This window comes from Liolophura sinensis, chromosome 10 (assembly GCF_032854445.1).
Source record: "Liolophura sinensis isolate JHLJ2023 chromosome 10, CUHK_Ljap_v2, whole genome shotgun sequence".
NCBI lineage: Eukaryota > Metazoa > Mollusca > Polyplacophora > Chitonida > Chitonidae > Liolophura > Liolophura sinensis.
Window position 1 is genome coordinate 16,146,595 of NC_088304.1, and position 228,308 is coordinate 16,374,902.

General features: G+C 40.1%; 14 protein-coding genes and 1 long non-coding RNA gene across 18 annotated transcripts; 6 read left to right on the plus strand and 9 right to left on the minus strand.

The window, feature by feature from the left end:
- Positions 1–8,954: 8,954 nt before the first annotated feature.
- On the minus strand, positions 8,955–11,424 carry LOC135476926 (lectin L6-like). The gene is made up of 2 exons (XM_064757072.1): positions 11,405–11,424; positions 8,955–9,768 (listed from the first exon to the last, which is right to left on the minus strand). The coding sequence occupies exons 1-2, from the start codon at positions 11,422–11,424 to the stop codon at positions 8,955–8,957; spliced, it is 834 nt and encodes a 277-aa protein (XP_064613142.1).
- Positions 11,425–25,416: 13,992 nt separating this feature from the next.
- LOC135476927 (lectin L6-like) lies at positions 25,417–29,739 on the minus strand. Its single transcript, XM_064757073.1, is given in 5 exon segments — positions 25,417–25,849; positions 25,851–26,228; positions 27,859–27,931; positions 28,297–28,410; positions 29,366–29,739. Coding segments are annotated over 3 exon segments (831 nt in total). The 5' UTR covers positions 27,879–27,931; positions 28,297–28,410; positions 29,366–29,739.
- A 5,957-nt stretch (positions 29,740–35,696) lies between these two features.
- LOC135476928 (lectin L6-like) lies at positions 35,697–38,268 on the minus strand. Its single transcript, XM_064757074.1, has 2 exons — positions 38,249–38,268; positions 35,697–36,510 (listed from the first exon to the last, which is right to left on the minus strand). The coding sequence occupies exons 1-2, from the start codon at positions 38,266–38,268 to the stop codon at positions 35,697–35,699; spliced, it is 834 nt and encodes a 277-aa protein (XP_064613144.1).
- Positions 38,269–55,598: 17,330 nt separating this feature from the next.
- Positions 55,599–59,903, minus strand: LOC135476077 (uncharacterized). The gene is made up of 4 exons (XR_010445089.1): positions 59,764–59,903; positions 58,066–58,188; positions 55,993–56,108; positions 55,599–55,712 (listed from the first exon to the last, which is right to left on the minus strand). It is a non-coding gene; the product is annotated as an uncharacterized LOC135476077 (long non-coding RNA).
- A 4,301-nt stretch (positions 59,904–64,204) lies between these two features.
- On the plus strand, positions 64,205–86,421 carry LOC135476929 (THO complex subunit 6 homolog). Its single transcript, XM_064757075.1, has 14 exons — positions 64,205–64,222; positions 66,311–66,426; positions 68,979–69,043; positions 69,823–69,874; positions 70,564–70,618; positions 71,810–71,847; positions 72,713–72,761; positions 73,056–73,133; positions 74,097–74,205; positions 75,300–75,352; positions 82,606–82,674; positions 83,141–83,254; positions 84,647–84,775; positions 86,267–86,421. The coding sequence occupies exons 1-14, from the start codon at positions 64,205–64,207 to the stop codon at positions 86,354–86,356; spliced, it is 1,035 nt and encodes a 344-aa protein (XP_064613145.1). The 3' UTR covers positions 86,357–86,421.
- Positions 86,422–91,640: 5,219 nt separating this feature from the next.
- On the minus strand, positions 91,641–135,148 carry LOC135477225 (uncharacterized). The gene is made up of 5 exons (XM_064757394.1): positions 134,994–135,148; positions 125,546–126,596; positions 98,843–102,085; positions 96,293–96,325; positions 91,641–95,584 (listed from the first exon to the last, which is right to left on the minus strand). The coding sequence occupies exons 1-5, from the start codon at positions 135,129–135,131 to the stop codon at positions 95,541–95,543; spliced, it is 4,509 nt and encodes a 1,502-aa protein (XP_064613464.1). The 5' UTR covers positions 135,132–135,148; the 3' UTR covers positions 91,641–95,540.
- Positions 135,149–135,319: 171 nt separating this feature from the next.
- On the plus strand, positions 135,320–143,694 carry LOC135476345 (CDP-diacylglycerol--inositol 3-phosphatidyltransferase-like). Its single transcript, XM_064756344.1, has 6 exons — positions 135,320–135,496; positions 137,761–137,895; positions 139,314–139,467; positions 139,765–139,846; positions 140,296–140,377; positions 140,954–143,694. Exons 1-6 carry the CDS (start codon positions 135,457–135,459, stop codon positions 141,118–141,120), a joined length of 660 nt encoding a protein of 219 aa, XP_064612414.1. The 5' UTR covers positions 135,320–135,456; the 3' UTR covers positions 141,121–143,694.
- A 2,171-nt stretch (positions 143,695–145,865) lies between these two features.
- LOC135476762 (potassium voltage-gated channel subfamily C member 3-like) lies at positions 145,866–150,023 on the minus strand. Its single transcript, XM_064756890.1, has 2 exons — positions 148,134–150,023; positions 145,866–147,257 (listed from the first exon to the last, which is right to left on the minus strand). The coding sequence occupies exons 1-2, from the start codon at positions 148,755–148,757 to the stop codon at positions 146,337–146,339; spliced, it is 1,545 nt and encodes a 514-aa protein (XP_064612960.1). The 5' UTR covers positions 148,758–150,023; the 3' UTR covers positions 145,866–146,336.
- A 2,757-nt stretch (positions 150,024–152,780) lies between these two features.
- On the minus strand, positions 152,781–157,898 carry LOC135476776 (potassium voltage-gated channel protein Shaw-like). Its single transcript, XM_064756907.1, has 2 exons — positions 157,166–157,898; positions 152,781–154,109 (listed from the first exon to the last, which is right to left on the minus strand). The coding sequence occupies exons 1-2, from the start codon at positions 157,862–157,864 to the stop codon at positions 153,207–153,209; spliced, it is 1,602 nt and encodes a 533-aa protein (XP_064612977.1). The 5' UTR covers positions 157,865–157,898; the 3' UTR covers positions 152,781–153,206.
- Positions 157,899–166,043: 8,145 nt separating this feature from the next.
- On the plus strand, positions 166,044–169,103 carry LOC135476930 (potassium voltage-gated channel protein Shaw-like). The gene is made up of 2 exons (XM_064757076.1): positions 166,044–166,619; positions 167,194–169,103. Exons 1-2 carry the CDS (start codon positions 166,044–166,046, stop codon positions 168,160–168,162), a joined length of 1,545 nt encoding a protein of 514 aa, XP_064613146.1. The 3' UTR covers positions 168,163–169,103.
- Positions 169,104–173,493: 4,390 nt separating this feature from the next.
- On the plus strand, positions 173,494–176,327 carry LOC135476819 (F-box only protein 39-like). The gene is made up of 3 exons (XM_064756951.1): positions 173,494–174,512; positions 174,994–175,155; positions 175,801–176,327. Exons 1-3 carry the CDS (start codon positions 173,537–173,539, stop codon positions 176,025–176,027), a joined length of 1,365 nt encoding a protein of 454 aa, XP_064613021.1. The 5' UTR covers positions 173,494–173,536; the 3' UTR covers positions 176,028–176,327.
- A 4,090-nt stretch (positions 176,328–180,417) lies between these two features.
- On the minus strand, positions 180,418–191,809 carry LOC135476571 (spindle and kinetochore-associated protein 2-like). 2 transcript variants are annotated; one of them, XM_064756636.1, is made up of 10 exons: positions 191,777–191,809; positions 189,432–189,515; positions 188,587–188,682; positions 187,930–188,010; positions 186,916–187,084; positions 185,673–185,717; positions 185,277–185,422; positions 183,568–183,611; positions 183,136–183,211; positions 180,418–181,933 (listed from the first exon to the last, which is right to left on the minus strand). In XM_064756636.1, the coding sequence occupies exons 1-10, from the start codon at positions 191,807–191,809 to the stop codon at positions 181,868–181,870; spliced, it is 840 nt and encodes a 279-aa protein (XP_064612706.1). In that variant the 3' UTR covers positions 180,418–181,867. The 2 variants fall into 2 exon arrangements, with proteins under 2 accessions (XP_064612706.1, XP_064612707.1); XM_064756637.1 differs by lacking the exon at positions 185,673–185,717 and having other exon boundaries at positions 180,419–181,933.
- Positions 191,810–194,824: 3,015 nt separating this feature from the next.
- LOC135476818 (uncharacterized) lies at positions 194,825–201,144 on the plus strand. The gene is made up of 6 exons (XM_064756950.1): positions 194,825–194,888; positions 196,863–196,958; positions 198,733–198,875; positions 199,131–199,187; positions 199,383–199,482; positions 200,210–201,144. Exons 1-6 carry the CDS (start codon positions 194,829–194,831, stop codon positions 200,651–200,653), a joined length of 900 nt encoding a protein of 299 aa, XP_064613020.1. The 5' UTR covers positions 194,825–194,828; the 3' UTR covers positions 200,654–201,144.
- A 5,247-nt stretch (positions 201,145–206,391) lies between these two features.
- LOC135477216 (arginine/serine-rich coiled-coil protein 2-like) lies at positions 206,392–217,544 on the minus strand. Of its 2 annotated transcripts, XM_064757376.1 has the most exons (10): positions 217,034–217,155; positions 214,786–214,862; positions 214,102–214,369; positions 213,220–213,254; positions 212,737–212,796; positions 211,291–211,503; positions 210,647–211,055; positions 209,746–209,873; positions 208,514–208,639; positions 206,392–208,186 (listed from the first exon to the last, which is right to left on the minus strand). In XM_064757376.1, the coding sequence occupies exons 2-10, from the start codon at positions 214,792–214,794 to the stop codon at positions 207,908–207,910; spliced, it is 1,527 nt and encodes a 508-aa protein (XP_064613446.1). In that variant the 5' UTR covers positions 214,795–214,862; positions 217,034–217,155; the 3' UTR covers positions 206,392–207,907. The 2 variants fall into 2 exon arrangements, with proteins under 2 accessions (XP_064613446.1, XP_064613445.1); XM_064757375.1 differs by lacking the exon at positions 214,786–214,862 and having other exon boundaries at positions 217,034–217,544.
- Positions 217,545–217,567: 23 nt separating this feature from the next.
- On the plus strand, positions 217,568–227,179 carry LOC135477218 (coiled-coil domain-containing protein 86-like). Of its 2 annotated transcripts, XM_064757380.1 has the most exons (5): positions 217,568–217,714; positions 218,069–218,329; positions 219,241–219,370; positions 221,335–221,409; positions 227,035–227,179. In XM_064757380.1, exons 2-5 carry the CDS (start codon positions 218,169–218,171, stop codon positions 227,098–227,100), a joined length of 432 nt encoding a protein of 143 aa, XP_064613450.1. In that variant the 5' UTR covers positions 217,568–217,714; positions 218,069–218,168; the 3' UTR covers positions 227,101–227,179. The 2 variants fall into 2 exon arrangements, with proteins under 2 accessions (XP_064613450.1, XP_064613451.1); XM_064757381.1 differs by lacking the exon at positions 217,568–217,714 and having other exon boundaries at positions 218,005–218,329.
- Positions 227,180–228,308: the final 1,129 nt, after the last annotated feature.

Sequence of the window (228,308 nt, forward strand, 5' to 3'; positions counted from 1 at the left end):
CACTTTGCCATGAGTAAGCTCCCGATGCCATCATTACTCTGCATTTAAACACAATGAAGAATAGCACAATTATCAATGGATATTTTTCAAAATTTCAAAAAATAAAACAATAATGTATATTTTTACCGTTACATAATTGTGGTCTACATGTACGATATCTGCAGAATCATTAGCCGTCATGGACTTGTTCATTTTTGTGCTCAGCGTGTGCAATTTTGGCACTGGAAGTTTTTGTGGAAGGAAGAGACAATGTGTTGTAAGCCTCTGTTCATGTTTACAATGATCTGACTTCAGATGTGGCCGCCTGACACTGCAGGAGGAATGAGTTGGCCGAGACCCGTCGTATGTAGGTTGGCGGAAACTAAACATTCCTAAAACATGAAAATAAAAGCTTAAAACCACTCACGACTTTCACTGGTTATCTGTCTAATATTTATGACGAGAAAAGTTGCTGGAAAAGCTTCTGTAGTAAGATGAGGCTCCATAATTCAAGAGAAAAACTGTTTAGATCTGTCTTCCACTAATTTTCTTGTGAAAACAAAATACGAACAGCTTTCTATATTGTCCACATAAACCGTTGAGCTTCGCCATTCGCTTTGGGGCCAAGTAAGGTGAAATACGGCTGTGTTTGAACCCTGGGAAGGGAAACAGTTCACAGCAGTCAAAACATACTCATCTTCGTGGATTGTTAGGCAGGTCCGTCTTTATAAGGGGATCAGGCCTCTGTGAGGAAGCATTGGCTTGCATCTGTAGACAACTGTTCTCACTGTTTTCCTCATCCTGATCAATGTTGGGATAGCAGATTTCCTCACGCAAATGAGATAATTGAAGGGTTTGTTTCTTGAGGGATGCCGGTACAGTAAGTCTTGTTCCACTTAACAGCATGCCTGAAGGAGTCCTCTGGGGTTCAATGCACAAAGCAATTGTAGTCTAAGTTAACTGTAACTTCCATGGCAACATATGTCTTTAAAATGTGTCGCCACGGCAGTTACAATCAAGTTAGTCTACGATCGCTTTGTGCAAGTGGCTCCGGATCAGCCATCTGGTAATGCGAGCAGGAGATTGACACTGCTGGATGTCACGAGCTTTCTGAGAATCTAGAGAAACGCCGTCTGTAGAAATGTTTATACGAAGAATGATGGTTCAGAGAAAAGCCCAAATAGAAGGCTCTCTTAAGTCATTTTTGAGTGGCGGGTGCAGTTAAATGACGTGAGATTGGGTGTAATTCAATCTGATGGTATTCTTGGTTAAAACCCAACATTTTGAATACAGTGGTATCCGTCGGTACAGATTTCAAGAACTTCAGTTCTATCACATCAATACGTGAGACACAGTTCTGGATTTATCACAGTACACTTTCGATTCAGCTCATACGTATATTGTCAATGTTTATCATGTTCATAGTATTGTGTTGTACACATACAATCAGTGTACACTGACATGACATGATTGACTGCAAAAGAAGCAGAAGCTATAACAGTCTATTAGAAACGTGTACTCCTCATAGACAGTGTAAACACAATATTAGGCAAAAATACACATTATCTTAGAACAAGGTCTATTCATAAAGAATGTATGTTATACAACGGTACATCGTAAATAAAGGTGTCAGTCACTTTATCATGCGGTGATTTTAGCGTTACTATGCACTTAGCCTACAATCTTTCAATACATTGTGTACTTAACATAAGCAAAGCGGGGACTGTTCCTGATAGTAGTAGTAGATGTTGGAAACGTGTCTCATTCAGGAGTGTGTCGTTGAGTCCGCGCTCTGATCGTGACGTCACCGCACGCGTGTGACGTCACACGTTCCATGTCGCGCCAAAACTGATGTCACGTACGAGACTATCAGCTCCATGACCTCCCAAAACGGACCAATAGGTGAGCTCCAGGTCGATCGCACGGAAACTGGGTGAGCTCCATTTTCGCGCCAAAACTGCTGTCACGCGTGGGAGCAGCACCTTTCGATCCATGTCGCGACAAAATTTACCAATGGGTGAGCTCCATTTGTGGCGCCAAAACATATGTCACGCGCGAGAGCATCAATTCCATGTCGCTCCAAAACGGACCAATGGGTGAGTTCCATGTCGTTACTCTCTTACATAAGGCAGCAGGCCTCGGACCCCCATTAATTTTCCATAAGCGACAATGTTAACGTCTAGCGCTGTAGCTCAGTCCCAAACATTCCGTGGCCAATAAGCTTTGGTGCATACCTGGCCCAGCCTGTGAGAAAGAAGCCATAAAAATCTTGACATAGGTTGACCGTCAAAATCTGGACCTTTCCATGCCGGCAGCTGGGAGGCGTGCCTAGCAACGCCAAGGGGACGTCACTCGCAGCCTCATCACTACCTCACACCTTGTCTCCTCTCGCCCAGAATTTCAAACTTTCATCAATAAAGCTCATACCTCCTCAAAGTTTAGACAGTTTCCAGCATTTTAATACCAAGCATGCACCTGTGCACCAAAAATGGACGCCTGGGAGCAAAAAAAGACTTTATACCCTAAAATTCACAGAACTACAATCGTCCCTACCGAAAAACGGAAGTTGTAATGGGGGTCTGTGTCCTATCACACCAGCCACCTTTTTTCAAAATCAATAATTTTTGCACCACACAATTCCTGACACTTCTGAACCTCACAGGCAAAATTAGGGCTTGATACATGCAGAAACTTTGGAGTTGAATGAATTCAAGTTGGGGTACCCCCATCTTGGACATGTGTCTTTTTTTCAGGGTGAAAAAACTCTGAAGGGTAAACTTTGAAGCTTTGCAGTGCATATACCGTTCGAGATATCTCCATCAGATCAACTGTTTTGGAAAGACAAGATGTTTATCTGCAAGAAAAGTTTAAAAAATCACATTGACAGAGCACTTTAGACTTTTCAAAAGCAACCATTTAGAGAAATATACATTTTTAAGAAGACTTTTCTACTCAGAGCAGCTTTAAATATCAAAGTTACAAGCCAAAAGTGTCAAAGCATACATCAAAATATAGGCAATTTATCTGACAATTAAATGTCAAAATATAAGACATTTACTTCAGCAACTATGTGAAAAAAATTGACTGACAGTGTGGTAGGGGGTATCAAAGCGGATTGTCACGATTTCGGAACAATCATTTGTGACCAAAATCAAAGCAAGAATAATGCCTCAAGGTGATGACCTACTCACAGGCACTTTTTTAGTGGACAGGACTTAAGAAAAGACTAGTATCCCAGTTCCCCACTGAACAACATGATGAAACCCTTTAAAAGACCACCCAGCCAGGCACCCCCCCCCCCCCCACCCTGCCCTCCTCCCCCATGACTGCTGATTGGCTGACCAGCTCACCATGCAAAAACCTCCCTGCACCATTGCTGTTGTCTCACAGCAGGTTATTACTCTGCACAGTCACATCAAAGGGTGTCACATTGGCATCTACAATATATAAACAGAGTGGAAAAATATGAATTTAACATTTCCAATCAGGCAGCCACCAAGTACACCTGTATTGGTCAGTCTGACAGTTAACAAGGCAAACAATCTACCCCAAAACACCATGAAGGGAGACAGAAAGAGGAAACAGTCTAGATTTCAAGCTGGAAAGGCCCAGGATCGCTCAAATAACCTGTCAGCAGTTACAGACATGCTGAATCCTGTGCCTGGGTGTTCCTTGATGGACACAGATTTCCAGCCCAATCAGGAGGCTGTAAGAACACACCAGCCTGACACAAAGAGAATACAGCGGCCAAGACGGTGCAAGGTAGATTCCACGGCTGGATCAGACAGAGATACACATGAGCGGGAATGGGCTGCTGAAGGAATGCGACTCATAGATATACAGAAAATGGTGTGTATATGGAACAAAGTTATGCTTGAGCACAGTGAGACCAAGGACCACTGTCCACTGCCCAGGTTAGAGATAGCTGCAGAGAAAAAGTGGGGTTTAGCCTGGGCGTTCAGTTTTAAGTGCTGTGACTGTGACTATGTATCTGGCTTCCACAAATTCTACAAAGAGGTAGAATGCAACAGACCTGGCCAAAAAGCTGCGGCGGTGAACCGAGCTCTTCAAGTAGGCCTCCAGGACACACCAATGGGGAACACCCGAGCCAGACTCCTATTTGCAGCGATGGACGTGCCGCCTGCCACTCGTAGGAACATGCATCGCACTGCAAACCATGTCGCATCTGCAATCGCAAAGCTGAACAGAGAGGATATGGCAAATAAGGTGGAAGAGGTAAAGGCATACAAAAGACAAAGAGGAGAGGATGACAGCACAATAGATCTGGCCACAGACACTCGCTACAACAGCATTACCATAACCAGTCCCAAGAAACCGGGCCAGAATGCTTCACAAGCAATTTCCCTGGCTGTGGAGACATCAACAGACAAGCAATACATTGTCTCCGCAGCACTGAAGAATAAATTGTGTTGGACTGGGTCCTGGCTAAGAGGAAAAGGCTTAAAGTGAAGTGAAGTGCCCTGGAGGACACGAGGAGTGCACAGCGAACACAAACCCACATGCCCCCTGGTCCGAGTATAATATGGGGAACGAGATTGGCGAGGGATTGGCGAGGCAAGGGGTTTTAGCCAAACATGTAACCACAGACGGCGACTCCAGGTCAGCCAAGGGTGTGGAGGACGGCATCCGACTGGTCGAGCCACTGTGGGAGGTCGAACGGTTAGCAGACCCCACGCACCTTGGTAGATCCCAGTTCAAGAAATGTAACCAGGCTAAGTTCAGCGATGCCATGTTCAAAGGACAGGGCCGAACGAGGGAAGCCAGGAAGAAAGCACAGAAGGTGTTGAGTCAGGATGTTAAGGCCAGGTGTAGCTTGATATTTTCTCAACTTATGTCTGAGCACATTGGTGACATGAGGAAAATAAAAACTTGCCTACCCAGGGTTGTGGATGCAACGGTCAGGTGTTACGGTGGGGACTGTTCCAAATGCCGCAGGGACAGAGTGGTTTGCTCAGGAGGGGAAACCAGCAGCTGGTGGGAGAGGTCCCTGTTTTTATCCACCAGTAAACTCTGCCCTTTTAACATGGATGACAACGACAGGAAACTATTGACCGAAGTACTGCACGTGAGGTAGAGCGAGACAGCCGTCACCAGTCTCCGGATGAACACCAGCACTCAAAAGTGCGAAGCTGTCAACAGATCACTCAGCGTCTCCTTGCCCAAGAATGTAAACTACAGCAGAAATATGGAGGGAAGGGCGGCGTCCACAATCCACAGACTTAACAATGGCCAGGACAAGTCCACGGCTGCCAAACTCCAAGCTGTCGGCGCCAGTATTTCACCTAGGAGCGAGAGAACAGTACAACAGATTGAAAGGGTGAACCAGTACCACAAGGTTTATAAGAAGCGACAGACAGTTAAGGGGAGATCACTCCGCAATACAGCCAGAAAACTTCGAGAGCACATTGAGTACAGGCTTTCAAATCCAGAAGAAAAAACTGACTATGCCAAGGGACAACTGGACAACACCCAAACAGATCACACATACAGTAGATATTTGTAACCTCCAATTTTGTATATAATTTGTCACTGCTGTTGTTGCTTATGAAAGAAATTAAAAAATGATAACAGAAATTGAGCAAAATCTAAAACAATCTGTTATTTATTATTTTTAATGAGGGGAAACCAACCTGCTCAGTCCTAAATGCAACATGCACCTTGCATACTGCCCATGGCCGAGACAGCAGCGCTGCCTGTTATTGTTAACACAATGCGGTTCCAAGCTTATGTGGTCCACATTTACACAGCGTGTGTTGTGGCACACGTGTGAACAATCAAGCTTGGGATCTAAATGTGACAGCCCCTGTCTGGCCATATAAACAAGTCTACTGATGTCTTTCTTCTTCCATCGATGTGTGACGGGGTCTTTGTAGGAGGCAAGGCCATATCGACCATCCCTCGTCAATGGTCCAGTCCACACTCGACAGGCTCCGTTTTCACTATAAACACTGAAACTTTCAATTTTTGCAGCAATTTCTGCTCTGAACGTCTCCATTTTCAAGCGTAGGAATACTAGAACGTTGCATGTTGTTCATTTCAGGATGCCTATACACATGCTACCCTACGCTGAACAGCATTTTACCGATTTTTCATCAAAATGGATATTTTCAAAATATAAATAGCCCCAAGAAGCTATGAAACGGCCCAATCAATGCAAAACACATCACAGACATACCCACCAAAAATTATCAGGCTGCTGCGAAATCTAAGCGCATAGTGACATTTTTCACATTTTGGTGACTTCGTCAGTACAGGCCTCGGACCCCCATTAATTTTCCATAAGCGACAATGTTAACGTCTAGCGCTGTAGCTCAGTCCCAAACATTCCGTGGCCAATAAGCTTTGGTGCATACCTGGCCCAGCCTGTGAGAAAGAAGCCATAAAAATCTTGACATAGGTTGACCGTCAAAATCTGGACCTTTCCATGCCGGCAGCTGGGAGGCGTGCCTAGCAACGCCAAGGGGACGTCACTCGCAACCTCATCACTACCTCACACCTTGTGTCCTCTCGCCCAGAATTTCAAACTTTCATCAATAAAGCTCATACCTCCTCAAAGTTTAGACAGTTTCCAGCATTTTAATACCAAGCATGCACCTGTGCACCAAAAATGGACGCCTGGGAGCAAAAAAAGACTTTATACCCTAAAATTCACAGAACTACAATCGTCCCTACCGAAAAACGGAAGTTGTAATGGGGGTCTGTGTCCAGCACGGCAACATGATCTCAAAGTGAGTCCGGTCCGCGTGTCGGCTTGGCTGGCCCAGCAGGAGACATATACGCTGCACCGTCCCGCTTGACCGTGCTGCCCTCGAAATGTGTAGGCTTGTAAAGTTTGCGTGTTAAGCTGCGCGGCGCCAAAACGGACCCAAGGGATGGCTGGGTTGGGTGTATGTGTGTTTTCTCCCTCGGTTATTTCACTGAGGCCTGCGATGTGCCATTCAATGAGCGAGCAAGATGAGGGAGTCGTGCTAGAGAAGGGAGCAAAAAATTAACAGTAGGCATATTCCTGTGTAATATTTTTGCGGGACGAATTTCCTCATGTGATCTCTAGCTTCTGGATTGTCTCATAGAATAGTTTGTCATGTCACATAATTATCTGTTGGTATCGGCAGTCATAACTTTTCATGTATGTGCAGAAGCGAATAGCGGTGGGTGATTTCCCGTGTTAAAACTGTCCTAAAATGTTTCGCTCCACACCATACATGTTTGAGCCTTGTCACCAATGCTTTAAAATTCAAAACACGCATCAAAACAATGCGGACCACACAGCAAAACAATGCGGACCACACAGCAAAACAATGTTGACGTCACGCACATGCCCTGACGTCACGCACAGAACACGGACTCAACGACACACTTCCTCCTCCTCAATCTCCCTCCTCATCAGTGCGACACGTTTGCAACATTCCCTACTCCTCATTTCTTCAAAATTTTGTCTTAAAAACTTGTTGATCTACAAAAATAAACATAGCATAGTGCAAAGCATAGATATTCCGAAAATTTTGTTTGTCATCTTCAGGGTACGTAGAAAGTCACACAAATAGCAGGTATACATACACAGTTCAGTTACACAAACAAACAATAGAAGGCTCAGCAATGAGGAATGACTTACTGGATGTAGACAATGACAAGAGCGATAGGTACAGAGGGTTGTGTGGCCACCGTTGGAACAGGGGAACAAAGTTTCATTCTGCAAAAATCAGCATACAAGTAACTGAATCCTGGGTCGGGTTACGTCTAGGGCCTTAAAAGAGTAAAGTTTCCTCGCTTAGCGCTCAGCATGAAGGGGATAGTGCAACGACTGGTTGACCCGTATCAATACAATGGCTCGGGTGGGACGGTCAACTTGCCTGGTTAGCTGACCAGGCTAGCTGACTGGCTGGTTCCCAGTCTCGCACACTGTCAGATGCTCAATCTCCAAGTCTCTCACTCAGCATATCAGTTATCTAACCTATCAGTTAACCGTTAGCCGTTAATTAGAGAGTCAGTAATCAACAAGCTAGTCAGCCAAACCACAACTCCTGCTGCTAACACCTTTTTCCATTGGCATCGAGAGGTAGCTGGCAAACAATACAATGTTGTAAAAACGTTGTAATCTATTTAACATAAAACAGTTGTTATCCATGTTAACAATTTGCTGTTCCCAGCTAGGCAATTAGTCAGTCAATTAAGTAATCAGAGTTCGTTCAGCATTCAACGGCGACATTCAGAAAAATTGAAAGTCCAGGTGATACAGTTAGTAGACGTCTTTATTGTTCAATTGAAAATTATGTCCGGGATTCCCGGAAATTTGTCCATGGATTTGTATGTATATATGTATAGACATTAAATTTCATCATACAGTCGTAGGGAAACTGTGGTTCATATATACGCTATTAAAATCTGCATAGAGGTTTTATAAAATTAAAAACCTGCCTTCATATATAAACCAGATTTTCTAGATTTACAGCCTATAAAACATAATTATATAATTACAGTGGAACTATCTTACAGAAGCGTAGGTTGTTTTAAATATTCCTGTATTCATCCTTACCATCCGTACATATAGCTATCTCTATTCCAGGGAAATGTTGACATGTTTATGTTTATCATGACGACTTTGATGACAATAGTATTTGTACCGGGGTAATGGTAGTAACTGACTGGCAAAATGCTAATGATCACATGGGTCATATTCACAAAACTTCACAAATCAAAATGACTTCGTACTTGCTAAGCGACTTGATTCAGCAGATTGACGAACTTATGGGAAACTGATTCCTGAACTCTCTGAACTGAAGTCCTGAACCCTTTGAACATTAATTAAGACTGAAAAAGAATTACCCCCCCAAAAAAACTTGAGCTGCATGTGTCTTCAAGTAGGTCGAGCTTTGCCCGAACTAGACCCACACAGTCCATGCTACGTTGCGTCCACTTAATTCATCCCTGCTTACATCTCAACAATATCCTGGCGTCTAATCGTCCAGCTTGGCGTAGATCTTGTTGGCATTGTTCACGCCCCAAACAGCGTCAGTCCACACTTCCACTTGCTTCAGACTTCCGCCTATTCTTTGCCAACTGGTTCCTATGGGATTTGCTTTGGATATTCCGATTCTTCTGTATATAGCGTTGCTGGAACTGACGCCCCAGACCTCAGCGTCGCCTGATGAAATGTACTTCAGTTTTCCATCGACCTGTCTCCATGCTGTCCCCTTACTGTCTGGGTCTCCAAACGTTCCTACCCTGTAGTATATATTATCTCCTGCATTGACACCCCACACTCCCGAACCACCCACGGACACCTGCTTCAGTCTTCCGTCGAGCAACTGCCAAGAATTTCCCTCAGGGTTCTCCAGGCTTGTTCCAAGACGTCGGTAGATATTATCATTCTTATTAACCCCCCAGACGTGGTTCTTCTTGCTGACACTAACATGCTTGAGAGACCCTTCAATGTTCACCCAGCCGCACCCTTCAGGCTTTGTCTTAGTAATGCCGATTCTAACATAAATACGGTCACCACTGTTTACCCCCCACGCGATGTTTGTACCAACGTCGATTTGCTTCAGACTGCCACTGACGCTTTTCCAGTTGGCTCCTTGTGTACCGTCGTTGTTGTAAGTGTCTAATTTATGGTAAATTCTATCACCTGAGTTGACCCCCCAAACACCGGCGGGTCCTACTGAGACGTGCTTAAGTCCGCCATTTGTTAGTGTCCACCCCTGAACCAGAGGATTGCTGGCAGGCTGTCCTGTCGCTGGAGAGTACAAAACGACAACCAGGACAACCCATCTGGAAAAGGAAAGAAAACATAAATCTGATTTGGAGCAAAATAATGTAGGACATGTCTCCCCTCCCCCTCCGCGGAAAGATCCCTTTTCTTGACACTTCACTTCTGGACATTATCTCTCCATGTCCATTTCCCCAACAGAGCAATTATTCCTTTTTGAAAATTGCCCCTGCCGACACTATTTCTTATATAAAGAGAGAGAGAGAATAGTAGTTAATGTTGAAGAACTCTTATTACGGCTGTTTCCAACCGATGCATAAAGCCTATTTAGCTTTTATAATATATACAGGTAGTCGTCATAATACAAGTTTTGGGGGACGGACAAAAGCCCCGCTCGACAAAAAGCCCTGCAAAGAAAAGCCCCGGTGAGCAAAAAGCTCGGCAGACAAAAGCCTTGGTGGACGAAGAACCGGGCCAACAAAAGCCCCTCGATTAGAATGTGAATGGCATAAGTTGATAGATTGCTTTAGAAAACGAAACCTTCTCCTTGAAGTGATCTTCCAGATTTCAGTACATGTTGGCAATCAACAGAGCCCATCTGAACTCGCTCAAACGAATTCCTTCATTAACGATGCCATTAATTATCTTTCAAAGGGTTGGGCATGGCTCAGCAATAGTCAAATCGGTAGGTGGCAACAAATGCAGTTATCAAATTGATATTTTACAGATGGGTTTCGAACATTTCACACCTAGTTCTTGAGGACTTTTATTACTTATGAATTTTTGCTTCAGAATTGCCGACAAAACTTACTAAGCAATAAATTTTATGTGTACAATGTAGAGTTTTATGATTCAGACTAATTCGTACTAGATCATATACATCTTTGTTGTATTTATAACTTTGTATAAAAAATCTCACAGAAATTTATGAAAAAAGATTATGATGTTTTATTCTTGCTGTATTTGTTATTTGACAATCATTCCACAATAGTATTTGTCTGACATCAGATAAAGTCAGTTTTTTCCATATTGTTTTGAAAACGTATGTCTACAGCGTTTATGAGAGGAAAGCTGTTGAGCCCGAGTAGCCAAACGCGTTAGGTTTTCACATGATTTTAAATGGCAAACGAAGTCAAACTATATGAATTCCCGTCAGCAAATTTTAACATCATATTTTGTTAGACTGTCGGATATGTTTTGTCCTTAAATTAGCAATTGGATTTTATCAGCTAGGTTTTTTGTCCGGTAGAGTTTTAGTCCACAGGGGGCTTTTATCTTGGATTCCAAGTCCACCCTCTAAATATGTTGACAGTCGCCATAATTTCCTACCGTTCTGAAATCTAAGCTTAACGAAAACTTTGTTATAACCGGTATTTCTGAACCTTCCCTGTAGGATAAAGCAATGTTTGTAGTTCTTTCCTGATCTTAACACCTCGATATCAGAAAAAACATCTTACACGTGTTACTTGGTAATCGAGGGCTGTAAGGGCATAACTGTAACACTCGTGTCTCACTACGGTTTGTTGATGATTGGGGGAAAATTTGAAAGAATAATCCCATTTACTGGTACAAAAATTATTCGACTGTGACATAGTTATAGAGCCATTAGTAATGGTGCAATAGTCGAAAAGCACCAGTTTTACGTCTGAAAAATATTTGTACTCTAACTTACAAACAGTTTAGCCTGTGGACACTCACCGTATTATGTCTATTGGCATGTTGAAAACGTCTCCTGGAAGGCCTTATAAGCAGCTTAAAATGACTCTTAAATCTGAAATATACAGTTGATATCATTTTTGTTGTGTCGACAATAAATGGTTCATGGTTTTAGATGGTATCATGATCAGGGATTTGTGACATCAGTTATACAATACGGTATGTGAAACATGATTTGTCAATAATCCCTCGCTGAGGTGAGAACGTTAAACCTATTATTTGGTTACGTATAACTACCAATACTGACCGATGACTTTTGCTGTGGGATTATTTTCTTTACGTTCCAATACTGTAAACAAACTGGTTTCAGACAAAGAGGATTTTCTTGAAATGAAAACATTTCTAAACAACACAGCAATATTTGAGAGTTTGTCTAGCCATGTTCCTGACACAATGTTGCCACTATACGTTAGCACTTACCAGGTCTTGTACCGCACAAGTTTGTCCTGGTCAGTGGCGATTTCTTCCCTTTTTATTCATCCAAATGAAGCCTCCGGCTGTTCCGTGAACAAGATGGATGTATAATTAACGACTCTAAAACAGCAAATATATAAATAGTTAAATCACTGAAAAAGTGAAAAGTGCTGCAGCACCTAAGGGGTGTTTCTCTTGTTAGTGTTATTGAGGTCAAAATATGACGTACATGCATTGACACAAAGCCAAGTCGTGATAACTCAACATGTGGTCAGTTTTAATATAGTATACTTATTTGCATATTTTGTAATTTTTTTCCACGAAAACAAACCATTTTAGATTTTAATTCTGTAAATGTTTTGTACATTAGTCTAATTTATACAGGGGTCATGACCTTTCCGCTAAAAGTCTCCTGTAGTTGGCCTTAACTCATTCTGGAAATTATAGATTGTTCTCAGTTTTGCTCACATGTAGGACTGAAACTCGTTTGGTAATAAATACCCAGACATGGTATGTATGGTGTTTTGACATAATGTCTTACTTATCTCCTTTTACCCAGGGCCGCGGCCGATATACGCATTACTGTTTTTACCACTACTCATTACTAATACCTAGAGGAGCTGTAGGCATTCAAGCGTGGCTAACATTCGTATAATTGGGATACTGAACCGGATATAACAGGTTTAACCTACGGCATATCATTCTCAACTGTCCAATCATGTTCATTTAAAATAGTATATTTTTTATTTACATTTTATATTTTAAATATCACATTCCTTCTGTATCAGTTAATGACATGTCCGACTATACTTTGCATTATCAGTTATCCAGTTTTTGATAGGAATGTGTTGAATTGAAAAATGAAGAAATTTGACGTTACAGTAGTATAAAGTATAATATTTGGAATGTCATCTGTGCATGTAATGTCAATGTAAAATTTAGTCAACCAGGGTTTCAAGACAGAGTCCTGGGTGCTCCTGTTGTAAATGCTTTCAACTTAAAAAGGAACCGGTCAAAATAGAATATTTCTGGTTTCTTAAAAAAGGAATAAATCTTGGTTTAAAAAGGATATCTACATTTTATAAAAGTAGTTTTGATTAAAGTATTAGAGCACGAAATATATATCTTGTTCTTGAGATGAAAATATATTTATAATTATTTTTTACCATTATCAAAATGTGTAAAGACGAAAAGCCCTATCAAAAGGGTGTGTGTACTGTCTCCCAATCTGAGGAATATTCCCGCCATCTGAAGCCTTGCGTCTTTCCTACTTCAGTGAAAACTGTTACCTGTTTCTCTTTGTATGAGTCCTATTTTCATACTTTATATACTTTCTTAGTTTGTGTTAAAGGTCGTTTTGGGAATTAACCTTGCGATTATGGATCCGGGACGTCCATCTTGGTTGACTGCTGGTATACGAATGTCTGCTTCGATGCTCAGAAAATACAGGTAACCACATGGTGAATACAACACGTACAGCTATTAGAGGGTACTGATGTAGAATAGGACTTGCATGTAGTTGAGATATTAGACACTTAAGACACTTTGTCACTTTGTCAACATCGTAGATCTAAATACCAGCGATAAATGCCGATAGGCTTTAAATGCCATCAGACCGGAATTGTGATTAGCGACAATCACTTAGCCCTCTATAGTAGCCAAGTGATTTCCAAGTCTTTTGCCCTTACCCAAGAACTTGTGCGTAAAAAATCATGTTCTCTCCATCGTTTGAACTGTCTGAATCCAAATTCCATTTTGTACACACTCTGGAACAACTCTGATACAAAAAGTCAGGGCCAACATGTTAAAATGATGTCGGGTAATGACTGTTTTTAACTTGCTACATAATGTTAGATAACAAGATTTGAAATATGTATAATGAGAAACACAACACCTATATTACAATATTTTCTAGGCATTTTGTAAAGTATTAAATTTCTTCCACGATTTTACTTTCTCCCCCCTGCATCACTTCCAAGGAAAGTTAGACAAAAGAAAGACAATAATATACATAAAAACGCATAGAAACGGAGGATATACCAACCCATTATGTAAAATTTGTTAAACAAGTGGTGTAGTTTGTAATTTTCAAATGAAAATCTCACGAGGAGGAACGCTGATGTCGTTGACGACTGAGCTTGTTTTTATGAGTACAATGCATTCAGCCAACATTATCAAGCGCTTAATGCCCTGTAAAAAAACAATTGCTCATTTTTATACTTTCATAAAGATAAAATTTATGCCAGTCCTGTCGCCGAAAAACTTGACAGTATGGTACCAAGACAACGCTGCCACGGGGTAATAAGTGAGCTCCAGCCTGGCATTTCTTTTAACATTCACCATAAAAGTAGTCCCGAACGCATAATTTCTATTTTTTCATTGAATAATATAATTAAACACATACAACAAGGAAAGTAAACGTGACCAGTGACAGTATAACCGGTGAAATACGGCCTCTTGTCAATTTATCTCAGTTTTTTTCTATCTGTCCATGTTAATGCATAAATATAGTAGCAATTTACCCGCCCCTTGCAACACCAGGCACTATGGCTTGAGCATAATTAAACAAAATGCAGTCATCTTAATTGCTATTTATTAGTCTGTCAGTGAAAGTTCAGGTAACCAATTGAAAGGATCCCGTGAAACTAGAGGGGAAGTCGTCCCTCTGTCCCTCAGATCGATTGCTAACCTGCTGACAGTGACAGAGCGCCTGCGAAACGACGCAAGGGCTTCGCCGCTATGCGGTTGAAGCTGTATTGTAGCGGATGAAATAGGGCAAGCTAAAATATTCGTTGCTAACAATCAGCCTACCGTATGGCGTTAAATGCGTATAACAATATCCTTTTCCGTTTAATGTTGGTGTTTGAAACAAGTTTTACCTTACGAATTATACCGTGAATATATGACAATGTGTTTAATAGACATTTATTACGAAGCTAAACTGACAATCATGTGCCTTCTTTCCTCAATGTAATTGTACGAAATGCTGTTACCTGAAGTAAATAGCGTTGAGCTTTCATTGGAAGAATACTGTATATAATCTGTATAGATTTGCCATAATAAATTTTAGCTTGTCTAACATATACCTTGACAATATATTTGAGATATTGCGTGTGCGGGCGAGCTGAGAGGCAAGACCCAAAGTTGACACCCGTTTTGGACCACAGCCATTGGTTAGAAACGACTTTTCAGACATGGCATGGATCGGTGTATGGTTTATCACTGGTTCCCCCAGTGGCTATAAAACGTCGCCAGCCCAAGATAAAGAGATGAGTGGAAGTAGCCAGCTGGGGCTAACTGATATCTCAACCATGTAATATGTATTGTTGCGTATAAGGTGCAATAACATTAAAACTATTATTCATATTAAAGCATTGTGTGGGCCATCTGTGTAAAACTCCATATGTAATCAAACTTAGTCAGCCTCCGCTATCGTTTACAGTTATCCACTGAACTTTACTCTTTAATATTTTGTTTATCAGCAGTCCTATATCTTTAAATTCTAATATTTCCATGTCTGTATGGCAGTGGTGTTTCATAGGTAACTTTGATGTTTCAAGCTGCCCTGGTTCACTGGCAAAGTTAGTTGAGGCAGAGCCATATATGGTTATAGCATTTGCGTAACAACAGTGTACAGATGCCAGACCTAACAATAGAGGACATTAAAAACAGTGACGTGTATGTTTTATACTGGTGTTGTAAATATGGAATTGTGTACTTTATTGTTTTATGAACTAGATGATAGAGTGTTCAATACGCAACGCACTGGGAATAGAGAAAGCCAAAGTCGACCACAGGTGCTGCGATTAGTTAATGAATTTTTTAAGTGTTCGTGCGCATCAAGCGTGGCCTGTAATTAGACGATTTAGCTGGGAGGTTGTCAGATTTATGGGTGAGGAAGCCCAGGTATGCCCGGGCTACACAAACAAGCTTGACAAGTTACTGATGAACTTTCTCACAGCGTAAATGACGATCACCGTCAACCGGTTATAATCGACAAAACTTCATATGCAGTGAGAGCAGGGAATTAAATGGATGAATGAATGCTTGAGGTAACGTCCCACTTAAACATTTTTCAGTCATATGACGACGAGGACATTATGTGTGTGTACATATACTGTGTCTTCTTGTGGCAGGACGAGTCCATGTCGCCAAAGTGCTGAACCCACTGGAGTATCATGCTGAAGACACCAGGCATGACCCCCACATTATACTGACACCGGGCCAACCAGTCATGTTTCCTTGCCGTAGTCTCTCAGTGCTGAGCGCTTAGTGAGACGGTCACAAGTACCATTTTTAAAGTCTTTCGTATGACTCGACCCGGGTTTTATACCGGATCTCCCGACTTCGAGGAGGGCGCTCTAACTATTATGCCACCGCAGCGGTCAACAGGGAATTGACAAATTCCTTGTCCAAGGCCAGGTATTGAACCTGAGCCTCGTGGATCACTGTGATTTAAAGACAATTGTAGCGTCAGTATAAATCGACTGTTTCTGTTTCTTTCCAGTTGTCTTTTTTTGGTATTAACTTGCCTGCAAGTAAATAATAACCTAGCTCAACTGGAAAGGACCTCCTATCCTGGTATGGTCAGGCGGGGAATCGACCTCTGCGCAAGAAACAGCGCACCTCAAGAAGCGAAACTAACGATAGGTGTGAATCACTGGCAACGATCCGTACTTCATGGAAACCAGGAAAATTTTTGTGCAGTTTTTTAACCCGTGTCCTTTCCTTGCGTTGCTCCGCATCGTATGATACCTTTTTTATGTGGTTGAATGTTCAATTATATTTTTCAGAGCCGAGGGTATTAAATGCTTTATAGTTCGTGCATACAAACGCTGTAGTATGGTAGTGCATGTAGGCGTTGGGTTTTACTTTGACTTGGAAGTAACAAAATTGCTCGGTCATTTAAATAGGCTTGTTCCAAAGATGTGGCATGTTCTGGGCTATGGAACGACACATTGCTTACAACGGAAAGTTTAATTTAGAACCAACCAGTATCGTTTTTACACAGTACATGTAGCTTGTGCCAGTCACCAAAAATCATGAGTAAAAATTATTAAAATACGATTTGAACGGGGCTAATTCGACGTATTTTGTGACGAGAAATCAAAACGTGCAAACTTTAGCTGCAGCGAAGATTAAACCATGGATGACGTCATAATGCCGTTCTCTTTAACGGACGTTCTCCTTGGAAATTGGGGAAGTTTTTGTCCAGTTTATCGACACGCGCCAATTCCTTATGTTGCCCCGCATCGCTTTGAAGCTTTTTTATGTGGTTCAGTGTTGAGATATAGGCATGTAGGCTTTGAGTTTTACTTTGACTTTAAAGTTGCTCGCGTATTCAAATACTCTTTTTGCAAATGTTTGACATGTTATGGGCTACCGAAGGGCACATTATTTTTACAAGTTTAATATAGAAAGATCAGAAGGCAAAAGCTCATATTGGATAAAATTGCTAAACTGCGTGGTGGGGCAACTCGAGTGGGGCAAACCGCATTGCTCTCCGACCAATACTTTTAACTGTAGTATCGTTTAAAGCATGACTGACGTCATAATTATGTGCCCAGCAACGGTTCTTACTCCTTGAAAAAATTTGCAAGCTTTTCAACACTTGCCGATGGCTTGCCTTATTCTGCATCGTTTAGCACCTTATTTGTGTGAGTCAGTGTTAAATTGTAATTTTCAGATCAGACGGTATGAAGTACTTTTTTTATATACAAATGATATAGTATTGTAGAGCATGTACGTAAAGGCATTGGTTTAGTCTTCCAGTTGGAAGTAACACAGTTGCTGGGTCAGTCAAATTTTGACATCTTCTGGGTTACCAAACGGCACATCATTTATAACCGAAAGTTTCATATAGAAATGACCAGTGGCGATGGTACAGAGTACATTATACCTGTTGTCAATTAGCAAAGTAATCAGGTAAAAGTGTAAAATGGTAAAATTGTTCCTATATACTGAAATCAATAATAGCAAGCTACACTTAAATCCAATACAATCCTCAAAGCGAATTAACATAACAAAATAATAAGGTTACATCTCAAGGATATACAAGCCTCAACATTCTGATTTGTCAGGAAGAACTGCATGGTTTCTCTAGGCTATACACTATACCAACTATTGACAGGTGTCTGTAGATCCGCTGTTGAGAGTATTGTGATAGTGTTGTATGTGACTATATTAAAGAGATCCAGTTGCACAGAGCAATGTTCAATCTTTGGTGGGGGCGGGCAATTTAGAACTAACTGCAGGTCTGAGAAACTTTAGGAATAGAGGAGGAATAAAACTGATTAAATAAAAATAAAGAAAAATACTGCATACAAACAAGCCGAAATAACTATTTATTTAAAAATATAACTCTACATATTATTGATCTTCTGTTGCGTAGATAACTGGAAGGCGCATGCGTGTCAAATAAAGAGTGCCATGAGCGATGTCAGCCCACAGGGCTATTCTTCGGCAGATGCATGATGGACTACTGTTTCTGCTACACTTTGCAATGAGTAAGCTCCCGATGCCATCATTACTCTGCATTTAAACACAATGAAGAATAGCACAATTGTCAATAGATACTTTTCAAAATATAAAGAATAAAACAATAATGTATATTTTTACCGTTACATTATTGTGGTCTACATGTACGATATCTGCAGAATCATTAGCCGTCATGGACTTGTTCATTTTTGTGCTCAGCGTGTGCAATTTTGGCATTGGAAGTTTTTGTGGAAGGAAGAGACAATGTGTTGTAAGCCTCTATTCATGTTTACAATGATCTGACTTCAGATGTGGCCGCCTGACACTGCAGGAGGAATGAGTTGGCCGAGACCCGTCGTATGTAGGTTGGCGGAAACTAAACATTCCTAAAACATGAAAATAAAAGCTTAATTTCATCGACCAGTCACGACTTTCACTGGTTATCTGTCTAATATTTATGAAGAGTAAAGTTGCTGAGGATGTTTCTGTAGTAAGTTGAGGCTCCATAATTCAAGAGAAAAACTGTTTAGATCTGTCCTCCACTAATTTTCTTGTGAAAACAAAATACGAACAGCTTTCTACATTGTCCGCATAAACCGTTGAGCCTCGCCATTGGTTTTGGGCCAAGTAAGGTGAAATACGCCTAAGTTTGAACCCTGGGGAGGGAAACGGTCCACAGCAGTCAAAACTTACACAGCTCCGTGGATTTTTAGGCATGTCCGTCTTTATAAGGGGATCAGGCCTCTGTGAGGAAGCATTGGTTTGGCTCTGTAGACAACTGTTCATACGGTTTTCCACATCCTGTTCAATGTTGGGATAGCAGATTTTCTAGCGCAAACGAGATAACTAAAGGATTTGCTTCTTGAGGGATGCCGGTACAGTAAGTCTTGTTCCACTTAGTAGCATGTCTGAAGGAGTCCTCTGAGGTTCCATGCACAAAGCAATTGTAGCCTAAGTTCACTGTAACTTCCATGGCAACATATGTGATTAAAATGTGTCGCCACGGCAGTTACGATCAAGTTAGTGTACGATCGATTTGTGCAAGTGGCCCCGGATCAGCCATCTGGTAATGCGAGCAGGAGATAGAGACTGCTGGATGTCACGAGCTTTCTGAGAATCTAGAGAAACGCCGTCTGTAGAAATGTTTATACGAAGAATGATGGTTCAGAGAAAAACCCAAACAGAAGGCTCTCTTAACTCATTTTTGAGTGGCGGGTGCAGTTAAATGACGTGAGATTGGGTGTAATTCAATCTGATGGTATTCTTGGTTAAAACCCAACTTTGTGAATACAGTGGTATCCGTCGGTACAGATTTCAAGAACTTCAGTTCTATCACATCAATACGTGAGACACAGTTCTGGATATATCACAGTACACTTTCGATTCAGCTCATACGTATATTGTCAATGTTTATCATGTTCATAGTATTGTGTCGTACACATACAATCAGTGTACACTAACATGACATGATTGACTGCAAGGGAAGCAGAAGTTATAACAGTCTATTAGAAACGTGTACTCCTCATAGACAGTGTAAACACAATATTAGGCAAAAATACACATTATCTTAGAACAAGGTCTATTCATATAGAATGTATGTTATACACCGGTACATCGTAAATACAGGTGTGAGTCACTTTATAATGCGGTCATTTTAGCGTTACTAAGCACTTAGCCTACAATCTTCTAATACATTGTGTACTTAACATAAGCAAAGCGGGGACTGTACCTATTAGAGTAATACTTCATCGCAATACATAAATCTTTTATTATTTACTTCAGGTAACAGCATTTCGTACAATTACACTGAGGAAAGAAGGCACATGATTGTCAGTTTAGCTTCGTAATAAATGTCTATTAAACACATTGTCATATATTCACGGTATAATTCGTAAGGTAAAACTTGTTTCAAACACCAACATTAAACGGAAAAGGATATTATTATACGCATTTAACGCCATACGGTAGGCTGATTGTTAGCAACGAATATTTTAGCTTGGCCTATTTCATCGGCTACAATACAGCTTCAACCGCATAGCACATATTATTTGTTCTTACAGCGCACGTGCCGCTCTCAACGCACGCTTTACATCATTGCCACCAATGGATAAGTTTGTCATTTGGAGCCGGTGTGACGCACATAGGCGTGTTTAGGCTTAGCCTCACAACTGATGCTCATTCGTGGAAATATTTAATCAATAAAATTGGTTCCCGTATCACTTAGAATCATGTTGTGTATACTTTAGATGAAGAGAATCCATGCGTATACAGTATTATTAGAAACAACGGTTAAAATGGAGTTTTTTTTATATTCTGACATCACTTCCTCCCTCATCATCGCACCCCCTGTGACCTCGGCATAGTTCAAGATTACAAAATTTGCTCGTGGTGGCAGTGATGTAAAGTGAATGAAGAGAGCGAAAAATGTGTTCTGAGTGTGTTTTTTGTTATATATATGTTTTTCAGGGAGACGAGACCGTCTCCCAGCCCGCCATTTACCCTAACAGAAGAAAGATCCAGTATTTCCTGACCACATCACACATGCTTGAATCCTGGAGATACTCCATAATTCAAGACATCAAACTGACTCAGTTCTACAGAGGACATCTTCACACTCTCTGAGGGCGGGCTTAGATTAGCCATACTGCGCCAAAGGCTGTTTCCCGTCTATTACGGTGTTAACAAGCGGCCCAGAGTTATTCCCCCTGAAATTCTCTCTCACAAATGGTATTGCTGATTCTATTGCTGACTTAAAGCCGTATCCAAAAAACGCGATCTGGATTTCAACTCTAGACCATTGATGGCCTATAAAAGATTAAAATAGTATACGTATCACTAAATACTTGTTAGGCGAGAGGTTTAAAACAACCGCTAGCACAACAAAATTACATCTTTATTCATGATATAATACATTCCATATGTGTGTACATATATACATGTAAGCCTACCTGTATTTAATGTAATATAAATGCATGAAGCTACACACAGGGGTGTTAATTTGAATTACTTCGTCCGAACACCCTATATAACCTCGGGTAATATATATATATATATATATATATATATATATATATATATATATATATATATAATGGACAAATGTGTCATATTTTCACTACAGAGAGGCACTGATTATGTTCAAAAATATGAGCAATTTTTCATTTAAGACAGTTTAATTAACAAATAAAAAAACAAACGATCATCATATCCCTTTTAAGCCAAAGACACTTGTACTTTCATCAGGTTACTTAAACACCGTGGAAATGATGCAGGAAACATAAAACTACGTATACAACATTTTAACTAATTGTCTCTAAAATACTTCTTGGACTAGGTCTATGCCTGGGACATGGCTCACCGAGGGGGAAAAATGACGTCTACTGAAAGTTTCCTTGCCCTTCATCAATGAGATCTATCGTGGTTTCGAATCCAGACCAGGCACCCCGAGTTTCGCAGGATTATTTATACCCAGCTTAGCCCAACCCACAGACATGCCCGCCGACAAATGAATGCAAGAATTCTGAGTAAGGCGTTACACACCAACTAAACAAACAAATACATGACCTCACTTTACCTTATGAGTTAGTCAGTATCCACAAATAAATAAAATCCCTTTCACCGTTAAACACTCTCTTCAAATTGCATTTTACTTCACGCGATATGTTGTAAAATAATAAACAAGAACTGCTTCTAGCACGTCACAAAACAATACTACACTACATACATATAGCGTGGTGGATTAAAACACTGGCGCGATCAAGAGTAAAATGAGATCGGCTCCTCTAAGTGAACAAGCTACAAAAGTATACAAAGGCTAGGTTATCTGCCCCTGTCCCTCTGTTTTCTGTCCGTCTGTTTTCGGTACACCCGGGCTGCACGTTAACACCAAAAAGATGGACAGTGACGATCCTTAAAGGCCACGGTGGCTCTGGCTCGTTGCTTCTGTAATAGCAACTAAAGAAATAAATACATAAAAAATATTTCATAAAACTGGAATAAGATACTTGTGTTTGACATATGGTACAAATAACTTCATTTCAACTAAGTTTTGGACAAGTTACGCATTAATTGGTATTCATAGGTTTTTATGGCGAGTCCTTAAATAAAACATATTATTCGGAACCAATTTAGCCGACCACGTACTTGTCACTAGGGCTAATAAATCCACAAATCTTTACTTGGCTAGCAGTTTAGTAATTCACAGGACAAGCACTGCATGGCACATTATTTTAAATAATGCTATTTGGGAAAACGTCGCAGGACAATTGTGGAGAATTTCGCAAAATACAATGCTGTATCCTCACGTGTCATTAATTAGATATATGATACTTAGTACAATAAATTATAACTGTAAATAGCAAAGCAACTAACCTCTATATAACAACAGACAAAACAGCTGAGCATGGCGCCGGCAAAACACAGCACCCAGGCTAATGTATAAATTCCTATGGCCATCATGACCATCATCTTATTACAGTTCCTGTACCCCATGGCTTTACTGAACATGTCCGTCACGTCTCTGAGGATGAAAAGTGAAATCAATACCAGTTCATATTCTTTGTTCATGTTTTGCTAATATTGTGGATAAAAAGTGCTCTCTTCACACCATAATCCTTGTATCAACACTACAACGGGTTCTCACTGAACTACCACCTGCAGAAATCAAATGCTGACCTCAACTGACATCGATTTGACAACAGGCATATTCCTGTGTAATATTTTATTGCGGGACGAATTTCTTCGTGTGGTCTCTATCTTCTGGATTGACTGATAGAAAAGCTTGTCATGTCACACGATTATCTGTTGGTATCGGCAGTCATACCTTTTTATGTATGTGCAGAAGCAAATAGCGGTGGGCGGTGACCTAGCAAGCTTGATGGCAAGTGCGCTTAGATTAGACCTACAGCGCCATCTTTGATGTCCAATAATTATTGTTTTATTGAATTTTACATAAATCCGATTAAACAGGTGGGCTTAGATTAGTCATTCAACCAAGTCTATCTGGAAAGCTGAAAATGACACAAATCAAACGAATACACTATCGCTCTTATCGATTTCACAACAGGCATATTCCTGTGTAATATTTTGCGGGGAGAATTTTTTCATGTGATCTCTAGCTTCTGGATTGTCTTATAGAATAGCTTCTCGTGTCACATAATTATCTGTTGGTATCGGCAGTCATAACTTTTCATGTATGTGCAGAAGCGAATAGCGGTGGGTGATACGTTTCGCGCTTTAATATTCAGGGGAAGTAACTCATTATACAATGATAATACACCCCCAGATTTATTCTCCGTGTTAAAACTGTTCTAAAATGTTTCGCTCCATATCCAAACATGTTTGAGCCTTGTCACCAATGCTTTAAAATTCAAACCACACAGCAAAACAATTGCGGACCACACAGCAAAACAACGCGGACCACACAGCAAAACAATGTTGACGTCATGCACATGCCCTGACGTCACGCGCAGAACACAGACTCAACGACACACTCCCTCCTCCTCAATCTCCCTCCTCATCAGTGCGACACGTTTGCAACATTCCCTACTACTCATATCTTTAAAATTTTGTCTTAAAAACTTGTTGATCTACCAAAATAAACATAGCATAGTGCAAAGCATAGATATTCCGAAAATTTTGTTTGTCATCTTCAGGGTACGTAAAAAGTCACAGAAACAGCAGGTATACATACACAGTTCAGTTACACAAACAAACAATAGAAGGCTCAGCAATGAGGAATGACTTACTGGATGTAGACAAGACAAGAGCGATAGGTACAGAGGGTTGTGTGGCCACCGTTGGTACAGGGGGACAAAGTTTCATTCTGCAAAAATCAGCATACAAGTAACTGAATCCTGGGTCGGGTTACGCCTAGGGCCTTAAACGAATAAAGTTTCCTCGCTTGGCGCTCAGCATGAAGGGGATAGTGCAACGACTGGTTGACCCGTATCAATACAATGGCTCGAGTGGGACGGTCAACTTGCCTGGTTAGCTGACCAGGCTAGCTGACTGGCTCGTTCCCAGTCTCGCACACCGTCAGATGCTCAATCTCAAAGTCTCTCACTCAGCATATCAGTTATCTAACCTATCAATTAACCGTTAGCCGTTAATTAGAGAGTCAGTAATCAACAAGCTAGTCAGCTAAACAACAACTCCTGCTGCTAATACCTTTTTCCATTGGCATCGAGAGCTAGTTGGCAAAAAATACAATGTTGTAAAAAGTCTGTAATCTATTTAACATAAAACAGTTGTTATCCATGTTAACAATTTGCTGTTCCCTACCCAGCTAGGCAATTAGTCAGTCAATTAAGTAATCAGAGTTCGTTCAGCATTCAACGGCGACATTCAGAAAAATTGAAAGTCAGTGACTGTGTCAGTGATACAGTTAGTAGACGTCTTTATTGTTCAATTGAAAATTATGTCCGGGCTTCCCGGAAATTTGTCCATGGATTTGTATGTATATACGTATAGACATTAAGTTTCATCATACAGTCGTAGGGAAACTGTGGTTCATATATGCACTATTAAGATCTGCATAGAGGTTTTCTAAAATTAAAAACTTGCCTTCATATATAAACCAGATTTTCTAGATTTACAGCCTATAATACATAATTATATAATCACAGTGGAACTATCTTACAGAAGCGTAGGTTGTTTTAAATATTCCTTTATTCATCCTTACCATCCGTACATATATCTATCTCTATTCCAGGGAAATGTTGACATGTTTATGTTTATCATGACGACTCTGATGACAATAGTATTTGTACCGGGGTAATGGTAGTAACGGACTGGCAAAATGCTAATGATCACATGGGTCATATTCACAAAACTTCACAAATCAAATTTCTCATCATTTTTTTCAGAAATGAATTCGTACTTCCTAAGCAACTTGATTCAGTAGATTGACGAAGTTATGGGAAACTGATTCCTGAACTCTTTGAACATTAATTAAGACTAAAAAAGAATTACCAAAAAAAAAAAACTTGAGCTGCATGTGTCTTCAAGCAGGTTGAGCTTTGCCCGAACCAGACCCACACAGTCCATGCTACGTTGCGTCCACGTAATTGATCCCTGCTTACATCTCAACAATTTCCTGGCGTCTAGTCGTCCAGCTTGGCGTAGATCTTATCGGCATTGTTCACGCCCCAAACAGCGTCAGTCCACACTTCCACTTGCTTCAGACCTCCGCCTATTCTTTGCCAACTGGTTCCTATGGGATTTGCTTTGGATATTCCGATTCTTCTGTATATAGCGTTGCTGGAACTGACGCCCCAGACCTCAGCGTCGCCTGATGAAATGTACTTCAGTTTTCCATCGACCTGTCTCCATGCTGTCCCCTTACTGTCTGGGTCTCCAAACGTTCCTACCCTGTAGTATATATTATCTCCTGCATTGACACCCCACACTCCCGAACCACCCACGGACACCTGCTTCAGTCTTCCGTCGAGCAACTGCCAAGAATTTCCCTCAGGGTTCTCCAGGCTTGTTCCAAGACGTCGGTAAATATTATCATTTTTATTAACCCCCCAGACGTGTCCTCTTGCTGACACTAACATGCTTGAGAGACCCTTCAATGTTCACCCAGCCGCACCCTTCGGGCTTTGTCTTAGTAATGCCGATTCTAACATAAATACGGTCACCACTGCTTACCCCCCACGCGATGTTTGTACCAACGTCGATTTGCTTCAGACTGCCACTGACGCCTTTCCAGTTGGCTCCTTGTGTACCGTCGTTGTTGTAAGTGTCTAATTTATGGTAAATTCTATCACCTGAGTTGACCCCCCAAACACCGGCGGGTCCTACTGAGACGTGCTTAAGTCCGCCATTTGTTAGTGTCCACCCCTGAACCAGAGGACTGTTGGCAGGCTGTCCTGTCGCTGGAGAGTACAAAACGACAACCAGGACAATCCATCTGGAAAAGGGAAGAAAACATAAATCTGATTTGGAGCAAAATAATGTAGGACATGTCTCCCCTCCCCCTCCGCGGAAAGATCCCTTTTCTTGACCACTTCCGGACATTTTCTCCCCATGTCCATTTCCCCAACAGAGCAATTATTCCTTTTTGAAAATTGCCCCTGCCGACACTATTTCTTATGTATATATAGAGAGAGAATAGTAGTTAATGTTGAAGAACTCTTATTACGGCTGTTTCCAACGGATGCATAAAGCCTATTTAGCTTTTATAATATATACAGGTAGTCGTCATAATACAAGTTTTGGGGGACGGACAAAAACCCCGCTCGACAAAAAGCCCAGCAAAGAAAACCCCGGTGAGCAAAAAGCTCGGCAGACAAAAGCCTTGGTGGACAAAGAGCCGGGCCAACAAAAGCCCCTTGATTAGAATGTGAATGGCATAAGTTGGCAGATTGCTTTAGAAAACAAAACCTTCTCATTGAAGTGATCTTCCAGATTTTAGTACATGTTGGCAATCAACAGAGCCCATCTGAACTCGCTCAAACGAATTCCTTCATTAACGATGCCATTAATTATCTTCCAAAGGGTTGGGCATGGCTCAGCAATAGGCAAATCGGTAGGTGGCAACAAATGCAGTTATCAAATTGATATTTTACAGATGGGTTTCGAACATTTCACACCTAGTTCTTGAGGACTTTTATTACTTATGAATTTTTGCTTCAGAATTGCCGACAAAACTTACTAAGCAATAAATTTTATGCGTACAATGTTGAGTTTTATGATTCAGACTAATTCGTACTAGATCATGTACATCTTTGTTGTACTTATAACATTGAATAAAAAATCACACAGAAACTTATGAAAAAAGATTATGATGTTTTATTCTTGCTGTATTTGTTATTTGACAATCATTCCACAATAGTATTTGTCTGACATCAGATAAAGTCAGTTTTTTCCATATTGTTTTCAAAACGTATGTCTACAGCGTTTATGAGAGGAAAGCTGTTGAGCCCGAGTAGCCAAACGCGTTAAGTTTTCACATGATTTTAAATGGCAAACGAAGTCAAACTATATGAATTCCCGTCAGCAAATTTTAACATCATATTTTGTTAGACTGTCGGATATGTTTTGTCCTTAAATTAGCAAGGGGCTTTTATCAGCTAGGTTTTTTGTCCGGTAGAGTTTTAGTCCACAAGGGGCTTTTATCTTGGATTCCAAGTCCACCCTCTAAATATGTTGACAGCCGCCATAATTTCCTACCGTTCTGAAATCTAAGCTTAACGAAAACTTTGTTATAACCTGTATTTCTGAACCTTCCCCGTAGGATAAAGCAATGTTTGTAGTTCTTTCCTGATCTTAACACCTCGATATCAGAAAAACATCTTACACGTGTTACTTGGTAATCGAGGGCTGTAAGGGCATAACTGTAACACTCGTGTCTCACTACGGTTTGTTGATGGTTAGGGGAAAAATTTGAAAGAATAATCCCATTTACTGGTACAAAAATTATTCGACTGTGACATAGTTATAGAGCCATTAGTAATGGTGCAATAGTCGAAAAGCACAAGTTTTACGTCTGGAAAATATTTGTACTCTAACTTACAACTGTTTAGCCTGTGGACACTCACCCTATTATGTCTATTGGCATGTTGAAAACGTCTCCTGGAAGGCCTTATAAGCAGCTTAAAATGACTCTTAAATCTGAAATATACAGTTGATATCATTTTTGTTTAGTCGACAATAAATGGCTCATAGTTTTTGATGGTATCATGAGGAGGGATTTGTGACATCAGTTATACAATACGATATGTGAAACATGATTTGTCAATAATCCCTCGCTGAGGTGAGAACGTTAAACCTATTATTTGGTTACGTATAACTACCAATACTGATCGATGACTTTTGCTGTGGGATTATTTTCTTTACGTTCCAATACTGTAAACAAACTGGTTTCAGACAAAGACAATTTTCTTGAAATGAAAACATTTCTAAACAACACAGCAATATTTGAGAGTTTGTCTAGCCATGTTCCTGCCACAATGTTGCCACTATACGTTAGCACTTACCAAGTCTTGTACCGCACAAGTTTGTCCTGGTCTGTGGCGATTTCTTCCCTTTTTATTCATCCAAATGAAGCCTCCAGCTGTTCCGTGAACAAGATGGATGTATAATTAACGACTCTAAAACAGCAAATATATAAATAGTTAAATCACTGAAAAAGTGAAAAGTGCTGCAGCACCTGAGGGATGTTTTTCTTGTTAGTGTTATTGAGGTCAAAATATGACGTACATGCATTGACACAAAGCCAAATCGTGACAACTCAACATGTGGTCAGTTTTAATATAGTATACTTATTTGCATATTTTGTAATTTTTTTCCACGAAAACAAACCATTTTAGAGTTTAATTCTGTAAATGTTTTGTACATTAGTCTAATTTATACAGGGGCCATGACCTTTCCGCTAAAAGTCTCCTGTAGTTGGCCTTAACTCATTCTGGAAATTATAGATTGTTCTCAGTTTTGCTCACATGTAGGACTGAAACGCGTTTGGTAATAAATACCCAGACATGGTATGTATGTTGTTTTGACATAATGTTTTACTTATCTCCTTTTACCCGGGGCCGCGGACGATATAGGAGCTGTAGGCATTCAAGCGTGGCTAACATTCGTATAATTGGGATACTGAACCGGATATAACTGGTTTTACCCACGGCATATCCTTCTCAACTGTCCAATCATGTTCATTTAAAATAGTTCCTTGTTCACAAACATCTGACAACAGCAATTAAAATACAACTGTCTGGGCAAATATTGTAAAAACGGTTCCAATCTTGCTGCAGGTCTGTTTTTGTAGCGGCCCTAACCGAGCTGTTGCCAGGCTGTGTTTTTGTAAACTTTACAAAGTTCATATCCTATATTTATTATGCCCTGTAACATCAGGCCTGAGTGGGTCTTAAGGCATTAAATATCACATTCCTTCTGTATCAGTTAATGACATGTGTTACGGTATTGAAAACAGCAACAGAAAACAGACTCAGTGACTCAATATTACAAGGTAAACAATGGCTTTATATATATATAATGAGACGTACAGTTTTACAGACAGTTCAACAACAACATATACATCAGTATTACCGGGCTTTAAAAGTTTCCAGTTCACCTTTACATCCCAAGGAACGTGTTCCAGGAGATCCAACGTAAAGACCATGAGATAAACACACAATTCACACAAGTCCCAAATTGTCCTAGTCAGGTACTTCGCTAGGATAGCGAACGCGAACACAGTACACAGGTTACACAGAACTGGAACAGTCAAGCCTTTGAATGACGTCACACCCGCAGAGCACAACACAGGGTAAATACAGGCATGGAGGTATAATCCACTTTAGATCAGTCACAGCTCCCGCAGAAGCTCACAAACGAGCCGTTCAGAGACGTAGAGTAATGTCACCTTGTGGCAGAACGAACGTCCTTTGCAAAACTGAAAACTTCAGTTTAGAGTCCTTGACGACCTTGTCGGTCAGGTGCGGTCAGCGTGTTAAACAAATTACACAGTCAACACTGTATAATCATAATAAAGATCCGAACACCAATAAACGTGACTTCCGCAGAAATTCACAGAAACCAGACATCAGTACAACTGTGGTACACAAACGGTGCCGGCATAAAAAATCTGTCCTCCCAAATGAAACTGGCATCACCAGCTCATATCAAAATAATGGACTCGATACGAGAGCGTCGCACACTCTCCTGGCTCCCAGTGGATGCAGCAAAATACCTCCACTCTGCACAGAAAAAACGGCTTATATACGCTCCAGGTGGATTCAACTATTTTTAAACACAGAATTAACAGCCAATGAACAGCCAGTGAAATAAACAAAGCATTGAACAAGGTGCTTTCCACCAGGTCCGCGCTGTACATATATAACAGGGTCTGTTACGCTTTCAACTTTGGCTCTTGCCTCTCAGCTCGCCCGCACACGCAATATCTCAAATATATTGTCAAGGTATAGGTTAGAGGAGCTAAAATTTATTATGGCAAATCTATACAGATTATATACAGTATTCTACCATTGAAAGCTCAACGCTATTTACTTCAGGTAACAGCATTTCGTACAATTACACTGAGGAAAGAAGGCACATGATTGTCAGTTTAGCTTCGTAATAAATGTCTATTAAACACATTGTCATATATTCACGGTATAATTCGTAAGGCAAAACTTGTTTCAAACAATAACATTAAACGGAAAAGGATATTATTATACGCATTTAACGCCATACGGTAGGCTGATTGTTAGCAACGAATATTTTAGCTTGGCCTATTTCATCGGCTACAATACAGCTTCAACCGCATAGCACATATTATTTGTTCTTACAGCGCACGTGCCGCTCTCAACGCACGCTTTACATCATTGCCACCAATGGATAAGTTTGTCATTTGGAGCCGGTGTGACGCACATAGGCGTGTTTAGGCTTAGCCTCACAACTGATGCTCATTCGTGGAAATATTTAATCAATAAAATTGGTTCCCGTATCACTTAGAATCATGTTGTGTATACTTTAGATGAAGAGAATCCATGCGTATACAGCATTATTAGAAACAACGGTTAAAATGGAGTTTTTTTATATTCTGACATCACTTCCTGCCTCATCATCGCACCCCCTGTGACCTCGGCATAGTTCAAGATTACAAAATTTGCTCGTGGTGGCAGTGATGTAAAGTGAATGAAGAGAGCGAAAAATGTGTTCTGAGTGTGTTTTTTGTTATATATATGTTTTTCAGGGAGACGAGACCGTCTCCCAGCCCGCCATTTACCCTAACAGAAGAAAGATCCGTTATTTCCTGACCACATCACACATGCTTGAATCCTGGAGATACTCCATAATTCAAGACATCAAACTGACTCAGTTCTACAGAGGACATCTTCACACTCTCTGAGGGCGGGCTTAGATTAGCCATACTGCGCCAAAGGCTGTTTCCCGTCTATTACGGTGTTAACAAGCGGCCCAGAGTTATTCCCCCTGAAATTCTCTCTCACAAATGGTATTGCTGATTCTATTGCTGACTTAAAGCCGTATCCAAAAAACGCGATCTGGATTTCAACTCTAGACCATTGATGGCCTATAAAAGATTAAAATAGTATACGTATCACTAAATACTTGTTAGGCGAGAGGTTTAAAACAACCGCTAGCACAACAAAATTACATCTTTATTCATTATATTAAATACATTCCATATGTGTGTACATATATACATGTAAGCCTACCTGTATTTAATGTAAAATAAATGCATAAGGCTACTCACAGGGGTGTTATTTTGAATTACTTCGTCCGAACACCCTATATATTCCTCGGGTAATATATATATATATATATATATATATATATATATATATATATATATATATATATATATATATATATATATATATATATATATATATATATATATATATATATATAATGGACAAATGTGTCATATTTTCACTACAGAGAGGCACTGATTATGTTCAAAAATATGAGCAATTTTTCATTTAAGACAGTTTAATTAACAAATAAACAAACAAACGATCATCATATCCCTTTTAAGCCAAAGACACTTGTACTTTCATCAGGTTACTTAAACACCGTGGAAATGATGCAGGAAACATAAAACTACGTATACAACATTTTAACTAATTGTCTCTAAAATACTTCTTGGACTAGGTCTATGCCTCGGACATGGCTCACCGAGGGGAAAAATGATGTCTACTGAAAGTTTCCTTGCCCTTCATCAATCAGATCTATCGTGGTTTCGAATCCAGACCAGGCACCCCGAGTTTCGCAGGATTATTTATACCCAGCTTAGCCCAACCCACAGACATGCCCGCCGACAAACGAATGCAAGAATTCTGAGTAAGGCGTTACACACCAACTAAACAAACAAATACATGACCTCACTTTACCTTATAACTTAGTCAGTATCCACAAATAAATAAAATCCCTTTCACCGTTAAACACTCTCTTCAAATTGCATTTTACTTCACGCGATATGTTGTAAAATAATAAACAAGAACTGCTTCTAGCACGTCACAAAACAATACAACGCTACATACATATAGCGTGGTGGATTAAAACACTGGCGCGATCAAGAGTAAAATGAGATCGGCTCCTCTAAGTGAACAAGCTACAAAAGTATACACAGGCTAGGTTATCTGCCCCTGTCCCTCTGTTTTCTGTCCGTCTGTTTTCGGTACACCCGGGCTGCACGTTGACACCAAAAAGATGGACAGTGACGATCCTTAAAGGCCACGGTGGCTCTGGCTCGTTGCTTCTGTAATAGCAAGTAAAGAAATAAATACATAAAAAATATTTCATAAAACTGGAATAAGATACTTGTGTTTGACATATGGTACAAATAACTTCATTTCAACTAAGTTTTGGACAAGTTAAGCATTAATTGGTATTCACAGGTTTTTATGGCGAGTCCTTAAATAAAACATATTATTCGGAACCAATTTAGCCGACCACGTACTTGTCACTAGGGCTAATAAATCCACAAATCTTTACTTGGCTAGCAGTTTAGTAATTCACAGGACAAGCACTGCATGGCACATTATTTTAAATAATGCTATTTGGGAAAACGTCGCTGGACAATTGTGGAGAATTTCGCAAAATGCAATGTTGTATCCTCACGTGTCATTAATTAGATATATGATACTTAGTACAATAAATTATAACTGTAAATAGCAAAGCAACTAACCTCTATATAACAACAGACAAAAACAGCTGGAGCATGGCGCCGGCAAAACACAGCACCCAGGCTAATGTATAAATTCCTATTGGCCATCATGTCCATCATCTTATTACAGTTCCTGTTACCCCATGGCTTTACTGAACATGTCCGTCACGTCTCTGAGGATGAGAAGTGAAATCAATACCAGTTCATATTCTTTGTTCATGTTTTGCTAATATTGTGGATAAAAAGTGCTCTCTTCACACCATAATCCTTGTATCAACACTACAAGTGGGGTTCTCTCTGAACTACCACCTGCAGAAATCAAATGCTGACCTCAACTGACCATCGATTTTGACAACAGGCATATTCCTGTTGTAATATTTTATTGCGGGGACGATTTCTTCGTGTGGTCTCTATCTTCTGGATTGACTGATAGAAAAGCTTGTCATGCCACACGATTATCTGTTGGGTATCGGCAGTCATACCTTTTCATGTATTTGGCAGAAGCAAATAGCGGTGGGCGGTGACTAGCAAGCTTTGATGGCAAGTGCGCTTAAAATTAGACCTACAGCGCCATCTTTGATGTGCAATAATTCTTGTTTTATTGAATTTACATAAATCCGATTAAACAGGTGGGGCTTAGAGTAGCCATTCAACCAAGTCTATCTGGAAAGCTGAAAATGACACAAATCCAACGAATACACTATCGCTCTATCGATTTCACAACAGGCATATTCCTGTGTAAATATTTTTGCGGGGCGAAATTTTTTCCATGTGATCTCTAGCTTCTGGATTGTCTCATAGAATAGCTTCTCGTGTCACATAATTATCTGTTGGTATCGGCAGTCATAACTTTTCATTTATGTGCAGAAGCGAAATAGCGGTGGGTGATATGTTTCGCTCTTTAATATTCAGGGGAAGTAACTCATTATACAATGATAATACACTCCCAGATTTATTCTCCGTGTTAAAACTGTTCTAAAATGTTTCGCTCCATATCCAAACATGTTTGAGCCTTGTCACCAATGCTTTAAAATTCAAACCACACAGCAAAACAATTGCGGACCACACAGCAAAACAAACGCGGACCACACAGCAAAACAATGTTGACCGTCACGCACATGCCCTGACGTCACGCGCAGAACACAGACTCAACGACACACTCCCTCCTCCTCAATCTCCCTCCTCATCAGTGCGACACGTTGCAACATTCCCTACTACCATATCTTCAAAATTTTGTCTTAAAACTTGTTGATCTACCAAAATAAACATAGCATAGTGCAAAGCATAGATATTCCGAAAATTTTGTTTGTCATCTTCAGGGTACGTAAAAAGTCACAGAAATAGCAGGTATACATACACAGTTCAGTTACACAAACAAACAATAGAAGACTCAGCAATGAGGAATGACTTACTGGATGTAGACAATGACAAGAGCGATAGGTACAGAGGGTTGTGTGGCCACCCGTTGGTACAGGGGACAAAGTTTCATTCTGCAAAAATCAGCATACAAGTAATTGAATCCTGGGTCGGGTTACGCCAAAGGCCTTAAAAGAGTAAAGTTTCCTCGCTTGGCGCTCAGCATGAAGGGGATAGTGCAACGACTGGTGGACCCGTACCAATATAATGGCTCGGGTGGGAAGGTCAACTTGCCTGGTTAGCTGACCAGGCTAGCTGACTGGCTGGTTCCCAGTCTCGCCACACTGTCAGATGCTCAATCTCCAAGTCTCTACCTCAGCATATCAGTTATCTAACCTATCAGTTAACCGTTAGCCGTTAATTAGAGAGTCAGTAATCAACAAGCTAGTAATCAGTAATCAATGCCTTTTTCATTGGCATCGAGAGGTAGTTGGCAAACAATACAATGTTGTAAAAAGGTTGTAATCTATTTAACATAAAACAGTTGTTATCCATGTTAACAATTTGCTGTTCCTACCCAGCTAGGCAATTAGTCAGTCAATTAAGTAATTAGAGTTCGTTCAGCATTCAACGGCGACATTCAGAAAAATTGAAAGTCCAGGTGATACAGTTAGTAGACGTCTTTATTGTTCAATTGAAAATTATGTCCAGGATTCCCGGAAATTTGTCCATGGATTTGTATGTATATACGTATAGACATTAAGTTTCATCATACAGTCATAGGGAAACTGTGGTTCATATATACACTATTAAGATCTGCATAGAGGTTTTCTAAAATTAAAAACCTGCCTTCATATATAAACCAGATTTTCTAGATTTACAGCCTATAATACATAATTATATAATTACAGTGGAACTATCTTACAGAAGCGTAGGTTGTTTTAAATATTCCTGTATTCATCCTTACCATCCGTACATATAGCTATCTCTATTCCAGGGAAATGTTGACATGTTTATGTTTATCATGACGACTCTGATGACAATAGTATTTGTACCGGGGTAATGGTAGTAACTGACTGGCAAAATGCTAATGATCACGTGAGTCATATTCACAAAGCTTCACAAATCAAATTTCTCATCATTTTTTTCCTAAATGAATTGGTACTTCCTAAGCAACTTGATTCAGCAGATTGACGAAGTTATGGGAAACTGATTCCTGAACTCTTTGAACATTAATTAAGACTAAAAAAGAATTACCCAAAAAAAAAAAACTTGAGCTGCATGTGTCTTCAAGTAAGTTGAGCTTTGCCCGAACCAGACCCACACAGTCCATGCTACGTTGCGTCCACGTAATTGATCCCTGCTTACATCTCAACAATTTCCTGGCGTCTAGTCGTCCAGCTTGGCGTAGATCTTATCGGCATTGTTCACGCCCCAAACAGCGTCAGTCCACACTTCCACTTGCTTCAGACCTCCGCCTATTCTTTGCCAACTGGTTCCTATGGGATTTGCTTTGGATATTCCGATTCTTCTGTATATAGCGTTGCTGGAACTGACGCCCCAGACCTCAGCGTCGCCTGATGAAATGTACTTCAGTTTTCCATCGACCTGTCTCCATGCTGTCCCCTTACTGTCTGGGTCTCCAAACGTTCCTACCCTGTAGTATATATTATCTCCTGCATTGACACCCCACACTCCCGAACCACCCACGGACACCTGCTTCAGTCTTCCGTCGAGCAACTGCCAAGAATTTCCCTCAGGGTTCTCCAGGCTTGTTCCAAGACGTCGGTAAATATTATCATTCTTATTAACCCCCCAGACGTGGTTCTTCTTGCTGACACTAACATGCTTGAGAGACCCTTCAATGTTCACCCAGCCGCACCCTTCGGGCTTTGTCTTAGTAATGCCGATTCTAACATAAATACGGTCACCACTGTTTACCCCCCACGCGATGTTTGTACCAACGTCGATTTGCTTCAGACTGCCACTGACGCTTTTCCAGTTGGCTCCTTGTGTACCGTCGTTGTTGTAAGTGTCTAATTTATGGTAAATTCGATCACCTGAGTTGACCCCCCAAACACCGGCGGGTCCTACTGAGACGTGCTTAAGTCCGCCATTTGTTAGTGTCCACCCCTGAACCAGAGGATTGCTGGTAGGCTGTCCTGTCGCTGGAGAGTACAAAATGACAACCAGGACAACCCATCTGGAAAAGGAAAGAAAACATAAATCTGATTTGGAGCAAAATAATGTAGGACATGTCCTCCCTCCCCCTCCGCGGAAAGATCCCTTTTCTTGACACTTCACTTCTGGACATTTTCTCTCCATGTCCATTGCCCCAATAGGGCAATTCTTCCTCCTTGAAAATTGCCCTTGTCGACACTATTTTATATATATATATATATATATATAGAGAGAGAGAGAGAGAGAGAGAGAGAGAGAGAGAGAGAGAGAGAGAGAGAGAGAGAGAGAGAGAGAGAGAGAGAGAGAGAGAGAGAGAGAGAACAGTAGTTAATCTTGAAGAACTGTTATTACGGCTGTTTCCAACGGATGCATAAAGCCCTTATTATTCAGCTTTTGCAGGTAATAATACACAGGTAGTCGTCATAATACAAGTTTTGGGGGGACGGACAAAAGCCCCGGTGGACAAAAGCCCAGCAAGGAAAAGCCCCGGTGGGCAAAAAGCTCGGCAGACAAAACCCTTGGTGGACAAAGAGCCGGGCCAACAAAAGCCCCCTTGATTAGAATGTGAATGGCATAAATTGGTAGATTGCTTTAGAAAACAAAACCTTCTCATTGAATTGATCTTCCAGATTTTAGTACATGTTGGCAATCAACAGAGCCCATCTGAACTCGCTCAAACGAATTCCTTCATTAACGATGCCAATTAACGATGCCATTAATTATCTTTCAAAGGGTTAGGCCTGGCTCAGTAATAGGCAAATCGGTGTCTGGCAACAAATGCAGTTATCAAATTGATATTTCACAGATGGGTTTGGCAAATTTCACACCTAGTTCTTGAGGTCTTTCATTACTTATTACAGACAAAACTTACTAAGCAATACATTTTATGTGTACAATGCGGAGTTTTATGATTCAGAATAATTTGTATTAGATCATGTACATCTTTGTTGTACTTATAAAATGGAATAAAAAAATCACACAGAAACTTATGAAAAAAGATTATCATGTTTTATTCTTTCTGTATTTGTTTTTTGAAAATCATTCCATAATAGTATTAGTATGACATCAGATAAACTCAGTTATTTCCATATTGTTTTGAAAACGTATGTCTACAGCGTTTATGAAAGGAAAGCTGTTGAGCCCGAGTGGCCAACCGGGATAGGTTTTCACATGATTACGTAAACGAAGTCAAACTATATGAATTCCCTTCAACAAATTTTAACATCATATTTTGTTAGACTGTCGGATATGTTTTGTCCGTTAATTAGCAAGGGGCTTTTGTCCGCTAGTTCTTTTGTCCGATAGAGTTTCAGTCCTCAGGGGCTTTTATCTTGGATTCCAAGTCCCCCCCCCCCCCGCCTAAATATCTTGACTGTCGCCATAATTTCCAACAATTCTGAAATCTAAGCTTAAAGAAAATTTTGTTATAACCTGTATTTATGAACGTTCCCCGTAGGATAGGTAATGTTTGTAGTTCTTTCCTGATCTTAACACCTCGATATCAGAAAAACATCTTACACGTGTTACTTGACAATCGAGGGCTGTAAGGGCATAACTGTAACACTCGTGTCTCACTACGGTTTGCCGATGATTGGGGAAAAATTTGAAAGAATAATCCCATTTATTGGTACAAAAATTATTCGACTGTGACATAGTTTTAGAGCCATTAGTAATGGTGCAATAGTCCGAAAAGCACAAGTTTTACGTCTGAAAAATATTTATACTCTAACTTACAAACAGTTTAGCCTGTGGACACTCACCGTATTATGTCTATTGGCATGTTGAAAATGTCTCCTGGAAGGCCTTATTAGCAGCTTGAAATGAGTCTTAAATCTGAAATATACAGTTGATATCATTTTTGTTGTGTCGACAATAAATGGTTCATGGTTTTAGATGGTATCATGATTAGGAATTTGTGACATCAGTTATACAATACGGTATGTGAAACATGATTTGTCAATAATCCCTCGCTGAGGTGAGAACGTTAAACTATTATTTGGTTACGTATAACCACCAATACTGACCCATGACTTTTGCTGTGGGATTATTTTCTTTACGTTCCAATACTGTAAACAAATTGGTTTCAGACAAAGACGATTTTCTTGAAATGAAAACATTTCTAAACAACACAGCAATATTTGAGAGTTTGTCTAGCCATGTTCCTGTCACAATGTTGCCACTATACGTTAGAACTTACCAGGTCTTGTACCGCACAAGTTTGTCCTGGTCAGTGGCGATTTCTTCCCTTTTTATTCATCAAATGAAGCCTACGGCTGTTCCGTGAACAAGATGGGTGTATAATTAACGACTCTAAAACAGCAAATATATAAATAGTTAAATCACTTAAAAGGTGAAAAGTGCTGCAGCACCTAAGGGGTGTTTCTCTTGTTAGTGTTATTGAGGTCAAAATATGACGTACATGCATTGACACAAAGCCAAGTCGTGATAACTCATCATGTGGTCAGTTTAATATAGTATACTTATTTGCATATTTTGTAATTTTTTTCCACGAAAACAAACCATTTTAGATTTTAATTCTGTAAATGTTTTGTACATTAGTCTAATTTATACAGGGGTCATGACCTTTCCGCTAAAAGTCTCCTGTAGTTGGCCTTAACTCATTCTGGAAATTATAGATTGTTCTCAGTTTTGCTCACATGTAGGACTGAAACTCGTTTGGTAATAAATACCCAGACATGGTATGTATGGTGTTTTGACATAATGTCTTACTCATCTGCTTTTACCCAGGGCCGCGGCGATATACGCATTACTGTTTTTACCACTACTCATTACTAATACCTAGAGGAGCTGTAGGCATTCAAGCGTGGCTAACATTCGTATAATTGGGATACTGAACCGGATATAACAGGTTTAACCTACGGCATATCATTCTCAACTGTCCAATCATGTTCATTTAAAATAGTTCATTGTTCGCAAACATCTGACAACAGCCATAAAATACAACTGTCTGGGCAAATATTATAAAAACGGTTTCCAGTCTTGCTGCAGGTCTGTTTTTGTAGCGGCTCTAACCGAGTTGTTGCCAGGCTGTGTTTTTGTAAACTTTACAAAGTTCATATCCTATATTTATTATGCCCTGTAACATCAGGCCTGAGTGGGTGTTAAGGCATTAAATATCACATTCCTTCTGTATCAGTTAATAACATGTCCGACTATACTTTGCATTATCAGTTATCCAGTTTTTGATAGGAATGTGTTGAATTGAAAAATGAAGAAATTTGACGTTACAGTAGTATAAAGTATAATATTTGGAATGTCATCTGTGCATGTAATGTCAATGTAAAATTTAGTCAACCAGGGTTTCAAGACAGAGTCCTGGGTGCTCCTGTTGTAAATGCTTTCAACTTAAAAAGGAACCGGTCAAAATAGAATATTTCTGGTTTCTTAAAAAAGGAATAAATCTTGGTTTAAAAAGGATATCTACATTTTATAAAAGTAGTTTTGATCAAAGTATTAGAGCACGAAATATATATCTTGTTCTTGAGATGAAAATATATTTATAATTATTTTTTTTACCATTATCAAAATGTGTAAAGACGAAAAGCCCTATCAAAAGGGTGTGTGTACTGTCTCCCAATCTGAGGAATATTCCTGCCATCTGAAGCCTTGCGTCTTTCCTACTTTAGTGAAAACTGTTACCTGTTTCTCTTTGTATGAGTCTGTCGCATTTTCATACTTTATATACTTTCTTAGTTTGTGTTAAAGGTCGTTTTGGGAATTAACCTTGCGATTATGGATCCGGGACGTCCATCTTGGTTGACTGCTGGTATACGAATGTCTGCTTCGATGCTCAGAAAATACAGGTAACCACATGGTGAATACAACACGTACAGCTATTAGAAGGTACTGATGTAGAATAAGACTTGCATGTAGTTGAGAACATTAGACACTTAAGACACTTTGTCACTTTGTCAACATCGTATATCTAAATACCAGCGAATACCAGCGATAAATACCGATAGGCTTTAAATGTCATCAGACCGGAATTGTGGTTAGCGACAATCACTTAGCCCTCTATAGTAGCCAAGTGATTTCCAAGTCTTTTGTCCTTACCCAAGAACTTGTGCGTAAAAAATCATGTTCTCTCCATCGTTTGAACTGTTTGAATCCAAATTCCATTTTGTACACACTCTGGAACAACTCTGATACAAAAAGTCAGGGCCAACATGTTAAAATGATGTCGGGTAATGACTGTTTTTAACCTGCTACATAATGTTAGATAACAAGATTTGAAATATTTATAATGAGAAACACAACACCTATATTACAATATTTTCGAGGCATTTTGTAAAGTATTAAATTTCTTCCACGACTTTACTTTCTCCCCCCTGCATCACTGCCAAGGAAAGTGAGACAAAAGAAAGACAATAATATACATAAAAACGCATAGAAATGGAGGATATACCAACCCATTATGTAAAATTTGTTAAACAAGTGGTGTAGTTTGTAATTTTCAAATGAAAATCTCACGAGGAGGAACGCTGATGTCGTTGACGACTGAGCTTGTTTTTATGAGTACAATGCATTAAGCCTACATTATCAAGCGCTTAATGTCCTGTAAAAAAACAATTGGTAATTTTTATACTTTCATAAAGATAAAATTTATGCCAGTCCTGTCGCCGAAAAACTTGACAGTATGGTACCAAGACAATGCTGCCACGGGGTAATAAGTGAGCTCCAGCCTGGCATATCTTTTAACATTCACCATAAAAGTAGTCCCGAACGCATAATTTCTATTTTTTCATTGGATAATATAATTAAACACATACAGCAAGGAAAGTAAACGTGACCAGTGACAGTATAACCGGTGAAATACGGCCTCTTGTCAATTTATCTCAGTTTTTTTCTATCTGTCCATGTTAATGCATAAATATAGTAGCAATTTACCCGCCCCTTGCAACACAAGGCACTATGGCTTGAGCATAATTAGATAAACAAAATGCAGTCATCTGAATTGCTATTTATTAGCCTGTCAGTGAAAGTTCAGGTAACCAATTGAAAGGATCCCGTGAAACTAGATGGGAAGTCGTCCCTCTGTCCCTCAGATCGATTGATGACCTGCTGACAGTGACAGAGCGCCTGCGAAACGATGCAAGGGCTTCGCCGGTATGCGGTTGAAGCTGTATTGTAGCCGATGAAATAGGTCAAGCTAAAATATTCGTTGCTAACAATCAGCCTACTGTATGGCGTTAAATGCGTATAATAATATCCTTTTCCTTTTAATGTTGGTGTTTGAAACAAGTTTTACCTTACGAATTATACCGTGAATATATGACAATGTGTTTAATAGACATTTATTACGAAGCTAAATTGACAATCATGTGCCTTCTTTCCTCAGTGTAATTGTACGAAATGCTGTTACCTGAAGTAAATAGCGTTGAGCTTTCATTGGAAGAATACTGTATATAATCTGTATAGATTTGCCATAATAAATTTTAGCTCGTCTAACATATACCTTGACAATATATTTGAGATATTGCGTGTGCGGGCGAGCTGAGAGGCAAGACCCAAAGTTGACACCCGTTTTGGACCACAGCCATTGGTTAGAAACGACTTTTCGGACATGGCATGGATCGGTGTATGGTTTATCACTGGTTCCCCCAGTGGCTATAAAACGTCGCCAGCCCAAGATAAAGAGATGAGTGGAAGTAGCCACCTGGGGCTTACTGATATCTCAACCATGTAATATGTATTGTTGAGTATAAGGTGCAATAACATTAAAACTATTATTCATATTAAAGCATTGTGTGGGCCATATGTGTAAAACGCCATATATAATCAAACTTACTCAGTCTCCGCTAATATTTCCATGTCTGTATGGCAGTGGTGTTTCATAGGTAACTTTGATGTTTCAAGCTGCCCTGGTTCACTGGCAAAGTTAGTTGAGGCAGAGCCATATATGGTTATAGCATTTGCGTAACAACAGTGTACAGATGCCAGACCTAACAACAGAGGACATTAAAAACAGTGACATGTATGTTTTATACTGGTGTTGTAAAAATGGAATTGTGTACTTTATTGTTTTATGAACTAGATGATAGAGTGTTCAATACGCAACGCACTGGGAATAGATAAAGCCAAAGTCGACCACAGGTGCTGCGATTAATGAATGAATTGTTTAAGTGTTCGTGCGCATCAAGCGTGGCCTGTAATTAGAGGGTTTAGCTGGGAGGTTGTCCGATTTATGGGTGAAGAAGCCCAGGTATGCCTGGGCTGCACAAACAAGCTTGACAAGTTACTGATGAACTTTCTCACAGCGTAAATGACGATCACCGTTCAACCGGTTATAATCGACAAAACTTCATATGCAGTGAGAGCAGGGAATTAAATGGATGAATGAATGAATGCTTGAGGTAACGTCACACTTAAACATTTTTCAGTCATATGACGACGAGGACATTATACTGTGTCTTCTTGTGGCAGGACGAGTCCATGTCGCCAAAGTGCTGAACCCACTGGAGTATCATGCTGAAGACACCAGGCATGACCCCCACATAATATTGACACCGGGCCAACCAGTCATGTTTCCTTGCCCTAGTCTCTCAGTGCTGAGCGCTTAGTGAGACGGTCACAAGTACCATTTTTAAGCTCTTCCGTATGACTCGACCCGGGTTTTATACCGGATCTCCCGACTTCGAGGAGGGCGCTCTAACCATTATGTCAGTGAAGCGGTCAGAAGGGAGTTGACAAATTCCTCTCCCAAGGCCAGGTATTGAACCTGAGCCTCGTGGGTCACTGTGATTAAAAGACAAGTGTAGCGTCAGTATAAATCGGTTAATTCCTCTATATATTGTTTCTTTCAAGTTGTCTTTTTTAACAGACCTGCAAGTAAATAATAACCTAGCTCAACTGGAAACGACCTGGTATCGTGGTCTGGTCAGGCGGGGAATCGACCCCAGCACAAGAAACAGTGCACCTCAAGAAGCGAAACTAACGATAGCTGTGAATCACTGGCAACGATCCGTAGTCCATGGAAACCAGGAAAATTTTTGTCCAGTTTTTTACCCCTTTTCCGTTCCTCGCGTTGCTCCGCATCGTAAGATACCATTTTTATGTGGTTGAATGTTCAATTATATTTTTAGAGCCGAGGGTATTAAATGCCTTATAGTTCGTGCATACAAAAGCTGTAGTATGGTAGTGCATGTAAGCGTTGTGTTTTACTTTGACTTGGAAGTAACAAAATTGCTCGGTCATTTAAACAGGCTTGTTCCAAAGATGTGACATGTTTTGGGCTATGGAACGACACATTGCTTACAACGGAAAGTTTAATTTAGAAACAACCAGTATCGTTTTTACACAGTCCATGTAGCTTGTGCCAGTCACCAAAAATCATGAGTAAAAATTATTCAAATACGATTTGAAAGGGGCTAATTCGACGTATTTTGTGACGAGAAATCAAAACGTGCAAACTTGATTGCTGTCCAACTTACTACTTTTAGCTGCAGCGAAGATTAAACTATGGATGACGTCATAATACCGTTCTCTTTAACGGGTGTTCTCCTTGGAAATTAGGGAAGTTTTTGTCCAGTTTATCGACACGCGCCTATTCCTTACGTTGCCCCGCATCGCTTGGCCGCTTTTTTTATGTGGTTCAGTGTTGAGTTATAGGCATGTAGGCTTTGAGTTTTACTTTTACTTGTAAGTAACAAAATTGCTCGCGTATTCAAATACTCTTTTTACAAGGGTTTGACATGTTATGGGATAACGAAGGGCACATTATTTATACACGTTTAATATAGAAACAACCAGTGGGAATTTTACACAGTAGATGTTGGTGTTGTCAATCACCAAAGATCAGAAGGCAAAAGTTCATATTGAATAAAACTGTTACACTGCGGTTTGGTTGCAAGTTTTTCAACACTTGCCGATTGCTTGTCTTATTACGCATCGTTTGGCACCTTATTTTATGTGAGTCGGTGTTAAATTGTACTTTTTTGAAAAGACGGTATGAAGTACCTTATTTTTTATATACAAATGATATGGTATTGTAGTATATGTACGTAAAGGAATTGGCTTAGTCTTGCAATTGGAAGTAACACAATTGCTGGGTCAGTCAAATTTTTATAACTTCTGGGCTACCAAACGGCACATTATTTATACCCGAAAGTTTCATATAGAAATGACCAGTGGCGATGGTACAGAGTACATTATACCTGTTGTCAATTAGCAAAGTAATCAGGTAAAAAGTGTAAAATGGTAAAATTTTTCCTATATACTGAAATCAATAATGGCAAGCTATATTTAAATCCAATACAATCCTCAAGGCTAATTAACATAACAAAATAATAAGGTTACATCTCAAGGATATACAAGCCTCAACATTCTGATTTGTCAGGAAGAACTGCATGGTTTCTCTAGGCTACACAGTATACCAACTATTGACAGGTGTCTGTAGATCCGCTGTTGAAAGTATTGTGATAGTGTTGTATGTGACTATATTAAAGAGATCCAGTTGCACAGAGCAATGTTCTGTCTTTGGTGGGGGCGGGCAATTTAGAACCAACAGCAGGTGTGAGAAACTTTAGGAATAGAGGAGGAATAAAACTGATTAAATAAAAATAAAGAAAATACTCCATACAAACAAGCCGAAATAAATATTTATTTAAAAATATACCTCTACATATTATTGATCTTCTGTTGCGTAGATAAACTGGAAGGCGCATGCGTGTCAAACGAAGAGTGCCATGAGCGATGTCAGCCTACAGGGTTATTCTTCGGCAGATGCATGATGGACTACTGTTTCTGCTACACTTTGCCATGAGTTAGCTCCCGTTTTCATCATTACTCTGCATTTAAACACAATGAAGAATAGTATAATTATCAATAGATACTTTTCAAAATATAAAAAATAAAACAATAATGTATATATTTACCGTTACATAATTGTGGTCTACATGTACGATATCTGCAGAATCATTAGCCGTCATGGACTTGTTCATTTTTGTGCTCAGCGTGTGCAATTTTGGCATTGGAAGTTTTTGTGGAAGGAAGAGACAATGTGTTGTAAGCCTCTGTTCATGTTTACAATGATCTGACTTCAGATGTGGCCGCCTGACACTGCAGGAGGAATGAGTTGGCCGAGACCCGTCGTATGTAGGTTGGCGGAAACTAAACATTCCTGAAACATGAAAATAAAAGCTTAATTTCATCGACCACTCACGACTTTCACTGGTTATCTGTCTAATATTTATGAAGAGAAAAGTTGCTGAGGAAGTTTCTGTAGTAAGTTGAGGCTCCATAATTCAAGAGAAAACTGTTTAGATCTGTCTTCCACTAATTTTCTTGTGAAAACAAAATACGAACAGCTTTCTACATTGTCCGCATAAACCGTTGAGCCTCGCCATTGGTTTTGGGCCAGTAAGGTGAAATACGCCTCTGTTTGAACCCTGGGGAGGGAAACGGTCCACAGCAGTCAAAACTTACACAGCTCCGTGGATTTTTAGGCATGTCCGTCTTTATAAGGGGATCAGGGCTCTGTGAGGAAGCATTGGCTTGCATCTGTAGACAACTGTTCTCACTGTTTTCCTCATCCTGATCAATGTTGGGATAGCAGATTTTCTCACGCAAATGAGATAATTGAAGGGTTTGTTTCTTGAGGGATGCCGGTACAGTAAGTCTTGTTCCACTTAATAGCATATCTGAAGGAGTCCTCTGGGGCTCCATGCACAAAGCAATTTTAGCCTAAGTTGACTGTGACTATCATGGCAACATATGTCTTTAAAATGTGTCGCCATGGTAGTTACGATCAAGTTAGTCTACGATCGCTTTGTGCAAGTGGCCATCTGGTAATGCGAGCAGGAGATAGAGACTGCTGGATGTCACGAGCTTTCTGAGAAAAGCTTTTTATACCAAAAATGATGGTTAAGAGAATAGCCCAAACAGAAGGCTCTCTTAACTCATTTTTGAGTGGCGAGTGCAGTTAAATGACGTGAGATTGGGTGTAATTCAATCTGATGGTATTCTTGGTTAAAACCCAACTTTGTGAATACAGTGGTATCCGTCGGTACAGATTTCAAGAACTTCAGTTCTATCACATCAATACGTGAGACACAGTTCTGGATATATCACAGTACACTTTCGATTCAGCTCATACGTATATTGTCAATGTTTATCATGTTCATAGTATTGTGTCGTACACATACAATCAGTGTACACTAACATGACATGATTGACTGCAAGAGAAGCAGAAGTTATAACAGTCTATTAGAAACGTGTACTCCTCACAGACAGTGTAAACACAATATTAGGCAAAAATACACATTATCTTAGAACAAGGTCTATTCATATAGAATGTATGTTATACACCGGTACATCGTAAATACAGGTGTGATTCACTTTATAATGCGGTGATTTTAGCTTTACTATGCACTTAGCCTACAATCTTCTAATACATTGTGTACTTAACATAAGCAAAGCGGGGACTGTACCTGTTAGAGTAATACTTAATCGCAATACATAAATCTTTCATCAAGGAAGAACATTACGTTCCTGCTAGTAGTAGTAGATGTTAGGAACGTGTCTCATTCAGGAGGCGGGATTGAGGCGGAGGGAGTGTGTCGTTGAGTCCGCGTCACACGTTCCATGTCGCGCCAAAACTGATGTCACGTACGAGACTATCAGCTCCATGTCCTCCCAAAACGAACTAATGGGTGAGCTCCAGGTCGTTCACGCGGAAACTGGGTGAGCTCCATTTTCGCGCCAAAACTGCTGTCACGCGCGAGAGCAGCACCCTTCGATCCATGTCGCGACAAAATTTACCAATGGGTGAGCTCCATTTGTCACGCCAAAACATATGTCACGCGCGAGAGCATCAGTTCCATGTCGCGCCGAAACGGACCAGTGGGTGAGCTCCATGTCGTTCCAACCCTTGCTCAAGCAGCCCGGCAACATGGACTCAAAGTGAGTCCGGCCCGCGTGTCGGCTTGGCTGGCCCAGCAGGGGACATATACGCTGCACCGTCCCGCTCGACCGTGCTGCCCTTGAAATGGGTAGGCTTGTAAAGTTTATGTGTTGAGCTGTACGGCGCCAAAACGGACCCAAGAGATGGTTGGGTTGGGTGTATGTGTGTTTTCCCACTCGGTTATTTCATTGAGGTCTGCGATGTGTCATTCAATGAGCGAGCAAGAAGAGGGAGTTGTGCTCGAGAAGGGAGCAAAAAATTAACAGTAGGCATATTCCTGTGTAATATTTTTGCGGGACGAATTTCTTCACGTGGTCTCTAGCTTCTGGATTGTCTCATAGAATAGCTTGTCATGTCACATAATTATCTGTTGGTATCGGCAGTCATACCTTTTCATGTATGTGCAGAAGCGAATAGCGGTGGGTGATATGTTTCGCTCCATAATATTCAGGGGAAGTAACCCATTATACAATGATAATACACCCCCAGATTTATTTCCCTTGTTAAAACTGTTCTAAAATGTTTCGCTCCATATCCAAACATGTTTGAGCCTTCTCATCAATGCTTTAAGAATTAAACCACACAGCAAAATAATTGCGGACCGAAAGAAATAAGCTGATAACTTGGAAGCATACGGTTATGTAACACTGTGTATCACTTCCAAAGCAGTTCACCAGTAAATCTCAAGTATCGAAAATTGGACCATTTATAGTACGAAATACGGCATGTGTTTATAGTACGGCGAGCGTTCGGGTATATCAACTGAAAAAGGAAAGTCCTTTTTGGGGGTGATGTGTCCGCAATAGACGGGGGCATCGCCGCGAAGACACTAAATTAAAATAATGACATTCTCATTAACATGATCCTAATTCCAGGAGTTCAAAAGAAAGCGTAGCCGGCGTCCGTGGGAAGCTTACCGATGAGGTTATTGCTACCGCTATTCGCTTCTGCACATACATGAAAAGGTATGACTGCTGATAACAACAGATAATTGTGTGACATCACAATCTATTCTATAAGACAATCCAGAAGCTAGAGACCACGTGATTTCCCTGGTTGCAAACAGGGTGGGTGAAGAAATTCGTTCCGCAAAAATAAAAATAAAAAATATTACCTAGGAAAATGCCTGTTTTCTGCTCCCTTCTAGAGCACGATTCTCTCATCCTACCCGCTCACTGGTAGCGTGGACCTCAGTGAAATAACCGAGCGGGAAAACACACATACACCCAACCCAATCACCTCATTCGTCCGTTTTGGCGCCACGCAGCTCAACACGCAAACTTTACAAGCCTACCCATTATGAGGGCAGCGCCGTCGAGCGGGACTGTGCAGCGTATATGTCTCCTGCTGTGCCAACCAAGTCGACACAAGGCCTGACTCACTTTGAGTCCATGTTGCCGGGCTGCCTTGAGCAAGGGTTGGAACAACATGGAGCTGATACTCCCGCGCGTGACACCAGTTTTGGCGCCAGATGAAACGTGTGACGTCATACACATGCGCTGACGTCAAAGCAGAGCGCGGACTCAACGATACACTCCCTCCTCCTGAATGAGACACGTTTCCAACATTTACTACTACTGACAGGAACGTAATGTTCTTCCTTGATGAAAGATTTATGTATTGCGATTAAGTATTACTCTAATAGGTACAGTCCCCGCTTTGCTTATGTTAAGTACACAATGTATTAGAAGATTGTAGGCTAAGTGCTTAGTAACGCTAAAATCACCGCATTATAAAGTGAATCACACCTGTATTTACGATGTACCGGTGTATAACATACATTCTATATGAATAGACTTTGTTCTAAGATAATGTATATTTTTGCCTAATATTGTGTTTACACTGTCTATGAGGAGTAAACGTTTCTAATAGACTGTTATAACTTCTGCTTCTCTTGCAGTCAATCATGTCATGTTAGTGTACACTGATTGTATGTGTACGACACAATACTATGAACATGATAAACATTGACAATATACGTATGAGCTTAATCGAAAGTGTACTGTGATATATCCAGAACTGTGTCTCACGTATTGATGTAATAGAACTGAAGTTCTTGAAATCTGTACTGAAGGATACCACTGTATTCACAAAGTTGGGTTTTAACCAAGAATACCATCAGATTGAATTACACCCAATCTCACGTCATTTAACTGCACTCGCCACTCAAAAATGAGTTAAGAGAGCCTTCTGTTATGTATGACTATTTAACGTCTTCATGTACTGTTAGTCTGCGGACCTTTGTGAAAGCATAACAGGCCCTGTTATATATGTATAGCGCGGACCTGATGGAAAGCACCTTGTTCAATGCTCTGTTTATTTAACTGGCTGTTCATTGGCTGTTAATTCTGTGTCTAAGAATAGTTGAATCCACCTGGAGCGTATATAAGCCGTGTTTTCTGTGCAGAGAGGAAGTATTTTTGTTGCATCCACTGGGAGCCAGGAGAGTGTGCGACGCTCTCGTATCGGGTCCATTATTTTGATATGAGCTGGTGATGCCAGTTTCATTTGGGAGGAGAGATTTTTATGCCGGCACCGTTTGTGTACCACAGTTGTACTGATGTCTGGTTTATGTGAATTTCTGCGGAAGTCACGTTTATTGATGTTCGGATCTTCATTATGATTATACAGTGTTGACTGTGTAGTTTGTTTAACACGCTGACCTCACCTGACCGACAAGGTCGTCAAGGACTCTTAACTGAAGTTTTCAGTTTTGCAAAGGACGTTCGTTCTGCCACAAGGTGACATTACTCTACGTCTGTGAACGGCTCGTTTGTGAGCTTCTGCGGGAGCTGTGACTGATCTAAAGTGGATTATACCTCCATGCCTGTATTTACCCTGTGTTGTGCTCTGCGGGTGTGACGTCATTCAAAGGCTTGACTGTTCCAGTTCTGTGTAACCTGTGTACTGTGTTCGCGTTGGCTAACCTGGCGAAGTACCTGTCTGGGACAATTTGTGAATTGTGTGTTTATCCCATGGTCTTTACGTTGGATCTCCTGGAACACGTTCCTTGGGATGCAAAGGTGAACTGGAAACTTTTAAAGACCGGTAATACTGATGTGTATGTTTTTTATGTTGTTGTTGTTGAACTGTCTGTAAAACTGTACGTCTCATCTTATATATAAAGCATTGTTTACATTGTAATATTGAGTCACTGAGTTTGTTTTCTGTTGCTGTTTTCAATACCGTAACAGAAATTGGGGGCTTGTCCGGGAAAGAATTGTTTCCCTTTTGTTTTGCACCGGATATTTGAAGTTAAAAACAAGTGAGAAGCGATTGCTTAATTTTAACGGTGAATGATTCAGTGGCTAAATATTTACAATGGGAGATTTTGATCCTAAACAGTTTGTTAATGCGCCCGATCAGGATGTTTTTGAGAGTTTAAAGAAGGAAGACTTGGTTAAGTTAGGGACATTTTTAGGTTTGTCCATAAAGTCTTCATGGAGGAAAAGAGATATGCAGCATACTTTGTTGAAACATTTAGTGGAGATAGGGAAGTTTGATAGTTCTGCATTATCTGATTATGAGTTCGAGGGTCAGTCTGATGCCGAGCTTAAGTTTAAGCAGTTAGAGTTAGAAAAGTTGAGATTGGAGAAAGAGGAAAGAGAGGAAACATGAGAGAGAGAGGCAAGAAAAAGAGAGGGAACATGAGATAGAGTTAGAAAAGTTGAAAATGCAGAGAGAGAGAGAGGAGAGAGAAATGCAAGAAAGAGAGAGGGAAAGAGAATTGGAGTTCCAAATGAAAAAGTTAGAGGTTGAGAGAGGTGAGAAACCGGGTCCTTCCGGTAGACAGGGTTCAGGATTTGATGTGACCAAATACATTCGGTTAGTTCCATCCTTTCAGGAAAAAGAGGTGGATAAGTATTTTCTGCATTTTGAGAAAATTGCAAATAGTTTGAAGTGGCCTAAAGAGTTCTGGACTATGTTATTACAGAGTGTGCTAATTGGAAAGGCCAGGGAAATTTACACTCAGTTAAGTGTAGAGAATGCTTCCAATTATGACTATGTGAAAGAGGTAATTTTGAAGGGTTATGAATTGGTGCCTGAAGCTTACCGCCAGAAATTTCGTAACTATGAAAAAGGTAGCGATCAGACATACGTTGAGTTTGGTCGAGCTAAGGAGCAGTTGTTTGATCGCTGGTGTATAGCCAAGAAAATAGGCAAGGATTTTGAAAGTTTGCGTCAGCTTGTGCTGGTAGAAGAGTTCAAGCGTTGTATTCATAATGATGTAAAGGTGTTCGTTCATGTGCAGAAGGCGAGTACACTTGAAGAGGCAGCCAGTTTAGCTGATGATTATTCCTTGACACATAAGGTTACATACACGGGTAAGCCATTTAATTCATTTACACGTAGAAATACCCAGTCACATGCAACAGGTAGAGGTAGCTCTACACAGAAGAGTTCTACACCAGGCTCCAGTGGTTCTACAGCTCATGGTTCACGTAGTTCAGGTTGGAATGGTAGTCCTCGAAATAGGGTCACTTGTAATTTTTGCAAGCGGGTAGGTCACGTGATGAGTGAATGTTACACGTTGAAGAGGAGGCGGGAAGCTCAGAATGAGTCTAAGCCCAGAGGTCTTTGTGTTGCAATGCACAAAACATTGCCGGAAGTTACATCAGCAGTTTAAAGCAGATCTGAGTTAGCTGATATGGGATTGGATAAGATTCCCAAATGCTCTATGGATAGCTTCGCTCCGTTTATCAATTCTGGTTCAGTGTCGCTTAGAAGCGACATGTCTTGTGCTACCCCTATAAAGATATTAAGGGATACTGGGCATCTCAGTCTCTGTTGTTGATGAATACTCTGCCCTTTTCTGAAGAGTCATACTCTGGGGTTCGTGCCCTTATCAGAGGTGTAGAGTCTAGTGACTTTGTCAGTGTTCCCCTTCATGATATTTATTTGTCATCAGATTTGATATCTGGACCTGTCAGGGTAGGCATTAAGCCTTCATTACCTTTTGAGGGTATTCATTTGTTGTTGGGAAATGACTTGGCACATGATAAAGTTACTGTTGATCCCTTAATGGTTGATAAGCCTTCTCTGAATTCAGTCACAGAGCCAGTTGAAAGCGAGATAGCGAATTTATATCCGTCCTGTGTTGTTACAAGAGCTATGTCTAGAAAAGTCAGTACAGACCAGGGTAGTACTGTTGATTTGAGCGAGACTTTTCTCAACAACATGTTGGATGGAGATTCTTCCAAATTAGACAGCCAACAGGAAGTAGATACTAATTTTGTTAGTGGTGATCAGCCATTTTGTAGGACTGAGTTGGTTGCTGAACAACACAATGATCCAAGTATTTCTTGCTTGTTTAATGATGCAGCTAAAGATGGTGAATCTTTACCTGACCCATGCTACTACTATGTCAAGTCTGGCATATTGATGCGGCAGTGGAGGCCTCCCGATGTTTCGTTGGAGGATGAATGGGCAGTTAAGCATCAGGTAGTTGTGCCCAAGTCTTATCGTAAAGACATACTGACTATAGCGCATGAAACGCCGTTAGCAGGTCATTTAGGTGTCAATAAGACCTATCATAAGATTCTCAGTCATTTTTATTGGCCAGGAATAAGGAAAGATGTTACTGAATTTTGCAGGTCTTGTCATGCATGTCAGTTAGTGGGGAAACCTAACCAGACTATCCCCAAGGCAGCCTTGAGGCCTATTCCTGCAATTGGTGAGCCATTCAGTAGAATCTTAATAGATTGTGTTGGTCCCCTACCTAAGACAAAGTCTGGAAATCAGTATATGTTAACTATAATGTGTACTTCAACTCGTTTCCCTGAGGCAATTCCATTAAGGAATATTACTGCCAAGACTGTAATTAAGGCTTTAGTTAAGTTCTTCACCATGTTTGGTCTGCCTAAGTCAGTACAGTCAGACCAGGGTTCAAATTTCATGTCTGGTGTGTTCCAACAAGTTATGCATGAGCTAGGTATTAGCCAGTATAAGTCCTCAGCTTATCACCCACAAAGTCAAGGAGCACTAGAGAGATTCCATCAGACACTGAAAAGTATGATAAGAACTTACTGCTTTGAGACAGGGAAAGATTGGGACGAGGGTGTACCTTTGTTAATGTTTGCTGTAAGAGAGTCTGTACAAGAGTCACTTGGATTTAGTCCATTTGAGCTTGTGTTTGGCCATACCGTGCGTGGCCCACTACAGTTGTTCAAGGAAAAGTTTGTGTCTGGTGATAGTGACAATGTTAACCTATTACAGTATGTGTCAAGTTTTTGTACTAAGCTCAACAGAGTATGTGAGTTAGCCAGAGAGAATCTTACAGCTTCTCAGAAGAGTATGAAAACTAAGTATGACAAAGGGATAGTAAGACGTAGATTTGAAGTTGGTCAGAAGGTACTGGCCTTACTTCCAGTTAGTGGTAAGCCACTTGAAGCTCGTTATTTTGGACCTTATGTAGTAGACAAGAGGTTAAGTGATCTTAATTATATTATTTTCACTCCTGATCGGCGCAAATCTAGACAACTTTGTCACATTAACATGTTAAAGCCATATGTAGACAGAGATAGCACTGATCTCAATATTGTACATCCTAGTGGAGTTGCTACCTCTTGTTTTCCAGTGCCAAGTTTTAAGAGAGAATTAAAGCGTTTTTTGGGCATGGCAGGTTATTATCGTAAGTTCTGTAGGAACTTTTCATTTGTTAGTGAGCCACTAACTCAGCCGTTAAAGAAAGGTGCTAAATTCTTGTGGTCCATTGAGTGTCAGAGATCTTTTGATAGATTAAAGGCCATGCTAAGCAGCGGCCCCATACTTGTAGCACCTGATTTTAATTTACCAGCTAGCTGTTGATGCTAGTGATATATCACGTTTATTGGTGTTCGGATCTTCATTATGATTATACAGTGTTGACTGTGTAGTTTGTTTAACACGCTGACCTCACCTGACCGACAAGGTCGTCAAGGACTCTTAACTGAAGTTTTCAGTTTTGCAAAGGACGTTCGTTCTGCCACAAGGTGACATTACTCTACGTCTGTGAACGGCTCGTTTGTGAGCTTCTGCGGGAGCTGTGACTGATCTAAAGTGGATTATACCTCCATGCCTGTATTTACCCTGTGTTGTGCTCTGCGGGTGTGACGTCATTCAAAGGCTTGACTGTTCCAGTTCTGTGTAACCTGTGTACTGTGTTCGCGTTGGCTAACCTGGCGAAGTACCTGTCTGGGACAATTTGTGAATTGTGTGTTTATCCCATGGTCTTTACGTTGGATCTCCTGGAACACGTTCCTTGGGATGCAAAGGTGAACTGGAAACTTTTAAAGACCGGTAATACTGATGTGTATGTTTTTTATGTTGTTGTTGTTGAACTGTCTGTAAAACTGTACGTCTCATCTTATATATAAAGCATTGTTTACATTGTAATATTGAGTCACTGAGTCTGTTTTCTGTTGCTGTTTTCAATACCGTAACACTTCTGTTTGGGCTATTCTCTTAACCATCATTTTTGGTATAAAAAGCTTTTCTCAGAAAGCTCGTGACATCCAGCAGTCTCTATCTCCTGCTCGCATTACCAGATGGCCACTTGCACAAAGCGATCGTAGACTAACTTGATCGTAACTACCATGGCGACACATTTTAAAGACATATGTTGCCATGATAGTCACAGTCAACTTAGGCTAAAATTGTTTTGTGCATGGAGCCCCAGAGGACTCCTTCAGACATGCTATTAAGTGGAACAAGACTTACTGTACCGGCGTCCCTCAAGAAACAAACCCTTCAGTTATCTCATTAAGGTCGCCAAGGGATAGTTTAGACTACGAAAAATTTGCGCGAGAAAATCTGCTATCTCAACATTGATCAGGATAACGAAAACCGTGTGAACAGTTGTCTACAGAGCCAAACCAATGCTTCCTCGCAGAAGCCTGATCCCCTTATAAAGACGAACATGCCTAAAAATCCACGGAGCTGTGTAAGTTTTGACTGCTGTGGACCGTTTCCCTCCCCAGGGTTCAAACACAGGAGCATTACACCTTACTGGCCCAAAGCCAATGGCGAGGCTCAACGGTTTATGCGGACAATGTAGAAAGCTGTTCGTATTTTGTTTTCACAAGAAAATTAGTGGAAGACAGATCTAAACAGTTTTCTCTTGAATTATGGAGCCTCAACTTACTACAGAAACTTCCTCAGCAACTTTTCTCTTCATAAATATTAGACAGATAACCAGTGAAAGTCGTGAGTGGTCGATGAAATTAAGCTTTCATTTTCATGTTTCAGGAATGTTTAGTTTCCGCCAACCTACATACGACGGGTCTCGGCCAACTCATTCCTCCTGCAGTGTCAGGCGGCCACATCTGAAGTCAGATCATTGTAAACATGAACAGAGGCTTACAACACATTGTCTCTTCCTTCCACAAAAACTTCCAATGCCAACATTGCACACGCTGAGCACAAAAATGAACAAGTCCATGACGACTAATGATTCTGCAGATATCGTACATGTAGACCACAATTATGTAACGGTAAATATATACATTATTGTTTTATTTTTTATATTTTGAAAAGTATCCATCGATAATTATACTATTCTTCATTGTGTTTAAATGCAGAGTAATGATGAAAACGGGAGCTAACTCATGGCAAAGTGTAGCAGAAACAGTAGTCCATCATGCATCTGCCGAAGAATAACCCTGTAGGCTGACATCGCTCATGGCACTCTTCGTTTGACACGCATGCGCCTTCCAGTTTATCTACGCAACAGAAGATCAATCATATGTAGAGGTATGTTTTTATTTATTTATTTATTTATTTGATTGGTGTTTTACGCCTTACTCAAGAATATTTCACTTATACGACGGCGGCCAGCATTATTGTGTTTGGAAACCGGGCAGAGCCCTGTGGAAACCCAAGACCATCCGCAGGTTGTTGCAAGACCTTCCCACGTGCGGGGGCCTCCGTGGCTCAGTCGGTTAAAGCGCTAGAGCAGCGTAATGACCCAGGAGTCTCTCACCAATGCGGTCGCTGTGAGTTCAAGTCCAGCTCATGCTGGCTTCCTCTCCGGCCGTACGTGGGAAGGTCTGTCAGCAACCTGCGGATGGTCGTGGGTTTCCCCCGGGCTCTGCCCGGTTTCCTCCCACCATAATGCTGGCCGCCGTCGTAGAAGTGAAATATTCTTGAGTACGGCGTAAAACACCAATCAAAAAAAAAAAAAAAATCCCACGTGCGGCCAGAGAGGAAGCCAGGATGAGCTGGACTTACAGTGACCTCATTGGTGAGAGGCTCCTGGGTCATAACGCTGCGCTAGCGCGCTAATTAACTGAGCCACGGAGGCCCCCAAGGTATATTTTTAAATAAATATTTATTTCGACTTGTTTGTATGCAGTATTTTCTTTATTTTTATTTCTTTGATAAGTTTTATTCCTCCTCTGTTCCTTATGTTTCTCATACCTGCTGTTAGTTCTAAATTGCCCCTCCCCACCAAAGATAGAACACTGCTATGCGCAAATTTTTGGCAAATGACTGATGAACTTTCACATGGGTATGCTACAATACTGTCGTGGTTTGTTTGATTTAATGGGATTTTATTTCGTTATTTCAATCATTTTAGATGGTATTTCGTTCTGGCAGATTAGTCGCCCTGCCGCATGTGAATAATTCGCTGGAATTCCTCTCCAAAGAGAGTACAAATTGGATTGTGTTTACTTTTTCAGCTGATGAAACGCGCAGAGTTATTATATCTCCCTGAACGAAGTTGGAGAGTTATACTGGAATTACCTTGTCTGTCCGTCTTATTTTTATAATTACTCCCATTTAGAGCATAACAGTGCTTTCCCATGTATTCAGATTTTGTCCATGCAACTCTTCCTATAGTACCGGCACTGAACCTATTTCATTAAACTTCATCTTCCCAATCATCTAAACTTGTACATGTTTAAGTTTAATTACAATCGGGTAATCCCTTTCACCGTCAGTTACTTAGCGCTATAAAGGATTCTCATGTACACAGATTTTGTCCATGCAAGTCCTGCTAAAACGTTCTGTACATCATTTAAGATTATCTAAAGATCCATAAATGCTTAATAATAATAACAGTCTCATTATTTTCATAGTTACCCCCATCTGGGTACATGGCGTGATAATGATTATAATGCATGCATTTAAATGGAATAAGCTAAAGACGTATTGCAAAGCTCAGTATATTTCAGTATAAAGTATGTATATATTACTAGCTTATTATCCAGTTTTTCGGTTTACCCTTACATCTTCATCGTGTTGAATGAGTTACATTTTCATGATGTGATAGGAGGCGTCCACAAACAGCATTGTTTTAAGCAGAATTTCATGCAAAATGGTGGGGGATGGATGGCGGGGTTTTTTTTTTCGGAAATCCGGATTCTAGTTCGTCTTGTAATCAAAGAATGTTATGTCTTCTTGTCATAAATAAATCTTGACCGACGCCTTCTAGATGCATGTAACCAACTGTTCTTCAGGTAAAAAATGGTGTGTTGTAGTGTTTGTTATTCTAACTGGGGTAGTCCTTGTACGAACATAACAGTTGATTTTAGTTACCTCTAAGAGTTGCAGCTGACATTGACACTTGTAACACGAAGACTTTCGCCTATATATATATATATATATATATATATATATATATATATATATATATATATATATATATATATATATATATATATATTGCCCACTTACTCTGAAAAGCAAATCTTTTCCCTGTCAAAAGCATACATCGGCATTGCTTCTGGTAGCACATTTTAAGTCCAAAGTGGCACTCGAAACTTGCACAGTCGTTCAAAACATCGCATGACATTTGACCTGGGGAAGAAACAAGACTTTACTTGTTCACCATTTTACAAATGTTACAATGTTAAAATGTACTGGACAAGAAGCAATGTTGGCAGCCCGTAATCTTGGGTTATTTTTCAGCTCTTTAATCAGATCACTTGAGTTGCAGTGTTATATACATCCAAATCTTCTTTATGTCTTCCCTGGGCCATAAAATTCATTTATTTATTTATTTGATTGGTGTTTTACGCCATACTCAAGAATATTTCACTTATACGACGGCGGCCAGCATTATGGTGGGTGGAAACCGGGCATAGCCCGGGGGAAACCCACGACCATCCGCAGGTTGCTGAGGGACCTTCCCACTTACGGCAGGAGAGGAAGCCAACATGACCTGGACTTGAACTCACAGCGACCGCATCGGTGAGAGACTCCTGGGTCATTAAGCTGCGCTAGCGCGCTAACCAAATGAGCCACGGAGGCCCCTATTACACTTATACGACGGCGGCCAACATTGTGGTGGGTGGAAACCGGGCACAACTCGGGGGAAACCCACGACCATCCGCAGGTTGCTGAGGGACCATCCCACATACGTGAGCCACTCAAATGTACGCACCACTTGCATCTCTTTTCACACTAAAACACGGTCACGGCCACTGCCTCGCAACGTGTGTACGAATATCTGCTTCGACGTCTAGATCCAATATAATATAGGTGTCTATGATATGTCTATGGTACCACTTTTTTTGAACGATTGTTCTCTAGCATGCTTCTATTTGGTTCCGTTTTATTCCCTATGAGGCAAAAATTCTCAGTATTCTGATGAGCGGCCGAGTAATCATTCAGACATGGGTATTCACCTCGACTTAATACTCCCACGTGATCGCTACTTGCGAAGCACCGTAGACAGGTGACAAAAGCGACCATAATGGGCTTTCAATTTTTTTTTGTTCAGAGTGTCACCCGGCTATGGCGGTGGACAAATCTTGGAAGGATTACGGAGAAGCAGTCCCCGTGATTGGTAAAACCACGGTGTTAAGGAAATTTTACCGGGTCGTCGTCAGAGACACCGGGTCAAGTTCAAAGGTTCTTAAATACGGTTTTAAAAAACCAACACAATTTATATAAAGAAATGAAACAGAGAAGAATCTCACTTATCGTAATTTCTACTGCTAGGGTACAAAACTGTTTCCAATTTTAACATGAAAATGTCTCAATGAAATCAGTATGTGTTCTTAGAGTACATTCCCATTCAGCAAACAAGCCGGCTATATAGGGAAGCCCGCTAAGCCCGCTCACACGAAGTACGAAACGATCGCACGATGCAACAACGAGATGCCATGACCCGTGATACGATCAACGATTTCATGATCGTACAAAACGATATGGCACGATGTTCACTTCACTGCGGGTTTGATGCCACATCAAGGCGAAGCAATGGTGCGATGATGGCCTTCACCCACTTCCACAGCCGAACCTTCCCTGAAATTCCTTGGAAGTGAAGTTCCGTACTCTATCTACAGATATGAAGCCAATTACCGTTCCTTAGTTTCTTTTCCCTCAAAGCCACTTTCTGTGACAAACATTCATGCTTTGTGTACATACCCTCACTCCAACAGAGGCCTACCGCCACGACGATCAACATCAAAACTTTGAGCATTTTGCAAAAATGTTGTCAAATGTCGAAACAGACTTGGAGTAATATCGACTGAAATGGCAGCTCGACTTGGTGCACGTGCAGTCACTTGTGTTTGAAGCGAGCTTGTGAAGATAGCATCTGGTTTGGAGACAACCCATGACACGTGGCCTATTTATACGTCTGTAGCTTGAAATCGTGTTAGATAATTATTGTATATGCACTCTAATGTATATGTACTATATTTATTTATTTGATAAACACCATACTGATGAATGTTTCACGTTATACCATGACAATCAGTTTGATGCGGGGAGGGGTGGGGGGAAGGCCGGGGAAAGGTAGTAAACAAGAGTGGTTTGTATAAATTACCAGCCTCATGCAACATACTTAACTGTGGCATTTCAATTGCAGATATTTGCACCATCTTACTGGCCGATCTTCAGCGAATGTTAGACAGCTCGAATGGTCACACGAGCGTCGTTGACCGCTTATCGTCAGTGACCCCATGCACCAGGCAGTTTAGTTTTGTTTTACCTGTGCTAGTGTAGACTCAGTGAAACATTATAAAGTTGGCATGACGTCTCATCCTGTCAAATATACTATCAAACATTGTACCAATGAAAACAAAGGACTCCATCATAAACACAAAATTGACTTATGATAAATTGCGGGAATATATTTACCAATACCGATCTAGACGTCAAATCAGACAACATTCGTGTACCAGTTGCCAACTAAAATGGGCCAATGCCGCAGTGCCAATTCACAAAACAACCTCCAACGTTCAGATAGACATTCGGACCAGTCCTAATGTCAGAATTGACTGTAGCAATAAGTTGTTCGGCAAGGAGTTGTTCTTCTCGCCGTACACTTTTTCATGGTCATTAATGACATCAGGTGCGATTAATTTATTTATTTATTTATTTGATTGGTGTTTTATGCCGTACTCAAGAATATTTCACTTATACGACGGCGGCCAGCATTATGGTGGGAGGAAACCGGGCACAGCCCAGGGGAAACCCACAACCATCCGCAGGTTACTGCCAGACCTTCCGACTTACGGCAGGACAGGAGGCCAGCATAAGCTGGACTTGACCTCACAGCGACCGCATTGGTGAGAGGCTCCTGGGTCATTACGCTGCTCTAGCGCGCTAACCGACTGAGCCACGGAGGCCCCTTAGGTGCGATTGTGTTCGGTTTTAACCACTCAAATTTGGTCTTAGCCACACTTCGCCGAATCTATAATGGGATCACCTTGTTTTTTTGTATTCGTCCACTACACGTTTGAATCACAAGTTGTTTCGAAATGATTTGATATAATGGTGCCAGGTGTAAGCTAGATTGAGGATGGCAAATATCCCAGTATGGATACACAATGTTGACTGGTACAGCAATCAAGACGAATTGGACTAGATGAACGAAATTAGAACAAGCGCTGATTCATGCGATTATATATATCGTTCAACAAATAGCATCATGATGCACAGGCTTACCCTGTTTTCATTCCACTTGTCGAATTCGCCGAGGTCACATAGCAGATCGCATCGTGTGAACGCAGCTTTATACTTTCAATACTGATTGCTACTTTGGTTTAATGCGTTGGTGCACGTTGTTTTAGGATTTGTTTCGTGGTTTTTGGTTTAACTGATGAGTGTGTATTTTGATTAGTTTTTGGGATATAAGAGTTTTTACTTTATTACGTTTTTCGTTGATGAGTGTTTCCTTCGAAAATGTACATACCATGGAGATGAATCCATGTGTTATTCTTGACCAAGCGCGAGCTTGTTTGTAGCAAGAGTGTTTCTGTCTGGAAGGGGCCGTACGTTTATTTCCCAGCGGTATGTTTGTTTGAGACCGTGAATGTTTCTTTGGCAAGTATATGCTTGCCTGAAAGAGGTGAATCCAGTTGACCTTCAGATGCGTGTTTGTATGGTATGTGTGCGTGTTCGGGACAATGCATGTTTCTTTGACAAGTACATGCTTGCCTGGAAGAGGTAAATCGAGCTGATCTGCAGATGCGTGTTTGTAAGGCCTTTGCGCGTGTTCGGGACAGTGCACGTGTGTTTGGCAAGAATGTGCTTGCCCGGAGGTAAATAATGCTGACCGATAGGTGCGTGTTTGTTTGGCGGGTGTGCGTGTTTGCGACAATGCATGTGGTTTTATAGATGTACGATTTTTTTTGACGCAGCACAATGACCCAGGAACTATTCAACAATGCGGTCGTTGTGATTCCATCTCAAACGCGGGAAGGTCTGTCAACAACCTGCGGATGGTTTCCCCATCATAACGCTGACCGCTGTATAAGTGAAATATTCTTGAGTACGCCGTGAAACAAAAATTAAGTACAAAAATAAATAACATCCGCGAGTTGCGTAATAAAGTATGTCGTGTGATATAACAAAGCCAACACCAACTTTTTGTAATGAAAATAACCGGTAGTGTAATAAACAAATTTACGTCTTATGTAATACCATGCATTATATCATGCATGCATATGCTTATTCATGTGTTTGAGAGAATTTATAGATATATATTCTGTGAGTTACTTCAAACTGGAAAGGTGACAGTTCCAACTGGTAACATTAGTCCTTCCGTAAGTTTCTTTCGGACATTGAAGCATAGAGCTGTGCGCCCACAACAAGTCGCTTTCAACATTTACTTCACTCCGTCAGAAACCTACGGATGGTCGTGGATTCCCCCGGGGTCTTCACGGTTTCCTCCCAACGTAATGCTGGCCGCCGTCGTATAAGTGAAATATCCTTGAGTGCGGCGTACAAGTCAGTTACATGGCTGAGATCACATTACAAGTAAAGTTTCATTACATTACACGATTGTATTACATGTTTGTTGATATATGCAGGTTTGTGATAGTTGATTGAAAAAACGAATGAGTAAATGGATGTGTATAAATGAATGACACATGCGTACAAATGTTCTCAAGTTGCGAGGATTATCAAAAATAATCTTAACTACTTGCCTCGGTTCAAAACGATGAGTGGATAACATGTTTGTTGCATTTAACAGCATGCACAGGTGTGTAGGGTACAGAAAAGCTGTTATTTTTTTTTTCACAAAATTAAAACTTTGATGCCAAAAATAGGTCTGTTCTGAATACTTATTACCAGAGAGAAAAGCAACCCAGTTTGGAATTTTAGCTTTCTTTTAAGTTTCCCAATAACAAATTAGAAGTTTGTGTGGTCTAAATGGCCAAGGCGTACTTGTGAAACAAGTATCTGCATGGTGAATAGACCTAACGTGACCCTTCGGTGTTGACCTCAAGGACTTGGTCGGCAGCCCTGTACTGCTCTAATCAGTGCGAGATAATATTGCACAAAACTTGACCTGCTTTTCTCCATGCCAGACCCAATTTAATTTTTAAAATGCGTCGAATTTTAAAAATATATATATAGATTGATTAAGCTACCGTAATCCTAATTATCGTAAATTTGCAAAACCTCCACAAATGCATATCTTCGTATCGTTGAAAGGTGTGGCCTGGTATGAACAAAAACGAAAAAAAAAAAAAAAAACAATACCGTATTTTTCATATTTCTAAATATGTACTTGCATGTATTTAAAATTGAACAGATCTACATGTACCAAGACAAACAACCGTCACATTGATCTATGGCAATAGCGGAATATCTCAGTTGCAGTTCAGGCTCTAAATATTAGTTAATACACGGTTATTAATATATATATATATATATAATATAATATGGTTTTCTTGCTCCAGTTGCTAAACGTGGTCACATTGTGTATCCTTAATTGGAAATTGTGCAAAGAAAAGATAATCGTCCAAAGTACTGTTTGATAGAATTTCAATTCGTGAACAATAAAAAGAATAAACATTAATTACTGTATTTTTTTGTATCATGATTAGTTTTGTTGAAGGCATTTAGTTACAAAATTAATAACACTTTTCACCCCATCTAATAGGTTGATTAATTAGCTGGCAGATTCTGTTTCAAAAAAAGACTTATAAATATATATGACTGACATTTAAGGCCTGACAAGTTTTAAGTAGCGACCGTAATGATCAAATCGAAAATGACGACATTAAAATCATGAATGGTTGCAAATACGTCTTTCTCGAGTGTGGTTTACACGCTTGCAGAGTGTATGAAGCTCGTCTCATGAGCACTTCCCCTAAATGTTAAAAGAAGAATGTACAAGCACTATTTTCAACTTAATATCTCCAATCTTGTCTCGATTTGAAATCGGGAAACGACATGCGGCAATGATAAAAGCATTTTAAAGGATATAACAAAGAGAGAAATAGAGAAAAATAAGCAATTGACTCGTCGAAGTGTAATCAGGGGGCATTACTCATACAAGTATAAATTGAGTTGTCTTTCCTTGATAACACTCGCCACAAACAGCTCTTCGGTGTTGACGCGCGAAACCATGGGGGAACAAATTCAGGTACCGGTATATCATTTCTTGATTTCCACCTTGTCCTCCTTTCATTGTCAGTTTTAGCGAAGAAGTTTTGAGTTCCTTTGATAATAACGAGGCATGGGGCCAAAGCTTACTAGAAATATAATCCTTCTGATGCGATAGATTCCGCAGAGCGGTTGGATTTCGACTTCAAAAGGTTACCAAATTTATCTCCAGACATCTTCATACAATACATACACACTTCATACACACTGGCGTAGCTCTATGCAGAAACATAGCGCAGTGTGTAGCTCTCCATGATTTTACACCTTCGCTTACACAGCAGTGTACTATTCCGTGTTACTGGTGAAGGTGTAGAGGTATGTAGAGCTACCCTGTATGTAAGCATTGACTTACCCTGCACCCCTCCGTTCTCAGTGTGCTGTCCTCGACTTAATGTTGTTGTCTGCTGCATGTGCAGCGGACACGTTGTGCACCACGTTGTGCAGTGAACAACAACAGTGTGTTGAGGGCAGTACACTGAGAACCAAGGAGTGGAGGGTAAGTAAATGCTTGCATATAGGACTATGTTTCTACATAAACATAAATAGCGGCAGTCTATTCAACATCTCACGATTATTCCTGAATAAATGAGTAAATGAATGTGTATAAATAAATGAGTAAATGGATGTGTATAAATGAATGACACATACGTACAAATGTTCTCAAGTTGCGAGGATTATCAAAAATAATCTTAACTACTTGCCTCGGTTCAAAACGATGAGTGGATAACATGTTTGTTGCATTTAACAGCATGCACAGGTGTGTAGGGTACAGAAAAGCTGTTATTTTTTTTTTCACAAAATTAAAACTTTAATGCCAAAAATAGGTCTGTTCTGAATACTTATTACCAGAGAGAAAGGCAACACAGCTTGGAATTTTAGCTTTCTTTTAAGTTTCCCAGTAACAAATTAGAAGTTTGTGTGGCCTAAATGGCCAAGGCGTACTTGTGAAACAAGTATCTGCATGGTGAATAGACCTAACGTGACCCTTCGGTGTTGACCTCAAGGACTTGGTCGGCAGCCCTGTGCTGCATCTCACGATTATTCCTGTTGCTCTTAACACTACAGATCCAAATTCACATCACAGTCATTGCTGAGCAGCAGCTATTTTGCCTTCACCACAGTTATGGGTCTTGTAAAAAGACGACCCTAATGGCAGACTTGTTTTGAAATAGGTTGTAGTGTCATGAATACAGGGCAGGTGTGTCATTGCTCAGTAGAACATTCCTTGGATGTTGCATACGTGGGCGAGCTGAGAGGTAAAAGCCAGAGTTGACACCTGTTTTGGACTGCAGACATTGTGTAGAAAGGACTTATGGATATGGCATGAAACTGTGTATGGTTTACCATAGACTGCCACTGTGGCTGTGATACTCCAGTCCAGCCCAGTGTGAACAGAGGAGTTGAAACAGCAACCGGGGGTTAACCATTTCCTCTGTCCATTTATCGCAAGCACATCATTGATTGGTAATTTTTTAGTCCTTGTGGGCTCAGAATTCTTTGATGATGCTCAAAAGCAAAAGCTGTACTGACAGCCTCGACTGGTTTGACTAGAGCAGGTGACTGCATTAGGGTTTCAAATGGAGTGCCATCTGACATTGGTTTTGGGATATCCTTGGTGGTACAGAATTTTGCTTAACCTAATGCCAAAGCAATTTCAGACTAGCTGGGACAAGTTATTTATTATCGCCAATAAGTTTACTTATTTATTTATTTATTTGATTGGTGTTTTACGCTGTGCTCAAATATATTTCAATCATGGGAAGGCAACCAGCATTATGGTTGGAGGAAACCTGGCGCAACGTGAGGGAAACCCATGACTATCGCATGCTGATGCAGTAGGTTCAGCTGTGGCATTGAATCAGGTGGTGTGACTCCAGGCAGTCTGGTTTCCTGCCAAGGCCGAAATTATTTGCCTTTTTTGAGCAAAAGTTCATCAGTGCTGCATTAACTAGCTATCAGTCCAATGACTTTTATTGATTCCTAGCTGTTTGTATTAGCAATTTAAGACTTGTATTTTTCATTGCTTTATATTTTGCAATTCTCATGTGTTTCCTTGTTGGTTTGCCAGGACCATCAGAAGAAAGCCTGTGAGTTATATTACACCAATGTTTACGCTCAGAGTTTCTCCCCCTGTGGCAAATACCTGGCGGCTGGTAACAACTATGGGCAGATAGCTGTGTTCAGGTACAGAAGTTCTCAGCATCAGACATCCAGTTACAGATTTGTTATACATTTTAAAACTCACAAATTAATAACGGGCCCCACTCTCTCATTTAACGTCTGCATTTAAAGGCCAAGAGAACACTAAAATGAAGTATATGTCAGATGAAAGACCATAAAACACTGTCATGAAAAACAGTTCAATTTGTTTTTTTGGGGGAATTTTCCAACCAAGTAAAATGGTTTTAAACCATCCGAATGTTTGGTGATCTGTAATGACCCAGAAGCTGTCAGATTCTATGGTGGTCTGTAATGGCCCAGAAGCTATCAGATTCTATGGTGGTCTGTAATGGCCCAGAAGCTATCAGATTCTATGGTGGTCTGTAATGGCGCAGAAGCTATCAGATTCTATGGTGGTCTGCAATGGCCCAGAAGCTATCAGATTCTATGGTGGTCTGTAATGGCCCAGAAGCTATCAGATTCTATGGTGGTCTGCAATGGCCCAGAAGCTGTCAGATTCTATGGTGGTCTGTAATGACCCAGAAGCTGTCAGATTCTGTGGTGGTCTGTAATGGCCCAGAAGCTATCAGATTCTATGGTGGTCTGTAATGACCCAGAAGCTATCAGATTCTATGGTGGTCTGTAATGGCCCAGAAGCTGTCAGATTCTATGGTGGTCTGTAATGGCCCAGAAGCTATCAGATTCTATGGTGGTCTGTAATGACCCAGAAGCTATCAGATTCTATGGTGATCTGTAATGGCCCAGAAGCTATCAGATTCTATGGTGGTCTGTAATGACCCAGAAGCTGTCAGATTCTATGGTGGTCTGTAATGGCCCAGAAGCTATCAGATTCTATGGTGGTCTGTAATGACCCAGAAGCTGTCAGATTCTGTGGTGGTCTGTAATGGCCCAAAAGCTATCAGATTCTATGGTGGTGAAGCTATCAGATTCCATGGTGGTCTGTAATGGCCCAGAAGCTATCAGATTCTATGGTGGTCTGTAATGGCCCAGAAGCTATCAGATTCTATGGTGGTCTGTAATGGCCCAGAAGCTATCAGATTCTATGGTGGTCTGTAATGGTCCAGAAGCTATCAGATTCTATGGTGGTCTGTAATGGCCCAGAAGCTATCAGTGACCTCGCCTTAATACTTTCTCTTCTTCATTTCAAGGTCCATTCAGCAAAGACTTTCAGAGATTTATATTTATCCTCATATACAGAATTGAAGTTTAGCAGTCTATATACATGTGAAGTGGCAAAAACCTGATATGACATCACAGGTCCCAATATTCTCAAAAAAGCTCATCGTAGAATCCGGAGTTCCAAATGCATTGTACTAGGTTGACAAAATTCTAAAAAATATAAATCCAACAATTTTTGTGGGCAGTTCTTAGTGGGCTTTCGTCTGACATAGTTCACGTGAGTGTTCTCATGGCCTTTAACCTCTTTTCTATGAATTTGTAAATGTCTGTGATCTGATTTATGTTACATGTATATTAATAAACATGTAATAAAACATTTGGATTTTATGGCACATATACATGCACATGCACACAGTGTATTTCTCTGGCATACCATTCCTACCAGTAAATTGTATTTGTCAGCAGCTGTAAAATAAATGAAAGTCATGTGTGGTTCTGTTATTCGTCCATGGTATTGCAATAGTTTTCTGCTATTCAGATTTTGCAATCTCAACAAATTTTGTCAGTGTCAGGATCACACGACACAGTCCAAATATTGATCGGAGATCTGTTTCATTCTTCTCAGTTTTAGATAGATTTCAGAAAAACAGATCTGTACGCTTAACAGTTAATTTGACTTTAGCACGTCAGTATTGTATGCTACAAAGACTTGTTCCCTATTATCCCACTGTACAGTTGTTCCAACTTAATGTCTCCTAGTTCTAAGTGAATAATCCAGACCACAGTGTCACAATAAATGCATGTAGCACATTGATAGCAATCTCATTATTTCTAACTACCATATTCGATTCATGTTGGCATCATCTGGAGAAATATATACTTGTGGAGCATTTGGATTTAAACTAAATACATGTATGTACTCCACTAAAAGGGTGATTGACAAATTGTTCGGCCGTCTGAACTTGTTCGGCTATCTGAACATGTTCTGATAATGAGTGTAAGGAACTGTCAGCATCTGTTGTGAAAAAAAGAATATTTTGAGACGAGCAGCCGAGTTCTCCTTCGGAATGAAGTCAGATGATTCATATATGGAAACGGGGCCTCCACAGCTCATTTGGTTAGCGCGCTAGGGCAGCGTAATGACCCAGGAGTCTCTCACCAATGCGGTCGCTGTTAGTTCAAGTCCAGCTCGTGCTGGCTTCCTCTCCGGCTGTACGTGGGAAGGTCTGCCCGCAACCTGTGGATTGGCCTAAAACACCAATCAAATAAATAAATATAAAAAACATAGCCAACTATAATCATAGCTAAGTCTAAATTATTAATACTGTGCTTGTTGAAGTGATTAGTGCAGTCTTACACACAGTTGTCTTTCCCTGTAATAATGCAGCAACCGTTATTTCCCTTGTTCCTGTACTTGTTTGTTTGATTGGTTTCAGTATAGTGGCTGCTCTGTCTCCTGATGCTACTAAGGCATCCTGGACTCCAGTCTTCTCCTTCAAAGGTAAAACTAAAACAAGCGTCACCTTTACAGAATGTTGTGACATTTATGTACATGTATAGTAGAAAAGGCATCAGTTTGCAAATATGGCAATGGCAGAAGTGCTGTTACAGTGTTCTCAGTTTGATAGTGACAAAATGCTGTTACTGTGTTCTCAGTTAGGTAATGACAGAAGTGCTGTTACAGTGTTCTCAGTTTGACAGTGACAGAATGGTGTTAGGGTGTTCTCTGTTAGGTAATGACAGAAGTGCTGTTACAATGTTCTCAGTCAGGCAATGACAGAAGTGCTGTTATAGTGTTCTCAGTTTGACAATGACAGAATGCTGTTAGAGTGTCTCGGGTAATGACAGAAGTGCTGTTACAGTGTTCTCAGTTTGACAGTGACAGAATGCTGTTACAGTGTTCTCAGTTAGGTAATGACAGAAGTGCTGCTACAGTGTTCTCAGTTTGACAGTAACAGAATGCTCTTAGAGTGTTCTCGTGTTCTCAGTTAGGTAATGATAGAAGTGCTGTTACAGTGTTCTCAGTTTGACAGTGACAGAATGCTCTCAGAGTGTTCTCAATTAGGTAATCACAGAAGTGCTCTTACAGTGTTCTCAGGCAATGACAGTGTTGCTGTTACAGTGCTTTCAGTGAGGTAATGGCATACATGTAAGTACGAAGATGAAAATGTTTATATAGCGACTGTTTTTTCTCCTTTTTACAACAAAGCTGCCTTTGTGATAATGGTGATAACTTTGAAATAGTTTCTAAACTTTCTCTTGTTGTTTTGTTGTTGCCAGCTCAGGAAGATTCCGTGTTCTCAATGGTCTCCACAGACACATTGCTGATCTGGTCAGTTTTTACATTTACTACTAGTTTTAAACTTGGAAAAGTGTAATGTTTAGATGGTAGTGTTAAGTGAAATCCTCATAGTAAAGTGCTTGTTCACTGATTTTTCTCAGTTTTAGTTTGCCTGTACATCCATGTAGTACATGCCTACATGTAGCCAGGGGTAGTGTTTTAAAAAGTACTGGCTCAGTTGGTTAGCGTTCCATCGTTGATTTGCTGTGTGCTTATTAAATACTGTATATCACAAAATTTATGACTTATAGTGTTGTGTAATCAGTGTTTAAGTGTTAGGAGTGTTTCTCAAAAAGTGGTAAATGTGGAACTGAAGTGTTACATGCGTATGAATCAGATGTTCCATTGAGGATGCGCTGTGTTCATGTTAATTCCGTAAATTCCAAAATAGACGACATCTTTTACGTTGAGCTGATGTTTTGCATTCGTGTGTCTCCTACAGGCGAGCTATTTGATAGCTTTGCTGCCAAATCTAAAGGGTGAGGTAAATACCTATTCTGTTGAAAAGAGCTTTGTTTAGTCTGTATGCATGTAGGTGACTTTTTGATGTACATACTAACACCAGTGTTGATCATTATGCTGGAAAAGGAAGTGGTGCTAGTACATGTGCACCAAAATATTACCTACATGTGTTTAGAATGATGATTTTAATAATAATAAATAAATTGTTGTTACTTCAGTGCTGGGTCTGCAGGTCAGGTATTAGCATGGAAATGGGCTGATATTCTCAACAAGGTAAACAGTTTTCAGCTAGTAAATGTAGTGTTCTCCAGTCAGCTTTTTTTAATGGAGAAAAAACCAACTTGGTTTAATAGCAAATAATTTAATAGGCTTCTTTTCACCACTAATTTGGTTGTCTGAATATAGATGTAGCATCTAGATGCAGATGACACGACCTACAATGTAAATGTTAGGTCATGATCCCTGTCAAGGGGCTTCCGTGGCTCATTTGGTTAGCGCACTAGCGTAATGACCAAGGAGCCTTTCACCGGCCGCTGAGTTCAAGTCCAGCTTATGCTGGCTTCGTCGCAGGCTGAAAGCGGGAAGGTCTGTCAGGAACCTGTGGATGGTCGTGGTTTCTCCGCGGGCTCTGCCCAGTTTCCTCTCTTCTTAGTGTTGGCCCCGTTGTATGAATGAAATATTCTTGAGTACAGCGTAAATCACCAATGAAAGAAATCAATAAACAGATCAAATCGCGCTCTCACTTGTTCAGCACAGGCTTTAGTCCAGAAGGTTTATCAGGTACAGTAAAAAACAAGTAAATAATGAGTCTGCAAGGCTGAATGAATGTGTGTATGTTATGTTATGATAATAATCATTTTTCCTGATATGTTGAAAGTTGTCTCTGTATCAAAAGTTTTGACATATAGCTGTAGGTGTTTAAACAGGTGAAAAAAGGGAAGCTTTTACTCTGCAAGGGTTGCTTTTTTTTCCCCTGATCCATGTCATATTTCTTTTCTTTGATGGACACAAATCTTAGATTGATTAAAGAAAACTATTTTTCCATGCATGTCTAAAAGGAAAGTGTTTGTTCATGCAATGGTGAATTGACCCCTGACTGATGGACTTGCAGGCTTAAATCTAGGTCTTGCTTGTTTGGCTGTGGCTCTAAGGGAAAAAGTTTGTGAAGTACATGAAATAGAGCACTGGTCTATTCCAGGAATTCCAGTTTTCTCCATCCTGACTTTCACCAGTTCTTAGTATGACATAAGATGACAACGAAATAAAGTGATATTGTAACCCAATCTAAAGCAGTTTCCTTTTTGTGTAAAAGGTAAGAAATTGACACATCATACACATAATTCCCCTTGGAGCATTCATGAAGTATTCTGATATGATTTCTTCCCACGACTATAGAATCAGTTTTGAAATCGGCAATCTAATCCAACCACAAGTAAATCTAACTCTCTATTTTTCACCCAACAGGCACCCAAGGTTGTGTGGAGCCTTTCAGTGCCTAGGGGGTAAGTACTGATCTCATTGCCTGCCTAAACATGCGATGGACACCAACATGACTGGTTGACACCAAACTTATTGATGGGCAGTGTCCATTGTGGTGTCTTCACAATGATGCCGATGCAAATCAAATACCAAATATGCAGTCTACTTGTGTTTAAAGTTAATTGTCTTCCACCAGTGTAGTGTGCATATCTGTATGTGACAGGTGGGAAAGTTTGTCAGTACCTTGCCAAAAGGTGCTGGTTTAAGCTCCACACTGTGGAGTCCTCCCTCCATAAAACAGGCAGCCAACTGTTCAAATTCTTGAACATGGCGTTTAACAACAGTCAAACAATCCTCATTGAGGCAGCATTTTATTTTATTATGAGGTGACAGAAATAAGATATATAGTTGCACTGGACGTCAGTCAAATGAACTAAAAAAGTTTATTCAGTATTTATTTTGGATTTGTGTATATTGATCAACTGGTAGCATTCGTGATCTGTGGTTACAATAGCTGCCACAATATCAAGGTCTGTCAGCAGCCTGCGGATAGTTGTGGGTTTCCTCTGGGCTCTGCCCGGTTTCCTCCCACCATAATGCTGGCTGCCGTCGTATAAGTGAAGTATTCTTGAGTACCACGTAAAACACCAATCAAATAAATAAATCAAATAAATTCCTAAGTTTCAAGGGTGCAGAAAATATATAAAGTTGTGAGAGATGTAAAAAAAAAAAAAAAAAAGTCAAGTAAAGTAAAAGATAATTGGACAATCCTAGCAACTTGATAAATGTAAAGTTTGTTTCTTTCGGAAGATTAAGTATTTTGTGATGATGTTGTTGATATGACCTCTCTTCATGATGCTCATGTGTTCCCCGGCGTTCTCCTTTCAGGAACAGTTTCACAGAGCCAGAAATCAACTCCCTAGTTTTATCCAGTGAGGTAAGTGAGTCACTGAGGAAGTAAATCCTGCTGACACACCTCTACACCATGACATGTTTTTGTACATAACTCCTGCTGAATCAACAGATTAGCAGTAAAAAATGACATGGACTAAAATTCTGTGAAGTAATATTTTTGTTGTGGATAATGTTGTTGTCATTGTTGTTGTCAGGGATGGTGTCCTATCTTGTTTTGGATTGTTTTTATGATCACACATGATGCTAATAAGAGCATCAAATGCAGGCATACATTGTTGGCTTAAATTCAGCATGTCTTGTTTCTTCTGTATCCTAGGATGGCGTGACGCGTTTGTATGCTGGCTGTGGGGACAACAATGTGTACATCTGGGACATGGAGTCAGGGACTTTACTGGTAAGACTGGGAAATGGAGTCAGGGAGTTTTCTGGTAAGACTGGGACATGGAGTCAGGGACTTTACTGGTAAGACTGGGACATGGAGTCAAGGAGTTTACTGGTAAGACTAGGGCATGGAGTCCGGAACTTTTCTGGTAAGACTGGGACATGGTGTCAGGAACTTAACTGGTAAGACTGGGACATGGAGTCAGGAACTTTACTGGTAAGACTGGGACATGGAGTCAGGAACTTAACTGGTAAGACTGGGACATGGAGTCAGGAACTTTACTGGTAAGACTGGGACATGGAGTCAGAAACGTAACTGGTAAGACTGGGACATGGAGTCAGGAACTTTACTGGTAAGACTGGACATGGAGTCAGGAAATTTATTGGTAACTCTGGGACATGGGTATACAACAGATTTCCAGTCATTCTTTATGTTACAATGTTATTGTGCAACATGCAGCGACATCCACGAATTTGCCCACTTGTTGTTGTTGTTGATCAGGTTGTAAGTTCAAATCCTGCTACAGCTTTTTTTGTTTTGGCTGTGCATGATTTGTTGAAATGTTCATTCTAGGGAGTGAACAGTGAGTTTTTGGGACTCACATTTCTGGATCGGTATTTTGTTTTTAATATCAGATGAGTGCCCCTCTCCTCCCCCCCCCCTCCACCCCACCCCCAGACAGTGGGCTGGTAAATTCTCCAGCTTTGTATGTTTGTGGTGCCTTGGTGACAATAGCCAGACGACAATGCTTCCAAGCTTACACTATCATTCATTGAAGACTACTTGTCTTCCTGCTATATGTTGTACATATCTGTGACATGTAAGAAACTTTTTAAAGGTCAGTGTTTTTGCCTGGGCAGCCCATTTTCCTCCACCTGCAAAACTGACCTCCATTATTAAGTGCAAAATTCTTGGGTATGCCATGAAGCAATATTTAAATAAAGAAAGAAAATATGTGATGTCTTTGTTTCTTAGAGCCAACTAAAGGGGCACGAAGACTACATTCACTGTGTGTGTGTGAAGGGAGAGGGGCTGGAGTCGCAGTGTGTGTCAGCCTCTGAGGATGGCACCATCAGACTCTGGGGTAGGTTACATCACACCCACACCACACCAACAAACCACATCCATAAAGCATACTTGTGCCACGCCCACACCACTCCCCTACAACACACCAACAAACCACACCCATAAAGCATACTTCTTCCACGCCCACAAACCACACCCATAAAGCATACTTGTGCCACACCCACACCACACCAACAAACCACACCCATAAAGCATACTTGTGCCACGCCCACACCACTCCCCCACACGACACCAACAAACCACACCCATAAAGCATACTTGTTCTACAGCAACAAACCAAACCCACACCACACCAACAAACCAAAACCCAAGCCACCCCCACAAATCAGACCCACACCACACCTGTAAAGCATACTTGTGCCACACCAACAAACCACACCCATAAAACATACTTGTGCCACACCAACAAACCACACTCATAAAGCATACTTGTGCTATACCAGCAAACCAAAACCCATGCCACACCCACAAATCAGACCCAAACCACACCCATAAAACACACCTTCACCACACCAACCAACAGAAAACCTATACCACACCCAGAAGTCACACCTACACCAACACCACATGCAGAAATCACACCTACACCTACACCAGAAATCACATGCACTACCCACACCACACTCTCAAGCCATATCACAACTTTTTCACAAAAGCGTTACAAATGGCCCATTTCTCTCATGACGTCAAATTTATATTTACATTTATTTACATGTATGTCATATCTTGTGCTGTTCTCTTTTGAATTGGTTTGTACAGTACAGCTGACAGCATACCTTCATCAAATATCCCTAATCTTCATTTACAACAGAACAGGTGTTAAGTGCACCTCATTTATACATTACCTTTATCCTTACGTTTACTATTCAGGTATTTAAACAGCTATCCTTGTGTTATTGGTAAGATTCTTTTGATATGTTCTTGAAACAGGCCTAAATGCCCTGCACATTGCATTCATCACTGACCTGTGATTTATAGAGAGGTTCAGTAGATTTTCTGAAACAGAGAGTAACCAACTATTTAGAATAAGTATGTTAATGAGAAATACAAGCCAGGTACATATACATGTAATATTTGATTGTCTGTCTTCAGATATCCGAGCAGGAAGGGAGGCAACCCATGTGATAGAACCCTACAAAAATGAGGTGATCATGCTTAAGTAGTGTGTGTGAATCAGGTGAACATTAGGGTTCATTTCAATAATATGTACGTATAGTGTGAGTCTCTATCTCACATAAGTAAAAAGGAGCTTACGCTTGAAAATCAAAGAGATAAAATAACTCACTGAAGTTAAAGATTTAACCCTGACTACTCTGTCAATTTTTACGCACAGCATTTTCTGTGAAGTGGCAAATTTCAGAAATCTAGATGATCAGGTATGATTTATTTATTTGATTTATTTGATTGGTGTTTTACGCCGTACTCAAGAATATTTCACTTATAGGACGGCAGCCAGCATTATGGTGTGTGGAAACCGGGCACAGCCCGGGGGAAACCCATAACCATCCGCAGGTTGCTGGAAGACCTTCCCAAATATGGCCAGAGAGGAAGCCAGCATGAGCTGGACTGGAACTCACAGCGACCGCATTGGTGAGAGACTCACGGGTCATTACGCTGCGCTGGCGCGCTAACCAACTGAGCCACAGAGGCCCCGATCAGGTATGACACTGTTATCCCACATGTAAAGACATGTGACACTAAGCCTTAAGTAGTCAGTCATATTCAAGTGAGACAATCAGCCAAGAATATCATAGAGTAAAAATATAAATAATAGTAAAAAAGTTATTTAAAGGCTGGTACAGTGGCAGACATGAAAATAGACCCAGTCAGCCTAGACGGATCTTCTTCCCTGAGGCCGTCAGAGGAAAAGAAAGTAAACATACAATGGTGATGAATCTACATTGGTTGGGTCTCGAGTCTTCTAGATGCATTTTGAATTTTACAGTACTGACTCCAGCTGATGTAAATGTTAAGAGATTCATGTTTCTTTTCAGTAGTGGAGGTGAATGGACAGGCTGTTAGAAGTTCATGTTTTTTTTCAATAGTGGAGGTGAATGAACAGGCTGTTAGAGGTTCATGTTTCTTTTCAATAGTGGAGGTGAATGGACAGGCTGTTAGAGATTCGTTGTGGAGGTGAATGGACAGGATGTTAGAGATTCGTGTTTCTTTTCAATAGTGGAGGTGAATGGACAGGCTGTTAGAGATTCATGTTTCTTTTCAATAGTGGAGGTGAATGGACAGGCTGTTAGAGATTCGTTGTGGAGGTGAATGGACAGGATGTTAGAGATTCATGTTTCTTTTCAGTAGTGGAGGTGAATGGACGGCTGTTAGAGGTTCGTGTTTCTTTTCAGTAGTGGAGGTGAATGGACAGGCTGTTAGAGGTTCGTGTTTCTTTTCAATAGTGGAGGTGAATGGACAGGCTGTTAGAGATTCATGTTTCTTTTCAGTAGTGGAGGTGAATGGACAGGATGTTAGAGATTCGTGTTTCTTTTCAGTAGTGGAGGTGAATGGACGGCTGTTAGAGATTCGTGTTTCTTTTCAATAGTGGAGGTGAATGGACAGGCTGTTAGAGATTCATGTTTCTTTTCAGTAGTGGAGGTGAGTGGACAGGATGTTAGAGATTTGTGTTTCTTTTCAGTAGTGGAGGTGAATGGACAGGCTGTTAGAGATTCGTGTTTCTTTTCAGTAGTGGAGGTGAATGGACAGGCTGTTAGAGATTCGTGTTTCTTTTCAATAGTGGAGGTGAATGGACAGGCTGTTAGAGATTCATGTTTCTTTTCAATATTGGAGGTGAATGGACAGGATGTTAGAGATTCGTGTTTCTTTTCAGTAGTGGAGGTGAATGGACAGGATGTTAGAGATTCGTGTTTCTTTTCAGTAGTGGAGGTGAGTGGACAGGATGTTAGAGATTCATGTTTCTTTTCAGTAGTGGAGGTGAATGGATGGCTGTTAGAGGTTCGTGTTTCTTTTCAGTAGTGGAGGTGAATGGACAGGATGTTAGAGATTCGTGTTTCTTTTCAGTAGTGGAGGTGAGTGGACAGGATGTTAGAGATTTGTGTTTCTTTTCAGTAGTGGAGGTGAATGGACAGGCTGTTAGAGATTCGTTGTGGAGGTGAATGGACAGGATGTTAGAGATTCATGTTTCTTTTCAGTAGTGGAGGTGAATGGACGGTTGTTAGAGGTTCGTGTTTCTTTTCAGTAGTGGAGGTGAATGGACAGGCTGTTAGAGGTTCGTGTTTCTTTTCAGTAGTGGAGGTGAATGGACAGGCTGTTAGAGGTTCGTGTTTCTTTTCAATAGTGGAGGTGAATGGACAGGATGTTAGAGATTCATGTTTCTTTTCAGTAGTGGAGGTGAGTGGACAGGATGTTAGAGATTCGTGTTTCTTTTCAATAGTGGAGGTGAATGGACAGGCTGTTAGAGATTCATGTTTCTTTTCAATAGTGGAGGTGAATGGACAGGATGTTAAGAGATTCATGTTTCTTTTCAGTAGTGGAGGTGAATGGACGGCTGTTAGAGATTCATGTTTCTTTTCAGTAGTGGAGGTGAATGGACAGGCTGTTAGAGATTCGTTGTGGAGGTGAATGGACAGGATGTTAGAGATTCATGTTTCTTTTCAGTAGTGGAGGTGAATGGACGGCTGTTAGAGGTTCGTGTTTCTTTTCAGTAGTGGAGGTGAATGGACAGGATGTTAGAGATTCGTGTTTCTTTTCAGTAGTGGAGGTGAATGGACGGCTGTTAGAGATTCGTGTTTCTTTTCAATAGTGGAGGTGAATGGACAGGATGTTAGAGATTCGTGTTTCTTTTCAGTAGTGGAGGTGAATGGACAGGCTGTTAGAGATTCGTGTTTCTTTTCAGTAGTGGAGGTGAATGGACAGGCTGTTAGAGATTCGTGTTTCTTTTCAATAGTGGAGGTGAATGGACAGGCTGTTAGAGATTCATGTTTCTTTTCAATATTGGAGGTGAATGGACAGGATGTTAGAGATTCGTGTTTCTTTTCAGTAGTGGAGGTGAATGGACAGGATGTTAGAGATTCGTGTTTCTTTTCAGTAGTGGAGGTGAGTGGACAGGATGTTAGAGATTTGTGTTTCTTTTCAGTAGTGGAGGTGAATGGACAGGCTGTTAGAGATTCGTTGTGGAGGTGAATGGACAGGATGTTAGAGATTCGTGTTTCTTTTCAGTAGTGGAGGTGAATGGACGGCTGTTAGAGGTTCGTGTTTCTTTTCAGTAGTGGAGGTGAATGGACAGGCTGTTAGAGATTCATGTTTCTTTTCAGTAGTGGAGGTGAATGGACAGGATGTTAGAGATTCGTGTTTCTTTTCAGTAGTGGAGGTGAATGGACGGCTGTTAGAGATTCGTGTTTCTTTTCAATAGTGGAGGTGAATGGACAGGCTGTTAGAGATTCATGTTTCTTTTCAGTAGTGGAGGTGAGTGGACAGGATGTTAGAGATTTGTGTTTCTTTTCAGTAGTGGAGGTGAATGGACAGGCTGTTAGAGATTCGTTGTGGAGGTGAATGGACAGGATGTTAGAGATTCATGTTTCTTTTCAGTAGTGGAGGTGAATGGACGGCTGTTAGAGGTTCGTTTTTCTTTTCAATAGTGGAGGTGAATGGACAGGCTGTTAGAGATTCATGTTTCTTTTCAGTAGTGGAGGTGAGTGGACAGGATGTTAGAGATTCGTGTTTCTTTTCAGTAGTGGAGGTGAATGGACAGGCTGTTAGAGATTTGTGTTTCTTTTCAGTAGTGGAGGTGAATGGACAGGATGTTAGAGATTCGTGTTTCTTTTCAATAGTGGAGGTGAATGGACAGGCTGTTAGAGATTTATGTTTCTTTTCAGTAGTGGAGGTGAGTGGACAGGATGTTAGAGATTCGTGTTTCTTTTCAGTAGTGGAGGTGAATGGACAGGCTGTTAGAGATTTGTGTTTCTTTTCAGTAGTGGAGGTGAATGGACAGGATGTTAGAGATTCGTGTTTCTTTTCAATAGTGGAGGTGAATGGACAGGCTGTTAGAGATTCATGTTTCTTTTCAATAGTGGAGGTGAATGGACAGGATGTTAGAGATTCGTGTTTCTTTTCAATAGTGGAGGTGAATGGACAGGCTGTTAGAGATTCGTGTTTCTTTTCAGTAGTGGAGGTGAGTGGACAGGATGTTAGAGATTCGTGTTTCTTTTCAGTAGTGGAGGTGAATGGACAGGCTGTTAGAGATTTGTGTTTCTTTTCAGTAGTGGAGGTGAATGGACAGGATGTTAGAGATTCGTGTTTCTTTTCAATAGTGGAGGTGAATGGACAGGCTGTTAGAGATTCATGTTTCTTTTCAGTAGTGGAGGTGAGTGGACAGGATGTTAGAGATTCGTGTTTCTTTTCAATAGTGGAGGTGAATGGACAGGCTGTTAGAGATTTGTGTTTCTTTTCAGTAGTGGAGGTGAATGGACAGGATGTTAGAGATTCGTGTTTCTTTTCAATAGTGGAGGTGAATGGACAGGCTGTTAGAGATTTGTGTTTCTTTTCAGTAGTGGAGGTGAATGGACAGGATGTTAGAGATTCGTGTTTCTTTTCAATAGTGGAGGTGAATGGACAGGCTGTTAGAGATTCATGTTTCTTTTCAGTAGTGGAGGTGAGTGGACAGGATGTTAGAGATTCGTGTTTCTTTTCAGTAGTGGAGGTGAATGGACAGGCTGTTAGAGATTTGTGTTTCTTTTCAGTAGTGGAGGTGAATGGACAGGATGTTAGAGATTCGTGTTTCTTTTCAATAGTGGAGGTGAATGGACAGGCTGTTAGAGATTCATGTTTCTTTTCAATAGTGGAGGTGAATGGACAGGATGTTAGAGATTCGTGTTTCTTTTCAATAGTGGAGGTGAATGGACAGGCTGTTAGAGATTCGTGTTTCTTTTCAGTAGTGGAGGTGAGTGGACAGGATGTTAGAGATTCGTGTTTCTTTTCAGTAGTGGAGGTGAATGGACAGGCTGTTAGAGATTTGTGTTTCTTTTCAGTAGTGGAGGTGAATGGACAGGATGTTAGAGATTCGTGTTTCTTTTCAATAGTGGAGGTGAATGGACAGGCTGTTAGAGATTCATGTTTCTTTTCAGTAGTGGAGGTGAGTGGACAGGATGTTAGAGATTCGTGTTTCTTTTCAATAGTGGAGGTGAATGGACAGGCTGTTAGAGATTTGTGTTTCTTTTCAGTAGTGGAGGTGAATGGACAGGATGTTAGAGATTCGTGTTTCTTTTCAATAGTGGAGGTGAATGGACAGGCTGTTAGAGATTCATGTTTCTTTTCAATGGTGGAGGTGAATGGACAGGCTGTTAGAGATTTGTGTTTCTTTTCAATAGTGGAGGTGAATGGACAGGCTGTTAGAGATTCGTGTTTCTTTTCAGTAGTGGAGGTGAGTGGACAGGATGTTAGAGATTCGTGTTTCTTTTCAGTAGTGGAGGTGAATGGACAGGCTGTTAGAGATTTGTTGTGGAGGTGAATGGACAGGATGTTAGAGATTCGTGTTTCTTTTCAGTAGTGGAGGTGAATGGACAGGATGTTAGAGATTCGTGTTTCTTTTCAGTAGTGGAGGTGAATGGACAGGCTGTTAGAGATTCATGTTTCTTTTCAATAGTGGAGATGAATGGACAGGCTGTTAGAGATTCGTTGTGGAGGTGAATGGACAGGATGTTAGAGATTCGTGTTTCTTTTCAATAGTGGAGATGAATGGACAGGCTGTTAGAGATTCGTTGTGGAGATAAATGGACAGGATGTTAGAGATTCGTGTTTCTTTTCAGTAGTGGAGGTGAATGGACAGGCTGTTAGAGATTCGTGTTTCTTTTCAGTAGTGGAGGTGAATGGACAGGCTGTTAGAGATTTGTGTTTCTTTTCAGTAGTGGAGGTGAATGGACAGGATGTTAGAGATTCATGTTTCTTTTCAATAGTGGAGGTGAATGGACAGGCTGTTAGAGATTCATGTTTCTTTTCAATAGTGGAGGTGAATGGACAGGCTGTTAGAGATTCGTTGTGGAGGTAAATGGACAGGATGTTAGAGATTCGTGTTTCTTTTCAGTAGTGGAGGTGAATGGACAGGCTGTTAGAGATTTGTGTTTCTTTTCAGTAGTGGAGGTGAATGGACAGGATGTTAGAGATTCATGTTTCTTTTCAATAGTGGAGGTGAATGGACAGGCTGTTAGAGATTCATGTTTCTTTTCAGTAGTGGAGGTGAGTGGACAGGATGTTAGAGATTCGTGTTTCTTTTCAGTAGTGGAGGTGAATGGACAGGCTGTTAGAGATTCGTTGTGGAGGTAAATGGACAGGATGTTAGAGATTCGTGTTTCTTTTCAGTAGTGGAGGTGAATGGACAGGCTGTTAGAGATTTGTGTTTCTTTTCAGTAGTGGAGGTGAATGGACAGGATGTTAGAGATTCATGTTTCTTTTCAGTAGTGGAGGTGAATGGACAGGCTGTTAGAGATTCGTGTTTCTTTTCAGTAGTGGAGGTGAATGGACAGGATGTTAGAGATTCGTGTTTTTTTTTTCAGTAGTGGAGGTGAATGGACAGGATGTTAGAGATTCGTGTTTCCTTTCAGTAGTGGAGGTGAATGGACAGGCTGTTAGAGATTTGTGTTTCTTTTCAGTAGTGGAGGTGAATGGACAGGATGTTAGAGATTCGTGTTTCTTTTCATTAGTGGAGGTGAATGGACAGGCTGTTAGAAATTTGTGTTTCTTTTCAGTAGTGGAGGTGAATGGACAGGCTGTTAGAGATTCGTGTTTCTTTTCAATAGTGGAGGTGAATGGACAGGCTGGTAGAGGTTCGTGTTTCTTTTCAATAGTGGAGGTGAATGGACAGGATGTTAGAGGTTCGTTGTGGAGGTGAATGGACAGGATGTTAGAGATTCGTGTTTCTTTTCAATAGTGGAGGTGAATGGACAGGCTGGTAGAGGTTCATGTTTCTTTTCAATAGTGGAGATGAATGGAAAGGCTGATATCAACCACACAAATATGGGCGTTGAAATTTGACATTCATTAGTGTGCTCATGCATGTTGAGATGCTTAAAAGTATCTGCCTACAGTTGGTCAATCACACAGTCACAGAACCATAAGGTAATTTTCTCTTGACAAGTGGGCGGTATACTCTTAATGATTGGGCAGTTTACTCTTGACGAGTGAGCAGTTTACGCTTGACAAGTGGGCGGTTTACTGTTGAGAAGTGGGCGGTTTACTCTTGACAAGTAGGCGGTTTACTCTTGAGAAGTGGGCGGTTTACTCTTGACATTCTTACACCTACACGTTTTTATTCAACTCTTCTGTATGCAGCAGTGTCTTTTTATTTTACTCCTGTGGGTCTGTGGAACCTCACGTGTACATGTACCAAGAGTCAGTTTAATATTTTGCTAGTCTAATGCTCACTCTTTTTCTCTTCCTTTGCAAGCTTTGTGCTCGACCAGAGTTTGGGCGTTGGCTAGGCTGTGTGGCTGTGGATCCCAGTGCTGATTGGCTGGTAAGATTATGACTGACAGCTGCTCGTGTCATTTAACATGAACAAACCCATAGAAATCAGCATTTGTGGGAATCGATCAGAAATCCACATCTGTGTTAACACCTTGTCAGCTTTCTCCAATTTGTCTCCCAAGTAGTTTTCAAGATATACCAAGGTATATCTTTTTTTTTTTGTTTGGTTGATTAAATACAGTTTTTGCAGCTCTATGGTAGCTGATTTATACGAAACTTTGAAACTCATAAACTTGGAAACAGTAGATCTCAAATATTCCCAAACATTTGAGATGTACATCTATTGTTGAATAAAAATAACAGTTCTGGTGAACTTGATTTGCTCTAATTCTTCCTGATTATTATTGAACTGCATTTTTACAAGCTGTCAAAAAATTCAAGATGAATGTATTCTATGTGATTTTAGTTATGAAAGCTGTAGGAAGTACATGTATACATTTCTGTGTTCTTCACAGATTTGTGGAGGAGGCCCTAAACTCTCTGCCTGGCATCTCCGCTCTCTTTCCTCCACCACAGTTTTTGACACGCCAGGAGCCTGCCAACAACATGTCATGTTTTATGAGGATACAGTAAGTTTCATTGTATTTTACGTACAACTTCAGACTCAATGTTGCTTTTCTTTCCAAAAGTAATCCAATTAAAATTTTCCAAAGAATTCCTCATGTGTGACTGTTAAAATTTAAGTGTGTGTGTTTTTTTTGTTTTTTTTTTTGGCAATGTATGTATCAAAGAATAAACATTATACTCAAAAATGGTGTTTGTTTTTTTTTTTTTAAATGTCTTCATTATGTGTGTAACTGCCACGTAATGAGTTTTTCTCAAAAGGTGACTTGCCCCTGTCAAGTACGGTCATATGATCATATGGACAGGTAACTCACCGCATCTCCGTTCTTCTCAGGAGATTTGTGAGATACCTGTGCAGTAGTGGTTTTCACTACTAACTATTAAACTGATCTCATGCCCTGTATGTGATGTACTCTTCAGCTCAGTGTAGAACGTCTGTAAGATAAATCATGTACTGGACCCAGAAATCCATGATTAAGTTACTGATTTTGCAATATTGAAAGTTTTGTTTTAGACGATTAATAGTATTTATGGGAACTATAGGGTTACGCCCTGTCTGTCAGTCCGCCACACTAGTTTTCCTTTCTTTTGTCCTGAAAACAGTTGCACCCTATCAACGTCTTCACCATAACAAGATATAAATCAAGTTTCAGCTTTTGACTCTTACATTCAGTATGGAAAAAAAATTATGGAAAGTTTTGCATTTTAACAGTTTTCCGACCCTTTTTTATCAACATGGTTCATTGCATTGAATTTAAACTTGGTAAAGTTTATTTATTTTATTTATTTGATTGGTGTTTTACGCCGTACTCAAGAATATTTCACTGATACGACGGTGGTCAGCATTATGGTGGGAGGATGGTAAATTTTAAGTTAGAGATCAAATCCGAGTTTTGGATCCCTACTTTTAATTATGGGACTTTTTTTTTTTTTACTTTAAGCGTTTTTTACATGTTCCTATTTTTTCTTATCTCACTTCAAAATGGCCCATTGTGTTGAATTGAAACTTGATACATAGCTTGACTATAACAAGTTACAGATCAAGTTTGGGTGTCATGTTGCTTTGGCCATTTGACATACATGTACAGGTAGCTATCATGCTGATGACTAAAACTGGAAGGGTACATGTATTACGCAATATTTCCAGAATGTTTGTTTATCTTAGAAGGTTGCCTTGAAGTTTGTTTGGAAATTACGATAATTTCCTACTCAAAAGAATGTAGGTTTCAATAGCAAAAGTAATATTCTATGATCTTTATTTGCTTCAAAAATACCCTTCTAAGGCAAATTTTCTAATGTTTTCATTTTTTCCGAAAATGGGTTCACTTGTTTATTTGGTACCCACCTGCCGAATTGTTCAGGTTATGATACTTTCACATCTTTGGTTTCGCTCACAGATAATATCAGGTGGGAGTGAGCCAAGGATTAACCACTGGTTTGTTAATGGTGATGTCAAAGCTCAGGTGCCCTGTAGACCAACCAGCGTCTTCAACATTGTCATCAACACAGAGTCACAGAACCACAAGGTAAGCTGATCAGTCACACAATCAGAGAACCACAAGGTAAGCTGGTCAGTCACACAGTCACAGAACCACAAGGTAAGCTGGTCAGTCACACTGTCACAGAACCACAAGGTAAACTGGTCAGTCACACAGTCACAGAACCACCAGGTAAGCTGGTCATTCACAGAACCACAGGGCCACAAGATAAGCTGGTCAGTAACAGTCACAGAACTGCAAGGTAAGCTGGTCAGTAACAGTCACAGAACCACAAGGTAAGCTGGTCAGTCGCACAGTCACAGGGCCACAAGGTAAGGTGGTCAGTCACACAGTCACAGAACCACAAGGTAAACTGGTCAGTCACACAGTCACAGGACCATAAGGTCAGCTGGTCAGTCACGCTGTCACAGAACCACAAGGTAGGCTGGTCAGTCACATAATCACAGAACCACAAGGTAAGCTGGTCAGTAACAGTCACAGAACCGTAAGGTAAGCTGGTCAGTAACAGTCACAGAACCACAAGGTAAGCTGGTCAGTGACATAGTCACAGAACCACAAGGTTGCTGGTCAGTCACACAGTCACAGAACCACAAGGTAAGCTGGTCAGTCACATAGTCACAGAACCACAAGGTAAGCTGGTCAGTCACACAGTCACAGAACCACAAGGTAAGCTGGTCAGTCACATAGTCACAGAACCACAAGGTAAGCTGGTCAGTCACATAGTCACAGAACCACAAGGTAAGCTGGTCAGTCACAGAACCACAAGGTAAGCTGGCCAGTCACAGGGCCACAAGGTGAGCTGGTCAGTAACAGTCACAGAACCACAAGGTAGGCTGGTCAGTAACAGTCACAGAACTGCAAGGTAAGCTGGTCAGTCACAGAACCACAAGGTAAGCTGGTCAGTCACCCAGTCACAGAACCGCAAGGTAAGGTCGTCAGTCACACAGTCACAGAACCACAAGGTAAGCTGGTCAGTGACATAGTCACAGAACCACAAGGTAAGCTGGTCAGTCACATAATCACAGAACCACAAGGTAAGCTGGTCAGTAACAGTCACAGAACTGCAAGGTAAGCTGGTCAGTCACAGAACCACAAGGTAAGCTTGTCAGTCACACAGTCATAGGGCCACAAGGTAAGCTGGTCAGTGACATGGTCACAGAACCACAAGGTAAGCTGGTCAGTCACACAGTCACAGAACCACAAGGTAAGCTGGTCAGTGACATAGTCACAGAACCACCAGGTAAGCTGGTCAGTCACAGAACCACCAGGTAAGCTGGTCAGTCACAGAATCACAGAACCACAAAGTACAGGTATAATAAAACATTCTCTTGTTATTTTCTTTCATTATAACATTTGCAGACAGCAAAAGAAATTAATTCATGTTATGCATAAATTCTATATTCACCATCATGCCTTTTACTTCACAGTGTTCTCATTATCTTTCCTTTGTACCCAAGATAATGACTCGCTGTGGGCGTATATTTCCAGCCACACTACCTTATCAACTCGTGTTTTCAGGTTCTAAGTGTGGCAGGCTGCAGTCCTAAGTTGGATGTGTGCACGAACTTTGGCTACACAGCATTTTCACTGACATTTGCTTCGACTTGAGCGTTCATCTTTATCGTTTCATCCTCATTCTATGTACATACAAATGTCATTAAACCTTTGTACAAATAGCATCATCAGATTTCTGATCTTATTTTCTGATCCATTTCTTAGTGGATTTGTTACAAAGATCAAAAAAGTATGGGAATTTGACTGTAAGCTGTTAATGAAGCCAGACCTCTTGTTCTCAATAGATATCGATATTTTACATCTCTACTTCTCATACATGTGTAGGAAAGGTTTTCAGTAACCTGTCGGCACACCCAGAGCTGGGTTGTATTTGATACAGTGACTGTCGGCACAGCCAGAACTGGGTTGTTCTTACACAATGGCTATCGGAACAACCAGAGCTGGGTTGTATTTGATACAACAGCTGTCGGCACAGCCAGTGCTGGGTTGTATTTGACACAATGGCTGTCAGCACAGCCAGAGCTGAGTTGTTCTGATACAATGGCTGTGGGCACAACCAGAGCTGGGTTGTACATGACACAATGACTGTCGGCACAGCCAGAGCTGGGTTGTATTTGATACAATGGCTGTCGGCACAGCCAGAGCTGGGTTGTATTCGACAAAATGGCTGTCGGCACAGCCAGAGCTGGGTTGTAATCAACAAAATGGCTGTTGGCACAACCAGAGCTGGGTTGTACATGACACAATGACTGTCGGCATAGCCAGAGCTGGGTTGTATTTGATACAATGGCTGTTGGCACAGCCAGAGCTGGGTTGTATTTGATACAATGGCTGTTGGCACAGCCAGAGCTGGGTTGTATTTGACACAACCACCATCAGCACAGCCAGAGCTGGGTTGTTCTGACACAGTGGCTGTCGGTGCAGCCAGAGCTGGGTTGTTCTGACACAGTGGCTGTCGGTGCAGCCAGAGCTGGGTTGTATTTGACAATCTCTCTGGTCAGTGGAGCCTGGTCTCCAGTGCTACTGATTTGGTTTATTGTGCCATCATGAGCTCTGTTGCCTCACATGCCAAGTTCCTTTTCTTGAACTACAACCTACATCCAAGGACCATAATAGTGATTCGATTTGGGTTTAATGTCGCCTTCAGCATTATTGCTGCCCTATCACGACGGTGTATTCTGGTAGCTGACCAAATTCTGGTCTACCCGTACATGCATAAATAAAATGTTGGAAAAATTATGATACCAGGGAGAGACTTAACACAACCAACAAAGTACTTTGTTTCATTTATTTTGCTTTTTCAACCAATGCAAAAAAGTACATATTTTCCACTCTTTGAGATTTGAAAAAACAAAGCCATAACAATTCTTTTTTTTTTTTTTATTGTTTTTAAGTTTAGCATCAGAAGTTAATGGTAGCCTATATGCCTTCTGATGTAATCCAACTGAGGTGTGACAATATAACAGACAATGTCGGGCACAAGACAAAACCGGCATGTACCAGACAGAACATTTACAACAAACAGCATTTTTATCATCTTCACCCCACCCCCTCCCCAATCCCTCTTAGTTTGCAAATTCCTGTTGATCCAATGTTTTCCAGATTGCGTCAACATCAGCATAAATCTACTGGGTATAAAAATAAACACCAAATTTGCAATGATCTGACCAGATCGGATAATCAACACGTTACAGTACAGTAAGTGGTTATAAAGTTAACCAATAAACTGGCCTGTAATATGATCCACCAATCAAAGAGCCTAGGCATATTTAACAGCTTTTCAAAATTACCCAATGAGAACTTGTGGATCTCTCTTGAATTACCAGTACATGGACAATGCTACTAAATAAGGTAATACAGTTATGTGGTATAAATGAGGTGCATACTTGAATATGTCTGCATTAGTCAGTCATAATTGGGATTATCAGTAACTTATTAGTAAATAGTCCAAAATCATTTTCAAATATGCTTTAACTATAGTTTTTATGTTGTGTTTTGAAGACGGGAAGTCAGGACTGCCATTGTTAGCACTTTTCACACATCAAAAAGCCACAGTGTAAAATTAGGCAGCGCTATTCACATTTAATTACTCTGTCCTAAAAATATCCTATAGCAAACACAAAACAAGAGTGCAAGTCATCTTAAATTTTCCTCTAATGCATCTCTTTACATACAATGCATCTCTTTTATAAAACACAAAACTGGTAGGATAATCATACATGTAGATTAAAATCAGTCACCTCCATGTAGCTTATGTGAATACGTTTTCTCCATCTTCTTGGTAGACAAATCCTCAGCGTTGTGTTTTTAGAAAATTTTACGTTTATAACATTTTTATGGAATTTGAACGTAAACTTGTTATATCCATGTGCGAATATTAAACCAACATGTAGTATAAGTGGTGATAGCTAAAATTTATTCTCAGTTTAAATAGGTGAAATTGCAAGAATTCTCACAGGTAGTTGCAGTCACAGCTGGTTTGGGCATATGATACAGAATCTTAACCTAAAAATTTGCCTGAAAATAATTTTTTTAAGCAAAAATGGTAATAAAATAGTACTTTTGCTGGTGAAAGTTGTGTTTTCCCCATTAGGATATCACCTGACCTTCCAAAACAACATCCAAACACCTTCCTAAGACCTACAGAACTCTCAGAATCAGGCAAAATAAGGCAAAAATTTTAGTTCAAAATACACTAATTCATATTAGCTGTCCATATTGCGGTGAATGTCTCTACTACTATTTACCATACAGAAGAAAATGTCCACTTTGTTTTATGTTTTATTTTCACAGGAAGATTCTCCTGTCAAAGTGTTTCTCAAAACCTGACCATTCACTGATAACCTTAGAGCATGTGTAGACCTACAACCAAATGGCTTTGCACTTTACGCTTTTCACAGCTACACAATGTAGGGCCAATAGTCAACCATCCTAAATGCATTCAAATGTACCAAGGAGATAAAACCAAGCAGCACCAGACATTTTTGTTACATCCTCAATATCATTAACATGCACATTTTTTTTTTTTTTTTTGGTAATAATTTACCTATGCAGTGTACCATAAATGTCAATCACCCCATAACCCAATCCCTTCAAACACCATGTTAACACAACTGTCATGTGATATTGTGGTAGTTGTCTGGCTGAAGAAAGTTACCGTTTTCCCATGTAGCATTCACTCATGGTAAAGCTGAAGATTTTGGTTTCTTTTTCAGATATAACAAAATGTTGAACATTTTGCTTTCATACACAACCCAGACCCTCCAATATCAGCTCACAACCTTGGCTTGGAGGAACATGTTCATCCGTCAAACACAAACGCACGTCCAAGATGGCTACTGCAGCACAAAGCGCAATGTAATGTAGGGAAAAAACTGAGGCTGACATGAAACCACTTTCATGTTATGAAGAACATGTTCAACTAGCCTATGCACAGCTGTTCTTATTGAATCCAATCAATTCGAAGCGAAATATATGTACATGCTACAAAATAAATTGTTTCAAGAGTTATCTCCCTGGTTTACACATAGATAGCATGTACACATGTACATGACACCTGCCCCATGTACACAAAAGTAACAGGATACCCCAGTACACACCATCCCACAAACACATACAAATCCATAGCATTTAAAAGATTTTTTACATGCCTCATCATCTAATTTCCAAAAGTAATAATTTCGCCATACATTTTCAGAGAATACAACCATTTACTGATAACCAATGATGAACAGCAATGCAAAAACTAAAACAGTTTAACACAGCGTGCTGATACTTGGAAAGTGCTTTGAATGCAAGCAAACAAAAATAGTGCAGGTAATATATATATATATGTATATATAAAGAATGAGCAAAAAATAAAGGTAGTGAAATAAGTTTTTCATTTCAACAACTGATGTAAAACAATTTAACTTTCAATTCATTCCTCCATCTAGTCCTTTATTTCAGTCATTATTGTTCTACGAAACTTCTGGTTGTTTCCTGTATTAGAATGATTACAAGGAAGCAGTGATATTTGTGCAGCAGTTTGTGTTGTATATATGTACAACAAATTTATATTGCTGCCTTACCCAAAAAAAGCGAAGACTATTGCTATGTTACTACTAAGACAGGGGCCCACTGGCATAAAGCCCTCTCAATGATAAGAGCTGTACCAACCATGGCAACCAGCATTGTAGGCATTACGTCGCCTTAGTAGTTACGTGCTCTTAACCCTATGAGGGCTTCGTGCAAGTGGGTCCAAGAACGAGGAGGGGGGAGTATGTGTGTGTGTGTTAAATGCAAATTTTACATTTCATTATCGATAACAGCCTATGGCAGATGTGAAAAACTCTTTTTTTCCATAGTGCAACACTAGTGTGTATGTGTAAAACTGTAAAATATGTTCAAAACTGATGAGTTAAGTATTATATGGTTGAAAGAATGATTGCTAATTTAGTTACACTCCTCAATTTTTCAAAAAGATTTCCGCATGCATGTAAAATTGAAGTTTTAGTGATTTTGTGTTCCACATTAATGCAAGGACAGCCTGTCCCTTTTAAGACTTTGGGCTTAGGAAAAAATAATACACCATGAAGTCAGTAACTGGCCATAATAGCATGTTACCATGCCAAGACACATACACTGCAGAGTACATCATACTAGAGCAGGATCACCTGAAGCTTTGCTGAGTGCTTATTGGACTTCAAATTCTCTCTCATTAAAAGATATAACCTTGTCAATCAGAACACAATGTAGAAAACTACGCTCATGATATACAATCACTTGTGGATTGCTCCAGAAGTCTAAATTGTAACACAATACAGATCTTGTTATAAAGCAGTGACACAAGGTTAAATCAATTTACACCTATGCATTTACACTGTCTATATGGAATACACAATACTAGCATTCAAGTGCTTCTAAATTCTTGCATTATTAGTTTGAAAGCTGTACCCTTGGAAACTTCAATGTAAACAATTGATAAAGTTTTTAGGGTTTATTTTTTTTTTTTTGGTGTTATCTTTAATTTCTGTTGTTTTTTTTTTTAACAAAACTATTAATCAGTCAGATTCGGAAGTAGCCAGTTTCACGACAATCCTCAACATGCATACAGTAGCACAGAACTTCACTGTATCGTGCTGGCATGTTGATACCTTGTATCTAAGGTGGCCAAAACCTATAGCTTAAACATTCATATCACAGAATGCTCACAAGTTCATACTTCTTTCACAAAAAGAACACTTTAGAGTGAAATGTTCATTAGAGATTTAGCTACAGCACAAGTTTAGTACAACTGTAAATATATTTTTTTTCAATTCTTACAAAGCTATGCAGAAGCTTCAAGTACAGTAAATGACCTCAAATTTTGCCCCCATGAGGCAAATATTATAAAATTTTATTATTCAAGTAAGGTATCATCCGACATGTACCTTTCTTAAAGCCTCGGAGCACCTTTCTTACATGTGGATTAGTAGAACTGTCAGAATCCATCAAAAAGTACAACTTAAGTCATGGGTGAAATTTGACGTAGGTTCTGTACCATATGTCAGCAGCCCATACAGCTACATGTTCATGACTCTGACACATATGCAGCTTAAATTCTGTTAGGCAAACACTGGGAATTGTGAAATCTTTTCAAACTGTGATACAAAGATGTCACCCCAGGGTAAATTTAGGACTAACTTAGGTGTCGAAAAAGTTGGATCAACATTGGAACATCTCTTGTCCAGTCCTGACGTACAAGCAAATGTTCCAGGCACAATGTATGCCCTACACACTGCTTATGAAGGAGGGCGATTCACATTTATGGGTGCCAAAACTCCAATTTACTGATATCATTTCTTTAAATGTGCCCGTGGCTGTTGGCGCATGCTTTTTCGCTACTAAAACATGTATTACATGTAATTCCAGTGATCTACATCTGCACTGCTGGATTCTGAACATATACAGTACCAATAGCCTTGGATGCTTAAGATCTTGGATCTTAAAATCTTACATGTAAATGAAGATAACTGTTTGGGTGTTTCTTTGTTGTTTAGCCAACATTAAGGCAATATTTATTGACTTTTGGCATGAAAACGGACAGATGTTGTTTGTTTTTTTTTAACAGTATTATCAAGCTATTTATACAACTGACAAGTGTGATAATACACAATGAACTAGTCTACCTGAACACAGATTTCTTTTCCCTCTTGACAGTAATTCATAGCGCAAATATTAATCAAATAACAAATGCAGAAAATAAGCAGTAAGAATGAGACAACCGGAACAAAATGTCGACATAAATAACAATTAAGAAGATTGTAAACTTGGTGGTGGGCAGAGGGCGTCGAAAAATCAGCAAGGTGACAGGTCACATCTACAGGAAATCAGTGAGGTGAAAAGCCACAGCTATGGGATATCAGTGAGGTGACAGTTCATAACTACAAGTGTTATTTTCAACACATGTAAACTGTCAATACTGAGATAGGGCGGGAGGAAACAAATACACATACAGAATGTGCCTTTAGGTGCATTCAGCCCTTTTTCGCATACATAACAAAGACAAAAAATACATGTACACTAATGGTATGCAAAAACTAGCCTGGTTATCAACAATTGTGATCAACCTTATTCAGATGCCATTTCTATTAAATCTACATGTACAAGTAAGTAAACTTGCAAAAATGTCCAATAATTCCTGAAAACTGTACACTGAAATGTGGACTCTATACACGTCTTCATATTTATGTATACCCTGACGTATACAGAAAATATAACATTTGTTAAACTATGAAGAAGTACAAAGATTAACCAATTATATTATTTTTTTCTTTATATTCATTCACTGAAATTTTTTAATTGTATTCCTTTCCCAATGTTAAATGCATAAGCAATTCTAACAAAGTCTGTGTTTCAGTCATAAACAGACTGTCGATAAAGTGTATGCCATTCTTAATTATAGCTGGGTCATTTCTTTTCAGCAAAAAAGTTTATCTAAATCTTACACATGTACTGTAGCTGCTTAGGATACACGTGTAGGTGAAAAGTGAATGATACACACAGTTCCTCAAAATTTGCAGGGAGAAAATATGTAGGCAATGTGGTATGGCAAGATTGGACAGTCAAGACATTTATATGCAAACCTTACCCACAGCCAAAGTTTCCTCTATGCATAAAGAAACCCATCCGTAATTAAAACCGTTTTCAGTGGATGTTAAGCACACATAAGCCAAACAATTTTAACAAGTACATTGAAGGAGACAAGAATTTAACATGTATAGATATATGTAGACACACTAAATGAAAATCAAAATCATACAAAGTATTATTAACCCACTTTTAAGTTAGAATTTGTTTATATATATTTAGCTTTAACAAGGACAGCACAAACTTGTTACTCCAAATTTGCTAAAAATATTCAACACAAAAATGAGGTCATCAAATTTACACAGAACTGACAGAGCTTGCCCTAAAAGAGGGAGGAAAAGAATACTAAGTCTAGGCAAAAACAGCAAAAAAAAACAGCAACAAAACAAGGACAGTATCTAAAAACAAAGCACGTTTGAACAGGCCTTGGTGGATTGTAGCACCCAGTAGAATGCAGATTAATGGTGAAAATAATTTACAAATTGTCAAATATCAAACACAGCCACGTGAAGACTCCGCCCATTTTGAACACGCAGCAGTCATTATGTTGGTTACTTGGCCCGTCAATCATTGACCAGACCAGTTATCACAGTGAAGTGGACAGCTGGACATGCTCCCTTAATAACAACAGTTGTCAAGTATTGGAGGTCATGTCAAACTGTTGAGAATGTGATGAAATTCTACTGCATTCTACCACTGAAGACATACATACATGTATTAAAGGGTTTTGTCACACTGACATTAACTTTTTTTTTTTTTTCATTTTTCGTTTCTTCAGATTACATTTATGGGTATCATTTCATTTTTTTTTTCTTATTGGAAGTCACTTGAAGCAGGTTTCTAATGTGTATCCGTTTGTATATACACACGTACATAATGTCTCTCACAACACACCAGCCAACTGGCATGAAACGTGATAATATTAAATAACATTTTACACCGTAACAAGCCTGACATTTTCCACTGCAATCCAACAGGCACCGTTAAGCAGATGCACATAGATACTGCAGTATTCTTTCAGTCCTATCATGTCTGGCTGATATGGCAAGTCCATTATTCCACAGACTACACAGCTGCCCTGATGTGTAATTCCGTCTTGTGTTACTCATGCCTGGGCAGCTGGCTGACGAATTGTACCTTAGTCTTACCAGCCATGACAAATTTATCCATGATGCCAATCAATGCTCTATTTATTGATGTTTATGCCCATTGAGTGAGCACATGAGATGATCAGTAGCTGGAAATGATGTGATGCAATGGAAGCCAAGTCTTTTAGCAGGGGGTCAACATTAGTTTTGACAAATCGTTGGCACTAGACTGGATATCTTCACACTAGTATAATACACATCCCAAATACTGCTATATGAGATGTTTTAATTCCCGTCTCCTTGCAACGGCACAGGGTTCACACTAAGCTGGGTTTTCCTTTTGCCTTCAAAGCACCTGCCAAATGCAGATGTCTGCACATCCAGAACTGTCCACTTCTATATTGTCTACAGGAGGAAGAGGATCATTTCACAACCTGCTGACATTCACTTTCTCGAATCCTGCATGAAATATGTTTCATTCTATTCTCACAATGCGGTTATTTATCACAAGTCCTCACTTTCCTGAACTGTTGTTCTTAACTTGTCCATATATTTCATATCGAACTGCAACACTGCTAATGTCACCACTGTTTCCACCCCATCTGCATGAATTAACATCTGTTTAGTTGCCATTCGTTTTTACCAATCACATTTAATCCCTTAACATAATTTATCCTGTCTACAGATCAGGACAGCTTGTTGTTTCTTTTTTTTCTAAATGTCAAATCCCAGCCATTTTCAATCAACTAGGGATCAATCGTATGAAAACCATCTGAGAAACTTCCGAGTTCAGACAGGCCTTTTCTTTCCAAGTATACAGACTGTGTTCCATTTCCTCCAGGACTGGATGTCTTATCGGCGAGATATTTCTGGTAAGTCAACGATTCAAACCCATTGTTCACGCCTCATATCTGGTCTCAGTTTATTCCTATGACAATCAACTCTCAAAAAGGGGCCGCTGCAAAATATTCACAATTCATCTGTCATTGCTGTAACAGGGACACTGCTGGCTGCTCAGTCAAAAGCAGAACAAGGGGAAACTACTGGCCGATTCTTTTCTCCAACACAAGGGAAGCAACTCAACAAGCAGAGTTACACGAATACATCAGCACTGATTCTGGGCCTGAAATCACATAACAACCAAGCTTGTTATTAATGTATTTATACCACAGAACTTATACATGTAGCATGTTAAATAGCAGTTGGATCTCTGTATGTACCAGCTTGGTCCTAAGGCAAGAAGATTTAAAACCCAAGTATGACCCCCCCACCTCAAAAATGGGTCCATAAAGCTTTTTCTCCAGCTATTTGATTTTTTTTTTTTTGTGTTTTCTACTTGGGCAAAGGACTTGGACTTATAAATTTCTGAGGCTGTTGAAATTTATTCCAAGAAATAAAACTTTAGCTAAATAACTTGAAAATATGATACAATAGTTATTCTTGAATTCAAAAATATTTATTTTGCCCATACATTTACTTGTAAATACCTTTTTAATACAATATATAACTTCTGCCATCTTAATATTTGTGTGCCAACATCTTTAGTCAAAGATAGTCTTTGTCCATTCAACATTTATTTTTTAACCAAGATTTTTTTATTGCTTTAGCATATACTGTATGCTTCTTCTTTTTCAGGGCTGTCTTGCAGAACTTCACTGTTACGCATGTACATGTAGATCCAACAGACTGTTTCATAAAAACATCAGAATTTCCTAACTTTCCAAAACGTGCATATCACATCAGTGAACATTTATTGGCTCCCTTCAGCCATCATCATTGTGAATGTTCTGAGCATACTGAAAATTGAAACCATGAGGATAAACGCACTTACTCTTTTCTTTCTGTGTAAGAATTTTTTCCCATTCTGAAAAATCAAAAAATGAAAGTTTTATTTTAAAAAGAATACATGTACATTTAGATACTTCACTTGCATGTTAGTTCCCTCGCAAAAATTACACTGTACATGTACATAATCATTAAAACTGTCTTCGAGTTATGATGATTATATACTTTAGGGTCCAGAAGTTTGGAAGGCTCATGTTATTGATCTTCACAAGCGATAGAGAGATGAATACATGTATGAACTTTGACCAGAGAGTAGGTCAAAGGTCATTCTTGTTGCCCATAATTAGCTCAGGTGAATCCTTGTACAAAGTTCCACTGAATCTGGATCTATTATCTTGGTTATTCCATGTTTTGATTTATTTATTTATTTATTTGATTGGTGTTTTATGCCGTACTCAAGAATATTTCACTTATAAGGGGGCGGCCAGCATTATTGTGGGAAGAAACCGGGCAGATCCCTGGGGAAACCCATGACCATCCGCAGGTTGCTGCAAGACCTTCCCACTTACAGCCGCATTCAATGTTTTGAAGCCAAATACATCTTTGAATTTTGACCAAGTGAAAGGTAACTTATTTATTATTCTCCGACGGAGTCCATATTCAAAAGGCCTTCTCTATAAACAGATTCCTACAAATCTAATAAAGACACATCATGTGCGTCTCAAGTTGGCTAACCCTTGTGGACACTTGAGTATATGTACCTGTATAACTCTGTAGTATGTGTACATTATGGAACAGTGTGTGTACTAGGCTGCAAATAGTTGTTCAACTCAAGTTGTTGTGGTAAGGTCCATGTGTGTGTACCACTTATCAGGTCTTCCTTTAAACAGGTTTAATCACAAAATAAACTGTATACACATAAAATATCTGTTAAATGCTAGCATTCAGGTTTACATGTTAATGTACACTGAGAATATATGTGAATATCAATGACAAAAATTTTAAAATTATAACTTAATTTGTGCATGCATAAATAATTGGAGCCAATGTACATGTGGACAGTGATTTCGAACATCAATGCTGAACCGAAAAAACAAATAATTTAAGTACATGTAACCTAATTCTTCAATCTTTTCAACCGCCTCTGCAAGCAACATATTGAAAAAATCTACGTTGAGAAATAATTTGCACAGTTTTAGGAAGTTTGCATTTCTAATGACACAAACAAGTTATTTTTAGTGTTGTTTCATAAAATTGTATGCATAAATTCCACAGAAAACAAGTGTTGTCAGTGGTTGAAAATTTTGAAAACTTTACACCACATGTACATGTATTTCAAAGTAGGTAGGGAGCTATGCACATGAGATAAATGAAGTTACATGTACAAGTACATGTACCTCACGCTTCCTTGTTTGATATTCAACTTAAAACATCGAACTGAGAACTAACTTCACAACTGAATATCAAATACAGAACTAGGAGCTATTACATGTAACTTTGCTGATATGAGCTACATTGCATAGCAATTCTGAACATACATGTACATGTACATGAAAATACCAGTAACACTATTTTCTGCATTCACACTACATGTATTTGGCTTTGGTAAATGCACTTGACTGTGGAAGGAAGCCTACATGTGCGTGAAGATACCAGTAACACCATTTTCTGCATTCACACTACATGTATTTGGCTTTGGTAAATGCACTTGACTGTGGGAGGAAGCCTACATGTGCGTGAAGATACCAGTAACACCATTTTCTGCATTCACACTACATGTATTTGGCTTTGGTAAATGCACTTGACTGTGGGAGGAAGCCTACACGTGCGTGAAGATACCAGTAACACCATTTTCTGCATTCACACTACATGTATTTGGCTTTGGTAAATGCACTTGACTGTGGGAGGAAGCCTACATGTGCATGAAGGTACCAGTAGCACCAGTTTTTGCATTCACACTACATGTACTTGGTTTTTCTAAATTCACTTGACTGTGGGAGGAAGCCTACATGTGCATGAAGGTACCAGAAGCACCATTTTTTGCATTCACACTACATGTACTTGGTTTTTCTAAATTCACTTGACTGTGGGAGGAAGCCTACATGTGCATGAAGGTACCAGTAGCACCAGTCTTTGCATTCACACTACATGTACTTGGTTTTTCTAAATTCACTTGACTGTGGGAGGAAGCCTACATGTGCATGAAGGTACCAGTAGCACCAGTCTTTGCATTCACACTACATGTACTTGGTTTTTCTAAATTCACTTGACTGTGGGAGGAAGCCTACATGTATATGTACATGTAGATGCAGCAGGTTTAACAGGGCCACTAAAAAAATTCATGTAAATCAGTTAAAATACATGTATATCTCCAAGTCAACTTGATAAAAACTTAACCATTACAAAGGTTTTTTCCAAACCTTACTGAACGCATTGACAACCTGTCATGTCCCCTAAACCGTCAAGCACACATACATGTAATTACATGTACACTGCAACTTAGCAACTCCACATGTAATGAATGAATTGTGAAAGAACATCCTCCTTAACTGAATACAAGTCCACGAAAACGTGTACACAGTATAGAAAAACCTACCTTTCGTTAAAAACTTCGCAGCTTCTTCCCAGTTGAATTTACCCTTTGTTCCTTCTTCCAGCTGAAATTTGATGACTTTCTGTGGTCCATTTTTCTCAGGTGGTATTTCCGTCGTCATGTTGATGCAGTCATCGACCCCAGCATGGGTGCTAAGAGATGAGGGTTTGCCAGGCGCCGAGGTAGACAAACACAACATTGGGATACTTTTCCCGTAGTGGACTGTGAGGAGGGTCTCAGCGACAGAGCTACTGCCGGACATCACCATGGAGGAGGAGGAAGTGGAAGTACTGCTGCTATTAGTCTGATAACCAGTTTTATTCTGGGGATCAGCTGGGGGCCCAGGCAGAAGGCAGCTAGAGATATTCTCTAATGGGGGGGTTTCAGATGAGTATAGAATGGCCGAGTCTGTGAGTTTGTCAGCTGAGCCAGTGTCTCTGGTGAGGACAGCAGCCTCCACTGTTCTTGCTACAGACGCAGAGTTTTTGTCCGCCTGAACAAGAGACATGACTACTCCATTCAGTGTTGAGCCTGGGTACGCACCTTTGTTAGCTGGCTTTGTTAGGTCTGATGAGGCAGCAGGCATCAGCCTGGCCGAGGAGGGCACAGCACTGGGCCCTTTCAGGGCTGCATCAGGGCTGTGGATTGGCTTGGGGCTCTGCTTCACGCTGTCCTGAACACCACCTGAAGCTCTCAAGGCCACACTGCCGGTCTCAGTTTGTTTAGGGTGTGTGAGCTTTCTGCTGGCGGCAGTACTGGGGGTTAGGGAGTCTGCTATTGGGGCAGCAAGGTCATTCTTCCCCAAAATACCCTCGGGTAACATGGGCACATCGTTTACCCCGTCCTCAACTGCGTCAACAGATACCTCCATACCCCCAGGAGTTTGGCTGCTCTCCAAATCGGGCTCAAATCCAAAAGTAATCCCTAAATCCTGAGGCGGCCCGGCAAGCCTCTTGTCTAAGAAAATCACAGAGTGTTTGAATTTCTTGCCATTGTTTGGCGGCAGTTTAAGGACATCACCTGGAGAGTGGCTCCCCCTGTGGAGCTTTCCTGCTACACCAGGTAACCCTGCACTGTGACCAAATCTATCAACAGAACTGATTTCACCTTTAACACTTTCAGCAGAGCACTGAGTTTGAAACTGGGAATGAATGCTGTCGTGTCTTGAGGGCTGGCGAGGGGATGAACTAGTACTAATTACACTTTCAACATGGAAACTACAGGTAGCAGCAGGCACTGGGGGTTCACATAAGCCAAGCTTTCGAGATTTGACACTAGGCTGATTATCTTTGGTTATTTGACCTGTCTGCATGTGGTCACACTTCATGCAGGCCTCAGCCGTTTGTACAGACACTGTGTCCGACTGGCTGAGCATACACTCTCTGTTTTTACATATCGCACCTGGGCTAACTGATTCTGAGCAGGCACAATCCGCAGCCAGGCAAGTCTGACTGCCACTTTTGTGGCGCAAAGCGTCTGATAACTTGCCCTCCTCTGTAGGGCAGTCCGGACTAGAGCCCAGGGAGTGACGCCGCTCCCGCACATTACCCTTCCACACAGTTTGCTGGCGTGCAGGCGAAGTGTCACTTTTGTCATTGGATGGAGGAGACAAGGGTGAGGTTACATGAGGTTTTGGGGACGCTGCGACTTTTGCATAAGATATGATAGGCCGTGAAACACCGGGCGAAGTGTCATTAGTCTGTGAAGCTGCAGGCAATGACTTGACAGATTCCATGTCACTGTCGTCATGAATTCTACTAACCACCACCTCCATAGACACATCTCCTGTGGAGTTCCTCCGCCCCTCCCCCAGCGTGCCCTTCCCTTTGCTGACCACAGACCGTCGTAAAACAGGAAAAGCTGATGGACTGAGATCCCGAAGCTTCTGGTTTTCAACAGATTGTGAGGATGGAGGAGGAGTGACAGAGCGGGTGAACTTACGACTGTCATTTCGCTGACTAAAATCACGACAATTGACATAACTATCCGTGGCTGCACCAGTCGCACGCGGGGTGAACAGAGGCAGGGCACCACTTTTATGCACCGTCACCGGTGCAGGGTCTTTGGCAGTAGTTCTCTTTTTCTTCTTGTGAACAACGGGACAAAACTCGGCATCGCGATCCACTTTCTGAATTTCCACGTCAGTAAACATATAAAACTCGCTGTACTTATCTGGGGGACCATTCTCACTGAGATCATGTCTGGCCTCAATTGGATCCAGGTTATCACATGTTTTCTGAATATCAATAAAGTCTTTTACACCAGTTTTCTCTGGGTTCTTGGGTGGCTCGTCTTCACAGGTGTTACCTGGCACGGACTTGGGACACACCAACTCCTTCACATCTTCCTTATCAGAATTTGTATTAATGGTTGACAATTCCACTTTCAGGCTAACTTTCGTTTTATCTATACCTGTGTTCAAAGCTGGACTATCCACTTTACACGCATCAGTATCTATAGATTTACTAAGCATGTCAAACGTGTCATCAGTTAATGTCGAGGGATTCACATCTGCTGAAGGAATTATTTTAGCCATACAGTCCTTTGGTAAGCTATTACTGTCAAGATTTGAACTCTCCACAATCACTTGCACCAAGTCTGAGTTATCCAGCTTTCCATTGGCTGTGCCCATTGCAGTAGTATGTGGAATTGCAGTGGTATGTGGAATCACAGTTGAGTTTTTAAGTCTGATGTAGCTATACTTATTGTTCACTTCACACATAACTTGTCTCGTGACACTTTCCTCACTGACAGAACATGCACTGACAACATGTACCACCTGTTTTTGTTTCTTGTCAGATTTATTGTTTTTCACATTTTTCGACTCCGCCTTTTCGATTTTGCTCACAGCTTGCAAAGCCATGCCCTCTCTCTGTCCACTGGCTGCTTTCTTTGGTTTCGAACCCTTCCCATTTTCTTGCAAGGCCTCCAGGATAAAGTCAATGTCTTTGTCCCCTATATAACCCTCTTCTTTCTCAGGATGAACCTCCTTCTCACGACATTTCTTTTTCGGATTGCTGTGCCGGCTTCTCTGATTTCCATTGCCATGTTCTTCAGCATCGTTGTTCGAGGAAGTTGGAGGAAGGGCACTGTCAAAAGCGGTGGACTTGGCGGTGTCAGAATGACTGATAGTCTTTGTCTTAAGCTCCCTCCTGCTCATGTAGTCCAACGGAAAGGTTATAGGGTTCCCATTCACATCGGTGTCTGACCGATCCTTCCGAGAGAACAGACCAATGTCATTGTCATCTGTAAGAACAAATGACAAAATAAAATTACTTCAACTAAAACACAGAAAAGAATTTCTTTAGGGTTCAAATCACACTACCTCACCACACTGTTTCTTGCAGGCAGTACTAATCCCAGTAAATTAAGTTCTCTCTGCATGTGTGATATATGCCATAGTGGTGGAAGGCCACCATTTTCCATAAAACCTGTGCAAATGAAAGACTATAAAAGTGAGGGCCACTAACCACTTCTTGTCAACACAACATCGGAAACAATGGAAAACAATGAAATCTCAATGGAAGCAATGAAATCTCTGAAAACAGGATCGAACACACCATACCCACCTGTGAACTAGTCAGAGTTATTATAATCTTAAGGTTTATTCTGGTTATGCATGAACCACATGGAACATCACTCTGTGCATGTACCTGAAGGTCATTCACGTATACAGAGGGTGAGGGGGATGCACATGTAAGCGTTAGGTGAGTGCCTACAGATTATCACTGCCCTTTGTACAGTAGCCTGATCACATCTCACAGAACATTATCACTGTGCAAAATGAAACCATCAGATAATATTCATTCATACATAGTTACATGTCAATGTACAGCTTTTCACCAGGAAACAGCCATTGCTTTTTTAAAGGATCCAGATTGGATCCACCATCTTCTGGACCTGGGCATGATGGGTGCTGTTCACGGGTGGCTGAAGTTAGCACTAACTGAGCATTGAGTTGATTAAATACTGTACATTGCCATGTAAACACCCTCATTAGGGAATTATTCAAACATGCTGCCTCAGTTTTGAGATGTAAAAATATAAAAGACTTTCACATCACAAAAAAAATTAGCTTTTTATGCAAAAAAAAATCAAAGCACTGAGCACATGTTGGAATTGTTTACTACAAGTTATGTTCCAAAACTACATGTGTCTGACAGTAACTGTAGCTAGACAGACACAGACAGAAGGTTGGACAGATGCACAGGTAACCATCATTGCTCTGTCCCCTCTCCTCGGGCTGGGAAGTAAATAATTGTACATACACTTCCCACGTGTACTTACTTCTGATGCATGTGAATACCAAATACATATACATGTTATATAATTAAAAATTTTACTTTAAAATTAATCACTTTAAGTGCTACAAATGCAAATAACAATCAATGTAAATGTACTCTGGAGAATTTCCCATCCCTCAGCACCCTGTAGGACATAGACACACTTTAGTGTAACTGTCACATATCTGTACTAAAAGCCTGCAGACTCCTTTCTGTTAAATACATACATGCATCAAGATTCCATGAAAAACACAGATTACCCATTAGTGGATTGTTTTTAGAAAATGCTGTACACTGTATCAAACATATTAAACAAATATGTAGCATATATTTACATTTAGCAAATCCTACAATAGTGAAATTCTAAAGACTTCACATTCTAGTACAAACCAACCAGCTACACCCATGTAATAGTATGTACATTTTATGCATATCGCCATGTAATTTGTTTTCCTACAACTACCTGCATATATATAGGACGTACATGTATCATGTACATTTGTGAGTGGATAAAAAATACGCCACTTATAGATTTGAACTCATGCTTGTTAATAACTACATGTAAATGTATAACAGGCTAAGGAAAAGCAATTATCCCTACTCCATTGTGATACATCACATGCTTTTTATCGATTTATCATTTACATTTTCACAATATGACTTTTCTATATCTGAACAAGTTAAGCAATCAATTCTGTCTGCAGTTCAACATAGAACATCATGCTACTAATACATAGTGCGACCTCATACATGACGTAGGAATGTCAAAATCTACTATAAATGCATAATCAGATGATATGGTTACTGCCATCAAACATTTTTAACGATGACCTGAAGGAAACTGTTAATTCACCTGAATATATATACAAATGACTTTGTATATACACATTTGGTACACCTCAGGAAACAGAATATGAACATACAAGCATGTATATTGCCTACTTGCATATATGTATACTCAGACCGTAAGGTCAGAGGTCTACCTGCCTGGGATAACATTTGTTCTGTCTTAATCCTGCCAAATGTCTTACTTTTCAAAGTTGTACCACATGTACAATCTCTGTCACAAGAGCTTGATCCTGATCCCTCGATAGCTGGTCATCATCAATGAAAATACATATAAGTTTAAAAAAAACAACTTATACTTCCATTACTCTACAGAAGCTATAAGGAGAATGCTGCCCTAACCTTACGCACATACATGTACATGAAGCTGTACCACATCCAACTGCAGTTGCTTCTTGCAAACAGGCAAAATACACCTGGTCATAGAGAAAACTTATTAGAGCTCCTTAACAGCCTTACCTGGGGACACCTGTCCTCTAAATGAGCCACCTGAGGAGCTGAGCAGGCGGTAGGGTACTAGGTGCATGCCATTAAGGAACAAGCGGGGTGAAGTGACAGACTGACGATCTGCCATTCTCAGCATTTTCATCAACACCTGGTGACCTTTGACTTCAGGGATTTCCTATGGCAAGGTCAAAGTCCAGATTATTAGTAGAGTAAGCTTGTACAATCTTTGAACATGTGCTGTACATCCCTAATGCTAAACTATTTGACACCTTACCAAACACTGAAATTTCAATAACAATTCTGTCAAATGTATGTGCCAAAATCTCTAAATGAGAACCAATTTATTTTTGCCAACTAACACCAACCACCAGGAAACCACAGCAAAACTGCATTGATTTAAAAAAACAAGGTCACCTTCTCCACCTTAACATTTATACTGAAGTGACAGCAGCACTGCAAAAATCCCTGAACTCCACACGACTGTTCAGATAAAATACATGAGCAAGAGCTGTCTGTCCCAGCCACATGTACATCACAAGCCCCCTGTTCAGGTACATGTACAGTAGAGCATCAGTCCAGACATGCTAACAGTTCAAAAACACAAACCAATCTATCCTCACTCCCAGACTGTATGAACATGTACAAAAGTATTTTAAATGTACATGTAACAACATTAGTCTATCTGTACAGCCGTACAACACCAGGACTGAAATTATCGCTGCACAAACTGAGCTGTGTACACACACAATGTAAGCTGTCCTGTAATCTGATTAGGCTTCACGTCTGGGTAAAGCGGGTTTCTGGCTCAGTGCTCTGTCATATTCACACGATCAGGAACACTTGCTAAGTCACAACTCACAACCCCGAAGAATACACTCAGCCATATCTTCACAGGTCAGTATAGTAGCTAGATTAGACTGCTACAAGTACATCAGCTTGCTTTTACATGTCCACACATACTTTAATAGCTGCAGGCTAACTAGGCTTAAGGGATTATTATATGCAATGAAGGGAAGACTACCTGTGTATGTATCTACAGCCTGTATCACACATGTACATGGAAATAAAGTCAGTCACATCACCTTATCTCACTCCTGTCACATGGTCAAGGAGAGAAGGGGGTGGGGGTGGGGGGGAGAGGCTTAACCAGGTCATATAACAGGACTTTCCTTGACAAAATGTTACTCTGTGCTCAGAGGCTCTGACAGGGGTTATCCGAATGAGGCACCAGAACTTTACACAGTCCCTAGTGTTACTGGTCAGGCCCTCAGGGCAGATGTACATGACAGGTAGTGTATGCTATAGGGTGATGGGGTATCAGGAGTAAGGGAGTTTGTCACCTAGTCAAAACAAGTCCTCCTGTGTCAAAAATGCTTTGCAACTTTTGTTGACAGTAATTTAGTTATCACCTGTCACACTGGGGGGGGTGCAAAAATGACACCCCTTTCATTCAGCAGCATCTTAAGCTCACCAATGCACTCCTCAATTTTCTCAGTAATGTTTTGTGGAATTCTTTTGTGTGAAAAAAAAAATCAGATCTGACAGTGATTTTTCTCATCTATGAACGCAGTCCTTGATAGCAGTAATTTTTTTCCTCGTCACCATACAACTAATTAGTTTAATGAACTCTTTCCATTGGATAAGTAGTTGCCGATGCCTCCAGAGGAACAAGAAAAGGCGGCAAAAAGTTGCCCATCCATCATCCATGTGACTAAACTTGATGAGTATGAAGAGTTGAAGTCTGCTGAGACCATAAAACTTTCAAGACAAATGCTGTGAGACCACAAGGAAAAAAGCTCCTAATGACACTCCAGGGATATAGTACAAGCCTGAGGTATTTTACAAGGTGAAGTATTAAGCATGCATATTTGAATGCTTTCGGGCTTTACATCATATGTAACAATGTTTCAGTCATACATGTATGACGACAAGTCATTATGTGTGTGTATACATATACTGTGTGTTTTTGTAGCAGGGTGAGTCCATGCCTCCACTGCCAAAGACACTGGATATAGGACATCTCACCCTGGTCATATTATACTGACACCAGGTCAAACAGTCCAGCTTCCTAGCCCTAACTTCTCAGTGCTGAGTGCCAAGCAAGGTAACAACAAGTACCATTTCTTTGAAAGTCTTTGGTAGGATCCAACCCATGTTTGAGTCGGGTCTCCCGACTTCGAGGCAGAAGCTTGACCGTTAGGCCATTGAATCAGTCAACGGTAAAGTGATGACCATATATATATATATATATATATATAATTTGGAGTGAACACATTCAATAAACTGCTCACATACAATGTAGTAAGGATGTTAAATGTAAATTCCAAACCTTTGATAAAATTAAAATGAAAGCATGAATAAAGAGAATGTTTCCCACTGGTTTCAGAACTGTTGTTTAAATGATCTCTACCTTGTCCAAAACACCACAAATGACACAAATGTAGCAAGTGACAGTCTACTGGACATGGGACACTGTGGTAAAGATTGCAAATGTCAGCTAGTGTCCTCTCCACTCACTGGACATGTGCATTCTCCACAAAAAGAAACACTGAAAGGAGGTGGAGATCCTACAGCAATTAAGCACAGCATAGGCTGGTCATGACCAGATCAAACAGGATCGTCAGGATCCTCATTATACAGTCCTTTAACCACAACGGTTTGTGGCTAACCCTTTCTATCCAACTTTGGAAGGTTTTTACTTTAGTGCTTTATAAACTGTTTTTTTTTGAAGTCTTATCTCTACACTGCAGCCCGTTTTGGCCTCATTCATCGATGTTATATTTTACCTTGGTTGGAGATTCATCCATGTCAAAACAGGACACACAAGTATAAAATGTTGTTGTTGTTGTAAATCTTGTGCATGACCATGTTTTTGTTGAATTCAATAAGCGAGCAAAAAAATTGTGATAAAATCATTTTTGGGTCATACAGTATAGTTCAGGATTTCCCGTCATCGGCTAGGAGGTGTAGTTAGCGCCCCAAGTGTTAATGGAAAGTGACCACAGTCAGCAGACGAATCCGCACGCAGGTAGGCATGCTAACACATAGTATAAGCAGTACCTGCAGTATTCTCCTTTTACCGAGTAAAACCTACATGTGAAAGATAACAAATTTTAATGATTTTCTTTTTCAAAATCAACATTATGCCGTGCTAAAAATTACAATATTTTTGTAGGGGTGTCACTTACTTTGGCCAGGTCCTGTTTAAGACAAAACTGTGTAATCTACGGAGCACCATGCGTGACTGAAACTTGATGTCAGGTGGACACATCACGCAGGTACTGATCTGAAAACATGATTAAATACAGACAGGCTTTCCCTACGTGTAGGGTTTCCAGCCAGCTATACAACTACATCTATGACAAATTCCACTAGAGATCAGACTTCACCAGTACAGACCTGTTGTAAAGTAGATATGACCTGGTCAAAACCATGTAAGAGCTACATGTACATGTACCTGTAGCTTTCCACATACACAGTGACTCTATCCAGCCTGTTCACCACCAAAATATAAACCTGGTCATCTTGTCTAGCCATAATTCCATGTCCCTGGTGATAATCTACATGTACAAAGTGGTCCTCCTTAAATTAGCTCACAGCAGCCTAAAGGGCATAATAAACCTTCCTAACATGTCAGCCTGACTCTTGGTACACATCCATGTTCTCTGTAAAGATTGCACAAGCTTACTAGCACCCTGGTCATTTCCTGAGCACAGCCTGTCAGACCATGTGCTCCATGTGTGTTCTCCATGTGCCAGGGACTGAGCTAAGACCAGCCAGTCAGCCAGGGAGCAGGAGGCAGGCACTGTGTGGGAGTGGACCTGGCTGTGCTAGCCTATGGACTCAATCTTCCTACTCTGCAGTAGAAGTAGGCCAGCTTGACCTGCTGGGTGTTTCCAGCCTGCCTCCAAGGGGTCTTGAGCCATTAGTAGGACAGCTGATCAGACCAGTCACTGAGGGCAGGTAGCACAAAGCTAGCTGTCACTGCATATGCTCTACCCAGCCACCTCTATGGTTAGGCGGAGTTTGAGGCAGGTGCAAAAGGCCTTTAGCTAATGACAGTCATTCGCTTAATTTCTGTCTTTACTTAACACAATACCTTAAATTATCTTCAGACCTTTCAGAGGTAGACACAGCTATGCTTACACCTGTTCATTTAATCAAGCTAGCAATGTCTGACATCATCTACCTTGATTTACTGAGCCATACTAACTTTTCAAAACACTAAACTTTCCTTGCATAAATATGCATCATTCACAGCTCAATCACGTTCCACTTTTTTTAGGCTGACAGGCACTATAGTTACTTACAGCAACAGGAATTGAAAAAAACAAGATGGGATGTGGCTATAGTGAGAAGTTTGCAGTGAATGGAATAAATTTATTTCACACTATACATACAAGTGCACAAAATAACTCCCTGTACACTGACGTGCTAAGAGTTACTGAGGGGGAGGAGCAATGTTTTTGAGCCAAAATAGGCTTGATAGAAATTAGTGATGAATAAAAACATAGGCTTGACCTCTTTCGCCTTCACCAGCATTGCTCAACAGCACAGTGACTTTCTGCTGCTTGTTCGATTCAATAAAAGCAAACTGATCACCATTCATCTTGCTGCTGTATAATGCTGTGTCAAGGAATAAATCGGATCAAAAGGTACATACAACTGCTTCGAAACAGAAATACATACTTGTACAGGAAGATCAATGACTGGCTGAATATGCCATAAAGGAAGTATACGGACCACAATTCCATTGGCTGTTGAAAGCATAGGCTTCTGAGGACTTGTGTTGATGTAGTAAAGCAAGAGTGACAGCAAAGCCTATAGCACAGTATCGACCTTGCTGACAGAAAGACACAGATGACTAATGAATGACCAATGGATGCAGAGGGATGTTTAACTTCTCTATCACCAGATGGAATTAAACCCATTATTCAGGTGATCTACATGTACTGATTTAAAGGTGAAAAAATTAACCATGCGGCCACAACCCAATCTCGGTCCATACATGTAACAGATTTGAAACAAAATACAGTGCAATAAATCTGCATGTTGGTGAATTCATCACCCAAGTAAACTAGGATTGCTATTTGACAAGTTCACTATATACATACATGTACATGTAGCTGCAGTAAGCTGGCACAATCTACAGTTCACCAGGGACTGAAACATTCTGGCCACTTAAAATGTCACACAATCCACAAATGACTTCTAAATAATCTATGTACATGTAGAGAATGCATGAGAGTGACATGTCAAAGCAACCTGCCATAACTGCTGAAGTTTGTGAAGTAGTGTGGCAAAGCAACCCTCTTGTAAGTATCCAATCTTCATGTATCTGGTCGAGCACCACCTAAATCTGATGCCAGATGCCAAAGGCTCTACTTCTACAGGTCAATTCCCTATCAAGTGATTTTTTCCTTTGTTGTCTCTGGTTATGTACATGTAATACCTTTCAGACCAGTAAACACCCTCGAATTCCCTTCAAAATCATAGTTTATTTCTCTCAAAAACCATCACTAGTATCATCAAGAATAGAATTATCGTGTGCACCTTGATGCAACCTCAATCTGATCTGATCTTATTTTACAATTTAATCTGAAATAACTGCTAGGTTATGACATGCACGCACAGGCCGATCACAGCAAGACAAACAATCTTCTATACCCTTAGCCACTTTCTCAGAAAGTTACTTACTTCAAATAAGGCTATTTTTGTGCACTTAGATCCAACAGAGTTTATTGCGTGTTGCTGTAAGCTTTTTTTTTTTTTTACCCCTTACTGACATGCCTATAAATCCCACGTAAAATGACGAAGTTTATCCTGTTGAGTGTAGGGGCTAGCCTAATCTGGCCAAAAATAAACTTGGGCCAAATTTATGGTTACAGTATGTGAATCTAAAGTGAAATGAACTGTGTATTACATGGCTAATGCACTATTCTATACACATGTAGCCTACTGTTTTTTTTTAATTCTGACAGAGTTTTTCTCACAGATTTAAAACCTACTGTACCTGCATGTAAATATAAATCTATATTTTACATAGATCAAACATACATTTTCACATAAAAATTGTTGGAATTCTGCAATTTTTGATCAGTCAGCCTACATTTTTTTATCTTTGAGAGTGCATTTTTTTATTTTTTTTTTTACTCTGGTGATTTGTTCACGAGCACTGGCAATCTTACAAAACCATAGTAACTGCACATGTACATGTGTTTCTTCTTAGTTTGTTAGCTGCATCAAGGTTCTAAAACATATGTGACCTTCTCATGTGCAAGTTGTCTCCTAACTACTACACTGTATATCCAACAGAGTGCACCTGTGCAACATCAGTACCAAATTATCTCCCTTTCCACACATCACTGCAATCTGTTCACACCATGGCTTTACCCAATCGCATGTACAAGCAGCAAGAACTACAAAAGTTCTATTTCCACATACATCAGGGTCTTCAATTAACTGCTCACTTCAAATGACAGTGTCTGGAACACATTCATACAATCAGGAGACATGTTGTGGGTACTGTGGTATAGAACAAGCTCTAGCAGTCATGCACAAGCACAATAAAATTATATTTTAACACCTGCTTGGTCATACATACTAAATTATTGTACAAATGTCAATGCAAAAGTAGTGCAGCATGACAACGAGCATAAGAAGGTGAAAGGGATACAATTTCTCTGTCAATTCATACAACATCATTGGCAATCTGTGAGAGATACATGTACATGTCGCTATTATAAGCTCTGAACAACTCTATTCCCATCCCCAAGAGACACAAATTCACATCATTTGTCGGCAGCAGTGCAAGTTCATTTTGGTGACTATATACGTACATAATACTGTAATTACAACACGTCAAAACCATTTGTTTTAAAAACCCAACATCAATCTGCACTCTTTTAAGATCACACTTCTCAAACTATCCTTAAATACTCTTTTTATGGCCTACAGCTAGGTAATGTATGTCTTCATACGCATACTTTTTCTCTTGTCTGTCATATTGGAGGGTCATTTTGCTATTAAACCATGTACATACTATAACTTCTTGTTAAGACTTCTGTTACCAGGGTGAGCACTTAATGCAGTGTCTTATTATGCTGTAATAAAGCCAGTAATAGAGCCAACAGACCTATATGAATGTTCCTTCAGGTTACCAAAGATAACACTGTACTTGAGTTCGTAAACTGGAGAGTCATGATGATTCAACAGAAAATGACGATGACAGGGGGTTAGGCAACATTTTACATGAGTGCCCGCAGTAACCCTTCAACCTTTGGCGAGTTACTGACAAACATTACTTACATTGTGGCATACACAAATGCACTCCATATTGGTGTAAGGTATGTTGTCTCAAATGATGTGAAGAAAAAAATTCCTGTCAAAGCCAAAGAACTGGCCCATTATATTATCCCTATTATCCCTGTCCTTGTATAGATTGATACAAATATGAGTAGATGTTGTTACATTCGTATACATGTACATGTATGTAGCTTATACTGTATTTACATGTAGATGTATGAAGCTTATACTGTATACATGTACATGTATGTGGCTTATACTGTATTTACATGTGCATGTATGTAGCTTATACTGTACTTAAATGTGCATGTATGCTGTGGATAATTACGTTTGGTAAGTTAGTAAAAGTGAAAATAAAGTAACAACAGGTGCTGGCTTCCAATAAAACTTTCAATGATATACACAATCCTGTTGGCTGAGTTTCTTCAGTCATGACTGTTTGCCTGTGGACCAATAACTGATCGTCTAACAAACTGCCATTGACATACAACACCACAATGGCCATTTCAGTGTATCCTATGTAGTGATAGTGGTTTTTGACTGGCTACAGCAGACGGGTAAAGGCAAAACCATCTAAAATTAAAGAGTCACTGGCACCATAGAGTCAGAATAATGAAAAAGGCTGTGTGAAGAACTTTTTGTCGAAATGGCTTTTGATGGCCAAAGGCAGATGAAAGCTGCAAGAATCAGAATGACTTTAACACTTTGCTCACAAATTTTTGACAATCTAAATATCAAAACTAAAAGAAACATAATACCATGAATATGCCACTAATGGTAACTGTTGAAACAGGTCTACAAGTACATGTAGGCCCAGACTGTCCACGTGACCTTAACCGATCATTGCAGTACCTCACAATGAATAAGAAAGAAGTTAATGTGTCCATTATACACAAGTTACAGTACATGTAATTTTTTGAACAAAGGTACCATAATAATTAACATTTTATTGGAAGAAGAAAGCCAACAGTGTGCTAGTACAATGTTACATTTTATTTGCATGCTGTTCGTTTATATGTTCTGCCCTACCTGCAGCATCCTGGAAGGGGAAATTGATTGAAAAGTCAGCTGGCCCTGCTAGCTTTTTTTAATCCCACACAGCAATTATTTCTACCTCTGTAATTGGTACGTAAAGTTCCCTCATCATTAGAAAAGCACATGGACCCCCCTGTACCCCACTACCACGTACTGTACATGTAAACCCTACACCAATAGCCCACCTCCACACTCTCCCATGTCAGGTACACATTAAGGCCTTATAATGTAGAGCATGTGCTAATCAAGCTGCTAGACATATATACGCGTACATATTTAGTATACCTCACACAGCCATCTTGTCACTATAACCAACAGAAAGGGCACGTGTAGCACTACAACATAATTCAGCTGCACTTTTACATATGCAATGAACAAATCCAGGGAAATTCTATCCAACAGTTGTGTACAAATATGTGTATGTACATGTACATGTATCTTATCATTTAAGCAGATCTCCAGCGCCCAGCCTTCCAAACTGCAGACAGATAGTGTGATGTCCCCTGAATCCATTTCGATCATTTAAAACGTCGCGAAAGAAAAACTTTGAAGAATTTGGTCATCAAACATCAGAAAATCTATTCCACTATGACCTAGCCACCACTGACCTTGCGATGTCACAGTGATACATTAACTGCAGGCATCTGAGGTTTCCCTTTGTGTACCACACAGACATCAGAAAACAATCACTATTCTTTTACAGGAGATTTTGAGATTATTCTTTGTCCAAGTGTGGCTTGCAACTGCAGTAACACAACATAGGGTACTGTAAAGTTACACACATGGTCTAAAAATGGCAAAGATTTACAAAATATGGGTCAAATCTCGTCAAAGACGACCTTTGATTAAGGGTGACTTGATCATAGTCGTACAGATTTGCTAATTCAGCCACACCTTCTAAAAGAAAAGGCTGAAGGACAAGCCTTATAACATCTGCCAAAAAAGCTAAAAACGGAAAAGATGTCCAGATTTTCACTCTATAAGTGCAGAAATTGTTTAGATACTTGCTGGTTTGAAACAGCAGGTTGTGCACGCACTGTAGGCGCTAGCCTTAGCCCTAAAACGGCCACGAGGCTACAGAGCGGCCCTCCAACAGCCTTTCAGCGGCCTACAGGGCGGCCTTTCACACCTCACCTATAGGTTGTTGGGCATGCATGACAGACCACAGCATGCCATACCTTGGAGCCTATCACAGTAACCCACACAAATTTTAAATTGGCATTTCTATATGTTACCAATTGCTGTTTCAATTCAACATAATTCAAGCCTTATTTTTGCCCATGATACTTTTTTAAACCATTGATTAGCATGATTGTTATTTACACCGGTGTTGAGTGACAGACTGTTGCCATCAGTGCAACTCACTTGCTGGCCCGACTGCATGGATCCTCGCGTCACAGCCAGTATCGCTCTACTTGGCTATAAAAACTGAACTGCCAAACGGTGCCAAATTCTCCACAAGAACTACCATAATTCAGTGGATGTCGAGTTTGTGTTAAACAAACCACACGGGAACACATTTGTGTCATCTATGTAGCCAATATGTGAGCAAAAATTGGCCCAGTTGTCATGCTGTACAGGCTTTTCCCAGGGTCTAATATAACTCCTGTAACTTATCTTTCAAAATATTTGTTGTAAAACTGTTTTACTTGTATTATTTTTAGGGTGCTACAGTCGGCAGACGTAATGCATGGATTTGGCTATGCTTTGCAGGGCTATCCAATACATAATCCCTGCAGGTATGCAAGACATGACGTCACCCAGCCAGGGCCCCACAGTCGACAAGATAGGCACACTTCAATGCTTTTTTTAAATAGAACTAGTTAACGGAATAGTTTTTTAAAATGCAGATTACAGATCAACATAGCATAAATTTTGTGATTAGGGAACATTTAGTGTGAAAATAAAGTCTTTGGGGTTCTCCTTTAAATAAGACTAAGAGGAGCCAGCGGAGCTTAGCAACACCATGATGTTGATAAGGTTTGTGCCATATGCACTTGCAAATCAATGACCAGTGATACTTTAAGGGCCATCCATAAAAAGTTTTTGGTTCGGGGTAACACAATCCTATGAGAAAAAATAAGATCCGTAGATAGGGAAATTTTTTTTTATTCTGGTTTAAGCAGATAGGGATTTTAAAGATTGAAATTTACTCTGAGAGAAAAACAACGCATTCAGAGAACACAGGTTAGTTGCCTACTTGAACAGAACTTAGTAACACTGCATAACGGTTCAAGTGAGGTGATATTCAAATATTGTCCTCTAAACCAAAATAAAGTAGGATAACACTGTCGTACACAAATATTATTCTCTAAATACATGTAGATAGTGCTAAGATCTTGCCATTAAATCAAAAAGGAAGGGCAAAACTACTACACTGCCATAGTTATAACCATCTATTGTTTGTGTGAAGATTGCAGAGCACTTACTCTGTATGCTTATGGAGTAGTTAATCGTTGCAGACGTCATTGCGTGTAGTAGTCTTTGTATGCAAATCGCAAACCGTGCCAATCTGTGTACTAAGAGTGGCAAGTTCAAATTTGTGAATCGCTGAACAAGTTAAGCTATGGTAGTAAAAAACGCCCTTGTGGGGGAGTTCAAGCACTCACTGGAGTGGCCTTGGATATGCAATTCACTATCCATAATTGACCGTGTACTACCAGTGGCCACTGTAGTCCCATGATTGGCTCAGCAAATACACAGGTCACTGCTTATGTGGATGCATGGTTTAACCATCCCACACTGCAGTCAAAGAAGGCACATGTAACTGCCAGTATCATCATGGTCATAGCCTAATAGTATTAATATAGATGTGGAAAACTTTCTATCTGTATACCACACAAAATGAAGCCCAAAAATTTGCTAAGCTTTTGACACTCCATAAATCTGGAAAAGTAGCTGAGACAATAAGCTTCTCCAAGATGGATGTTTGCATCCCCACATAAAAGGCTTATAGAAATGTGTGGAGAACAGAGTGAAAACAAAACAGAAAAAATGATGACAAATCTGGTAAAGGCAACAGGATCCTGGTTTCTTGTTCTCATAGGTGTTGGTACGCCTGTGCATAAAAATTGTCACCCTACAATGAAAGTTTTCTTGATTACAAAAAATACACGTATCGAATTTGTCGATAAATCTAAAAAAAAAGAAAAAAATATAGTCAAGAAATTTTAGCCCTGCATGCAGGCTTTCTAGAGAAGATGAGTTTACCACAGAAAACAAAATGAAGTTTGTGCATTTACATACAAAACAGTACCTTACACTAGAATTGCTTAACCTTCAATCCATGTATGAGAGCCCATTATACAGGAGCTAAAAAAAAAAAAGCTTCACTGAACACCACTAACTACACAGGCATGCCCCGCACCCCTACACCTCTCACAACACCTCTTCTTACTTTGTATAAAGGCTAGCTTATAAGAAAAAGAAATTCCATCAAAAGTCAATTAAAACCTTTCGAGTAAGGCCACTTTTTGAAGGGTATGTTGTGTTACGATAACATTTTTTTTGATGATGGCCTTGGGCAGTGAAGTTCTGACACTCAGCCACAGTGTTACATGTACAATGTGCGTCTACATGTATCTCCTGGCGCCTCATACGACTATTTAAAGTACATGTACATCTAATGTGTTACTCAGCAAAACTGTATGGCCCTCACCCTTTCTACCACCCCCACCCTGGCATTTGCCCCACCCACATCATCCGAGTTAACAACAACCCCCACGCAGACTGACCTGTGAAATGTCTCCCTCCTCTCAGCCGTGTGTACATACAGGAACAATTCCACACTGAGGCAGACCAGGAAAAGACAGCCTGTGAGCAGTGACTGTGCAATGTGAGCCTGGTCTACATATGTATACATGTTAGAGATGGATTTGTGTGTTAGCCAGGTATGGTGTACAAGGGAGCATTGCGCAGCCCCTGGACTGTGTGGGAAGTCCTGAGTCAGTACACACTGCACACACTCACACGTCAATACGTACACAAGCCTGACCAGGGCTCACACAGGCCAAGTAAATGTACCTTACATGGGTACATGTACCTGAACCATCCTCATTTCTATAACAATTTACATGGACATATATCAACTTCATAAACAATACACTTTAAATAGCATTTTACTTATTATACCTACATACACTCACACATTAATTATGTGACATTGTCCCATAATGACTTGGTACGTTATGTACCTGTATCTTGGATTTTGATTAAAACCTTTAAAAATCTTCTTCTAAAGAACCAACAAACAGACTCCTTTGACATTTGATGTACTTGTAGAGTGATCACAGTAAGAGCAAGTTTGAAAAAATCTTGGACATTCATCAAAAGCTGTGGAAGCCAGCAGTTAGTCAAAGTTAGGATGCCATAAAAAGTGTCTAATTTTGATACCATTTTTATGTTTTTGGCAAACGCTGATGCCAAATCTGCTTACAGATTTTGTCCATCTTTAGAATTTTTTGGTCAAAAAACTTTTTTCAGTTACATAATTTCAATGGCCTGTAACTCGAAAACTATGGTAGTTAGAAATATGATACTTGCAACAAATTGTAGCCCAACACATGTAGTTTCTGGTTGGTGTCAATGGATTTGAGCTACGATCAATAGTTTTCTCACTGGAAATGTTTAAATGACACCACCCTACTTCAGAAATAGAAATGTAAGCCCGTGCATTTAACATAGACTTTAGCGGTACCAAATACTGGTATTTGTACTGGTACCAAATATACGAACAATTTCTATCCACATATGTTCATGACAAGCCCAAAACCCTTATTCTTAGGAAATATCCCGGTTTCTAGTTTCTTCTCAGGTCTAGACCTTACATACCCGTAAGGAAGAGAGGGGCTTTAGGATGCTGCACAGAAAAGTAACTTTGGACTGGGATCTTTTCTAAACAAAACAACACACAACACTGCTTATTGTTCCTTTTAACTATTCAGACCACAATTTCATATCTTTATAGTCTCCTAACATTTCCTTTCACCTACATGCACTCTGTTCTCCCCACTGTCAAAACTGACCTAAGCCCAGGGAAACCAGATGGGACACTAGAGTGGGGTGATTGCACACTATGTGTCGAGCAACCTGAAATGTACGTACATAACCAGGTGTGGTGATTGCAAAGGCCTAACACGGGCAAGACGCCGTGGTGGTTATCAGCACTGGGGTGTTCATACCGAGTTATTATTTTTCATTTTTGTCATGCTTTTCTTCATGTTGTCTGTTTTAGTAAATAGTATTACAGTTTGTTACATGAAGGTTGAATTTGTTGAATTGTCCATTGTATATGTACTTCAGCAGTTAAATCAAGCTATTCATCGTTATGTGTGTTAGCATCTGTTCATAAATAGATGTTTGCCAAAGCTTAATTTTTCCGATCGTGACAAATTAGTTTAGTGCACTACTTTCATAGTGTTTTCTTATTTGACATTCAATTGGGCCTCGATCCTTGGCCACCAGTATCGCTGAAAGGAACGTAACAGCTTTGATTATATTAGTACATATGGTCATGGCAAGATCTGAGATCTGTTTCATTCTTTCCAGTTTAGTTTTCAGAAATACACATGCGTACTCTTCCATTCATTAAAGAACAAGACAGCACTTGGCTTAAAGGTATTTCAATCAAAAGCGGGATTCTCAAGCTTTCTAAAAAGTTTCATACTTTATTATTTTCATGAGATTTCACCAAATAAAATTTAGAACAATGGCCGACGTGAAACGAGGCAGATATCTTGAGAATTTGATCCAATCAAACATGTTGCTATGAGATTGTGTGCCGTAAGCTGTGACGTTTACCCATTCACTCCATAAGTTGACGTTTACCCATTCACTCCATAAGTTGACATATGATAACACAGAACTACTGCCTAAGACATCATTTTGAGATCGTTTACAACGATTTAGTTACATATTGCCTAGGGGCCATTTCACACTGTGTTGTGGAACAGGTCTATATCATTTACAGGCCACCACAGACGTAAAATTAGTTGATTTTTAAGCCGTGTAATATTCAACGACGCTGTCAGGCAGTAGCATATCGTCTCAGCCCAAACCGCATTCATCAGTGAAAAATTCATTAGGGATGCCGAAGGCTGACTGAAAGGAGAAGACGGCACTGCGCTGGACAATGCTTAAAATTAATTAAATCTCATGATATAAGTTTTTAACTCTTGCATACCAGGGATGTTTTTTTTTCTCTTTTCTTTCCTAAAATACAGTAAAATTCTTGAAACAACGTATTCAAGCCAAGGTGCTTTCTCTGACGTCCACGATAACTAGGTCAGCACCGCTCTCATCTTACAAGTCACCACTATAAAATTGAAGTATAAAATCCACCGACAGTCAAATACGTAGATCAGATTTCATATTACATCATTATGTAGGAAGGCTACGACCTCAACCAGGAATACCCTGGCTGTGCATCTGCAGGCTACTTACACTGCAAATGATATAGCAGGCTTATTGTATCAACAGTTGAAGCAGTGGAAGAAATATCCTTTCAGTATGTCCAACTTCCCAGAAAGCTATTTATCACTTGGACCTTCATGCTGAAGTCCACAGCTTTAATCTGCCATAGGCTACTGCTTTGACTATAACTGTAATCTGCCAATAATATGCAAAATACCTTGCAGGTTTTTGATTGTGTTAATTTTAATCTGACGTTTCCTGTGTCAGGCTTGTCAATCCGTATATGCAATGGTTTGCTTGGCCCTGACCAGCACATCAATATCTTTTCTACAGGAGTAAGTACTTGGAAACTAAAGACTGTGATTAGCTGAAAACACTACCCAGCCATAGCCTGAAAACGCTGGCCAATCGATCTCACATCTAGGTCATGGCATGTTAAAGGGTACTTGCATTGTGATCTCCAGATCAGAGAAACCACATGTACCTGTGGTTTACACCATGTATATCATATGCACCCAATTTACCAAAATTACTTGTACAGTATATGTATGTATCTTTCCCTTTCGCATGCAGAAGCTGGAAGGTTGAAAAATGTCCTATTAGCTTACCATATACACTGTTCCAAAAGCACTATCTCGTACATGAACATCAGCATGTGTGAGGTCTGACGCCAACTGACACCACAGCGCACAATTTGCATGTATTTAAGTTATGTGTGTGTTTTCTGCCCATCCTCCATAACAGCAGTAAACAACACAAGGAATGTCATACACCGGAGCACCAGCATGCCTAGCTTGCCAATGATACCGTAACAGTGTACGCGATACATGTATGTACATGTACATGTATGTCCTAGCTCCAAACAAAATCACAGCACAACAGCAACTTACACATGTATACAATGTAACCTTAGCGAGGTGTACAGTTTTAGCAACAAGTAACAATAAATATGAAAGGCTGAGTGTCACCACCCTGTTCTTGATCAAATCATATAGCAAATACAGAAATATCTCCAAATGTACATGTACCTGCCTACTTAAACATGTATTACATGGCCACAGTATCTGTACATGTACACTGTGCATCCATCACAAGACCCATGGTCCTCCTCTAACCAGGCTTCAAAATTTGAGCAAATTTATGAAATAACATATCCAGATACACAATGGTACGACCAGATGGACAACCAACATTTCTGTACAGCTCAAAATAGAGTTGCACATGTATATTACTGCAACATGTTTTGTGATTTTTCTCTGTTATAGTTTACAAAAATAAGCTACATGTAATTAGGCCACCATTAAAAAAAGTTGCCTGTTGTGGGTAACAAGCCCGTGTTTTTAAGTTTGGGTCGGTGGGTTGGCACATGCATATTATCAGCTTTACATTGCAATAATGTTGTAAAAACATTGTATTAGTGCAACGCCATCTGCAATCTTATTCACACTTTCTGAGAACTCACAATCAATGTGTGTGTAAATATCATTACAGGCAACTGACACCTTACAAAATTCAAGTTAGACAAAACTGACCAATTAGATTAACTTACTTTCAGTGGCCCACACCTTGGAACAATGAGTCGTCATAACTGTGAAATCTCCCACCAAATCTAGACCAGAAGAGGAGAGTTCACGTGCCCAGTGAAGTTTGTACATTTTCTTGGATTTTCGTTTTGACCTTGTTACTAAACCATTTCAGTAAAACGGAGGTATGTATCAGTAGGTGTATTTTAATGATTTCACAATGATTTAATGCAGAAAGAGCTGAAAAGAATTACCAAAACAACATGTGCTCCCATTGGGTCTGCTGCAACTGATGGGTCCCACAAACGATGCTGGAACTCTAAAGGCTATAACCAGACCTGTGTGAAGTTGTGATTTGCATATCTATACAACTTGGCTGTTTATATTTGAATACACTCAGTCACCTCCCCACCCGCCCAAAACAAAAACAATGAATATTGTTACATCATTACAGCCTACACTGATAAGGCCTGTATGTTCTGATTCTAACATCGTGGGTGAAAATGGAATTAGTTACAAGGGCAAACCTGTAGGCTTTGTGCTGAGCCTAATTTCGTAAAGTCGGAGCAGTACAGAGGCTTGTGTTTCATTCAATCTACGGCAAGGACCCAAAACACAAAAATTGACCACTTGGTGGACACTGGAGGCTTGAACATGGCCTAGGTCCAGCTAAACTACCATTTCACGATCTCGTTAGAGCTGTATACACGTTGAATCACCTGTTTTGGCTTGTGTTCCTTGATGACATTGGTGATTACCGAAATTATTGTAAATTAACAAAAAAAAAAAAGAAATCTCACTAGAAATAACTATCTGATTTGGTGCAGTACTTAAGGCATGTGATGAGTCAAAATGATATTTATGAAATGCATATTTTACAAAGGCAAGGTCCTGTCTGTTTTTAGCAACAGTACAGTAGTGCATAGGGAGGCCAAAGCTAAATATTCCTTAGGTTCACTGAGGTATGAACACAACTAGATTGCTTATAACTGTTTTACAGTGCTTCTTGAAAAGCTGGGTGAAAATATTAAAATGATATGAAGGACACCCTATGGAACAGACCTCACACAATGGTTCAGAAAGATATACAATGAAAACACTATTTAAACACTAAAAAACAAGAGTCCACAAAAAATAAAACATTCAGCAGTTTCCGTCAACTTTTGCTGATGTGATGGGATGTTATTTTGTGTGTGACCTTCAATCAGGAAGATCTGACGTTGAGTTAGGTAGTCATGCGCATATGAAACGTCAGCAATGGGTGATGCCATGTGTTCTTGCAAGACGTCACAAACGACAGAAAACCTTTGTTTCTGTATTTTTCTCCGAAACTAATGACAGCATTTTGAATACAGTGCGATTGTTTTCCAGTTTAGGAAAGCAATTCAGATTATGTCGATCTTTGTTACTAAACTTGTTCACACTGGAAGTAGCGCTTTAAACATTCACACCTGTACACGTACGTATCTCAAAAATTCACATCACCAAGTAAAACACACAAAACACGGAAGAGGAAACTATTAAGTGTTGCACTTGATGTACACAATAGTTAAAAAAAAAAACATTTATTAAAAAATTGGATGGATCAATCCACTTTTGTGAATAATCTGCCACTTGTTAGTGCATCTTTCAATCTGACATGACAGAGTGAAGTTCCAAAAAATACATGCACAATGTACACGCAATCACTGAGCTATAAACAGCGGTTTTTCTGCCCAGCTCTGACATGTTTGAAACATCGCCCATCCAACACGTGTCTAGGCATACTGTATATGTCCTGTTCATGAGTGTTGAGTAGATATGATAACAAACGTATTTATTTGCATCAGTGGCTGACCAGGAAATAGCAAGAGACAGGACTAGGTTTGTGCAACATTTCCGCCACCCCCGACCTCCACTCCTTCCCAAAACAACAGCCTAATTCAACCCTTACCACCCTAACGCACACACAACAAACACGAAAATCACCCAGTACAGGCAGAAGTACGTGTACATGTAACGATTTATGCATGCGCACTATCCTTCAAATGTAGAGAAAGTGCATTATTAAGATGTGTATCGATACTCCCTCTACTGGAACGTAAACAGTACATGCCCATGTTCCGTACACTCAGTAAAAAAATTACGTGGATCTGTTCATGTGGCACTGTACATGTATTGATTGACAGGGGCATTACTTATGGATAACAGAGGCATTACTTATGGAGAACAACTCCTGGATTGTTGGTGTTGGTATCCATAAGTAATGCCTCTGTCAATCTATACCATTCCAATTCCTAAATGCCTCTGAAAGAAGCACTGTTCATCTATTTGTACATTACAGGCATGTAGAATAACTCTTGATATACATTTGTACATTCACCTTCAAACAGAGAATATACACATGTAAAGAAAAGTAGTGATGCACATGCTGAAGTTTGGTTTGACATGTAGTTTAAGTAATAAATGTTTCTCTGCTTTCTTCAGTGAAGTTTGAGGAATATGAGGAAGTCACTGATGCCTCACTCCAGAAGAATTGAGCTATCGGCATTACATTTTCTTATGATGCATATGTGTACTTTATGCATATTTTCACAACACATGCAGGACACCACTTTATCTCACACTTTAAAGGTAATATATTGCATGCGTCCATACATATTACCTGTACAGGTACCCACATGTGTACAGGTAGATACCAGGATTCAAAGACAAATATCACAATACCTCCATACATGAACAGAACATTACTTGAAGAATTGTGAAGACTTGCCTAAAATGCATACACGTATCAGATGGACCGTAACAACACCTGTTCATGGGTCTTGTCCACCCATTCAGAATAATTGTATCAATCAGACTTATCTCCCTTTTATGAGCAAGCCACTACAACTTGAGCATGATTAATCTGATAGCAGTGCAACACTGATTACATGTACATGCAAATGTACCAGAAGTCGGAATTAGCTTCTAGAAATCTTCTGCACCACTGAGTGAGTGCAAATGAAAGCTGAGTCAAACCTCACAAATCTGGCACACTGATAATGACAAGAGGTGCTAACAATAGAACCAAACATAATGACACATGTGAATACTCACATTGACAGTACAGTCCAGTGATGTTGAAGGCTATTAACTATATGTTTTCTCCATTCCATTACCTTAGACAGAGACACTGCAAGGCATTAGCATAATGAAGGCAAAATTTTGCAAGCACACATATACAGGTAGGTACATGTATGTTGACTTTGATTTGAAGTGAACATTAAGTCAGCTCAAATGGAATCTGAATTGATTCCCTTATTTTTTTTCCAGAGATGTAGTTTAAAAATTCCACACTGCTTATCAACAGAATAAATAGCAAATGATCATCACTACCTGCACGTAGTTACTCATGGTGATGACACTGAGGCATGTTATGTACAAGTATGTAACTTCATCAGCCGACATGGATCAAGTGTGACGTCACAGAACTCGAAAGCTTTCCTGTATCTTAATGCATTAAACAATGTGACCACGAGAAAAAAACAAACAAACAAAAAGCCAGATAGCCAACTAAAGAATCTGAGATCTTTTCAGTTTTTAACAGCTGATGTTTCTTTGAGTTTGATGGTCATGTTCAGAGTGATCTTCGGGAGTACAAGCGTCGTCTTTCAGTGGCCCTGTTTGTCTTCATCAGCATCAGGCCTACATGTAGCTGGCAGTACTGACATCAGGAAATTTACCAAACATACATGTACATGTAGCATGACATTCATATTTGAAACAGAGTCTTTTCTGCTGAATATATTTTCATAATAAGTCTGACTTCACTAAGGCAAAATAATGCAATGTCACAACATTTTTCTCAAGCAACGGCTCTCCCGATGTGCTTTTGTCGCCAGATCGCCCTGATAAGTTACTGCAACTTCCTGCCCAACATGAACACCTAGATATTAATATTATCACACAGGTAACCATTCTCAGTGCCCTGTACATATAGATGTGCATCAAAATGCTTCAGTTTAACACTTAATATAACCACGTTTTTAATGCTTGCGATTGGCCCGAAGTTCTGCAAGTTCACAAAGGCTTCTACAAGATATCGATTGGACTGAAATGCCTGTCAGTGCCATATTCCCAGTGCTGAACTTCAACTTCTCGGCTTCATATCACAACTTTATCGAATATTTAAAATATTTTTCCGTGATACCTGAGCTGGGCTCTATATCATTTTGTCTACCTTATATGTAGTGTCACACATTATGTTCACTGCAAACTATTCATGGTCAGCAGATTTATGTAACATTTCTCTACATGTATGAGAAGAAGATATCTTTTGTGTCACTTAATTTTTTCATGCAGAGTAATTTGATTTATTTATCTTGTGAAGACACTTTAACAATTACATGTATCAACGTGGATTCTACCAATCAAATACCTGCAGAGTAGCCTAATATCTGCCTACAGTAAGCTGGCTTGGCTTTTGACAGTTTTAATTTTGTAAAATGGCCTAGTTACTTTTCGACGTAGCACACTTGCAGTAGTCGGCCAAAAAACACTTAGCCGACTAACAAACCTTACATGCCAACAGAAATCTTGTCAACAAGGTGGTACATGAACATAAATTTCTACCCGAATGAAGTTATCTTGAGTGCATTTCCACTCCAACTTTTTAAGCCTAAGTGAAACCATGCACACCACTTAACAAATCGCTGTATTTCACTAACCTCAGCAAATGGCCTATAAACACCCCATGTCTAATGTTGTTTTGAGCGTGCTACCAAGATCAACTGCTGCACTCACAGCATGTTTATGCTAATTTGACCCCTGAAGTTTCATGATGTATTCCTGAAAAACAAATTTCAATATAGTCAAACCATAATACAGAATCTCACCTTTGGAACCTTTCTTCTTTTTCTTTTTCTTTTTGTCATCATCATCATCATTCAACTTAAACGTTGACAAACGGCTCGGACTATCTAATGAACTGCTGTTTCTGTACGAACGAGAACTAAAGTAAGATAAGTTTTTTTTATCCGAGTCCGTTTGACTGCTCATTTTATGAAACATGGAACCTTCGTCAACATTTGCTGACACTTTTTTCACAGGGTATATGTTAGCAGAGCTACTGCGTTGTCCATACTTCGTCTTGCTGTCATCACACACAGCATCTGGAAGCTCAGAGACATCAAATTCATCACAGTCTGTGTGGCTTTCCTTCTTCAAGACGGGAAAAGTATGGTTGTAGTCTGATCTCCGGCCACCATACAAATGTTTGTGAATACACGTGGAGTCTGCATCAAGAGACCCGTAACTGCGAGTGCGGTCAATGCGAAAGGTTTCCATCTCGACCTCTTCGCAAGCGTTGAGGCGGGCATCAGCCCCGCTGGAGTGTGATGTGTCGCTGCGCGGTGACTCCAGCTCCAGCTGTGACCCACTGTCAGAGTCTACCGGGTACGCCTCATCCCAAGGTTTGTCTTTGACTGGGGCTGCTGGCATAGCATTGCTGGAGGAGTTCAGCCTAGAGTAAGGGATTTCTGTGTCGCTGTCATCCTGTTTGTCTGAGCCACTATCCATGCTGGCTGTCCCAGTGGCCTTGCTGATGTTAAACACCCCAGAGTCACTGCCCACTGGCTCCAGATCATCATCCAGATCAGGAGGTTTCAACAGGCCAATCAGCTGGGGGATGTGGCGGTCATTTTTGGGAGGGCTGCGGGAGTCATCTGTGCTGACGTCGTCATCATGTGCGTCTTCTTCGTCATCGATGTAGCGTAGATCGTCGCCATCTACTGCGCTGAAGAAGGCTTCCTTGCTGGAGGCAGAGGAGGTCATCTTCAGCTGCCTGTCCTGAGCCAGAGAATAGTCTCGGGCGTTCAGGACCAACTCATGAAACTCCTTCTCTGGTAGCCCGGCTATGTCACGAGCCCGCTCCTTGATACGCTCAACCTGCAACATTCAACCAAATGAATAAGACATTATCCTTGAACTGTTTTACCACATAAAATAACTCCAAATTTCACATTGCCATTTGACCATGCAAATTCAAATCAGCCCTCCTGGGTTTGGCTGCAAGCTTTAGGCAAGAAATTTGTTAGGAACGCCCAGGGAGGTGGCTGTTTACCAGTGGCAGAGACATTACTTCAAGTTGCTTTCTTTTCAATTTCAGGGGTAGCCAGAAGTGAAATATAATGACAAAAGAACAGTAACCATACCCAAACAAAATACAGATGGAGTCCTCATGGGCTCTAAAGTGGTCTAATAGGTCAAGTACTTCAAGACCAAAAGCCTTGTATATTTAACCCCGCATCGCATTGTTCAGTGTGCTTTATGCCAGGTGTATTACATACATTACATGTACTGAGCTCGAGGGATGATACCTCAAAATTTACAAATAACAGCAGGTAGAACCATTTCATCTAACTGAATGATATTATAACAAGCTTTAAATAGCTATGCAATTCAGCTTTTATCAAGTTAAGTCAAAAACACGTCACAAATGTTTAGCGTATCAGGCACATGTAATTGCAACTAGTTACATGAAATACACAACGGAATTTCCCGGACACCAAATTGTGACAAAATTAAATCAATACTGACCAAACGATTTACTATATACATATTCCTATACATCTACACCAAGACAAATATATATGACAAAATACTACACGTAGTGCGACTACCCAAAATGCACACATACCAAAACAACCAATCAGATGTTGTATTTATTTATTTATTTATTTGATTGGTGTTTTACGCCGTACTCAAGAATATTTCACTTATACGATGGCAGCCAGCATTATGGTCGGAGGAAACCGGGCACAGCCCTGGGGAAACCCACGACCATCCGCAGGTTGCTGGCAGACCTTCCTACGGCCAGAGAGGAAGCCAGCATGAGCTGGACTTGAACTCACGACCGCATTGGTGAGAGACTCCTGGGTCATTACGCTGCGCCAGCGCGCTAAATGATTGAACCACGGAGGACCCCTCAGATGTTGTAAATCAGTACACAAAGACACATTCAATGAAGTGCATATGTATTGTACACCCACACACAAAGTGTGTTGTGTCAGTGTAGTCTTGAATATAAAATAAATATACTTTTCCAGATTTTGGGGCATAATAGTTTTAAGAGTGCTGAAAAGATCACAAACCTACAGAAGTGGAAATTTTGGTTTGTGAATACACTGTTGCCTTGCTCTTGTTTACAGAACATCAAAGCTCATGTACATACTTTTTACTGTAAGTCTAGATGAATGACAACCTGACTTACAGTTACGTTGGCATCAAATTCTTTTGCCAACTTTCCAATGGCATAATTGTAATAACTCTAGGTATCAGGATAAATCTGAACAAGGCTGACAGCATGTAAATGTTCATCTTTACACAAAATACTACCAGGAGGTACAAATGTACATGTACAGTAATTCATTCACTTACACATCAACTGATACATACAAAAGATATCAGAAGGAAAAACCATTTTCACATAAGTGAAACGTAAGTATACATATAAGTGGACACTATAACACGCATTTCAGAGTGATGCACAAAGGGGTGGAAAACACGTAACTCAACTCCCCAGTATTAGATGTGCGTTCACACTTTCAACACGTGTGGGCTTCACGGACAGTGTTTTGCGTTGTTATATATATATATATATATATATATATTTATGGCTAGCACAAAACAGAACGATGGGCCATTATGGCCATACAAACCACAGGTGGACAAAACATGGTGTCAGTACGTGCCTGTTGTACACCTCACTGAATGAGCCAGTCAGCCAGCTTCAGGGAAAAACAGCAGTGGTTGCTATGAGGAGTGATGTCTACCATCATGCGGGCTTTACCTAGTTCTAAGGAGAGGGTGATCTAAGTAGGTCACTGCGACCTAGATAGCTTGTGGGACAATGTTACGCTCAGGTCTACAATAACATGCACATTCTACACACAAGTACATGTAAATTTCTCCTTGTCCGACCGGTGTTTGCCTCTCTGCAGGTTAATGCTTCATTCCAGCATTGAAGGGCTGATTCAAGGCTGAACAAATCCCCAGCCAGTACCTGATCTAAATACATGTCAGTTACAGCGGCCAGGTAAAACAGCAGTGCACAATGCAAATGAGCCTGCTTCCCCCATGTGGCTGCGCTGCGGCTGGCTGCTGATCTACCTACATATACATGTATGTACAGGGCCCCGCTCCAGTTCTGCTCAGACCTGTCTGCTCTCCTCCCAGACTCACTTCAGATAGCCCTACCACTGACCTAATTCCATTCCCATGACAACCACTGAGGCTCCACATGAGTCCACTCACAGAGGCTCCAGTGGATTATAGAATTAACTCATTAAGTACATGTACTCTTCTTTCATTTATTTGTTCATGTCATATCTGAAAAATAAAGCAAATCATAACAGAAGAATCTTGCTTAACGAGTGTGTACTTAAGCACACGTTCATGCAAGTGCTGAAACCGTAGTGACTATTTTTCAATGTAAAGACACAAGAACATGTAACCCACCTGTAAAACCATATGAATAAAATTACTTTTTTCTCTGATCACACGATACAGCCTAAATGATAGTACATAGAGCAGCTTGGTCTAGAACATAATACCCTTAGAACCTTGAACCAACACATGGCCATGATCACACCTTTGCCAAATCACAAAAATTGAATGGTTAACAGGTGAAGCAACTGATTTCTTCTACTGCAGTTATAACTTAAAATATTTGATGTCAACTGTCTGATTGGAAATATAAGCCAAGATGTTTATATATGATTTTTGGGCATCTTGAGCAACATCACTTAACTCTATAAAAAATTAAATTTGATATCTAAAATCACATATGTAGACAACGCTACTGATGAAATCAACTGCATATAATTCAAAATAGGGTTATTTTCAAGGTAGAACATTGTTTGATTCTCAAGAACAAATATTCTTCACCTCAAGACCAAAATTATGATTAAATTTTCAACAATCACATGCACTTTCTACATAAGATAGAAAATAAACATTAGTTTAATGATCATGTCTCTTTCTCCAGTTCAAAGTAAGCAAAATCACACACACACTAAAACATTTGAAAGTGCCACCATGTTAATATCAGTTTTAACCAATCAGACGCGAGTTATTTCTATAACCAGAAGTAGCTGCTGTTTACTCTTATGTTACTCAAACCCTGTTTTGCTTTTAAACCATATATTGGTAGGGTACAAGTGATACAACATTGTGTTTCTGAATGTTCTAACATGGTGCATCTCATGGCCGCCTCGGAATTCCGGACTTCAGGATCATTTACAGTGTTCCCAAGCACATCATAAAGAAATGTCTCAGTTTGTGGCCTTTTGGGTCTGTTCAAAATTAAGCGCTCACTAATTTTCCTCAAGGCCTCGAGCAAAACAGTAATCCCTCAACATTTCTGAAGTCTGCATTGTGTCCTAAATAACTGGGCTCTATAGTAGAATAATGCTTCCCATGTACAGATTAACAGGTGAAAGGTCAGACAAATACATCCATATTATGGTTTGACCAAGTCTACAAATTCCAACAAAGCAGATAATTTACACATGCACACATATATATCATGCCAGCTTGCTCCTGGCCTTAAAGGAGATATACCAGTTTATCAATGACGCATGGAAATTAACACTGGTTGAGCCAAAAGAGTTGAAGAAGCACTGGTTTGGCTGACCTGAGATATATCAACATTAAAAGACATCAATCTTGCTTATTTCGGAAGAGGGATTGAACTTTTAATATGGACTTCTCACTGGGCCATGTGCTACGCCATGTTAAAGAAAGCGGGAAGTTGACGTTTTCTCATCCATATCCCATGCTGATAAGACTTAACAGCAAAACAGTGTCCGAATGACATCAGTGGAAACAGGTGTGTTCTCGAGTTATACACATAAGTAAATAGTACATGTAATTCAATACATTTAACCACTTTGATCATGTAAGCTATTCCCCTGTGATTTGGCACTTTGGCTGCATACTTGTAAGACATTCGGAAGACTTAAAGTCTAAAATAAAAGTTTTGAGCCCAAAGTTTCTTTCCTCCAGGCATGTATAATTTGTTTCAGCATAAACCATCATCAGAAAATGTTTCATGGAAGGAATAACATTCCAAACAACAAACACCACACAAAAGAGAACGTGTGTGCCTAAGCAATGAAGCAGAAGTTCCATCTGAATATTCTAAAATATTGATCATGCAGAGGTGCCCCAAAAATTCTGCTTTTCTTGTCAAACCATTTGTATTTCAGGATTACTCCAAGCACACAACTACCAAGTGAATACTCAACCTTTCTGGCAACAAGATGACTTCAGACATCACATAAACATACACAGATGTGCACTTGCCAATATACATACATCTCAACTTATGGAGACAGTCATTGCAATGGGTTTGAACACGACAATAATAGGCTTTAAACATTATCTCTATCTGAGATCAATCCAAGCTGCAGATTACTGACAGGGGTGAGCTGCTTATAACAGCAGATGTGGAGTGTCTCTCCTAGTCTACCCATGGTCACAGAGCAGAGCATACATAGTGTCTGAATGATCAGTTAATGGTGTTTAATACAGACTGCAGACATGATCCTTCACCAGTGAACACCATAGGGGGCTCTCCTACTTCTGAACGTAATTCATGAATAATGAATGTGAATCAATGTCAAACTATACATTACAAATATCCCTGGCGTTATAGCAAATTTTGCCATGCCTACTAAATTGTTCCATTATTACAAGTTTATAAGATGGCTTTGATCACCTGAAACAGCCTGGTCACAAGCGGTGAAACAAAACCGTTTTACAATATGTATTCATGCTGTTTAACTATTAGATCATGCTGCTATAGTGGTCACAAGCAGTGACACAAAACCGTTTTACAATATGTATTCATGCTGTTTTACTATTACATCATGCTGCTGTAGTGGTCACAAGCGGTGAAACAAATCCGTTTTACAATATGTATTCATGCTGTTTTACTATTACGTCATGATCAATGTTTGAGAAGGCTGCATTCAGGTATCAGATTCCGAATTCTGCATTTCACCTAAATCTGGGAATTTTTAAAATGTTTTGTTTGATTCTGACTGACACATTCGCCTTACAGTGTTTCTGTGAAGATTCATTTCTTACCAGAAAAACTTAAGTGTTGGCATTAAAAGTGTTTTGAAAGTGTTATCCAGTCTGTTCTGACATGGAAATACATGTATATGTAAATAAAACTAAGAGCACAGGATAAGTCAGCAATCCACACACATGTGAAAGACAAAATAAATTCTATTTACACTGCATGTTTTCAGCAATTCTAAAATGGGAGAGATGGTAAAAAATGAAATCTGGACACCATGTTTAAACCAAAATGAAAATTGAAAATAACTGTCTGGCCATCCTTTTCTCATCTCTGGCCGACTAGCTAAGTAAGAGGCATGTTATACACATTAAATGCACATGCATGCACCAAACATACATGTAGTTATATTAGATCTGAGATCTGGGCCCAAAAAGCAGTCCATGTCTTTTGTAATTTATAGGAGAGCTAAAAGTAGCACACCTAAAACCTCCATACCCAGTATTCACAAGAGTACCCAGTATTCACAAGAGTACACATAGATTTGGTGGCGAGGCTACCAAACAGTTCGCCTGTAGGAGGCACACGAATGCAAAAAAAAAGTACTGAAATAGTGACTTTGTTAATTAATATGCACACAGAGCATCAGCGAATGAACATCCCACTTGCGTCACTGCGTTTTATATGCATGTTAAACTTCAGGTCAATACATGCTGTGCTTTTTGAGATACCAACCTTAACACCTTGATTAACATTGATTCTAATGCACCATACACTAAGTCAGGAATCTGGTAATTTACGGTATTTAATCAATGATGAAATTGTGTTATTGTGCTCTTCATGTATGTAAATCCTGAGCTCAATACCAGTCGCACATTCTAAGATACCACCCGTAACATTTTGTTTAACATTGCTTTCCCTGTTATTGGATGCTGACGCCGATGTTCAGTGTACGACATAAGCTGTGCCTGTACTTTGCACAGGCCAGCTAAAATCACTCCCCAAAATATTCCAAGGTGGATAATTTTAAAATGAGACAAAAGAAAAAAAAAATCAAGAAAATTTCATTTTCAGCTAACACCAATAACTAAGGAGCTAAAATTCGAAAAGAAAAAAAAAACAAACCTTGTAGCCACGTATGTTGTACAGAATACTTTGAGGATTTAGTTCTTATGCTTAGCTGGCTATCACCTGAGTGAACACCAGCTTGAGAGGTGTGAAAGCCATACAATGAAAGAGCCACAGTGGGTGAACTGGACCAGGAAATAATCTGATCTATGAATTGTTGCCACTGACAAATTATCTTGTTTTTTTCCAAATCATAGCCTGTAGTCAACACATGGGTAACAAACACAAGAAGTTGCCCTTCCTTTATTTCCTTGTTGTTTCATAGGGCTTACAGCTCAGTCTCCACAGTCTAAAACCTTGATAATTAATTCGTGTACCAATGAAACAGGCACAGGGCCTATTTGGAGCTTGAAAATGGTGGTATAAGAGTGTTCCAGTTATACTTTCATTGCATACACAAAAACAAGAAAGGCTCCTAAAAGCTAAGATTAGCCAAAGCATGTTTGCGAATGTGTGCCTCCGATAGCATGCACTGACAAAATCATGTAGGACTTACATCAAACTTTAAATTCTCTTTACAATGCTTAGTTTGGTACCGGAAGTCTAAATTTGGAACTGATTTTGTCAAAAAAATAATATTGTTTCTGAAAGTTAAGCTGAGAAGAACGAAACAGGGGCTGATTCCAGAAGGCCATTTCTGACTTAAAACAAAATTTGAAATACAACCATAAAGCTTATTTCTAGGCTCAATGCGTTAAAATTTTGTCCACATCAATGTAATGATATCTGTACTCTTCAATTCACCAACTAGGAACTTGGTCTTTTCACGTGTACTGCCCTCAATATGTCAGCTAAATGCGACAACAACATGTTTCCCTTAATCCTACAGTAATTATAACTTCACACTACCTACATGTAATAGTAAAGACCATAATATCACAATCAACACACATGTAAATGGTACATCATCAGCAAGGCAAACTTTGCTCACCGCCATTTTCAATTTACACTCGCCTTACTCGGCATCACAGAGAAAAAAGATTGAAACCAAGAAGATATGCACTATAAAAAGTAGGACTGACAACTTGCTTGGGAGTTTTAACTCTAATTTGTGTTTTAATAATGAATGGAGGAAACTGTGAAAAAAGATGATTTTGACAAGAACAGTGGCAACAAAGTCTGATCATTATGGTCTTTTTACTCCCACATAATGAGGGGATATGTATTCAGAAGTTTAGTGAATGTAACGATCCAAAGCGACACATATATGTCCAACTGATCTCAGAGCTAAATCAAAATACAATGTATTCATGCCAGTTAGAGATGAACATGTACATATTATATATATATATATATATATATGCACAAACAGAACTGGACCTTAAACTGGTAAATTTCATTAAATACAGAAAGTTACAGTTGAAACACACTATAATCCTGCAAATTTTGACATATCAATCAATGACTTGAGGTCCTGCTTCACAGTAGCTCCACCTCATGAAACTGCTTTCCAAAACTAGACATACAAGGTCAGTACATGCTGGGAAGAGAACTGAATGTTTTTCCCAGATATATTAATACATGCTGTACCTTTCTTTCAAAGGCTGAATGACTGTCCTGTATATCAATGCACATCTTAGGTGTTCCGAAACATTCAAACTGCACAGCCACTTGTACAGTAAGTCCAGCCCTACATGTATATCATGAAGAATATTATATTGATTAAACAACAAAGTTGATCACAGCTGTCAAAATGACCTAGGATGAGAAAATGCATAAAATGGTGACTATCATATTGGCGAATAAAAACCTTTGGATGGTAAAATGATGTGACTGTCCTAAAGTATATATGAGAATAGGGTCCTATTCTTCAAGAAATAACCTCGCCCCATCGCTTCTGTTCAATGTCACTTCTGTCCGTGTCAGCATTGAATGGGTGGGATATTAGCCAACGGGCGCTTGATCAACAGACGCCTGCACATCAAGTACATTAAGTACACCATCAAATCGATTGCATAAAGTGTCTCTAAGCAGCGAAAATGCTTACAGTGTGACAATAATGATACTTTAGCAGTGGATCGCTGTGTAGGAGACACTCTGACAACGTAAAAACACCTCAATCAAAATATTGTTCTCAATTTTTTGTAACATGGCACAGTAAATGAGTTTCGTATAAAAACACCACCCACCGAAGTTTCTGGCAATGTTTTGGGGATGATTGAATCGTATACTGTTAGGAATTGCTCTGGGTCTTCGCTTCTTATAGCCGAGCCGAGGAAGAAGGCATATTTATCATGTTCTTCCACAGTTTCATCTTCACGATCCATTTTCTCCGACAGCCATGTTGAATATTCCAAGAGCCTGTCGCCAAGGCAGTCTCGTTCAGGACGAGAGACAACGAGAAAACGCTTATAGTGATCTCCACTACTCGCAGCTCTCCCGATATGTGTGTGAATGTCTGCAACTGTTTCGGAACAAACCGAGTGTACCTGAATGTCAATGTTTTGATTATATATGCAACGTGCGATCGTGATTAGATCGACGCGAGTTGAGTTCACCGACAAATTTATATTCGCACACCGACATATTTTTGCCACGTTGAAAGAAATCACGCCCGCGCATCATAGTCAGGCGGCTAAAACTGCAGCAGTCATGGAGGAAAATGTTTACCTGTTTGTTCCGAATCTTATAGGTAAGCAGCAAGGTGGAATGTGGTCACTTAATGTTGAGAAGCCTGATGAAGGATGAACATCATTACCATCACAGCCCACGCTCAGAAACAGCCACGAAAGTTTTTTGGTCGCTCGATGACTCCTTCGTTAAATATGCCGGATGTAAAGCTGAGTTTACTCTTCATTGTTAGCCGTTGACCTTTCCCCTCATCTCCCCAACCTCCCTCTCAGATGCTCGTTAAAAAAGTTAATTCTTCAATGAAATGACACATGATGTAAACATCAACCTGAGCTGAAGAATGTGTCAAATATTATAACTGTACCACCCTAGTTTTAATTCAATGTTTGTCAGTAGTAATGATGGTCAAGTCCTGATATGTATGTTGACAGTAGTAGTGTGGATGTTTTAGTGGAAACTAAGACAAGAGAGTGAAGAAGATTGCTCTGATGTTAGCTTCGCAAAAATTTTGTTCGGCCAAGGATGGCCCAAATCAGTGTCAGAGCTAGCTCCATGTACCTTCACAGCTTTGGCGGAGCATGATCCGATTATGGTGCAACCTCCATACACGGACCGTGGAGCCATAATGGGCGTAGGATGTTCAGCTAGAATGCAGCTGTACTGTATGTACAGACCTGCAAACTTAAGGCTGAGGAGACATATTTGATGGGTACTTTTTGCTTCAAACTCCGTCACAAACTGCCACAGCCACTGTATCACTTTGTTTGAGGCCATCCTTGTCTGAAAAAAATTTTGCCCAACATAACCTCAGAGCGAACTCGGACAAGGGAAGCAGTAGCAAGGCCTATGTGAAAATCATGAAGATGAGGGATGGGGAAAAGACGCAGTGGCTGAGATATAACTCAAATAGTCCATGTCAGCTTACACTTACAGAACCCAGGTTGAGTGAATATTCAATGTTAAAATGTAGGCAGAGCAACAAATGTATCAGAGGTAAAACCTCAATTCTTTGTCTGACATATGCTCAGATACAGCTCTCTCAGCTCTGACTGCTTCTTTAAGTGTGGTCTAGAGTGTTAACACTTTCCTTGCTTAGGGTTACTGGAGATTTATTTTCCTCCTCCCAAAACCTGACAGCTGGCATATAAATGAAAAATTTTTGAATAGTGTTAAATATCAGTCAAGCAAATAAGAAAAAGTAGGGTACGTGACGACAGATTTTGAAAAGTTAACTTATTTCTTTATTTGTTCTAGTTTGGAGACGGCGGGATTATCCCTGCGTTGCATCATACCAAAGAGTTTAGAAATGGTACTTAGCTGGTTATCACTGGATTGTACATCAGCTTGAGAGGTGTGAAAGCCATAAACTGATAAATCCACAGCAGGCGAGCTGGACCAGGAAATAATCTGATCTGTGAATTGTTTCCATTGACAAATTATCTGGCTTGTCTGGCTTTTGCCAAATCATAGCCTGTGGTGAACACTTGGGTAGAAAAGAGAAGAAGTTACTCTTCCTCCACTCATACATTTTGTTGTTGTTGTTGTTTCATAGGGCCTACAACGCAGTGGTTTGTTGTTTACAGTGCAAAACCTTGATGATGAATTTGTGTACCAATGAAACAGGCGCAGGCCTGTTTACTTATTTTAGTTTGGAGACTGCAGGATTAATTCTGGGTTGGGTCATACCAAAGGCTTTTAAAATGGTACTTGTTGCTGCCTCGCTTGGCACTCAGCACTCAAAGGCTAAAGCAAGGAAACAGGACTGGTTGGCACAGTGTCAGTATAATGTGACTGGGCGGGGCATCATATCTGTTCAGGGGTAGTGGGCTTTGGCAGCATGGACTTGCCCTACCACCAGAAGAGACACAATATATGTGTCTTGACTCTATTGACTCTTTGTCATCATATAACTGCAAAATTGTTAGGTACCTCAAGCATACTGTATATGTATACATACATAAATTGTTACATGTATTCTGGCTAGTGAAAAAGATAAGAACAGATACTGAAAAAGAAATTAAAAAAACAAGTTGTATCAATCAGCCAAAGAGAAGCAGGGTTGGTTGGGTTACAGTCAATGATCATGGTTTCACTGAAGGATCCAGTCAACATAACTCAACAAAAGGAAAGATTCCTGATTCCATTTGAAAAACAGGTGGTCATTTTAATACAGTACATGTCCATACCAGTAATTGTACAGAAGTTAGTTAAATTTACTGAACAGAAAATTAGACACATACTATCATTGGTATTCATGAACATCTTGCCCTAATGGTGTATTGTATTCAGTAATGAGAAATTATCATGTGTCTTATCTGTTTGCAGGCTATGTACGAGTGGTCTTAGCCCTGGCCTCATTTTACTTCATGCCATCTAATCATGTGTTAGCAGCCACATTGTACCTGTTGAGTGGCTTCCTCGATGCTTTGGATGGTCATGCTGCACGATACTTTAATCAGTGTAAGAAAACATTGTACCAAAATTAATTTTTCACGACAATTGTCAATGTCTTGGCACTTCTTCAGTGCTCATTACCTAAAAGCTCCGGTCTGAGCCCTGGTTTCCTGCACTAGTCTCAGGAATCAGGCCCAGGTCCCAGCCTTTGTTTTGACTTGGTTCTTTCTTTGGGTTCAGGTTTCAGCATTGGTTTCCCTCTGAGGTTCAGGTCTCAAGGTTTTCATTTGACATGGTTTCCAGTCCATCTCCAGGTCTCAGGCCTGGTTTCCCATTTAGGTCCATGGGCCAGTTTCATGAAGCTTACTTAGGGTTAAGTTGCCCTTGCACTTCATATCTCTACAACATACATGGTAGTTAAGGGCTTACTTAGCTCAGTGAGTCTCATGAAACCAGCCCCAGGTCTTGGCCCTAATTTCCTGACTAACTCCAGATGATGCCATTTTTTGGACTTGGTTTCCCTAGTTCCAGGTGTCTGCCTTGATTGCCTGTCTAAGCCCTGGTATTATCTAGGCTGGGTTCTCAGCTCTGGTTTCCCACCTAGGCCCAAATATTAGCCTTCGTCTTGACTTGGTTTCCCATCTAGGTCAAGTTATTCACTGTGGTTGTTTCAATTTTGGGTCAACTTGCCTTGATTTAAAGTTGAGATCTTGGTTCTTTGTTCACCTGGCTTGAAGGGTGAAGCTCTTAGTACTTGGTTCACCTGGCTGGTTTTTCCTCCTTGGTCCTGCTCTCAGCCCAGGTTTTATCTCTAGGTGAAGGATTCACTTTTTGGTTGACCTGGCTGGTTTCCCTTCTTGGCCCTGCTCTCGGCCCTGGTTTTATCTCTAGGTCAAGGTCTCAGTTCTTGGTTGACCTGGCTGGTTTCCCTTCTTGGCCCTGCTCTCGGCCCTGGTTTTATCTCTAGGTCAAGGTCTCAGTTCTTGGATGACCTGGCTGGTTTCCCTTCTTGGCCCTGCTCTCAGCCCTGGTTTTATCTCTAGGTCAAGGTCTCAGTTCTTGGTTGACCTGGCTGGTTTCCCTTCTTGGCCCTGCTCTCAGCCCTGGTTTTATCTCTAGGTCGAGGTCTCAGTTCTTGGTTGACCTGGCTGGTTTCCCTTCTTGGCCCTGCTCTCAGCCATGGTTTTATCTCTAGGTCGAGGTCTCAGTTTTTGGTTCACCTGGCTGGTTTCCCTCCTTGGTCCTGCTCTCAGCTCTGGTTTTATCTCTAGGTTAAGGTCTCAGTTTTTGGTTCACCTGGCTGGTTTCCCTTCTTGGTCCTGCTCTCAGCCCTGGATTTATCTCTAGGTCAAGGTCTCAGTTCTTGCTTCACCTGACTGGTTTCCCTTCTTGGTTCAGCCCTGGTAAGACTACATGTAGTTGTACATGTAAATAATGAACACACTGTTCTGCTTTCATAATTCTCCTGTATTTGCCACTGACAGGTAGCCGTTTGGGAGCGTTACTGGACATGGTGACAGACCGTTTCACGACGATGGGTCTACTGGCAACACTGTGTTATCTCTACCCTTCTTACATGTTCTTCTTCCAGCTGAGTATGGTTATAGACATTGTCAGCCACTGGATTCACACTCAGAGGTATGCTCGCGAATTTTATAGTTCTCCTAATATTTGTATCTTTTCTAAGAGGTCATCATTGCTGTTCTCGTAGCTGTGTTTGGAAGGCGAACAGTAAGTATGTTGTAGCTACATGTATATGTGTTTACTAAGGAATTATATTTTTCATGTGAGGGTTTTGTTTGTTTTGTTTTTACCATATATGCAATAGTTCCCGGCAATACTTCTTTAGATGTAATGCAGTTGGTCTTATGATGTTGCAAAAATACCTTTCGGTATGTTGCATTTATATTGATGACATGAATTTTTTTTTTGCAGCTCATTAATCAAAGGGTCCACCAGTCATAAGGTCATTGACCTTTCCGCCAATCCGATTCTGCGTCACTACTACCATAACAAGGTGCGTATAAATATTTTGGTTGCTGCTAAGGAAAGGGACGGTTGCTGCTTCCCTGAAATAGTTTCAGGTGAAATTTCTGCCTGGATTTTCTGCCATAGGTGTGACAGGTAACTGTTGAGGTGAGGAGGATTTTGTTACCATACTTCTGGAGGTGACCGTCTCCAGTAGCACAGTTGGTAGAGCATCCGCGTCGGGAGCGGTAGATCCAGGGTCAAATCCTGGGTCAAGTCACCCGTAAGGCCTTAAAAAAGAGGAAGTTTTAACTTCCTCGCTTGGCATTCAGCATTAATTAATTGTCATATGACTGGAAAATTGTTAAGTACGACCTTAAACCCCAAGCACTCACTCACTCACTCTGGAGGTGTGACAGGTAACTGCTGAAGTGAGGTGGATTTTGTGACCTTACAACAGGAGACCAGCTCACAGGTACATGTCTTTTTCTCTTTCAGGTGATCTTATTCACCATGTGTGCCGCTAACGAGCTATTCTACTGCTTGCTTTACCTGTGTCACTTCACCTGTGGTCCAGTCTGTAAGTTTTGAAGTCCCATATTACCTAATCAGTACTGTTAAATGTTTATTAAAGTTTTATTCTCTAATCTCACACTATTTGTCACAAAATCACATTTCATGCAGAGGTATTTTTTTTTATTTTTCGCTTTTCTCACGGCACACTTTTCATCACAGAGTGTACTTAATGTCCTTTTTCCTCCGTTGAGAACTGTTTTCTCATACTATAGGGCCTACAAACACACATTCCATGAGATACTCTTTTCTCATGGCTCACTGTCACAAACACACATTTATTTCTTTGTGAACACACCCTTTCTCAGTTTAATACACACTTTTTATTTTGGTACAGATTCAGTTATACATCTGACTACACAAGATATCATTGATGGAGGCACACATTTTTCTGCTTTTGGAAACACTGCCTTATTAGAGCACAGTCTTAGTATAAGGAAGTATGAATCAAATGTATATATATATATATATATATATATATATATATATATATATATATATATATATATAATTACAGTGATAACAATTATGATGGGATAATTATTCATTGATAAGAATTTCTTTCAAACTTTCCTGGTTGTAGTGCCATTGTTCAATGTGGGCTTGTGGACAGTCCTGGCTGTGCTGACGTGTCCCTTAGCTATTGTGAAGAGCGGAATCAGCGTGGTTCAGTTGTGGGCAGCCTGTGAGAATGTAGTGACCATAGATGTGGCGGAGAGGCAACAGGCCAGAAGGAACAAGGCTGATTAAGGAGTACTTGTGATCATAGCATAATGTAAATGTATACAGATATATACAAAATGTTTGTGAGAGCTTTCTAAAATGTAACCCCACATACAGTTGGAGGGCTATATCGCAAACTCATGTACATGTGGTATTTACATGTACATACATACATACATGTATAAGAGCAATGGAGATGTAACAGTGCAACATTTGTTAATGGTTGCCATGGTAATTACTGTCTTGTAACAATGACAACAAGAAGGCCTTGTGAAACAGGCCCTTGGAGGACAGCCTGACATAATATTTCATTTGTGGTAAATGTCTTTAATACTGAAGTAGTAAGTTATTGTATGAGGAAGTCTAGTGTGTTATCATTGAGTTACCACATTTATTGTTTCTATGTGAGAGAAGAAAAGGCAGCAGTGATTCTTACTTGAGCATGACGTTTTTAACCATCATCTCTTTAAACCATCAGAGTTCATCACCTGGTGAACTGTAGAAATTGGAACATTAAGCGAAAATGTGGTCTCGAGTAGTCCACATTTTTTTATCCAAAAATATTCTGAAAATTTGCTGGATACAGCTTAGGTGTGTCAAAAAAGACAAACTTATGAGGCGTCTTTCAACTTTTTGTCTTGTCTCATCTTTCCTGAAAGCACTATCTACACATGTTCTTCACGATGTGGAATCCCCTGAGTTCTAGCTGGTTTCCTCCTACCGTAATGTTGGCCGCTGTCATACTATAGTTCGATATAAAATACCAATCAAATAAACAAAATCATGACGTGGAATATGGGCATTATTTATTATTGTTTATGAAGCTGTTATACGATAGTGTGGTGTTCTAATGATTTAAGCCCACGTGAAAACGTAATCAAACATATATGGGGGGCCTCCATGGCTCAGTCGGTTAACGCGCTAGCTATGACCCAGGAGCCTCTCACCTATGTGGTCGCTGTGAGTTCAAGTCCAGCTCATGCTGGCTTCCTCTCCGGCCGTACGTGGGAAGGTCTGACAGCAACCTGCGGATGGGTGTGGCTGTGCCCGGTTTCCACCCACCATAATGCTGGCCGCCATCGTATAAGTGAAATATTCTTGAGTACGGCTTAAAACACCAATCAAATAAATAAATGAACATATAAAAATTTTTTCCCCATAATCTTGCACTTGTTTGTATTATCCCCTTCAGAGACTTTTGTAATTTTTGTGGGGATGATTTGCAATACGAAATAAGCAAAAGGACAACATACAATGCTGTTCATTTAATGTTCTGTCAGTCTTGAAGTATATTGCCAGGGATGGTTGTACATATTTGTGTATTTTAATTTAACTATACTGTCATTAGCATAAAGGGACAGCAGCACTTTTTCCAAAGACAGAGGTCAGAGGGCTTAGTCTCAAACATAGGCATTGTGTTATTCTTTATTATATAATAATTTATTATTATTTGACATTATTCTTTTATGTATGAGCAAATGAACTGTACAAGTACATGCACCTTTTTAACCAGTGCTACCCTTTATTTTAGCTTTATTACATTAAAATGACATGTATAGAAATTAAATGTTTCAACCTGGTAATTTTTTTTCTGTTTCATCTTTTACTGATTATACTTTTTTATTTTTGTTGAGACTGCATTTAGTTTGATATGTATCATATTTTCTTTAGGCATGTAACTTGTAAATGTTTTTTTTTTTGTTGTTGTTTTTGTTTAATTGAGCCTTTGACTGCCCTTGATCAGATGAATTGTTTTATCTAGTGGTCACAATTTGTTTGCATATGATACATGTAAAATGTCATCCTATTAGCATATTAGAAACTGGCTATACCCCCTGGGTAGTTAAATATAGAACTCTATCAAGCAGTTTCCAGGTTGATCAGTATACATCATCATTGAAAGCATGATTGAGAGGTTTTCGTACATCGTGGGAAGTCGGTATTAAATGGTGTAAGGGCGTAATATTTGTTTGTACAGTATGTTTAATTTGTGTGAATTATTTCCCTAGGTAGTGATAGTATAATGTATGTGTTATCTCCCCCACATAATGTATGTGTTATCTCGCCCTCATAATGTATGTGTTATCTCGCCCACATAATGTATGTGTTATCTCTCCCGCTATAGCAGGAAACACATTCCATAAATATCATGTGTTCAAAATTTATGACTCGCCCTGTATGGAAAAATATTTGTTTATATTACATAAACACAACTTTGACATCAAGAGGGCGGTTATAATATAATTTCATTTGAAGGAGACTGACCTTCCATTGGAAAGGTTAGATCATACAGTTGTAGTCCGAAAAACAAGATAATCAACACTGATAAAAGTTTGATGACAACCGTGAAATAAGCCATTTTACCCAGCATTAGCTTTTTGTGATCAGGGTATTTCAGCTTAAGGTTAGCTGTTTTCAAGTGACACATTTTTCTTGATTCCGTACAGTTCAATCACCCTTAAGGGCCCTTTAAGAGTGTGTTAGGAAGTATGATGAATTTTTATTATAAAAAACTAAGAGGTAGCATCAAAAGTTTTATTTTAGGACCTTTATGTGCTTCTGAAGGTGTATTTTTACAGGCGAAGCGTTAGGTGAAATGCAGTAATTTTCTGACCCACCTTTTTGAAACTCCTGTGAATCGGTTAGCACCAGGGTGTCATCTGCTCTGACATTAATATAGGATATTGGCCTGTTTACAGTTTTCAGCGTTAATCCACTGTATTATAGGTGTTAAGGTATTGTGCTTACATGTATGCTATATTGAATCTCAAATACGCTAATTACAGAATATTTAACATAAAGAGGCATGGAGCATTAAACACAGCTTATAACGTGAACAATATGTACTTAAAAATGTGACAAATGCATGCTTTTAAATGTGTATGGCGTTTTCGGTTGTTTTTTTTTTTTTTTTTTTCTCGACTACTTCAGAGTACATTTCACTGAAGGAATTAGCTACAGATGTAGTTATAATGTACTTCCATGTATGATCGGTTTATGGCATTTTCAGTCGATGCAGAGAGTTCTAAACTGAACGTCAGATTAAAAAACTGGTCATGCATCTGGAGGTTTTTCACGTAAATAGTGTATGCCTGGGGAAGGGTGGCGGTTTTCTTCTGCTTCCATAAGCTTGCATGACCGCCCTTGTTTTAATGGAACATTCTTGTATACAAGCCGAAACCACTACGAAATGAATAAAAGAAAGAACCGTCTGCTTTGCAACCACCCTGATGCAAGTGATTTATTTTTGATCGCGAGAACATGATTTGATCGTATCCTTCTGATTGGTCTAGGCTAACAAGAAGAAAAGAAAATGTATGGGTGCATGTCTGTTCTTTGTCGTCGTTACTTGTGTTTGACTCACTTTGCAATATACCTCGCCTGGTGTCTGAAAAGTCCCATGATGTAAATCCGCAACAGAAGCTAGATTCGAACACAAGATCTGGTTGAGCAATGACTAACCGTCTTCAGAGCTCAGATCAATATGTCCTTCCTCGCATTGCAAATTGATTTGGGCTTTACATTCTACACAAGAATATTTCACTTATACGACTGTGGCCAGAATTACGGTTTGAGGAAGCTGGACAGATCCCGAGGCCTTCCCATGTATAAGACCTGAGAGAAAGCCAGCATGAGTTGGACTTGAACTCGCATCGCCCGCATTGGTGAGATGTCTTACCTTGTAGCCATGGTGGTTAACGTGGACTTTCATCCATACATGTGTCCATCTATCACCTCCAGTATAGGCGGAAATACATTAATCGGAAAACCGAAAAGCCTAACGAATGCCTGTATAATTATCTTCTTATCTGGTAAAACTTTGTCTAACTATGTTACAGTGATACAGCTATTTATGGTTTTCCTTTTTTCTGAATACCAATACCAGTGATAAGAAGGGGTTGGTAATTCCCAGAATCATTCATTTGATAAGAGCAGGTAACTCCAAACACTCAAACGCATGGAGTGTTACATGCGTTCTGTCGGACAATCCTTGTATATAGTACATTTTACTCCATTTTAGGTAAGATACCAGCGAAAGCACAACGCACCCACAAACTCAGGATGTACAGAATTAGGTTTACCGTTATCTGTAACGAATTCATACTTGGACACTGACTGCTGTGATTCATTAGATGGAACGATTGGCAGTTCAAATACTTTATTTAATGTGTTTGATTTAGGTCTTCAAGCTGAACTTGAAAATATGATGGTGGTTATCTTGACGGGTTGAGATACATACGATGAAGTCTGCAAATGCCACGGATTAGATTAAATTAGCTTTATCTAAATTGAACAATGAGTTAATGTGGATGTCAGTCAAGCTGTAAATGGAGCAGAGAAAAGAATGTTCTTTTTCAGTCTTGACACCCATAAATTTAGATAGGTAAAAAGTAAACTAGATTACGATGAGAATATGACTTGTTATATAAGCGTTTCGCATAATCGCATACTGGAATGTGTGTGTAAACTACAAACCAGATGGAAGAGTGTCGTAAGTGGTTAACACGCTTGTCTTTCAAGCTCTAGGACACAAACAGAAGTTTAATTCCGGCCTTGTGGAGGGAAATTGTGGAGGCTCCCGCTCTCGCTGGCGATGGCGTCATTGGCGACATTGATGGACATCTGTACGTCACAACTCGTCACTAGCCCATAAATTCTCCAGTATACGGCGCTAAACAACAATCAAGTCAATAAATAGATAATGGATAGTGTTATAGGTCAACGTTTTGGGAGTGGAAAGGCTGAAAACGCCAAGTTTCAAGTTAGGGTGAACTTGGATGTATTGTTAAAAACAAAATATTTACCAAAATGCAGGCCTAACGGTTAGAGCATTCGCCTCTAGGTCGTGAGAACTCGAGATCAAACCCGGGGCGGGTCATACCAAAGACTTCAAGATTGTACTTGTTGTTACCGCGCTTGACGCTCAGCACTGAGAGGTAAGAGCAAGGAAACATTAGTGGTTGGCCCTGCATCAGTGGGGTGTCATGTCTGGTGTCTTCGGTATGATACGTCAGTTTCGGCTGCGCTTTGGCCGCATTGACTCGCTCTGCCATAGGAAGACACAGTATGCGTACACACCTAATTATTCCTCGTTAAACCCTAAGCAAAGATGCATACTCACTAAAATGCGATGTTTGAAAAGGTTATGCTTCTGTGAGAGCTGTATATACATGCAAACATGTCCAACTCCATTCTTTGGAATGTGTTCATTTGTGTTCAAAAATTGACGATGACTGAAGTAGTTAGATACAACATGGAACGGCTCGGCCTCTGGAGTGATTACCCGGCTCTGTCGAAACCAAAGTGGCTTCTGACTGACCCTTTGATTTGCAAATTTTCTTCAAGCTACAATGAATCTGAGATCGATGTAAAAGGAAATTGCCCACCATTGTCGCTATTGTCATACTCAGAATCAATACCCCGTTCAACATACAAAGTGATCCAAGTAAAATACCTACAGTCGTTTCTGGCACAACATCTCCAAATCCAACCGTAGTCATGGAAACCAGGCCCCACCAGAATCCAATGGGTATATTTTTGAAATCTGATGTTTCGCGTTGCTCCGCGAAATAAATCAAGGAGCCCATGGTCACCGCGCTAACAACAAGGTATAACAACACGAAAAGTAGTTCCTCCACGCTCAATATTAACATCCAAAGAAGAACGCGAAATTCTTTCCGTCGACTGAAAATTCTAAAAATTCGATACAGGCGAAACGTTCTTAGGACGAATAGGACGTGCAAGGAATTGTTCAACCGACTCTGGTTTGTGAAAAATGTCACCATGATCAATTGCAAATAGTCTGGAAGTAAAGCAAAACAATCCAAGATGTTGACATAAGATAACAAAATCTCCATTTTAGTTGGTGAGCAAAGAATCCTTACAAAGAATTCAATGTTGAAGAAGACCAGAAACACAAAATCCGTGAACACCACTACAGGATGGGGTTGGAGGGACTTAGATATGACTGCCGAATCAGGCTCTCTTCCGGTTTTACACAGAGCCGCTGGACCAATCGCAGACGACATTATTTTTTCGGCTGAATTTTGTCCGCCATGGGAAGTGACTATGGTCTCCTTACAGACTTGGAAACCAGGATATGTCTCCATACAGAACGTGGCGACGGAACCAACTGCGAGGCTTAGAGAAATCCAGGAAAATATCTACAAGAAATATGAACATACGGCTTATGACAACAGTTCACAGAGAAGGCATACAGCAGTATGGTAAGCAATACGATGTTCCTCAGATACAACTTCGTGACAACACAGTGCCTTTTCTTTGTGGTGTGACGCCGTCCTCTTTTGATACGGCACATATCCGGTATTGTGGAAAGATTCAAAAATTTGATCAAAGACAATACCATAATTTGATCAAAGACAATACCATAACTTGATCAAAGACAATACCATAATAAAAGACAATACCATACCATGGTGAAAATCTCAAAAACCTATGTAACAAACAACCTTCAAGTAACTTGAGAATCACATCGATTTTAGTCAATAGTAACGCAAGAAGTTCTTTTTCTTTTTTTTTTTTTTTTTGATGGTGTTTTACGCCGTACTCAACAATATTTCTCTTATACGACGGCGGCCAGCATTATGGTGGGTGGAAACCCACGACCATCCGCAGGTTGCTGACAGACCTTCCCACTTACGGCCGGAGAGGAAGCCAGCATGAGCTGGACTTGAACTCACAGCGACCGCATTGGTGAGAAGCTCCTGGGTCATTACGCTGCGCTAGCGCGCTAACCGACTGAGCCACGGAGGCCCTGCAAAAAGTTTTAATAATGGTTAAAATGTGATTTGTTCTAATTAAAAGCTATTTAACCAAACCATAATCTGATGTGCAATAAATCTACTCCATACTGTAAGGTATATGTTCTTCCTTTTTCTGTGAGGTTTGAAGGATTAGGTTCATTTAAAGCCGTGGAACAGCCCAGTGGACAGTTTTAGATTATTGCAGCACTATATAAAAACTAAAATATACCCTCAGGTAGAAACAAAACTAACCGCAAGGGCTGGGACGATACCTACTTGTGCTGGAATGGATGAAGAGGGATATCCGAAGAATAGCCAAATCTTTCTTCGGAGTCGTTGCCAAGGTGACATCACTATGGACGACCATTCTTCCGTCGTTCTTGTTGAAGTCAGCCATTTCTCCATCTTCTGGAAAGCGGATTTCTGCCCTTTCAAACACCTGTTAGCAGACCAACAGCATCCCTCCACATCGCCGACGTCGGCACCCCAAAATAACAGCTCGTTTTGTAAGGTAGAAGCACACCAGTTCAAAGGTACATGTAGCTGACCCGTCCTTAACAAATTCAGCACACACCTAAACACATCTGGGTCTCTGTCAAAGAAGAAGTCACCTTGGTCAGACCGGAAGTGGCGCCGCAGAAACAATTCGTTCGTCAGTTTACACTTGCATGCCAGACGATTTAAAGTCGAAATGTAGGTTTCGAACACCTGACCTCCAACGTTGATGAGAATGGTCTCGTCGTTGATAGAAAACGCATCACTACACGACATGCCATCTGAAAAACTAACACCTGGCAAACTCGTAACATCGTCGCCTTCGGATCTTCGCAAATTAAGACCAAGCGACGAGCGCGACGTGGAATTCCTGTTTCCCCGGGCTCTTCTTCCGGCCTTAGGCATACTTCAGAGTAAACGGTTGCGCTACACGATGTCATTAGGCTTTTACGTGAAATAAAATAATGCTGAGCATTGCAGCAGAGTAAATATCTTTGTACAGTGTTTCCAAAAACACAACTGTATTTCAGAGATTATCACCTTCATTGATTTCACCGATGATAGTAAGGGATGAAAAGACGTCAGTGATGTATAGCTCCCTGCTGAGAGTAGAATCTTGTTAACACAGCTCTCTTGGTGGCCAGAACAAATTGAATCCGACAGAAATTTCAATCTAACGAACTCGTTTTGAGTATCAGTGTAGGGGAGTAACAGATTTTGCACTAATACACAGGCGTAAATTTCCAAATCGGGAGGTCCTTCATGCGTGATACATGTAGTAAGAAACATCAAGAGGCAATCGACCCTAAAACGCTACAAACTTCTTGTCACCTCCCTTGCCGTTTTAAATATTCAGTATTCAATACTGATGGTTGCATCAGCTGTCTCTCCACATCTGATAAAAGTATATATACATAACTTATACTAAGACAACCGGGTATGCCTTAGCTGCCAATAAACTGAGTATCACAGAATGCTCACCGTAAAATCCCACAGCTGCACACAGTTGAATCCCTTTTTTATCCACAAGTTACAATGTTGACTCCACAGTAGAGTATTAGCTAAAGCGGTAATTCCAGTTGAACGTTCTTTCAAGTTACAATGTTGACTCCACAGTAGAGTATTAGCTAAAGCGGTAATTCCAGTTGAACGTTCTTTCAAGTTACAATGTTGACTCCACAGTAGAGTATTAGCTAAAGCAGTAAATCCAGTTGAAAGTTCTTTCCTGAAACAATAGCAGAAATATGACAGGATTCAATAAATAAATACCTATCTTAGGTAAAGCTGTAAATCCGGTTGATGTGTTTACAGCCCCGCAGTTAAAATGAAAAGCTAAAGTCAGTAACCGTACGAAGAAATATTCCGCAGATCATAGTGCTGTCAAAGTTTCACACGGTCAATATCCATAAACTCTTCACTTCCCAGAAGTACAAATTAAAGAGCAAATTTGGCTACAGAGGTTATAAGACAAACTTTGTATCCAATGAGATAATTGCGAGTTTTAGGCTACCTCGAATGAGAATCAGTCTGTTCCAAGTAGGCAATGCTGTGTAAGTAGGCTGAATGCATGTTGGCCTTAACTGGACTCACAGTAACTTCACTGACCTGGATGAATTCTGCTTTTGAACCCAGATACAACAGGAATACCAATCCATTTTCATCGTCTTCAGCCTACCTGTTGACGAAGCCCATTACATAACGCTTGCAGACAAGCAAGGTTTTTTTTCAGAGAGGAAAACTTTTACCAATCGACCGCTGAAAATACCCACATCCATCAAACGTGTCTGCTAACTCCGTTAGTACGTCAACATCGTCTATCACACCCCACATAACACAAGTCAACAGCTTCTTCCATACCTATACATAAAATAGACTATCCTTTCTCATGTACGAAGAATCACACTGAATATCCTTTACATCGGATGCAACCACTTACTTTATGGGGATTATATCAGAGGCTTTTTCTGTTCTTCGAACAACTCAGGCTTGAGTACGAAAAATCGCAGTAATAACCAAACTTTTCCACCGTGTCTTTGATCCTTCGGCTACAGAAGAGCTGTTGAAACTCAATATGGGCTTAACATCTACGGATGCTATCTACTTTAACTGCCTCGAGCGTGTTTTTTGGCAGCCATCATCACATATGGAATTTCCACGCCTGCAGTATGCCTGGTAAACGTGCAAGAGTACTAAAAGCAGCATGTAGGTGTGTTGTCTATACGTTGAAGGCTCTTATCAGTCAGGTGCAGTACATTTACCAGAATATCATGTTGGAGTATGAGCTAGAAGTAGAAAAAAAGCAATCTAAAGAAACGCATCAAAAATACTCATCAGAGTTTTCTGATAAACCCCAGATACGTGTAACGCTAGATTCACAACTAGTTTATAATAACAGGAGCTTTGTGTCCGTTTTGTGGCGATGGCCCAAAGACATCTGCCTCGTTTGCGAGAGGTTGGCTCATACTGATGAATTCAAAATGGTGAACTTAAAACATTATCCGCCTTTATCCTTGAATGCCTGGTGAAGACAATTCACCTCCAAGCTTCTGATCACGTCGTCCGCTAGGGATTTAGAGAAAGGTGAAATATTTTGAGAATGGGTACAGAGCAAGTTCTTCCAAAAACAAACATCGACCAAAGAATTGTGTTTTAGACGTAAAATGCAATAGAATGTATATCAGAAATGCCTCGAATGTACAAGTGTGTATCCACGTTGAGTTAAACACCTTCACGGCTCTACGAGTGCTGTCAGTCGCCTTTTGTCACCAAGGTTCAGAGAATGGTATAGATCGTTCATCACAGGGATATGGAAAATATCTTTGTCCCTAACTGGGATTCAACCAATACCTTTGCATCGAACGATTCAAAGATTTATTTATTAATTATTTGATTGCTGTTTGATACCGTAGTTCAGATTTTTTACTTACATGATGGCGGTCAGTATTATGGGTGACGGAAACCCTATCGCCGAGGTAAACAACCGGCCCTTGGCAAGTTGCCGACGAAGATTTCCAGGTGTGACCTATAAATACACATTATTTAAGGGAGATCAGTGATCTTCACCAGACGTGAGACATCACAGACGGCTACAAAAGCGTCGGTTGCTTTTACCAATAGCCGCAAACAGCGAGAGCGGAGGAATCTACATAGTTTCTGGACAAACCCGTAGCAAACCGATCCTAAGGTCAGCAGCACGACCCGCCAACTGTTTAATGAGCGGTTTTGTGGGAAATGTGGTGAGGTTGGGCGGTAAATTAATTTCTGTCCTTTTAGTTTGTATTATTAAGTTTTTTATTTTAAAATTATAAAAAGTCGAGCTGTTTTAAACCATATACGCCATATAAACTCGCCGAATATAGCTCACCATGTCGTTCACATATCACTCTTCTTGCTTTAAAGCAAGATCGTGGATAAGTACCTCGCCCGACTAAACTGACAGCGAACCAACCAGTATTTGCGATATCCCCATTTCTACATGGAGACAAATCAAGGCAGTTCATTGATTGCTGATATGACAATTCTGAGCTCTGTGAGGCCTTTGCACAAATTTTGGATTCGTTTGGGCGTGAAAAAACACAACCATCTTGACAAGTGCTTGCCTTTCAATCCGCAAGCTGACGGCTCAGTTCTTCTTTATTTAAAGTACAAGACCTCTAAATATCGAAGTAGGCATCACTAAGTAAACCACTTAAAACTGTGAATAAATATACTTTCACTCATTTTTTAAAGATTTTTGTGAAAAGAGTTAAAGGTGTTCAAACGTTTGAATTCTAAGGCAGGCTTTATGGAATTTTGACGTCACAGGACGTTTTTCCAACTCTAATCACGACGCTGAATGTTGTAATAACTCTTTTAACCCATGAGTAACAGATTGCTGAAATAATGTTTTCAAAAAAACCCTTCCTCCTGGTGAACATCAGGAAAAAAAGATGACGTGACGTCCAGAGCTCCCAGCTACCGTCACTATGACTCATAGTAAGCCCACAATGGAATTTAAATATTTGAATGTCTTTCAACACTCTTCAAAAAATCTAACAAAAACAAATGAAAGTATCTTACGCATAGTTTTCAGTTATCTGTGTGACAAAACTTAGCTTTCTTTTATGTTAACTGGGAATTTTCAACATTTCCTTGATTCAGTTGTTCTCGGAGCTTGATGCCCATAAGCAGTTGACGAAGCTTTCTCATGTTGTCTGACATGAAGTTCACTGCAGTTCGCTATATTTCACAAGTGAAAAATTCTTGAGTATGGCGTTAAAAAGCAGTAAAAGCACAATAGTTATTAACTTTACATGTAGTATATAGGCTAAACTCTTTCTCGGATCGGTTTGTTGACCGGCTGTTCTACAGCTAACAGTCTACGGTTCTTCCTCATTATAAACATTGCGCAACATTAAACCCAGTTGATCTTTACATAACATTGCTTCTTTATTATATAAAAATTTATGATCACAGGCCAACTTTTCACTCAATGGTTAATACAAATGATTATCCTCTAGCTATGCCCAAAGCTTACTCATGGCTAGATTGCACTGAGTACGCATCTTAAGGAATGGAAGTTTAATACTCTTACTGTTTTGGATGCACCATCCAGTCATTTGCACTTCCAGTCATCGGACTGAACACTTTGAAAAAATGTGTTACAGAAGTGAGCAAAGAGTTACACTAATATCCTGTACCGCCATCCGTGCAAATTCTACCTGGATTCCATGTTAGAAAGCGTCTTTAGTACTATATAATTAGCATAGCTACTATGTCGACGCACACACGCATGGATTCACGGCCCATTCACTCTCGGTGGTTTCCCAGAGGCGTGAACATCTGCAGGAAAGACCCGTGGTTCCCCGAACATTTTTAGCGCAACACGGTTTCCTCTGACTTGTTTTGAATTTTGTTCCTTTTGCTGATGATATACTGGATGTGTGTATAGTAGAGCACAAAGTTCCCTACAATTATTGGCAAAGTGAATGCCAACATAAGTAGTCCGACCAGAGTACAAAAAGAACCGACCAGGTAACCAAGACCGGTTTTGGGTATCATGTCGCCATACCCCACCGTTGTCATGGTGACAAGGCTCCACCAGAAACCAATCGGGATGTTCTTGAAGTCTGTGTCGGGAGTTCTCTCGGCGTAGTAAATCAGAGCGGCGAACACCACCATGCCGATCACCAAGAACACTGCCATAAGAAGCAGTTCGTTAAAACTCGCCCTTACTGTGAAAAGCAGAATCCAGAGGCCTGGAACGTGTCTAATAAGCCGTAGAATTCTGAAAATTCGAATTATTCGTAAAATAAAAATAAAGTCAACAAAACTGCCGGTGTTTCTTTCTGCCGGATTAAAGCTTATGATGATCAGTTCCACATAATCTGGCAGAATGGCGATGAAGTCGATGATATTCAGCGGGGAAAGCATGAAACTGAGTTTGGCGGGAGAAGATAACACCCTGAGCAAGAATTCCATTGTAAAGAAAAACAGACACACGAAATCTATAATGGTAAGAGATGGATGTGGAACCATTTGCGGGCGAGCATGCGCACTGTTCACATCAGAGCTGTTTCCAGCACCGATTTTACTCGTGCTGGCCGGAGTGTCCGGATTGGACTGTTGCCGTTTAACCTCAACAATGCGCCTGTCAGTCATGATCGGATACTCCGGCAGAATGTCATCTTCTTGGGCCACCTGGAAGACTGGGTGAGTCTCTGCGCAGAAGGTGAATATAGAGACGATGACGACGAGAATGGAAATCCAGGTGTATGCCTGTGGGGGGAAAACAACACACACTTTAGATGAAAGGTCATTTGTTTTATGCCACTGAGAGTAAAAATATCACTTTGTCCCCAGAGTTGACGTGTAATTCCTTTATGAATAAAACACAGGATTAGGAGTAGGGGCCTGGATTGAGGCTTTCATCCTCAATAAAAACCGAATGGTTGGAATGATATTGCCTGATTTAAGATTTACGACTCCCTTACTAACTGCTAACTCCCTTAGCATATACAATATATAACCACGCATAACCATATATGCTGTGTGAAAAATTGTCTTCTATTCAATAAGCTGTGAAATGAGACTCGTCGCGTTTTTTAAAGCATTTTTGCGGATCAAGCAGGGCATGCATCTAATGTGTTAATTGAAAAATTAACTCAAAATGAGCTAATCGACCTGGAACGTCCACATTGGTTGACACCTGTACACGAATATCTGTGTGTGTGTGTGTGTGTGTGTGTGTGTGTGTGTGTGTGTGTGTGTGTGTGTGTGTGTGTGTGTGTGTATATATAGCAGAGATGAATTTAGAAAATATACATTCTTTGGATTAACGCTCTAACCCATCCGGGTTATATAGTGGCCAAGGTCCCCGTGATGCCACACACCAACTAGTAATACCCCAATGTTTGGTATAGACCGATTAAATTTTTAGACCACGTGATTTTACTAAACCGAAAACAAATAACAACCTTTCGTGGGACCCAAAATGAGTATCTATAGCAACATATATTAAGAGCCACAGTATTTTCCACACATCGTGCATTCTCCTAGACGGTGCCATTCAGTTAATTGTACATTCGTCTATATAACTCACTCAGTTAAAATGGTAACGGAGACATAACTAAATATCAAAGCGAAATAGGGAAATTTAGGACCATGTTTGGGCAAAGCCCCATGCGATGTAACTAGCACCTGGACACGTATTAGATAAACAAAAAAATTTTTTGTTAAAAACTCAAAATGTCTCAAAATTACTGCTGGTTATGTTAGGCTTAAGAGAAGCAAAAATGCTGTTTAGCGCTAAAGTGAAAATGCATGGGATTTAGAGCACAATCGAAAAATAGACTGGTTTACATTTGAAAATGTTTTATCTAGCAGTAGACCTCCACAAACGTGGAGTGTATGCACGAGTGTGTCTCTTCCACTGAGGTTCTCGGCCGTCTGAGACTAAGACCACGACACTAACCCTTCACCTACAAGGGTGCGTGTTCGAATCCGGTCAGCGCTTATTGGGATAGCATACCTCAGGTGACGTCACATGTAGCCTATATAGGGAGGTGTGTTGCACGTTACACGTAATTGCCCAGTCGTGTGTGTTAACCTTTTCCGAGTAAATACATAAACAGTTAACCTACATGTGTATTCGTTTAGAATGCGGTATATATACACCGGTATATGTATTTCCGAGTAAATACATAAACATTTAACCTACATGTGTATTCGTTTAGAATGTGGTATATATACACCGGTACAACACATCAGGTTACCCAAACTACAATAGACTGCTGCGGTGGATGTTTCGCCACATGTTTAAGACCCATACGGTATAACTAGTACATGGACACGTCATCGCCTCACTGTAAGTCGATACCAAGAACCCTTGTCAAAATATTAGGTTATAACGGCCCAAAATACCCGCTACTAAGTGTATATTCGAGGTCAGCATGGGTGTAATGTCTCACACTCTGTAGTAGGTCTCGTTGTGCATACACTGTTTTCTTGACCACTGTTTCGGTTAGCTGTAGTGTGGACTGAGAACGCCCATGTATTCAAGACAGCTAGCATTTGCTGCTGTGTATTCGCTCAGTTTCCCGAACAGATGCTTCTGATCAGAAGTGAATCTTTTGCGTATATGTGTTCACTTAAGCTACTGGTGTCAAACCAACCACCATGTGTAAGGCTATAATTTCTCTTGGAGGTATATTATTCGTTCCCATGGAGGCATATTTAATCGTTCCCAGATTTCATTACGCCGAACCTCGCTGTAGTAATATGTGCGCGCCGCATCAAATAGTCCTAAAACTTTGCCGGAAACCGCATTTGTCATTTTACTTATTCGTCTTTCATGCTTAGCATATGATTTTTGTCTCACTGAATTCTTCTATTATACCTCATAGAATCCAGCCTCTATGCTGCTGCGCCCGTGGCTTTAAAGCTTTGTCGTTGGTTAGCGCGCTAGAGCAGCGTTATGACGCAGGAGTCTATCGCCAATGTGGTCGCTGTGAGTTCAAGTCCAGCTCATTCTGGCTTCCTCTCCGGCCCTTTGCAGCAACCTGCAGATGGTCGTGGGTCTCCCCCGGGCTCTGCCCGGTTTCCACCCATCATAATGCTGACCGCCGTCGTATAAGTGAAATATTCTTGAGTATGGCGTAAAACACCAATCAAATAAATAAATAAATGTCGCTGTCGTCTGTTTGTTTGTAAATTAAAGTCAGATTCTGTTGTGCTGAAAGCGAGTGCCAGACTTTTGACTCGGTAGATTTGTTAAGCTTTTAATAACAGTTATACACCGCAGGTCAACCGATTCAGTAACATGGATCGGAACTGCAGCAAATTTTGAGATGCAAGCATATAACAAGAGACACACATGCAATACGTAATATATCCTCCTTCAAGAATATGCATGTGTCCCAACTTTAACATTGCTGCGTTTTACCAATGTCTGAACCAGGTCACCAGATTTTAAACCCTACTCATTTAAGCTATCCAGCCTGTCAGGATTTCTCAGTATCTCTCAGAAGTTATTCCCAATAAAGTAAGCTTATATTCATCAAATCGTGCTCCACACAAACTGTGTCGAACACATCAAGACATCGAAGTCTTCCACTGCACCAATATGTCTTACTTGACACCACTTTCAAACTATAGACACAAATGTCATTTCATAAAATGAAGTGTTTCATTTATCATTATTCAGGGCAAAAAACCAAACCAACAAGCTCTACAAATAAAGGTGCAAATAAAGACATTGGAAGAGGAAATGTCACGACGACTTACTGAGCCCGTATCGCATTACTCATCAGCCGTGACGTCACACAGTTACATACCTTGGCAGCTCGAGACGAAGCCGGGTTATCCAAGAAGTTCCACACCTTCGCCTTTACCTGTTGCCATCGCGACGCTGTAGCCTCGTTTATGCAGTGAACAATGGCGGTCGAGTAAATGTCTTTCTCAAGTTGCCCCAAAGCTTTACTCTGGTTGTTCCATGAATTATAATACCCCCAACAGCACCTCTCTATTTCTGAATCGTCCACACCCCAGTACTTTAGCTCCGTTGTGATAGCGGGACAACAGATGTGCGTGGGAACATGGAGTTGCCCAGTTCGTAGAAGATTGAGCACACACTTGAAGGTATCGGGGTCCCTGTCGAAAAAGAAATCGCCGTGAGCCGCGCGAAAATGTCCTCTCAGGAAGACCTCGTCTGCGAGCTTACACCTGCATGATAAACGGTTCAGGGTTGAGATGTAAGTCTCAAAAATCTGTCCTCCCACATTTATAAGTATGGTTTCCTCGTCCGCGGATGGCGCTTCTGGCTGAGGATCGATTTCAGGCTCACTTTCTGCAACAAAAATACTTTCTTTAGACATGGCGTCTTCATCCATTCTGCTCATTTCTAAGTCATTCTGAGGTTTTCCAGTCGCTTCGCCTACTACTTCCGCAACTGGCTTTTTCAACTGAAGTCCATTTGGCTCACTTCCTCTGGCCCAAACCCCTTCCCTATTTTCCGTCCCCTCGAGCCCAGGCATACCTCAATTCATTCTTTAGGCTAGGCTTTGGTACATCCCCATACCTCAGCTGCGTGCTCCTTACCCTGGACTTTTACCACATTGTAGGTCAGTCGCCGGCTGGTGGATGCTATTTTAGGGGTTTAGTGTAGTACACGCAGCTGGGCAGATGCATGGGGGGACCCACAACACACATGTGTACAGACTGTAGCATGTACAATGTTTACGGATACATTTTTGAAATAACTGCATACCACTGAGTTTGTATCAGCAGTGAAATGGTCGAGCCAAATAAACACTGGGCTTTGATCAACACTGCACAAATGTAACACGGCCACAACGTAACAGCAGCATGCAGTACTAAGGTGCAGGTGCTTAGATAAACGACACTTTAACAATAGCACTAAGGGTTACATTTTGTTTTCTAGAACATGTAAGTCTATAGACATTTTGGTGCCGTAATTACTTGATTATTTATAATGCAGAGCCAATGTGTTGACGATTATGAGACGCCAAAGGATTTGTTTTTGTACTGAAACTCATTGCATATGTCCTTGACCTATATATATATATATATATATATATATATATATATATATATATATATATATATATATATATACGCTAATGGAGAAGCCCGGTGTTTTATATAAGCATTAACAACTGGTGTTTACATGTTGTTCTTAACCAACACGGAATGCATGCATCTGTCACCGATTGTCAACAAATGTTTCGAATCTGAACTTCGATCGATCTTTGATTTCAAAACGAGAATGTCTCCCTGACATTGACATGCACTTTCTTCCTTGTCTGGCAACAGCTATTAAATGATTATGCATATAGACTGTGTGTTTATATCTTATGCACGTGTTTATTTCCCCCAATTTTTAACCCTTTTTCATGGAGCAATCAAACGGCTTCTTGTTTTTCTTTGAATAGATGAAACCAAGTAATCTATTTATTTGACTGTTTTACGCCGTACTCAACACTATTGCACTTATACGACGGCGGCCAGCATTATGATGGGAGGAAACCGGGTGAAGCTACTAAAGAAAGGGCTGGCATTGTTTTTCCCATATAACGCAGAGGAACAGTGTACGAAGTATGCCACGTTATTTGACTCATTACATTTAACTCATTTGTACCCAGCTGTCCTGTAGACATCAAGTCGTTGTTATCTCGTGACAGGAAAAACTCTGGTCCAAGCCAAGTGTCTAGTCATAAATAATACTTGAAGATTCATGATACTTGTACATCGTCAGTTAACGCTGGGTTAAAAGGGGTAGACCAAGAGGCAAGTACTTGTTGCGCCAGTGTCAGTATTGACATGGCGCCAACACTCTGACTGTGCACAATGTCATGTGTGGTGTCTAGGGTCATACTCCTTACAGCGCATGAGCCGCTCTGTAACATTCGCTTTAAATCACTGCCATCACTAGCAAATTTTGTATAATAATCTCGAACAACGCTCAGGTCACCGTGGCCACGGTCATGAGACATGAGGTCTCAACTCTGTTTCAATCTTTGATTCTGCTAATACTTTATACACATATCTTCAACATGATTCCAGCCAACACCGGGAACAATTTAATTGATAAATACTGATTAAGTAGTTTCGCGCGAGGACACCAATGGTGACGTTAAGTCTAAACAAGCCTACGTGCGTAGCTCAGGCTCCAAAGGCTGTCTAGTTGTTGGCAGTGATGTAAAGCGAGCATAGAGAGTGGCTGTAAGGAAGATGATTTAGGGCATGGTGTTTCAGTGAGGAAGCACTATAAAAACATGGCGTCGTTCAACACAAGATTGTTTCGTGGCATGGCCGCTATCACGTTCAATCCCAAATGACAAACGACTCTACCAATGGGAATGAATATGCCACCCTTTTCTAAAGAGTGAGTGCTTGGGGTTTAACTTCGTACTTAACCATTTTTCAGCCATATGACGACGAAGGAGTCCCTAGAGTGCATGTAATGAGCCTTCTTGTTGCAGGACGGATTTCCACCGCTCTTTTATCTAGTGCTGCTTCACTGAGACGCCTTACCGAAGGCGAGTAAGCTGCGTCGCCCGAGCCATTATACTGATACGGGTCGACCACTCGCTGCACTATCCCCTTCATGCTTAATACCAAGCGATGAAGTTACAACTTCATCTTTTAAGGTCTTAGATGTGACTGACTCGACCCAGGATTGACCCTGGATCTACCGCCTCCTGAAGGCAACTGTGCCTTTTCTATGGGTTATATATACATAATACAACGAGGTTATATGACTGATAACCTCTTTATTCTGTGAGTTCAGCGAAGTGTCGGTATATATTCTAATACCGTCACTGATCAAGCAGACTAATCCACGAGCAACCGTCAAGGATGTTTAAAAGCGGTTGTTGATTTCAACCACATGAAACCAGTGAAACGAAACATGCAACAGATTAGCTACGAACATAGCTGCGAATCAAGTGGTTGTAGGTAGGCTAGCGTCTGCCAGTTAACATGACATCGCTATAGGTGCAGTAAGATTACGATCCATTCTTCCAGTTGATATCTGGCTTTGATAGATATAGCGAAATTGGCAACCTCCAGTGTATCCACCAAATATTGAAACTGCATAAGCAAAACAGCAGGAACAGGCTGGATAGGGATAGATAGACATGCCGCCGGACGGACGGACGGACGGACGGACGTACAGACGGACAGACAAAAGTGGGATATCATATGATTCCACTCATCTGGCGTATGATATGGTCATCGACGAGAGGGTCTGTCCCTACCTCGACCCACAACTGCAATTAAAAGATTATATTTATTTATTTATTTGATTGGTGTTTTACGCCGTACTCAAGAATATTTCATGGTGGGAGGAAATCGGGCACCGCCCGGGGGAAACCAACGACCATCCGCGGGTTGCTGACAGACCTTCCCACGTACGGCCAGAGAGGAAGCCAGCATGAGCTGGACATGAGCTCACAGCGACCGCATTGGTGAGAGGCTCCTGGGTCATTACGCTGCGCTAGCACGCTAACCAGTTGAGCCACATATTATAGACCTGTGCTCATGCAACTAGCAGTAGGCCTCATACTGAAAACACCTATCGCCCATGACCAAACAGAGCATCAAAGTTGAATAACATTCCAAGACTGGGAACTTCAATTCTTGGAACGTGTAAAATATTTATTTATTTATTTGTTGATTTATTTATTTATTTGATTGTAGCCTAAACCAGACCGTCCTAACCTACCGGTACCCTATCGCTTTTCGGCCCTTGTTTTGTCAGAAAGGTTTGTAATTAATTATATTTAAGGAAATAAAACTTCCTCTAACTTACAATAACGGGCTGTAGTACTGGGGCATAACTGGTTGAAACATTTTTTTTCCTCCGCCGTGGGGGCGATAGCTCTAAATCTCATCTTAATGCGGGGAGATGGACTTCCGACCTCCATTCGAGGAGCTCCTTAGAAGTCTTACTTTCCATCGTCAATTCACGCCTTTGGGCTGTCACAACACGATTTCTTTGGCGTGACTATCGAATCGCATGATTTTCGTAGAGCTGTAGGAGTCTGCACATGTCAACTTACTGTCATTTACTGTTTACGACTTCCCTCCAGGAGCTAGTAGCGTCGTTTCCACTGTTCAGACAGGATTATGTTAAATAGCTATGTTTACGTCGACGTATACGAGATGTGCACGCTTTTCAGCAGAGGTTGAGTAGACTTACGGCTACGGTCCTCTGCATAAGCAATTTGATTGTTGCTCAACGCCTTATTCAATAATTATTCATTTATATGGCTGAAGGAAACCGGAGTTCCCGGTTTGAACCACCAAGCTTTGACAATTTACTGAAGAATGTGACTTCAAGACACACGTGCACCATGTTGGTGGAACGTGTTAAGTTAAATGGTCGTACATGTGGACTAGTTAAGAGACAAACCATTGAGATCAAACTTGACAAAGACCACAACAAAATAGCTAATGACAGAAATACTTACACAAATGACTTCTTGCCTGGGCTACGGTCTCGAATTCTACTGCATGGCCAGGTGTAATGTTGGATGTACATACATACATACATACATACAGACGTGAGGATGTCTCTCGGTTTTCTTCCACCATAGTGCTGGCCGCCATCGTATAAGTGAAATATTCTTCCGTACGGCGAAAAGCACCAAATAAATAAACAAATAAACCTACCGTGCGAAAAGTACTTCGCTGTTCTTCGGAGAAAATAGTTTATTATCCCTTCGGACAAAGGTAATAAAAATATTTTATATATTCGTATACAAGAATTATTGTAATAAATTTCATAGAGGAGTAAAACACGGCTGCAACAACAGCCAGAACGTCAACGTATTTCATCCATACATACCGATATATCAGAACTTTACAAAATTGCCAAAAGGCATAAATGCATACAAAGCTTGATTTATTGTGTGATGAAGAAGCTTTATGCCACCAAACTCCTGTCTTCTCTACTGACACAAGCAAAGCAAAAAGCAGAAGAAAGTACGTTTTGTACAGTTACAAAAATTCAGGCTTCAACAGTACATTGATTCTGAAGAAATCAAAACGTCTCACTGAAGGACCTGATAATCAGATACATACACCGAGATATCTGCACTTGGAATTTCTCTGGACAGTATCTATACAACTATTCTTTACCTAGATTTAATTGTTAATTGTTTTCTGTTTACTATAACCGGTTATCGCTACATAAACGGCAACGGCAACAAAGTAACATCTATACAAGCGGGAAGTTAATGATCTGTTATCTTAAAATAACCCGTAAATAGCAAGAGAAAGATATATATTCACCTTCACTGTATTTAAAGGAAATTGAAGACTGCATAGATCGGTACATCTTACCCAGATTTGTATTTGTACAAAGACGACAACGGATTCCCAATGTATCTCGACTTGTAGAATTTCTTAGATTCTCTGTAAAATGTGATGATTTCAATATACGTCACAGGTTTTTGAATTCAAAAACAACTGTGCCAAGGATACTCCACCACACACCTCCACTCTAATGTTTCTAAAATTTTAATGAGCATAACACTCTTGTTGGCAAATATGTGCACAGCGTTCTGCTTATATGCTGGGGCCAGGGGCTATATAAGCATTCATGTTTATTACATCAGCACGATGCTTTCATGAACAACTGCAATCAAAACTCGACTGAACTGCGAGTGATTTGGTGCCTAGAATATCGACTGTCTGCTCCAAATCATTGAACTGTTGACTGCATCTCTCTTACATCTTATCAGCTTTATGTTATTCAGATATTATTTCTTACATATGTTTGGAGAACTAGTGTTTTACGTTGTTTTTGGAACGGGATATTGCGATCATCGACTTGAAACGCCCCAAACGTTTACACAACTGAGATACATACATGTATTTTGTTACCCACAACTGATATTCTAGCATGGTTTTGAATACTGATTTCACTCATTCGCCTAAAACATACCTTGCGTCTTTCCAACATCATTGAACACTGTTCACTGCTTCTCTTTGAATGATTCCTTCTTATTCTGGCACTTAATATACTTTTTTAGCTCTTTGGTGGTTTGTATTATACGTCGTTTTGGGAAGTGGAGGTGCGATTATTCACCTGGAACGTTCTTATTGGTTGACGGCTGCTATACGAATATCTGTTTCGATGCATAGATACGAATGCCGAACTTGACATGAAGATTCTTATCACGCCGAATTTATACAACGGGTAAGGATCGTTTAAATTCTGACATCGCTAAAATTTTACCCGTATGGTATGATAGCAATGTACGTATCTCGCCATGTAACATGGCCACAAACCCCCATTAGTTTTCCATAAACGACAATGTTAATGTTTAGCGCTGTAACTCAGCCCCAAACATTCCGAGGCCAATAAGCTTTGGTGTATAGCTGGTCCGGCCTGTGAGAAAGAAGCCATTAAAATCTTGACATAGGTTGACCATCAAAATCTGGACCTTTCTATGCCAGCAGCTGGGAGGGGTGCCTAGCAACGCCAAGGGGACGTCACTCGCAGCCTCATCACCAGCTATCTCCTTGTGTCCTCTCGCCCAGAATTTTAAACTTTCATCAGTAAAACTCATACCTGCCCAAAGCGTAGACAATTTCCATCATTTTGATACCAAGCATGCACGTGTACACCAAAATCGGCAGGCCGGCAGCAAAAAAAGACTTTACACCCTAAAATACACAGAATTACAGTCGTTATTACATTACAACGGAAGTTGTAGTGGGCGTCTGTGTCCACATTTGTTAAGCCCCATCCAGACTATCCAACATCACCCTCAACTTTTGTTGATTCAACAAGAGTCAACTTAAAGTTGAGGGAACAAGTTGAGACGTGTTGAGTAGTTTGGACGGGTTCCTCAACTTCGTTCAACAACACTCAACACTATCCAACACGGTTGAATCGGAAATGTGCATATGTATTTTTGGTCAACAAGTTGAGTGAAGTTGAGGGAAAGTAGCCAATCAGCGGGTGTGTAGAAATAACGTGACCGTCGTAAAAAACACAACCTGGGCAAAATGGCAACAAAAGAGAGAAACTGGTCTCATTATCAGACATCTTCTACGCCGAACATCCATGGCAATAAGCGCAGTCGATAAACCCACGACACGATTCTTCCGGCTGCTCGCCATTGTGTCTCATGCACTGGAGAGAAAATATGAATTTTTCCCTCCAATTTATCGAAAAAAAAAAAACACACCGTTCAACTCACGTCAACAGTGTTGGACAAAGTTGACCCATCTGATTTGTAGTGTGGGCGGGACACTCAACTTACCTCAACAACTTTCATCTTGCTGTTGACTTTTGTTGTGTCAGCAAAAGTTGAGCGATGTTGGATAGTCTGGGCGGGGTTTTAGATCATGGGTGTTGTGTGACTGTTTGATTGCACATCACAAAAGCTGGCGCGTTAATCACATTCCATTAAATGTTTACAATAAATAGAAATGTCCAAAACTTTTGTTCTTAAAAGTATGTCTAATTCCTCATACCCCGGGGCTGTATGCAACGTACACTCATAGTCTTGAAAAAGATCACCACGTTGTACATATGAATAATTGCAATCATAAAGCCCATCTAAGATACATGCAGTCATGACAGCTTGTAAATTTGGATATTAGTTAAATGTATTCGCCTAGAAAATTCCCTGCGTTAGTCCGATTTCTAGGCTAAAAGGTTTGAAATGTAAATTTTTATCCATTTTTATTTTTTCATTGCTATAACTGACACCATTTGACATTGATCAGTTTTATACGAGAGAATATACTTGAACTGTTTTAGAGAGTCAGTTTAATGTTTTTACATTTCAATTTTAAATGCTGATGTCTTTCTTTTCTATACAGCGAATTTCATGATATCAGGTTTGTTCCGTGCATGTCTAAATTTTGATTCCTTCATCCTTCGTTTTAAGAACAAATATGTACTAATTTTTAATTTTTAATGAATTATTACTATTATCATATTCATTGAGTTATTTTTTTTCGAATGATTTTCAACATGATTGGGTACAGCTACGCTTGGCCAGTCTATCAGTAATTGATTCTAACTGTTTTCCATGAACAGGAGACTATTTAAAAAGAGACACTGGGAAAAGCTTTCAGCCCATGTCTCAGTAGACAAAACTGAGCACAATGCACACAATAACAAACTTAACCAATCTGCAGCATGCCGATACATCATTTTACCCTTAGCAGGCAGAAAAAACGTGTCACATATGTTCCACTGGGAGGAGGGAAACAGATGGACAGTAAATGTGTAAATAAAGTTCTGTGAGGCAAGAACAGATACATGTTTGTATGGCCGATTTTTGTGATTCATACATACAAACGTCAATAGTGATTTGAATTATTCTGATGCGACATAAAGGTTAGAGGAGAGGCGCGTACTAGAGTTACACCGCGTGTCAATGAGTTGTTTATCAGGACTTGTCCAGGATATTACTTCGTCTGCCTTGGTAAACATACATGTAGCGAACAGCCGCAAAGATTATTACACTAACCAATCAGCGTTGATCCAATTAGTGGACGACTGTTAATTGACGAATATTCAAGCCGTGTGGGAGAGATGTAGAGGGTTCAGAAGCTCGAACACTACAAAGCAGAATGGCCGTTCACTTCGGTAAGGTTTCCACGAGACGCCAGAGCAGCGTCGGTAGTTTTCATCTTATGTACATGGGAAAGTCTGACGACAAAATGACGTTAGACGCCATTAGAGCTCGCCAGACGTCCGACACGTCTGAAGACAACGTCAACACAGACGTCAACTGGCATATCGACGAAAACGACAGCGGGAAATGCATCGACGAGGAGACAATCTTGCTGAACGTAGGCGGGCAGATTTTTGAGACGTTTGCATCCACGCTGAAACGTTCGGCCAAAATGTGCAAGCTTTCTAACGAAGCCTTTCTGCGTTCCCACTACCGCGTCTCCCACGGGGATTATTTCTTTGACAGAGATCCAGATTCTTTCCGGAGTGTCCTGGAGTTTCTCCGAACGGGTCAGCTTCACGTCCCCACTCACATCTGTGGTCCGGCGATGAAACGGGAGCTTCTGTACTGGGGGATGGACGACGATAGGATCGAACGCTGTTGCTGGGGGTATTACAATACATGGAACAGCCAAAACCATTCTCTGGACGAAATGGAAAAGGACATCAACTCGTCGGGATTAGCGTACAACATCAACGAAGCCACTGCCACCCGATGGCAGATGATAAAAGCACGAGTGTGGAGCTTTTTGGAAGACCCCTCTTCCTCAAAGCCAGCAAAGGTACTATATGATTTAAAGATTTTATGCTCTAATGTTTACCAGCTAATAATTAAATGCTATTTGTGTTTATGATATATTTTTGGTTTGATGCGATCCCTGTGTGCACGAAATATTGATGCACAATCCAGGTTCCTCACTCTATGATTCAGATTCTCAAAAAATGCAAATACCGAAAGACTTTAGAAGATAGAGTTTTGTCAAAATAGGCCTATGTGACAAGATTTGTCAATTTATCCCAGTAGGGAAAACAGCCCGGCGAAAAATGTAGGCGTACTCTTTTCTTCTTTTCTGTGATATGTCAATAATTCCACTAGGTCCACGCATTTAGAGGTCGTGAGGTGGAAACCAGGTGAATAGGCCTATATATGTGTCAAGGCTCTATGGACTTAAGCGACAGAGATTAAAATTTCCAAGCTTCGAAAAATACGTCCACAGAAAAATGGCTGATATTTGAGAATTTTTTTTGTCTGTTAATAAGAATGTACTCGTATATTTAAACAAAAGGTGTTGTTGTAACTAATTCTGTGTGATGTGGTTTAACCCCTCTAAAGGAAGATTCCAATTCGTTCCGCAGGTCTACACGTGGATTTCCATAGTGGTTGTTCTCATTTCCATTTTCACCTTCTGCGCAGAAACTCACCCTGCCTTCCAAGTGAGTCCAGAGGACGACATCCTGGCGGATTATTTCATCACGGATAATGTAGTTAGGAAGGATAACGTGGTTCTTAGTAGCGCTCAAAAGAGTCATCCGACCAACAAGTCAAACCCAGCGAAACATGGAACTATGATCAACTCCACAGAGGGTGAGACGCCCGAGCATTTGGTGCCACACGCGGCGCTCATTATTGTCGACTTCCTCTGCTTGATCTTTTTCACCTTAGAGTTTTTCGTTCGACTGTTTTTCTCTCCACTGAAGAAAAAATTTCTCTCATCTCCGCTCAATATCATCGACATAGTCGCTGTTTTGCCAGACTACGTGGAACTGGTTGTGATCAGCATGGATCCGGACGAACGGAAAGTCTCGTCGTTTGTGGATTTTATTTTCATTCTGCGAATCATTCGCATCCTGAGGGTGTTCCGATTGATCCGCCATGTTCCTGGCTTGTGGATTTTACTATTTACGCTGCGCGCCAGCGTGAACGAGCTGATCCTCATGATGGTGTTTCTCATGATCGGCATGTTGGTGTTCGCCGCGCTCATGTACTTTGCCGAAAGTCATGTCAAGACTGATTTTACTAATATCCCCGTGGGCTTTTGGTGGAGCCTGGTTACCATGACGACGGTTGGCTATGGTGACGTGTATCCGAAAACTGGTGTAGGATATGTCGTTGGTTCCTTGTGTGCCTTGGTTGGGCTCCTCATGCTCGCATTAACTGTTCCAATCATTGTTGGAAACTTTGTTCTGTATTACACACACATTCAGTATATTCTTAATAGGAAAAGTAAAAATGATCTTAACAACACCGAGGAAAATCTTCTTCTTGAGGAAGAAATCTCCTCGGATTTGGAATCAAAAAGCAACAATTGTTGCCCTTGCGCTTGAAATAAAAGACCACATTTGGTAAAACTGTATATAAAAAGTGACTAAAAACGACATTTTTATATAGATTTTTTGAAACCTCATAAATTTCCACTTTTCTTTAATGAGAATCCACCGATCTTCCATGATGAATATTTGCCGCGACGTCATTGTGTTGTGGTTTACGAGTCGTACTTTCGGTATATACAAAATTATCATCACAATTGTGAATTTTATGGTTTGCAAAAGGCAGCCAATGAGAAGCTAAAGCTTGGTCATAAAAATTCGACAGAACAGAACACTATATGCTTCATTCTGTGTGAGTTCCATTATATGACACTCAAATCTACGTCGTTAATTTTTCATCCGTCAGCATATAAGAACTGGGTCCTTCTTCCGAGATATATTTCTTCAGACTGAACAAAATCAGCAGACTGCAATTGGGCTTCGTGACACCCGGTACACTTATCGTCGTCAGCTTCAGATTGTTGGATAGAGCTGAAGACTTTTTGCCCCGGGTAACTACGCAACCCATGGAGATTATCAAGGCGACAAAATACTATGGCCTCATTTCCAACAGCAACAGCTCCAAAAAATGGTGGTCATTCTAAGTTGACTTTATGAGATGTTGTAGAGAATAGTGTAAGCTGTGTGTGGTGATATATAGCATGGTCATACGCGAAGGCTTGGGGATATATATTTATGAAGCTGAAGATGACAATTTTATTACATATCAATGCGCCTATGTAACTTTGACTCTCCCTTTTACTATGGCTACAGTCTCTCCCTCACAACATGGGGAAATTTCTTATTAAAGCAGGACCATAAAGACATAGTGATGTGGCGCCCTTAAGCTCAGAGCACAAAAACTTTTAATTGGAAAACACAATTCTTTTCAAAGTTGATAACTATGTTATTCAACATCAACTATAGCTGTGCCATTTAAAAGATAGTTTTAGCAAGAGTGGTCTATTTTTTTTTACCTTGAGCAAAGATACGAAAGAAAATGATTGTCATATTATATACATACATTTGTATATGTCTGTCTGTGTGTGTGTGTGTTTAAAGCGTGTACTAATAGCTCTATAAGTATGGACAGATATAGTGGAGAACGCAATTTTTCAACCTCTCCCTGAAATCCTACTCTAGCACACTACGATGAAAGAAGCTGCATAACACTTTCTGCTCAGGGAAGATTTGTACAGCCTATTTGTGACTACAAATTACTGGTCTTCTGAACAACACGAAATCCATCAGCATACTCCATTTGCTCTTATGCGTTGCTCAAGATGCGTTAACTACTGCTCACAGATTTGTAACAAAATCGGCGGTGAAAAAGCTCGTAACATTATTTGTAAGTAGGTCAATTAGGCTTTTTGATCGATGCTTTGCTGTTTTGAAACATGCCACTATAATCTTTTGCAAGATCGGTACAAATAACATATTGCATTTCACCTTGCATAAGAGCATTGTTTAATACATGTATATATCATCTATGAAGAAACCCTGAAAACATTTTCTTTGTGCCAATGTGTATGAGGAAAGTAAAAGTTATATGACAAAATGTATCCTGGTATGTCATTTTGTGGATAACATTGACAATATAGGGGGATTACAAGCTTCCTTGAGCTCAAGATAAAATATTAAAACTATTGCAACCCCAACTGTATTTGAAAGTATTTGTTTTTATATGAAAAATGTTTAAATATACATCATATACACATCGAAAGAAACCCCAGCTCTCAACGCCGGTCATGTTAAATTTGGAGTTAAAATTGCAAGATCTACGAAGAACGTGTTGAACTTAAGCTTCTTCACTTGAGTTTCTTAATTTGTGTTCTATTCAGATTTGCTGTATTGTATAAAGATTGATCCATCTTGTTTCGCCCTGACAGTTGACAAACATGGAAATAGTAGAATTAAAATACATCAGTACTATTTGACTGGCACTATCACATGACAAGCACTCGACGCAAGTCTGCATGCATGTACTGTAATCATATCTTAAGGCAAAACCTCCTTGTATCACAATGACGAGGAGCGTGAAGACACAGACAGTTGTACACATATACACCACGTTCACTGATGCTATTTTTGTGACATCAGCCTCTGGCCGTGGCCTTTCTACTCACAGTGTCCCATTTGACTTAATGAATAACTAATAACCTGCAATTACACGTCCGGTATAATTTATGAAGTTAGTCTGTCACGCATAATGAGTACAGATAAGGGTAGATATAAAGAGGTAGCTCAGCAGTTAGATCTGAGGTTTGTTCCATTCTTCGCAGCTTAGCTTTCAGAAATACAAACTATGGAAATTAATATGGGCCGTACGTGGGAAGGTCTGTCAGCAACCTGCGGATGGTCGTGGGTCTCACCCGGTTTCCTCACACCATAATGCTGGCCGCCGTCGTATAAGTGAAATATTCTTGAGTACGGCGTAAAATACTAATCAAATAAATAAATAAATACTAATCTGAGAATATGGCCAACCGATCTGAGCTACTCAGTAGTACAGAGCTGTCGTTGTGCACCATCCACTCAGTGTAATTTAGAATGCACCTAACTTCCAGTTTTTGAGATTCTCCTCTTCATGTTATGTAGACAAGTGGGGTAATAAAATATATTTTGAGTTCAAAGCAATAAAGTTTATTTTAATTGAAATCATTGCGGTTAGTATTTTACAATCAACCGCGGTGATTTTGATTGACTGTCAAAGTGAGCATTTGACTAAAGAGTTATTTTATATACTTCATATAAGACAAGACGGAATTATCGTCAGTTAAAATCTGTATATATATTTGCACGCTGGGTTGCTTTGGGTGTTCGTGGTATGCGTACAGCACAGGTCATATGAAGAGCTAATCCTTGTAATTATGACTTCCACGGAGCAATCATTGTAACCAGACACATCATCGTATGGTTTAGCACACAGGGCCCTATGTATTGCTCATGTTATTCCGTTATTGCCTTGGGCAATGATGATGCAACGAATTGCCGCTTATATAAGTTCACCCTAACTTCCAAGGCAACCCATTAGCTTAAAGGTGGAGAAAACATAAAAATGACATAAACTTCAGATGAAAGAGTGCGAAAAGTTATTCCTAAACTTGGTTTTCAATATTTTTCCCGATTTTTCCTTAAAGGAGAAGAAAATTTAAATATTAATCAAATACCATTGAAAAGAGTATGCTTTTCCCAGCAGGTGCATGCCATAAAAAAATTTTAATATGTACCTCAAGTTGATAAATTATAAATAAAGTCAACGCCAACATCCGCTGTTGGCAACTCCATTTTGCCTAAGGACTAGTCCTGAAGTCTTCCGTGTTCAGAGAACTGCCGTCGGAAACTGCCGAAGTGCAGTTTCTACATTTCCGGTAATACTCTTCTTCCCAGAAGGTAGCAAACAGTACAGTTCGTTTTCCGCTTGACGATCGGGAAACCGGAATGTTGCACTTAAATTCCGAGTTTACACAAACATGCCGGCAGTCTTAACAACACTCACTGGATGAGAGGCAACACACCCCCAGCATAAATTACAGGGTGTTAAAGATGGAGGACGCCATGGACTCGGCGATTCATGCCAGCTTTGCCGTTTTCAGGCTTTCCGTGTATGGCGAGGAAAAATCGCAAAATTATGCAGCAGGCACCACCAGATAGATAAAAATTTGCTGTTTTCAGCCTATAGTGTCATGTTTTTAGGTTTTTTTCTCCTTTAAGGAGAAAAAGACACTTGAAAATAATTTTTGTATGGTGGGAATTTGGGACCACCGTTTGGTATTTGTAGTCTTTGTTTATGTCATAAATGAGGATGTAACACAGGCTTAGTAAATATTTTTGCACTAGAATTTGTTCTTTTCAGCTAGCAAATGTATGAACCTCAATTTGGATATTTACATATTTAATATGTTGATAAACATTATCATAATTTAGGTTAAATGCATCTGTTATGCATCGATATAAACAACAAATTTACATTCTAATAGATTTATTGGACAAGCATCACATCCTTATTTAGAACATTATTATGCAACAACGGTAAATGCCAAAAGTTCCAAATACCCACCATACAAAAATATATTCAAATACCTTTTTCTCTTGAAAAAAAAATATATTAAAGATCATTTTTTGACGCTCTTTTCATCTGTTTTCTTCTCCTTTAAGACATATATGTCGTCATGGCTGTTACAATCATGGTAGTTTGATGGCAGTTCGTTGGCTAAGGATTAATAGTAACAGATCTGAGCAAACTTATATTGCAAGCGACAGCAACGACCAAAAATCTTCCATTAAATCTGTTCACTGAGAGATGGTGGATTGCATTTTTGTTGATCTAAGGTGTTAATCCGTTCATAATGATGAATTAATCCGTACTCGGAAACGGATTAATCCGTCAGACAAACGAAATTGCAATCCGTCATCCTTCAGGGAATGGATATAAAAGAAAAATGTTTCGAACCAGTGGAGTCTATTCAACTAGAGGAACAATCGTTGCGTACATGTAGTTTGACGAAGATTAAAGTGTCGTCGAAGATGTTCCCGTACAGACAGAAACCTGTTTCTTGAAAAATGAAAGAAGCTTCAACAGTAAAATTGCATCACGTAAATGAGCGAACCCAATAAAACAATGATCTAGAAACTTCACGTGGCGCTGAAACGTGTTCCATCAGTTATGAAGCCCCTGTAATGTCATGCTGTTTGTCCCATTATTGGATGGCATTGTAACTGTTATGTCATAACCTTTGTTCCTACCGTTGATTCATCGCACGGATATGCGGCATGTTTCAAAGGGAGGTACCATTCGTGACTCGTGACTGAAAAACTTTTAAGTGCGACGTTAAACCCCAAGCACTCACTCCAGTCGTGACTCTTGGGACTAACATCGGAAGGGTTGGGTAAATATACCATATTTTGTGGTATATTAAGCAGAGTAGTGCTGTGTGTGTGATTGGTTATATTCTAGCTTAAAAGTGGCCAGAAAACAGAAAAAAAAGTGATTAGCGCCATCTGACGTCAAGGGGAGGAAATCAGCCAGCACTGATCGTGACCCGAGTGCTGACCTGGGTATTGTGACGCCATCAGCTCTGTGAAAAGGTCAACGTGCGAACGACTGCAAAGCGTCATAATGCTAGCAGCGTTATCGCGTTGCACTTGCGCGCGGCATCATTTGTGACGTCAGTATGTTTCCCTGGTGTTTGGCTAACAATTAAGCGGAGCGGACGTTTGAACGGCGACCGCCATTTTGCGCGGAGAAACAAGCCCAAGAATCACTATCATCGCCGTTCATAGTAGAAAAAGGAACATATACAGGTATAGACCCATGGACGCTGCGTGCAAAATAAGTATCCATTTAAACAGCACTGTGATCAGTAATTAGCAAGACCGAAATTAACCCGGCATGGAGTGGTCCAATCTTCCGACTGTCCCATTGGTGCGGATATTTTCCTTCCTGTCTGACTACGACAGGTCTAACATGTCGCTGGCATGCAAATCGTGGCATCAGGGCTACCAGGACCCATTGTTATGGAAGAGACGGAAGTGGGTTCTGTCTGGGTACGAGGTGCCGTGTGTCGGAAGACGGGCGTGTCATTTCGCCAGGTATCTCGGTCACCATCTGCGCTACCTGACAATAAAGTGTGACCGATGTTCCTTCAATGTCTACCAAAGCTACCATGAGGCTATTCAGTCCTTACTTAAGGAGCTTCACCACAAGGCCAAGCTGAAGGAATTTCGCCTGACGGGACTGAGGGCAGAGAGCTACTGCTACTCCTACAAAGATCTTCTAGACACCTTCGTGGACACCATCGTCAAGTTTCTGAGAAGTCAGAAAAGCTTGGAAGTTGTCGACGTGTCGCAAGCACAGTTTTTCTATCCTGAAGGCTGTCGTGTTTTGGAAGCTATTGGGCACGCTTGTGGAAAGACACTGCGTTTCTTGCAAATGGACTCGGTATTTCATCCGAATTCTGCCACGCCGTCATCTGCTCTTAACCGCTACCGACGAGCTATGGGCAGCTTCAAGAATCTACGTTATCTAGCATTCAACTACAGAGGTCTATCGGATGAAGTCTTACAAACTTTTACCGTCAATCTTCAAGACAAACTGAAATGTTTGAAAGTTATTATAGACAAAAGTCCAGTTCTGACAGGTGTCATTGTGTCCCCTAGCTCGTGGCAAGCATTACGCAGAGCATGCCCGAGGCTTCAGGTCAAGATATTCATCCGTGGGTTCGGGCACACCAGCGAAATAGTTCCAATTCTCGCGCCGGAAATCCCGCTTCATGAACTATTTATATACACAGGTCTTCGCTATCAGGCGGAGTGGAGATTGCAGACTACGTTACAACACATCGCCAATTCTTATCCACAGTCTTTGGGTAAGGGTGTGCTATTCCAACCTATCGCATGGCTATAGCTACGGCATGGAGATAGGATCCATGGTTTTTAAGATGATCTTAGCCTAAGTGGGCTTTTAAAAGTAAATCCAAGTGGTGGACAATTTTCACAAGGCTTATGTAGCTAATGGTTCTAATATATGTTAGGTTACTAACATTAGGTTTCTGGCCTATCAGTTAGGCCCATCTTTAAGTATTTCATGTGATCAGAAATGGACCTATAGAGGAGAGAGCTCTACAATGAAGTTTCACAAGCAATGACTTATCCTAGGATTTTCTCGTATACTTATGTTTCATAAATCCTTTCAAAATTTTATAACCTAAACATGCAGCATCGTTCCGAAATTGCCGAAAATGATCGAGAAAATGGGTTTAGCAATGTTTGTTAAGCTGCCCCCTCAATTGTAACACGTGACAAAATATTTTAACAAGCCATATAAAGTGTTCAACTCTCCTCTTCCAGAAATATGTCATTTTAAGTTGGATAACAGCGGGGAGTTGGTGGACGAAGACCTAATCCGAATGGTGGCACAGTGTAAGAGGTTGAAGGAGATAACAGTAAACGCTGTTTTCGAATTGGCCTTCGCTGACACCATATGCACTCTGCAGGAACGTAATGAAATCAGTAAGTGTCATAACTGAGTGCACGTCATACTTATTATGTCATATGTTTTTTTCATAGTATCTAGTATGTGTTTTATGCGCTTAGGCCTACCCATATCTATAACCAGGGGGCGGGCATGTCGGTAAGGATTTAATGGGAGTAGGGTAGGGAGCGGTGATTAATGGCTTTGCATATCATAAGTGATATTCAACATATTTCACGAATAAATGACTGAAGTTTGGTAAAGGTTGAATCTATGTAGCACGGGCGTTTTTGAACAGAGCTCTATATAGTCGAGCTCACTACACCTCAATCCGCCATTTCTACCTTGTCCGTCGACTTAACCTTGAGATAACCAATGCTCTTATAAACCTTCAAGACTTATCAATGCTCTTATAGACCTTCAAGACTTATCAAGAATCAATGCTCTTATAAACATTCAAGACTTATCAAGAATCAATGCTCTTATAAACCTTCGAGACTGACCAAGATTTTCTACACACCTTGCGAACTTGTATCAAAACGAGGCTGAAAGTTTCAGGGCCAGTAAAAGCGGAAAAACATTCGATTAATGATTTATGTTTCATTATATACTCACTTTTGTTGCTGAATTGGTTCGTGTCGCAAATAATAATTTTATTTATTTATTTATTTATTTTTAAACAGATCTGAGAAAGTTCCACGTGGCAAACCAGCATTTGACCACTGAAAACAAACAGCAGTTGAAGGACATCTTCAGGCGAAAATTTCGCAGAATGATTGTTACGCGAGATCTGGATTTTGAGGTGGACAGCGCGCTGGCCTTGTGGGACGGGCCAACATTAATGATACCTCTTCATCCCGTGGGTATTCTCAACATCCATCCCAATGGGGCCAATGGGCACGTGGTGTGACTTTATATGACTGTGCTATGCGGGTTTTGTTTTTTCGGATTGGTTGCAAATCGGTACAATAGCGATTTGATGGAATTACGCTATCTGACTATTATGTTACAAGGATTCAGTGCGTGGCCAATATAACGAACACCATTTATCCTGAACAGATAAAGTTGCTTTGTTTATTTTTCTTTTGTGAAGTCTCAACGGAAATTGACCGTAAGTTCCAAATTAAGGCTAAGCATTTACGCAAAACATCTTTTGGAATGGCGAATACCAGCCATGCGTGTATGTCAGTTAGTCTTGAATTATGATTATGATGGGTCTGACAAATTATGAAATTAATGTTCAAAGCGTCTTGGTTTGCATTCATGTATTATATAAATGATTGCTGTTGTCGCTAAAGATATGTCTCTCGGTTTTGTTTTTAGCTGTACAGATGAATTTTATCCTGTAGCTGTCTTTTAATTTGAGTAATCCATTACACTGACGCATGGGGAAACAGAGGCTGTTTAACACAGTGTTTGTTACAGATTTATTAATTAATTTTATTTGATTAGTATATTTAGATCCCGTTTACTCAAAATTTTGCCCTGTATAACGTAGCTCAGGTTTCTGGGTGGGTACAACCAGCGGGATTGAGCCCTTGGGAAGTCAGCATCGCAGTGGGGAATTTCACACAACTGCTCACTCCCAAATCCTCAGCGGCAGTCGGTTTCGAACCACGGTATCAGTCTTGTATCATTTTGTGCCAACCACAGCTGGCTAGCACATTTCTGATTAATAATGTAATCTTTATTGAAAGTTCAGTGAAATGTGATTTTCTTTGAGTCGTAGCTTTACAATTAACACAACAATTAGTGACAGTATACCGTGACTAACTATAAAATGAACAATGTATATATTAAACAGAGACCCCTTAAGCATCACCCACATGGTGCAATTCGTCAAAACGGAATTTCGCTTGTGACTATAATCGTTGAAAAAAAAATGCTCCAGCTTTTCGATCTGTAGCTATTAACAACCATACAGCATTGATTCGGAACAATACACGACCATCCCAACATCTTCAACGATAAAAGAATGTATTCTGCTGCGGTCTAAGGTAACCAGGACACAAGTTTACCCAACCATTTATGGGGAGTACACCATTGTCTTTATCTTAAGATGGTAATTATGGCCTTCAGTTCCGAATGTCTTATAATATAGAAACATAATATATAGGTAGCGATTGACTAGCATGGGAAAACAAAGCAATCAGACCTGAATTTTATTTCACGGAATCCCAAACACGTTGGTGTGATAAACGTCAGGAATATCCTGTGATGGAAAAAGCTCAGATCTCTAAATCCTGAAGGGTTGACGTGGATATGATTAATTCCCGTCCCTGGAAGCACAAGCCATGCAGGGCATCTCACTGCATACGTGTACCCTCCTACGGCAGAGTATTATACTGAAACTACAGTAAATCTAACTTGTTATTCATAGACAGGGAGCATGGCTAATCGCCATCCAGTTCAGATATATAAAGCAAAGTCCTATATACATCCAAGTGCATGCCTATTTCCATGATCCACTAGCAGAGTTTGCGGTAAACCAACGGGAAAGACATTCTGAATATCGAATTGTGTAATCCAGAAAAACGACAATTACTAAATATTAGTCACTTTTTAAAATTATATAAACCAGTCTGATAAATATTCAGCTCAGGGAACTATGTCATTTCTGACAATAAGAGGAGTAATGCATGCATATTTACGGTAAGGTTTGGAAGTCAGCTACCTGCTACTTTGGGGTAAAGTCTCGGTGGCCTAATGGTTAGAGTGTCCGCCACGACGTCGGGAGACCTGGGATCAAACCCACATAGCAGATTTTAAAAAAATTGCTGCCTCGCTTGGCGCTCAGCACACTGACGTTAGGAAACAGGACTGACTGACTGACTGGGTGGGGTGTCAGTATAGATCGGGTGGGCTGTCATGTCTGGTGTCTTCGGCATGACACTTCAGGGGCGGCATAGTTCTGGATCATGTTCCCAGTTTAGCTTCAACATTTCTGAAAGCTACGGTGGCCCATACACGACATTTTCCATTTTTTTTTAACTTTTGTAACTTTTCACCTTTTCACCCAGGTGGAAACTCATGTGATATCAAATGCCTCGTTCTGGTTAAAAAAAAATGCCGGAAAATCGTGTTCATCAGGTGTGTCTTGTGACAACCATGTGACTTGCCTCATTCACGCCTTTCTCTGTCCTTACATGTTGTAGTCATCATCATTCTGCCCACGGAAGCGAAAACGAGGCTTCTTGCATCACGTGAGTTTACACCTAGGTGAAAACCTTTTAAAAAGTTACAAAAGATCAGAAAAAAAGGAAAATGACGTATATGAGCCCCCGTAGAAAGCTAAGGTGGGAAGAATGAAACAGCTCTCAGATCCAGTGGCGACATGGTCTCGCCCTGCTCCAAGAAGACTCAGTATGTTTACGCACCTAATGACTCCTCGTCGCCATATGAGAGGAAAGGCGTTAAGTACGATGTTAAACCCCAAGCATTCATTGATTCCTACTTTGGAAGTCCTGTTAGTCGAGTGGTCTAGACGGTTGATGGTTACTAGCTATTTGGTGCCTGGCTAGTAAGTCGCTGGTTCGAAACCCGGAGTGATCTGAACTGTCAAGTACAAAGTCCAAAGTCCAAGCCTAGCAACGTCAAGGGGACGTCACTCGCAGCCTCATCACCACCTGTCTCCTTGTGTCCTCTCGCCCAGAATTTCAAACTTTCAGCATTAAAACTCATACCCGCCCAAAGCTTAGACAATTTCCATCATTTTGATACCAAGCATGCACGTGTACACCAAAAACGGCAGGCTGGCAGCAAAAAAAGACTTTACACTCTAAAATACACAGAACTACAATCGTTATTACATTACAAGGGAAGTTGTAGTGGGGGGTATGTGTCCATTATGGCCTCTGTGTTCCAGGTAAGGTATGAGATTGCTGAATGTTGACCAGTACCTTGAAGCTTTCTAACGAGTAAAAACGGATGCCTGTCCTGGAGCTACAGGGCAGGAAGCAGTTAGAATTGACGGCGTGCTTGTAGTTTTGCTCGGGGTAGCAAGAGAAAAAGGAAATTGGTCTGCTGATATTTGTAGGACAGCCAGTGTCCACGCTGCAGACAACCCAAAGCAGGCATGATGAGAGTTTGCTAGCTCTGAATGTCAGGATGGTTAGTGCTCTTGTTGATGGTCAACTCTTCAGCTGGGGAGAATGTTTGTCACTGGGTTAGACATGTCAACCCAGAGTGCCGCTGTGGTATTTTGTGCTCCACGCACGTTGATACAGCTGTAAGTGTGTAGAGGTTTACTGCATGATTACATGTACCAATACTGTCATGCCGCCCACACACTGCGCGCGCAGTCATTAACATAGCATGCTGATTGTCCATTGGTTTTATTATACCGGCAACATGTCCAGTGATGCAGATTTTGATGAAAATCAAGCTACAATGTATGAACACTGACCAACAATGAGGGTAGTCCTATTAGTCTATCAAAGACCAAACATAATAACCAGCTGTTATGGCACCTTAGAGATTAACCGTTGAAAAAGCATAACCTTTTGCTGGAAGTGTATATCAGTTTCATCTGTATTTTCATTAAAAACATAAAGATAGGGCTGAAGAGCTTGAATGGCTTGTTCTCAAGGAAGCCAATCAAAATGTTCTCCCCTTGTTGTACATCCACTTCACTACACCTGACAAAGCTGACACAAACTACAAACGAACGCTTTGTGCCAAACTACTCCCAACGTCCGCTTCTATAAAGGTGCCCTTATATACGATTGTTTTACATTTTAGTTTTTTCATGTGTTTAATTGACTGTTGTAAACCCTGTACTCAAGAATTTTGTCGTTACCCTACGGTGCTTTACGGATGGAAGAAACTGGAATGTCTGACGTTAACTACCAAGCCAATGGTAAACTACAGGGCACATTATTGACGAACTTTCCCATGAGTATTTTATTTATTCATTTATTTGTGTTTTACGCAACACTCAAGAATATTTCATTTATACGATGGCGACCAGCATTATAGTGGGAGGAAACCAGGCAGAGCCTGGGGAGAATCCATGACCATCTGCAGGTTGCTGGAGACCTTCATACTTACAGCCAGAGAGGAAGCCAGCATGAGCTGGGCTTGAACTCACAGCGACCGCATTGGTGAGATGCTCCTGGGTCATTACGCTGCGCTAGCCGACTGAGCTTCCCATGAGTAACAAATAGATAAAAACACCATACTGATGAAACGCAAGTGGTCCTCCACAAATGTTAGACTGTGCAAGGCGTCATAAGCGTCATTGACCGCAGATTGTTAAAGCATATTCCAGATTTCTAGCACTGTTTTATTAAACCAGCCCTTCTGGTGCAGGAACAATTAACTTACTGGATCATAGATGATCCTATGGTCATAAAACTGGAATTCCACAAAGAACAATTTAGATTTTGGTATCTGTTTTATTTGACTGGTATTTTACAATACACTGAGTGTACAAAAAGGCTGTGGAGAAAAACTGACCATGCTGTATGCATGTTTATGCTACAAACTTTTATCAAAACAGAATAAAAAAAACAGCAGGCAGTATTGCACAGATTAAATCAAAAATTCTTTGTCCAGGTTGATGTGACATAAAATCTCCTAGTGGATTTATAATACATACATACCAATATCATCACCTAATGACTGTGCACTTCAGATATACTACATAGAATAGCTACGTAAACCTTCCAACATTGTTGCTCATTCAAACGGTACTGCTTGAAAGAGCCAGTCCAATGCCAAGATAATGAAGGTATCACACATAGGTGGTCCCACCATCTTTCGTCTTAAAAACAGGACCGTGCTTCACAGGAAGATGTGGGAGATTTGGTTCGCCTATTCGCAGCAATCTTGATTACGATTGGTCGACTGTTTGTTCACTGGAAAGACGTATCTGTACATTTATCTCACATGGCACCATTTACAATCATTGATTTATTTAATTGGTGTTTAATGTAATACTCAAGAAAGTTTCACTTGAAGGACAGTATGAGTTGAGAAAACCTGAGTGCCCGGAGTAAACCACTGCTCTTCTCCAAGTACGCAAAAATCCTTGGCCGTTTTCTCACATTTGCTTGACATTATGTAGAAACTACTTCCCACGCCTCAACCAAATCCAGCAGTCTGGACATCAGCTCAGTCTGAACCTGATTTACATCCAGTAAATACAAGCATGTGCCTCCAACTACAATCCACACAAACTGGTGCTTATATGAAGCCTTAAATAATGTGAATTGTCTTTGAGATCTGTGACTGAAGTTGAAAGAACCCTCTGGAACCATTCATTCTGTTCACATTTTCCTGGTAATAAATGTTTCTGTGGGCAGAGGCCGTGGAATTATTTCCAAAGTCGTGGTAGGCGCTACTCCGGTACAGCAGCCCATTGTGGGTGAAGTTGGTCTCATTCGTTTATTAGTTCAGCCATCACTCCTCATCTCCCTAGTGTAGTCACCCACCAAAATATGATAATTCCTCTTTGAAGAATTGGCCAAATTTTAAGGCCACCTGTATCTGTGCCAGTTATGTACAGAATCACTGGACAGTTTATAACTGGCCAATGAAATGGTCACTCCCACTTTCATCTCTCTCAGCCAATCCCATTGTTACGTCTGAATATTTTGCCCAATTTTACTGGACCACCAGCACCATACTCAAGAATCAAACAGTTATGGAACATTACAGCAAGGAACTTTGCCTTGGACATGTACCAGTCATCTGCTATCACAGAGGGTCATACTTTTTCACTTTTCTTCTTGCTAAGTCACTTAAGTCTCATCCTTTTACCATGTTCACATTCCCTTTCTTGGTCATAGTTATTAATTTTAGAGACTTTAGAACCTGAAATAAAACAAAAATGTTTTAAGTGGGTATGAAGTTGGCATTCTGGATCTTAAGTACTTATTCAATGGTGACAAAATGCACAGATATTTTCATTTCCATAAATAGTCTCTACAACAGACCATATGAACATCTTTAGCTGTCAAAAATGGCATGCTTTTTTTTCAAATGGAACACGACGCAATCAGTTTTAGCCAATGAGCACTCTTGTATAAAAACCTAGGCAAATGAACAAAAATTTTCAATGATTAAACTGATGGCGTATCCTCATTAATATTCATAACTTACAGAGAAGCAGTATCAAGGACCCAACATAAAATGAAAATTTGCAGTGAAGCTGACCTTATTCTGGCGAGAAATTGATTTATTTATTTGATTGGTGTTTTATGCCATACTCAAGAACATTTCACTTATACTACGGCAGTCAGCATCATGGTGGGTGGAAACCGGACACAGCACGGGAGAAACCCACCTACCCATCCACAGGTAGCTGGCAGATCTTCCCAATTACGGCCGGAGAGGAAGCCAGCATGAGCTGGACTTGAACTCACAGCGACCGGCGAGAAATTGATGATCAAACATCTCTACACATATATCTATCAAAAACAGTGTCTACAAGGTTACGTCTGAGATGTGCTTCGTTATTCCCAGAATGACATTCAGAAATACATCTGTACTCTTCCATTTATTAACACAAAAACTACGTATTTCCGAGTATGCTGTTTTGAGTAACATGTGAAATCTTGTTTTTAATCTGCCGATGACCTGGTCAGGTATTATATATAAAATCATCACACTTTCTGGCACTGTCAAAGTAGGTACAATAACAATATTTGCTACGGGTTAAGATAGAGTGATTGCTTCCACAGGTCTATCCAGATTCTGTTCATTATCTATCACCATATAGAAACTTGCACACTTTCCAGATGAAGAGGTAGACAGAAAAATAGAGATATCTGCAGGAGAATTCCCCCCAAAATAAAGAGGGCTAGCTGATTAATGACTATTCTCTGTAGTATAATTATAGTATAATCTACATGTACAGGTACATGTCAATCATTTCCCTCTGCAATAACAGGAGGTGCTATGTGACAACATTTTTCCTTCAACTATAACTGAAGGTGTCCCATGGTGTAACTCAAGATCATTTCCGTCAGCTATACATAAATGTGTTCTTGTATAATGTAAGTTAACGAACTCACCTTTAACTTTGCCTCTCCTGTTGCACCAGTAACCTTTAACCCCATTTTGTGCATGTCCTGTGTGCTAAGGTCTTCACTGAAATCCAATGCAATAAAACCATGAAGACAAAACTTAATCCAGTTTGGTGTGTGCCCATTTGACATTTTCTCCTGAAAATTCTGTTTCTGTGTGAAAATGAAACATTTTGTGACAATTTAGGAGGACTTTTCATGACCCATCATAAAGGTTTCCCTGTTTTACTGACAGAGTGTAGTTTAATAGTTTAAGACATTCAATAAATAAAAATTCAGCAGGAATTTTTCTTGAATTTCATGTTAGACTGCATGAAATAATATGCAAATGCTGACATTCAATACAGGAAGCTCCTCTGACAAATAATGCATGCATAAAGCCAGCCACATAATATACAACAATCTAGTGATATGCTATACCTGTTCCCTTCATCAATGAAATGCTGCCACAATCTCTGATATGTCTACAAAAGAAAAAGAATTTAAAAAAAGAATTATTGACCCTTTCACTGACAAACATGGAGAAACAATTCCATACATGATATATACTGACTTGCAATTATCATTTCAGGTATCAGGGCATAATCTACCTATAGAACAGGGGCTGACACTTGGCCCCATTCCCAATGGTTTGCATCTCAATTTGCAGCCTGGAATGTCCTAAATCAGGGATTGATTTCTCAAAATGTACACTTTTAAGACATACACAAGACTAAGACTGAAGACTGTCACAATTTCCCATCATCTCTGGACACTGATTTCATGCTCGCCACATCCACAACTCCCCAAGTGCCACACACACACATCCACACAATTAAAGGATTTGTGTCCAGATTTACCTACTGGTTCTAATTATACAGATTATAACCTGTTTATACAGTATAGTATCGAGAGGGCTTCTGAGAAACATAAAAATGACTTTAAATCCATCGAAAACAACAGATTAACTGCCCTAGCCGATCTCCAGCTGGCCGCCCGGTACAGTGATGCGGCTCAGTGGATGACGTCACCTGTGGCCCAACCAAGCCTAGCTGGACTATATCACCTGGAAATTTGTGTCAAAAGGATGTCATTTTCGAGATGAATTCCATCTATACATGTGTAAACATACTGCCATGTCAATTTGAACCCATACTGGATGACGTTTAAAGTTTTGACATCTCTGGCCAGGCCTCAGAGTTTTCCGACTTTGATCTTTTTCCGGGCATTTCCAACTGCACTGGCAATACTTACTGGTAAGCTATAGCTTTATCCTGTGATACACTGTACATTTCATGTGTTTATCTTAAGATTTAATATTTCATTACATTTCTTTCCCTCTGCCCACTTCACAATAATTATCATTCTACTCCTCGAGGGATTGTCAATTCATACCTATGTCCAATGACAATGATCAGTACATGTTATTTTCATCATTCCAAATAGCCTATGCCTACAGGGGCATATACATGTACATGTAATCCTGTACAACATATATAAATGTATGATGCAGACGCTGCCGTTAGTAGTACAAAGATAAACTATCTATCAATTTTCAGTTCAGTTAATAGTATTTATGAATACTGTTGTGGAAGGTGCAGTTGTGGAAATTCAGCTGTATTCCTCTCATATCTTTCAGCTGTTAAATGACGAGAGCAGATACCGCCCTTTTTGGTGGGTACAAAATCTTTCCATCGTTGCAGTAAATCCACGCCTCCCTGTGGGCCAAATCGTCTGGAAACTTGAAATAACTGATTCCAGGGTTCTTGGACAACCTGTTTTTACAACTGCATGCAGAAAAGCAAACCATTTCATGGAGAAATGCGATATGCTGATTAACACTGAAGTAAATGTGGAAGCTCTGACAGATCGTAAAGGTCGGACTTGTATGACATAGTTCGGCGAAAAGTACCGAGCGTTGGCGGAAAAAACGCATCAAATCAGCCTCATTATGTAATGATTTTAAGTGCCACATTACTCACATTAATATACCCTTTTTTCAATATTTTTTTCACACCCAATTTAACAGTATATACAGGGGTAGCTAGTTAAGAATAAATAATAAATCTGGACATTCATCCTTTAACAATAATCAATGTTTAGGACTAAAACCCCTGATCCTGCACATAAGAAAGAAATCAAGAACTCACGTGATTGACATCCACTAGTCTGACTCTGCCACGCACCAAACTAGACACAGACTCAAATTCCTCCTGGGTCACCTCGATACACTCTGCGCTGTCCTTGCGTCGCTCTGACAGGGAAAGTTCAAACACAGACGCCACAGCTGATTTTCCTAAGGAATTAGGTCATATTTCCTTTAACATTTTCATTTGTAAACAAAAATTCATTTAATTCAGTAAAGAGGTTTTTTTGGCAAAAAATCCATATCTACCAATCAAATTTTTGATATTAACCGATTCAAGCTCAACTAATTGCCTTTCTTAAACAGTAATTTATCCCTACAGGAAAGTATGATAGCTGTACTTTCCTAAAGCATATCTTGGCCAAGTTGCTATACATAAAAAATAAGAACTAAACCATACCTCCTTTGCTACGGGAGTACTTCGTATCTCCACTCGCTGCCACCACTAAACACAGAAGTCGTTTATTATGTAACACTAATGCAACCGTTTAAGTGGGAAAAAGATTTCGAAACTGTGCATTCCTGAATAACAAAGTTGCCGGCACTTCCCGCCTCATCCTTTCTTATCCAAGAACATACAGTTACTCAGCCTTTATCCTCACCAGAAAATATCAGACTAGTACCTGTATTATTTATAGTGCTTAATAAAATGATTCTAAATTTTGGACAAGACATGAAGTGCCCCATATTGTAAGTTTACAAACTTCATCACCAATTTTGATTGGACACAAACAAGGTTGATATTTTTTGAAAGGTAAGTATTTGGGTTATTCTTAAACAGCAATAATTAAAATGGATTTGCGCTCATGGACTTTTTGCCAAAAATTTCTGGCATAGTCCCTATAATTGATGTTTTACTTACTTATTTACTTCAGGTTTTACATTGCATTCTTGAATATTTCAATATTTATATAATGGCGGCCAGGATTATGGGTGGGGGAAACTGACCAAAGCCTGATGTATAATCATAACTGAGCGAGTAGACAGGCCAATGGGCTTAAAGATGAACAATGCTGTCAGGGATCTCAGGGGTTCATAGGTCAAGTCATTTTTCCACATACCAACCACCACTCTTCAACCTGAGATAAAATTAAGTTTTTTTTGTTTTTGTTTTGACAAAAACTGAATATAATACATGATACTACAAACTGATAATCGCACACAGTACAGTAATTGTAACATGTATTTTAGGGTCCCAATCCAATGAAGTGTGGAGACCTGCCCTTAAAACTAACAACCCATAATATTAAAATAGACTGACTGAAATTCACAACATGAGCCACTGGTCTTTACATCACTTTTAAACAGTATTTCAGTCATGAATCAAGGTACAATGTGCATTTATGATTTCGGAAATATGTTGCTGTCAGTCCCAATGTGTCAAGAATGGTGATATTTGAGAAAATTAAAAATCATGCAGCACCTTTCACATATACAAGAGACTAATGGTGCATCTAGATGATGCCGTGCATTATCTAAATTCTCTTGAAATATTAGTCACTGCTTATTCAAACTGAATACTTACGACCAGTTGAATTTTATTCAATCGAAGGACCGAATACCGGCCTGTCCAGACAACTTGTACAAACCCCTGATCATGTGTATATGAAAATGGCTCAGCAAACATAACTACCCAATCCCACCTGTTGTTTGTGAGGCCTCTGCAGGCTGCTCATTGCTGTGAGCTTGATGGCCATGTTCAACAGTTGTCTCCATTCTTGCAGAGTTGTCTCCCCATGTAGGAGATGGCAGAGGTAATTTTACTCCCAGGAGTTTCTCCAATGCAGCAAAGTCTGGTGGTTCCCCATTTTCCTACAAATACGACACAAATGAATGGACAAATGAGATTAAGCTCACCCTTGACAAATTTGCTGAGGGTGCTGATGATAGACCACCATGCAGATGAACAGGAAACTTAAATTTGGTAGGGGCGGGGCCTCCGTGGCTCAGTTGGTTAGCGCGCTAGCGCAGCGTAATGACCCAGGAGTCTCTCACCAATGCGGTTGCTGTAAGTTAAAGTCCAGCGCATGCTGGCTTCCTCTCCAGTCGTACGTGGGAAGGTCTGGCAGCAACCTGTGGATGGTTGTGGGTTTCCCGCGGGCTCTGCCCCATCTCCACCCACTATAATGCTGGCTGCTGTTGTATAAGTCAAATATTCTTGAGTACGGCGAGTAACACCAATCAAATAAATTTGGTAGGTCGTATGTGGGAAGGTCTGACAGCATGCTGCAGTGAGTCTTGGGCTTCCCTCACACTCCGCTTAGTCCCCTCCCACCATAATGCTCGGCACCATCATATAGTTGAAATATTCTTGAGTGTGGCGTAAAACTTCAATCAAATAAATAAAACAATTTGTTAGCAAGGGTCCCAAAGATCTCACAAGTAAAGAGACACAAGAATGCAAAACTTCAGCTCAGTAAATAAAGGACTCAAATGTTTACCTTAACAGGGATTTTAATACGCATGAGATGTGATGGTCATGAATGAAAATTAACACACACAAGCAGGACATCAACGATGGAACATCCTCCTCGTTTTGTTCTGTACATGTATGTAAAACCATGCAGAACAGAACAGAACCGTACAATACATGCAGAACATTTTAAGATGCCAACTCTGGCATTTACCTTAACATTGGTCTTTGGACATACGCATACCTGATTGCCTGTCTGACTCTGAAGTGTGTTCAGCATCTCGCAAGCAGTACTCAGCTGGTCTCGGAAATATTCCATGGCTTCCTGTAAAAGGTTTTACATTGTAATTTGTATTCTAGAATATTTCACATATACAACGACGGCCAGGATTATGGGTGGGGGAAACTGACAAAGCCTGACGTAACATCACAACTGAGCGAGTAAATGGGCCAATTGGCTTAAAGATGAACACTGCTGTCAGTGAATTCTTGGTTACCAAGTGATTCTTTTGGACAGGCTTTTTAAAACTGACATTAAAATATAGGGCATAACCCCAGAAAACCTGGTCATGTGTACACAGGAGATAAATTAATGCATCACCTACAGGTAGCATCAAGTTATAATGACTAATATGCATTTGTTATTTCTCATCCACATTTCACAAGGTCTTTCAATTTGAGGCATGCTATCACCATGACCACACTCCTCAATCAAGAGTGTGGGGAGTGTGACTAGGTGTGCAAATCAAACATGAATTACACAAAAATGACTGCTGACTGAAAGAAGAGTCGTAAGATTCCACCCACCTGCTGGGCCTGAGTGTAGCTAGGTGTGCAAATCAAACATGAATTACACAAAAATGACTAATGACTGACAGAGGAGTCGTATGATTCCACCCACCTGCTGGGCCTGCTGTATTCCCTGTACATCCTTCACAATGGCAGCGTAGTCTTTCTTTACCTGACCCACCTTCTGCATCAATTGTTGAGGATTAACCTGTCAATGAAAAATGCAGCTAGGTTTCAACTGACCAATCAACAGCCATAACTCCAAACTACTGTTAACCAATCAGGAATCAACATTTGTTGGTCACAAAGACAGGTATATGTGGCCTGACACACACAAGCACAGCTTCCTTCGCCGCAGGAAAACTTATAACACCAATTTTTTGCTTATCACTGGTTTAGCCAGTGAGGTATCATAGCAGTGCGTGTGTACTGCATATATGTTTTATGAGAATACATACACTGATAACTGCGTATAATAAAGGGAAGAATTAATGAATTCACAGCTTTGAACCGTCTCGATACTGGCGGGAAAGAGTTTTAAGAGTTTCCCACTGGGGTACCGGCAACAACAGAGACAGTAATGTGAACGAGCAGAAAAGAGCAAAACACTATTTGGTTTGAGCCAAAGTAAGTATCAGATAATGTTCTTCTTCAGATTCAAAATTAAAATGTGAGCAGACAACTTAACTCCTTCCTGTGAGTCAATTGTGTCATTGTACCCATTCATGTGTATGACAGCATGGTGAAAACTGATCTCAAGATAACAGTACACACACAGTGACATGGCTAACAAAGTTTATCTTGTGCCTTGTAGGCATGGTTTGCTGTTTGCTATTGAATTTGCTGAAAACAGCAAAAAGAGACAAAAGTCAAATTATCTTCTTATTTGCTGCACATCCAAAACAATTGGAGCTGTAGCCCAGACAGAATTTATACCTATTTATATAGTATACATACCTGTCCTTCACCAGACTCGTGTTGGCCATATTCAAAGTCTAACTTCCTGGAAAGGTAACTTAGATCTGAATCTGCCTTTTGAAACTGAAACACAGACCAAATTAAATGTACATTCACAGACGAATAGTTTAGGCATTCTTGCTTATTGCAAATATATGATGACTTCAAATACATTAGGTCTCCCAAGTTTTTTCATAATTTTTACTTTCTTTTGTTGTAATTTTGAAAAAGTCTTCATTACCTCCCTGTTATACCTGGTTAGTGTACCTGTATACCTCTTACAGCACAGCTCTCTACACTCAATTTGCATCACCTCCAACACTAGACCAGTTTCACCTTTACCACCCAACACCGTCCGATTTGTCACATGAACTCATCAACATTACCTCCTTGAACTAAAGTGTTCTTTACACAATACAATTTGCAGAGCATTATACAAATTACATGAAATAACATTTTGTCTTGTTTTTCAATTGATCAGTCAATACCACACAGAGCCACGTGACTGTGGTTTCAGTAGCATTAACAATCAAAGTTTCCTTTTTCAAAGATACTGTGGGACAAACCTAGCCGTTGCAAGTAATTTTTGAGCACCAGTCGAAATCAACAAAAAAAAGAAAGTGGAAATAGTCATCCAGGGTTTCAAATACTTGGCTTATGCCAGGTTAAGGCAAAATGAGACAATCCTACTTATACGGTCCACTATGTGGAAAGTAGATGGCAGCTGTAAAGACTACCGTGCTATGTTTATGTGTAGCTTTCTATGTCACTACTTACGTCTATCCATTCATGCTTAACTGAATGAATCTGGTCAAATGTGCAGTAGACTCCATTCAGAGGCAGTCCATGTAGCAAAAACATGTCGCCTGCACATGCGAGCCTTACCAAGTTGCGCAATGTAACTCTGAAATAGATCAACACAAAGTGTTGGGACGGTTACGGGAATATCTACTTGTAATGTGTTGGATCAACCGTAAGTCACATTTACTGTATCTTCACACCTGCATTAAATCTTCCCTAGCATAAACAGATGTCAACCAAGTGGTCCCCATAATCAACTAACCTGTTCTGAGCCTCGCCAAACCAAAAACGATCCAGGACAACCGCACAAATTTACAAAATATATACATTTTCACACTACACCCACTGTTGATATAAGCCGTCTGTCACCATTTTGATCACTAGAATAAAGTGATTAGCTCCATCTGACGAAAGGGGGATTGAACCAGCCAAATGGATGACTAGACTTATCTAGTGTTACCATGATGATTGCCATAAGTATTATCTCCCTTGCACAACCTTATTCTTTTCTGCGCTCACCTCGACCATGTGACTCATACATACGACTATCAGAACGAGCTGGCGGCCACAGTGGGTCTAGGTGTGAAAATGTATTTTATTTTGTGAATTTGTGCAGTTGTCATGGATTGTTTTTGGTTCGGCAAGACTCAGAACAGGTTAGTTGATTATGGGGATCACTCTGTTAACATCGATTTAATGCGCGTGTGAAGATGCTGTAAATGAGGCTTATTGTCAATCCGATTAGAAGCAGTTATTCCTCGTAACTCTCCAAACACTTCATTGGTCGACTTGAGAGTTGAACTGCGCAACTAGGCCCTTACGTTGTTCATCTGTTTTAAACACATCAAAGAAACACATTCTGTCAAAACAACTCAAATGGTCTAGTGGCATAAGCATCCATCTATGAATCCAACAGTGAACAGACTTATGAAAGGTCAAATCCAGATGTTTTCACAACAAATGAGAATTGAGTATGTTTGCGCTGTGACCTACATGTAGTGAGTGCAGAAAACTACTGGATGACAGGATTACGTCTCTGAGAATAGTGTGAAGAACTTCTTACTGACACTTCTTTTTAGGGTAAATCAAAATCTCCCCATTCATTTTTAACCAGATAAAAAATCAACAAAAAACGTGACCGTGGGACAAAAATGTCATCAGAAGGCACGTGGAAATCAACACGTAGGCCTAAAGAGCAGCCTAGTCTTCACAAATCCCACATGCACTTACCCTGCAACGTATCATGTAAGTTTAATGCCAATATTTACCCAGTAATATAGCGTAAATATCGTGATATCGTGATCGTGACATGTTTTGTTGTAGTTATCGTGATCGTGACATCGTGATCATGACATGTTTTGTTGTTGTTGTACTACATCTTTGGATAAACCAACCATCACAACGAAGTATTATTTCCATCATTGCACAAAATGTAATTGTTTGCAGAGAAACATAAGAAATAAAGTGATGTTCAAAGCCATCATACGAAACACGAAGGCTGGAAACAAACGTAACACAATGCAAACTGCACTGAATTTATATACCATTGCTTCTAATTTGTCCACTGTTTCCTCCATCTTGATTCTCGGGTGTACATCTCTTACGTGCCTTTTGATTCGTTGATTATTTTGTTAACTTGAGTTTGATTGGTTGACCTACATATGTCGGCGGGTTGATTTGATTTTAAGAAAACATGGGTGGAGCTCAAGAAATAGACGTAAAAAAACACAACGGTGCTTTTTTAAAATCGGCCCACAGTCCTCATCCGACAGAATACAGTATAACAACAAACCCCGTGGATTAGAATTAGGTAACAGGAAAATATCGCTGTTCAACTTGTGAAACTGTTGAGCAGATTAAGCGGAGGTCAGCTAAGGACAGTGATCGGGATCAAGTCAAACTGCCCACACACTCAAAGAGCTGCATGTCAGGTTTGAAAGTATTTGTTGTAATTTGCGAAAAATTTTATACGCTATGAATAAGTAGCCATTGCACAGATGACAGGTAAACATATTTATACCGGTACTTGAAATTAGCTAATCCAACCAATTAGTTTTGTCTCCATAACCAACTTAAAAATGTGTATAAATTGCATTGAACATTGTAGTTCACATTTCATCTGATATAACTATAAGGAGCGATTTGCACACGACGTGGCAAGCTCAAACATGCAAACTACATTTTTTTTATCCATTATGATGTACCCTAAATTTATCTGACAGACTTGACACATTTTAAGAATGACACTATGTGTATCTTTATTACAGATCGTTTTTGTTCGGCTCCAACATGGCTCATGGGAGTATTGCTCACACTGGTGGTGGTAGTTTCCTGATGCCAGAAGCCTGGTCACATGTTTCACATGTAGAGATAAACAATGACACAGTTTACAGAGCTTTTGCCTGGTGCAAAAGATGTATATTAAAGGTAAGGCAGAATTGTTGGTGTCTTGTTTGCCATATAAGGTACATTTCTACAAATTTATACATGTGGATTGAATGTATGGTGTGTAGTCTTTTAAAGGAGAAGAAAATTTAAATATCAATCAAATACCATTGAAAAGAGTATGCATTTCCTCGCAGGTGCATGCCACAAAACACATTCTCTAATATGTACCTCAAGTTGATAAATTATAAATAAAGTCATTGCCAAAATCAGATGTGGGCAACTCCATTTTGCCTAAGAACTAGTTGTGAAGTCTTTCGTGTTAGGAGGAGAATTGCCGTCGGAAACCGCCGAAGTGCAGTTCAAACATTTCCGGTAGAATTCTGCTTCCCAGAAGGCAGCGAACGGTACAGTTCATTTTCCTCTTGACGATCGGGAAACCGGAATGTTGGACTTATGTTCCGAGTTTACATGAACAAGCCAACAGTTTTTAACGACTCTCAGTGGCTGAGAGGCAACACACTCCAGCATAAATTACAATTTGTTAAAGATGGTGGACGTCATGGACTCAGCGATTTATGCCAGCTTTGCCGTTTTCAGGCATTATGTGTATGGCAAGGAAAAACCGCAAAATTATGCAGCAGGCACCACCAGGTAGAAAAAAAATGTGCTCCTTTTAGCCCATAGTGTCATGTTTTTAAGTTTTCTTCTCCTTTTAGATTACTGGTTATCCTCAGAGCTTGTGTGTTTTTTTAATGTTTTGGAACAAAATACAGTCATTGTCCAAAATATTAAATTACCGGTACCTAATCTTTTTTTTGACTTGATCAGCATGTGAAGTCACCGTGAGAACAACCTTAAAGTAATTCAATCATTCGGATCCAGTTGACGCTTATTCCTGTGTACCTGTCTCAGAATGCTGCTAGCATTCCTCTCAAGCCTGAAAATAGGTGCCTGCGTGACATCTTTGAAACACCCGTTTGAAGAAAGTGGTACAAACCAGTCCACATTGTCCATGTTATATAATAATGGACCAAGGATATTTGGATTATTGCCAAGGGGTTGTACTGATCGTGAAGCTTGTTTCACCTGTAGGACGGCGTAGGTGAAGAAAACTGCCCGCAAGCCAGGAGAAACGATTCTTCTCTAATTACCTGACAAACCTGTCGAATGGTCAACACCAAAGCAGCAAGAGCCAAAACGAATATGTGGCTGTATTTTTTTTTTGTTCCTTATTGTTTCTACCAGGGATTGGAGAGTGCCAAAGATGTGCTCATTCCAGGAAGATGGTACAAAAAAGAATTAGAAGAAACACAGTCCAAACTAAAGGAACTGGAAGCAGAAATGGAAAAGCTGAAGGCAGAGATGGTAAGATCTGTTTTTGAAGGTAAAAAATAATCTAGGTTGAAGTAAAAATCTCTATTCTTGTTCATTATATTTACTCACTAGTATTTAATGTACTGATAGTTTATCACTGTAGATAAATTTTTTAACTTAATTCAGCTCACTTGGTTAGCGCGCAAGCGCAGCGTAATGACCCAGGAGTCTCTCACCAATGCGGTCGCTGTGAGTTCAAGTCCAACTCATGCTGGCTTCCTCTGCAGCCATATATGGGAAGGTCTGCCAGCAACCTGCAGATGGTCGTGGGTTTCCCCCCCATGCTCTGCCCGGTTTCCACCCACCATAATGCTGACCGCTGTCATATAAGTGAAATATTCTTGAGTACGGCGTAAAACACCAATCAAGTAAATAAGTAAATAACTTAATTCACCAATCTGCTACCCACTTCTATTAATTTTTGGTAAGACAGTGTTTGATATATATTTGGTAGCATTCCAGGAAAAGGTTACTACATGGGAAACATGGGAAGATTACCGATATCAAAATGGTGAATCTTTAGGGTGGAATCACATTGTGTTACAGAACATGGAGAGCTGTTGTAACGGCAGCAGCGTGGACTTCCTGCCAAAGGTTGTGTCCACACCTTACGACAAATCATTCGCTGGTGGTCTGCATGATAATGAATCAAGTGACAAGGTGACGACAACGACGCCAAGTGGCCCTGGAGGCTGTGTAACCTGTACTCAGTGTGGGTTAGTGAGTGGTGTGTCACTCAGTACCCCTGGCCCGGTACCTACAGTCCCAGACGCACCTCCACACCCACCTCCTCCTCCACCACCCCCTCCACCACCTCCACCCATCCCAGCATCCATGAATAAAGGAAATTATCTACAGAAAAGCAAGCAGAAGAAAGCAGACACTGGCCAAAAGGTAATTTGTGCTATGGTAAAGATAGCAGATAATGTATACAGTCTCAGTGTACCCCATTGTCAACCCCATTGTCAACCACAACCACAAACATTGTTAATGTTTATCCCAGTGTACTGGACCAGTGTACAGACTTCTACAATGTGTCAACAACTGAACTTAGTTTTGTTCACTGATCGCCTACATTGCCATGGAACTGCTCTCATCCCCCTTTGTTAAACTGTAACCATATAATGAAAGACACAGTTGTGTAGCTGTTGATCATTCACCACAGAATGCATAACTGGCTTTCCCCATCTGAGCCTGCACAGCAAAATAAAAACACAAATTTTCCTGTCATCCAATCAAATTGTCTGTATAAATATCAAAAATGAAGTCCATGAACAGTTTTCTCTTTTTTTTGGTTTTTGTTTTTTTAAGACCAACTCATAAACTGGAAACTCACTGACAAGCATCAGTGACATATGTCTACTCTGTTCAGCATGTCTGTGTCATACATTATGGATATGGCAAAGTTTTTCTTATTTGTTGCTGGTACAGTCACACATAACTTTTACATCAAAAATTTTGTTTCACACTTACAGCGATCAACGACTGTACGAGACCCCACCCCCCCCCCCCCACACCTGTTCAAGCCGTGTTTCTAATGCACACATACCCCCTCCCCATGTGAGCATGTTTACATTATGGACAGCCCCATATCATGCATGCTTCTCCAGTACATAAAAAAGAATCTGAATAGCCAGACAGTGCCGTATATAGTACCACATTAGAAAACAAATTTAGTAGTAAGGCATTTTTCAGTCGTCAGAAACCGACCCCAATAGCACAGTTGCTAGAGCGTCTGCTTCGCAAGCGGTAGACCCGGGGTCGAGTCACACCTAAGACCTTAAAAGAAGAAGTTTTAACTTCCTCCCTTGGCGTTTAGCATGAAGGTGATAGGGCAATGACTGGTTGACCTGTATCAGTGTAATGACTTGAGCGGGGCAAGCTTGCCTTCGTTAAGCCGTCTCAGTGAAGAAAGAGCGGTGGAGATCATCGTCATATGACTGAAAAATTGTTAAGTACGACGTTAATTCCCAAGCACCCACTCACTCACTCACTCAGCTGTCAGAATGACAGGGCATAAGTGGCTGCATATATTAACTCACCATGTACCGTTATTCACAGTACCATTTCTCAGGAGGAGAAAGAGGATTGTGTTATAGATACTATTTTTCAGGATGTTTTTTTAATAGCTATAATCGTTAAAGCACATTTTAAGTTGGTGCAGGACATAGTCGCAAATCTTACAGCTTTTCATTCCGTGGCTCAGTTGGTTAGCGCGCTAGCACAGCGTAATGATCCAGGAGCCTCTCACCAATGCAGTGTCTGTGAGTTCAAGCCCAGCTTATGCTAGCTTCCTCTCCGGCCGTAGGTGGGAAGGTCTTCCAGCAACCTGCGGATGGTCGTGGGTTTCCCCCGGGCTCTGCCCGGTTTCCACCCACCATAATGCTGGCCGCCGTTGTAAAAGTGAAATTTTCTTGAGTACAGCATAAAACACCAATCAAATAAACACTAATCTGAGAATATGGCCAACCGATCTGAGGTACTCAGTAGTGTAGAGTGTTTTTTACGTGACAATTTTTGTCCTGTTTTGACCTAGTCTTAGGTCCAACTACTATTTGGTGCAGGACATTGTCCTTGTTCTGTTTCTTGTTTCATGCTAGATCCATAATGGTTACCTTCCAACATAAAGTCCTGTTCCACTTATCAAATGATCAAAACAAAATGAAACATTTTATAAGGAAGCATGTGAAGTAGTGGATATATTGTGGGGGGTGGGTGTTTTTTTTTTTTTTTTTTCAATGAACTTGGGAGGGTCTTGTTTAATCGGTTGATATTTGAGTATGATTCAAGGTTTGTCTCAGACTCCAGTTGTGATTGAATTTGAACTACCACAGATCTGGTACAATTGTTTTCTTTTTTTTTCTTTAGACATCTTCGAAACTGTCAATAACCCTGGATGACATAAAAAAAGTGAAACTGCGCAAGCCAGAGGAACGATCCAACAGCTTGAATTCAGGCTCAAAGGTGAGAATGTCAAACTTTAATTAGTGGCAACAGCCACAGTGTTGATTATTTTCATAAACTCACTGAATTCATAGTTTTTGATATTTTCACATCTGATGTCATTTGTCTATAAGAATGTTTCAGTGCACCTCACCTGGTACCTCACAACCCCGCTGACATTAGAATGTTTCACCTGTATGACCACACCTCACCTGGTACCTCACAACCACCTTGACATAAGAATGTTTCACTTGTATGACCACACCTCACCTGGTACCTCACAACCACCTTGACATAAGAATGTTTCACTTGTATGACCACACCTCACCTGGTACCTCACAACCACCTTGACATAAGAATGTTTCACTAGTATGACCACAATTCACCTGGTACCTCACAACCGCCGTGACATAAGAATGTTTCACTTGTATGACCACACCTCACCCGGTACCTCACAACCACCTTGACATAAGAATGTTTCACTTGTATGACCACACCTCACCTGGTACCTCACAACCGCCGTGACATAAGAATGTTTCACCTGTATGACCACATCTCACCCGGTACCTCACAACCACCTTGACATAAGAATGTTTCACTTGTATGACCACACCTCACCTGGTACCTCACAACCCCGCTGACATTAGAATGTTTCACCTGTATGACCACACCTCACCTGGTACCTCACAACCACCTTGACATAAGAATGTTTCACTTGTATGACCACACCTCACCTGGTACCTCACAACCCCGCTGACATAAGAATGTTTCACCTGTATGACCACACCTCACAACCACCTTGACATAAGAATGTTTCACTTGTATGACCACACCTCACCCGGTACCTCACAACCACCTTGACATAAGAATGTTTCACTTGTATGACCACACCTCACCCGGTACCTCACAACCGCCTTGACATAAGAATGTTTCACTTGTATGACCACACCTCACCTGGTACCTCACAACCACCTTGACATAAGAATGTTTCACTTGTATGACCACACCCCACCTGGTACCTCAAAACCGCCTTGACATAAGAATGTTTCACTTGTATGACCACACCTCACCTGGTACCTCACAACCACCTTGACATAAGAATGTTTCACCTGTATGACCACACCTCACAACCACCTTGACATAAGAATGTTTCACTTGTATGACCACACCTCACCCGGTACCTCACAACCACCTTGACATAAGAATGTTTCACTTGTATGACCACACCTCACCCGGTACCTCACAGCACCACTGACATAAGAATGTTTCACCTGTATGACCACACCTCGCCCAGTACCTCACAGCACCGCTGAGATAAGGCTGTGGTCAAACCAACGAGCTGCATGTTCAAGTTGTCGGCCAGTTATTGTCAACGGTCAGTATGTTAGCCTTGTGCGGAGTTTGCTCTGTTCACTTTTTGAAGTGGGGATTGCCTCCCCTTGGCTCTCTTTGGCTCCCCTTTCATATAAGCGTGAATGGACCGTCCTCATGGTAATGTCTCATTCCATAACAAGTTAGACAACAAACATAATGTGTGTGTTGTGGCATATTAGAAGAATGTTCATTGAACTGCACAAATTTTATGATTTGTGTGAAGTTTATATGTGCCCCTACCTAAACAGTACATTTTTGTCTTAAGAATATTAGCAATTAGGCTTTCTAATTTATCTAAATTTATACTTTATTGTAAATTTGTTAAGAAGTTAGTTAGAAAGTTAAAAAGAAAGAAAGGATGAAAAAGTAAAAATTCAATTTTTTGAATTTTGATGGCCAATGGATTACTGTATACCTGTAGGCACAGGTTGAGACTAGTGGAAGCGGCCCCCTGGTGACCCTCCAGCAGCTGAGGAAGGTGACCTTACGCAGCTCTTCCTCTAACCTCCTCAGGCAGAAAAATCCCGGGGAGGAAGACAAGGAAAACTCAGTTGATCAGGAAAAGTGAGTAGATAGGACAGTACCCACCTGTGGTGTTGTGATGGGGGTGGTTATCTAAAATACATTATTTTGAGAGAAGTTCGTTACAGGTTTTCATTAAAAGCAACTGTGTATTCATTAATTGTAACATGACTAATCCTCTAAGAAGGGCTCTAACTTTATTTGGAAAGGGCTTAATGAGAAATGTAACCCAAATTGTCACCAAGATATTTTTTAGAAGTATATACAATGGTTGATGAAAATATTATTGTTTTCCAGATTGGCTAAGCAGGCTTCAGCAAAGAGACAACATTTAAAGAAAACCCAAATGAAAAGGTAATGTAAATTTAATCAGCTCTAGATCCATTTTATGTCACTCTGAAGATGTGGGCATTTGTAAGGAACTGCCCAATTAATTCTAATTGTAAAGAGATATTTAACTTTCTTAATTAACAGCTTTTTAATGTTTGAAACTTACAGTTGAAAACTGAACAGTTAAATTCAAATGGGATTGGTCAATGTTTTGGTCAGGAGCCCAGGAGGAACACCAATCACAGGCAAGAAGAGGAAGAGAGAGAGTGGTCAGGGCTTGACCAATATCATGTCCAAAGCCTTGAGGAGAAAATTTGAGGTATTCATGCACATATAATTTTGTTTGAAATCTTGAAAATGGGTTTGTATAATATGCTTTCATCTCTCAGTTAAAGAGCCTCTATTTCATCTGTTCCACAAACTTTCTGAAAATATGCTGCACATGTTCCAGCCTAAAATATGTAAAAAAAAAGGAGCGGATTTATTACTTATGACATTGTGTCTAACAGAGATGATTTCACATTTATTACTTGTGACATTGTGTTGTGTCTGAGATGATTTCAACATTTATCACATGTAACATTGTGTTGTCTGACAGAGAGGATTTCACATTTATCACTTGTAACGTTGTGTTGTCTAACAGAGATGATTTCAAATTTATTACTTGTGACATTGTGTTGTCTAACAGAGATGATTTCGCATATATTACTTGCAGTAATGTTGTGTTGTTTCCAAATAAGAGGATTTCCCATTTTAACATTGTGTTGTCTAGCTGGGAGGATTTCACAACATGCATTACTTATCCATGTCGTACCATTTCAGCTAAGAGAATTTGACATTTATTACTTGTTGTAACAGTAGCAGGCTGTTGTTTCCAGCCGAGAGGGTTTGACATTTATTACTTGTTGTAACAGTAGCATGCTGTTGTTTCCAGCCGAGAGGGTTTGACATTTATTACTTGTTGTAACTGTAGCATGCTGTTGTTTCCAGCCGAGAGGGTTTGACATTTATTACTTGTTGTAACAGTAGCATGCTGTTGTTTCCAGCTGACAAGGACTCCGTCTGTGGAAGAGAAAACCTCTGGGGGTTCACACAGTCCAGCATCTCCACAATTCCCAAACAACTCTCCACAAATGGGTAACAGCTCTCCACAGGAAACTGGCAAGTCTCCACTATCTTCTAGCAACACTGATGTGGAAACAACAACTGCTAAGGACTTGACTGAGACCATTTTACCCCCGGAAAATGAAGTTGTGGAGGATAATAACAATGGAAATGAGCACAGATCCAAAGTGAATAAGCTAGAAGATTCAACTGTATGCAGAAGAATGTCAAATAATGCAGGTCATGAGGATACAGAAGAGCTCCAGCCTGACTTACCTGCCCAGGAAGATTGTACGGCCAAAGTGGACAAATGCCTTGAGAACAGCAATAACAATTCTAAAGATACAGCAGATGGAGGCGAGGGAGACTCTGGTATTGTGGAGTGAGGACTCAGAGACAAGACTATCATTAGACATTTGACTGATGTCTTGGCGAGACACTTGGCTGGTGTCATTGGTCAGACACTTGCCTGGTGTCATTGATGAGACGCTTGACTGAATGTCATTGGAGAGACACTTGCCCGGTGTCATTGCTGAGACACTTGCCTGGTGTCATTAGTTAGACACTTGGCTTGTGTCATTGATGAGATGCTTGACTGAATGTCATTAGAGAGACACTTGCCTGGTGTCATTGTTGAGACACTTGGCTGATGTCATTGCTGAGACACTTGGCTGATGTCATCGGTGAAATACTTGACTGGTGTCATTAGTGAGACACTTGCCTGGTGTCATTGATGAGACACTTGCCTGGTGTCATTGATGAGATGCTTAACTGATGTCATTAGTGAGACACTTGCCTGGTGTCATTGGTGAGACACTTGGCTGGTGTCATTAGTTAGACACTTGGCTTGTGTCATTGATGGGACGCTTGCTTGGTGTCATTGATGAGATGCTTGACTGATGTCATTAGTGAGACACTTCCCTGGTGTCATTGGTGAGACACTTGGCTGGTGTCATTAGTTAGACACTTGGCTGGTGTCATTGATGAGACGCTTGACTGTTGTCATTGGCGAGATACTTGACTGATGTCATTGGTTAGGCTTACCTGCAAACAGAATAAGCAGGACAGGATATGACAAGCACCTGGTCCTCCCAGGGTGAAAAAAACATGGTAATGTGGAGTCAGAAATGAGACAGTAACAAACCGGAGACAGTTGACTGGTTTTTGTTGTGAGACACTTGAATGGTGTATGCCACGAGACACTTGACTGGTGTATGCCACGAGACACTTGACTGGTGTATGCCACGAGACACTTGACTGGTTTTTGTTGTGAGACACTTGACTGGTTTTTGTTGTGAGACACTTGACTGGTGTATGTCACAAGACACTTGACTGGTGTATGTCACGAGACACTTGACTGGTGTATGTCATGAGACACTTGACTGGTGTATGTCACGAGACACTTGACTGGTGTAAGCCATGAGACACTTGACTGGTGTATGCCACGAGACACTTGACTGGTGTAAGCCATGAGACACTTGACTGGTGTATGTCATGAGACAATTTACTGCTATGGCTTTTATAATTCAATATTATTATTCAGTTCATCATGCATAATTGCACTGGTAATACACCTTTTTTGAGTCACGTTTTTTAGACTTATTTCCATTTTGACGGAGAAAGATACTTTCATAGAAATACATTTTGTCAAATGTGTAGCAGCTTTTTTGCAAAATATGTGGTTCATAAAAAGGATAAGATGTGGTAAATCTTGACCTTAGAGTCTTTCCAAAATTTATTCGACATTTCATAGGAAGGACACTGCACACTTCATGATTTCACTTACTTTGTTTTACTGCGAATAATGAGGGCAACACAGTGCAGCTCCAGCAGTTAGAGTTTGGATGCAAGTTTTTTTTTGTGTTTTTGTTATTTTTTGGCAAAACTTTTTATGTGATATTAAAACAGTAGATAATAATGATAGTTGCTTTCCATGTTTGTGATATTTATGGTAGATGTAGAACTAGACCCGAGTGAAATTCCGAATAGCTTGGTGATAGCATATATACTTGCACAGACAACATTTACCTGCTGTAAACCAGAATCTTACACATGTTGAATTTCTCAGGCCATTAACGGAAGCTTTTGTTGTGCTCCCAGCTAACAGGTTTGTACATTTTTTTATAACATGCATATTAAGTGTCAAATAATATAGCTGTTACAAGGACACAAAACAACATCAAATGCCAACAGCACCTGCCAACAGATGCCAGCCTCACCTGCCAACAGATGGTAACTGCACCTATCAACAGGTGCAAACAGCACCTACTGACAGATTCCAACAGCATCTAGCAACAGATGCCAACAGCACCCATACTATCATATACCAACAGCATCTGCCAACACATGCCAACAGCACACACCAACAGTTACCAACAATATCAAAAATATGCCAACAGCACCTACCAACGCATGCCAACAGCTCCTACCAACACATGCCAACAGCTCCTACCAATTGAGGCCAGCGTCGCCTACCAGTTCAACAGATGCCAGCACATACCAACACATGCCAACAGCTCCTACCAACACATGCCAACAGCTCCTACCAACACATGCCAACAGCACCTACCAGTACATGCCAACAGCTCTTACCAACACATGCCAACAGCTCTTACCAACACATAACACATGCTAACAGCTCCTACCAACACACGCCAAAAGCACCTGCAAAAAAAATGCAAACAGCACCAGCCAAAACATGCCAACAGATGCCAAATTACATTCTGCAATTTGATATTGCACATCCAGGCATTTTCTTGGGGCTGTACTTGAGGGTTCTCTAATTGCTCAGGATTGTTTGCCACCCTGTGTAAACACATATGAGATTTTACGTTATTTACTTACATATACCGGTACATATTTAATTCTCAATAGCATCTACCAATATCTACCAATACCTTTGCATATTATATTACTCGGTTATTAATGGGGCTTACATGTAATTGTGTTTGTTACACAGAGTAAACTCATTTTAAGTAATTTCCTGAACTTTATTTCCATCTTGTAATTCAGAAGGTGTGGGGTTCATCGTTTTGCCACCAATTCTTATTCTTTTATGTTTTTGCATTTCTACATTTGTTTTCATCAGCAGTGTATATGTAGATGTCATAATTTATTCTGCTCTGCATTAAAGTCTCGGGTAGCTTTGTGTTACTTGCTGTATCCAATCCCAATAAGGAGATCGCATGTTTTTTAATCCTGTGAGGTAGTGCTAGTGCAGTTATATCAAAAAGGAATGTAGCATTATGTCTGCAGTGTTACAGTGTACTAGTTTATGTCTGCAGTGTTACAGTGTACTAGTTTATGTCTGCAGTGTTACAGTGTACTAGTTTATGTCTGCAGTGTTACAGTGTACTAGTTTATGTCTGCAGTGTTACAGTGTACTAGTTTATGTCTGCAATGTTACAGTGTACTAGTTTCTGCTGTAGCATTATGGCTACATGTACATGCAGGGTGTTCAAACAGGGCAAGTGGCAGGCCACAGAAAGCTGTCTACTGCCATCCCTGTAGCAGGCTGCAGACAGCTGTCTACTGTTGTCCCCGTAGTAGGCTGCAGACAGCTGTCTACTGCCATCCCCGTAGCAGGCTGCACACAGCTGTCTACTGCCATTCCCATAGCAGGCTGCAGACAGCTGTCTACTGTTTTCCCATAGCAGGTTGCAGACATCTGTATACTGTTGTCCCTGAGGCCGTCTTCTTTAGAAATTCTGACCATTCAAACATGTTGTAATTGTGATATAATTACTTTCAATTCAGCTGCCTACGTTTGAGCTCTCTGATGTCTTTTCTTATTCAAAATGAAAATACTGTACATGATAAAGTTTTTCTGTTAATGTTGACAGTAGACTTACACTATCATAACTATATCTATACTTGCATTTATTTCAGACTACATGTGTATGTATGTTGGGGTACAGGGTGCCAAATAAAGATTAAATTTGTACACATTGAAGGACATAATGATCTGTAATGTGGACTGTAAGTATATATAGACATGCTTCAAATACTGGAGCTAAAGTCATGTCCTTAATTTTACAGTTGTGACCTCCACAGTAAATTGACCTGTTGGTGAACGTACATTGGTGCATACAGAAAGAATGTATGTGTTATCTCTGTAGTGGACATTTCTTTATTTTGCTACAGGCACATATTGCATTCCTATAAAGGGAACCTTTCTGCACAGGTTATACAAGAAAACTTACCCTGCCTGTTAGCGTGATTTTCCCCTAAGTGTACATGTACCAGTCAGACCTTAATCAAGTAGTTAAACTCTATCAGTGTTAACCAGCAGCATCTTGTACCGATATGTAACTCACAATAATACTTTATAGTGGATGCTTTTTTTGTTACTCGCACACATGCTGACTTACTTACATCAAGGTACAGATGTAGTTCAGAATAAACTGATCAACAAAGATAAATTACAGCTTTATTTGTTCCCTAAGGTTGAATCCTATACATGTATGATGGTGCATCGGTTAGAAAAAAAGGAAATCACTTCTAGTCCTAGATTCCAAGTGCATAAACTATGTACTTCATCATATCATTAAGACCTGGATTCATTCTCAAGTCTGGTCACGGCTAAGAATTTATGAGAAAGACAGTCTTGGTTTTTGTCCATGCTTTACAGAGTCTAGGGGGAAGTCAATCAGAAACTTTTCCATATTCTGTTGCGTAGTCATTAGCGTACTCACTGTAACACAGTCAAGCAGGAGTCTCACCTTTTCAATTGCTGTGAGTTGAAATCCAGCTTATGCTAAGTTCCTCTCCTATCATATTTAGGAAGGTCTGCAGCAACCTGCCGATGACCATCAATTTCCTCGTGCTCTGCCAGGTTTCCATTCACCATAAAGCCAGCCGCTTATGTACAAATGAAATAAAGTGTTCCCAGTGAATCTTTTTTAATGTGACACAACTTTCTGATAATTCTCTATGTGTTGAACCAGACCCCAAGGCTGACCATATCGTGCTTCAGCAAACTTGAGGGTAGTGCCAACGGTGGAGACATCCGAGATGGCACAAGTAGGCTACATCACGCATAAAATCAGAGACAGTACCTGATCATGTCCAACTCAGAGTCTTTCATAGGCCTTGATTACGGTTTTGCAGGAAGAGGAAAAATACACAACTATCTATAGAGTCCTTAAAGCCTACCTTAAAATTTAAATAATAACATCCTAGAAATTTTGATTTCAACGTCAGCAGCAAAGAAAACAGTTATATGTTCATGAAGTGTATGTCACATGACTATCCACAAAAACAACTTTATTTATTTCTTTAACCTGGTAAAATGCAAAATTTTAATGAACTTTAACAAATTTCATGAACATGGTTGTTCATTCTTTGTGACATTACTGACATACTGTGCTGCCTAACAGTGTATCAAGCCAGAAATTACACATACTAGATTGAGCAATTGGCCAAAACCATTGGATTTTCTTCTCAGAAGGAAAATTACTTATTGGTCCCCTGATTGCCAGGTAAAACTTGAGGTACTCTATACCTGTACCAATTATGCATAATAAATGTGCTCCTCTGTACTTCGTAAGTGCAAATATTGGAATACAGGTTTTCTCGGTGACTCAATTCAAATTTAAGGGGCAGGATTTGAACAGAAGACAGCAAGGTCAACCTTTTTGGATAGAACCCTTAGCCTCTTGATTGTAATTTTAATCTTTCATAAGACAAGGAGCCATCAGCTGTGTGCATACACTATGCATTCTTGTGACAGGGTGAATCCATGCTGACAAAGCACTGTCACCATTGAAATATCATGCCGAGGACACCAGGCACAACACCTCACTCAGCCACATTATATTGACACTGGGTCAACAAGTCCTGAGCTTGGTTTCACGAAGCACATTTACTCAACGACTAGTATTATAGGCATAACATCGCCATGGTGGTTGCAAGCTTGTGACGTTAAAGAGAGCTTCGTGAAACTGAGGCCAGTTTCCTTGCTCACAAAGCTGAGCACCAAATGATGAGTACCATTTTTGAAGTCTTTGGTATAACCCCACCAGGGTTTGAACCTGTGTGTCTTGAATTCAAATCATTAGGCAACCGAAGCCGTCAAATATTTTTAAGGGTGGAAATAAATAATGCAGAGAAACCAAAATTTCTGGAGCAATTTAAGTTGATCAACCATTCCAGGTGATCAGCAATGTTGTCAGGATTTTATTAAGTCGTAAGAAGTAGTACATGTGCAACTGTTAACACCTGGCTTCCCAGATCCTTCTTATATCTAAATGCTTCAAAACAAAGAATTCCGTGTACATGGATTCAAACAGCATTCTGAACTTGTCCAATATTATTTTACTTACTTACTTTACTTACTATTTTACAAACTGTCCACAGGCAAAGTATGAGCATATGTAAACCCCACAAAACATGTTATTGCACTCTTTTAGTTACTGTATGCACCACCATTGAGAACATACTGTATTCCAAATGGAAAATGATAACGGTGGCGAGGTAAGCACTAGTTAAGTTACAAGTACAAGCATCAGCTAAAGCATGGTTATCATAGAAAAGGTAATCCCTGCCTCTTGTAGGGATAACGTGGCAGTCCACAGTCGCTCGGCTCTGGCGAAGTTTTGAAACAAGAACCAGGCTTAACACACAGAACTGATGATTTCTGCAACACAGATTCTACTCTGCATTTATTTTCTCATGTGAAACGCACGAAATTTCAGCACTCAAAAAAAATCAAGTTTATGCTAAATGGAAATCAAAATCAGTCAAAAACAAGTAAATGTATGCATAACAAACCTTAACGATCTTGACACTGGTGTTTTCATTTATGAAGTTTCTAATTCTAACATGTAAACAATAAACAAAATTGTTATCATAACTTACATACAAAAAATTTACCATATGCTACTAAAGTTCACGTATTGACAAACTAAACAGTGATAAAAGTCTGATTAGTAGCCTGGCAACACAGTTAAACATGCAACATTATTCAAACAGTCTTTGTCAAAAGATGCTAAATTTTCTGCGGTAATATTTTAGTTTTCACAAAGGAATTTAGAAGTGTATGTGCAGGCAGACTAAGCAGTATTAATGGCAGTACTCACAGGCATTGTGTGCACATACATGTGCAAGTCTTACATAATTACATGTATACAATTATCACAGTTAAGTTATTTTCCAGTATTTAGCTGGAACGCAGGTCTGACTCCAGACCCCAAGTCTGCTACATAGATGCATATAATTCCACGCTGGGACAAATATTAATGATGTGTTTCTTAAGATTCTTAAGATCTCATAACATCCTCAAGCCACCGGAGGATGGGAAATCATCAAAACAAATAGAAACATTCCCTTCTGCCAACTATTCTCCGCCTCAAATCTGCTCACAACCAGGTAAACAAGTGATGCCTACTTTAACATCACAAGATTTCTCTCAGTACAATTTACATGTGTATGCTTGTCAAGTCATCTGGCACATACAAAGGTGACTCTTCCTTCCTTCAATTCACAAATTTGCTGCTGCTGTTTTTAGCCTGTATTTGCAGGACGCATCACGCAAATAAATAATGTACCACGAAAACCCAATTCTGCAGAGAGGTGAGGCAAGTGGGATGGACGTGTTTCTGCGTGTGGGTCAGGGCGTAAAGACCACATAACCCTTAGTGTCACGTGTCTGGAAGTCCCTGTGACTGGAAACCAAGCCCAATCCCTCGGTGTGTGTGTGTTGTCATTCGTGCGAACTCATACTCGCGGTCGAGTCGCTGAAATAGTTCCTGTTGTTTACGATTGATGTCGTCTGACTTGTTAGAGGTGTGGTTAGCCCCTCCCTCTGCTTCCTGCTCCTCCTCCCCCTCCTTCATCCCCATCAGCTTACGGAACTTGGCTGCCACTTTGCCATCCTGATCAGAGTTAAAACTGGTCGCCTGCCACACACCCTGTGTCTCCTAAAATCAGGAGATAGTTGGGATAAGTTTGTTAAACAAACGTACGACACATTTTACTTGACTGGAATCAACATCTCTGTGAATAATCTGCTGTATTTAGGAATGTAAGGATCAAAAAAGCTCTTCCCAAACGCATCATACAGAGTTTTCCATGCATGAATACTGTAATGAAAAGCGTTAAGCCATCAAATAAACTAACACGAATGTGGTCAAAAACCCAGTGATACACAGCTTATGTCCAACAAGGAGATTTAACCCAACCATGTTCCTTGGGCAGTTTACTGTCCTGGACAAGGAATATAGCTCATAGTTTAGTCTGTCTCTTACCTCTTTCTTATCCTTAGACTTAGACCACAGCAGTTTTCTCTTCTGTACCTGCTCTGCATACTTAAGAGGGTTCACAGCAGCTGGGTTATAATACTTGGGTACAGCAATCCCTGTCATTTCCTGTGCCTATAAAAGAAAGTGACAACGTTAACAGCAGGACCAAGAGTGTAAATACATGTAAAAGATCTACATGCACTCCTCATTTTTACCACACTCTACTTTCCCTATCTTCCAGTACACCACTCCAGTATAACCCTGTTTTGCACCACCTTGTAGGAGACAGCTGCACTAACCCTGTTCTCCTTTTACACCACCTTGTAGGAGACAGCTGCACTAACCCTCTTCTCCTTTTACACCACCTTGTAGGAGACAGCTGCGCTAACCCTCTTCTCCTTTACAGCACCTTGTAGGAGACAGCTGCGCAAACGTTATTCTCCTTTTACACCACCTTGTGGGAGACAACTGATCTAACCCTCTTCTCCTTTTACACCACCTTGTGGGAGACCGCTGCGCTAACCCTCTTCTCCTTTTCCACCACCTTGTGGGAGACAGCTGTGCTAACCCTCTTCTCCAATACAAGCGCTTGTTGACACCGCCCCATAACGCAGTACCGCGCTATATATGACTACTGTAATTCTTCAGCCTTTTTGTGTGTTTGCAGGGTGTTTAAGCATATGCTGAAGGCATTATTTTGTGTAGACTGTTAAAACTATACTTTTTCTGAGGCCCTGAAATTGGCCAATCCAACCAAATTAGTTTTGTCCCCAAAATCAAATTAAAATGTGCATAACTGCACTTAATGTTGCTTTTTAATATGTAAACAGGTTCAGGAATTAGGGTACTGACCCACAGTACAAACAAAAGGACAGAGTTCCAGGTCAGAATATGTAATGACTCAGAGCTGTTAATGCAGAAGCTGAGCTAGGCCAACCGATCTCAGAACTAAGGCTGTGGTGTGCTCTTACAGAGCTGAACCAAGTGCTGTACCCGAAACATGATTTTATAATGGACTAAGAAAGGTCAGGTCTTTGTTTTACTGGTTTATAAATATTGAATTAGTATTGACAAGGTAGTTCTTTCTGACGGTGCCATTTAATTATGGATGTTCCAGCCATGTTGTATTATTTCTGTAAACTGGGTGTTTTTCTTTTCATATCATAACCTCATTATAGCTACCATTACATGTAGCACATTGTAAATAACTGACAAAAGATGTGGAGTGGTCTGCATACCTTCTGGTGCATAACAGCCATGGTCTGAAGCAGCGCCATCTGGGGAGTGACATTAGATGCATTTGTTGCATTCTGGAAAGCATTTGTTACATTTAATGGAAGAGCACTTGGCTTCTCTTTGGGTGATTCTGAAAACAAACAATGAATTGTAAATCTGAATAGCTTTGTGACGGAAATTCATGGGACATTTATAAAAATGATCAAATTTGGACACGGCAGCTCGTAGTCACAATTGTGACATGTATTTAAAGTTTTAACACAATGAGTTTTGAAAAAATAAATCTACAAAAACTAACAGCTGTGATATCATGACTCCTTTTGCACTAAGAATGTGACAAACTGAGAGAAGCATGACTGGCTTCACCCTTGTGACATAGCTGCAAAATCACATGGAGCTGGACTTGTACATGCAAGTTCATTTCTGAAGTCATGTCTTCGCCCCTAAGACTGCTGAACAGCAACAGTTCTTACCTCGTTTCACAGTGTTTTGATGCAACTTCATCATCAGGTCCTGGTTTCATGCGACGCACTCAACTACCATGACAATGTAGGTTGTACAGATATAAGATGCACTTTGCTAAAGTGCACAGTGAAAGTGGTAAGGATTTTGTCTCACTGAGCGGGTCAATCAATAATCAGCGATTAGGGTACTTTATTTGTCTGTCTCAATATAAAGGCAACGCTTAATACAACAGATAACTATGAAAATAATGTTGTTCATGTTGTAAAGATGTAAAGGTTTTTTTGTTTTTGTTTTTAGGAAACACATTTACTGAAAATTCCTAATTTCCCAATGACAAAGCAACAATCTGAAAACCTTGATGCCAAAAGTTATGATAACTCCATACTATCCTTGTTTCGGTATTTTTATCGTTTGTGGTCTGAATATTGGGCTACCCACCTAGCGGTTTTTCTCCATCAGGGGGCAGCTGGCCAGCCTGAGCCTGCTGTGTCAGCATCTTACTGGCCTTTAGCAACTGCTGCCTCATCTTCTCCTTAAATGTGGGCTTGGATGCCTCAGAACCTCTAAACCCTGCCCCTGAAAACTTCTGGTCTCTATACCTCCCTCCTTCACGATGAGGGGAACGATGTGAGGCACCTCGACTTCTCGATCGGGACCGGCTTCTACTTCTGTGATGCTTCCCTCGTCTCCGGTGCTTCCTATCCCGACTTCGAGAATGATTCCGGCTTCGAGAACGGTTCCTGGAACGAGAGCGGTCACGGGATTTCCTCCGCCTTGATCGTCGATGGCGATCTCTGGAGCGACTTCTTCGATGGTGTTTTGACCTAGATCCTCGATGATGCCCCTTCTGTAATCAAGGAATCAGTCAAGTCTTCCGAGATTAAAAAGATTGTTGAATTTGATTTGATTAACTTGATACACATTTTTGAAAATGAGAACTGTGTAAATATGGAACTCTTCCACATATGTCCAGGAAATAGTTTGGTCGATTTTCAAACATTTCAAAACTTACCAAATTATATTTAAAACTAAAATGACTTATAAGCTCCAGATATCCTGTTTACTTTTCTAAACTTCCATACCTCCCTATTCCTAGAACGTGAACTAGATTTAGACCTTCTCCGTCTGCGTGATGAGTGGCCATGGCGACCACGTGATCGGGATCTAGATTTCCTACGAAGCCTGTCAGAGGAATTCTTTCTTTCCACTGATCGGGATCGGGACCGTGGGATTTCGATGGGGGTTGGGGAGCGCTCCTTCTGGGTGATTGGTGGAGAGCGAGTAGATACAGCATCCTGTGGTGGGGAAAAAGGGGGGTCTTTGTAGAAAACAAGCAAGAGAAAAGCATTAGTAAAGGTAACATGGTGAAAAAGGTTTCCACATTATCACCATATCAGCGGTGTGAAGACGTTCTAAATATCTGTATGTATATGAATTTTTGTATCTGGTTGGCTTGCGTGGGGTTTAACATTGTTTCCATCATTCGTTTGGTTACATCAAAATGGCCTCGTAGCAGACTTCGCTCTAACAAAAATGGTAAATAATGTGACTTAAGTATTAATGCTACACTTTAATATGAAACTGTGGTTATTGTGAACAACAATGACTCCTACCAAGTGATGTTATTTGTGGGCTATAAAGAGTTGGTTGTTGACCATGTATGCATCACAATGCCTCATAATTTGTTGCATCAAGAAGTCTGCACACATTAGCAATACATATGCAATGTTAATGCAATGTTAATGTGTGCAGACTTCTTCACCCACACCTTTCCAGGGTTAAATACATTGTCTTTTAAATGTACTATGAAACAGTATCTTGTTTCATATTTTTACACTGTCAATTACATTCAATTACATTCATTGGGAGCTTTGTTACTTTAAACGCTCTGTAATGCACATGTGTGACTCAGGAAAGGCAATATAACCACAACTGCAGACAAAAGGTGAGCACAAGGTTTTCCTGGAATTTTACGAAATGACAACGAATGAACACTTTATGCCTGCTGAACATTTAACACAGGACAACATGACAAAGCAATGCACTCTGTATGTGATCTCTTAAAGACCTGCAGGCAATCTTGAGATGACATATATGTCCGTCTTGTGCCTGAGTTTCTGTTGGATTTAGCATGCAAATAGAGTATACAATCTGTGTAGTGTGTCATGAAGTAATAACATACTGGTAGGTGAAACAACATGGATGTATTTTTATATCAATAAAGTAAAAGCCACTATCCACGTCACGCTTTTACATAACGGAAAATTACTTAATGTCAGCAACAGGTTATTCAGCTTTACCTGACTTCCATGTTATTTTCATTATAAAGCGATGTAATTTGGGTTCCGATTTAATCTTTTAAAAATGAGGTCACCCTGTAATTTATGGGTTAAATCATGGCTCATAAGTGCAATTCATAAACCTTGATTTGATTGAAACACATAAACTCTGGGCTGCGCTGCCTGACAGACTCAAATACATGCCAGCAGACACACATACAGTACAAAATATGGGGTACAAAAGCATACCTCTTCTTTGCTTGCTTCATTCCCTTCAGCTTTCAGCTCATGAGAACTTTTCTTGTCTTCCTACAACACAGATAAATACCAATTCTAAAACACATCCATATACAAGCTAGTTGCTACCTTTCAACACCCTTGTTTCTGTATTACCGCTACCACACCTTACAGGTACAACAGTGCAACATTCCTTCCTTCCACAAAAGCTGACAGAAGCTTTTGCAATAGTTTGTATAAGTATAAAGGCAATGAGAGCAATTTCTCTTCTCTTTTGTCATGTTTTCCTAAATGTCTTCATTTTAAAATGAACTGTACGTGGGTATGAACAGAAAGATATTTTAATTTATTCATTTATTTGACTGGTGTTTTATGCAGTACTCAACAATGTAAAGAAAGATATTTTGAAGAAATTTCAATGACTTCAATGATAAAAACAAAAAAAAAAAAATATAGATTTTAAAGAAATTTCCATGTAAACTTTTTTTCACTCACCTCATCTGAAGAGCTTGATGAATAAGATTTCTTGTCTGAAAACAAAATACAGGTTGACATGCCATCACTGAAACCTGACAAATGAACATTTCAACACGCATCATAAGTTTACATGAAAGGACTGAATAAAAACCAAAAAAAGATGACCAGAACAGGAAACAAGCTGATTTTAACATTTATCAATGTTTTCTCATATTGACAACTTCAAGAAGCAGAGGTACAAAAACTGTTCACTGAGTAATTACAATACTTTTTGGACCCTTTCAACCACTGCTGTGACCCATATCTTGAAACACTCTGAATGAACTATGGGTGTAGAGAAATACTCTGCATAGTTTTATGAAACTTGCATCTTTAGTGAAAAAAAAAATTATTATTGTCAATTTAGTAACAAATGTATGCATAAATTTCACATAAAAAAGTGCTTTAGGGGTTGAAAAGGTTAAAATTTACAGTAGATCTACATAGAGCAAAGCTGTTCACATAAGCAAAAAAATTTAATTACTTACAAGAGTACAGGTTTCCCTTACATGTATGCAAGTTTTCACGCTTGCAATGCGCGACTTTGTAGGCCTCTCACCAAAAAAGTTATAAAATAGCTAACTTTTTATAAAAATTTCCCACCAACTTCAAGCTATTAATCTGTGAGAAAAGATGATTGTGTAATCTTTTCCTGAACATCAGAGTTTTCTCTGACTTCCACTTGACAAATTATCAGTAAAGCATTTACAATTTCATGTCTATATACATGAATGTTACAGCAATTTATGTTTGATTATGATGTATTCAGACCTATGGTCTAACAAACTAGCTAAACTTCTACTCATCGATTCATTATTCAATATAACTGCCTAATGAGCAAGCCTTTCTTTCAAGTTTCACCTTTTTTCTCCTTCACTGAATCGGCTGATGTTGACCGTGAAGAACTGGAAGAACCAGAGCTGTTTGACCTTGACCTAGACCTGGACCGCGATCTGGAGTGCGTCCGTGATCGGGATCCCTTTTCCTTAGAGACAGAAGCAACACTGGCCTTGTTATCTTCAGCTGGAACCTCTGATCCAGCCAGCAATTTTTCAAAATTAGCCCATTCTGATTCCAAGTCAGTTGTCGGTTTAGCTACACCAGTAGGGATTCTTTCAAGATCTGCAGGCTAAAAAGCATTTAATAGAACAAAGGATAATGAGATTAAGAATGGAAGGTAACACACAAGCACATTCATAAATGCAATCGTACTCAACAGAAGGGATTCAATCCAGGACTGTTAGGTTTTCATGAAGCACAATAAAAAAAAATATATATATAAAATAAACTGAAGACGACATAAGTTAAAACACATAATCTTATGGTCCTCAAAATAACCTGATCAAATAAGATACATGTAAGTCTTCAACCCAATTGACTTGGTAAAATGACAAAGAAAGGTTTGGATAGAAGGCCATTGCTATACTTTGGGATCTTCTCAAACACACAATACTGAAGACGTTGTGAGAATAATGTTTATGGCTTTACCCGTGATGGAAGAAAAGTGTCAGAGACTGGCCAGTGGCTGGTCTGACTTGTACTTACGCCCCACATGCAGCCGTCGGCATCTTAACTACGCCTTCTCGCTGCCTTATTGGCTCTTGATCACAAGTCATGAACGACTTCACGTTACAAAGAATGTGAAAGCAAAAAATCTCGTTACACCTTTTTCCATCACAACCGACTTTTCAGTTTGTTTATCTGCTATATTACATGTCAATTCAACCAAATTTGCATGCACAAGGAAGGCAGCATTTAACAGCCAGCAAACAACGTAAAACAAATTCTTATTATCTTCAGTTTAGAAACATATTTTAAGGGTAAGTATGAACTTTGGAACACTACGAAATATCTTTATTTAAACCAAAATTATTGCCCAGTGTTTTTGTATACCATCATAGGATCTTGTATCTTGGCAGTCCAAAAGTACAGTATACTGTCCAGCCGCACAATACTCCCCATCAAAAAAAAAAAACAAGAAGGGAAGAAACATCTACATCTCACAAGTGAAACATTGTTAAAGTTTTATCAAAACAAACATTGCCCATTCAGGCTTTTCACACCCTTTTTACTGTTGCTTTATTGTCTTTTCTATAAATAGCACATTCAAGATCCTGTAAGAAAGACACAGTTGATCTCGCAATCCAGTTTGTTTTCTTTTTCTTTCTTTTTTCTTGTAATGATGGGTTGGAAGTTGCCATCCTGGTACACAAGTTTCCCCAACATATAATGCTTCTTTCAAGAAAATAAACTCTATGTCACCAAATGATAAGCAATGGATGGGACTTGTGATTCAGGTTAATAACATTTGGACATGTAGGGTGATGGGGCATAGACTCAGCCAGAATTTGAAATCAGACCATTTCATTTCCAATTTTCTCCTATTTTCCCTATCTCTCACATGTTAATTTTGTCAGAAGATTTGATTGTGTTTTAGTCATATGGTACAGTTGTAGTAGATACATCCGAGTATACGTTCCTAAAATTGTATTTGCCCATTTTAAATACATGGCGGCTGCCTTGAAAACACGGCCGTGCCACATGGCCTGGAGATATTTCACGAATGAAACCATACTACATTGGATCATCATTACAAAATTTTGTGTGGCAACTTGGAAGGGGTTATGTTACGACATGGATTTGACCAGCTAGGGGTAGGTGAAGTGGTTTTTCGAGTCACTACCTGTCCCACACCATTTAGCCAAATGTGCTGGACTCTGACTGTAGGTTGAGCAGCCATGAATATGGCGTAACCAAATATTTCTCAACCAAGTCAGTGTACTTGGACTAGTAGTAGATATATTGTCGTGTTAATGAAAAATCTGCTTTTCCCAATGAACAACTGAGACTTGCACTCTGTAGGGGGTTTGGGGAATGGGAGCTAGGGGTGGGGGGGAATCTTTTTCCTTGTCCTTGTATATATTGAGTATTAAGTGAGTGTAAGACGGCACGGAAACTGGAGATCATGTGATCACAGTTTTCCCCATGCTATAACATTACGGAACAATATTTTTCATCCACGCCATCTGTTACTAAGGGGACCACATGATCTCTAGCTTCCAGGCTGTATTAGAGATTGGCTGTACATTATGTTGAACTTCTTGTTGATACCGATACAAGGTCCTACGCATATACAATCTTCACCACATTGCATTATAAACAATGTTCCTATTCGTATAACTTCAAAAAACGACACTGGGGTCCACCAGCCATGTACAAAGGAAAGCAAAAACTGATAAAACAGCAGTTCCATCTACCTACTTAAATAACAATACCACTGATTTCAATACCAACACCAGTAATCATGAATAATAAAAGCAAACATTGTCATTCAAATAGATAGAGGGCACTGCTGTTTTATCAGTTATAAGATTTGCTTCTCTTTGTAGAAGGCTGGTGAACCCCATTACTGAGTAGTTTTGCTCACTTACCTGTTTCTTATTTCTATCACATATAACCACACATAACTCATAAGTGAATGATGGACACCTTTTCTACGATTAATTACCGAAGTCGTTGCTTCACTCAAACTTCGTAGTCACACAGCTACAGGATTAGTGATGACTGGTGATTGCAAAGTCTAACCATCGTCGCTTAAACACCATCTTTACAGAGAACGAGAAACACTGCCTTCTCCAAACTACAGAAGCAAAACATGTGCATGCATAGGATCGATGGCGGCCATTTTGATTTTTTGTCCTAGAAAATAGCGATCATAACCTTCTATTTTTTGTCATAAATTCAGCATATGTTTAGATTAAATATTAGTTCTTATGACAGATCAAACACTTACAACGCCAACAGGGTCACCAGATTGTCTGTTATCTGACATTTGACTACTCTCTCCGTCATCGTCATAGCTGTGCAGCAGGTCCATTTCCGCGTCGTTACCACGATGCCCGGATGAGAAAACCAGCCTGCTTGCAGTGTAGTTTTCTCCCCAAATGTCAGCACAGAGTTACTGCCCTTCAAACCATCTAAAACTCTCACTAATGCACCGTTATTCTAAGTTTTGCAGTGATGTCATACACGTAGCTGCTCTGAACCAATCATCAACACACTCTCGAGTCATGAAACTAAAGTACTGGGGGGTGAAAACACCGAATTTAACCCAGGAGTGATAGGTCTTCATGAATATTTTAGCACAAATAATGAAAAATATAGCTTTAGGTACGGTACATAAGAAAAGTATGAAAAGCAGGCAGGATGCATAGCCTTAATATGATAGTTTCGATATCCTTTGGTGCTTTAAACTTTAAGGATCGGCAAAAATCAGCATTTCGCCCATTTAGCTCCATATCCATTATTTATCACCTCGTGCTTCTTGCGAGGAACTCGGGGTGTGCGAAACTATGAATCTTTACGCATGGAACTTAAAGCTCAAATGTCCTTTTCTACATTGTCCGAGTTACTGTACGTACGGAGACAAGAAATATCTGTTATTTTTACGTACATTTCCGGTGTTCGCTTTCAGGTATAGTATTAACAAATTCTGTACAAATCAACTCCTACACATTCATGTACATTTGATCAAAAGTTATTTATAGGAATGTACGCGGTCCATAAAATGGCGTAACAGTTAGGCCTAAGCTTTATACACTACTGAAATCAAAAACTTCTCTCTCCACGATATGGCCATGATTGACATTGCCGATGTAGAATAAAAGCATAATTATTCATTCAAAAGTTGTTCATTTCGCGTATCTTATTGAATTTCAATTATTTCACATTTGAGAACTTTTTCATGTTAGTGTTTGGCACTGCTTTTACAGGAAGTCCCTGTATAGGACAAAAGTCAGTTGACGATAGGTCCTCTTTTTTTGTATAGGTGGCGCTGTTAAAATGACAATTTTACCACGTGGGCTCAACTGTTGTTGATGAATATACGCTTATTGCAAATGACGATTTGAGAGTTTACCTATTTAAATATGGCGAAAACAAAAAATCCGAAAATCATCAAGTCTACACCTCGTGAGGATGGAGCCAAACAAAGTGATGCAATTCACGAAAATGAGGAAAAGACTGTACACAATATACCAAGAGGCAGACCGAAGTCAGGGCGGGTTTGGAAAACAGTGCGAACAGAAAGGTATGTAAGATTCAAGGTTCAAGTAGGCAAAAGCATTAATTTCTCAGGAATTTTAAAATTGAGCTCTAAATAACTCTCCCTTTGCTTACACTACGGTAGAGCTATGCAACCTTCTGTTTATTGTCCTTGGACTAGTACCAGAGTTCTGCCGCCTCACACCTCAGGCAGTTGTCTTGGGGTCGGCCTAAAAGCCGGTCTGAACTCCTGTCTGCCGATCTGGGCACTGTGGCCAAACGGCAGTGAGTATTGACTCAAAACTGATAGAGATGGAGTGATATGGATTTTCTGTAGTCAGTGGTGAATGAATATGTCAAGATAGAAGCAGTATTTACCGAGTTATTGTATTTTCATGACACACATCGGAAATCACCGCACAGATATAAAGCCACATATTGGGATTAAAATTCATGATATACAGTTGTAAACTTCTCGATCTTTTCTCCTTTCAGCGCGACAGTAATCATATCCTTTCCAGCTAATGATGGCATATTGGTCTGCCAAAAAGAAAAATTACGAACAGGCTGCTTAAATTATAGTTCAGTTACAATGCATGTCAGAAGTTTAAAATAGCACACTCGGCTGAGTTCATCTAAATGGACTACCATTTGCCGAATATTTCATTTGATGATCAGTTTACTATGTTCCTATACGTACACAAGCTACACTGAAAACTTGACACAGACGAGGCAACGACGTTAAATGCCACCGACTTTTGTGCAGGAGCAATAAAAATAGCATAGCCAATATCCAAGGAAATCTCAGTCTAATCATCAGTGTTCAGATTATTTATTTATTTATTTATTTATTAGGTAAATGTCAGAATCGAAAAATAAGGATGACTCCAGCAAGAGAAAATGGTGTTATTTTATAAGCTTTATAAGATGGATGTCTTTTTATTTCTATTCCTGCAGATATTCTGAAATCAGGAAAATCAAGTCACTCAAGTCAACATGGGCTCAGAAAATGCAGAAAAAGGCAGAACTGAAGTCAATTAAAGATTTTGAAAAACAGCTCAAAGCGAGCAAGGACCAAGAGAGGGAGGTCTGTTTATTGTGAAAGAAGTTGATATCTTGTGGTTTTTTTTTTTTTTTTTTAGGATTGTTCAGGTACATTGTGTTGCTAAATCATTTTGGAGAAACAAGCAGTAGTAAGTAGATATTATACCCGTTTTCAATAGCTCAGTTACATTAAGCGTTGTTTGATGATCTAATTGTTGATGGCGACATCAGTGTTTAGTGAAGCTTCCAAACCCAAACTTTTCCAACAGCTGTGCATGGAAAGAATCTCAAAGGATATTCATTTCGATTTGGAATTTGGATGTTTAATTTAAATGAGCTTTGGTTTACAGATGTATATGTACACGTATTTACCTACATGTATATAAAGGTAAACTTAATTACTTTTTACTTGTATGTATACAACTTTTTGTGCACCTTTACATTTCAGGTCTTTAGAAATTATTGTAAGTTTTACCTCAGGTCATTGTGTCAATTTAATATAGAGTTCACACATGTATGTTATGCAGGGAAATTGTATAGAAGGCTGGAAACGACATTTGGCAGTTTGGGTCTATTCAGAAACAAAGTGGATTATCAAAAAAGCTTTGCACCCTTTGAAGAGTGTTTGGTCTAAACAAATCTTGTATGAACTTTCAAGATCCCTCAAGCCTAACAAACTCCAGCTCTTTTAGGAAGTCACCTGAGGCTACTGTATAAAGTTCCTTAGTTTGGGAACAATTGTATATAGGCTGCTAGGTCAGATGTATGTATGTACATGTATGTGTGCTTTGGGTTTAATGTCATACTTAACAATTTTTCAGTCTTATGACAGTAAGGAGTTGTTAGGAGTGTGTTCATATATTGTGTCTTCTTGGGGCAAGGGGTGTCCATGTCGCCAAAGTGCTGCCGCCGCTGAGGTATCATGCCGAAGGCAACAAACATGACACCCCAGTCCTGTTGCCTTGCTCTAAACCCTCAGTGCTGAAAACCAAGCAAGGCAGCAGCAAGTACCATTTTTAAAGTATTTTGTATGAACTGACCCGGGTGTGATTCCAGGGTTTTCGGACTTCGCGTAGACAAGAGTGCACGTTGCCATGGAGATGTGATGGTTATTTGTTTAGTCCGCTCACAAACCTCACCATCTAACCCTGCCTTAGGGAAATATCTTTCATCTCAGCAGGAAATACCTATCAAATAAAAAAAAAAATTATCTCTTACTTGCTCTGTTTGAAAAATTTCGTATATGTTTGTTGCCCTTTTATTAGCTTTGTTTGCTAAACAAGGCTGTTCTAAGTGCTACTTCAGTACCAAGAGAAACCAGGTAGCAATGTAAACATGAAATGAAGGATACACTGTGAAATGTAGGTTCCAAAACATTTACGATAAATAACACTACCAGTATTAAACCCCTATAAGTGAAGAATTCACAAAAATGAAATTCTCTGCAGTTTATTTAAAATTTTCCTGATGTGACGTGATAACATTTCTCATGTGACGATACATCAGGCTGGTGTGGTGTTGTGTAAGGCAGTTCTGCTGGAATGACTTCATGCGCGTTTGAAAGTACAGTAGAAAAGACAAAAAACTTCTGTTTCCATATTTCCCCCCAAACTAACAACAGCATCTTTAATACAATGTATGTTTTTTTTACAGTTTAAGAAAGCAATGCCAGCTATCTAGATCCTTGTCACTTTACCTTGCTTTTAGGCCGTATAAGTCTTGACGCTATAGTAGCTCTTTAGGAAATTCTTCATTGGGCGTAATATGACAATATCTGAATTTTTTTTTTTAAATTTAGACTAATGAAAAACATAGTATTGTCGAGAAATTTTTTAAAAATGCTGTCTGAATAAAAAAAAAACAAAACTTTAGAGTAAGGCATTTGTTTGGAGGGTTGGTCACATTAGGCACAGCATATATGTTTTTATTCATGGCCCAATCTCTGTGTGGTAATTTTAAGTCATTTTGATATCCTCAATGATTATTTCTGCATTATTTTTTTGACAGAATTTAAAGCAGCGAAGAGAACTGAACAAGAAAAGAAGACTCGAAAATGAAAGGAAAGCTGAAATTGTACAGCCTGTAAGTTTATGAACATACATGCTTTTGATCACAATTTCACACATTAGAGTGGTTTTCTTTCAGTTATACCTCTGATCCCTTGCATCTTTGCCTCATGGTCGCAATATTGCCATGGTGATAAGCCACAATCATGATAATCATTCAGTCATTGTTGCACATACATGTGTATAGAAAACCTGTTCTTTAAGACAGCTGCATGATGTTTGCTCTGCTTCTTGTATGTTAAAAGCCTCCCTCAGGATTAGCCTGGAATTTCTGTATGTCATGTCAGTGTGTCCTGACAGATTAGTCTTGTGTTTCAATATGTCACGTTTGTGTCCTGATGTATTAGTCTGGTGTTTCAGTGTGTCACGTCTGTGTCTGACAGATTAGTCTTGTGTTTCAGTGTGTCACGTTTGTGTCCTGACGTATTAGTCTGGTGTTTCAGTGTGTCACGTCTATGTCCTGATAGATTAGTCTGGTGTTTCAGTGTGTCACGTCTGTGTCCTGACAGATTAGTCTGGTGTTTCAGTGTATCACGTCATTGTGTCCTGACAGGTTAGTCTGGTGTTTCAGTGTGTCACGTCTGTGTCCTGATAGATTAGTCTGGTGTTTCAGTGTGTCATGTTTGTGTCCTGACAGATTAGTCTGGTGTTTCAGTGTATCACGTCTGTGTCCTGACAGGTTAGTTTGGTGTTTCAGTGTGTCACGTCATTGTGTCCTGACAGATTGGTCTGTTGCTCCAGTGTGTCACGTCTGTGTCCTGACAGATTGGTCTGTTGTTTCGGTGTATCACGTCTGTGCCCTGACAGATTGGTCTGGTGTTTCAGTGTGTCACGTCTGACAGATTAGTCTGGTGTTCTAGTGTGTCACATCAACATGCCCTGACAGGACTGGGTTTTTTTGAAATTGTCTTTTCATCTGACAAAAAATGGAGTTACCAAGGGATGATAGACAAAGGAAGAAAAAACAACAAAGACTGTAATGGACATGGTATGATAGACAATGGAGAATAAATGGCAAAGATAATAGTAGACATTCTGTGATAGACAATGGAGAATAAATGGCAAAGATAATAGTAGACATTCTGTGATAGACAATGGAGAATAAATGACAAAGATAATAGTAGACATTCTGTGATAGACAGTGGAGAATGGAAAGGCAAGAATGTAATTGAAACATCAGGTCATATGCAGTGGAGAATAAACAACAAAGAATGCAATGGGCATGGGGTGAAAGACAGTGTAGAATAAATGACAAGGAATGCAATGGACTTTTGGGTGGTAGACAGTGGAGATTAAACAACAAAGACTGCAATGGGCATGGGGTGATAGACTGGCGATAAAGAACAAAGACTGCAATGGACATGGGGTGAAAGACAGTGTAGAATAAATGACAAAGAATGCAAGGGATATTGGGTGATAGACAGTGGAGAATAAACAACAAAGAATGCAGTGGACATGGGGTGATAGTGTAGAATAAATGACAAAGACTGCAATGGACGTTGGGTGATAGGCAGTGGAGAATAAACAACAAAGAATGCAATGGACATGGGGTGATAGACAGTGGAGATTAAACAACAAAGAATGCAATGGACATGAGGTGAAAGACAGTGTAGAATAAATGACAAAGAATACACTGGACGTTGGGTGATAGACAGTGGAGATTAAACAACAAAGACTGCAATGGGCATGGGGTGATAGGCTGGAGATAAACAACAAAGAATGCAATGGACATGGGGTGAAAGACAGTGGAGAATAAACAACAAAGACTGCATTGGACACTGGGTGATATACAATGGAGAAAAACAACAAAGACTGCAATGGACATGGGGTGATAGACAATGGAGAATAAACAACAAGGAAAGTAATGGACATTGGGTGGTAGACAGTGTAGAATAAATGACATAGAATGCAATGGATATGGGGCGATAGGCAGTGGAGAATAAATGACGAATGCAATGGACGTTGGGTGATAGACAAAGAAGAATAAACAACAAAGAATGCAATGGACTGGGGTGAAAGACAGTGGAGAATAAACAACAAAGACTGCAATGGGCATGGGGTGAAAGACAGTGGACAATAAATGACAAAGAATGCAATGGACGTTGAGTGATATCCAATGGAGAATAAGCAACAAAGACTGCAACGGACATGGGGTGATAGTGGAGAACAAAAAACAAAAACTGCAATGGACATGGGGTGATAGACAGTGTAGAATAAATGACAAAGACTGCAATGGGCATGGGGTGGTAGACAATGGAGAATGAACAACAAAGAAAGTAATGGACACTGGGTGATATACAATGGAGAATAACAACAAAGACTGCAGTGGACATGGGGTGATAGACAATGGAGAGTAAACAATAAAGAAAGTAATGGACATGGGGTGATAGACATTGTAGAATAAATGACAAAGACTGCAATGGACATGGGGTGATAGACAGTGTAGAATAAATGACAAAGACTGCAATGGACATGGGGTGATAGACAGGGGAGAAGATACAACAGACTGCAATGGACATGGGGTGATAGACAGTGGAGAGTAGTGTGCTGGCTAAACTGTGGAGAATACACAGGCAAGAATGTTAATGACAAGGTGTAATAGACAATGGGTTATAAACAGTGAAGAATGCAATTGACATTAGGTGGGTTACACTGCAGACTGAAGAAATAAAGATAGTGAAGGATATGGCATGAGGCATAGGGCACAGTAAACAACAACACGGGGTGGTAAGATAAAGGGAGATTAAACTGCAAAGAATGCAATTGACATTAGGTGGGTTACACTGCAGATTGAAGAATTAAAGATAGTGAAGGATATAGCATGATACGTAGGGCACAGTAAACGACAACTCGGGGTGGTAAGATAAAGGGAGATTAAACTGCAAAGAATGCAGTTGGCATTGAGGGGGGTGGGGGTGGGGGGTGGGGGTGCATTGCAGAATATGAGACAAGGAAAGCAAAGGAATAGATGGTTTGCAATGGCAGTCGTCTTTGAGGTAAGTTTGTGTGTATTGCCCATTGTATGCCCTTACCAGCCAAGGGCCTCTGCCCAGCTTATGACGCCTCTAACGATATACACCCATTGGGCATACACAAACTTAGCTCAAAGATGGCTGCCATTACAAACCATCTGTAGGATATTTGTGGACATTTAGAGGACCAGGCAACAGACAAAGCATGAGAAAAAATGAAATGGTTCCACTGGGTTTGAACCCCACACTACCAGATATCATATACAATGTGGCTAATGCTGAAAAACACCACAACGTCTTGATCGAGTTAGGCCTTAGTTATTACCTGCACCTGGTTAAGTATGTACATTTCAGGTTGTTCGACACATGGTGTGCAATCACCCCACTCTAGTGTCCCATCCAGTTTTCCTGGGCTCAGTTCAGTTTTGAGAGCGGGCGAGGACAGAGTGCATGCAGGTGACAGGAAATGTTAGGAGACTATAAAGATATGAAATTTTGGTCTAAATAGTTAAAAGGAACAAGCAGTGTTGTGTGTTGTAATCTTTAAATTGTTAGGAGGACTAAGCGGTGTTGTGTGTTGTAATCTTTAAATTGTTCGGAGGACTAAGTGGTGTTGTGTGTTGTAATCTTTAAATTGTTAGGAGGACTAAGCAGTGTTGTGTGTTGTAATCTTTAAATTGTTAGGAGGACTAAGCGGTGTTGTAATCTGTAAATTGTTAGGACTAAGCGTTGTTGCGTGTTGTTTTCTGTAAATTGTTAGGAGAACTAAGCGGTGTTGTGTGTTGTTTTCTTTAAATTGTTAGGAGGACTAAGCGTTGTTGCGTGTTGTTTTCTGTAAATTGTTAGGAGGATTAAGCGGTGTTGTGTGTTGTAATCTTTAAATTGTTAGGAGGACTAAGTGGTGTTGTGCGTTGTAATCTTTAAATTGTTAGGAGGACTAATAGGTGTTGTGTGTTGTAATCTTTAAATTGTTAGGAGGACTGAGCAGTGTTGTGTGTTGTAATCTTTAAATTGTTAGGAGGACTAAGCGGTGTTGTAATCTGTAAATTGTTAGGACTAAGAGTTGTTGCGTGTTGTTTTCTGTAAATTGTTAGGAGGACTAAGCGGTGTTGTGTGTTGTTTTCTTTAAATTGTTAGGAGGATTAAGCAGTGTTGTGTGTTGTAATCTTTAAATTGTTAGGAGGACTAAGCGGGATTTGTGTTGTTTTCTTTAAATTGTTAGGAGCACTAAGAGGTGTTGCGTGTTGTTTTCTTGAAATTGTTGGGAAGACTAAGCGGTGTTGTGTGTTGTTTTCTTTAAAAGGATCCAAAGCCATGATAATTACTTTTCTGTGCGGCATCCTAAAGCCCGTCTCTTCCTTACGGGCACATAAGATCTAGACCTGAATAGAAACTGGAAACTGGGAGATTTCTTTAACGGTTGAATTTGGCCTGACAAGAGTAACATGTTTTGGGCTGGTCATGACTCAAGGTACACGTGTGGATAGACTTTTTCGCATATTTCTCCATGGCTTTGGACTTACATTCCTGGTAGAACGGGGGTATAGAGGAATGCTGTCGTGATTGATGAGAATTGCCCATGATGCATTGCGAACAGGGCTGGCTTTACATGCAAAGATTGAAAACTGTCCATTGATAGCTGTGGACAGGAGGGAGTGTTGTACATTTCACGGTTTGAGTGACAGGCAGCCAACCTATGTAGCAGCATATGTTACCCGAAGCACATGTATTCTAATAATGTTAAATGCACGGGCTTACATTTCTATTTCTGAAGTAGGGTGGTGTCATTTAAATATTTCTAGTGAGAAAACTTTAGATCATAGCTCAATTTGGTAAACATGCACCAGAAATGACATGACTTGGGCTACAATTTTGTGCAAGTCTCAGATTTGTAGATTTCGTAGGTCTGGAGTTACAGGCTATTGAAATTGTGTGGCTGATAAAAGTTTTTGACCATATCTCAAAAAGTTACAAAGATAGGCAAATCATTGTTGGCAAACACACCAGAATAGATGAAAACATCAAATTTATACACTTCTTTTGATGTCATAAGTTCGACCAATGGCGAGCTTCCAAAGTTTCAATGCATGTCCATGATTTTTTCAAACTTGCTCAAATTTCAAAGAATCCATTTGTTGATTCTTGAGAAGAAGATTTTTAAAGGCTTTGATAAAACTCCAATATGGTCGCCATGTCACTTGACCAAAGTTAACCAAAAACAGCCAATGTCTGCCTCATAACCTTGTTCCTAAAATCACCAAATTTCAACAACATCCAATGAAAACATTTCTTTTTACAGGTCTTAAGCCTTCAATAAGCCTTCAACAAAACAGAAGAAAAATAGTAAAAATCCGAACAATTTCAATGGCATTCCCAGCACAGAGTGCAAAATAAACAAGTTAGAATGAACAGATATTCTGCTAGGCTGTACCCATATTGGTTTTTAGCTTCATCGGATTAAATCTGTGTACTGGATTAAATAAATATAAGAAAGTACAGAAAGTACTGGAATCCCTAGGATGACAGATGAATTTCAGACTACATTTCTCAATCTGATATAAACTAATTAGTCCCGCTGATAGGGCTAAAACACCAGTGTGACTAATTTTCATCGTAAAGTAATGCAGTATACATGCTGAACAATAACTCGTCTTGTTTCTTTTTCACAGATAAGAAACACAGCCAAAATCAAGAGGATGAAAAAGAAACAACTTCGAAAACTGGAGAAGAGATAAAAGAAACATGTTTGTATGTAAAAAATATTTACAAAAAATGAGTGTCTGATAGTTCTGTTGTTTTTGTTTTTGCTCCAGTGTTGTAATGATGAAATGAAGTTTCCAAAATTCCACATGCTCACACATGAATTGCAAGGTTAATCTTGGTCTTAGATTTACAGTTATCTGGATTTCCCTACTAATCCTTTGTGGAGCATAGTTTTTCCACACGACTTACATCCTTGATTGTAAGAAATTTGAGCTTACGTGAAGACCGTCAGTTTCAGGGGTGGAGGAAACCAGAGTGCCTGGGGAAAACTGCTAACCTTTGACAATTTACTGATGAACTTTCTCACATGTAACATACAGATATGCATTACTTATTGGTGGAAGAAGTGGTCTTGGGCAACGACTACACAAGCATCATCCCCCTCTTATTGTCATCAAAGCCCCACAAGCAGTGACAGCGGGGAATCTAAGTCCCTGTCTAAGGTCAGTTTTGAACCCGCATCTCGTGTGTCGTAGAGATAGAAAGCTTCTGGCAATCACTTTTAACCACTAGGCCACTATCAAGTCCCATTGAGTCTTCCATCAGCGTGGTGTGCTGATCTGTAAGCTGCCCATGGGAATGTTCATCAGTAACTTGCAAAATGTCAGTGGTTTTTATCATGTGTACTTTAGTTTCCTCTACAAGTGACATTGTGGAATGCTACAGTTTTGTCTTCTCTGATCTGGTGAATCATTGTCAAGGTCAGCGTGAATTGCTGTATTTCACTCAAAGTTTGGTAAGTAAAAGTGTACTTTCAGAAGCATATAAAGGCCTTAGAATGATACTTCAGATGTCAAGAGAAGTTTTTCTTATAAAAAAAAACTAATCAAAATTTATTTATTTATTAATTTGATGGTGTTTTACGCCATACTAAAGAAAATCTCCTTGAAAAGATGGCAGCCAGCATTCAGAGGAAATCGGGCAGAGGTTACTCGCACACATTCCCACTTACAATCAGAGAAAGTCAGCATTATTAGCTGACGGCAACCACATTGATGAGAGGATTCTGGTATATCGCACTGCGCTGGCTCGCAATAACCACCAAGCCAGTGGGGACCCAAATCAAAACATTCCAAAAAATCTCTAAGTTGCTCTATAAAGTTGAAAAATGCTGAAGTGTAGGTGAAATACATTATCAACTATGAGCTGGAGAACTAAACTTAACATTTCATGTGTTGAT

What these genes read in the sequence shown, in the direction of transcription:
- LOC135476929 (XM_064757075.1), top strand. An exon ending in GGGCAGATAGCTGTGTTCAG is followed by an intron (nt 66,427 to 68,978) that starts GTACAGAAGTTC and finishes GATTGGTTTCAG; the next exon opens with TATAGTGGCTGCTCTGTCTC. An exon ending in CCCTAGTTTTATCCAGTGAG is followed by an intron (nt 72,762 to 73,055) that starts GTAAGTGAGTCA and finishes TCTGTATCCTAG; the next exon opens with GATGGCGTGACGCGTTTGTA.
- LOC135476926 (XM_064757072.1), bottom strand. Translation starts at nt 11,424, where the DNA reads ATGCCAATAGACATAATACG. An exon ending in ATGCCAATAGACATAATACG is followed by an intron (nt 9,769 to 11,404) that starts GTGAGTGTCCAC and finishes TTCCTTTTCCAG; the next exon opens with ATGGGTTGTCCTGGTTGTCG.
- LOC135476928 (XM_064757074.1), bottom strand. Translation starts at nt 38,268, where the DNA reads ATGCCAATAGACATAATACG. An exon ending in ATGCCAATAGACATAATACG is followed by an intron (nt 36,511 to 38,248) that starts GTGAGTGTCCAC and finishes TTCCTTTTCCAG; the next exon opens with ATGGGTTGTCCTGGTTGTCA.
- LOC135476930 (XM_064757076.1), top strand. Translation starts at nt 166,044, where the DNA reads ATGACGTTAGACGCCATTAGAGCTCGCCAGACGTCCGACACGTCTGAA. An exon ending in CTTCCTCAAAGCCAGCAAAG is followed by an intron (nt 166,620 to 167,193) that starts GTACTATATGAT and finishes TTCGTTCCGCAG; the next exon opens with GTCTACACGTGGATTTCCAT.
- LOC135476818 (XM_064756950.1), top strand. Translation starts at nt 194,829, where the DNA reads ATGAATAAAGGAAATTATCTACAGAAAAGCAAGCAGAAGAAAGCAGAC. An exon ending in GCTTGAATTCAGGCTCAAAG is followed by an intron (nt 196,959 to 198,732) that starts GTGAGAATGTCA and finishes GTATACCTGTAG; the next exon opens with GCACAGGTTGAGACTAGTGG. An exon ending in AAGAAAACCCAAATGAAAAG is followed by an intron (nt 199,188 to 199,382) that starts GTAATGTAAATT and finishes TGTTTTGGTCAG; the next exon opens with GAGCCCAGGAGGAACACCAA.
- LOC135476776 (XM_064756907.1), bottom strand. Translation starts at nt 157,864, where the DNA reads ATGCCTGGGCTCGAGGGGACGGAAAATAGGGAAGGGGTTTGGGCCAGA. An exon ending in CTTCGTCTCGAGCTGCCAAG is followed by an intron (nt 154,110 to 157,165) that starts GTATGTAACTGT and finishes TTCCCCCCACAG; the next exon opens with GCATACACCTGGATTTCCAT.
- LOC135477225 (XM_064757394.1), bottom strand. Translation starts at nt 135,131, where the DNA reads ATGGATCGTGAAGATGAAACTGTGGAAGAACATGATAAATATGCCTTC. An exon ending in AAAGAAGAAAGGTTCCAAAG is followed by an intron (nt 102,086 to 125,545) that starts GTGAGATTCTGT and finishes TTGTTCTTACAG; the next exon opens with ATGACAATGACATTGGTCTG. An exon ending in TGCGAAGTTTTTAACGAAAG is followed by an intron (nt 96,326 to 98,842) that starts GTAGGTTTTTCT and finishes TTGATTTTTCAG; the next exon opens with AATGGGAAAAAATTCTTACA.
- LOC135477218 (XM_064757380.1), top strand. Translation starts at nt 218,169, where the DNA reads ATGGCGAAAACAAAAAATCCGAAAATCATCAAGTCTACACCTCGTGAG. An exon ending in AAAACAGTGCGAACAGAAAG is followed by an intron (nt 218,330 to 219,240) that starts GTATGTAAGATT and finishes CTATTCCTGCAG; the next exon opens with ATATTCTGAAATCAGGAAAA. An exon ending in AAGCTGAAATTGTACAGCCT is followed by an intron (nt 221,410 to 227,034) that starts GTAAGTTTATGA and finishes TCTTTTTCACAG; the next exon opens with ATAAGAAACACAGCCAAAAT.
- LOC135476762 (XM_064756890.1), bottom strand. Translation starts at nt 148,757, where the DNA reads ATGCCTAAGGCCGGAAGAAGAGCCCGGGGAAACAGGAATTCCACGTCG. An exon ending in CTTCATCCATTCCAGCACAA is followed by an intron (nt 147,258 to 148,133) that starts GTAGGTATCGTC and finishes TATTTCTTGTAG; the next exon opens with ATATTTTCCTGGATTTCTCT.
- LOC135476819 (XM_064756951.1), top strand. Translation starts at nt 173,537, where the DNA reads ATGGAGTGGTCCAATCTTCCGACTGTCCCATTGGTGCGGATATTTTCC. An exon ending in TTCTTATCCACAGTCTTTGG is followed by an intron (nt 174,513 to 174,993) that starts GTAAGGGTGTGC and finishes CTCCTCTTCCAG; the next exon opens with AAATATGTCATTTTAAGTTG. An exon ending in GCAGGAACGTAATGAAATCA is followed by an intron (nt 175,156 to 175,800) that starts GTAAGTGTCATA and finishes ATTTTTAAACAG; the next exon opens with ATCTGAGAAAGTTCCACGTG.
- LOC135476571 (XM_064756636.1), bottom strand. Translation starts at nt 191,809, where the DNA reads ATGGAGGAAACAGTGGACAAATTAGAAGCAATG. An exon ending in AGAGTCAGACAGGCAATCAG is followed by an intron (nt 187,085 to 187,929) that starts GTATGCGTATGT and finishes TCGTATTTGTAG; the next exon opens with GAAAATGGGGAACCACCAGA. An exon ending in CAGGAGAGGCAAAGTTAAAG is followed by an intron (nt 181,934 to 183,135) that starts GTGAGTTCGTTA and finishes GTTTTATTTCAG; the next exon opens with GTTCTAAAGTCTCTAAAATT.
- LOC135477216 (XM_064757375.1), bottom strand. Translation starts at nt 217,117, where the DNA reads ATGGACCTGCTGCACAGCTATGACGATGACGGAGAGAGTAGTCAAATG. An exon ending in CTGGTGACCCTGTTGGCGTT is followed by an intron (nt 214,370 to 217,033) that starts GTAAGTGTTTGA and finishes AATGCTTTTTAG; the next exon opens with CCTGCAGATCTTGAAAGAAT. An exon ending in ATGAAGCAAGCAAAGAAGAG is followed by an intron (nt 211,504 to 212,736) that starts GTATGCTTTTGT and finishes TCCCCACCACAG; the next exon opens with GATGCTGTATCTACTCGCTC.
- LOC135476345 (XM_064756344.1), top strand. Translation starts at nt 135,457, where the DNA reads ATGGAGGAAAATGTTTACCTGTTTGTTCCGAATCTTATAG. An exon ending in GTTTGTTCCGAATCTTATAG is followed by an intron (nt 135,497 to 137,760) that starts GTAAGCAGCAAG and finishes ATCTGTTTGCAG; the next exon opens with GCTATGTACGAGTGGTCTTA. An exon ending in CACTGGATTCACACTCAGAG is followed by an intron (nt 139,468 to 139,764) that starts GTATGCTCGCGA and finishes TTTTTTTTGCAG; the next exon opens with CTCATTAATCAAAGGGTCCA.